Below are 254482 nucleotides of genomic sequence, written 5' to 3'. Positions count from 1 at the left end.
ATTTATTGTCCTAACAGGCGCTGCAGCTGTGGCTTTTTTACAGCACAGAGCCAATTAAATCCAGATGTCGGAGCGAGAAGACGGGGCTGCCGGTGAGTGAGGGGGGGCCGGGGGGGACAGCGGGGGGGGGACGGGGAGGCTTAATCACGGTGGTTAATGCCCATCTCAAGGTGATGGATACCACAACACACCCTCAGATTCTTGTCGTGCCGCGTTTGGATATTTTTTGGTCTCCACCCCCCCCCCCCCCCCCCCCCAACCAAAAATATGCGGGGTGTTTTTGGACGGGGATTCATGAAAGAAGCCAGCAGCGGCGGGACAACGTATCATTTCTAATAATGGATGCAATTATCCGCCAAATTGAACACGGAGAGGAGATGGCGCCGTGACTCCTGGCAGCGCTGCGTTGGGACTGCGTGCGGAATGTGCAGCAAAACCGCAATTAGCTGTGAACTCCCGTGCTCCACTTCCTTGCATGGTCGTGCGGGCACACACACACACACACACACACACACACACACACACACACACACACACACACACACACACACACACACACACACACACACACACACACACACACACACACACACACACAGAGGAAGAGGTACGCACGGGCATAGACACACACACACACACAGACACACACACACACACACACACACACACACAGAGGAAGAGGTACGCACGGGCATAGACACACACACACACACACACACACACACACACACAGAGGAAGAGGTACGCACAGGCATAGACACACACACACACACACACACACACTGAACAAATCGCCTTCACCATCAGCTGAATGTGAGCCGCAGATCTGGGGACTTTGTGGCGTGAGCCGGTGGAACCAGGTCACCGGGAACCATCCCTCCAGGGCCGGGATAACCCCGGACATAAGGGGGCCTGTCTCCCTGCCCGCGTCTCTGATTACCTGTCTACCCGTCCCTCCCCCTGTCTGTGTCCTTGCCTGTCTAACACCCAGCCTGTCTCTCTCCCGGCCCCGACTCTCTGCCCGTCTGCCTCCCCGCCTGTCTCTCTCTCTGGTTACCTCCCTACCCGTCTCTCTTCCTGTCTGCCTCCCTGCCCGTCTCTCCCCCTGTCCGAGTCCCTGCCCCACGCTCTCCCTAATCGTCTCTCTCCCTGCCGGTCTCTCTCTCACCCTGTCTGTCTGTCTCCCTCCCTGTCGGTCTCTCTCCCTGCCTGTCTGTCTCCCTCCCTCTACCTCCTCTCCTGTCCATGGCCCCTGTAGAGCCCTGTCCCTCTCTCTCCCTGTCTGCCTGTCTGTCTGCCTCTCTCCCTGCCTGTCTCCCTCCCTCTACCTCCTCTCCTGTCCTTGGCCCCTGTAGAGCCCTGTCCCTCTCTCTCCCTGTCTGTCTCTCTCCCTGTGTCTCTCTCCCTGTCTGTCTCTCTCCCTGTCTGTCTCTCTCCCTCCCTCTACCTCCTCTCCTGTCCTTGGCCCCTCGCCTCCATCATGTTGTCCCGCTTTCCTTCATGTTCATGTTTTCAAATAATTTTAACTTCCTGTTGCTTTGCTTACAAAACAGGGCAGGCAGGCAGCAGGTGGGCTAGAGGTCAATGACACAGTTGTGGTGAGTCTTTTCGTAGTGGTTCGACATTCTCTCGTTTGTGAAAGGGTTATTGGAGGTTTCGTCCACAATCTCTAACAAGGCCATTTGGTCAAAGGTCTTTGTTGACGTGGGCGTAGATAGTCAAAACACTCGACAATTTAAACAGCGTTTGGTCAATTAAATAAGTAGTGTGCTCAGAATACTGCACATTTCCATTCTTCAAAACAACACAGAAACAAACCAACATCAGAAAAAGATAAATGACAAACACGATTTCTATATATAAATTGATACATTCAGAGCTCCATTGAGCTAAATAAATTGGAAAACGTATTAATGTCATATTTTGTGTCATATATGTATGATGTTAGGATTAATGAATACATAAATACGTGATAGGAACCTGTTCTTATTGATGCCCAGTCATTCAACTCACTTAATGTCGTATGACTCATATTCACACAAGAGCACACGTAATCAGTTCAACAGAGACAATCAGTTGGATATCATGCACACGCATGATATAGCACTGACTGTAGAAGGGATCAAATGAAAAGGATGAATCTTGAACATTTCACAATCAACAGCTGACAGACCTGACTTGGTGACGGAAAAGTTACAGAGTTTGGATTATTTGATTCTTGATAGTGGCCCAACTCATATTGGAAGGAAGTAAGCCCGATGAGATGGATCTAATATGAAAGCTGAACAGGAACCCAGACCTCTGGGGTTGACAGAACTCATTTGAAGAAGAGGTGAGGAAGACTCTCCAAAAGCCGTGATACAGGGGTGACTTCTGCCACAAACTTAAATTGAAGAAAGCTGCTCGGAGAAATGACTTCAATGTTCCCAACACCACTGGTGGTGGCAGACCCACTTGCAGACAGACACACAGATGGACAAACCCACACATAGTCAGACAGACAGACCCACATACATACAGACCCACAGACCGAGAGACTGACAGACATGAATGTTTGTTCTGCCAAATTCAACAGACAGACAGACAGACATGAATGTTCTAACAAAACAAAATACCACAAAAATTGCCGTTCATTTAATGGTCAATATATTTTGCTATTCAAGGTTTATTGATAAAAGTTATGACACATTCTATCACCGTGGTCAGTGAGACTAAGCCAAGGCAGCTGTTGAAATGTCACTCTTTACAACTTGGATGTAAAAGCCACACCTGATCCGTATACAAGTGGTTCTGTTGTGTTTACACCGCCCCTGGGCCATAAAACAGGACTTTATGGAGAGATGAAAGAGTGCTGTTCATCAGAGCAGCAACGTCACTGAGCGCAAACAGTGTCTGGTCACAACAAATGTATCGTAAAATACTATTTTACTAGCTAACAAATGTTCGATAAAAGGTATCCAAAACATAGAAAACAGCATAACAACCCACAACCAAACTTTTAATTAGCTATTTAGTCAGTGAGCAGACGCCTTCATCTAAGGTGACTCCCAGTCAATTCCGATGCCTGTCATTACGGAGTGTGTTGCTTGCTGCAGAAGGCCTAAAGTTATAAGGACCGAACCCGGTCGTCTACAGCGACAGGTTGTTGACAAGCTCGCAGACGATGACACGTTTTGACTGACGTTCAATCAGAACGTAACGAGCGCGCGCTGATTGAACGTCAATCCACGACATTATCAATCAGTCTCCTGTCGTGCAGTCCTCCATAAGCCATGTCAGAACCCCCCCGGCTTTGAGAAACACCGACAGGCTCGTCTCCCCCTGATGAGAAATATGAATAACCCGTTGCGTGAAGTGATCATGGAAGACCTACAAACAGACGCATATTGGGATACTTACAAAGCAGGGTTTCGGATTCACAGTGTGCATTGGGGTTACTGAGGTGACGTGGGTTAAAACGTAACTTCAGTGAACTTCAAGTCAACAGACAGAACCCTCGCTTGGTCTCCTTCCTGTGAGGAATCTCATCATGCAGCCCGTTCATTGACCTTTCTCAAATGTACGAAAAGTGAGAGTTGTGTCATCCAAAAAACCTGGCTCTGGTTTCAGAGCGGAGGAGGAGAAACAGCTGACTCAGAGATTGTGAGCCACTAGCCATTCACTTTTCTGCGCCGATAAAGAGCTTTCGCAACCCAATTAGTAGTTAGACATGCCAGACGTTTGACCCTCATTTCAACTCATTTCTACCCCTTACCCCTCCCCCTTGTTTTGAAGGGGTAAGGGGAAGGGGTAAGGGGGAAGGGGAAGGGGTAAGGGGTAGAAATGGGATTGGGCCTGAGAGACTCTAGTGATGAGGATGAGGATGAGGATGAGGATGACGGAGGTAAGGGTGAGATTGAGGATGAGTTATTGAGAGTAATTGGGAGTTATTGAGTGACAGAGTGAATTAAAGACAGCTATTGATTGCTAGAGTCTGGACGCAGCGTCCACGTAGCGTCCAGACTCCCCACCGCCTACCGCGAAGATAGAAAAGAGAGCGTTCTTCTCTGTTTCTGTCACCACTCAGAGTATTGTGCTGACAGTCAGCAATGTCAAACGTGTTCTGAGTGGGGCCGAGCTGGCTTCCCTCACTTTAATTGAGTACGTGGGCTTGAATTGAACGTTTGGCAGCTCAGGGACACACATTTTCCTGTTTCAAATAAATAACCTACTGTCAAATCGCGATAGCAGAACTGGTTGGAAATATACGGCTCGACCAAGATAACTTTCACTTCATCCACACGTTGTGGCAGTATTTTGATTGGACCACGCACATTTTAGTGGAGTCAATATAGTAGACAATATAGAGTCATCCTCGCTCCTTAAAATAGTCCATGCGCACTCCATTTTTGCCATGGTATGGCTTGTACGGTATTCGCGAGTCTCGTCTTTAATTTGACAACAAGTACTGTCCAAAAAGGATCAACATCAAAGTGTGTATTTACGATACATCACTCTGCCCTCTGGGGAAAATGAAAACTCAGCCAGATGTATTCTTAACTTCACATCTACATTCAGTCACCCATCGGACCACACTCTGGACTCCCCCTGTCAACCGCTGCCATTACAGTAGGAGAAAGAAACCCAACGCGCAGGCGGGATTGTCAAAACACATACAGTGACAGTAACGATGAACCGTCAACTGCAAAATTGCCGCCACAAACCTGTGCTTGGCTCCGAGGCAGCGCCCGAGGCGCTTACTCTAAAGCCTTCCGGGGCGAATGAAAGCACAAATAAACACGTTATTTATTTCAAATGGAAGAGAAAGCGCCGACCGGGGCTGTCTTTTACCGCCTTCCGTAATAAACACCCCGGTCGGGAAGTGACAGGCAGGCGACAGCTGTGGCAAGGGACCGAGATGGGGGAGGGGGAAGAGAGAGAGAGAGAGAGAGAGAGAGAGAGAGAGAGAGAGAGAGAGAGAGAGAGAGAGAGAGAGAGAGAGAGAGAGAGAGAGAGAGAGAGAGAGAGAGAGAGAGAGAGAGAGAGAGAGAGAGAGAGAGAGAGAGGAGAGAGAGAGAGAGAGAGAGAGAGGAGAGAGAGAGAGAGAGAGAGAGAGAGAGAGAGAGAGAGAGAGAGAGAGAACAGACAGACAGACAGACAGAGTGACGACAGACAGACAGATGTGATTCCAGGCCGGCAGGGCTGACAGACGAAGCGCTCCGCTGCACACTACACCTCAACGCCTGCTGGCCTCCACAGGCTGCAACAACTCACCTGAACCCCACACGCACGCATGCACACACGCACATGCATAGACTCACACACACACTCCCAGACTCTCACACACACAGACACACACGCACGTAACGCACGCAAACAGACACAAACACTCATGCAAACACACACACACACACACACTCATGCGCGCACACACACACACACACACGAAATATCTATCCTTAGGCTTCTAAAATATGATATCATATTTTTATATCGATTTTTTCTTTTCTATTTCACTTTCTTTTGGATCATCAAGATAAAGTCATTTTGTTATGACTAGCCATTCCTGTACACTTTTGACAATGATATATGACTGCATGCATTACTTTTATTATCACATTCATGGACTTGTTTGATATATAAACTTTTTTAGTGTACAGCATATAATAATAGTAATCATTTAGATAAGATTAAATTGATAGTTGACAGTGACAGCTGCATATATCTGGACTCGCTTGCAAACATCTCAAACATCTCAAAAAAACACACACACACACACACACACACACACACACACACACACACACACACACACACACACACACACACACACACACACACACACACACACACACACACACACACACACACACACACACACACACACACACAATATTAAACTGATAATTCTAGTATTCGACGACCACTCCTCTGCATAATAGGAAATAACTATACGGTTTCTTGAACATTTGAGGGAGAAATATGTGTTTTCATTGAAAGCAAAAACTTTGGAAATACATTCACGTTTTGAGAATAAAAATACTTTGTTGAGAACTCATTACTGAAAGATTCAAGAACCAATTTTGAGCCGGAATGATTTGGTTTCTATTGTAAATTGTGTCCTCTAGCCTGGCACGATACAACAGCTAATTTGTGGCTGCAGATACAGCTCTTGAAACCCAATTTTCCCATGGGGAACTTTATTAATTTAGTAGTTAAGATATACGCTGGGCCCCTTTGGTAGCATGAATTTTTTAATCTACAAGTGAATATCCACTACCGCGACCATCAGTATTTTAAAAAATAAAAATAATTTAGGATATCCACCAGGCCAAGCCAATGAGCTTCAAGACACAGCATAGGTTTGTTCCAATATTGAAAACGAGTGGAACTGAGCACTTTGATGAAACTACAGGGGCTGAATGTAAATTATGGATCTGGGTTACTTCTGCTTATTTAGAGCATCCCAGTATCGGTAAAAAAAGGTTCTGGCACTACCGTAGCTTAGTTAAACCCACCAGAGACTCTTGGGTCCACAGCCTCTCCGATCGGCCATCATCAGTAGGAAGGAACCACAGGTCAAAGCGACAGTAGGTCTTCAAGGCTACAAAAAAGATGCAACAAACAACCAAACGTTAGGGTCGAAGAGAGAAAGGAAGAGGAAAATAATGAGAAGGGGCCAGACTCTTCATCTCTGAGACTGAGCAATTATTCAATAGACCACCAAGATCAGGAAAGGTTTGGATTCCTATCGCTACTCTCTACTCTCTGCTTTTTCCGAAAGTTGGACGTTTTATATAGATGTGCCAGTTCTGCTATTTTCAAATGTTCTCAGCATCACTTGTTGAGGTAACATAACAACGGTCAAATCGCTGTTCCCAAGTCTCCTTTGCTAAATGCACTGGCCAATCCAACACATGCACACACAGGACTAGCTTAAGCTAGATTAAGCATGACAGCATAGAGAGAGTTTAGGACGCAGCGAGAGAGAGAGAGAGAGAGAGAGAGAGAGAAAGGGAGAGAGAGCGAGGAGAGAAAGGAGGAGAGAGAGGGACAGAGAGAGAGGGAGCGAAAGAGAGAGGGAGGGAGGGAAAGAGGAACATAAGGAGACCTATATAAAGAGAGAGAGGGAGAGAGGGAGATAGAAAGAGAGTGAGAGAGGGAGGGCGAGATAGAGAGAAAGAAGGAGAGAGAATAGAAAGAGAGAGAAGGGAGCCACACATTGATTTTGTAGCCCCCCCCTTCCTTGCCGCCGCCCCTCCCCTGCCCTCCTCTCCTCCCCTCCCCTCCGAAGTGCCAGTTCATCATTCTGTGAGACACTCTCTATCGATTGGACGCCTTTTGGTGTGTTTGTAATTTTGGCTTCTCAAAGCCGTTTGCAAAGACGAGTGCTCCCCCGCGGCCCGCTCTGCGCCCGGCGACGGGGAACGAGGGGATCAAAGGGATGGGTGGAGACGACCTCATTTATAAGAGGCGGCCTCCGTCCCTTCTTGTTTTTTGTCTTATCGCTTTAGAAGCACCTCAGACGGAGCAGGACGCGACGGGGGCCCTCCGCCGCGAAGGCCAGAGGCTGATCACCGTTAAATTACCAATTACTGCCACAGCTGGTGCGGTGTAGGGCTTTTAAAAAGTTCCAAAAAGTAAATGATCCTCCGCATTTGGCCTGCGGCATAAAAATGTTACTCAATTATTCTTGTTTACGGTATTTATGTTCTTCTATAGTGAGTATACCGGGCGCGTCTGTTACTCGTTCTATGGGGGTATTGTTGTCCCTTAACTGAGCCGTCATTCATTTTAAAAAGATTAAAAGACCAAAACAATCTTAATGTCTGCACAAGTCGCCCCGCGAAACAAAAAAAAAAGCAATTGTTTTAACAAACGCACAGACGCATACTTCCCCAGCGAGTGCCGTCGCATCCTAAACGCAATTCGGCTCAGAACTCCTTTGCGGGGAAACAATCCAACACCATAAGCTGAGGAGTCAAACATGCGCATCTGAGGAGAGCTAGAAAGGCAGGGTTTATATTTAGTCATGCAGGCGGTGCATCCACAGGTGAATGGTTATGCAACATTTCCCACGGCAAAACGCTACGTTAGCACCAAGAGCGCCGCTCAACTCCGGCTCCATCTCCTTGTTCTCTTCCACCCTCAGCTCCAGCCTCCGAGATGGAGCGGAATCCTTCTCCGCGCTGGGAGGCAGACTCCCACTCCCTGACCTTCGCTGCGTATTATTTATTCTCCGGGAAATAAATGCTCCTGCAACGTGTCTGTGAGCTGGGAGAACGAACGTAGGCGACGGTCATCGCAAAAACACAATCCGATGGAGATCCGCAGAGAAAGTCCCGTTGAGTCAAACTCACAGTTTTTCTTACCCGCCGACGAGGGGACGAAAACCATACAAGAAATGATATATGCAAGACTTATTTTTTATATACTTTTGTATGAAAAAAAGAAGGAACTAAAACGAAGCAAACGTTTAAGACAGACATACCAGTTAGTTTCAGCAAGTTGAATGACAATGATAAAACAAGAGATGCAGGCTAAATCTGACCTACGGAACAACAGCTGAACACAAGGAAAAGAGCGCGAGGCTACCTCTGCTCCTCCACTCAGCTACCTAGTCCCGCCCACTGATGTTAGATAAGTAGCCATATAATCCCTTTTCCCTGATAATCCATTTTAAATCAGAATCCTCGAGTCTATTCAGTAGCCTGAATGACAATTTCCAGGTTTTTTGTTCGAGATATTCAGTCTTAAATAAGTATATTTAAGATACATATGTGTAATAGTTACCACAGCCATAATATCCATCCGTGCAGTCACTATACATTCCATGTTTTTGTACAATCACCAGTGGAAGGACAGTGTTATACTGAGGTGTAGAGCTCAATCGCACACTTCAGCACAGCAAAACGCAGGCCTACCAAACAATTAGAACCGTGTAAAAAGTGTAAAAAGTGCCTGAGTGAGTTCATAGTCACTATGCATGAACTGCCTGAGCCGTAGTTCAACCAAAATGATAGCAGTGGCCCTCACGGTTCATACTGTGGTGTGACACGTGTCCCACTCCCAGCTGTAGAAGCTACGCCAGAAGAGTGGGCCAACTGCCTGTGCCTGATGTGACGGCAGAACCGGTGCCGCAAAATGTCAAGGCTGCACACTTCACGGCTACGTTACTTTCTACAGGAAAAAGAGAATTCAGGAGTTAACACCATTCTCTACGAGTATTATTATAATTATAACACAAGGATTTTCTTTTAATAGTTTTATACTTTACGTCATATGTTTATACATTGAGGACATTTTATATCCGAGGGTTTGTTGTTTTGTAAATACGAATTGAAAAATGTAATAATTTTTCAATGGAAAACATGGCCATGGATTTATTCATTCAGTTTGACGGGGGGCCCGTTTAGTTCCTTTTTTACCAGGAACGATAGAATCATGGGTGTGTTTGGTTGGGTTCCACTCCCAGCCTAAAAGGTACGGGGTTCAAATCCCAACCCCAGAACGACACCTCGGAACCCTCAAGAGTCAAAGGCCTGATCCCGACCTGCTCATTAATGACACATACGGGCCGTTTGTAAAGGTGTCCACTATGATATCCGAATAGAGCACCCAACAAAACAAAGTCATTACTGTCGGCTCCACATTCTGATTATTGGCTCTTATCCGTTGTTGTTGTTGTTGTTGTTGTTGAACAACCGATGCTGCCGTCTACTCACAGTCCTCTCCATCATTCCCGTCCGTGACACACACCGCTACGGCATATGGCGTGAATTGCTTTAAAACGGCCGCCCGGTAAAAAAAGAAGCCATATTGATCGCACAGATTATCTGCCACACATGAGGGACGGCTGCCAGCGAGACGGCTCTCCAGAAAAGCCACATCGACGGAGCAAGAGAGCGCTCTCTGGTTTACCAGGGGGGGGGCTAACTGATTGACAGACAGCAGACTTCCGAAGGAGGGGAGCTGAACCGGAGCACAACAGGGGGGCCTCTCCTCCTCTCCTTCAGACACCCTCGCCGCGATGGCTGGCAACCTGTGAATGGAGTCTATCTGGGGGTACTTATTCCCTGCCTCATCTCCGGGGGTTTTAAAACATCGTTTATGCTTAATGGCTTCTCTCATTAGCCTCGCCCAGAAAAACACACTCTGGTCATTACTGGCCACATTTGCAGTCAGGCGTCTTGCCGAAATCTCTTGTTTGAGTCATCCATCGTGCCGAACGCAGCCCCCTTCCCCAGCCTTCCTTAGTTGGCAGTTGGCCTCACGAATGGAGGAAAAGCCCAAATCTTCCTAATTATCGGCAACTATGTCTGTATCTGGCACACGGTGTCGGCGCCGGTGGGTTTGACGGTGCTGCTTTATGGGTGTGGCGGGAAATGCGATCTGAAGCGACATCCATCATGTTTGGGCTGCCAAGGCTGCACGGGGAAGCACATACGGGAAGAATACTGCACGCTAAGAAGTGTGTGCTCTACCTCCGCAGCGTTAACGACATAAATTTGGCTTCTGTGGAAAGAATTAAGACCCCCATGTCTTGTACAATTTTATATATTTTTATGTTCTTTTAGTATTTTTATGCTAAACAGCCTTGTGAGTTCAGATGCCATGTCATATTGGAGATAGGGTTAAAGCGTCTTGGAGGTGTCTCAAGGACGCCTCCGGGTAGACTGAGGGGGGGGGGGCATTGGGGTTCATGCCCTGTACCTTGTGGCTTTGAGTCGTACGCCTCGATAATCCTGCCCCCAGGCTTCGTGGTTCAAAAGTTCATCGGAGAAGCCATTGTTTAACTTTGTCACGATCTTGAGGAAAACTTAACTCAGCTAAAGTGTGAGCTGAATCGCAGCTCGTTCCACGTTGGGCCTTGGAACGGGCCCAGCCCTGCTCTCTCAAGATGGTGAATACTTTATTTACGCCGGAGCCAAGGAGTGTGGGTGTGTTGCACGCAAGCCATCCTAGTAGGAAATGGAAAGAGCGTGGGCGGGAGAGCATGCTGGCTATCTTTTGTCAGCCGCCCGGTGCCATTTAATAGCCTGTAAACCCCCTTCTGATGGGGAAAAGAACAGGCAATTAGCATACTGAGTGGATTACAAGATTGGTCTGACTCCTGGATTAATGTGTGCACTTAATCTTCTCATTGCTAAGCGATTCTTGGATATAGCCATTCAACACACTATAAACCCGAGCTCAAACTTTACATGGAATCATTCATTTCCTGGCACCCCCCCCCCCGAGCCAAATCAAAACACTACCTTGTGTATTTTTACAGCTTCAAATAAATATATATATAAATATATACGTAGTTAAATATATATAAAAATATAGATGACATGTCTGTGTGAAACTAAGTTTGTCGGCAACTCTCGCATGTCCTTGAACATTAAAGTCAACCAGTTTCTAGGTCACTGGAATATAGCTTTGCCACACACGTCGCTATCATCCCGGAGAGCTCCGCGCCACCGTCTGCAGCACCCAGCGATATTCTTAGAGCAGTGCTCCTCATCTTAAACCCAGGAACTCAGTCTTCGTCTGCTATCTCCCCCTGCCATCGCTTCTCAAATCTCTATACCTATTCCCCTGGCTTTGATACGATCTTTAATCCATGGCTCTCCACCTCTCCCCTTAAATCTTCCTACCCGGGTCTCGGTGGCAGAAAAAAAATTAAAGGCGGCGATATCTTTTCAGCGCTGTCCCTCAGTGCCCAAGGTGTGCTCTCCTTAAGACCGCCCTGTCTTCATATCTTCACGGGTGTGTGTGTGTGTGTGTGTGTGTGTGTGTGTGTGTGTGTGTGTGTGTGTGTGTGTGTGTGCAGACACATAGACATGAAGAAAGCTCTATTTAACCAATACCCTATTGCATGATTAGGACAAGAAGCCATTAAATATTCACACATGGCGCTCTGTTAAACGATCTATTTGACTATTAGAAGTAAAAGAATACAACCAGTTCTAAATAATCCCCTAGCACACAAAGCAGAGGAGCTCTGACACGATCACAGAACACATCGTACCCCTGCGTCTAAATATCCTCACACATTGCCATCTTTGCAGAAACCCATCACCGCCGCTCCCGAAGATTGAGAGCTCTCGCAATTTGTTTAAAAGAAAAAAAAAAAAGCCCAAACCCTTCTCTCAATATGCTGATTCCCGACGCTGTGTGAAGAGGGGACAGATGGCCTCCTCGCCCACTCCAGGATTACCGCCCGGAGGTTGTACAACTCCATTACCTGCGCCGCGTCACCATTGGAGAGACACGGAGCGCGACCGAAATGAAATCGTGATCTTCGCTGACTTTGGTGACTGACGCGGGGATCGAGAGAGAGATTGCTGCGGAGAAACAAAGCCACGGTCCTTTACCCTCTACTAACACTACAAATGCATTCAGCCCGTCACCTATTTTCCAACAGGCGTGACGCGGATGAGGCCTTACAAGCATTTCTTCCGAACCGTCCCTATTTGATGGCATCACCCACGGGCGTGTCCACCCGATCCGATCTACCCATCAGCCATCTGGGTGGGCACACCTGTGATGTCACTAAGGGGCCGATTCTGAAACGGCTTGTAATGGGGCTGTTCAGCATCACACCTGGTGGGAAAACAGGAGCACTTAAAATAGAAGTGTTGATCTTCCGAAAGATGCCGATGAGTGAGTTTCCCCCCCCCCACCCCCTCCCCATCCTGCTCACTCCACCTTTAACGCCCTCGTGAGAATGTCCCATCACTTGTGAAGTGTCATCACCTGATCCCTTTGTAATGTCATTTGCGTGAGAGGAAGTGTACAGGTTCAGGGGATCAGCAGTAGTCTTTGTGCATTAGCCCAGCAGGCAATGACCTCTAGAACAGTTCAGCTTCATATTTTCCAGAATGGGACTCTGTCTGCAATGGCAAAGCTTGACGCATGCAAGGAGTTTCACGCCCGTTTCCAGGCACTGTCAATGAAAGTACAGAAATATAGTGAATTGTTGAATTTTGTTTGCCGTTATCGCATTATATTACTGCAATTTAGCTTGATGAATGGTCAGATTTGGTTTAAATTTAGGGCACTAAGTTGATTTAGGTCAGGGCAGTAACACGAACACAATCCCACTGAATTTCCCTAAAACAACATAGAGACCTTCAATGTTAATTTAGGTTCATAAGAACACAATGACAGGTGCATCCTAGAAGCGATGCCTGTCACTATTTTTCATCACTATGATCAATTGTAAGCTTCTTCGTCACCAGATTGCCGTTTTCCCCACTAAACGACGCCACACGCGTCGCATACATCACTTTAACGAGGGTCATCCAACCACAACTAATGTGTAATACCGATTATTATGATGATGATGATGATGATGATGATGATGATGATGATGATGATGATGATGACATCAGCTGGTGTAATCTTGAAAAAGTAGTCCTCATACGCAATCCATACCGTTTTTCAAAAGCGACCCATGTGAAACCGCGGCAGTCGGCGGTACCAGGCATACTCTCCCCCGCTCCCTGCCTCCCTCCCTAACTCCCTCCCTCCCTGCCTCCCTCTAACTCCCCCGAATCCCGTCCCCTCTAAACCACAGCTACAGATGTGCCACGCAAGTCCCGCGGGACGGGCCTCCACTCACAGACGAACAAGCACCTCGGCGTCTAAAAGATGATTTTGTTTGCTCCCCGCCGTAATGATCTTCATTTCCCAGGGATGCGGAAGTGCTCTCCATGCTCATCAGGACAGGGAGGGGGGGGGGGGTAGTCGAAGCCGGGGAAACAGAGGGCAGCTGCTGTTGCTGGCGTCGTTGAGAGCTACCATGCTTCCTGATCCCTGGGTAATGAAGACGATTAAAAGGGGGCAAACAAAAAGAGGATTCCGCCGCCGCCGCCGCTAGCTGGCTAGCTCACGGGCACCGCGAGCAGCTGTCGTTGCATCGCCGTTTCCGCACCCCACCCCCCCCCCCCCCCCCCCACCCCCCCACCCCCCCTGCACTCGGATGCCAAAAGTGTAGAGCGGAGAGACTAGACACTTGGAAGAGTTAGCGCCTCCGTGGCGAAACCTTGGGGGAACAGGGGTGGCCAGATGTGGTTGTGATGATGAGGTGGGTTGTGGTAGTGGTTGTGGTTGTGGTGGTGGGGATGTTTTGAAGCTCTTTCCTATTCCCTAGTTGTTACACAAATAGGGAACCTTCCACAACTTCCCTTTCACACTGGATTTTATTTAAATGTACTCCTTTATATAAAATATTATTATAGGTTTAACATTTAACTTTAAATACCTAACCCCATACACATCAAATAATGCAGATGTTTACTAACTGTTTGTTTACTGTTCCACTATATGTTCATTATTCGTCTCATATTTTTCATATTTTTATGATTTCTTTTTTCTTATACTTGGAATATTTATTTTCGCCTTTCTTTCTGCTGCTTTAACCACCCCAATTTTCAACAAAGCGTTAACACACCTCACCTTATTTTAAGGCTCTCGCTCTTTGGCAAATTCGACTGGGTGATTCATGTGAAAGGGGAGCAGTGAGTCATCGCACCAGCTTGCGTCCCGAGACTGAATTCTCTTCATTTTTGGCGTTATATGAAAGCAAGCATTCCCGCTACATTAGCAAATGTAATTTAATTGACTGTATATAATTGTTACCAATTATCTTTTTCTTCATGAGGAGTATCTCGTGGGCATTGGAACCTTCATCAGGCCTTGCTGCCAACATCTGTGTGTGTGTGTGTGTGTGTGTGTGTGTGTGTGTGTGTGTGTGTGTGTGTGTGTGTGTGTGTGTGTGTGTGTGTGTGTGTGTGTGTGTGTGTGTGTGTGTGTGTGTGTCTGTGTGTGCGCGCAGTGCACTCGCAAGAAACGCTGACGCAAGTGCTGAGCTATAGAGTGTCCGCTCGCACCCCAGGGTGCACATGAAAGCACCCCCCGTGAATGGGTGTTTAATCAGCGCGTCAAGAATAAAAAACTTGCGTGCAGCACTAGTCCGCGGGCTCCTCACCTGGTTGACATCTGCTGAGCGCAGCGGTACGGTGGCGCCCGCCATATTAATCTGACCCGCCATCTCCACGTTCAATCTTTTCGATTTTACATTCCCTCAAAACAATACACATTACTTTTGCAAATGAGATGAAAAACAACATGGAATGCAGTTTTTGTATTCAAAAGTTGTCGCATCCATCAAAAAGGCGGTGTGGAACCGTCGACTCGATTTGCATTGAAAAAAAAACCCGCTGGCTTATGTTCTCAGAGAATGGGAGGGGGGAATGCATAACACTCAATCTCGGCTGGTATTGATAGGATATGTATTTTCCCCGTGTTTCAGTTCAATGTGAATCCCTCTCTCAGCGCGTTTACTGCTGGCTCTGCAAACAGAGGGTCAGAGATTACCACAATTTTCCATCCTTTCCCACAGCGATACGAAGCCGAATGCACGCCCCGTCTGCCTAGCCTCATAAAACAAATGTGTTTTTCAGTCCTACCAGCGGGCCGCAGCCCAGACAGCCTTCGGCTTTACCCGACTGCAACACGAGCAAAGGGAGAAAAAAAACGTGCCAGGTGTTACCACCGGGGATCCCGGACTGCATCTTGAAACCCCCCTAACGTCAGCGGCAGTTCATTACTTATGCTTCACCGCCATCTGCTTCATCCCAGACGGGGAGATGGATGGCACATCTCATTCTCTCTAGCAGCCCGATCCATCGCCAGCAGAAGGGACACGAGCGGGAAAAACCGTTCAGACATGTTGTCCACGAGACGGAACATCAGTGGAGGGAGAAAAGAGAAAATCGAAGGTGGAAGACAGAGGAGGTGGTGGCAGGACGGGAGTGGAACTCGCCACTCGCAAACACGTCTTGGCAAGAAAATGAAGCAGGGCCGGCCCCGAAAGAGGGGCGACAGAAGTCGTATGAAACACAGAAAGAGAGTGTCGTTGGTCTGCCACGCGCCTTTCCCCTCCAATCTGAAGGTTGAACTTAACTCTGACATCGCTCTCCGAGAACACAACTTTTTAATTTGTCGTCTTGTTCCAATCCCTTTAGTTTTCTGACATCCCGACGCTGTTATTATATTCTCTTCGGTCATTGTAGCAGACGCTCTTATCCAATTTTGCTCGTTGTCTGGTACAAGTTATTAATAATGAACAATGGGGTGAGGGCATCTGGCTCAAGGATGTCTAGAGATTACAGGCCTCCTGTTCAGCATCAGTCAACCCAGCAGACCCCTCAGACTCCCTCAACAAAGGAACCACAACCCTGGAACTGAAAGGTGGAGCTAAATTGTAAGCGACTGCATTCAAAAATAGTTTTTGTAGACCAGTGGACTCTCAAATAAATATATAGATTGTTTTGTCTCCTATTCACCATTTCATGCACACGGTCACACACCGCTGCAGGGGCTGAGAGCCATACAAGACGACCGACCGGTTGGTCGGGTTAGGGATACGGGTCTTGCTAGGAGGAGCCGGGGATCGAACCAGCGACCGTCAGGTTTATCTCCCTCTACCGATCAATGCCGCCCACGGGGTGGCGGGGGAGACGGGGTAAAGGAGAAGAGAGGATAGGAGAGGAAGAGAGGAGAAATAACAGAGTGAGAGGCTTTGTCAATACTCTCTGACGTTATACTGTTTCATCATAAAACGGCCCATATACCACCAAACAATTGTTGAAGGTCGCTGGATCGCTGATGGGCGGGGAGAGCATGAGAGCGACAATAAACACTCGCCACCCTCTTTATAAACTGCAAGCAATAACGCAAAGTAATCTCTTTTGTTTATCTATTTCCCCCCCAGACAATTAAATTCTCCATTACAACGGCTGCTGTGTGTGTTTTATAGGAGGACATGCGTGTGTGTGTGGGCGGGAGACAGATGACTGAGGAAGGAAAATGAGTCGCTACTCTCGCCTCTTGTGTTGCTGTTTAATTTTAGAAGGGCACTCATGAATCAGTTATGGAAGCTTGACATACACATTTATTTTTCGCGCCACGTGCTACAAATCCCACACCAGACAGGTGTAAAAAAAATCACCCAGTACGATTCTCGATTTGAATCTCTTGTGGACATTCACGACTATAAAAAATGATTTTAAAATCGTGGGCCGTATTTTTTTTTGCCACTGAAAGACGCCACAAGGCATGAAATCGTTCAGACGCCACTGATGCAATTGTCAGGTTTTAGGAGTAGTGCAGTAAAACCAGACTTCAAAACAAACGGAGGGTGGGTTTGAATCTCAATGTCCGAGGTCCACCATAGGCAGCCTTGAGCAAGATACCTGGACCCCTCTCTCACTACACTGCAGGTCGCCCCGGGGGAATAAATACCAAGCAAGGTATATAGTATTACAACTCACCATAGGGTAAGCTGACCAGATTACAGAAAAACGAAAAATGGGGACATCTGTAGTTTGGCATTCCATGCATCAACAAGACATCAACAAGATATCTGATGGTATTATATCCGAAATAAATAAATAAAAAGGAGATGTAGAAGTTGCCTATTCTTATCATGATCAGGCAGTAAATGACATGCCAAATGGTTGACAATGATGGGTTTTTAAATTTGACTAACAGACCAAATCAATCCAAAGTAGCTAGTCGAATAGGGAGTTGTTCCTTATTGGTTTGATGGCATATTAATGATCAGTGATGCCTTCTCATGGTATAAAATCAATAGATTGACACCGGGTAGCAAGGTCACATCAAAGTCTATCAGATAGACACCTGACTAATTATTAATCGTCTCGAAATCAATATAAATAATCAAGCTAAAACCGTTGCCAATTAAAAAGCGGTCAATATATTTTTAAATCCTGTTTAATATATATATATATATTTTTAAATCCTGTTTAATATGTTTAATATATATGTATGTATATATATATATATATATATATATATATATATATATATATATATATATATATATATATATACACATTAAACAGGAACACTTCCGGGGACAATTCCAGCCTGGTACTGGAAACCAGTACCAGTACCACATGATGGAGTGTTCTCCATCATGTGAGAGACAGAATGCTTTTACCAATGAACCACCTGGCAGTGACGCTGTGAATCACTTTAGCTAGATTCATAAATGAATCAATTAATAAATAGTATCATAATATTATAAAAGTAAGACAGCTGATCATTAGAAGGCTTGATGAAGCCCACACGGCAGACTCCCTGGCTTCTATTAACCCCGTCCATTGAAATTAGCCAGCAGCAATGATTAACAGCTAAATTAATTTCAACTCAATTTCAACTTTACTTTCACTTACTTTATTTAGTTGAAAAGTCAACTACAGATGGCAAGGTGTAATGAATAAATGGCTAAGTATGCAGACATGTTCAGTGTCCCACGCTGCGCACTCGGTAGGAAAAGCATAGCGATGGAAAATAGGATGCTGCTCATCATATTGTATCGGATGCATACCAGAAGTCACGCATAGGGCAGGCATGAAATCCTTTTAGTACAGATAACGAGCATTAATACTTAATACTACGCAGAGGGCATTTTGCCGTGCATTATACGATGGATAGCAAAAAATCACATCTCTTCTCCATTACCAACCCTCCCCCCCACCCCCACACCCAAGACAAATAGCTGCTCCCCAGTCAAGCATGAGGGCTAAATAGACAGTAAAATTGCCTTCTATAATACATTACTAAATCATTTGCATGTATCAGCGATGGAAAGCGGTGTCCCTGACGTGCAAGAAAGGGCTTCTCAGTGTTGACAGAAGCTCGCTATCAACTCAACTACATGTTAATATTGAACCATGCGCACACTCTCTCTCTCTCTCTCGCCACGAGGCAAATCGTATATACACCGCACAATGTCACAGATAGTGATTTCCGCAACTGTCCGAGCATTGGCTTCGCAGACGTTGAAGAATCGAGTTCACTTCCATTCGATTTTCTCTCCTTCACCTTGCTCTTCATTCATGGGCTACATTCATGTGTTTCACCCCATTTAATTGAATAAAATTCACAAAGACTGGTCTAATTGGTTGACGATCAACGGCCTCGTCACAAGGAGCCAGCTCTTAACTGGTATTCATATTTTATATCCAATGCATGTCATCTTTAATCGGCATAAGTTATGTATTAATGTGCTATGTATCACAGTTGAGGACGTGTGGAATTAAATGTCCGTTAACGACGTGACAACATTTGCCCAACATTTGTGCTATCTCTCTATCAGCTCCCCCCTCCCCTCAACCTGGTCTCGACAATTAGCCGACAGATCTGGGTGAGCGGGGACCTTGGTGCACCTCATATTTGTTTCAACCGATCATATTGCTGGAGGCGGGGATCTGTAGGTACGTTATTCGCAGACAAACTCGACCTGCGGTGGCGAACCGTAAAGGTTTCAAATCAACTCTGTTTAGACCGGCCACTGCAGAAATGCACTTATTAATATCCCTATTTGAAAGGTTGATCCAACCAAACAAATGTATTTCTTTGGGACAATATATCCGTTACGAGAACAGGACTCACTGCGTGACTCCGCCCTGCCCATTCCGTTTTCTGGGGACGTATTGTCTCCCGACGGCATTCTGCTGTAACATAGTAAGACGGCTGGATCCGAGATTACTCCCAGCCTGATGCAACTAGAGTTCATGTCGTTATCCCCTGGTTTCTTTCTTTCCACAACTTGTGCACTGGGTGAGCGAGCGGTTTGGAAATGAATACAGGAGGGAGAAAACACTGCAGGCCAGGGCATGAGATGTAGACACAGACAGAGAGAAAAAGAGACTGCGAGAGAGATAGAGAGAGAGAGGAAGAAAGACGAATTTTACACAAGCCTAGACAAGAAGTCTCTGCTGGAAGCCACAGGAGAAGAGGCTGCTGCTGGCAAACAGGAGACAAGCTGACAAGCTGGTTAATGCATGGGTCCTTCCTCTAGACTTACTCAGTCTCTGTCCCTCCATTCGTTTATGGTGGTAGTGGGGGAGACATGCTCTCAGGGCGCCGTCTCCGCGCTGAACAAATGATGGAAATCTTTCACCACTCTGGGCCTGTAATGACATATGCTGTATGCCTGACTTTGACATTATTACCTTAATCCATTATCCTTCATTTTTCATGTATTTTTCCCTTTATGGTAACGATAGGCGAGGCTACTGTGTATATCTGTCTAATTTAAAACTATATAAAGAATGTTGTGTACAAACGGACGTTGATGTAGCTAGCTATTATGCACTAGCACAATAAGTAAATAACCTTCCTGTGTGTCCTAGTGTCCTGATTCCTACAGCTACTCTGCACCAGTCTTGCTTTAACAAATCGAGGTTGTGCAGCACTGAGAAATTTATTCTGCTTCAATATTGATTGAAAGCTAGAATGTGCTCCGCCTCACTTGTAAGTCGCTTTGGATAAAGCGTCTGCTAAATGATGAGCAGTTAATGTTTTTATTTAACACTCAAGGGGGATTTTTTTTATTTGGTCTTTCGTTCTGCAGTGATTATCAGTCTGGCCTTGACCGGGCAGTAATTGATTACCAAACATGGTCGCAACGTTACGTGGTTCCAAAAATCCAGCCAATCAGAGTGACCCCTCTCTTTTCTCGTTCTGAATCTGGTTGGCCGTGAAGCCAATACATATTCTAATCTGAGAACAGCCTTCCCTGCAGAATTTTGTTAATCTTTCATCATCGTTATTCAGTCTATTCCGGAAAGAACTCTTTAAATTGCCACACTTTCCCTGGTCCCCTCCATCCTTCTGAGTTCTGAGTCGGTCCTCGCATTTTACCTTTTAAAAAGCTTTCCCCAGGAGCAAGGCCGGACGGATCGGCAGAGACGAACAGAATGTGAGCTTGCGAGATCAGGATGGTCTCAGTAGGCTAGGTTGACCTTCAGGGTGACCTCCCGTGACCCCGAAGACAGCTGACCCCCCCGCAGACGCCGGTGTCTCCCCGTGCCAAGTCATCACACTGAAACAGAGTCACCGCCAGCGCACACAAAACCGCTCTGTTCCCAACGGAAACCAATTTAACGCTCCACTGCCCACAGAGCAAACTATACGCGATAATGCGCCACATGAATTTCCTTAGATAAATTACAGCCGGTCGGCCGACCAGCCAACCGGTCAGTAAGCCGGTCAAGACAGCCAGCCAACCGGTCAGCCAACCAGTCAGTAAGCCGGTCAAGACAGTCAGCCAACCGGTCAGCCAACCAGTCAGTAAGCCGGTCATGGCAGCCAGCCAACCAGTCAGCCAACCAGTCAGTAAGCCGGTCAAGACAGCCAGCCAACCGGTCAGCCAACCAGTCAGTAAGCCGGTCATGACAGCCAGCCAACTGGTCAGCCAACCAGTCAGTAAGCCGGTCAAGACAGCCAGCCAACCGGTCAGCCAACCAGTCAGTAAGCCGGTCAAGACAGCCAGCCAACCGGTCAGCCAACCAGTCAGTAAGCCGGTCATGGCAGCCAGCCAACTGGTCAGCCAACCAGTCAGTAAGCCGGTCAAGACAGTCAGCCAACCAGCCACCCGGTCGGACAGCCATTCAGCCAGGCAACCAGCCCAGAGACTTATTTTGGGGGTTCCAAACGCCCGGGCCTCAGTCAGTGACGTCAATGATAACAAAAGAGTAGATGCCGAAGTTGCAGAAACCCAAGACGCTTAGCACATCCATTTGTCTTTTGTTCGGTCCTCGCTTCAGCAGCGGCCTGTTCTGATAAAAGTGGTCGAGCAGCAGCGACAAGAAAAGCCTTGTTTTACCTTGGGACGCTGCTGGGGGGACGGTTGTGCGTCGCCCCATCAGCGACGCACAATGAGCGGAGGAAAGGAGTAGCCGTTGTTTATATTTGATAAATGATTCTGTTTGTTTGTTTCAAACGGGACTCTTCCAGTACCCCTTCTCTGTGAAGTGAGGCTGCTAACTGGCGCGCTAACGTTGTCAAAATGCTTAGCGCAGACCGCTCCGTGGTCATTAGCCAAAGAGGAGCAGAGCGCGAAAGGGCTAGCCTCGGGAGCCAGGGACCGAAGAAGGGGAAGTTAGGGTAGCCAATCAGCCGCGGGGTCGCGGGGGGTTGCGTGCGAGCCGGGGACCGTGGTGACCTTTAGATTGAAACAATGTCCTGGGGAGTCGGCGCCATTAAGTACCGGGACTGTACCACCGAATGAGAAGAAGAAGGGCAGAAATAGCTCCATAGATCGTCCCCACAGCAAAGACCTCCTCCACCACCACCACCACCACCAGCACCACCACCAGCAGAATAACCTTCACCTTCACCCACTACTGTCACCTCTACCCCCATCATGACTAACAACCACCACCACCACCACCACCTCCTACAGACCCCAGCCGTCTGCAGGCTCTCTGAGCCATGTCTGAGGCGTGTGTGAGCTGCTCCAACCATGTAATCCCATTTCGCCTCTCCAAGAGCGCCGATGCGCTCGCTTGTGATACAAAGACCACCCGCTCACCCCTGGCTTCAGCGCCAGACACACACACACACACACACACACACGTATACAAACACACACACACATAAGTATACAAGAACACACACACATACATACATACATATGTATACACCCACACATGCATGCACGCACACACAAACAATCTCACACACAAACAATCTCACACACACACACACACACACACACACACACACACACACACACACACACACACACACACACACACACACACACACACACACACACACACACACACACACACACACACACACACACCCATTCCAAACAATGTGGCTGCAGATATTCAGGAGGGGAGATTGGAAATGACAGGGCTCAACCATGGGCTGCGCAGCGAGAACCATTTTATTTTATGGCTCGAATCAGCGCTTGACACATTCCATTCATATCTGATTTGCAGTTATAAACAAAGAGGACTTTTCTTTTCCCCGGCGTTCCACCGCGACGAAGGCGAGGACAAGGCGAGTCACATAAATCTGGCCTCTCTCGATAACAGTTTAGAAGTAGATTTAGAACTGTTTGCCTGAAAGGCAAACTGCCAGGGCTCTTTTTACTGAACACACAGAGCAGGTTTACCTTCGAAGCGGAGACATTTTCAGTCTTAAGAAAATTAACATTTATGTTCTACTTCCAAGGAGAGGTATAACTCACCATATTGAAAATCGATATCACTACAGTTGGGCAGTCGGTACTCCCCCCACGGTTAAATAAATTCCTTTTCTCTCCTGAAAGTTTATGACAGAGATAAGAGGGACGAAAAAGTGCAATTACAATGGCGGCCCACATGAAAACCATCCAGACTCGACCTGACTTGATGGAGATTCTTTCCTGTTACGGAGCATATGAGGCAGCTCAACGCCTGCGTTAACTCACCGAGATCACATTCACGAGGAGATTTCTAATTTCCTTCCCACCTCTTCCTGCGTCGCCGTCCAAATGAGCTGGTAGTGGGAGTGTTGATGTGTGCAACAATTGCCTTTGTGTGAATGATGATCACGCCGTCCGTGATTGCTTTGTCTTTTTGCATTTGAGCACGTTATGTTGTTGGAGAGTCTTGAGAGAGACGAGAGAGACGAGAGAGACGAGAGAGAGAGAGAGAGAGAGAGAGAGACAGAGAGAGGGCGTTTGTGTGTCTGTGGTGGAGTGTTTACCCCCTCTTTTCATCCTGGGCTATGCTTAGTCGCGCTCCCCTCAAACACGGTAGGATTCAATTACACGCTGACCGGAGCTCCCTGACAAGAGCTCACACTCTTGTTTCAATCACCCCACAGCTGGGTGTCAGCTCAGGGTGGTCAGCGACGCTCCAGTCACCCTGATGTGGGCCAGGGAAATGAGCCGTGCAGTAGCCCAGCGAAAAGGTGGAGACCGGTGGCACGGAAAGACTAGCGAGAGCACAGGGGGGCCTTTATCCTCCCCCCCCCCCCGCCAGATAAAGAGCATCCATCCAGAACTCAACAACCCCACGCCCCGGTCCCCCTGAATCAGAATCACATTGACACGGGCTCGGCAATTTGGTGCACAAAAATATGAGTCTGGGTGTAAACAGGGTGCTGTTTCCGGGGGTTGAAGGAGCGAACGGGATTAGGGAGAGTATTGGCCGGCTGGATGGTTCTTAGTAATGAATTCTGACATGCACGCAAGCGAACGCGTCATGATAATGGCTTCGATGCATTACACTCCCGCCGAAGGGAGGGTTATGACGGTGTACCGACTTTGTATTTGGGTTAAGGTGCACATTTTGTAAACGTCATATTTTTCCTACTCGTGTGTTGAGAAAGCATGCGTCAACAAACCCGATGGAACTAGCACTGAGATATGCCGGCCTGGTTATTATTAGCTCCCCTCCATGTATAAAACATATTTGATGGTAGCCGAACCATATGTGTGTAGTGCACATCTTACCTCAGCTGTGGGTTCCTCCTGTATAGACAATATGCCGGATAGAGCATCCAACAGGATGCAGTGTGGAAGTGACTTTAGCAGAGCTTGTGTTTCATGAAATAAACATGGGCTTAAAAAAGGACCACCGGTTCAAACTTCGGACGGTACAAGCACTTCAAAACACTTAAATCACTCACAAACAACAGCCTGTCAGATATTCTTAGGAAAAAAAAGCAAACATTCAGCCAACCATCTCAGAGTGGTCTGAAGACGTAGAAGTGGGAAGAGGAGAAGGAGGAAAGAGAGGTGGAGGGCAGGGGGGGGGGGGGGGGGGGGAGGAAGAAGAAAAGGGGGAAAAGGGGGAGAAGGAGGAGGGGGGAAAGGAGGAGGAGGAGGAAGAAAAGGGGAAGAAGGAGGAGGAGGAGGAGTAGTAAAGTCAAAGAAGAAGAAGAAGAAGATGAAGAGGGTCCAATATGAAAAAACAAAACAAAGCCCATCGATCATCGTGATTGTCACACTATTCATCGGAGTCATGACTCCCTCCCGGTGGAGAAGCAGCCGCGGGGCTCCTCAGGCGGGGACATTTAAGACACTAATCAAGCGTGTTACAGACGCGCTCTGGTAATTAATGTGCCGCGGCGGGAACGGCGGTGCATCGCGGGAACAAGGCGCGCTTGTTTGTCAAGGCCCCGTGCTCTGGTGCTGGGCGTTCCCTCAGCACTGTCATATATTTCCCCCTGTATTCCTCGGGGGGGGGGGGGGCCGGGCTGTCCTGGATGATTGAACACTGCCTCATACCGCAGGAGGGCAGACCATTTAACTGCCATCCTCCCGAGACCCACCCGATGCCGCCCCGCCCCGCTGGGATCTCATCCCCCCCTGCTTTGTTTTTTTAACTTTGTTCGTTTTTTATGTCCTGTCCGAATCTCGGGGTTGTTTGTTGTGCGGCTCCACGACGCAGCCAACAATAATTTAGATTTATGGGCCGGAGGCGGGCGGGGATGTGGTGATGATAGCGCAGACGTGCCACACAAGTCATGGGGGAGCACCGCGGTGACAAATATGAGCGGGGAACGGGACCGGGGATTGAAGTGTTGAGAGTGCGACCAGAAGGCGGCCGTAACGGCCTTGATGTTGCTCTACTGATAGCTCTGTCTCTCTCTCTCCGTCCGCTCTCTTCCTCCCCCTCACTTTACTCACTCCACATCCATCTTCCCGCACTTCACAACATCCTTTCTTGGTTCAATCTCTCTCTACGGCCGTCCTTTCTCTAACTCTCCCTCCCCCATCCTCCTCTATCTGTGCCTCACCCATCCTTTATCTATCTGTCCCTCACCCATCTTTTCTCTAACTCTCCCTCACCCATCCATCTCTGCCTCACCCATCCTTTCTCTATCTCTTCCTACCCCAAACCACCGCTCTCCTTAGGAATTAAAAACACATTGATTAATAAATGTTAAACGTTACATGGTCTGTTGTTTTCAGCATTAAATTAATTGCTCATTCTGTCCCAACCCTCACAAATCAACATTTCATATTCAATCAAATATTTGACTTGTTTGCCAAAACTGCGCTATGGAACCATGGGAAATCCATTTGTGTTAAATGTCAAGACATTGTTTTGATTTGTTCGTATATTCTTCTTCTATAATAACCGAGACTCAGCACATTGCGAAATAGGCCAAAAAAAACAACATTTTGAAAGAACAGAAATGACTATGTTTGAATTGAGTGTTATTAGTGTGGCCTAGATCCAGACAATATTTGTGAACTTGAGTCAGATCTTCCCTGCGGGCATTTAAACACAGAATATAGGCCCTAGTCTCTGATAGCAAAATAAGAGCAGATGAGAAACACACATTCCTCATTCCTCCAAATGAGGAATGTGTGAAACTATATTCAGTCATTTATCAGACGCTTTTATCCAGAGCGATTTACAGGTGTGGTTGAGAAGACCAATCAATATCGTCTGAACCACAGACATTGTGCCTGGAAAAACAAGTGGAGAAAGCATCTATGAGAACCAGAAACAAAAGGAGATTTATTTTCCCAAGTGCACAGTAGGACTCATTGGGGCATTGGAGGGCATGGGAACATAATAACATGTGTCCTCAATGCAAGTGGTTTAACATACAAAAAGTGGTAAGCGTACGTCTGTATGTCTCTCGCTCACACCTGACACATTTGGACTGGCTAGGAGAGAGCTTTTCCCTGCCTGCTCATTCAATGAAGAAGAAGGACAGCACAGCGACGTCAGTTTCTCGTCCGGTCTTTATATCGACTCCCTTCTCCGCCGCAAACAATACGTTTTTTGGAGTGCGCAGCCGAGACTGTTGGGAGAGAGAGAGTGCCGTTATGTAAAGGATAATGTACAGAACGCCGTTCATTATCGGGAAAATAAGCGATCAGCAGAGAAATAGTCCTCCAAAGACATTGACGTCGCTTAGCCACCGGACACGCTGGGGTAGATAAGTTACCGGACTACGTGCAGAGTGTTAAGAAGGACACTAACAAACGTCACTCATTTTCGTTTTCCACATTTATGTTTTAAAATAGCTCAGCGTTTCGATAGCTTCCATGCATGATCGCATGCAATTGACAGACAGTTGATCTTGGCAGGTATCAGTTTATTATGTTATGTTATGTTTATGAATGGCCGTGGCATGGCCACCCTACTCACTGTACCTTGCACATGTTTAGAATAAAAAAATGAATAGATGAACCTGTGTATTATTTGAATATCTTAGTATTGAATGCAAAGTAACAAGGTACATTTATACATGGCACTATAGGACCAGTTTAATATAAAACACAATTTTATACAATATATAGGTAGGGGGTTCCCCGCTCCATCTCTCCATCAGTTTGGGGGTTCTTGGCCTGGTAAACGTTGGAGACCCCTGCTCTAATGTGTTTGTAGACATTACAGGCACAGAAGAAAGGATTATTTGGTTCAGAGTCCAGCTTCAAAGCTCATCCAGTAACACGTCATGACGTTGTGATGTTATGTCGTTATGTTGCCACTTAATAACTGCTTTAAGGGTCAGTAGCTAGCAAAACAGACGAGCAAATCAACTTTTATACACATAAATAATAATCGCCTTTTATAAAGGCGATCGTTACAAAAGAACTCCCTCAAACAAGGAGACGTGTAAGGCGCCTTGATTAAACGCATGCTTCCAAACGCCAGATTAATTGCCAGCTCTCTCTCCCAATTCCCGTTTTTTTGTTACCAGCGGGAGGTTGTAAATTAGTGTGTTAAATCTCAGATCAGGCCTTTCGACACCATAGTACACTTGCTAGGGACTATAGGCGACGGCTATAAGCAATCCATTTAAGCTAACGACTCCCTCGGTCACTCAAAAATAACTCTTTGGAGTTCTACGAGTTAGGGTTAGGGTGAGGCGGTGTCCGTCTTATCTCTAGAGCTGCACTTCTCCTCCTCCCTGGTAGTCTGTCTACCACCGGAAAGCTCCCCGCCAGGGACCCTGAGGTACTGTGGAGGCCCCCCAGACTCCTGGGGGGCCAACTAGTACTCTGCACACCATACTCAGGACTGACGGCCATTTTGTCCACACACACACACACACACACACACACACACACACACACACACACACACACACACACACACACACACACACACACACACACACACACACACACACACACACACACACACACACACACACACACACACACACAGAGAGATAAAGAAAAAGGGAGTGAGGGAGATAAAGATTGACTTTTGCTGTTCAGTTCCTTTTTAACGTTCCTATTAAACTAATCCTGCAAATAAATAAAACACATGCATACAATCATGATGGGATATGGTGTCGATGAATACCAGATATCTTAATACTGATTCCAGTTTAATTTATCAGAGCGAGTACTCGTTGTATTCATGCGATGATATGCTAAGCGTGTTTGGCGGCATCATGAATAATGTTTTCAACGATTCAGCCCACCGTGTCTACATTTGGTTCGGCTCGGAGGGTCTCTGGGGTGTGGAGGTCAGCTGGTCCCGATGGTTCTGATGGTCGAACAAAGACCATTGATCTCCTCTCTGTGATTGTCCGGTTTCCTTTTTTGATGGGGTCGCCTCCCACTGTGCTGCCCTCTCTCCGACAGCACATTAGGGCTCGGGGAAATGGCGGGGGATTTGAATAGAGATAATAATTAGGATAACCAAAGTGGCCGATGATGGTTTTCCCCTGGCTTGATCCAGACAAAGTGTATTTCGCTGAAACGAATCCGACGGCATTCAGAAGTGGTATTTCTTTATTTGCTCGTGTTTTTTCCAACACCCTCTCCCAATTGTTCACAGCTTCTGTCTGCCACTAAGGTTACCTTGCTCTGTAAAATACGAGCCCACCCATTTGGAGCCCGGAGATTGTGAAGATATGAATAACACTTTTGGGTTTGGTTGTTATTTTGTAAGAGTGACGAGAGCGAGGAGGGACTTTGGAAGAGTCTGCGAGTGCTAATGAGCCTTATTTTAAGAACAGAACACATGCATGAATATTTAACAGCTTGTCTTCTTGATTAACCACCAAAATAAAACTGCTTGGATTCCAGTGATCCGAGTGAAATATGGCCGACGCCAAAGCCACTATACCATTCCTGCCTTCGCCAGGATACCAGGCATACAAAAGTTTCTGTATAGCCGTAATGAAAGCCATAAAACAAAGACCAAGTATGGCTTTGGTGTCTTTGGAATATGCTGGTGTATTAAATTGCAATGGAAACCACAACTTATTGAAAACAAAGTATATGGTTAACATTGTGTAGCACCCTGATTTAAATTGATTGCCAGTACTTCGGTAGATGTGTGGACAACGGTCAACAATCGTTTTGCGTAAAAGCGGTTCACAGAATGACCCACACCGCCCTTTAAGGTGAACTTACCCATTCTTATTTTGGGTCATTAACCAGCAAGCCGATTGGCACCTTCATTTTACTGTATTATTTTGTGCACATATCCCTCTTTTCTTGGATGGAGAGTTCCTAAGGTCGTTCCTGGAATCTGGCGGAGGCCGACCCCTGGGAAGCAGAGCTCGCTCCCTTCTCTTTGTAGTCCCAATCCGGGATTCCTCTTTAAGCCCCCGCTATTCCTGTAGCTTCTGGAACCTTCTCCTGGATGCTGCCGTCACAAGGCAGCGACACATCTGTCGACACTGTTGATCATTATTTTACTTCCATCCTTCCATCCTTCCATCCTTCCAGCTGGCATGCCACTTGCATGACCTCAAATCCATGCTAGGACATAGAGTTTAGTCTTTTTTAATTCTTCCATTTGTTTTTAATGTATCTGCCAGGATGTTCCCAAACACAAATCCACAAATTGTGTTGAGAAAACACAAATGTGTGCTACAGTGGTGTTAATATGTGCTTCACAATGTACTGCGTGTTCAGCAGCATCGCCTGGATACAGTGTACAATACAGAGCTATCAGGGAAAAGAAAGGTACGTACCGCAAGCGTTCTTAATTATTTTCCACTAATCATGCGTTTGTCAAGCGGCATCACATTCACAAAGGGAGGGAGCGCTTTTATTGTGAAAAGGCTGGTGTGCTGTTTTTTTTTTATGCCCCATTAAAAAAAAGAAGACCACCAACGCGGTTGGTGGTCTTCTACCGTGTCTTCTACCGTGTCCTCCTCTATTTGCATTTGTGCCGCAGGGCGACGGTTGGAACCTGCGTGTGGCCACTTTCTGCATCACTGCCGTTTTAATATCCATCAGTGACAATGGAAATGTATTCACAGGCGTGAAAACGGGAACGCGTTCCAAGTTAACTGGACGGGGAATCGGGGGAAGGTGCTAAAGTCACACAGACTTAGCATGTTGCTAGGCAACAGCGGAAAGGGGTGCCAATACCTATCGAGAGGGCAAAAAAGAGACAAACACTCAAAGTCCAAAATAAATATAGTTTTAAAAAAGAAAAAGACCATGTGAACCTGTTAAGGGGCTAAGCCAGTCAGACTGGTGTATAAACACCTAGACTGGGATTCACAGACATCCCACTCACACCATTTTCTCATACACTACTTGGTATGCGTCCTAATCATTGCTGCTGTGACCTGTTAAGCATCCTTGAGCCATGTGCCCTTACCCACTCACCTGTTCCTAGATGCCATGTTCACCTTTCCACCTTTGCACAGCTCAATGCTAAACAGAACTATATTTCAAACGGCAATACTGTAGATCCGTGCCGGGGCTGTTGGTATTCAAATGGGGTTCTTCCATTGAAGGAAAAAGGAAAACACGAAAACAAGCAGACGTATGGAGAGACGCGCGGCGCGCACATCAAAGGGTTACCATCAACACTAACTGGGAGCCGCAGTTACTATCAGGGCGGGCTTTATCTCCTTAAAGCACATCAGAGATGGGGGGTAAGGGGGGGAAGAAGGAAAAAACACACTCCCTCGTTCCAAAGGGAAATGAAACAGTTTTGCCTATATTTGCTTTGTTATTTAGCTACAGAACAGCTCAAATTAATTACACCGGTCTCCTTCGCTTTATTCATTATTTGACGCCGTAAACACATTAGTCAAATGAAATCTCTCCAGACGCACCTGGCTGCTTTATCTGCTGTGCTGCGAGGACACCGGGGTGGTTTTAGGAGGGTTTTATAGCAGGTGACGACAACAAAAAAACATGCCGCCATCCGTGGGCACCGCTATCTTATGCCTTCCCCACTGATAGACGCCCAGGAAGTCTTAATGTAAGAGATTTGTCAGTGTCAATTTCCCGCCTAATCTCTCTGGTTCACCTCGGCGCCTGCCCCGTTTCCCAGCCTCCCCAGCTCTGCGTCACACACACACACACACACACACACACACACACACACACACACACACACACACACACACACACACACACACACACACACACACACACACACACACACACACACACACACACACACACACACACACACACACACACACACAACTACCCAGGACATCAATAGGTGGAGGGAAGCCTTCGGCTGGGAAATGGGATTTCTGGCCAGCGAGTGCTGCTTCCTCAACGTTGACTCGGATGCAAAACAACAACGGCAGTAGATTTGCCTCTGAATAGCGGCGTGCCTCTCTCAATGTATTCGCTGGCCGGGACTACTTATGGATGAGGTGCTACGGCCTGGGGATGCTCCTCTCCCTAGATATGTTTCAAAGCGCTGACTAAATGTAGACTGTAAGCAAGCACTTGTCCCGCAGGCAGGGACTTTGGAATGGAAATAGTCCCTGAAAAAAAACACCCGCAGTCATGTATATTTAAATCCATGTCTTTGGAGTGCTACAGTATAGGACATGATGTAGAATGTCCACACGTCCATTACTATTCGTCCGTAAAAGCCAACTGCATGAACGCGTTTCTCTTTAACAAACTCAACGGAGCACCGAAGTACTACTCAAGCTTCACTTTATCCGATTTCAAACTGTTCAAAAATGCGTGTCATTTTTCACTTTGGACCGCCTGACTTTTGTCCAGCCTTCCAAGATCATTTATAAAAGTTCCCAGACTCTTCTCCTGTCTCTTGTGCCTCGCTTGGTTAAAGATTTTGGGGAGGAGGGTCCACGTGAAACAGTCAATCCGTCCATTAAGTAGTAAACGCTTGGCTTTCTGGAGGACGCAGTGCGCTGAGAGCTAATGAAACATCTATAGAACGGTGGGTGTGATCGGGTTCCGGGGAGAGACGGTTAGGACGCATGGATGGAGGGAAGGAGCCAAGGTTTGTTAACCAGATTGCTTTCGGAGGGTACGTTCTGCTTTCTGGTCGTCGCCAATCACTTAGGGCAGCTTTATAGTTGAGGGGGGGGGTGCGAAGAAGGAACAGTTTGCAGCACTCTTGCAAAACAGAAACACACACACACACAAACACAAATCAATCTTTGTTGCACTCTTGACAACACGACACCAGTGTGATGAATTGTATCTACAAATCCTCACGTTGCCGACCGCAGATTTGGCAAAAAGAAACAAAGAAACAGTTGAAATATGACATTTGGGTAGTGTGGCTACTTTGAAATGTCACTACAGTTAACTTACTGTAAAGGGCAGTCACTCGCCCACTCCTGCCAGCTGAATGCCAAGTTTGCTTCTCTTAGGACCGTGGAGTGATTCCAAGTGATTAAGGACTGCATTCTGTACATGATCCACTATTGTTGTGATGTGATGCATATGTCAGCAGGCGGCTAGTGCTTTGAGACCATGTTTAGCCTGGGGTTCCAACGAAATTCGTAAAATGACATTGACAATGACATTATTAAATTATTGCTGCATCAGTAGAACACAGAAACCAACAGCACAACGTTAAAGGCCACCATGCATTAAAGCGGTTTCCTCTGTGTGAACAGAATGAGTAACACAATGTATACCTAGCAGTGCAAGTGTATATATATATATATATTAATCCCCTTGAGAATTTTGGTTAAAAGACAATTATTCTCAAAGTCATTGCAACCGAACCGTCTCCATTCTTCCAGCCACCCTCTGGTTGAAGTTGAGATAATGAGTGAAACCACAAGCTTGTGCTATGGAACAAAGCAGTGCCTTCCTATGCACCATGCACCAGAAGGCAGAAGCTTCCTCTGCACTAATGAAAAGGGTATTTTCTCTCCATCTCTATTACGCCGTCCGTTCACTCAACGTTTATTCTTGATGCGATGGTGCCACTTAAATTGCAGTACTGAGTCGGGGAGTGAATAAGCCATATTTGAAGGAGTGATGACATTAGCTTTGGGTTTTTGCAGGGGGGGGGGAAAAAGCAAAGTGACATTTGTGTAAGTGGAGGGGTGTGTTGTCATCACGGTGGAACATAGACATCAGGCAGGGTCAGGGCCGATGACACAACCAGATCACAGTACATTACTTCATAATTACACAGAGGCGCCCTGTGCCACTCAGGCACCAGGAGCCGACACCTGACTCGGAACTTGAGAGGCTTAGACGTGGAGGATTCAGCGGGTCATTCATCATACTTCCAGCTCTGCGGATCGTACCAAATGGACCGGGGGGCTGGGGGGGGGAGAAGACTGATATCTTCATCCCTCGGGTCAATAAATAACATAAAAGGGAGAATAAACCAATAACAATACAGGTCACAGTAATTGCTGAAATGCCATGCTTTGGACTTTGGCATAAAAACATGTACACATTTTATATTAGAATCATATTATGAATCCTTTTAGTGGCTTTTGCTATGTTTATGGAGTTACTTCACAACAGCAGCAGCACAATTTATGCTGTGAAGCACTGAGAAGGTTTTTAATGAAATACTACTCCTCTCCTTCCGTCGCTCCGATTCAGAACGGGATTCTTTGGAGAGGCCCTGTCGCATTACGACCATTTTGATTCCAAAATGCCAGCCATGAAAATGAAAATAAAATAGGTTACAGATGCTAACGGAAATCACACCGAATGTCTCGGGTGCGACGACACAGTGTGAAGGTAGACCATGTTATCACCGAAGATTAATCGCTATTCCTTTTTAGCATTTCTTAATGATCAAACTGTTTCTTCTGTAAAGCTGAACTGTATACTAATCCAAACTAATGATTCCACACTAGTAGGAAGTCCAGAAAATTTAAAATGTGGACGTGTTCAGTTCGTAGCCCAGGTTCGTTTTTGAGGAACAGATCTAAATAGCAACAAATAGTGAGTCATATTTCATGTTGTTCTATTTCAAGCATAATTTACTCATTCCCCCCCTCCCAGTAAGAAATGATTTAAAATGCCCTGTGTGTATTTCCAGTGACATGGCCTGCAGCCTCTCTACAGATCTGTTCTTATACAAAATGAAGATGAAGGCCTTTTTCACAGCCAGAGAACAGAGATGAAAGAATGCTCAGAAATTCGAGATGGATGCTGGTGACATCTCCTCAAACACCTGCAGTGGTCGACGATGTCAGAGGAAAGGAAGAATCAAATTTAAATACTCTGCTGCGTATAAGAGAGTTTACAACGGGGACAATGAATACATCGGTCAGTCATTATCTAATAATAGCGCCACTACTTCTTCCAAAATAATATTAAGTATCAAACAATGTTTTGTTGTCATTGGTGGTCAGGCCTGACTAGAGTTACTAGAGGAAAAATACCGTTCTTTACTGCGCCGCTAGTACATTGAGCGAGGAGAACCGTTAGCCACTGCTAAACTAATCTAACATTAAGAGGGCTTTGGCTCTGATGGAGCTAAAACAAAGAAACACCCCAGGGTGGTCATTAGAGTGTTCCTACGTCGTTCCTCAGCCTCTGTGATGTTGCTTTCAACCAATGTGCTGATGATGTTTATCGTGCAAATTATTCCATGGCCAAACAGCCATCTTCTTTAGCACCATTCAATAATAGTTGAAAATATGCCATGATCAGGGTCATCATCTTTGAAGTGTTTTTTCACTTAATAAGATGAAAAAGCCAAGCTTTGTTCCATGGGCTCTCTGTTCCTGGCTCGGCTTTCTTTTATGCGAAATAAATGTGTTACGTCTGCTTGTGACACATGACGCATAAGACACACAAACTTGTGTCCGCAATGAGCTGCGTAAATCCCTGTTGTGTAGCCGATCAAATGAAACACTCTCCCCTACTCACAGGGAATCTCGTGGTGAAAGTAGGATGAATGTTGTTGTAAACATGGACACAAATCCCAGCAGTTCCATTTGCAGTTACAGCAGTCAAACTCGGCAGACTTCTGATCTTCACCGCTCCATCCCTGCCATAGAGGGCATTTGCATTTGTTTGATATCCTCTTTGATGCCTCCATATGCAACAACACAGAGTCACACAAATAAAGTAAAAACTTGGGTAAACTCTGAATGAAAGCGAAAGAGAGATTGTTAAGTTAAACTGAATGTGAAAACCCAGCCCTCAGATTGACCAAAACACACTGTCCTCTGGTTTAGATGTAGTATGAGGGGTTTATTATGGGTTCTTTCAAATGGCAGGCCAACAAGTTGGCTAATGAGAACTTTGCCTCTGTGGCTTTGTAGATGAGTATGTGCCATGGGATTTTCTCTCTTCCATCATTGGCTACTGAGGGGTACTTAAAGCTAGGGTAGGCAATTTGGTGAAACCAGCCAGAGTAAGCTCGAATTTGAGAGTATCCAAACCAAAAGGCCTCAACCCCCTCCCTTCAGGACTGCCTCCAAAACAACACTTCCAAAACACATGACCAGCTTGCTAGCTTTACTAAAGCACAATGAGAGCACAGGGAGACAGCTTGCAGGTGGACGGGTAGCTAGGTAGAAAAAATATTAGGGCCCAATTAAATAATTGAACAGGCTTACTACAGGCCTGGTTCAGCCACGGATACCAGATTTATTTATTTATTTTTTTACATCAGAGCATATGATTTATTGATTGTTGCCTGGAAGTGTAGAGAATCAAACAAAAATGAAAAAAGGTTATTCTACAATAAATTGTCTTGACTCGTGTTACTTTAAGTGACCGAAATGAGTCAAATAGCCAATTAGATACCAGCAATTTATTTTCGAAAAAAACGGTTTAATCATTAATGCCGGGTAACTGGCTCGAGCATCGGCTAAGCACATCGGACAAGCAGCTCCAGAATTAGAAAGGAAATGGCTTAAACTAACCACTGAACGCCAAACGCGTGACTGCATAAACTTAAGCTATAATTCAGGTCTGAAGTGCACTGAGAGTGAATGCACTCACGGTGTTGTCGCTCTGGGTAACAAACAACAAATCCCAGCCAAACGCGCCACATCTATCACAGATATTCCCTGAGTGTCCGAGCGCTTAACCTCTCCGCTACAGCCGCCCTTTGCCCCAGGAGGAAGTGGCAAACACTTGACCACAACTTGGGAGTAGGAAAAAAAATAAACGAAGGTAAAAGCAAAAGAGGCACCTTTAGGAGAGGGAGGTGCAGGAGGAGGGAGGAGGAGAAGAAGGAGGAGGCGGAGGAGGTGAGCAGATGAGAGCTGACCCAACCTGACCCACTTCCCTCAGATTTATGGTTCCTGCTCCCGCGGCAGACACAGCTTTTGTTCTCCCGGGGTCATAAATCTCAGCTCAGCTGACCCTCTAATCCTGGCCGTCCTCCTCCACCATCTTCCTCCTGTACGTGCACGCTCCCTCCACCGTGCACGTTCCCACCACCGTGCACGCTCCCACCACCGTGCACGCTCCCACCACCGTGCCCCACCGTGGGACGTGCGAGCTCCCAACAACGTGAACGCACCCGCTATGGTACACGCTCTCACAATCGTGCACGCCCTCATCGTGCACGCCCTCATCGTGCACGCCCTCATCGTGCACGCTCTCATTGGTGGGCCGAGGCGAACGTCTCCCGACACAAAGCGACGCAGTTAATCACCGGCAGGCAGACAATGGAGCGAGATCCGGCCAGACGGGCCGGAGAGAAGAGGCGGTCTCTGGAGGAGGTGGTGGAGGAGGAGGTGTTGGAGGAGGAGGTGGTGGAGGAGCATCTGAGGCCTGTACCTGTTGGCCGTAGTGCCAACGGTGGAGGGGGGGGGGTGGGATGGGGGGGGGGTGGGATGGGGGGGGGGGTCTACTCAACCTGAAGATGGGGCGACATGGAAAGCTTACAGTTCAAACATGCACTGCTCCTCCTAAGATGATACCGGCTGAGGCGATGAATGTGTGTGTGTGGGGGGGTGCGTGCGTGTGTGTCCTAACACCTCTATGATTCAGCACAGGGATGAAAGCCACACTCTCGATATTGCCTTTTTCACTGAAAGGATGAAGCAACACGCCTTTGAAAACATTGCCTTATTTGGTAGAAGGAATAAAACATTTAAACAAAGGCCAATCGGATTCCAGGATATGACATTGAATGAGGATGACAACAACAACAACAACAACCACAAAAAAAACAATAACTTTTAAAGCAACAGTCACACAACAGGTTAACAGGTTAAGGCCTCCAGTGCTGCTACAGTAGAGATGTCTTTACCCTGGTCACCCGTCACTTTTACAGGTGTGTTGTGTGTGCGTCGTGCCTGTGCGTGTGCCTGTGTGTGTGCCTGTGCCTGTGCCTGTGCCTGTGCGTGCGTGCGTGCGTGCGTGCGTCTGTTTGCGTGTTTGCCTGTGGGTGTGCACCTGTAAGTGTGTGCCTGTGTGCGAGTGTCTACATGTGCGTGCGTGCGTGTGTGTGCATGTGCCTGTGTGTGTGTGCGTGTGTGTGTGTGTGTGTGTGTGTGTGGGCCAGAAGACGACCCATCTCCTGTCTGTGACATACAAGAAGAGCCAAAAGGAAAACCACGCCGGAGCCAGAGCAGAGCTGAGGAGATAAGCCAGGCCGCAGGGTGGAGGGAGAGGGGAGAGGGGAGAGGGGAGAGGGGAGAGGGGAGAGGGGAGAGGGGAGAGGGGAGAGGGGGAGACGGAGGAGGAGGGGGAGACGGGGGAGATGGGAGCTTTCGTTGGGGGAGATAGTGAAAGAGCGTGAGAAGGGAGCAGAGAAGAGCCCAGAGAGACGGACGGACGGGCGGGGATTACTCACAACGCATCCTGAATACAGTATGCTAAATAAAACTACACGGACCAGCATGCATAGAGAGCTGCCGGACTACAGGCATATGTAGTTCAGTATTAAAAACACACTCTCTGCCTGAAGCAACGCTATTACTATTTATTACTATTAAGCCATCCGGCCGACATTTTTATCCAAAACGACTTAGTGAATTGAGATCATTTATCATGAAGAGGAGTTACGCCATGATGCCTTGCAGGTAGATGGTGGACTTTAAATAAAAAGGTCCTGGGTTTGATGGCCGATGAATACAGTCTACCGGTGGGCGTCATGGCCGGGAGATAGACAGCCTAGCTAGTGGCCACCGGGGCATAGTCCACACCCGCCCTCGGTGGACCAGAGTGGGGGGGAGCTCAGTCACACTCTCGGTCTTTATTGATCTTCATCACTCATGCAGCTGAAGATCCCTGCCATCAATCAATCCAATAATCCATAAAATGTTGTTTTATATGGCACCATTTGTGCAAAAACTGCAATAAAATGTGCTTAACAAGGGAAGCAACATGACATGAACCAGAAATACAAAGGGCTTGAAATCACAACAAGCAACAATCAGAATGAAAGATTGGAGGCAGCAGAAAGCTTATATTCTCAAGTGTGAAACAAAGAGATGGTAGTGGGGGTGGGCCAGGAGGTCCGTCTGCACCCATACACCCGCGGTCCCCTCTTCCCTCTGCACAGGCTGGCTTTATCTTGTCAAAAGTGCCACTACCAGCACCTCATATCTCATTGGTTCCCTGGCAGGGGTACCTGGCCGCTGCTTCGGAGAGGCCACGCCCCCTTCTTAAAGGAACGGCGCAGCCCTACGAAACGTCCACAAGGGAAAGGTTGAAGATTGAGTCGCGAGGAGGACAACCTGTAGTCACGTTGACTTTGGATGTCCCTAACATTTTAATACAACATAGTTCTAGTTAGCTACCATAATAAAATCAGTGAGTAGCCATTGGTTGGTGGATGAATAAGGATGGACGATTGGTATTATTATGGAAGCCAACACATTGCTAATTAGCTCCCATTACAATACCAATCCGCCGTCCCTATTCCTCCAACCCTCGATGGCTACTCAGTGTTCCTTACGGGTTGCAGAACAGAGATAGAATCTGAAACTTTAGATTTCCAAAGAGACAGGGTGTTTGACTGACAGCCTATAGGTTCCGTGTCCAAACCCCAGGCTCCACAGTCTACAGGAATGCAGGAATCCTCGAGCAATGCCCTAATTCTTACCTGCTCATTAATGACATGCATTTAATAAAAAAAATTGAAAAGCTTTGATAGGACCCAACAACAGAAAAAGCCAGAGCTGAGGTACTAAGTGAGTACCTCAGCCATTATTACACGAAAACATTGACACATTGACACATTGTCCTCTCATCCTCTTTGAAGGCTTGCCTCTTGGGACATTTTTTGGGAGCTTTTTATTATATTTGTGTAAAGTTGTGAAGTCTCAGCTTGAAACCAACACATGTGCACCAGGCCTTTGTTCACATCTGTCACATCCAACTCAGCAAACTCACAACCATGATCAAAGCTCAGCAATGCCTTTACACGCAGCTGGCCTGAGAGAGGGAGAAGAAGAGAGAGCGCAGACAAGCGAGAGAACAATGAGTGAGGCAACTCTGCCTTATATAAGCCAAACAAACACAGATTGCCTTATTTTCTTTGTCAACCTGCGCTTAATGCATATTTAATAAGGCGGGCCGGTTCAGTGTCATCCTCTGATTAGTTGGTACATATTGGTATTTTGATTGTGTTTTGTTTGCCTGAAGAACAGCTCCATGGCTGGTTTGAGCATGTCCCCTTAGCACATGACACCGATGCTATGCTTCCCTTGTGTATAGATCCTATGATTGCAACCATTACAACAGTTGCCTTTACTAGCTTCCCTTCGAGCCGCTCTTGATTTTATTAGGTTTTCCTCGACACGGTCCAGGGATTGACGATGAATCGATCCAACGTCGCACACCACTTAATTGAGGCAAAATCCAATTACAGACCTACCTTTTTCTAATGTAGTATTGAGCATGGAACATGGGTTGGACATGAATTAAACATAAGATGGTAACGTTAATGGAATAGAAGGACATGCTGCCAATATTACGATGGAATCTCCACTACAAAATAAAGAAATAGAATTAATCATAAGATTAAGAAGATGTGAACCCAAATCACAAATCTGTTTTATGGGCAATTAATGTCCGTTGCAAAAAACAACATTTTATTTTATAAAATTGTTGAAATCAGGAAAAGAAATATGATGAGACTACAAGAAAATCCCTAATAAAAGCATCCCAAGAAAAGGTGCCGTTGTTGAAATCAAATCTGTTGCAATCTTATCTTATCTCTGCCACCATGAGCTGCTGAGAAATCCTCCCCAGCTTCACAAAAGAAGGAATGATGTGAACACTGCGAAGTCTGTTGACTGAAGATGGCACTGCCGTCAATAAGGCTTTTTTTTTTTTTATCGGGTTCGGGTTCGGAAGACTTTTGAAAGAACTTTAGACGCAGTGATTGTCAAAGATTGCAGGCATTGACACATCCTATGTCAAGTACCAGAATGGGTGAACATTTGCTACAGCTCACGTATGCACGTATTTCCACGGCGGTGAAAAGTTTTGTGTGACTACGCACGTCGGTTGAATAAAAAAATAAGAGTTCCTCAAGGTTATGGATATCTATTAAGTTGCTCAGCAGGGCTGACTACACAGGACTTAGAACTCCTTCAAAAGTATGTTTGAAAATATAACCACACGTTAGAGTTTCTCCACAAAGTCATGTGGCACAGGCGGGTTCAAGGCGTCTGGTGCAAGGCTGGTCTCTCTCTCTGTGTGTGTCTCTCTGTGTGTGTCTCTGTGTGTGTCTCTGTGTGTGTGTGTGTGTGTGTGTGTGTGTGTGTGTGTGTGTGTGTGTGTGTGTGTGTGTGTGTGTGTGTGTGTGTGTGTGTGTGTGTGTGTGTGTGTGTGTGTGTGTGTGCATCAGCCTCTGGGATCCAATCAGCCCAGTGCTTGGACCAGCCACTCTGCAGCACCAGAGCATCTCTGATCCGGTGAACGGACATCCAGACATGCTGCGGGCCATTGCAGGTTTTTCCTGGCGGCTGATTGCTGCACGCATGCCCAACACACACACACACACACACACACACACACACACACATACATACACACACACGCACACACACACTCACTCACTCACTCAAACACTCAGACGCACTCACTGAGCATTCTTCAGTGAGTCTGCCGTGACTGGGTCAGCAAATTAATCTGATTACTCAGTTAATGCAGAACTTGGTCAGTGTAGAAGGCAGACATTCGCTCAGTAAATCAGTCGGTCAGATAGCAAGTCAATAAATCAGTAAGCCATGTTGGAGTGCAACTCGGCCTGATCAGTAAGCCAGTCAGTCAGAAAAGTCTTGATAAGTTGCCTCCCCCCCCCCCCACGAGACAGTAAGATAGTCAAACGGTTAGTGTGTAAATCAGTCAGACAGCCAGACAGCCACCACTGTCAGCCAGTGAACAAGTCTGTTATACAGTCAGTCAGCAAAGCAAATAGTTCAAATAACTCACCAATTCATTCACCAAGGAAGTGACTCTGTCTTTAAATTGATAAATTGCTCAAACGGCCGTCCGAGTCTTGGTATTTAAACTTGACCCCCACTGTGGGGCGGAAGACAGACAGGGGCAAGGGATCAACTACTACCGCATCTGTGTCTCCGTCCGCATGCCTCCGTATCATTCCTTGTCGCATTGCCCGTCGTGACACAGACTATAATAGTTTCCCCGTGCCTCAGCCTTTCACCCCCCCCCCCCCCCCCCACCTGACCTCCTCCACCTGGGATAATTACAGTGGCCTGACCTCCCAAGAGGCGGAATCAGGATTGGACATGGAGAGCGTTTCCGTCACAATTATTTGTGGCATTTGTCTAACCTTTTACAGTGAAATTGACTGGGGCCTCTTATGTGGAGCCAAACAGAGTGGAGGCCAGTCTGTGTGTGTGCACCATACATGGGGAGAGCTAGGCTTTAGCCAGGTGTTAGCTAGGGGCTAACCAGGGGCTATAGGCGCTAGCTATCTAAGAAGTATTAAGAAGAAGGAAAAATAAGCTGTATTTCTATTGTCTTGTAGAAGAGAAATAATGGGGAAATGATGGTGAACCTCTCTGTTTGAGACCAACAGAGGCGGACCAATTTCAAATCCTCACCAGTGTAAATAGACTTTACCCGTCATTAAAGTGGGTTTTTGTGGAAGGGGGATATCGTTCTATGACTTCAAAAAATAATCCTTCAAAACATTTTGTCGAGGTCGTAAGAATCCTGACATGCCCGAAGGATTAGAAGTTCTTTAGAGGAACACGCCTCTGGAGCAAAGAGGGTAAATAAACGTCATTTTCTTCCCAGTTGCTCCAAAACCCATTTTAATTTAATTACTCTTCAGATTGACTCATCCCTTACCAAGGGGGATATTTTGTTTGGTAACCTTTGCGTATCCCGGCAGAGGAGTGAGAGATGCAGTGTTTTTTCTCCCCGACATCCCAATAGATTGCACACTCGAGCAGTTTGAAACTGTCCTCTTTTGTATTTGTGTGATTCAGCAAGAGTCAGGTTTAAAAACCCCACATCGGTACATCATTCAACTCTATACTGTCATTGGATTCAAACTGATGCATAAGTCTACATTTATACTAAGCGGCAACAGATAATGCATGTATGGCAAACATCAACACTTGAAAATAGGCCTATCTTAAACACAGCTGAATGAATTATGGTTGATGTGATATTTCTAAAGAATCTAATTTCTAATTTGGAGATTATATTTTATTAAGAGTACTTTCTTTAACAATGAGTCGTTTGTAAATCTACAATTTATTCCCAAAGATTGAGATTGATTTGCTCATTGAGTATTTACAAAACAAATGCATTAAGTTTGTGATGAACAAAGATGGCAGATGGCTGCTTTAAGTATGCCTTGTGATATTTATCCCAAGCGTGCTTCACGGATCAATTCTATAAATGTTTAACATCTGAACTCAATACAATTAAAAAAGCTTCATTCATTATACACACTTTGCAATTCATCTTCTTTTTAAATATTAAAATCTGACTTGGATACAACTTAGCAGCAATAATTCTCAGGAGGTTCAAAAAGGCTTTTAGTGCTCAGCTGGCCAGCAGCATTCTGAGAGGACAGTGTGAAGCATCTTGCTCATGGGGCCTTTACAAATAGTACAAAAGGGAAACACTGTTAGTGGTTTCGCTCTGACCATTCTCACCTCTGGGTGACAAAGAACCCACACCGTCATTATTACATCAAACTAGTCTGACGGGTACTGTACAGTTAACAACAATAAACCAACAATAGGAAGGACACATTAGCAGCCATGGGGATCAAACTGGCAACCCTAAAGCAACAAGACTCATTCCTAGACTTGACAGACATCAGTCAAGTAAGCTCTTCAGTATAGCAGCACTCACACCGACTCATGTGTGGACTGAAAGGGAGGCGAGCCGATGATAATAAGAACCATGAAACATTCCCAATTAACAGTAGTTTCACAGCACAGCATGAGGGCCTCAATAGGCTCTTTGCCCAGGGCCTATAGGCTGCATGTCTAGGGGCCCCTACAAGCTACATGTCTAGGGGCCTCTATAGGCTACATGGCTAGGGGGCCCTACAGGCTACATGTCTAGGGGCCCCTACAGGCTACATGGTTAGGGCCCCCTACAGGCTGCATGGTTAGGGCCCCCTACAGGTTGCATGGCTAGGGGCCCTACAGGCTACATGGTTAGGGCCCCCTACAGGCTGCATGGTTAGGGCCCCCTACAGGCTGCATGGTTAGGGCCCCCTACAGGCTACATGGTTAGGGCCCCCTACAGGTTGCATGGCTAGGGGCCCTACAGGCTGCATGGTTAGGGCCCCCTACAGGCTGCATGGTTAGGGCCCCCTACAGGCTGCATGGTTAGGGGCCCCTACAGGCTGCAAGGCTAGGGCCCTCTATATTCTGCATTGCTAGGGGCCACGAGGATCTACAGGCTGCATGGCTAGGGGCCTTAAGGATGTACAGGCTGCATGGGCCCTATAGGCTGCATGGCTAGGGGCCTCTATAGTATGCATGGCTAGGGGCCTCTATAGTATGCATGGCTATGGGGGCCCTATAGGCTGCAAGGCTATTCAGAATGGCCAGGGGCCACTTGACAGTATGGCTTGGGCCCTCTACAGACTGAACGGTTAGGGCCCCTCTAGACTGCATGGCTAGGGTGAGCCATGAAGCTGTTTTAACTTGCACTGTAATCAGGGCACCCTTTAATTCTCACTGTGTTTTTGCCTAATGTGTCTTAGGTTTTCTTTCAAACCATGTGTATCTCTGCTTGGGGGGTATTGACATTGTAAAGAGCTATTTGGAGGACTCGTCAACATGTCAGCTTGCTAATTGTGATTGTGCCACATCCGTGCTGAGACCCGCGGTCTGACTCCCTCGCATCGCGGGGCACAGGCAGAGCCAAGCGATGATGGAGGAGCACATGGAGAAGGACATGCATTGTTTTGGTGCAGCGACACTGTCGCGTTCTGTGCACTGCTTACTTTGTACATTGTTCTAGGTATGGATTCTAATGCTGAATTTCAGTAAATATTTTTTGCAACCTGCAAAATTAAATAGGCCTATTGTTCATTATCAATCATACGATGACCTACTGCTTTAATGAAGGCATAAGTTGAATCCTCGCTACAGGTAATTATTTGAAACTAATCACACAGATTATGTGCCAGTTATGGAAGGGTCAACCATTGTTTTGCTCAACGTATTGGTCTTTTGCTGTAACCGATGTATGCATATGTTTCGAGCTAAGTCCGATACAGTGCAAGGTGACGTTGAGCATCATACGCCTCTGAGTTTGTTTTTCAGTGTAGTATAGCCTATTATGAAAGCATCATGCAATTAATGAGTTCCATTGTAGCCCACAATTCCTGAAAATATGGTCAAACTTAGCGACGTGTCCGTCTGCTTGGATCGACTTTTAATCCCAATGCCTAGTAAAATAGTTATTGTCAATCCAGCCACGTGGATCAAGCTGACAGCTCCTATACTTCGCGATTTTGACGCTAAATTATATAATCAGCGGTGCATATATCAACAACAACAAAAAACATCGAATCTGCTTTCCCATCACAGCATGCAATGACACTCACCTCAAGACACACCGAGTGCTGAAAGCCGTTCGTCGTGACGAGATATGAAAGAACTTCTTGCTCCATGCATCAGGATGCTCCTCCGTGTTTCCTTGGCTAGGATGCTCTCGGATGACGGTGCCGATTCACTTACTATACTGACAACAAAGCCCGGGCTCAGCTGGGCTTTATGTGGCTGCAGTTGATGCACCCGATTGGCGAGATTTGGGGTATGTCCCTCCGGCTGTCGCTACCAACAAACTTCGAGGGTTTTAAGAAGGCATTCTGAGGGCATGTCGCCATCCGCTACGAAGAGACACACTGTAGCGCCTCGTTGCGCGTCGCGACCCTTGCGAATCCACAGCGGAGGGCGGTGAGTGGCTGTTCGTGCGCTGTAGCGCTGCATGTGTGGCGTCCAGCCCCCTGATTCACCTGTCTCTGTCTCTGTCTCTCTCTCTCTCTCTCTCTCTCTCTCTCTGTTTCCTCTCTCTCTCTCTCTCTCTCTCTCTCTCTCTCTCTCTCTCTCTCTCTCTCTCTCTCTCTCTCTCTGTTTCCCCCCTCTCTCTCTCTCTCTCTCTCTCTCTCTCTCTCTCTCTCTCTCTCTCTCTCTCTCTGTTTCCTCTCTCTGTTTTCCCCCTCTCTCTCTCTCTCTCTCTCTCTCTCTCTCTCTCTCTCTCTCTCTCTCTCTCTCTCTCTCTCTCTCTCTCTCTCTCTCTCTCTCTCTCTCTCTCTCTCTCTCTCTCTCTCTCTCTTTCTCTCTAATGAATACAAGGAGTCGATTTTCACAGCTCAGTGGACGAGTCTTGAGCAATATAATAGCAATGTTTTTTTTAATTTAGGGTCCTCGCTGTCAACACAGCTTGTCTCTTTCTAAGAAAATTAGAGATAGGCGATGGTATTTTAAAAGCCTCAGATGGGATTCCCCCCCCCCCCCCCCCCATGTTCAATTTGGCTTAAAAAAAAAGAAAGTCTGCTATTGTTGGTAAAACTAAGAACTGTGATAGACCAGTCTGATTTGGGTTGGCTGCTATATCTGCTGCTGCTGTAAATAGTGTTTTTTTATATAACTTCAGCAGCTGTCCGTCTAAAATACTCTGCAGTCCGTCAGTATCTTCAAAACACAAGTAGGCCTCTGTCCACACCTGTTCAGAATCTGGACATAGGCGACATTATCTTGAGTTTGCAGGTGAAAGTATAAGCTAAGGTGAAAGCTACGCAGTGAGTCTTTACATCTCCAACGAGTTCACCGTCCGTCGACTCCCAGCTCAAAGCGACTGAAAGCGACGTGTTACCCTCTGGGGTTTAGGGAACAAAAATCAAATTAGTCTGCTTGATGTTTCACTGCCATTATCTCAGGTCAAAAGTGACCCAAGGGGGGTTGAAGGGGGCTGAGCATGCATGAGCCAGAATAACAATTAGCGAGATGACATGTTGACGAGTCCTCCAAATAGCTCTTCACAATGTCAATACCCTGGAGCGGAGATAGATGGAAACGCAAGAAAACAGTGGAAATCAACAACACGTTGACATTGGACATCCTCATCTGTAAGTGTGCCCAACAATGCAGTTACGGGTATCCTTAATAAAATACATCAAATCATAAAATAAAAATCACAAATATTAAATTAATAAAAGCCCAAAAGAGCTTTAAACAATTGCGTCCCTCATATCATGAAGTATTCCCAACATGAGAAAATGGAAGACACTATATATAGCCTACTGTATATACGACAATTTACCATGACGTCACAAGCATAATATACATTCTTCCGGGTGGCAAGAATGCCGAAGTGGTCTAGCCTGGGTTTACCCATGCTGCCATGCATGCAAATTCATTTTGTGCTGCTAGCTTGGACATATTATAGAATGGACACCGGATTCCAAAATGGCGCCCATTCATTCCTATGTAAACTGCTCAATGTCGCAGGGCAACATCAAGGAGAGATATGCTTCCGCATCATGGGAGCCTAGCCACGCCCTAGTTCATGACGTACCGGAAGCAGCAATATTCTTGATTGTTAGCATTGTAGCATCATAAGCGAGAGGTCTGAGCGATCGCAGTCGCATTGTTTACCGACCTAGAAAAATAAAAAAGTAAATGGCTTGAATTAAGGATTTTCCTCTGGCAGGCGGCTACGGGACGTCTCATTAATATATACATGTATATATTAATATATATGACATTATATTATATTAATATTGTTTTCATCATCGTTTCAACTTCAGATCAACAACAATGTTTTTAACTGCGTAACTATGTTTACAGCAGCCGGGTGGATCGCTTCAGGTCAGTGGAATCTGCTCGCGTTCTGCCTCCCAGAAGTATCTTGACGCCTATTGTTTGCAAACATTATGAAATGCCGTATACGTTCACATTTATCTACGTTAAGATTTAATGCCTCTGACCTCCTCGAGCTGAGGGCTCTCTTGTAGTCGTTCATCCCCTCCCACATTAAGTCATTCATCGTTGTATGTATGAACAAGCAAACCAACGCCCCCTCCCCCCGGAGTTGTCAACATGTCGCGGGAGCAACAACATCAAGACAGATTCCAGCATGTTAATTCAGTGTTTCTGGGAGAGTTAGTGCAGGCTGCTATGATGGATGGGCTCACTGTGCTACACTACTAGTCTGCATGCCACTGCACAGCATAAACAAATACCTTCGCCTCCACCGGCGCACGGACGCTTGGACTCTCTGGAAGGCAAGCGGTTCCTTCAGCGGGGAGATTTATGCCGCTTGATGCACGAGTGCCGGTCTCAGGGGCAGGGAGAGCTGGTTTTACCTGGGACACCTTTGGGGAGGCGGTCTGTGTGTGTGTGTGTGTGTGTGTGTGTGTGTGTGTGTGTGTGTGTGTGTGTGTGTGTGTGTGTGTGTGTGTGTGTGTGTGTGTGTGTGTGTGTGTTTTTCCATGTGTCTATGTGCATGCATGTGTGTCTGTGTGTTTGGGTGTGTATGCAAGTATGTGTCTGTGTGTTTGTGTTTCTGTATGAACGTGTGTGTGTGTGTGTGTGTGTGTGTGTGTGTGTGTGTGTGTGTGTGTGTGTGTGTGTGTGCGTGTGCATGGATTAATATTTGAGGTATGTATTCCGTACCACACATTGAGGAGCGCAGATTTGTTCAACCCAGCGGCGCAGGCCTGCACCATAAAGGGCTCCTTCTGACCACATGTTGTGAGTCTGATTAGCCAGTGTGTGCTTCAGGTTCACAGCCTGGTCACTACCTTTGAAGAGCCTCTATTTTAACACCAGGTGGGACACTTTCACAAACTGCGACATTTTTAATTGGCTTTGGCCGATTAAACACTAGTATGCCTGGCTAATTGTAGGAAATGTATTGCTTTCTATGTGTCCATACACTTAACATACGTTAAAACTTAATAAGTAAAATGTTGAATAAGTAAGTGATAGTGAGGTCAAATAATGAGCTCATCATGTATAAATTGAGATTCACACGAGGAATTGTGAAAATGTTCCAAAGCATTGCGGGGATTATCAATGCATTTGGTGAATACAATGTCCCACAGCTTTGTGGTGTAGCCTCTGGTGAAGATAAACAAAACATAGAAGAACCTAACAAGATGTTTTCAGAAATTAAACCTACCTTTTGAGCCTCTGCATTCAAATCCCGTGTTTCTAGGGAAATATCACAGAGTGAAAAGAGGACTGTTTTGAGTTATATTAAAAATAAATTAAGCACGATAGCTGTAAAGTGGGAGATTTGATCTCAAGATCATGTTCTTCCTCAGCCAATTAATTTTACATATTTAAAAATAGGCCTACATACAATGTAACACAGTAGAATGTACCATTTCTAACGCTTCGCTAATTAAAATTCTGTCAGGTCTAAAAAAGATACAAACTTCGATTTTGCTGGTGGTTGTCCAGGAATAGATCAGGCAGGCAGACAGACAAGGGCTGAAAGACATAGTGTCCATACACAGACACAGTGCATGGTAACATATATACCTCCATGTGTGGCCCATTGACATTCAGAACACATCAAACCCAGGTCTCGTTACACAACAATAATCACAAGCTCACAGCACTGGGGGGAAAAAGAAAACCTGATTCAATCGATGGTGGCTTTTCCAGAGATTGGCTGCGGGAAGTCACGCACCATTTATGGAGCCGAACGTTCACGGACGATTCAGTTTTGCGAAAGCTATCGATGCCGTCTGTTGACCGAAAGGAACATATATTGGGGATGCGATCGTTGTGGAGAAGGCAGCTGGGAGGAGTCAGTTTGAGGCTGAGGACCGCAAGCCGGGGGGGGGAAAGCTGCTATCCCTCTTCCTCACCTCTCCTCAGACGCCTTGGCCAATCAGCACCTTCTTCTCAGCCGGCCACAGCGTTCAGGAGAGGTGTTGCTCATGCCGTTCCTGTCCTGGTGAACGCTGATCTTCAGAGCATGCTGTGAAGATTACATCTTAGGCCATGACGGACAATGGTCATCCTTTTTTCTGTTTTTGGTGTTTTTTTTAGAGGTCTTTTAGAGGTCATTTCACCAAACAAAAACAAAGGGATTCCCATATAAACCAGGGGTTTCTAGTACATTTATTAACTATATCTATCTATATATATCTGTCTATCTAAATAGATAGATAGAAAGATCTATCTATCTATCTATCTATCTATCTATCTATCTATCTATCTATCTATCTATCTATCTATCTATTATCTATGCAATATAGAGAGAGAGAGAGAGAGAGAGGGAGAGAGAGAGGAGAGAGGGGTGAGAGGCGGAGGAGAGGAGAGGGAGAGAGAGAGAGAGGAGAGAGTGAGAGGAGAGGGGAGAGAGAGAGAGGACAGGGAGAGAGAGAGGAGAGAGGAGAGAGAGAGAGAGAGAGAGGAGAGAGAGAGAGAGAGAGAGAGAGAGAGAGAGAGAGAGAGAGAAAGATATATTGATATTTATGACTCTGTTTTACCTCCAACATGAATATGGATCCAATCAATTCATGGAGGGCAATTCACTGGTGTTCTTGGTGCGGTCATTATGCGACTACTGAAGGTGAACGCAAATGTGTCTGTAATTAGTTTTCTCTATTTTTTCCTTCAGGGAATCCTCCCAGGATAGGTCAGGGACGATGCTACGAGGCGAAGGCGAAGCATACTGTGGTTTCACACCAAGCTAATGAAATGTATGACACCCAGTCTGGGCATGCAAGCGGGAAGGGCAACCCGGTACCTTTGCTGACAATACCCATGCTTTTAATGGATGGACTGATATTTGGTAATTGGCGTGAACATCATACTACACATTGTTACCCGGCAATGTATTTCTCTTGCTTCTTTTTCCTTCCCGAGGCTTTTCTGCGGGCGCGATGTGAAGGACTCTCGTGACGAGGCTAAGCCTTTGTTAATGCCACGATGTTTCCTGTGGTTCTCCTAGAGTAACAGGGGAACAACCTATCCCCTGGCAGTAACCCATGGAAAGATTAACTGGATTATCATCAGATAACGGGATGCCCTGCCTTCGAAAGCTATGTGGGAAAAGCCTTGGTTCAAACCCATGCTCTGTTGAAAGTGTAAATCACTTATTTATACTGTATAATATATGCGGTAATAAATGCCCTTCAGTGGATTCTTTCCCCCAAATCGTCTTACAATACCAGGAGGGTCCACGTTGTGAGAATTGTCGGAATCAAGTGGGACTCAAACTCCTAACCCTGGCAAGCGAAGCGCTGTTCAAATCAAGCTCCATATATTTTTGTATTCTCTTCGTTTAAAGGTTGGGTACGGAATTCGCTTTTTTGGCCATTTTTGCAAAATTACTTGAAATCCTTATCATAACCCGCTTACAGCCACTGAGTTAGAAGTACTGACATGAAAATTAAACAAGTCAATCATCTGTGGAACGGGCAGGGCTCGAAAAACTCCAGCCAATCATTTGGATTGCCACCTCGTTGCATTGGACAGTAAGTACGTCAATCAACGGTCGTACTGCACTCCCCCTCCCCCGCGCCCCGCGCGCGACCCCTTCGTGCAGTACTCGTGACCCAGAGCTCGTGACCCAGAGCAAGCTCCTGTTTGTTGTTATCCTGCGGTAGCTACTGGAACTAGTTAATCCACATTTGGACCTAGCAGTAGAAGACAATTTCCATGGCAGACAAGACGCCACCATCCCCACCACCACCACCACCACCACCAGCAAAGAGAAGGAAAACTCTTTTTCAGAGAGTAATTGATAATAAAAACGCTGAAAGAGAAAAACTGAAATCAAGAATAATCCTAGGCGCTGCTTTCGAACGTTGGCAGCCACTGAAGGACGAGAAGGGTCTAAAAACCGATGCTTGTGTTGCGGTTGACCTAGTTTCAAAGTTGATACCGTTTATACTCGGTAATACTGGGTTGACGACGAGTGTATACTCGTTGTGAAAATGTCCACACCGCAAGCAACCCTAGTGACAACCCAGGACTTCCAATACAATTCTATGAAACAAAATCATACATTTTCTAAAACTAGTAATGATTTATGTGACCGTTTAATGTTCATAACATCTGGTGCAACCATAGCCACGAGAACGTATTCTCAGGAAAAAAAACTCAGCCTGCACTAGACTCGCAACTCGTTACATTGATAAAAAAAGATATATAGCAGCGCAGCTCCAATTACACCAGTGCATGCGCGCCACAGTTGTTGAAATCGATCGTTCGTGTTCCACTTCCTTACACCATGGTTCACATTCCAGCTGCTCACAGAACAAGGTTTAGCGCCCCACCGCTACCCTCCACTTTTTCATATAAACCTTTTTTCAGCACTAGGTCATATGAGCATTAAATAAATGCTGCGTCTCAAAATGCCTTGGACAACAGCGAGGATGACTCGCTTTGCCACGGGCCAAAACAGTTCGGAGCGACCACAGCCAGAGGCGAACACAGCGGGGCAGAGGAGTGTTCGGAATAGTCTTTGGTGTACACATCAGTACGGCCTATTTTCACTACTGTTTAGTGGAATGCAGTGTTTTTATTCTATGCCTTTTTATTTTCGTATATTATTTCACATGAATTACAATTTATTTATTCATAAAAACAAGAATCTGTCTTCAAATCTTTTTTTCCAAATATAGGTTGTTCTACAATGGGGGTTTGGTTTATATTTCGGACCAATACGGTACAGCGGGCGCTCACATTGACGGTTAAGCATTTCCTGGTACATAATGTGACGCTTTTCCAGAACCTACAAAATTACGTTTCTCCCCCGTGACACGGACAAACACATAACCGGCGTTTTCAGAAATCTCCACTTTGGCCGGAGTTTTTAGAAAACTGATCGTTTTCTGTGATTAAGACATGGGCCTCGGACAGGGGGTGTGGCAGCACCCCAAAACCCCTACTTCCCGTGGTACTGGGTTGAAACTACAGCTGAAGTAGTGCCATGTTGTTAAACGAAACCTACTCTAGCTGGCTCGCTCTCGCAGCATCTCTGTTCGGACTAGTGCATGATTGCGCGCTTCCACGGTACTTGTGACATGGGTTGCAAGGTCAGAGTCAGCGTTGAAGGAGAGAGTGGGGTAGGACCATTTGAGCTTGTGTCTTTTCAAAATCTGCTGGCGTTTCGCAAATCGCGTACCCAACCTTTAAGTAGTTGGTTTGGTCGTTTTTTTTGCAGCACGGTTTAACACGGACAGAAAAAACGGATATTGTGTTCATTTACATTAAAAACAAATAACAACACTGCATAAAAATGCGTTGGGGCTTAATAAATACACACGGTATGAATAAATGCTGGATTTCAACATAAAAAAAACAATACCGCGAGGATTTAACGGCTTTAATTTGTGCACAATAGAGGCTTTGCATGGGGAGCATGTTCCAGGTCGGGAGTGTTTCCATTCTCTCTCTGTTTCCCAACCTTGGAAGACGGAGAACGGGTCCAAATAATAGATTCCACAGGGAGAGAGAGGATGAGAGCGGAGCGGGGTTTGGCTTGGAGCACGCTGTAAATCTGTGGCTCACAACCGCCACAGCGGGCTCGTTACCCAGCCTCCTTATGAATAACCGCAGGGGGCCGGGTGCCTCTCACTGTCCCCCCGTCCCCCCCACCCCCTTCATCACCCCCCCCCCCCCCCGTCCCCCCCCCCTCACCCCAACCCAGCCCACCTCTCTCTCTCTGTCGCCTCTCACCCTGGTGGGGGCGCCCATGAAGGAGGGAGGAAGTACCAAACACAACGGGCAGCGAGGCCTTCATCAGGGTAACCTGTTTCCAGCAGGAAGCCAAATAATGATTTGATTTTTAACTGCCCCGCCCGAGAGATTGATCTCTTAAACCCCCCCCCCCCCCCCCGCTGTGCTTCCCCACGATGGGTGGTAGGGGGCAGGGGGGGGGGCGTGGTGCAGGGAATCTGCGGGTGAATGAACGACCGCGGCCTTCAGCGGAAAAATAGGGGTAATTTTCTCTTAATGTAGTAGCCGTAAACATTTATCCTTGCGGGTTCCCCGCTGACAACGCTATCTATTTGTTGCCACCGCCCTTTTTAATCGGTTCAGAATTTTTTTTCTAGTCCTGATCCAACAACGCGAGCCCGGTACCGGACGGGCCGCGGAGCTTGGTTAACTTCACGAGCGCGCCGCGACCATTATTGCCGTTCCGACCTTGTAGGCGTCGTCGTAAAAAGCACATCCAGAGAACAGAGGGGACGAGTATACCGGCTCGTATGGCATCGGGGAGCCAGGGAGGGAACAGGATGCGAAGCGAGGATGTTCAAAGAGCGATCACGTAACGAAACAACGGGGGGGGGGGGGGGGGGGCCCGGGGGGGGTGAAGAGGGGGGGCCCCCTCAGAGTGGACCGTCGCGCCGCGGTCTCATTACATCATCATGTAATTACGTGGGCTTCACCGCTCCCCCGGTTGTTTTGGAAGAGATACGGGAGGGCGGCTCGGTACTCTGGGGGATAAAAAAACGTGCAATCACATTAGGGTGGTGTTGCTGAGCGGGGTGCAGCGAAAAAAAAAAAAAAAACCTTGAGAGAACTCGTAGCTGCGAGGGGCCGGAGGGGGGAGTGGGTGAGGAGACACTGAGTTCTGTTACAATCCACCCGGGGACGTAGGCACGGACTCAGGGGGTGGAATGAATAAGGAGAGAGGTTTATTGACAGGATGTCCAAGGAACGAGGATGGATGAGGGGGGGAAAGTCCGGCAGACGAAGTAGGGTGAGGTTTAAAGACTGCTGAAGCACACGGGAGAGTGGGGTTTTAGAAGCGAGCCTGGAAGCCAGAGATCGGCAGGTGGGATTGCTGAATGGCAGGCAGGGAGAAGAACAGGCGGGCCGGTAGATGGGCCTTTATTGATCCTGGGTCACAGAGAGACAAAGTGAGCTAAAAGCCGAAAAGATAAAACACATACGGTATAAAACTCGAATACACAATCCAAGGAGCATGAGACGTCGGCTAACCACTCGGGTCGAAGCGGCGATCTGTTGAAGAGGTGAGTGAAGGACCAGGGGGGTAGAAATACTGAAGAGTTGATGAGAGGACGGATTTCGAAGGTGAACGTGATGACCAGCGATCAGGCGAATGAATGGAGGGGCCCCGCCAACACCACACAGTAACACACCCACGCATAGCGAACGAGACAAAGAGTGGAGCGCAGGAGACACAAGGGAAATGGCAAAACACAAGAAACACAAGAATAACTGGAGGCAGCGACGAGGCAAGAAAATACAAGCCGAAAGAAAGAGGTGTTTTTTTATTCTTGCTCCGCGCAGATAAAAGGACCTGTCTCTTCAGCATGGGCTGCATGGGGATCCAGGGTTGTTCAGTACAGGGCAGATTACGCGTTCCCCAACCCCCATGGCACAAAATCACTGTTGTGTCTCGGGCAAAATACACTCAAGACCGGGCGGGAGGGAAATAGAAGTCTTGCTTCGCCTACACAAATAGAGTTGTGGTGTTGTGTCCACACGATCAGATTCCCGCGACTCGCGACGTTCAATCTCCAGAATCACAGGCATGCTGCTCTTCACTCTAGCCAATGAGTTCACTGCGTGAAGAAGGCCCCCTTTTGATCGTATCACGCATCATCCGGTCCGAGGAAAGCGTTCCGTCGCCCGCCTGGCTGACAAGCGTGGCGGCGGCGTGTTAGCGGCGGTGCTATCGCAGACGGGGGTCGATGCGTCCCGATAGCGCGGGCGGCGGGCAGGTGACGCGCTGTCAGACCGCATTAGCGGCGCCGCGTTGCCGTGGACAACATGGGCGGGGCCGTCGTGTTGAAGTTCACTCCCTGAGATTGGGGATGGATCAATTCCATTCTGTCAATCACAATCAGTCCCGAATGAGCAATCCCAAATGGAGTGCAGGAGCCGACTGACCGCGGGATGCTGGAGGCAGCGGCGGGCCGTGATCTCCTCAGGTCTTTGGGTTTGTATTCATTTATTATTTTATTGATATCAGCCAGATTGGTGGAGTCAAAACATCAAAAGGTTGGGGGAAGATTCCGACGTGTCCGCCGTTTGGTCGCTCGGTCAAGATTCAGCGGCTGTCTTCATTTTGACTTTTTGTTTACAATTTGGTATGTCTGAATCATTTGGGATCTTGTCGGTCTTGAGAGTGTTTTTCCGTGTTGAGACGGTACCATCATCCCCATTTGGATTGCCTTGCTAGCCACACTCAAACAGGGAATCACCATTATTTGCTAATGAGATTTCTGTGAATGGAATGGAGACTTAATCTAATCTTTGGCACGGCGGTAATGCAACGCTTAAAGAGCCAAGAGGAAAAAACAGTTGTAATTAGCCAGCAGTGTTTAGGATAAAAACACATCCAAGTCAACCATGCGCAACATACAACCTGAAGCTCAACAGCTACAACATTTGGGTAGAGGAAGAGGATAAGTGCCATTACTCCACTGTCATGAATTCAATTCATAATGAATGATCAAGTCTAGTCCTTTAACCCCAAGTTTCACTTCTACAAAGGGTAACATCATTTTGGTCGATCTTCCATTACAGGAACTTTGAGGGCACACAGAATAAATAAGGAGACCAGAGCCTTTCCCGTATATCCTTTCTATTCTCTCCTCCACCTACCAGGAAGTTATTAATTATTCCAGAGTCGGTGGTTGATGAATGGATCCTATTTGCACAGTACAGTTCCAGCTCTAACCAATTCCTGTTGGTTGGCAAAGGTAATACAACTAAGCATTTTAAATCAAATGAAGTAATTAGTGTAATTGGAAGAAATCTATGGAGCCATTAAAGGTGCCAGTCCATAAGAATAATCCTTTTTATTCTGATCCATTTATTGATTGTGCCGACAACACAGACGCAAAAACTCATTGCATCTGATCTCACAACAGAGGGCTTCCTCTTGAAAACAAGGCTGCATGGTAATGGCTGCTGAGTCTCAATTCAAAGAAGACGCCTTTGCCGTTGAGTGGGGGGATTTGTCTGGCTAAAAGGCTCAAAACTCAATGGCATAGACGTTGGGGGTGTCAAAATTAGAGATATTATTTTTCTCAGTGTATTATTTCTAACACTTATGCTTGCCTTAACAAACAGACAAATCTGAAATAAAAATTAAATAACGAGAGCCTGATCCGTTGACTTGACAGTAAATTTATCATACATAGAATGGATTATAATGAATCCTCAGAGAGTTAACACATTTGCGTAAGCAAGTGTTTTCCCCTATTAAAATAATGTTGGCGCCGTAGCATAACGAGTTCAATCTTTTTTTATTGACATAAAACTCCTTCAACCAATGCTTATTTTTCCAAGCCAGACTTCAAGGTTCCTGGCGAGCATCTGCCTCTGTGAGTCATGCGGCACTCTGACAAGGCCTGTCTGCTTCGCCTTGATGTTCTTTTCACATCTTGAAGGGAAGATGGACACCTCCAGGGTTGACAAAGCTCCCCACCGAACACAATCTCAACTGACTTCCAGACACAATGTGGTTGTTCGTCCGCGTGGCAAAGTTGTGAGCCCTGCGAGAACCAGAGATGCCTGATCTTCAGACAAACCCCCCCCCCCCCCCCCCCAACCTCTGTCGCTATCCAATCAAAGTCCAGCAGTGAGGAACCGGAGCAAAGTGAATGTCAGTGTGGTTCTGGTGTGACGGATGAGCCTGCGCCACCAGAGAGATGATAGATGACCACCCGGGCGGCCATGTTTGTTCTAGATCCCGGGAGAAGAGAGCAGTGATGTTGGTAATCCAATGGGAGCATTGATCGAAGAATAATGTGGACGTTTTAGTGAGAAAGTGTTCTTAGTATGAAGTCGATCTTCTCGGGATCCGGAAGCTGAATCCATCCAGGAATGCATTGCGAAGTAATGTTAGTTTTTTCCTTCTAACCACCAAATTCTAATAAGTGGTGCTAATTAAACACAGTGGAAGAACTTAAGAACTGTGTGTGCGCTTCAGGCTTTCCGCATATCTCATAGGATAGGCGATAAATGTTAAAGACTGGACTTATATTTTTCCTTTTAAGTACTTTTTCAGGACGCAATCATATTGCCATTACTTTTCCCCAAAGCCCTCTGAGCAAAAATTGCCATTGAATATATTAAGTATGCAAAAACCGGAGCTTGGCTACTTGCTATGGTTAATCTAATGCAATTAGAGGTGGGGCAAAGCCGTCTTGTCTTTAAAGTTATATTTTATGTCTAAGCAGCTCATACCTACATGATTTATCTGGTCTTTAAAATTAAATATATCATGTAATGTTTCATCCGCAGAAGTCGCTCATCAAAGACTGCTTCATTACAGTGATTCACAGGTAGGCGAGCATTCCAGAAGGCACTTGTTAAGATTTAGATTTGGCCTTGTCATGCCTGCAAAACAAAATATACAACGTAACGCATGTTGATTGCTGCTTATCAGTAAAGTTTAGACCAGAGAACAACTAGAAGTCATTTTCTTCCTTTTTAAATGCCATGGCCCTATTAATAATGAGGATAAATTATAATTGTTTAATATCAGGAGAACAATATAATTGACAATAAACCCCTTTGGGTGATTATTCTTAAAATGTCCCATCTGGCAGTAATAAAGTTGATCTTATCTTACTATTATTATACTTTCATGGACCACAGTTTCTCTGGTAATTGTGCTTGATCTTTTTAATATCATTTGTAATTATAGAATTATGCACAGAGTTGGCTGCCAACCGTTTTCAATTTGGCACGATCTTATCAAAGCCCAAGGATCAATCACATTCCTACTATGTTTTGTTCTGCGTTCATATCCTGTTTTACTTTGAAATATTAATTAAATATTCATTTTAATTCATATCAAGGAGGTAAGATTGGCTGGAAATGCCATTTCACGTTGTGTAAAAGATATTCATTTATTTGATGCCATTTTGGGCAGATGATACATACGTGCATTTCCTACCATTTAGAGTGTCTCCCTCCAGACAGAGAACGGAAAGTGGGGCAGTTCGAAAACCTGTTAGATCCCTTGGCTCTTTCTAACGAGTGTGTTATGGCGTCCTTGAGCAACAATTGAGCACTTTCTGATCTTCGTGATTTCTGCATCCTTCGTGACGGCAAATAAATGAATATTTATCAAGTGTCCGTTTTTTTTAATGTAACAGAGGACCGAAGATTGAAAAAAGATTTGATAGTTGTTTTTCCTCCATCAGCTGTCAATCATGAGATATGGGTAGCTGAAGCAGTTGCTTTAAATCCCGGCCTGAATGTCAAAAGCTATGTGTCTAAACTCCTAAGCAGGTTCAAGATGACACCCAAGGTCATCGGCTCATATTGGCAGTACTTCACCGTCGCCAAAAAACACAAAACCCATCTGCCGTCTGATACTCTCAGAGCTCTGCCACTCTCTCTCCTCAGTTCTTAGAATACATATTTTTGTTTTCCTTATTTTCTGTCCTTCCCTGTATTGTGTGGTGTGACTTTGATGTGCGGCGTGTGCGTGTGCGTGTGTGTGTGTGTCTCCGTGCTCTTTATCTTGCATACCTATGGGGTCATTGACAAGAAGCAATAGCCCCACAGTTTGCAGGGTGAAACCTCCAAGTATAAGTAAAGCACCATGCTACACCCCCCCCCCATGGTCACCAACCAGACCCCCACCTCACTTGGCAGCTGGAAGGTTGTTTTGGTGCGTGTATGTGTGTGTGTGTGTGTGTGTGTGTGTGTGTGTGTGTGTGTGTGTGTGTGTGTATGTGTATGTGTATGTGTGTGTGTATGTGTGTGTGTATGTGTATGTGTATGTGTATGTGTATGTGTGTGTGTGTGTGTGTGTGTGTGCGCGTGCGTGCGCGCGCTTGCTTGCTTGCATGCGTGATTGTCTGTTTGAAGGTGCGTATCTGTGTGCGCTGCAGAACAGAAATACACTCTGAGCACGCCTGCTTTCAACCTGTCGGACAGCTGTTGCCAGGTGGCATGTGTCATCCCCCCCCACCCCCATAAGTCATCCCCTGTTATCACATGCATACATTACTGCATGTAGCACCACCGCATGCATTATTACATGCCTGCACCCCGCCATGCATTTCATCACTCACACATATCTACATGCATCACGCATGCGACTCGGCATGCATTACTACCTGTCTGCATTAATTAACTACATGCATTATTAACTGCCTGCATTAATTACATTCATTACAATTACATGCCTGAATTACATCACTACATGGATGACTTCATGCGTCATGCCTGTCCCATTACATGTATGAGGAGGAGAGGGGAGAGGAGGAGGAGGTGGTGGTGGAGGAGGTGGTGGTAGAGGAGAAGGTGGTGGTGTTAGAGGAGAAGGTGGTGGTGTTAGAGGAGAAGGAGGAGGTGGAAGAGGAGGAGGAGGGTGGGAGGGGGGGGAGGGGGGGGGTTCTTCCCAGGATGGCCCATCATCTGCGAGGATGACAGGACTATCAATGAGGGAGGGGGGGGGGCTGTGGTGGCACGGGGCAGGATGTGTGGGGGTTCCATGTGTCTGCACTCTGAATTCAACAAGAATAATTACACATTACGTGCTGCTTTGTGTGGGGACGGGAGTGGCGTTTATGGGATATGGGGTGTGTGTGTGTGTGTGTGTGTGTGTGTGTGTGTGTGTGTGTGTGTGTGGGTTGTGTGTGGGGGAGTGAGAGAGGTTGTGTGTGTTTTTATGAGAAAGAGTTGTGATATGATTGTGTGTGTGTGTGTGTGTGTGTGTGTGTGTGTGTGCATGTTTATGAGAGTGTGTGTGTCTGTGTGTTTGTGTGTACGAGTGTGTGTGTGTCCGTGTGCGCCCGTGGGATCTCCTGAAAGCCTCTCGTCTGTGTTTGATGTCCTACCGAGAGGAAGCCGCAGGCACTCAGGTGGTGCGCTTTTACTTTGAAAGAATGTTTTATGGCAAAAAATAAAATAAACTTTATTTTCCTTTACGACTTACTTTATTATTCATTCTTGATCCTCATTCAGTTTCGGAATACCAAGGAAGGCAAACTAAAAAACGACCAATTAAAAAACGATATAACAATATCATTAAAATAAAATAGAAAAATAATCATGAAATACAATTAAATCCAGTGCTTTTTCTCCAGCCATGTGTACAACTGTAAGGTAAAAGCATAATCTACGCCTACACAGTACCCCCTAGTCCTCAGAAGTTTTCCGTTTGTTTTCGCTGACATAAAGTGCATGTGTGTCTGTCCATTTGTGCAATGCTTGCTTCTGTGCGTGCATGTTCGACAGTGCATGTGTTTGTTTGTATGGTGTGTGCGTGTGTATTCGTGAAGGCATGTGCGTGTTTGTGGGTGTGTGTGTGTGCACGTGTTTGCTTGTGTGTCGTATAACCGCCAACCACCACCAGAACAGTAAGCAAGCAAATCAATGAAAGTTGCAGAGTGGGAGTCTGTCTCTGCAACCAAGGCAACAGACACACGAACACACACACACACAACCACACACACACACACACACACACACACACACACACACACACACACACACACACACACACACACACACACACACACACACACACACACACGCACACACAAGATCACAGAAGTAGGGGAAGCATTATTCATCAGAGGGAACTGTAATTTCATACAAGGAAGGATGTGTTTTGGGAAGAATACAGCCTCAATGACGGTCAGAACGATGACTGCAACACCCACAGATATGCGCACATTTCATTTTATATACCTGAAAACGACTTGGATTCTCCGCCGCTGTGATTTTCTCAATTACATCCCATTTGCGATAAGAACCAAAGCAAGCAATTGGAAGCCACAAATGGAACGTCACGGGATGCTTAACAAGAACGTCTAAATAAAGAGAGGGAAGTAGCAAATGATACCTCAAAAGCGGCATCATCTAGCCCTGGGCGGTCCTTTATACGTCGCATCCCTTTCTGAGGAAGACTCTGGAAGACAGACCCAGACTGCTACCGTCTGGAAGAAGCACCATGGGACCATTTTGAGAGACAGCAGTTATGGGGACTTCAACCGAACCTCACCCCTGTTCCAAATCGTAGCTTCCCCATCCTCAATGTTGCGTATTTCTTTTGCTTCTGTGTGTGTGTTCTTGTGAATGTGCTCACACGTGTCTGTGCCTGTGTGTGCATGTGTGGTGTGCGTGTGTGTGTGTGTGTGTGTGTGTGTGTGTGTGTGTGTGTGTGTGTGTGTGTGTGTGTGTGTGTGTGTGTGTGTGTGCCCGTGCATGTTATGTGCATGTGTTTTTTTGTTTGCGTTCACGAGCACGTGTGGGCGTATGTGTGTATGGATGTGTTTGTTGGCGTGTGTGTGTGTGTTTGTGGGCATGTATGTTTGTGTGTGTGTTTGTGGACGTGTGTGTTTTTTGTGTGTTTGTGTGTATTTGTGGGCACGTTTGTCTGTGTGTGTGTTTTTATGTGTTTGTTGATGTGTTTGTGTGTGCTTGTGTGTGTGTGTGTGTGTGTGCGGACTCTCGTGGATGTGTTGGTGGATGTGTTTGAGTGTGTCTTTGTTTGTGAGCATCATTTGTGCGTGTGTCTGTGTGTGTGGACGTGTGTGTGTGTGCGTATGTTTGTGGACCTTGGAACTGACGGAAGACGCCATTCATCACCTGGCGGGCGGTCGGCAGTTTGCTGCACAAACAGCTTCAAGAGCACCGAACTAAAATAACTCCAGGTACATTTATAAAGTTGCACCACAAAGTGCCATAAAGGGGGTGTGGGGGGGGAAACCATGGGGATGGCTTCACAAAATGACCGTGGGGCCGGTGTTACATTGCATCCTTCACCCAATCAGAGGACAGTATACCTCACCCAATCGGATTATAGCATACCTCAACCAATCAGATGATAGTATACCTCACCCAATCAGGGGATAGTGTACCCCCCTCCGGCTCTCGGGGCTACCGTGTGGCTGTGCAGAACAGACATCACAGGGTGCACTTTGGGTACACCGTGTTATTCCAGTATGCTAACTTTTCCAGAGCTATGCTGTACTTTAGGTGGAGAGAGTGCGTGCTGCAGATATATCGTGTTGCCAGTGTGTAGCTCATGGAGCTTGCCTTGGGGAACTGTGTTTAGCCAATCTATTGTGTGTAGAGTGCTACATTACCTGGTGCGGGACTGGTGTATGGATGAAAGACCAATTAGGTAACTCTATGGCGATATCTGGGGATGGAACAGAGAAGTAGTACAGTAATATTGTCCTAGTATTACAGAATTGTATACCCAGTACTGCTGCTCTTGTTGAGACATAGCATAATCTAACAATGCAACAATGTTTGTTGTACTAGTTATGTACTTCTTTCGAAGTCACTTATCTAAAGTGCTAAAATAAAAACGTTAATTTAAAATAAATCACCTGCAAACTAACGAAAATGCAGAGGACACGACGAATGCATTTTAGGGGCAAATTTCGGGACAAACCAAATCCAATCATGAGGCAGACGAGACATAATGGAACGTGACGTGCTACTGAGCAGGCAGTTTAAAATAGGCCTTTAGGATGACTCAGCTACAGTATGCACACTGGAACCAGAGATAGCATTCAATGCCGTTTTAAACCCCACCGGAGAGACCTGACGCTGGGCTTCCAGCACAGGAAGCTGGGGTGCAGAGTGTGGATAACACAAGCAAATGTTAACCCACGTGTGGTCGATTTATATTTAGAGAGTCCAAACATGCAAGATGGCTGAAGTTGTTGTGGTTGGCTACGTGCTTTTCACCTTGTTTACTTTCACTTTCTTTTCTCATTAAGAAACACTTTTTAAAACAGTATGTTTTATTGTTAATGTACTCTATGCTGCTGCTCCATTTGCCAGATGTCGAATCTCAATGGAACCTACCTGGTTCAATAAAGGTTAAATAAATAAAGAATATGAAGTACGAATATATAATCTAGAACTCAATGCTTGCATAATGCAGACTCATATCCACGCTCTAGTGGAACCTGGTGGTGGGGGTCCCAGATGGTCCGAGCTCAGCCCCGCAGCAGAGTTAGCTTCAGCCTCGCTGAGCCCGGGATGAGCGATGGAACAGGACGTCGAGATGACGCTTGGGTTAGATGTGGCGGCGATGACTGCATTTTGCGTGCTTCACACATGTGCGTGTGTTTGTGTTTCTTTGTGTGTGTTGTGCTGGTGTGTTTGTGCTGGTCTGAGTAAGTGTCTGTTTGTGCTCACGTGTGTGCGTGTGTGTGTGTGTGTGTGTGTGTGTGTGTGTGTGTGTGTGTGTGTGTGTGTGTGTGTGTGTGTGTGTGTGTGTGTGTGTGTGTGTGTGTGTGTAAACAGAAGCTCAGGGGTTAGGGGGAAGGAGGGATGTGTGATGGTGGGCTGGTGTGAGATGTGAAGACATAATCAGATATGAAGGGTGCTGAAACTGGCTCAGATTGTAAGCACAACCCCGTCCCGGCACTCAGATCTAAAAGTGTATGTGTTTGTGTGTGTGTGTGTATCAGTGTGTTAACTTGTGTGTGTGTGTGTGTGTGTGTGTGTGTGTGTGTGTGTGTGTGTGTGTGTGTGTGTGTGTGTGTGTGTGTGTGTGTGTGTGTGTGTGTGTGTGTGTGTGTGTGTGTGTGCTTACTATATTGGCCCGAGCACTGTTTACAAGACCCCAGTGTAGACATTGACTCAAAGGCAGATATTGGCTATCGTCAAATAATGATCTCGAATGATGCTGTTTAGACTTAAGCCCTAACAACTCCAGAAAAAACCGGAACAAACGAGAACAAACGCGGAAAGAACAAGAAAGCTACGCTAACGACTAGAGCACGGTGCGACAAGGCGGTTATATAACTCCCCGGCGGGGAACGCTGGCAGGGACAAGCAGACAGTATCACTGAGAAAAGCCACTAAAACATAGCTACTAAAACACAGCTATCGCTAACGCAAGCAGGGCGGGGTTAGGCCAGGGCCGGCCGGTCGGGTTGGATAACGAGGAGCTAGCATGTGGCGTTGTTAATGATCACCGAGGACGGCGGCAGGGGCTCTGTCTCTCACAGTCCGACACCCCCGCAGGCGCAACGGCGTGATGGATGACCCGAGGCAGAACACAGGCCCTCCGGTCGCCGCCGGTGGAAGTGCTTAAAGCCGGGGAATAAAATGATACACGAGTCCGGCGAACGTGTGGCCAAACAATACCGCCATTTGCATAAAGTTAACCAAAGTTCAGCCTTGTCGTCCCCGTACCCCCCGTTAGCGCGCCGCGAGCAGACACGGCCAGAACCGGCGGTCCCATGATCCTTTGCAACATGTGTTATCCCATCCCAAAGAGTCGACGGGGGGGGGGGGGGCCGGGGGTCATCATCAATCACGCCGACGCCGGCTTAACTTCCGTCTCGGGGAACTTTGGGTTCATCCCCGAGCCCCGAGCCCCGCGCGAAAATCCTCGGATCCATTTCCCGCTCTGTGTCCGCGCCAGCTAATCCACTAATGAGGTAGGAACGAGGTGGCCCAGGAACAGCTGGAGGCCCCCGCCGCGGCTGCGTCAGGCTTTTAGGGGGAGACAGGTGGAAAACACGCCTCCATATGGAGCCAATCATGAGGGGAATGAGAACGGACCGGCTCCTAGCTGGAGACTGGGAGTCCTGGCCGGGAGCCACTGCTCTGTGACACGGGGATGGATGGCTGGGGCCCTCCATGGAGCTTCGTCACGGAGCGGGCGCGTTCCTCAGGTAATCTGGACTGGCCTGTGATGAACGGTGTTGGATGTTTCCGTGTTTTAACGCTACCTGAGCTCGTTCACAGGTGAGGTGAGGCACTAAGCATATGGATAGTATGCGCTAGCTAGCACAACACGACAGTTCTGCTGTACCAATTCTGAGAATACACGCCTATAATAAATTATTAAACAATGCGGTGATCAGTCTCCCCGGGAGGAGGTGCGCGTGCGTGCGTGCGTGCGTGCGTGCGTGCGTGCGTGCGTGCGTGCGTGCGTGCGTGCGTGCGTGCGTAATGTTTGTGTGTTTCGTGTGTGTGTGTGTGTGTGTGTGTGTGTGTTTCGTGTGTGTGTGTGTGTGTGTGTGTGTGTGTGTGTGTGTGTGTGTGTGTGTGTGTGTGTGTGTGTGTGTGTGTGTGTGTCTGTGTGTGTCTGTGTGCGTGCGTGCGTGCGTGCGTGCGTGCGTGCGTGCGTGCGTGCGTGCGTGTGTGTAATGTGTGTGTGTTTCGTGTGTGTGTGTAATGTGTGTGTGTTTCGTGTGTGTGTGTGTGTGTGTGTGTGTGTGTGTGTGTGTATGTGTGTGTGTGTGTGTGTGTGTGTATGTGCGTGTGTGTGTGTCTGTGAGGGGGAGAGAGAGATAGAGAGAGAGAGAGAGAGAGAGAGAGAGAGAGAGAGAGAGAGAGAGTGAGGAGGAGAGTTGATACAAAAGTGAGAAATAAATGATGTACCAGGGTTGCCGTGTTCATTTGTGTTCCTAATGACTATCTATAATGAAGTGTCGAGTCCTGAACAAAATTCCAGTCCCTCATCTGGCCTTGGGCCCAAGGAGGGGGAAGGTTCCAGAACAGAGCAGATCGACTACTCTGGGCTTCCACAGCCAGGGAGACAAATAAATGGTGGCTCAGCGTGAAGACGCAGTACCTACCCGCGAAAGACACCGTGAAATTAAATAAAAATTGACTTTTTCACCGCGTTAGCTGCTCTCCCACTCTCGTGATATCCTCCCAGCCGAGTATGCAGAAAAATGTATGTGTTATTATCTCATTGCTGTTATTGCAACTATTGTTATTGTAGACCCAGATCTAATCAGGATAATTTCCTCTACTGCTGAGTAAAATGGTTTGTGGTGACGTCCAGTGCTGCCTCAGCTCACGACTTGGACCCATATTATCATCGCATGTCTCCGCCGCCCCGCGATGCTACACCTGCTTACACATCACCGGCCGGTGCTTATACACAGCCCGGGTCCTCAAGGGTGAGGACACCTGCCTCCTATGGGATCCCACGCTAACTGCCTGTAATAAGGCACATTATATCACGGGAGGAGTGGGGAAGGTAGTGTCTCTCGTTGCTCGGGTTGTGTTTCACTCCCAGCTGAACGGTTCTGAGTTCCCTGTGTCTACAGTCTGACCTGTGGTCATCCTAGAACAAGATTCTCCATCCCCTGCTCTCCAATGGCAATCTATGTTAAAATGAAATAGTCAGTCTGGGTAAAAGCCTCTGCGAAATGACTAAATAGTAAGTAGATGGTAAGTAATTACATCCTGGCACTTAATGTACGCATTTATTGTTATATTTAGATATCGTACTAGTTATGTAGAATCTTATCCTTTAGATATCGTACTAGTTATGTAGAATCTTATCCTAGCTATCTTTGTTGTGTACTGGGAATGGGTTAACCTAGCGATTGTGAGTGCTTTGCACTTCGTTCTATGAACATCCTTACTGTAACGACAGCGATTTATTTTTTCACTTTCTTACGACAAATGTATTTAATGTAAGTCGCTTTGGATAAAGCGTCTGATAAATGCCCTAAATGTAAATGTAAATGTAAGATATGCAAAAAAAAGACAGAAATAGCAATCCTCTTATAATCAGGACGGTTGAATCACAGATGTGCACATGAGTTTTACACGCTGATGACCCCATTCCCTGAGCACGGGTCCTATTAACCTTAAGGGTTAGCTGTAGGTCAACGCTTAGAACCAAGAGGGAACCAAGATGGCCCCTCGGTGACTAGGGCCCTTTGCCGCCGAATGAGGCAACAGAGAGCAGAGGACCATATACCCAATCCTGATAGAGAGCAGCTGAAGTCTTATGGGGCCTTGGGATTCATGGTTCCTTACGAAGGAAGCATGAAGCCCAAGGTTGGACTGTCTCCGCGTGGGTGTTTGGGTGTCCTATTAATAAACCAGTGAGTACACACACACATGATGCCTGTGAGTTTGGTTTATCTCTATACGCGTGCACCAGCATGAATCGTCCTGCATCCCAACGCTCCCTCTGCCTCACACACACACACACACACACACACAGCTATCTTGCGCAAGTACAAAACCGCATTAAGCACACACACATGCACACACACATACACAGACACAAACATACAGATACATTAACATGCATAAACACACACATACAGTAACATGCGCAACCGCACATACAAAGACACAAACGCACACCCAGACACACACCACTATATATATGTATAAACATACACGCACACACACGCACATATATTAACATGCACAACAGCGCATACACAAACACACACACACACATATACAAACACACCCACACATATGAGCACAAATAGACACACATATTGGAGCGTACACCCACACATATGTATACATATTTATGCATGCTCACACACACACAGACACGAACAGACACACACATGCAAATGCATCCTGTAAGCCCTTCACAGTCCACTGCGTCTCTCCAGTTAATATCCAGCCAGAGGTGTCTAAGCAGCCTTGATTACGTTCCATAACAGAGTGAGACGCAGCCCTGATACACACTCCAGGCTCCCTGCTGTGAATATTATCTTCCTGGCAACCTTTGCACAGAAAGGTCACACTTACTTTCCGCAGATACGCTGACAGTGTCCACTTGAGAAAGAGAATGTGTCTTCACTTGACAAATCATTCTTTTAAGCACTCAGCCCATGCAGTGTATCTATGTGTAAAATGTTCAGGGTGTTTCTTTTACCCTAACATGAAATGGCACTTGACGCAATGTTATTCATCGATAGAGCTCGGGGGGGGAAGATCCTTACATCGTAACCATATACCAGGGCACACTTTTCAAGCGACGTTTATTCACAGAAGAATCACCATTTATATGAGGAACTGGTGTTGGCGTAAAGACATGTAAGTAAGAAAAAGAGAAACTGTACGTGAGGGTAAAATCACTAGTCAGACATCTTTAGGGGCGTCTGAACGCTGCAGACGGGACGCAGTGGGTCCATCCATCTCCCCCCCCCCCCCTTGTCTCAGTGATGGATGCATCCTTGTGTTGTGCAGTACTGCTGGAACGCAGAGAGTAACGCTCGACTATACATGCAGCCCTGCATCACAACTTCAGCTGAAATGTAAATACATAAATAACCATCGTATGAACTCCCCTGGACATTTTCCCTTGTTTCCTTTTGTAATGCTTGGAGCATTAGATCAAGGCCTTCACACTGCCATGGCTGCGTGTTGGATTCCGACCAGGCCCATCCGGACTGAGACATGTGTGGCCTGAAGGTGCTGTGAGATACCGTGGATGAAAAGGTCCACTAAAGGACATTTATATTTGTTTGTATCCAACACTGAAAAGCCTTGCTAGCCATGCCTGGCCACAATAGAAGGAGGCAGAGATTCGGTTTCGGCGAATTACAATAAAATATCTACGGCGGAACGCACGCTTCGTGTTTCTCCCCGTCATTAAATTTCAGAGGGTTACATCGCACACAAGCCTGTGTGTGTGTGTGTGTGTGTGTGTGTGTGTGTGTGTGTGTGTGTGTGTGTGTGTGTGTGTGTGTGTGTGTGTGTGTGTGTGTGTGTGTGTGTGTGTGTGTGTGTGCGCGCATGTGTGTGTGTGTGTGTGTGTGTGTGTGTGTCTGTGTGTGTGTGTGTGTGTGTGTGTGTGTGTGTGTTCGTGTGTGTATCACAATCTCCGGCCTACATTAAGCTCAGACACAGCGTAGAGTGTAATAAAGAAGGCTCTGGGTTTCGCTCCGGTGAACACACCACCCCGGCCCGCCGTCTCGTTGTCATTAAGGGGAAGGACAAGTGTGAAATTCATCGAGGGGTAAAAGATGAATCTAATGAGAAATCACAAGCGTTTGCTAAGAATCTGCGGCTACGCCACGGGGATGGGAACCAGAGACACGCTTTCGAACCTCTCCCGGCAAACTGTCTAAACGTGGTCGCGTGCCTCGCTCCGTCTGGGAGGGCCTAGACTCACAATATCACACATTAGCAACCGGATTCAAAGAAATGGGAACCCTTTACTTCTCTTTCACCTCCTGAACACTTCCGAGATAATTCCTGCTTGGGAAATGTAATCAAAGCGTGATGTAATACGCCCTCCAGAAGACCTTTTCCGAGGTGCTCCTTCAAGGCACTTTGCGGGGAATTTACATGTATAATTACACTCCCCTCTCCCCGGGGCTCGGCTGCTTCAGGAAATGGCGGTAAACAAAACATCGGCGAGTGGCTCTGATGGCAAATCGATGGGGAACGGCTCGGGATTTAAACATCTGATGATTTGATCAGAGGCCTGCGATCATCATCCGGTAAATCACCGCCTGCTGGCCGGGACACAGTGGGAGACAGACAGAGAGAGATAGACACACAGAGACAGAGAGAGAGGGAGAGAGGCACGCAGGCAGAGAGACAGAGAGACAGAGAGGGAGGGAGGGAGAGAGTGAGGGAGAGAGTGAGAGTGAGAGCGAGAGCAAGAGACAGAGACAGAGACAGAGACAGACATAGAGAAATAGAGAGGGAGACAGAGAGAGAAAGACTAGAGACAGAGATAGAGAGAGAGAGAGAGACACACACACACACACACACACACACACACACACACACACACACACACACACACACACACACACACACACACACACACACACACACACACACACACACACACACACACACACACACACACACAGAATTGTATAACGGTAAACCATCTGACCCTACGTAGAGAGAGCTTCTTTATCAAGCTTAACCAAACGGATCCATATGAACAACAAATTTTACAGTGACCATGAAGCAGGTTATCCTCCTTCTGCCCAAAGCACCATTCTAATCTGTTCTTGCCGCTGCCTCTACTTGCGTTTCATTATTTAACCTAATTAAAGAGAAAAATGAAAAACAACCCAGCTTGCCATCCACTGTCAAATCCCTGTATTTTGGTATTTTCCAGATCACAGTTATGTCTCTACTTCCCCGGTAACTGGATGATATTAATCGAATCAAAGTATAAAACATACAAACAACCCAGACTCAATAATACAGCCGGTACGTTGTGCTTAGACGAGGGCAGGGGCCAGGGACTGGACCATCTGCTCTGCTAGCTGGTGCTAACTTCAAGGACAACCATTTGCGAGGAATGGTAATTGCTGCATGAGATTTATTTTACAAAAGGGACTAAATATATTGATGAACATTTAATGTAAATATACAGGATTATAGCTGTAGGTACATTTCCATCCTTAGTCCCTGACTAAATGATCATTAGATATTTGTTAAATCTGTTATACACTGTATGTGTGTTTGTTGTTGTGGGCGTACGTTGTTTTTAGGCTTTCTGCAGCTTGTTTTTTTTTGTGTTGCTATTTATGTAAGGGACAATGTAGTGCGAGCCAGCCATTAACGCCAGCAGGACCCCCGCAGAGGCAGGGGGCGCAGAGTGGGGGGTGGGGGGAGAAATATCTGTTACATGGTACATTCGGAAATAGCATCAATAGCAACTGTTGTTCATAAAGGCGTGTGATGAAATATTGTATGATTTCATACAATTCTTGTTGTGAGAGTAACTCACAATGTCAGTCACAGTTGCCAACTCCTTTGCAGAGCTCCTGGAACATCCTGTGTTTCACATTCAGTGAGAAGCCTGACAGCTGATCTACTTTAGATCAGCTATAATTTACTGAATGTAAAATAATTCTACCCTTAGCTATAAGCGCAGAATTATAAACATGTAGGCCGAAACGTTATCACAAATTAAAACACTCTTACTATCGAAACTCTGAGTGTGCGGCACCTTCTTTTTCTTACTTTAGAATTATAACGTAACCTCTGACCTCACAAGTAGAAAAGAGTGTTAGAGTTGCAAACCGTACCGTCCGTCACACATCACACGCGCCCAACACGCATGTCACATGTCATGGTAACAGCGTGTAAGGAGCATCGCCCCAACGCGACATTAGAAGCGATCAGCCGTAGACTGTCTGGTGTTGCGGCCGTGACGCTGATTATATACATTCTTTCACATCCGTTTCATCACACAACCACTTTCTGCGCTCCACCACAGCCCCTCCCTTGCAGCTGACAAGAAAAGAGACATTTGGCGAGTTGACACGTTTACTTCACTACAGTAGACTTTGATCAGCGTCCAAAGTACACACAGATACAGCACTGGCTGCGGAGAGCGGTCCTGTCGCTTTAGTCAGCAGAATCCACCGCGCGCGCCCAACACAAACGCTTTAGCTAAAGAGCCCAGAACGGACGGCTTGTGCTGAGCAAACGCAATGTGTCTGGCCGTAGGGGGGGGCCTCTGCCCCCTGGCTATAGGCCATCGTCCACACCTCCTCCACCTGCCAGCTTCAATGAGATGTTAGCTGGCCTGTCTGTGTGTGGCCAACATCAATGGCTACCACCATTATTATAAGCCCCACTGGACCAAGATCGTGTTGGCACGCAGAGAACTACGGAACAGAAAAGACTACAGCGTATATTGTTGTTACACGGTGTAGGCGGTGTGGAACGGGTTGGGGGGGTAAAAATGGGGTTTATTATCCAATATCGTTATGGCTGCAGTAAGGGAGCTTGTGTGTTCATCCTGGGAGGAAATGCTACCAGGAAGGGAACACAATAATAGGTTTAAGATCCCACACACATTCAGCAGAGACTTGTCGGATTAAAGAACATGACGGCTTGAATTACTGTTGTCAGTTGTCTTATTTATATCTTCCTCTGTGCATCTAGTCAGTGTAAGAACTTGTATATCCAGACCTCAAAACTAAATAAATAAAATGTACGAGAGCTGCATGCACCAGTTTGAAAACATACTGACAGGATCTATCAAATAGTATTGGTATATTTCCTGTACTGCCAGGAGTCTAAAACAATCACAGTGGGTTGCGTCATTGGTGAATGGATCTCTTCCTACCTGTGTTCAACTAGCCCAGTGAGGGGCTAATCAATTTATCGTATTTTGCGTAGGCTGCCAGGAAACCAAGACACTAATTTCGATGCAGAAGCAGTTGATGAAACAAAACCCACAATGAGCTTGTGTGAAAAATAAGCTGGAGCCATAATAGCGGTGTAAAGTTTTCCCCTCTTCCAAATGGATGATGATTCATCACGCCTAACGCATTCCCATCTGAGGTCACTGATCGCAGCCTGGAGCAATTACACAACCGGCAACCCCGATAAATCATATCCTGTGGCATATTTAAGGTATAACTGTGCTTTAATGAAATATTCAAACACAACCAGGCCACTTCAGAGACCCGGCGCAGGTAAATCTGTAATGATGACATTAAGGGCTGAGAGGAGGGAATGGGACTCACCGCGAACCACATGAATCTCTGTCCGACAGATCAGGCCTGAATGTGGGTCAGGATGGCCCGTCTGTCGGCTGGATCGGTTGGTTGGCTGGTTGGATGGTTGGTAGGTTAGTAGGTTGGTTGGTTGGTTATTTGGTTAGTTGGTGGTAGGTTAGTGGTTTGGTTGGTTGGTCATTCGGTTGGTTTGCTGGTTGGATGGTTGGTAGGTTAGTAGGTTGGTTGGTTGGTTATTTGGTTAGTTGGTGGTAGGTTAGTAGTTTGGTTGGTTGGTCATTCGGTTGGTTGGCTGGTTGGTAGGTTAGTAGGTTGGTTGGTTGGTTATTTGGTTAGTTGGTGGTAGGTTAGTAGTTTGGTTGGTTGGACAGTTGCTGGGTTGGCTCCCCAATTGACGTGAGGCTCAGTGATCATTTCTACATGAACAAACACCCTTCTCCTGTGTAGTGGCCTCGCTGTGCCATTTGCCTCATTAGCATTAACCAGAATAATGCGAGTGTTATTGTTGTATTTTTTTTAAGCCACTATGGTGGAGAATTAGCCTCAAACCAGGAGAACGAAAGACTCTCGAAACAATTGATCTCCTCACCGTTGCATCTCGTCGAGTCCTCTCTCCGTCTGAAGCAGTCATTAGCCTCCAGCTGCTCTCCAAGGTCGGTCAGAGGCTGGAGATAGAAGAAGCACACAAGAAATACCTGCCAGCAAAATAATAATACTAAGAAGAAGAAGACGGAGATGAAACATCTCAATAATATGATCTCATAAGTGCATCATGCATTAAACATGAACCTACCCATTCCAGATTGTGTCTTGGGTAAGAAAAGACCCAATTTGGAGTCTTCCCTTAGAGTTTGGCGATTTGAAAGGAAATCATTCATATTATAATCACACTGGAGGTTCAATTAATCATCGCCCGCTTTTTGGGGGTGAAAAGGATGAATATTCATCTGCCGAGCAGAACAGAGGCCTTCCCTGCCCGGCTCCTTGCGTCGTGTTGAATCATACTTTAGCGTCCTCTCCTCCTCCACCTCCAGCTGTATTCTCAGAGGAGCCAACAACGCAGCGCTCTCAAGGTAGCGCTCTCTTTATCCCGGGAACACGAGGGTGTTCCTATACGTAAAGAGAAGACAACATTTGGAAACAGGGTGCTTCTATTTTGGTTCGCGTCGCCGGGGTGCCGCTGAAGCATCCGAGCCACGCCGGTTGCATTATTCATCGCTCGGTGTTCACCAAGGTGCCGACTGCCGAGAGTGACAGGAGTTCTTAGGGGACCTTAAGCCCATGGATGTCCACAGCGCTGGCTCTCTGAAGAGGAGGAAGAGGAGGAGGAGGAGGAGGGAGATGCCAGGTATACCAATAGCCTTCTCCTTTTTCATGCGACAGCCGCCAATGAATTATTTCACAGGCTCAATTAGACACCTGCTCCTGTAGCATCTCTCTCTCTCTCTCTCTCTCTCTCTCTCTCTCCCTCTCTCTCTCTCTCTCCCTCCCTCTCTCCCTCTCTCTCTCTCTCTCCCTCTCTCTCTCTCTCTCGGCAGGCAGGCAGGCAGGCCTTATCCAGGGCTGACAGCCTGATACCTTCAGCACAAGGGGACCTCACATTGTATTAAAAAGGTCTAGGCTCAGCCTGCCGTCCTCCCATGTGTCACTGATAGCATTTGGGATAAAACAACAATGCCGAAAGCCATCGTTGGTATGTTATGGTCAAATAATGACAAAATATCGTCTGTAGAGAAGAGGAGGAGATGACCTGAGTTAGGATTGATGGTGAAGCGTGTGGACAGAGCAGATTCAGGGAACAATCTTGGGTGGGTTTTGTGAAAACTTCATGGAAAGAAGCACAACCTTTGTTGGTCTGGACAAGGGTTTATCGTCGGGATAAGAGGCCATCACACAGATGTTCATTGAGGTAGAATAACACCATGTCTATAAAACAAGTCAGTTACACCTCGATACAAAAGATAAAAACATATCTGTGTTACCAAGCAAACAACAAAAGGAGGACCACACTGGTATGACGAAGTAATCACTGATTCACAGCATGTTCAAAGATTTCCAGCAAAGAGAGACCTTCTGGTTGATCCATCAGTCAAATATGCCTACAAAGGCGTCATGATATATTTTCACATGTATAAACACGAAACAGATTTAGAATAGTAAGTATTAAAGTAAAATGTAGTGTCAGCGAATGTGTGTGTAGGTATGTTTGTCTTAACATCTCTGCTTGTAAAATCCAACTTCCAAAGAGGAACTGTTGTCAGTGTATTTTTAACTGTGGTAATACCTGTGTATTTGTGCCAATGTGAGTATATGTATGTCTGCAGGTCTTTATTTACTTGTACAAACGGGTGTGCATGTCTGCAAGTGTTTGTGTGAATGCTTGCGTGTATTTCAGCGTGTATTTGTGTTTGCAATCTTGTCTGCATGTGTACATACGTGCGTGTTTGTGTGTGTGTGAGTGTATGTGTGTGTGCATGTATTTGAGCATGCATTCATGCGTGCCTTTGCGCATGTGTGTGCATTCGTGTGTGTGTATGCATGCGTGCGTGCGTGCGTGCGTGCGTGCGTGTACGTACGTATCTGTGTCTGTTTGTGTGCGGATGTGTGTGTGTGTGTGTGTGTGTGTCTGTATGTGCATGCATCTGTGATTGTGGTTATCTGTGTCTGTTTGCGTGTTTGTGTTTGAGTGTGTGTGTGCGTACATATATGTGTGTGTGAGTGAGGGTACGCACCAACAGCAGGCCAGGGGGTGCATCACTCTAAATAACAGTGCTCCAGGCAGGAGGCCCAGAGAGAGAGAGACAAACGGATCACATGCTCTATTCCCAGAATCCCACACAAGGCAAGTTCTGCTCTAAGACAGGGATGCTCAGTGCTGGGACACCTGTCAGAGCTAGAAGGACCCTCACATCAGAGCCACCCCCTCTGACACCAACACAAACACCTCCGCCAACATCACCTCCTACATAACCTCCTCACCCACCTCCATTGCCATCTTCTATACCTCCTCAACCTGCTCCACTACTATCTCAAATCACCTCCTCAACCACCTCGACGACTAAACTTAGCACAAAAAGTAAGGACATTTGTGTTTGGTCGATTATTTCTCTGTGGTAACAATGCTTTCTGGCAATAAATTATATACCGTTGGAAGGCCTGTTAGGTTCCCTTTCAAACGGTGCCCCATTTGTAAGGAACATGCATTTGTGGGATGAGCAGCAGCACTGAGTATGTGGGTTGCGCCCATGAAAATGTTGCCAAATCTTTTCTGCCATTGCCAAACAGGTTATTTTGCTGTTGATATTGACACTTGTTTTGAGCTTCTGGTACACCCCAGGTGCTGCCAATCAGGTGCCTGATTTGCAGGAACGTTATATTCAGTGATGAGTCCAGATTCTGCCTACGGCAGTTGGATCATAGGGTCAAAGTGTGGGGAAGATGCAGAGAATGCTATGCTGATTGCTGCACCGATAGAATAACATCTTTTGGTGGAGGCAATGTGATGCTGTGGGATGCCATCCCACAGCAGTGTGTGACCAGGCTGGTGACCAGCATTAGGAGGAGGTGCCAGGCTGTTGTGGCTGTGTGTGGTTCTTCCACACGCTACTGAGGTTCCTGTTTGTGAAATGAATAAATTATTAAATTGCTAATATGTCTTGTTTCTCAAACTTCAATCATCGTATCCACCAAACACCAAACGAGTCAATGGCAGAATAAGCTGTTTGGCATTGGCAGAGAAGATTTGGCAAATTCTTTTGCCAAAAAAACCCCACATACTCAGCTTTGCTGCTCATCCCACAAGTGCATGTTCCTAACAAATGGGGCACCATTTGTTAGGGAACTATACTGGCTTTCCAACAGTATAAGATCTATTGCCAAAAAGCATTGTTACCATAGAGAAATAATCAACCAAACACAAATGTCCTTACTTTTTGTGCTAAGTCTATCTCCATCCCCTCCTCACCCACCTGCGCTCCTATCAGTACCATCCCTATCGCCTGCACATCTCCTCCATTACCAGCATCAGCGTGACCTCCATCCCCTCAACTACCGCCTCTACCGCCATGACCACCACCACCATCACCACCATGACCACCACCACCATGACCACCATGACCACCACCGCCATGACCACCACCGCCATCACCATCACCACCATCACCATCACCGCCACCGCCATGACCACCACCACCATCACCACCATGACCACCACCACCATCACCACCACCACCATGACCACCACCACCATGACCACCACCACCATCACCACCATGATCACCACCGCCATGACCACCACCACCATGATCACCACCGCCATGACCATCACCACCATGACCACCACCGCCATGACCACCACCGCCATGACCACCACCACCACCACCATCACCATCACCATCACCGCCATGACCACCACCGCCATGACCACCACCACCACCACCATCACCATCACCGCCATGACCACCACCACCATGACCACCACCGCCATGACCACCACCGCCATGACCACCACCGCCATCACCACCACCGCCATGACCACCACCACCATCACCACCAACACCATCACCACCACCGCCATGACCACCACCGCCATGACCATCACCGCCATGACCACCACCGCCATGACCACCACCGCCATGACCACCACCGCCATGACCACCACCGCCATAACCACCACCGCCATGACCACCACCGCCATAACCACCACCGCCATGACCATCACCGCCATGACCACCACCGCCATGACCACCACCATGACCACCACCGCCATGACCGCCACCACCATGACCATCACCGCTGCCACCATCACCAATGTCACATGCGACACTGCCACCACAACCACCATCTTGGCCCCTGCATTTTGGAGCGCTATCACCACACCCTCCATCCTCACCCCCACCACACCACCACCCCCATATCCCGAACTAAGCAAGCGTTCTTGCTCGGGGGTGTTTATTGCCGTCAATGTTGAAAATGTAGGCAAAATACTCTCTCTGTAATAAAGCATAATGACGTATTGTGTGGTCGTTTAATGAAGATGCGGTACAAATAACAATAAAAGCAATAATAAAACATAAGATAGCAATAGGGATGATAAATACATAGGAACGTCATTAAAGGCTTGGCTGTAATCACTTATGATGCCAGCAGAGCAAAGCCGTGGATCGTGAGTGCAGAATTTTAATGATCTATCTCGAGCAGTTATTCAAAATATGTCTCTCTCTCTCTTCAGTGTGGTAAGGCAATTTGAATATTTAGATCTTGTTTTAAAGCGCTCTGTGTGGAGCGACTGCACCTAAATTGCCGCTGACAAATACTTCTCTCCTGAGATTTGGAGCCTGCCGATATGAAAAATACTGTTTCATGTCCTAGTTTTTTTTCCCTGCCATGTTATTTTTTTATTAAACTCTCTCTGGAAACTTTCCTTGGGAGGAAGAAACTTTGAAATTCAAATGTACGTCAGTGGGTCTGTGACAGCCCTCTGTGAGAAGAGAGACACACGCACGCACACGCACACACGCACACGCACACGCACACACACACACACTCACACACACACACTGACTCACTCCCCCCTCCTCGCACACACACACAAACTCACTCCCCCCTCCTCGCACACAGACACACCTCTGTGAGAAGAGAGACACACGCACACACACACACACACACACACACACACACACACACACACACACACACACACACACACACACACACACACACACACACACACACACACACACACACACACACACACACACACACACCCTCTCACACACACACACACACACAACTTGGCGTCTTCCCATTCTTTCTAAAGCTGCCAAAATAATTGAAAGGCATCCCTCCGAGGACAGATCATCAAATGTTTGTTTTCTCCGTGATCTGCAAAACCCGGCAGCTTTAAAGTGGCCCCGACAGCCACACAGAGAGAGCACTCCTGCTTCAAATGACTGCTAAAACACAGCAAACACCGCCTTAAGAGCGCTCCCAGTAACAGGTCTCCCCTCAGCACGTCTCCCCCCTTCCGCCGACGCCCGGCTGCGGTGACGGCTACACGTGTCTCCCCGCGTCCTCATTCCAAGGTTGGATCCAATGTGTAGCGGTGAGCGGTCGGCTGCTGCTTTAAAACTGTTTTACCGTGGGACGCTTTAGTGGCCAGGATGGGGTTCGACTCTCAGCCGCAAGATCCTGTGTTCCCAGTCTATCTGTGAGCATTCTTAAGTGCTGCCCCTACACCTGCTCCTCAATGACAAACCAAACATGAGACAATGAGATCCTGAAATAATGATAGAGACGTATCTATAGGCTGCGTCACTGCTTGAACGCTTGTCTTTGGTTAAGCTGTAGATTCCATTCCTTCCCTTATTGGTGCTTTAGGTGTCGTTTGTTTGTTTGGATTTAGCTGTATTTATATCAGCTATACTTGCTTATCTACAAACACTGCTGTGTGGAAAGGAAAGTTTGCCTTACCACACTATTAATTCAATGAAAACACAAAAACATTTGCATCCACTGTGTGTGTGTGTGTGTGTGTTCGCATGTGTGTGTTTTGCTGGTGTGTGTGTGCTGGTGTGTGCGTGTGCGCGCGCGTGCGTGCGTGCGTGCGTGCGTGCGTGCGTGCGGCGTGACAGAGAGGTTCAGCGTGTGTACTTTAACTTGTTTGAATTAATTCATAGGAACATCCCAAAATGAATTGGGGTCAATCAGGACAAACATCATATTTCTTAAGAACATGAATGTGCCTTTCCACTTAACCCCATCTGTTTCCATTCTGTATAATGTACTTTTGGAGTAAGAAGGTTAATCACTGCTGCAGCTATAAATGTATCGATCGCATTATATCTTCAAAAGACAGCAGAGTACTATAATGATATAGAAAAAGTGCACTTTTCTGCTGAAGGACGTTAATTAATTGTTCTGCTGCTTAACATCGCGATTAGCATAGTGCTTGCTCGCTATTATCAGTGGAGGGCCTAGATATTGTAGTTATCATTGTTCTGTCGGAAGAAAAGGGAAATAAATTAAGAGGAACAGACACTTCTAAATATCTGGTTAAGATTTAATTTGCATATCTGAATGAAACATTTGCATATCATTAGCGATTAGAAATTTCCCAGGCAGGAAATCTCAGCATCACAGCAAAAAAAATAGTGGTGGTTACATGGGTGAAATAAATCAGTTGAATGTCCAGGCAGCATGTGAATGAACAGAAGCCTACATAAACCTGCCATCAACACACTCTCCATCCACTGTTACAGAGGTCACCGGGAATGCTCATTATTTCTCACAGCGTTCATCCAAAACCGACACATGAAGCGCCACGGTGATGTGTGATCTCATCACCATTATAATCATGTGTGATTTATGATTTTATGTTGATGAGTCACATAATGTGCAATCAGGGCTTAACTGTTATTAAATGCATAATGCCTGTGGAATCAGATATTTTCATAGCAGTGTGTAGTTATTCACCTCGAAACATCTCTCTCTCTCTCTCTCTCTCTCTCTCTCTCTCTCTCTCTCTCTCTCTCTCTCTCTCTCTCTCTCTCTCTCTCTCTCTCTCTCTCTCTCTCTCTCTCTCTCTCTCTCTCTCTCTCTCTCTCTCTCTCTCTCTCTCTCTCTCTCTCTCACAGAAGTCCTCATCATGCCGCGCCCTTCACACAAGGAACTCCCAAACGTCTTCTGTAGAGTTCCCAGACGGAACACTGATGGAACCCCGGTGGAACTCCCCTTCCTGTTTAAGGAACCCAGTGCCCCCCCTAACCCCTGTGCCACACAGCAGGTACAAGTCTGATGAAACCATGTGTGACCAGACCTTATTCTTTCAATTAGTCTAGCCGCTTGATTCCGGGTGACAGTCCACCGCCCCCGGCCATTAGACAGCGGTCTCCGGAGCCGTCTCAAGCCGTCTCCAGCCCTGCGGTTGCACCTCATCTCATCCAAACCTCGTTGGGGGTGACGTTGATGGAGTATGTGTGGATTTGGTACAAAGGTCACAGCAATTTATATTATCCATTGAAACACCATCACCCATAAGACTACTATGCTGTATCAACGGCTATGTATATGCTTTATGCCGATAAAGTACTTCTTACGGTGGTAAATTCGCATCTTGAGGAACAATCCGCAAGGTTGTTCTTCTTCACTTCTGACTGGAGCGCCTGAGATTTGAGGGGTTTGAAGTGTTGACCTTCTGAGTTCGCACAATGACATTTCTGCGATGCTTCTCCACAGAGGAAAAAATACTTCAATGTGCACTTGACAACCACTAATAAATAATGTCAGAAAAAGGACTATCTCACACACCTCTTTATTTTGAGAGAGGTTCTCATGCAGCAATGCGCACAGAAGGTTTTCACAGCCTCAAATGCAGAACGCTTACGATGAAAGCATTTGACAAATGACTGAATAGAAACATAAGGTAGTCTAACATCTAGGTTGGATATTTGATGACAGAGTTGAGGTGATGATGGGGAAATGCATAGTAATTAAATAAACGTTTTGCGCTGAACCCATCAAGCCTGCGTGGTATGCACTCTGAATCAGAAAGGGTCTTTCTACCCGATCCAACATCCTTACACACTGCCGTCCTTCCAAAGTCATCCATGCTGAGCACAGTTTGATGAAAAATTCAAAGAACCGCTTCGACAGGTCTGTTCAATTGGCTGGGAACCATCCTGTTACTGACCATGTCTATATATTTTCGGAGCAAAAAACGAAATCATGTAAATAAATGTAATCCCAAACACATTACAGCTTCCTGTTCACGGCTTGACACAGCTCAGCCTTTCAGCGTGACGAAAGCTAGTCCGTCTGTTGTTGTGTTGTTCTGAGCGCAGGTTGAGAACCACCACTAATGCTTCCTACGAGACACGATCCATATGTATTCCTGGATACTATTTCATGTCATCACTCGCCCGTTGATACCATTAGGTTGACTCCTGCATTTATTAAATCTTTTTCATTGATCGATTTTCCTTTCAGCTTTATTGAACTGCCGCATCACTGTTAGAGCCTTGGGATTATGGAACGGCATTTTAAAATCCCATTTATTATAATTATTATTATTAATGCTAGATTACTCAATCAGGTGAGCTGACTTAGAAGTACTAAAGGGCTGGGCATACATACCGGGGAAAGTATGGATACAAAGTATAATTTAGTCATCTAATAATGAAAAGCGACCTCTGGTGGTTTTAGACAAGGTCATTGAGGAGCAGGCAGTGGTCGCTCTTCTTGCTCAGGGATTCTTACACGTGGACTGCAAACAAAAACCACCATTGTTTTCCGGATTGCTGCTCTGTTCTCTCTGCGAATCCACGTTGTCACTCACAAGCATGGGTCACTAGCTGCTCACATCTTCTCGTATCCAATCATATTGCTTCATCAGCAAGTGTGCCCACGTTTTAGAATTAAAAACGACACTGACGAGAACTGCACCGCAGACAAATAAATTGATATTCGTGGATGGATCGGCGGATTTAAACTCTTAAAGAAGTCACAGGTTTATTTATATATTTTGTGGGCTCCCTTTTGAAGTCTGGATGCGCTTTTCAACAGTCAAATGTACAATAAGGGCTGGCAGACCTATGGGGTAAATCCAGGAGGCTTTACTCTCCGAGACATGGAAATCCTGCCTGGGCCAGTGGGAAGAGACCGTCCTCTCCCACCGCTTCAGGAAGAGATAGGTTTTCATCGTTTATCCTCTCCCCTCCTTTGCTAACCTCTCCTATCTACTTCTCTCTCATCTCCTCCTTTTTTTTCTTCTACTGTCCTCTCATGCTCCCCACTCGTCTCCCCTGTTACTCCCTCCTCTCATCCTCTCCCCTCTCCTCCCCTCCTCCTCCTCCCCTCTCCTCTCCTTCTCCCGTTCCCCTCTCCTTCCATCTCCTCGTCTCCTCCCTTCTCCCCTCTCCTCTCATCCACTCCTTCCCTCCTCCCTTCTCCTCATCTCTTCTCCCCTCTCCCCTGTTCCTCTCCCCTCCCCCCTCTCCTCTCCCCTCCCCTCCCCTCCCCCCTCCCCTGCTCCCCTCCCCTCCCCTCTCCCCTGTCCCTCTCTCCTCTCCCCTCTCTCCTCTCCTCTCCCCTCCCCCCTCCCCTGTTCCCCTCCCCTCTCCTCTCCCCTCCTCCCCTCACCCCTCCTCTCCCTCGGCTGGGTTCAGTTTTCCCAGGCAGGGCTGCCATCTCCGTCACGATGGATCCATATTCCACAAAGGAGAGGGCAGGATAAGTGCTCCCGCCCGGCTCAGATGACCGACGGCTGGGATCAATAACAACTAATCAAAGATGGAGAAAACCCAAGCGGTTCATCACCATGGAATCCTTTGAAACCACATCAAGGTCACCTCACCTCCATATTGAAAGTTGTCTATTCCGACGGGCTTTAGGGGCCCGTGCGTCAATTAAAGCCGAGTTCTAACTAAAATCCAATCATTTCTTATGAGATGACACAGGCAATATCAATATGATGTCTAAATGATCAATTACCGGGCATGTTAACAGGGGCCTCGATTTTGCCATCGGGTGTCTGGTTGAGGAGGCCATCACAAGCCATTTCGAAATCCGTCCCTTTGTGACATCACACGCGTGGGACGTGTCCAACCGCGCCGGCTCGACTGTATCAAGGGGCAGGCGTGAGATGATCTGTCCTTCAGACATCTGAGGGGACACCTCCCTTTGTGATGTCACACTTTTTTTAAATGGCGCGTATCCGCACTTTGAACAGCGACGGTTCAGATACAGTGAGAGTGTTGGGTTTGACATTGAAAAAGTGACGCCATTTAAAAAAATAAAAAAAACACTAATGCAATCACACCATCTGAATCAGTGTGTAGACAGATCACACATTCTACAATATGCACGCAGAGTGCGAAAAATTCAATAAAAATGATGGTAAAAATCGGAAAAGGGATCGTCGGATCGGAAAACGACGTCAAGGGAAGAAAAATGTTAACGAAGCTGGCAGAGCACGTGGCAGTGGCCCTGCACCATCACTCCAGCTGGGGGGATACAGTAAGGCAGGGACCTCCAGTATTCTACTGAGAGCTGTGACCTTTCAGGGAAGCCCAGGCCCTACATCACTGTCCGGCCGCCACCGCTCCCACGCCGCCACCAAGATGAAGTGGACAGCTCTATCTGGGGAGCAGGCCTGGGCCACTCCAGAGAGCAAACTCATTAGTTGCAGGGGCAGCAGAATCAGGGGCAGTCACCTCTGGTTAAAATAATCCTGCGCTTTTTACTCCTCTTTGTTCACTTTTTTTTTTAGTAGTGCTGACCCAATGATGTTTCCACGTGGAAAGTCTTTCCTCGCTTTGAAAACAAGTCGAGTCCGTGGAGGACTGAATATTGCTCCCAAGGTATTTATATGCGCAACTCGGAACAATGTAAAGAGATTAGATCACATTCAATCCCATGCAGGCTCTACGTATTTATACGTTGTTTCCCCTGCTCGATGGCAGCGGCGACAAATTGAATGAACGCGTTTATCTCCTTCTACAAAAGTTTTTTCCCGATCACAAAAAAAAACAATAGTTATTTTGCTTGATTTGAGACGTTAAACTTTTCAAAACTCGGTTTGGGTGATAAGATCAGGATCTGGTTGGATTTTGAGCAAACGTTCCTGTGAAGAATATGCTTATTTTAAAAACTACCCATGCCAGCAATCTCAATTATCCTAGCCGGCTACAATCAAACCGATTTGCAGCCTGATCAATAGGCCGTTTTCTTTTATTGAACCTGGCCCCTTTCCATGTTCCAGTAAATGTTATAATCCATTTCAGAAGCAGGACATTGATTCGTTGTATGACCAAGCCTAGAGCTCACGAGTTTGGGAAGTTGGAACCGAAGAGCTTTGGGTATCAATGATCCATGAGGAAAGTTTATCTGCTACCCATGATGTCGTGAGGAAGGCATTGTTTCATTGTTTAAAAGCACAAAGAAAAGTTCCTTTCAAAGGGAACATTAAAACAGCTTCATCTGTCTTTCTCTTTCCCAGTCTACTTTGAAGAATGTGTAAATATATACATTTCAAGAGTTCAATAGGAAATCTACTCATCATTATTTGCAAACACATCAGGAATAAATGTGTAGTAGTCCTATATATGCACTTGAGTAGTTATAATACGGGTATAGAAACGGCTTTATATGTGTATTAAATTAAGGGAACACTGTAGAGGGAAACAAAGACAAAGGAGAGTTCATCTGAAGTGAAACTCTGCAAATGACTTTTGGCTTCCCAAAAGTCCTCTTCATAGGCCGTCACATCTTCCTGTCCCCGTCATTGGGGTTTGTTCATTTATTTATAAATGAGTCACACTAGTAATAGACTAGTGCAAAGTTTGAACTACAGAGAGACACGTGTGTGTGTGTGTGTGTGTGTGTGTGTGTGTGTGTGTGTGTGTGTGTGTGTGTGTGTGTGTGTGTGTGTGTGTGTGTGTGTGTGTGTGTGTGTGTGTGTGTGTGTGAGAGAGAGAGAGAATGAAAGTAAAAGTTAAAACCTTACACTTTTTTTGAATGATAAGAAGGATAGCTCTGTCACTTTAGAATTTTTTCATCATCTTTTATTTTCCCTTGATTATTTTTGTGTTGGGGTGGGTAAAGTTGTCACCTAGAGACAGGTGTCTGTGTCTGTGTGTGTGTGTGCGTGAGTGCGTGCGTCTCTGTTTGTATTTGTGCGTGTGTCTCTTCTGGGACCCGCCTCACTCCTGACGTTTCTTCTGACAGCTCTTAATGAAAGGTAATACATTGTTATGAAAAGGGAACTAGCCAAATCTATATATATATAGCCTTATTAGAAACAGGACACACACACGCACACTCACACATGCACGTATGAGCGAACGCCCACAAACACACACACTCACACGCAATCTAAAAATACTGAGCTTTTTACTGCTTTGATTGACATATCCAATGCAAGTATTAAATCTAAACTGACATAAACCGTCTGCATTTTTAAGGACACCATCACACAAGTAAAGGTACATGCAATTGTTTGTGACACCACACTGGGGGGAAGGCAATTTAGAATCATGGTATATGTACATGTATTTTTTTAAATAATAACCATAATCATTTATTGAATTAAGTGCTTTTCAAGGTACCTTAAGTGCTTTCTTAGTCTGTGAGAGCGAGAGCGAGAGCGAGAGAGAGAGCGAGAGCGAGAGAGAGAGAGATCACACCTCATCCACTACCAGTTTGCACCGCCCACCTGGGCACGAAAGCCAGTTTGCCTCAGAACACTCTGCTGCAGAGTAGGTAACTGTGAAAAACGCTATTGGCCAATGACCAATTTCAGTGTTTTGGGGGAACAGAAACAATTTGTTGTGGTTTCCACCACCACAGACCTGGACCCAGCGGGACCAACCTGAAATCCACCAGGCGACCGTGGGCGGGTTGCACAGGCCAAATGACGGTGTGTCGCCACCACCACTGACGCAACATTCAACGACAAGCCAGTCAAACACACAATATTCCTGCACCACACACATGCCCATCGCCGACAGCACCACCTCCTCTTCCTCTCTGCATGATCACTGCCTTCATTTCCCTTCATTTGGTCTTTTCGCCGCATCGCTGTTGGCTACTTCCATGTGGCATCTGTGTCCTATTTGTTCAGTTTTTCACACTATCGTGTCGCCGTTATCTCCTTCCAAATGCTCCCCCCCCCCCCCTAGCCTCACTTGTCATGGAGCGGCGTTTGATACGGGCCGGGGTGGCCGGTGGTCGCAGCCCGAAGGCAAGCCTGCTGAACCCGTCGTCTTACACCTGAGGTGCTTCACTCACTCTGGGGCCCCGCTGCTGTGCTTCACGCACCGTGGTTCAGTGCGTGACCGACCTTCTAATCCTTTAACTTGTTAAAAGCTAACCCTAACACCCGCCAACATGTGAGGTTGGTCCGTTTATGGACGCGCGTCCTCTCTAGGATGTGTTTTTTTTGTTACAGTTATGATAGATAAGCAAAACATTTATTATATTCCTTAAATGATCAACTCACTGGGACATCCTCACTTGTTTAAAGAGGACCTATTATACTACTTTTCTGGTCTTAATTTCTTATTAATGACTCCTATAGCGCAACCAGACACGAATCACAGCACAAAAAACGATGACGATTTTCGGGAAACTCTTCCTCTCATCTGGGCGCTATCAGCATTCTCTGTCAACGCTCGGTTTCGTCCTTCTCCGCCCCCTCGCCCCCCTCCTGCCAACCCAACCCCGTTGTGATTGGTTACCTTCCTTGAAGCACGCAAGCGGGCAGATTTGACCAGGCATATGGGGGCGTGGCAGGAGTGCCTCTACGTAGATGATTTCCCGGAAATGTGAACAAGTGAATCGCAAACGTTGTCCCGAGTGTTTAGCGCTCTGCACAGCCACCCCAGACTGTCAGCAGGGAACACGTCGAAATGCATGTACGTCATTATTAGACACTTTAGTATGGTTTAACATGACTATCAATCATTATAACAACGTTTATAGGTCATAAAAGTCGAAAAAGCATAATAGGTCCCCTTTAAACACACGTTGTTTAACTCGGCCTCCACCTCCAACTCCACCTTCAAGCTTCGCACCGGTTCTCCACAAGGCTCCACACAGTGAGCCCCATTCCTCTACGCTCTATACAGCGACTACTGCAGTCCAACCCAACCCCCCCAACACCATCCTCCACTTGGGCCACCACTGGTACCACTGGGGTGGGCCTTCTATCAGGAGGAGCCGGGCAGAGGAGAAGGTCCAGAAACTGACGGTGTGTTGTTGAGCAAACACCCTCCCCACACACTAGCCCCCCTCCAAGCGAACACGGACGGTGTAGAAATGCTCCTCCGCCTTCATACCCCAGGGAACCCCATCTCTGGGGTCCTCTCCTGGTCTACCAACACCACTGCCGCGGTTGTTAAGAAGGACGCAGCAAGCCGCGACTACGTTGTTAGTGAGAGTGCTCGGGGAAACACAGGCTGGGAACAAGATCTGCTGGCGCTGGCCTTCTGCCGCTCCCCGGTCGAGAGCGTACCGGCGTGCCGTATCAGGGTGGAACACCAGCCGATCAGCGGCAGAGAGGAGAGCTCTTCAGGGGGTCATCAACACCACAGAGGGTCCACGGCTGCACTCTAGCCCTGCCTGGATGACACCTCAAGCGCCCGCTTCCTCGGCGGAGAAAAACACATCGTTAGGGACGCTTCTCATCATGGACACCGCCTGTTTGACCTGTTCTCTGGCAGGCGCTGAAGGACTATCAGAGCAGGACCCCCTCCCTTAAGAAGCGTTTGTTTCCCTGGGCCATGAGAACATTTAATTGGAAGGCCTATGGGATCTGGTGCAATAAATATATTTATTCTAGTGCATCAAATACATTCATACTGGTGAATTAATTAAATAGATTCATTCAACATTCACTTTCATATATTTCAAATACTATTGTATATATACATTTATGCATTACTCAAGTGCAAATTACATTGAATCCATCTCTTTTACATTATTATGTAAGAGCTGTTGTTCAGGCTGTGGATGTTTTTTTGGTTCACTGAGGCTGTTTTGTTATTGTGGCGTCTCTCTGTGTCTTCCATTCAACTCAATTTGAATTTCATTAGATTACAGTTATTCAACCTGTCAACATATTCCTGCTCCTATTGATACATTGCTTTTAGGTGATAGGGTTATATTGCGCTTGTTGAAGCACTTTATAAACTTGTGTTATCAAAGATGCTTTACAAACATAATTATCATTATTATTACCACGAAGGAGCCAATGTTGTCTGTTCTTTTAAAATAGCAGATCCATTCCCCATATCAAAAGTAGTTCATTTCTCCCTGTCCTAAAGCACCAACTGAACAGGATTGTTTGGAGCCATTCTGCTTGGAGTGTGGGGTCACAGGCACAAACTAACCCAGAGAGACGGCTCTGCTGCAGGATCAGGAGAGCCGTTGCAGTCGCCTCCCGTTCTGAAATGTCGACAAAAGAGCATTGTCGCCCAAATGCCAGAACTGTTCAGTCTCAATGGCCTGCATGGGAACCTTCCATTCCCCCTAAGGTATTAGTATCGTGCTGCTGTGCACTCAATTCATGCCGTGTGCACTTCACACTCAGAAATCAGCTTCACTGGCCAAGGTTGCTTCACCTGCAAGGATCTGACTGCGGCTACTCAGGCCTGCCCAATGACAGAAAGTAACGCAGAAGCAATATAAACATGATGTCCATCACAGGGAGAGAGAGCACTGAAGAGGGGAAGCCATCTGTGGCGGCGTCCTGATGGAAAGGACTTGAGCACGCATTTGTAAACACATTTAATATTTCTGACATTCAAGGTTCTGACTGATGATGCTCCTGCACCATAATAAATGGGATGAGGGCTACTTCTCTCTTCCCACAGCTGTGAAGCCACTTTATAGTACCCCCCCCCCCCCCCCCCCCCCCCCGCCCCCCCAAAACCTCCCACCCCATGCAGAAACACCTGCAGCTTAGCTCCTAAATCACCCGGCGTCTCTCCTGTGTTTCTTTGGCTGTATTTACTTTTCCCAACTTTGCCGCTAGAACAATAAAACACCGAAGCGTCTGTGCCCCCTTCCGCTGGGGTAGGAGTGTTGTGTGAACGATTGGAACACCTTTTGGCGGAGGAGAGACAAAGCCCCATAAGACTTGTGGGTAAAAGGACTTGAGATGGGATTAGGGTTCCCTGGCGCATGTTATAACGAGAGCGGGAGAGAAGGACGCGGCATTGGAGATGTTTTTCCACACCCTCGCCGCCGTGGGCACCTAACAAGTAAGCAGCGATATTTATTTAGCAGAAAAACATGTTATGCATAACCCTAGAGATTTCATTACACAAGCGGGATTTAGACAGAATTTTTTTGCGAAATCCTAGGAGCCTATGCATGTATGCCTACTCATAGAGACCAATTACATTGCACATACAAGGCATTCCACATGCTAAAAAAAAACGTGTTATTTGTGGAGATTCAAATCAGCCTAGGTTGGTTCATTTTATAAATCAATAAATATGTAAAGAGAAAAAAATCTATATATATGGGTTTTTAGAAATCTTCTGGGCCGGCGGCTGCCAGGGTATGGATTTGACAATTAACTGCCTGAAAACTGAAATGCACAAACAAACAAATACATCAACAAACACAACAAACTGTCAAATCTGGGCCATTGATTCAGGTGACTTTGACCAGAAGTACGAGAGTCCTAGCCCGGAGTTTCCCAAAGACTGGGCCGTGACCGACATGGTTTGCGCAGGATTTGATTGTGTTGCCAAATACATTTTCAAAATGTTCTATTTAGTTTTCATATGCAGCAGATCTTGTGTTCTCTTGACTGAAAGATGCACCATCAGATCGCCATCCACGTCAAGTCAACGTGCCTTTATACGTCTACACAGACCACAGGGTATTCAGTTGAACCAAACCTAATTTCACAACCACCAAAACAATCAATGTACAGAACATGTCGTCATTTATCAGCGAAAGTGGCGAGTTGGCGCTATATTGTTCGCCATTGAGAAATCAAGGGGAGACGTTTTTTGGGTTTGGATGGAGCCATTGTCCACTGGATGCTGCAACACGGCCAGCCTAGCAACTTCTTTATATTATTATGGCAGTGCTTCCCAACCCAGCGCAAAAGCTGACGGAAAGCTCATGAGAACTCACTTGATGGCTTCAATAGAGCCGAGTTGTTAAGCAAGACAAGCATTCTCCTTGTAATCCCCTCACGACAAGCTACTAATGTGAAGTGGGATTTTGGGTTTCCACCAAAAATGGAAATAAGCTAAGAAACAGATGGAATGCTGAACCATATATATACAGTATATATCATGGTTGGTCTTATTTAATGTACCCTTTTTAATAGCAGATTTTTACACCTGCACGTCTGATACATTTCTTCCTTTAACAAGCAAAATGTGGAAAATACAGTAAGTAGTAAGTAATGCAGCAATGTGTACATTAATAAGTACAATAAGTTAATAATAATAAGTTTGCAATCATTATCGATAGTCACTTATCTCATCCTGTCCAATCAGAAAGTCATAAAGATTACAGTAGTCATTAACTAATTAAGATTACTAAATATTTTAGTAACCATGTGATAACTGACACCATCAAGAATTAAAGAAATGGTAAAATCTGAATTAAAAAAAAATCCTTACTTTCCCCTCCTTTCAAATAAAACCAATAAGCATTGACATTCATTGACTATAAAAATAGTAAATTACCAGAAATGGCAGTGGCAGCAGTTAATCAGACAGAATTTAATCAGAATCCAACCCCGGCTCTTCCTGGAATTTTCTGAAATCTACGTGAATCCTGTGCAGCATTTTGAACCACGAGTGATGCAACCTTCTCTCTGAATGGCTCTGGCTAAACTTACAAAACTGAAATGAGGGCGCAAAATATTTAACAAAGGAAAGACCAGTATCTTTTATGCCAGAGAATTTGATTTATTGATGCCTGCCGAGAGGTAACGATATTTTCCACAAATATGACCAGAAAATAACATAAAATAAATTGCCTGTCCTAGCTCCAAGACCAGAAGTAGAAGCCTCAGCTCCATCTGAAATGCCTCTAGGTCTCTACAGTATTACCAATGATAACATGATGAAAACTCAAAAGATAACAGTATAATATTAGTTCTAAGGAAAACACATGTGGTAAAGTGTGGATGGAGGGGTACTAGAGCCATACTGTTGGAGATATGGGCGTACAAAAGACTGGAAGAAGTTGGGAAACGGACCCTCCTGAAAACCACCCATTAACAGCCGTCCCCTATGGCTCTGTTATTTCCCAGACACAGTGTGTCCATGGGAACTGAGGCACTAAATAAACCATGGAGGGACACGACGTGGATCCTTAAAGCAGACTGCTTCAGTGTTCTTACGGGAGAGCCATCGACTGTTAATACCCCTTTAATCAACGGGAGCAATAGTGCATGTAAGCAGCTTATTCTGGCCCCTTCTTTCATGTGGTCCTAGTCTGATCAATGCCCCTCGTTTGAAGGAGCGTGGAGGGCATTTTACCACTTTTCTTGTTTGGACCGCTAGGCGTTCCTGAGTCTCCGTCTGGAAACGATTGTGTTTACGCCGGTTTAAAAGTCATTATTTGGTCCCAAACAAGCCTTCTCTGAGCAAAGTGCAGCGGTTGTGTTTCAAGGTTAACATGGGTGTTCGTATTTTTCGCAGGTGCTGCAGATGTTATTGTGGTGGCCAAGTCGGCCACGGGTAAAGGGACAACAATAGGTTATGGTACGTTATATTCACATGATGAGGAAATCCTTCATTTATGCAGACTACAATGTTTTCGCTCTTCTTCTATGGAATAATCTGCAAGGTGTGAGATACGCAAGCTTGAGTAAGGTTTAATAACATGTAACATTGTCTAAATAATACACATCTATATTAATGTCAATGCAGAGAGAGCCAAGTCATGTGATTGAAACATACACACAAGTTATAAATGATAAGTGATTGTTGACTGTAGATATCTATTTGTATGTGTATGTTCAGCTCATCCTTACACATCAGATTTACTGCTGATAAGATTTATGATAAGGACATGATGTTCCCTTATTGATCCAGCATGCCTATATGTAGTAGAGAGATCTCTCTCTCTCTCTCTCTCTCTCTCTCTCTCTCTCTCTCTCTCTCTCTCTCTCTCTCTCTCTCTCTCTCTCTCTCTCTCTCTCTCTCTCTCTCTCTCTCTCTCTCTCTCTCTCTCTCTCTCTCTCTCTCTCTCTCTCTCTCTCTCTCTCTCTCTCTCTCTCTCAACAGGTGATAAATTAATCTATTTCAAAGCCACACACTATATCTGCCCTACATTCTATAAACATAACCAGGACATTTGTCATTCATAGCAGGGGGACTATCAGAAAGCGTGAGTGTTTCATCCGAAATACCCCAAAGCATTGCTCAAATGTGTTGAGGTTTTCAATTTTTCCTTAAATGGAAATAATAATAGCCGACATAAGAAATAAGCCGACTGCGTCGGAACTTAATTATCATGGAAACCGGCCCCGGCGCCCGGGAAGAATTATAATTTGCCGTGGCAGGTGGGTTTTTGCCGTGTGCCAAGACATAATAATCGCACGACGTAGAACTGAAGATTGGCAGGACTGTAGTGTTCACCCCCATTCCAAAGTTCAATAATTTCTTCCAAATAAGAACCTGTCAATCATTACGCACCAACAAATGTGCATAGAAATGATGAACAGTTTCAGAGCTGTTAGGAATTCCAACGCTTCATTCATCACATTCAGGTCTGACGTGATGAATGGACGCATGATGAATGGAGGAATAGGAGACTCTTTTTTGAACGCTTTAAACTAGATGGTGTGTTTTCTGATAAATACATGTGGTTGGATCGGGGACAGATCATAAATACCCTGTAAGCATGAAATACTTACTGCTAATCTTACTATGGATGTTAAAATCTGATTAGCTAATCATTAGAAATTGCATTAGTTCAACATTTGTATCTCATTTATGAGCAATGAATGAAAATAGCTGAGACACATAAAATGTTGGCCTCCATAAGATGAAATAGTGCTGACAGATAATTGAATCATGTTTTATAAATTATCCACACTGTCTTATAAATAAGCTATAGTACACGTAAAAATACATCCATAGGATTTCTGCAACCCTGTATACAGTAGCCAATTATTCCAGGCTATAAAGAGTTAATTAGACATTGGTTAAAATTAGGATGGCTCAGAAAAATACTGTGAAAACAGTGGAGGAAAGAAAACTGCAGGACAGAAAGGACAATTTGTTCCCCATTTCATAATTCAACACGGCATTCAACAAGCTACTTAAAACCATGGTGAAATATTGTGCTCGTACACATTCACCTCTTTGTGTCCATGGAGGCAAATTCCTTAACGAGGTAAAACACAGAGCCGCTATATAGACATACCATAGCAGGCTCCACACACACACACACACCTCTGTATGGTCTTTGTGGGGCATGTCCACAAACACAGCCCAACAAACAGACTACCTAACATGTTGAACGCAAGGGCACTTCAAGTGCTATTAGCGATCTATTGCCAAAATCTCAAAAGTAGATCCAGAACCAGAGAAAATCCAATCGCTCTGAAGGGTTGACAGGTTCTGACTTTTTATCTCATAATTGGGACTTACCGTTGGGATATTTTTATTATCAAGGCTACGTTTCTCAGCCTTTATTTATTATTAAAAATAACTAAGAGTTATACAGGAGGAAACAATTACAGGAGACGCTTATTATTTCTGCGGCAATGTTTTGCTCAAGAGATTGGGCCAGCACGGTTTTGTTCCCATGTCGAAGCTATCCTCAATATTAAGCTTTGTACAAATCATGGTTGTTTTATAAAGGGCTGAGCATTCACTGGTTCTGTACCTCTATCATTGATTTGTGTGCGTCTGTTCGCCGTGCCTGTTGTCTGTTGTCATGTCTGTATGTGGTGGCCTCTTAGTTTACATTCAAGCCAGGACGCCTTAGACATGATTTTATCGCATCGTTGCATACATTTTTATGATTGTGATTCGGAAAATGACGAGCAGTTGTTGTGACTGCGACTAACAATGTTTCACACCCATTCTTTCTCCTATTCTTGTGTCCCACAAAATAAAAATATAGATTATTATTGTTTGCGCATATCATTTTTGTATTTTCACACCACTTAAAAAAACATCTGAGACAGCACAAAAAATGATAGTTGGCTTGGATTCCTGGATATCCATTCCAACAAGGCAACCTCTCCCAAATTAAAATGCAGTTTAAATGCAATCCAGGATCCAAGTTGCAGCGCAGACAATTTCCTCCATCACATAGCTCACTTCATGCTCCCCCTGATCAATGGCGAGGGCGGACTGAACCGGGCTGGACTAAACTGAACTAAACCGCACGGAATGGAGATTTTCATAAAAGGGCAGTGTGAGCGGTCGAACGGTTCCTCCACGCCGTTCACCCCCCTGGTCTCACACACACACACACACACACACACACACACACACACACACACACACACACACACACACACACACACACACACACACACACACACACACACACACACACACACACACACACACACACACACACCGCTCTGATTCTCCGCAGTCAGGAAATAGCACAGCATGATTTATGAGTCTGTGAGCTGAGCGGGAACAAGGTGGAGTTTTATTTTTTTCTTCATTGCTCTTTCCCTTCATTTTTTTCCTCCGGCTCACACTCTATGGTGTCTGCTCTTGAAACTCATTTTCTGCATACGCTACGCCGTGGCGCGCCCGCACATCGCTACCGTGGTGCGCTTTCACAACCGGTGTCATTTTTCTTAATGACTGTAAAGGGAAAAGGCCAGGTTGGGCTTTGAGCGCCGAAAAACGGGCGGGGTGTTTTTTCCCCCGCGGGGGGGTTACGGAGCGGTGGTGTGTAATTAAGATGCGGAGGAAGTCGGGGGTGGGGTGCTAGTGGTTGAGGTGGGGCAGACCTTGGCGCTGAATATTCAACGCAATCAGCCTAAACTGCGTGGTGATTAATGACATGGCTGAAGTGGGGGTGGGGGCGGACGTAGGAAGTAGGAATGACTTCCTGTACGTTTTGAACTTAAGTTTGGAGGTGCTCCTTTAACAACCCCCCCCCCCCCCTCCCCGAAGGATGTGGTATGTTATTGCACAGGCTATATTTGACCGTCGACTATCCTGTTTTGTTCATCTGTGTCGTGGCCCAGGGGGCACCCCCCGCAACGTCCCCGGAGCACAGAGTGACTTGTAACCCCGCGCTGATGACCTACATTCGGGCTCCTCATACTACAACCTTGTTGTGGATCCCTCATTTACCACCCTGCGGTGGTCAAGACAGACCTAGCCTAGCCTCCTGGCCCTGCCTCACCTTGCGCTGCAATTTAAATGATACGACATGAAGCCGTTTAGCAGATGCTGGGATCCACAGTGAGCCTCAGGTGCGGTTCAGGCTGAGAACATTTATCCGCATTGTGTTTAAAAGGAGCTTACTACATCATAAGTGTCTACGAAAAACCTCCATAACAACCAGGATGTTATTAGGTCTGTTTGAGTCGTTTTTATTGGTGGTGCAAGTAGGCCTACGAGGTGAAACCCGACGATATGCTCCAGATACAACGGAAATGCTACGACAGAGAGGTACACGAGTCATTTAATACCGTATATAATGTGTTTAAATTAATTCCAAGAAAGTGTGTTCCTGTCGTGGGTTTCTAATTGTGTTTCTTTTTTTATTCTGAACACAACAAAGACCTCGGGGGTTATGTACTAATTCCCCGCCCAGTATTATGCTGCCTTCACACGCTATTGAAAAGATGAACCTTTCCATTTGTGTACTGGAACTTACGAGTGTAACTTGTGTTCAAGTGCTTTTGTTGTCGCAGTGAAATGAAACATGGCGGACCCACAGGTCCTGACCTGTTACTTGGGTTTATACCAACGGCAAATAATATGCCGTTTATTTTACAGATCATGAATAGTATACCATTCATGACACTTGCTTTGCTCTCCGCCATGTTGAAAAGGTCAACGGTTGTCTTATCGCCTGTATCAAAATATTCTAGTGGAAATCTCTCTCCAGTGGAAATAACGATGTGAGGGGCTATTCATGTGCAATTTTCACGTCGGCTTTTGGTATTTGCCATAATTTCCATAGGAAGGCACCATTAGACACGTAACGTCCTCCCAGAACACCAACATCAAAAACAGAGCACAACAGAGATCCATCCAACCCGTGTTTGTTCAGACACACAACGGACGGGGGGAATGTTTGAACAAAACTCAAACAATTATTTTCACCAACACTCAAAACCTACAACTCCATAGTACGCTTGTTCCATATTCTCTCCCTTTGCCAAAAAGGTTGTTGAGCGTATCGCTTCTCAATTCAACCCCGGACAGACGCATAACTGGAGGAACACCCTCAGAGTCACGAAGGAAGCAGTAAAAAAAAAGAAAGCTAAAGCAGGGAAGAGAACATCGGCGGCGCGGATGCCTCACCCCGAGCCGACTCATCCCCCAGCAGGAGTGTCTGCTGTTCGCCACGACGACAAATGTTGTCGGGCAAAACAAGGACACGTTTCTCCTGCTTAAGTAATTAAACTTAATTTGACAGTGTAACCCCTCCTCCAGTCTTTCTCCCAGCGCACACAAACACACACACACACACACACACACACACACACACACACACACACACACACACACACACACACACACACACACACACACACACACACACACACACACACACACACACACACACACTCCCCACCCCCCCCCCTCCATTCACCTCCCAACGGGGGGGAAAGATAAGTTGCGGTCATGTTAATCCAATTAGAGTTGATATTGCATTACGGGTACATGGAAAAGAGCAGTCACACACACACACACACACACTTATCCCCCGCCCTACACACATACACATGCATGCACCCCCCCAGTATCCCCCGCCGATGTACAAAGTCGCCGTAAATTAAATTGAAATAAAAACTGAATTAAAAAGTGTGTGGGGGGGGGGGGGAGGAGATGAGAGGGAGGAATGGCGGGAGAGAGAGAAGATGAGAGGAAGCTGAAGATGGTGGTGGTGGTGGTGGTGGTGAAGGTGGTAGGGGTGGTGGGAGGATAAGTGTTAAAAGCTGAGGCGAGAGGGTTGGAAAAACCTTGAATGTCTGGAGAAAATGGTCGTTATCTGCTAGCTTGAATGGAGGATGGAGGTCTTCAAATTAATTGGCTGAAAAGCTGGCTCTCAGCCATTTGGGGTAAACAATGGTAAGGTTAGTATTTTTTTGTGAAGTGCTTGTTAATTCAAAAATGTTTAAGATGTTTTTCCGCCTCTTTACCGATAGACACACAGTAGAGCTGCATTAGATATCCTTGAATTTGTACGTCTCAGACCTAACGCACTGGTTATTTATCTAGGTAGACAGCCTGTTAACTAAAGTCTGTCCCTACGGGGTGCTTGGAACTCGAGGTATGTTCCTAAACTTACTCTGGGTGAGTGCAATCTTACCTTTCAAGGGGGTTATGGGAGAGGTACTCACCGCAGGTCCCGAGCCACCAGCAAGCGAACAACTCTCTCAGTGACACGCCGCACCAGCACTTCGTCTCGGGCGGGGGGTGAACCGTCGGTCCAGGTGACCAGCGTTTATTTACAACCATTCTCTCGTAGAATTGTCTTGACAGAAACCGTGCGTCGCCTGTGTTAATCCCATAAACTCAGTGTCTCACCTGCAGAGAGTCGTCTCCCGAGACTCTTAACTCAATCTCACGACCTAAGACCCCTCTACAGCCACACCTGTGGCTATTTACCGCTAATGAGTGCCTCAACAGCGCCCCCTCTGTGTGATGTCAGTACTGACTCTAACCATCAGCAAACTAAAGCTAACCCTGTTCCTAATATCGTAAATTACGACCACCACAATCAGCATGAAGAGATTGGATTACAAGCAAAAATGATTTTGTCTTTGGTAAAAGAGAAATGTTTGATGTGACTCTGTAAAGTATTTTTCCTGAAAGCTAACTCAAATCCCAAACAAAAGCAGTGCAGCACTTTATTTTTTAACAGAACAAGAGCAATCTATATTATATAATCGGTTTTAAATGAAGAGTGTCTTTTGCTGGCTGGATACAAAACGCTTGGCTATTGAGCAGAAGATAACTTTTGGGCAATGTTGGTGGACTTGACAAAGCTGAATGGTCTTTAACTTTAAGCCACATCTCAACCTAAAGCTTGTACTATAAAGTAGCAGCATGACCACCCTTTATCCTAATAATGCACAACATTCGGTCGATACTGCCTTCTGGATTTCGGGGAAGAACACAGAACAACAAACCTTTTGTAATTGAATCGTCATTAGCTTTTTAATGCATTCATTAGCAGCGTGCTAGGACCTCGTGTGTGAATTTGTGTTTGTGTGGCCACGTACATTGTGTTTGTGTGTGTGTATGCTCGTGAGTATGTGCGTGCGTATGTGTGTGTGCGGGTGTGTGTGGGCACTTTCTCACCCATTCCAATAACAAGGTTACATTCTCTCAAAATAACCTTTCCTTCATCCCCTCTGACCTAATTTCCCTGGCCGGACGGCGCTTCAGACGACGACAGAAGGGTTGCGAAAAAGTGGTCGGGGACTCGAGCAACACAGCGAGGAGTTTGTTCCTCCCACGAGACGTGGGAGGCAAGGTCTGAGTCAGACCCCGGAGGCAACTTCCATAGGTAGAGACAAGGTACATGGGGTTACACAACCTTACACATAAACAACCTGGACTTGCATGTCAGGCTCAAAACGCTCGCTCAACAAGAAACCTTGAGGACAATCTCCCAAGTTTCGCTTGGGAGAACCAATCAGAACAACAACGACCTTACGCAACCTTACTACACAACCTTACTACTCAGCTTTACTACACAACCTTACTGCACACTCTTACTACACACCCTCACAACAAAACCTCACTACACGACCTTAACACACAACCTTACTACACATCCTGTCACAACCTTACTACCCAACATTATTAAACAACCCTCCAACACAACCTTACTATACAGCATTACTGCACAACCTTACACAATCCTACCACACAACCTTACACTACTTTGTTACACAACCCTGCCATACAACCCCACACAACTTTGTTACACAACCCTGCCATACAACCCCACACAACTTTGCTACACAACCATACGCATCCTAGCTACACATACTTACTGCACAACCTTACACAACCTAACACATCCTTGCTACACATACTTACTGCACAACCTAACACATCCTTGCTACACATAGCAAGCACATTAGCACTTTGAGATCATTGAATTTATATAAAGTGTGTTATAAATAAAATGTATTATTATTATTATTATTATTATTACATACTTACTACACAACCTTACACATCCTTGCAACACATACTTGCTCCAAAAAAAAACATCCACAATCTTTGTACACACCCTTTCCGTACAGCATTACGACAGAGCCGTACACATGTTCCCATGGGTCCCTATGGGGACAATGTGTTCAGCGTGGGGGCCGTAGTGATCCAGGCTCCGGGTGATTAATGGGGAAGGTTTACAGGTTATCTCTGTCCGACGCCGCGTTGCCAGAACGCGAGGAAACGGCCCGAATCGAGTCATCTTTAAAGACAACCCCGGCCCACTCTGCTGCCACTCAGGGTCACCCGCAGACACAACAGATCCATTAGTGGAGGAGATAGTCCTCCCCACCGCACACACTCACCCAGGAGCACCCAGGGGACCGCCGCAGCACAGAGCAGACCCCCTGGTAGCACGGGAGCTAGCGGGGGGGGGGGGGGGGGGGAGACGGACTCAGGGTGGGGTGGTGAGATGCTGACTGCAGTAGGGTGATGGTGGAGCTGCGTGTGGGTCAAGCTGCACGCTCATGCTCCCTTGCTTTTATCCCAATTAAGGGTCCTACACACACACACACACACACACACACACACACACACACACACACACACACACACACACACACACACACACACACACACACACACACACACACACACACACACAAAGCAAAGATGCACACACCATCATAAACATACACACACACTCCCACATGCACAAAGACACACACACATACAAAGTGAGAGTCTGTTCTCTTTCTTGAAAACCACATAGAGACACCTCAATGTCTTACACTGCTGCCTGGTGTAGCCCCCCTTCCTACACCAGGAGAAGGGGGGTGGGGGGATGTGTGAGTGTAACATTTTAATGTCTCAATGCTGCATGAGACAAACAGCATGGTAGTTCGGTGCACTTGAAGATGATCTTATTCAAAACATCTCTGAAAACTGAAAATGAAAATTATTTATTTCCAACATGTGTGCATTTTTGAATTATTCATCCTCACACTCACAAGCACACACGTACAAACGTTTAGATTATTTTACCAAAGGGTGGAGGACTTTTCATTCGCAGATGAGATGCTTCAGATAGATCAGAAAGGTCTTACTGCAAAAAAAACACAAGTCAAGCGCAACACACTGTGGAGAGTGTGTGGTTGACGGCTGGTTTAAGCAGCCTCACCTGGCCCGAGTCAGGCTGATTGGACCCTGGGGCTGAGTGAGGCTGCACACCTGTGGTGCATTGAGCAATCAATGCGCACAAGTTAAACCGGCCATCACCAGAGACACTCTAGGGATCTCGGACCTGGATGCTTAGAACACCTGCTCTGTGAATCATTTTTAGCAAAGTATGCAATATACCGGGTCAAGCAACATCCCATTGTGTCCTGGTTTTGGAGGGGACCAGTATAGACACCCAGGTGGTGTTTGGAAGCGAAGATTGCTACATAGCACATTGTTGCATTGCGACACAACAATTTCGTATCAATTCTATTGTCTGCAAAAAGACAATGTTTTTGACCAAAAATTTAATGCAGTTTTGAGGAGGATGGACTTTATGATGCTCATGAAAAGCAGAATAGAGATGGGGTGCGACCAGCGGAGTTTATCGACAGCAGAGTGCCTTTGTGTGAGCTGTTTATTGGACGCTGGCAGGGTGCTGGTCGAACCCGGTTTATTGTGGTGATTCCAAGGTTTTTTTCAGCAGCTTTTCTCCCTCCTGTTTCATCATTAACGTGTGGGTGCGTAAGGGGTGGGAGCGTTTGGGGCAGTATGTGTGTACGCGTCTACTGCAGTTATCATTAAAAAGGTTGTTCCGCTAAAAAAACAAATACAACAACTCACAGGAAAATAAAGTCAAGGCGCTTTGTGAAGTTTCTTGCTGTTTAACAACTTACGTCTTCAGACTTTTAGACGAGCCAAGTCTCTAAAGATTAAAACAACAAGTAACATTTCGTCGAATAAGGTGCGGGCTGATGGAGGTTGGATACGCAGACGGCAATTCAGGGAACAGGGGGGCCAATGTTACTGCCTGTTGCATCTCGCAGGGAACAAAGAATTTCATCAACCAAATTTCACAGGCAACACTCGACGATGATAAATAAAGTATTCACTAAGTAGTCTGCCTCTGTAATGAATACCTAAATTAACTTTTTGTGTGGGTGTGAAGGGTGTGTGTGTGTGTGTGTGTGTGTGTGTGTGTGTGTGTGTGTGTGTGTGTGTGTGTGTGTGTGTGTGTGTGTGTGTGTGTGTGTGTGTGTGTGTGTGTGTGCCTGGAGAGGTTGTGCTAGCATGTGTGTGTGTGTGTTCTCATATTAGTGTACTTGTGTGTGTGTGAGCGAGAGAAATAGCAACGTGAGACCGCCGCCTTATTGATCATCAAAGCACAAGCGTTCCCTTTGTCAGATTAGTTTGGTGGAAAACAGAGATGATGTTACAAGGCATCCATATTCCGCTTCGTAACGAGCGAGGCAAATCGCAACCTGATGAAATCATTTTGAACCCTGCTGAAATACCGCGCACGCCCTTATTCTGCTGTGCCGTGCGAGACGGGTTCCGCCACGTGGACTCAGAGAGCAGCCTGTAATACACATTAGCTCCTAAATACACGGTTTCATTCAGCTTGGAGGTGGCCCTAACGCTAACTGGGGTCCGGATGGTTCTCAGATAAAGCTCCCGTCCTCTCCAGCCTCTGATTGGACGATGCCTCAGACTGGCTTTTTAATAGGGTCGAGTCCTATAGCCTGCCAGCAACAACCCGTGCCTGCTTGGCCCTGACGCCAGTTCGAACCGCGCCTTAATTATTGGTGTACTTTGTGGGAATACCCTTTGCAGGCAATTTGAATATATTTATTGTGAATTGCTCGAGGAGCGGCACGGGACAACAGAGACCATAAGGTCTGAATTCTGCGTTGATGCAGGGAGCTATATGCAGAAGGGAAACAAAGCAATCAGTGAAGAAAGCCGGCTAAGTAACGTATTGTGTCATTCTGATAGTTGCTGTGATGGCTCTCCACGTTAGAATGTAATTAAACGGACGACAAAGCAATGGCTGCTCCTTTTGTACTGCGGCTGATGCCTAGGTTGCCTCGTTTTCTACGGCGCCTTCCGTGACGTGGATAGCGATCTATCCAGAAAAATTACCTTGACTGAAAATGACTTTAATTGGGCATCTATTTGTGAAAAGGTTACATGAACTGAGACTGCCAATGGGGGGGGGGGGGGGAGGGGCGGAGGGGGGTATGTGACCAAAATTGGATGCCGCTGAGATGGCTCTTGTTGCCGTGGTAATTGGAAACGGGATCATGTTTGGGGTTACGAAGGCTGTCCTTGATGAACATAATTAGTCCCTGTTGCCATCTGTGATTGAAAGAAATTTGGGAATAATTCTTGTTCTTCCATGTACTTCCATGCATGCATACAATACATACCTACCTATACCTACATACATACATACATACATACATACATACATACATACATACATACATACATACATACAAAGAGGCAATTCTCGAATGTTGAGTTTTCCTAATGACCTATATTGCATTGATAATTTTTAACTCAAATTCCACCATTCATACAAGCTGTGCCATGCTTGGGTACTCCACACAGAGGAACCTGCCCAGCTGCCCTTAAAATGATGCCAACAAGACCCTGTTGAGTTGTCCATCTAGAAATACTCCCAGCATTAGCCCATAATATTTCATTAAGTCAGAGTCAGCAAGGGATCATTTTATTAAAAAACTAAAAGAGGAAAGGATTCTGGGGATTTGGATTGTGCATGCGATATACAGATCTATGTTGAGGGCACGCTCCAGTTTTATGATTTATTGATAATTGTTCCGGGGCAACCATTAGTGGTGATGGCTATTTCCTTTTCTTACAAGAGGCCACTGGGTGTGGTTCTGTTTGGAGAAGGAGATTACAATGGCAGCTAAAGGAACGCATATATCAAAAATAAGAACGATTATTAACCAAGTTAATTCACGCGAGCTTCTCTCTATTTGTTTCGGACTGCTATATCGCAAATAACTTCCACGCAGTTAACAGAGTATTTAACCGCTTGTCATTTGATAATAGCTCACGATAGATAGTTCACGTCTCAGTTTCCTACTGAATCCTCATTCGATCTTTCCTTAAGACTTTATGGCTGAGGAAAAATAACCATAATGACCCTCCTATGACGCAAGCCCTACTGTGCTGGCTGGATACCGTCAAGGAACTGGCAACCCCTCAGAGCTGGGTCTCTTGTTCTCTGTGCCATGCAGAGAAACGTACTATCCCATCTCATCCCATTGTGCTGAGGATGCAGAAGTGTTATGGAAATCTGCTTGTTGCTGCCCTAGCTTTGATCGGCTTCTCCCTCCCTGCAAAAGAAAATGACCTCCATGGGTCCGTGATGTGTGCGAAGCTCCTGGGAAGGGCCTTCCTTCACGTTTAATTAATACAATTTATCCTCGTTCTGATTATATATGTATTATTATTATTATTATTATATTCTAGGTAATATATCCACGCATGTATGTATGCATAAAATTGTCTAATTTGTTGTTATCGATTTCTTATCCTGTCAACAACTATATTCACACTCTGAAAGCTTTTGGCTCATTTAACTTCCCATATCATTCCCTGAGGTTTTATGAATGACAGGCTCTCACTAAGAATCCATGTTTTCTGTTAATGAATTAATCTAAAATGGACTTGAAATTATAAAATGAATGATACCAGAATGAAAAAACTAATACTAATATCATTTTATTATGTGAGATTGGATAGACCGAATGTGTTATTATTGATCCAAAGATTAGCTTAACTGCACATAGATTATCAACCTGTAAACAAGGATTCATTCCCGGAAGTAGGCCAGTTAAATAAAATATGACACCCTCGCACGGGGCAAAAACCGTGATATATGTACCAATGTTTTGTTGAGCAGTTGATGAATTGAGCCCATTTACTGCCCACCAGTGGCTCATAATATATCATCAGTCATGCTTTGTGCTGCCGTCGTAACTCTACAAATATCTTCTGCTCTATGGGCAGACGAAGGGCTTTTATCATCATCATCATCATCATCATCATCATCATCATCATCATCGTCAACATTGCTTTGCAGGGGAGATATTTTTATGTTCCACCACGGATAGCCCGGTCAATAGCACCCAAACTGTGAAAGAGTGCGCACGACTCGTCTCGAACTGTAAGGCTGCTGAACAATAGCTCATCTGTTCAGGGTAAGGTCATTGGCACAGAACAAAGCTAATACAAGGTCAATGTTTCTGGGCATGAAATGGAAAATAAACATACATTATTGTTCACCTTAAAAAATATATACATATGTATTGTGTGGTTTTAAATTAGCCACATGTGTGCGTCAGAAGGATAAAAGAAGCTTTATGACTTTGCCTGTGTTATGTCTTCTCCTCACTGTTTTGAGCTCTCAAGGCTGCCGTGCCTATAGAACAAAAGCATTCTGATTCCGTTCCCTCGTAGCCTCCCCTCTGAACTGCTGTAAAGGTCTGTCTACACGTCTATGTCTGACTTAAGAAAAAACGATTACATTCCGTCATTTTCACTTGGAATAGTATCCATCTTTTATCCCAAAGGAACGTCAGGCCTGCCCAGAGCTCCCCCCTCTCCCTAATGTTTTAATAGTGAGCTCCGTGGCAGCGTCCATTCATTTTATCGCGCCGCAGTTCTGTGGCCCACAGCTCAATCCAAAAAGGGGAAAATTACAAAGTCGAAATCAATACAAATGTGACCAACAAAGTTAAACACCCCCGCATTTGACAAACAGCCACTCCTTCCCTGTGGTTAAATCAAACCAGATGAAGCCAATCTGTTATTGCAAATTGCTTCGGAGGATAGAGAGGTTGTATAAAAGATTTATTAGGAAGCAAGCTTAGATTTTCTTGCCCCCTACCGTCCATTTTATTGGGGTAAAAAATCTATTACAATTTGCAACATCTCTGTCTTGACAAGCTCCCTAGATGAATAAGTTCTACGTTCACCAGTGTGGGTCAGATGTGTTAAATTACTAAGGCGTCAAACTGAATGGATGGTTTCGGTTCATTTGGCAACCAATAACCCATTTAAACCATGGGAAACTGACAGTATAGTGAACTGCATCTTCAATTTATCTTCTCACACTCACATTGAGTTTTGAATTCAATAAATATCACAGGGAACTACTTTCAGAAAGACCACAGAGTACAACTATCCGCAGAACATTTCTCTGCTCATGTTTCATATTTAGTTGGGCGCTTGTTATGGCTGTTACCGTAACATGAAACATCAATCTCCCATTGGCTGAAAGTTGATTCCAATGGGGCTTTTTGAAAACCACATGAGTTGAGCTGCAGTAGTTGCATCTGCTTACAGCTCAAATGAATTATTTTTAGTAGATAAACAAATACCATGATAGTATACTGACTTTATCAGGATCAAAATCATGAGGAACTTTGTGTATTATCCCTAATTGACCTCTATATTAACCGTAATAATTATTTTATGCATGTCAATATGAACAACAAAATAATATAACACTGTGATAATCCAGATGATTTTTTTAGAAATACAAACTGTGATGTAGAAATTGAGCCACGAGTTAATCCCAAGTGCCTCATCTTGAACGACATCTGCCGCGGGGCTTAATTGAAGCGGGCCGCTTTGATTGTTACAAAAGGTTTGTTCATCTCATTTCAATTGCAGCCAAAGTCCTCGCTCCCCAGCCACCAACGGAAGCTCAACTGCCAGGCGGCAAGCGTCCGTAACAGCTTGCGTTATCTGTGGGCTTATCTTCCCCTTCACATCATCTTTACCTCAAACCAATCCTTTGGTGCATCGCTGCTGTAGTCTTGATTCTACATCATAAAATCTATATCATGAATCTATACTATAGTTGTTGCTTTGAAATGTGATGACGGTTCCCGCCACCGTTCAACAACATTAGAGTCGGTACAGCGTCTTTGGTGCTGTTGGCCATGTATTAAAATTCTGCCTGCTTGGGCTTTGTTGTGGTGGGACTGTACACAGGCTGTGGGCTGTTGTGAACACTGGTGTTGCATGCGTCCATATGTCATGTGAGTCTTCCTCTCGGCGGTTTCTTTTCCCCTGCGCTATCCCCCTTCGCAGCTCGTGTTCTAGGAGGGAAGGGAACACAGACGACAATCTTCAGCCTTTCTTGTCTGATGCGCACACTTTGCGCGTCTTTAATGCTCGCTGGTTGCGGCCGCCGCGAGAGAATAAGCCGGGTGAAAGATGCATGGCGTCGTTGTTATTGTTTTTTTTACTGATGGGTTATGATTACATCAAAGGGCATCAAAGAGGAAAGTCGTCGCTATGACGACGTGAGTCAGCGGTCTTCCTTTCACAGCATGGGTAGGAGGAGTAACAATCATGTGACCGGAATTCCCAAAGACACATTCCAAGCCGCCATCTTGGTACTTCTTGACCAAAGAATTCCGGAATAACCAAGCATCCAGGTGTAATTATGTTATTCATAATGGTGGAAAAACCACAGAGGGAGTGGCTTGGAACGTGCCCGACTTCATGTGAAACCCTCCGACTGGATTTTTTGTTTATCACAGCCTCCATGTGTTCACAGCCTTCATATTGCCACTTCCACATCCATGTTCAAAGCTCTCTACCACGGCATTACATCAAAACACCTCCATCAGCCGCAGCAGACGGAGCTCAAACAAGCCTTTTACATGCTGTTTACTCTTCTCCCCTCCTCTGCGGTCTGTACAACCATGACACCCCCGCGTAGGAGATGAAGGGCCCCTCATCGTCACCACTCTTCTTCCCTGTGAGTGGAAATAAGGCGGAAACCCATTTCCGAAAGGGCCGCGTTTCTCCGAAGCCCCTAAAAGCATTCCCAGGGATATCAAGTGTGTGTGTGTGTGTGTGTGTGTGTGTGTGGGGGGGTCTTAATCTATCTCGGAGCCCCTGGTTGGGGCAGGTAGGGGGGGGGGTTGGTGTAGCTGAGACTGGAAGAGAGGCGGTGTAGCGGGAGGCGGAAGTCTACGAAGACATCGATAAACTCTCAGCCGCTGAAGGCCTTTGTGGGTGTGAGGTTGGCTGCATGGATCCATCCCTCTGAAGATAACATCCCCCTGCACAGGCCGCGCTGCCTCCGCTTCATAGCAGTGATGGCTTACTTTCTTTCATGTTGTCGATTTACATCAGACCACCTTGCACACACACACACACACACACACACACACACACACACACACACACGGTCCCAGTCCACCAAACACACACACAGACACACATAATATAATCACCGACACAGGGACGACGCACACACATCCATTCCCAGTCACACACACACACACACACACACACACACACACACACACACACACACACACACACACACACACACACACACACACACACACACACACACACACACACACACTCTGTCTCTCAAACGCGCGCACACTTTCACAGTCGCACATAGAAACCACACGTCTTGCAAACATCACCTTCCAACCAATCCAATGTGTTTCTGTCGTCTACCGCCGTGGACAAATGCACACTGGGAAATGGGCCGGATAAAAGCAGGGGCAGCGTCTCCCAGTGTAATTTATGGTCGGTGCCGCGGCCACTAAGTGTATCCGCAGTCTCTGGGATTAAATGGGAGTGTGTGTGTTCACATCTCACTGTGGCGGCTTATCCCCCCGTGGGTCGCACCGCCGCCGAGAAGACCCATCGATCGGAGGGGCCATTTTATTCAGCTCCGCTCCCAGTGGGGCCTGCTCTCTTATCGTCTGTATCCGACGCTATCGATTGGCCGCTGTGAGGGGAGGACGGGGGAACGGGGGAACGGGGGACGGGGGGTCCTACCGACCCCGCGCGAGACGGCCAACCGGAACGCTCCGTGCAAAAAAAAAGGTAGCACCAGCACTTAACCTTTAACCCCGAACGTCCGTGTTCGGCAGAAAGCGCTCCCCGTCACAGGTTTTTAATAACCCGAACCTCCGACAGACGCCCCTGGGCTGTCATTGTTCCGACCGGGGTTTGGTACGCGGTGCTGATATGAGCGAGGCACCTGGAAGGAACTGCAGAACCGTGTCACGGTGAAGAATAATGGGAATCCTTCGAGGGCTACCTCTAATCTAATTGTGCTTACTGTTTCATCGCCCCGCAGCCTGATTTATAGCCAGCCACAGCTGCTGTGGTGCCGTTGTGTGGTTATTTGTCACAAGGCCTACACACGTTTTCCAAAAAGCTTTGTTATTTGATTTGGTGTTTAGAGATACCATGTGACTTTTGCACATACCGGCGGGCCCTTGGAGCTGAGCAAGGGGTCGAACACAGAAGAGGGATTTTTAATAACATGCTGCGTTTCTTCCGGCTAAGACGTAGGCCTGCACATGAGTCAAGGAATTAGCTGCACTTTAACGTTTATGTCTCTCAATTGATTTCAATAACTCGTTTTTATTCAAGTGTTGATGATCTACATGGTATATAAATGTAATATTATTTAATATGAATATAAAAACTCAAAAGACCCATTGCAATCGGTTGGGAAACATAAAAGTTATAGTGCAAGTTTACTTGCGTTTGTTTACAGGCCAGTCTTGGCCGATCAAATATGGTCTAATAGCTCGAACGGGTCCAAGCAGTCAATGCAGCGTCTCTGTCTCTATGTCTATGCTCACAAGGTTTGTTTTTCCAAGACTGGTAGGTGTTCTCCATTGCCAATCAATGAGCAGCTGCATAGAATAGTATTGCCGATCAAGTACGGTACTTGACCTAGTTTCCATGGTCGCTGTCCAGGGTGCTGAATTCCCTCTCTTGTGCAAGGCCTTGGCTGCATGGGTTCTCCACAATGTGCACAGACCGAGAAAGTGCGCCTTCGGCAATATCCAGACCATATCATTAATATAATGTCTACATTTCAATCCGGGAAAAGTCTATCAGGTGCTCCATCGGCCCTGGTTTGTTGTTCACGGAGGTTGCACTATTATCGGCTAAATTAAGCATGGCTTTAATAGTATTCCTGTATTATTGCACACGTTCAAGGTCCATTTGTGTGTCCATAATGTCCACTTCCATGGAGCCCATTCAACAATAGATGAACAACTAACGAACGACTAGCAGAGTGCATCTTTTACCTCTTATTGATTCGGTGGTTTTGAATTCTCCGAACCTCATTAAAGCAAAAATACACACTTTCTAAACTGCAATGAGATATTTTTATAGTCAGATGGGACACAATTAATTTGAATGCTTTCAAATTATCATTCTCTCGCATGACTCGCCTGGCAAAATAGAAACAGGATTAAAACCAACAAGTCAGTTCTTTGTAGAGCGTTTCCTTTCTAGGACAAGGTTATGATTCAAAGCACAATAATCCCTTCCAACCCCGACAGTCTTTGGGGGGATATGCTCTACTTTATAAATTTGTTCTCCTCAAGGTGGGGTTATTAAATAAAGTCACTGAATAAATGTCAATTATCATGATAAACTGGTCAATTTCTACTTTTCTTTCAGTGAAAGTTGCGATAGAGTTGTGAAGAGCTTAGCCATCTATCTAAAAAAATTGCTCTTTTGTTTGAATGTCGGACTTCATTCATCTCTTAAAGTCTCTTAAATCTGTGCACTAATCTTGCACTCACCAACGAGGTGAGTTTCTCATGGACTTGTATTGTTTTGTGAACCCAATAAAATGGATGGATGGAAAATCATAAAGACTGAGAAGTCAATACAATCAATAGTTTAGCCTGGGTCTGGAAACCTTCTATAATCTTTTGGGAGAAACCTTGACGACTAAATTGAAATGCATTCTAAATGCTGCCTGTTGTGGGGAAATGGAATAAAGAAACAAAAAAAAAATGCATTAAGTTCCAAAGATTCGAGAAGGTTTCCCCACCCAGCTAAAGAACACGGCTGCTAAGAGAATATGGTCCAGGTCCAAGGCTGAAGCGTCAGCCAGAATTCGCCCTTCAAGAAGCAGGAAGCCGGTCTTAAACTAATACTGCATTGACCTCTCTTATCCAGACCGCCCAGAGAGTTAAAGTGTTCTATGGCGTACATGCTCATGAGTCGTTATTTTTTTGGACCGGCGGAACTCAGTGGGAACCTATTTTTTCCCCCAGATTACAGAACCCCGGCGAGTGGTTCCAGTTGGGAGGAACTGTCCACTTCATTTACTGCCTCCATTTGTTAAGGCTTTTTATGAGCGTCACGCGCCATCTACATGGGGAAAACACTGCTGGGAAACTTCTGGGAGTGAGATTGCCCAGAAACACTTTGTGGCTCCGGCTGGTTATTAAACGTGAAGGCTGACGTTGTTCTGCAGGTCACATGTGGCTGCTGTATATGAGTGTGGTGTAGACATGGGCTGCATGCGTGTGTGTGCGCGCGTGTGCGTGCGTGCGTGCGTGCGTGCGTCAGAGTCGACACAAAATACGAGACATCATCTGACATTTTGTAAATTACTTCTAACCTTCCCTAAGGCCACTAAGGCACGCACGGTCACAGGTACACACACACACACACACACACACACACACACACACACACACACACACACACACACACACACACACACACACACACACACACACACACACACACACACACACACACACACATGCACCCACACACATGCACCCACACACATATGCACCCACACACCCACACTCTCTCACACACACAGAGACACACGTTCTTAAGACAAGGTCTGACATGAAATGACAGGCAATGATATGCCATAGTATGATACGATAAGTGCGTACTGTGGTTTGAATGTCTGACATTTTATGTAGTATGCCTTGACAGGCTACTACTTTGACCTTGGCGTTTATGAAATGGACGTTATATTATTCAGTACTGCTGGCGTTCACACCCGCACCTCGCTTGGTAACGACCATGCTGAGCTCTCTATGGCATGGGGAGACAGAGAGAGAGAGACAGAGACAGAGACAGAGACAGAGACAAAGAGAGAGACAGAGAGAGAGAGGACCAGATATATGGAGCTAGATAGGAAAAGAGACTGAATAATCGGGGAATGGAGAAAGAGGAAAAGATCGAGAAGAAGAAAAAGAGATTGAGGGGGGAAGAGAAGGAGAGAGCCTTCAGGGTTGTGTCAGCTATTGTTATCTCTCCAACCTCAATTTCTTTTCTTTCTCTCTCTCCCTCTCACCAAAGTAAAAATCATGTGTGAGTGTGTGTGTGCGTGCGTGCGTGCGTGCGTGCGTGCGTGCGTGCGTGCGTGCCTCTCTCTATACAGTGCATCAGGTGTCTATACCAGGAGCCCTGGGTTGTGTTTGTGTATCAGAGAGAGGAATGTGGCAGAGGGGACGGTTCGGTCCTTCCAGCAGCGCCTTGCCGAGCCCAGCACAGAGCGCCCGCGACCGCGACCGCCCCAGAAACACAGCATGACAGCCAGCTGCTGACAGCAAAAGGCGTCCAAATCAGGCGCTCGCTGGAGGAAACCAGAGACCATCTCCCGAGGCGATGAAGCCCTGGGACTGACGCTGAATTTACATACCGTGCTCCTGGAGAAGCAGGTCTGACAGAGGGAAAGAAAGAAAACGCCACGTGTTGGATGGATCCAAGTCGGGGAAAAGCAGCACAATGCTTTTGTTGTTAGATACTGTGGCCTTGTTATGCTCAGGGGGGGAGAGGGGGGACGACGACAAGAGCGACACAGCTGCTCCCTCCCCTCCCCCCCCCCCCCCCCCCCCCCTCCTCCTCCAGCCCCCCCACACTGGGGGCACAGACGCACCACCCCGGAGAATTAATGGTGGTGAACGTCGAAGAACACAACGACGGGGATGTGTGTCTCGTTAACCGCAGAATACCCTTCTCATTACGAGGAGTAATTAACATAAAAGCATCTGCACGCGCTCAAACATGCTGCCCTGACTGGGCCTCGCCCTACCCTCCCCCACCCCCCCCCGCCACAATCTTATAGCGTGTTCTGCTGCTCAATACTGCGGCCTAATGAATCAACCTCAACCACCGTCAAGATGGGGGGATTTGACAGCGGCGACCGCTATCATGGACGCCTTGTTATGGGGTTGATTCATCAGGGCTTCAACAACTCATCGTCGGACCTGAAACTTTTGGTTGCTGAATCGCTGCATCGTTGGTGGTTGAGGTGGAATTATTCCACTGCAGTGGGACGGGATAGTGGGCATTGGCTGAGACCGCAGAGACAAGTGTGGGGCACAGTATGTCCTGACGTTGGACTGAGCTGCAGGAGGTGAACACTTTATAGATAAAGGAACGAACAGAACACACAGACGCATCGTGTCGATAGCGGGAAAATAGTTCACGAACCCAGCGGGTTCGTTTATGGATTTCTGTAGTAAAGTAAAGTAAACAATGTTACATCTTCCGACGTGGACTTTACTCCATGCTCGACCGTTTGGCTATGATTTATATTTCCCTTTTATTCTGTTCAACTCCATTAACTCAAAAATTGTCAAAGAATATTAAAGTGGTAAGAGTGTTCAGAAAATGCTTTTTCATAAAAACCTGTAATAATAACTGAACAATGCGTCAACAAGACTTCATGGCTTCCTGCAACTAGCTGTTATAATTGCAATGCACTGCCCTCCCCTATCACATGTTTATCAGCAGTTTGTTGTTATAGGTGACATATCTCATGCCTCATTGTATACTACTTAATGCTACTATACAAGCCCCCAAGAAAGAATAAGGTTCCACACAAACGTATCACAAAATAAAGATAGCAACATATGTAGTCAGTGGTGTACCATCTGGTTCTGTTCATGTGTCCTGATAAAAGAAACAAGTCTATTTGTTTTTGTTTATCTGCTATTTGCATGGAAATATCGTTTTTTCTTTTCTTTTTCAAAGACCCTCGGAGGATGTCATTAAATATTTAGAGATGTAGACATAAATTAATCATTATTAATTCATGTTGCAGTGGCCTTTTAACACACTCCCATTTAATATCATGCACTTGCAGTTTCATTGCGCTCACTTAAAAGCCGATTCCTGGCCTGTGTTTTCACATAGGAAGTTAAACAGAACATATTGACACTGGTTTCAGCCCACTGCCCAGTAGTGCTACATAAAAAGAATACATGTATACTTTTTTATTATAAAAAAATATATATATACTGTATATACTTATCTTTATATTAGTGCCGTCAAGCGATTAAAATATATAATCGCGATTAATCGAATTAATGTCATAGTTAACTCACAAATCGCTTTTTTTTTTTCTATGCTAAATATCCCTTGATTTCTTTGTCCCATTAATTTTTCTCATTTTAATGCTCTTATCCACATGGAGAAGTGCATCGGCTTGCCTTGTGCAAATGTTTTTTTATTGATAACAACATTGGCATATACTGTTCAAAACAGGACGATACAAAAAAAAAGCTTATAGTGCAATTAAACGATGAACATACAAACATACTGCCTTGAACGTAGCAGTCAGGCTACTGCTTCTTTGTTTTGAGAAAAAAAAAGAAAATATACAGTATATATATATAAATAAAAAAATTAACGCCGTTAAAATTGGTTTGCATTAACGCCATTAATAACGCGCTTAACTGACAGCACTACTTTATATATATAATCACATATAATTTGGCTGTCAAGCGTTTCAAATATTTACTTGCGATTAAACGCATCGTTATCCCGAACAATCTTTTTTAATCTGTTCGAAATGCACCGTTAATGGTATTTTTCAAGTTGTGCAATACTCTTGTGAACATTTGACCGGTCAAAAGATATTTTCTTCAAATGTGTGCACATTTTTTAAGTGCGTGTCCAACCGTTTTTTCCAGCATTAACACAAAACAACAGACTGAAACAAGCCAGGAGCACAGGTCAAGCATTTATCAATTTGCTCAAATCACAAAAGTAAAACGATGATTAAAAGACGCTTGCTGATCTAAAGACCTGCTACTCAGGGTCCCTCTTCTACATCCTTTTTTCATTTGTTAAAGCTCACAAATGTCATTCAGTCCATGCAACTGTTAATCAATGGCAGCATGCTTCTCATTCATTATTGATTGGCATTTATTTAAGGAGTTTTGCACACACACGCTTGGGTTATGCGGTTCAGAGACATAATTATTTTTGAGATCACTCTCGCTCATCTTCCATTAATGTGGCGGAGCAGCTAGTTTGTTTCACATAAAGCAGAAGGAATTAGCAGTTGGTAGCCTTGTTCTATGAGGTTTTGGATACTTCATTAGTTTAAACTATCATGGGGATGTGTGAATAATGAAAAGTATAGGACTACTCATATATGCGCAAACCTAGAAATTAAACCCACTGACGAGGAGAGTGAAGCCTGCTCCCCATTGAGATGCAGGCTGCTTATTCCTGAAGCCAAGATCAATGAAACAAACTATATGTTTATGATTAAGTGTAGCCTTTATTAAGAGTCAGGGCGACTCCTAATAAAATGACTGAACAGAATGACCACACGTCTTCGCAATTTGTGCTCAATGGTTTTTGAGTCACATGATTGGCTCCTGTAATGGCTAGTTCCTATCAACAAGGTGCTGCTCCTCGTCGTCTCTCATTGAAAATGAATGTTTAAAAAGGAAAGAACCTGTCTTAATGGGTCAAAAGAATTAGAACAGTTATTATCGGATGAATCACCCAGCCCTAATATATATTAAAAAATGTTGCCCAATGAAAATGAATTAAATAAATATATCGTCCAATATCTGTAGCTTTATAAATCAGTAATCTACAACGACCCTTATATGCAAATCATGTGACCCCAAGCAGGGTCCCGACCCACAGGTTGGGGAACACTGCGCTGATGCAGTAACATGGAAAGTGGCTCACCTGGTGTCATCCGGTCTATAGTGTAATGGGGTTTGGCAGAGGCTGTTTGTAAGGAGACAAGGGAATAAGTAATATGATTGTCGATTCATCATATTCATATTTTGGCGCTTGCCTGGACCTCATTTACATGCACACCGTAAATTGATTACTGGGGATAATCTATGCCTGAATTCGATTGAGACACATCCGGAAGTGTGCTGGCTTAAACCCTTGTGTATGAGAACTGCAATTTATTTCTCCAGAGATCAGACAAGAAAACAACATTGCCTACTTCAGTTATATTAAAGTTAAATCTAACTTTGTTATGCTTCTGCAGATGCAAAACTTTGTTTTAGCTTGCCATGAGACAAGACAACCCCATTTATAAAACACTCAGCATCCCCACTGCTGATTTTTGGGAATGCTTGGCAATTGTTTGAATGACTTTCAAAAATTTGATTGACAGAAAAACAATAAAAGAAAGCTAGGGATTAACTGGAGAAAATTGCAGGATATTAGAAGGAGATTAGTCTACTTTGTCATGGTGTAAAAAATGTGCGCCAGAGGGAACTTTTTTAAACCTTCTGCATCCGCACCCACTCATGAAACTCTTTGAGAGATCACTGAAAGACCTTGCCGCTGTAAATCATGACTATGGCCGTGATTGACACATAATAGGATTTACGCAGATCGTAGGCATCGGCCTAATCCTATTACACTTCCTGAATACCGCTAATCGCTCATCCACAGTTGTACAAAAGCCAAAGAGATGGTCAATAATCTATAACCTCTAAACGAGATGAGGTTTAACTGCTGTCTGTGTAACTAAATACAAACACACAGCAGGGCATCCATATGGGTGTGGACCCCGTCTCCAAGCCAGCCCGATCTGGCACACATAGTTGGCCTCATTGTTTTATGAGCCCCCCCCCCGTACTGTGGGCTGGTGAACGGCACGTCTACCCCCTGCAGGCGTCGGGGGACCGGGCCGTTCCAACAAGGTCAACACTGGCTGCCGGTTCCCATTCCCTGGGCACCAAACATGTGTGTTTGGGGACCAATTACACCCAGAAGTATCCTGCATGGCTGCATGACATGCTCTAAGAGGCAAACTGCAGGAAGACATGAAACCAGCGGGCTCATGCATGCACACACACACACACACACACGGTTGCGCGCTTGGGTGTAGTGACAACCACACACGCAGTCACAAATGCCGTCAAATGCGCGTATACACATACAGTTGCCTGAATGCGGGGAAGTGACAAGCACACACACACACACACACACACGCACCGTCGCGTTTACGCACACTCATACACACACACAGGCACACACACATACACACCCAAGCAAACACACACACCCCTAGACACACAGACATGCATACACAAGCGTAGTGATAAGCAAAAACCTGCACCAATTCATTAATGTTTGTTGGAGAACTTTGATAATGCATTAGCTCAATCAGAAGACAATCTTCCATGCTATCTGCCAGGAGGTTGCATATCCCGCTGTCTAAGCACCCCAGACTGCCTCGAGTCAGGGACCTCACTCAGGGGAGCGAGATGCTTTTGACTCGCTTTGAACATTCCTCCATACTAGAGCTGGCGGTTCAGATTGTTTTGAATTTGGGGGGGCTAGCAGGGTGGAATTGAAAGAGCTCGTATTTTAATCCAGCATTCCCAGGACGTAGCCTGACTTGGTGAGTATGGAAGAACACAAACAAACACTGAGTAACACCAGCAAACAAACGTTCAGCATCGTCCTCATTGGCTCAAAGTTTCCGACAAAATTAATACTAGTAGTAATGGCAAAGGTACTAGTAAAACTGGTGGTACTAGTTAGTAAACATCATAGTGAAGGTAGTAGTAATAGCATCATTAAAAGCATTAGTAAAGGTAGTAGTCATATAAAATGTAGCCTTGATAAACGTTTTAATAGCAATATGAATTAGTAGTATTAGTAGTGTTAATAGTGAAATAAGTGTCAATAGCAAAGGTAGTATCACAAAAATTAGGGGTGAGGCCCAATCCCATTTCTACCCCTTACCCCTCCCCCTTGTTTTGAAGGGGTAAGGGGAAGGGGTAAGGGGTAGAAATGACCCCTTCAAAACAAGGGGAAGGGGTAAGGGGTAGAAATGACCCCTTCAAAACAAGGGGGAGGGGTAAGGGGAAGGGGTAAGGGGTAGAAATTGGATTGGGCCTAAGTAGTCCAGTCTTTCGCTTCCTTCCACTCTGAAGGTAGTGGAAGGAACACACATAGAGCTAGGCTAGGCGTCCCATAGGTGCAGACGGAGAGGGGGCGTGTGTAGTCCACCATCTGCTGAGGGCAGGCCTCCCACCGGGGCATGTGACCCTGCCTCATTCCTGTACACGCTCCTACAGCCGGCCCCATGCCCTGGGTCAGTAGGTATGGACAACGACGGGAGGGGTGCACGCATGGATTGATGGAGGGGGAGGAGAGAGAGAGAGAGCGAGAGAGCGAGAGAGCGAGAGAGCGAGAGAGAGAGAGAGACATCCAAAAAAAAGAAAATAAATATAGTATATATTATTTCTTTCCAAGAGCAGTTTAATCTTTCTTTGTGAAATATGTCAATACACTGTAAGACTGTTCAATCTTTTTTACTTTAAGCCATTTGTACAAAATCTGCCTCGGCAGGTTTTCCCTGGTAAACCAATTCAAGTCCCTTATTGATCTTCACATAAGCACTGAATTAGTTCTCCCACCTCTCCTGTACACTCTGTACTTGATGTGGAGTCATTTTTCTCTCCATCTCCAAAGTAACACACACACACACACACACACACACACACACACACACACACACACACACACACACACACACACACACACACACACACACACACACACACACACACACACACACACACACACACACACACACACACACACCGTGCAAACCGCAATCTTCAACGTTCGATTGGTGCAATAGCAGTGTGCTATTTCCCATTAGTCTATGGAGAGCAGTGTAATTGGCTGGCTGGAGACGCCTGCGTGTTCCCGCCTCCGCGGTTATTAAGGGTTGCGTGTACCGCTCTGTTCCCTAAGCGATTAAACGTTGTTTATTCAGCCCGTCTGTCTTTCTATCCATCTATCTATTTATCCTCCTTCAGCCCATCCATATATCCATCTATCTATCCATCCATCTATCCATCTATCTACCCACATATATATCCATCCATCCATCCATCCATCCATCCATCCATCTATCTATCTATCTATCTAGGATGTCAGGGGAACAGTAACAGGCACTTCCTCTGTCTAACAATCTGATTAGCCTAACTAAATGATAATACTAAATCTAAACTAGGATCACTAGTTTAGTAGAAGAATCAAGAGTTAAACCCCAGTATAAACATATCCTCGCACTAGACACGCTTTATGTTTTTCCTTATTTCATCTTAGGTTCATGCTCATATTCTCGAAGGGTTTTTTATGCAGTAACCACATTCGCCATCCCATCCTACAACAAAACACTATACTTCCATTGGCAAAATATTGACTTAATTTGAACAAGTCAGAGGTCCGAAGGGGGCACTTTTCATCAATCTTCATAATCATGCCTTTATCTTCTGGGCTTTGTTAGTCTATACAGTCTCTACCGTGTGTAGCTCTTTTCATTCAGGATTCTGCTGTTTACCTGACAACTACAGTGTGAGGTGCATGCTGTAGTTCGGCTGTTCCATTTTGATAGGGGTGCATAATGTTTATATTAACATTGTTTCCTCCAGTGTTCCTTCCTTATCTGACCAGGCCACTTTAACTAGAGTAGATTGAGACAAGACGAAAAACGAACGAAAAACTCAAGTCATTGGAGGATGGAATGAAGATGAACTAGAACTTCCCTCAGGAAAGGTGCTGTCAGTTAACATTGTAGAGATATTGACAGGTGACTGCACAGTTTTCTACCAATCAGCCAAGAGCCCACTCTTACCTCAGGGTCTTTCTCCGTTATAGTCCCTGTTGGATCGGTCATTTAGCTTTCTATTACCTGCCCCTTCTAGAGAGAGAACCACAGAGTGAGACATAACACAATGAGAAAGTCGAGATGGATGTGGGGGTCATCTTGACCCCACTAATAGCATCTCTAACCAGGGCCAGAGACCGTCAGGCTTGCCTCTTTTACAGCGGGTGTGTGACCATCCAGCGACAAGCTATGAGGAAGGCAGGAGGACAAGAGGTATGGAATCAGCAGGTAGGAGGAACTCCAGCTGAATGCACCATTATTGCACCATATCAGTAATGAGTGGGTGGATTTGCTCAAATGTCCCCCCCGCAGCTATTCAGCAGGGACTCTCTGAGAAGATGAAATGACTAGCCTCACAGGAACTGTGGGAGATCATTTAAAAAAAAAGAAAACTATTTTTGAAAAGCATCAAACTGAGTCAACAACGTGGGGCTGATGAGTTAGGCCACAGCATCAGAGTTAGAAAGGTGTTCCATGATGTTCATCCTTTAAACCTACCCCACATTCCTGGTTCCCACGGCTAAACTATGGAGCTTCATAGAGCCCAAATCCATGGCTGCAGGATGCAGTTTAGTGCTTTTACTGCAGGGCTAGAAGCAACTTCATGGCCCATTACCGGACACAGCTGGCTTAAAGACCATGCGGCCGTTTGCAGCATGACACAGCGGTGATTCCCAGCTTCGGTCTTGCCCTGTCTCACGTTGATCTGAAGGCCGTTAAGCCACGTATCAGATGTAACAGTTGGAGCTATCCTCGTCGCCCAGTGCTTAACCAACAGACGACACACTAGAACAAGAAATTTGCTCCCCACCAATGGCCTCATGGATTGACCTGATGAACTTGTCCTCTGGCCCCGAACACTCAACGGGTAACTTCACACCAACTCTGGAGGGCTTAATACCTGTTAATTGGCTTGGTCTTAACTGGCGTGCTCCGCTGCCAGTTTGAGAGCCTCCGAGGGAGCTGCAGAGGCCAAGTCCTCCCTGGCCCGCACATGGATCATCTCTCCCTCCCCGCAGAGGGCAGAGTCACAGGTGAAGCGGGAACAAGAGGGTGGGTCGGATACAGGGGGAGGAGCGGGAAAGCCTCGCCGGAGCCGACGGGCGCCGCGTCTGACAGGTGCTCTGGCAGCTTCTAGAGTCTGTGCGGAGAGGCAGACACATGGAAAGGCAGACGCAGGGAAAGGCAGACGCAGGGAAAGGCAGACGCAGGGAAAGACAGACGCAGGGAAAGGCAGACACAGGGAAAGGCAGACACAGGGAAAGGCAGACACAGGGAAAGGCAGACGCAGGGAAAGGCAGACACAGGGAAAGGAAGACACATGGAAAGAAGGACATAGGGAAAGGCATAATAGGGATAGGCCGAAATAGGGAAAGGCAGAATAGGGAAAGGACGAAATAGGGAAAGGAAGACACAGGGAAAGGCATACACAGGGAAAAGAAGACATAGGGAAAGGCAGACATAGGGGAAGGCAGACACAGAGAAAGAAAGACACAGGGAAAGGCTGACATAGTAAGAAGAGATGGAGTGTGCAGTCAAGGTCATAGATCAAACGGCATAGCTTTAACTCATGACCTCCACTGGTAAATGATCACATCCTTGAGCAATGACTGTATTCAATATGTAAAGATACTGTTAGTCAAAATGCCGTGCTGTGGAGCACATATAATGGCAGGACGAGCTGTGACGACGTAAGGCCTCATCTTCAGTAGAGCACTTCTACTAACACTACTTTTCACCAGAGGAACTTTGCAGCCGATAGGCTACGCCTCAAGTGGAACAGATGATTGAGCACATCTGCTGCTCTGCTGGTGGCCATCTTATCCAACATTTACCGTCACTGGTCCTTGGGCACTTTCAGAATATCATTAGCCGTGCCCGTCAGGATGGCTCCGTCGACTGCCAGAAGGCCTATTAGTTAGGGTGGTTTCATCTCAGCTCAAGGTTGAAACCCCAAATCTGCAGTCTATGGCCCAAACTCATTTCTACCCCTTCCCCCTTCCCCCTTCCCCCTACCCCTTCAAAACAAGGGGGAGGGGTAAGGGGAAGGGGTAAGGGGTAGAAATGGGATTGGGCCTATCTGTAGCAGTAGGCATCCTTGAGCAACATGCCTAGTCCCTGTATGCACTTTAATGACATGTATCTGAAAAATATCACTGTAAGTCGCATCCGAGGAAGTATCTCTGGAATGATTTAATAGTAGGTAGAGATGGGCACAAAAACGGGAGGAGAAACAGGAAGAAAAGATAGATTGTAAAATGTACAATTTCAAAATTCCAAGATGCCAACCGGATTTCACTTCATTTCTAAAAAAAAAATCCTTGTTTGTGCGACAGATTCGCTCCCTGCAGGCTCCTTGAGTCACGTCTCATGCACCTGGAGAACACACCTGGAGAACACACCTGGAGAACACACCTGGAGAACACACCTGGTCACAGGGCCGGTGATCAAACGCTTGCCCTCGCTTCAGCTGAATAAGTTATGAGTCACCTACCGTTATCTGTACCTTCTCTATATTGTACAACACGTCTATGCTTCACACTTTGTCACTGTTTAATGGACTATTTTGCATTGAATGAGGAAGAATTTATATAATCAATTGAGCATTATCTTACGTTCAATATTGCACTTGACAATTATTTATCATAAAGGGTCAATAACATTTACATCTACATTCACACGTTTCTACTGAGTTGATTATGGATTTTTCCAAGATTTGTATCTAGATATTCCTTACCTTATTTTGTATCTCTTTTTAATGACTTAAGTTTTTAGTGACACTCAAGTTTATTGGGCTGAATTAAGAAAGCACATACTATGGGATCCTCTTAGCACAATGAGCATAAATGTATGAGTCAGAAATGCATTTGAGAGTAAATCCAATCAAATAGCAACTCATGCCTTAATCATCGAAGCGTACTTGATGGGTTGTTTAGGCAATTTCAGACAATTATACTTTAATGGTAGCAAACTCTTTGAGTGAAGAGATAAGAAATGGTTACAGGCCAAGGGAGCCAAATTGCGTACTTGGTTGTATTGAACTTTCTTTCAAGAGCGTTTGTCTTTTGAGGTTTTGTGAGGAAACAATTGAACAAAAGTTGAACTTCACATTATAATAAACTTCGACAAGGCACAATCAATTTCGACATAAGAACTTGCTAAACAAACTTAAAGATTGGGTGAGCGTTGTCTCTGTGGCATATAACATACATGTGTGAATGCATTATACAATGTGTGAGAAGAAGGACTCTGGTGTAAGCCAATGTCAGGACCAGTCTGTGAAATTGAAGAGAATGTGTATGGCTCATCTCTTGTTGCGTTTGCATTATTCCTTGACAGCAAAGCCAGACCTGTTTGTAAAGATTGCTCATGTCTGCCAAAGGGAGGCTTTGAATGCGTCTTTTTTTAAAGGTCCCGTCGGCTTTTGCACACTCGCCCCCTTAGCAGATTTTGACGGCCGCTAATTAGGTTATCCGCCTCTTCCTACCTAATAAACACAACCTCACACCATCCCGCCTCGCGCTTGACATTTCTGTGGCAAAATGACTAGGCGTACACTCCTGCCTCGAATGATAACTTATTTGTAGGCATTACGTAGCCAGTGGGAACAGTGCAAAGCCTATTTGCATTACCGAAAAACCATGTTCATCGTGACTTGCATTAAAGTTTAGCCTATCAAGGGAATAATCTTGACCTCGTGGCAGTTGCATTGTGAATAGCCGTTATGTCTCCATGGCCAGCTGATACAATAAGCTAAATAAATAGTATGATAGATGAATAAATGAATAGCCACCAGAAAAAGATTTATGTAGTATACTTATAATCAGAATCCACTGCAAATTATTATGGCATGCATATAAATAATGGTCAATTCAATATCCCCTTAGGTTGGTCATTACTTTCAAGGTACAAAACCAATGTCGAAACTAAGGTAGTATGTATTTATGTATATAGTACTAATGAATATCTAATGTTGACAACCCCGGAATAAGCCCACCATATAAACCCATGTGAGGCAATTGCTTTTACTTTCCTTTACCTCTCTCCTAGCACGGTTCTTTAGCTCCCTCCCGTGGATAGTTTGTTCATCTACACTTCAATGCAAATACAGTGTGAGCGTCTATTTTATAATAGTCTGGCACCGACCAATATAATTAATAGTACTACTTCGATTACCCACCCATTAACAAGGATGATGAAGAGAGACAATGTCGGTCAGTAATATGTTAAAGGAATATTCAATTATTTTGAAGGACCAAACCTGTCGTTATGAAATTGAACTAACTGGCTATAATCTTGGATCAAGGCCTTCTATAGCAAATCATCTCTGGGGAAACGGCAAGGAGCCTGGGACCGGTAACCCAATCGTGTTTCGGCGTGTTATGTGAGTGTAAGCTATTTCTACAGTGGCAAGTCTACACAATGTTGATTCTAAACCTTAACAGACCATTTGTATACACGGTCAGCGTACGAACAGGACGTTTGACCTTGTCTTCCCAGCGGAAAAAGTGAACTTGTGCCGAGTTTGTTGTTCGTTTTTGGCCAATGACGCGCTCAGAAAAACCTGCCTCCTGCATGAACACAATATGAAGCGAAATCAAGTGAAACACCACGGCGTTCACCAAGTTTTAAATGTATCGGCTCCTATACCATGTGAGGATTTAGCTGATGAAGCTAAACGCCTACTTTGTGATACTGTTCCAACAACTCAAACTAGGCCTACTATAGAAGCAGCTGATGGCAACGCGTAGGCCTACATAGTAGACCTACACCTTTAAATTCAGAACTGCTAACCGTTAAAGCAAACGGGGTTGTTGTTATATTTTATCACGGCTATTGTTATATCCATGCTGTCATTCATTTAGATGACCGAAGTCATGTCTATCACCAGACGTTTATGTAACGCAGCGCCCAAAAAAACAAAAATGAGCTTATGAAAATGATTAGCTAGAATTATAAAAGGTGTTACTTACATCCACTTATTCCAAAAAGGGAGCCTAAATTCAGGGATTTCCAACAGTTCCTGGCTGGATCTCTCGCATGCGCGTCTGTGTGGTAAGTGGTGGGGCTGGCACGCTTGGCTGTGTGCGAGATGACAACATTACAGTTTAAATAATAGCCTCCGGCTCGGTCGCAGCCCAACAAGTGAACTGTGAGTGACCGAAAGACTACTGAACAATCAGCGGCCCGGCAGTGCTGATTGAAGGGTCAGGGGTTGAGGCCAAAGGTAACCCCGGCCCTTAATCATAATAATGGATTCTGCCAAAAATGTCTTGCTGTGTGAAAAAATGTGAAAAGAGAATTACCGAGATTGAACAAAGGTTTCACTTAGTTCCTTTCAATGCATTAAGTCCTTTCAATCAAATATAGGGGAGGAGTGTGTGTGTGTGTGTGTGTGTGTGTGTGTGTGTGTGTGTGTGTGTGTGTGTGTGTGTGTGTGTGTGTGCGTGTGTTTGCAGGTGCTGTATGCAGGTGCAGTATGCATGAATGTTCTCCTTTTACGAACCTGGCCACAATCATTCTCATTACTAGGTCGTCTTCTTGACATTTTATCATAATTCTTTTTTCTGATTCTAATCAAATACCATGCAAATATATTATCGCATCTTATTATCTCTGAATTTAGATTATTTATTTATTTTTACTGGTGGAAATAAGGGCTTCCATAGTTTTGAGATTAACTGGAGTTATATCTGGTACTTGGGGATGATAACAAGATAGTTAATCCATAACTTTGGTACAAAGTAAACTGATGAACATTTGCATGTATAGGCCTACACAATTGATGTATTTTTTAGCAAAGTGTTAAATGTAATCAGCAAACTCACATTTCATGTCAATTTTTACATATCTCTTATCATGTCTTCCTTTAACGACACAACCACCACCACCAAACATTGTTATTCATCACATATGCAGAGGAGTACATATTGTTTCCAAACTCGAATGGTTCATTGGAAAGATTGTAATTAACAGCCAATCAGATCGCAAAAAAGCAGCCAACATTTTTTTGAAACCACCACAGAAAATTCTAATCTGATGTGAAGAAGAAACAATTTGTTCAGAGATTTAGAAAAAAGTTATTAAGGGTCCGAGTTTATTGTTTCTGTAACGTTTTTTTCCCCCTCACATTCTGTAAAAGTCATACTGCAGCCTATACCGTAGGTCGAAAACTCTTGACATTTTCAGGCATGGTTACCAAAAACCCCCACAACCCATAAACCCAAATTAAAAACCCAAAGGTGGCGCTATTGTAAAAAATCATGAATTAGGTTTATTTCTCCCCCCAGATTGACCTGGACTATAATCAGATGCATCTATAAAACCCTGAGTCTTATGCCCTAAAAATGTTTACTTTCAAAAATTCACCAAAGTCGCCACATAAAATCTTTAGACCAAGCCTCACAAAAATCATCAAACAGAATTAGTTTTATTTAGCTCCATTTGAGAAATATTTGCCAATAAAGTTGGAGCAGTTAGCCCATTTTTCTAATATGACCAATTTGTTATTGTATAATAAATTTCTCATTACCACATTGACCTGGACTCAAAATTCTTTCATCATATTAATCTCTAAATTCAGATGCATCTTTTTCACCCTGGTCTTCTGCTCTAAAACTTTACTTTTCCCATAATGTCATAGAAAAGCCAAACGTCCATTGTCTCAACCCATTTTGCCTATCGTTATTGTAAAACTACCATACGGCTATCATTAGGTGGACATTTTCAGTTCTATACTCTTTTAAGAAAGCCCTTCATTCTCTTGTGAAATGTGTGCTTGGAGTTTTCTTGATGTTGTGTGCTTATCAATAGACATTTTCACGATGTGAATGAGGCTTCATGCAGTTCAGGAATTTCCTTAGGTTGAGTGTTGAAATCCCAAACAGAGCATTATGAACAAGCTGAACATGACATTCGGTCATTGCCACTCATCTAAGAAACACAACATTGAACACCTGAAATTCATCAGGCAATCAACATTCAGGCTCATTAGTTTCCAAGAATCTGACTGCCAAGACACAGTATGGCATTAAGGAAAACCTCTTCGTTAACCAATTATCCTTCATAATGAACTCTGTCATATAAATATTTCTTCCGTTCGTGTTCTTGACAACAAATAGTTTCCCCAGAATCTCAAAGATTTTTCAGGTATTTGCTTTTAAGAAATGATTGCTTGGAGTTTTCTGGATGTTGGGTGCTTATCAATAGACATTTTCACCATGTGAATGAGGCTACATTTCAGGTTTGTCAGTCTCTCAATAGGATAATGCCTTGTACTGGTGATCCTTAGTTTGAGAGTTCGAATCCCGATTAGACAATAATGAACAACCTGAACATGACATTCGGCCATTGCTCTGCAGCCCTGTCACCTGAATGCCGAGGCACAATATGGCTGCCAGGGGAACATCAACATCTTTCCTTCATAATTATATGTCATATTTATATATCTTCCATTAGTCTGTTCTTCACTGTTCATTTTGCTCGGACCCCGTTAATCACCGCTTGCGGTTATATTTCTTATTGTTATTATTAAATGTATTATTTAATCATTTTAATAATATTATTATTACAATTGTACCATTAAATGTTATCATATAATATTGTTATAACTCACAATTAATGAGTAAATTAATCTGCCGAGGAAGCAGTTGTGTTCATTTGATAACACTTGTGATTGGGTCAAATACCATTCAAGAAACGCCCTGAAAAGGGATGCCTCGTTTTGATTCGCCAACAAGGTCATGGCAACAAATTACGTAAACAACTGACAGCTTCACTTCTCCATCCCGAAAAGGCAGGGAGTCTAGGCTGTGAGAAGATGCTGAATTGTAGCGTTATAAGGGTCGTGAGAGACGCAATTTCCGGTCTCTTTCTTTCTCAGAGCAGAATGGGCCAGAAAATAGTTTCTGGAGCGAGAATAGTAATACATGTCAAGAACAACAACAATAACGAAAAAGGAAAGACTGATGTAGTTGTGTTTTTTTAGGATTTTGAAAAGGAGATAGCCAAAAGATTGAACGGAGACGGATATGCCTTTTATAAGTAGTCCACCCACCTCTAGCCGCTAGACCCATGTTACTGAAAGCCCCGCCCCCCGCTCTCTGGCCAATAACGCTCATTTGGAGCATACCGTTCCATGCGTTCCGTCGTGAGATGAGAACGCTTGGGAACGAGGTTACCGAGAGTCTTCCAGCAGCACTTCAACTGACCAGCGAGCTAACGCAAACAAGCAAGCAGTCGGGGTTGTGTATGTGTCTCTCTGCTCCTACAGCGCTGCATATTCCCGGGCAAACCCGCTTTCACTTTTACATTTGTTTTATTTCTTCATTAGTAGCCACATAATACTTCAAAACTGAAGTTGTCTTGTTAAAGGTAAGGTCATTTTTCGTGATTAAACCCGAGACGCTGTTTTTCCTCCAAAATGGCTGCTACTAGTTAGCTGAAGAACGGGCGACGATCGGCTTTAGCTGCCGATAGCTTGTTAGCCGGCTAGCTCGCTTCATCGAGCTTGTCTGTTTTCAGCGTAGTTTCAGTGAGAAGATGGCGTCGCAGCGATGCTATCTAACGTTACCCTTCACACTGCTCTCGTTGTCGGCGAGGCACTGTGAAGTACCACATTAATTGACTGACACGATCACGGTCACTGTAGTTGGGGGCGACCCGACCTGAAGTAATCCATCACTAGTGAGCTGAACACAACCGGGCAGCCGTTGACGCTCTTCGCCGTGCCCTCTTTTACTGCATAACGGTGAAACAGGCTTACCTATTGGTATCAAATAGATCTCGGTGCTGAAACTATCAACGCACCCCACCAAAACAAAGACGCTGATCGCTTTACCAGGCAATTATTTTCTAATGACAGCAAGTGGAACTAAATTATCTCTCAGGTCTATGCCCAAATGTCGTGACGTCTGCAGCATCCTCTTCAGCTAATTAGCTAGCAAGTGACGTTAGCCCGTTAGCCAGTCTGCGATGGCTTTGTTGCAGATTCACCAAGGCCGACCGCCGATCATCATTTCACGTCAAATATATGTGTGGCTCATGCATTGCCTCTGACCTCGTCTCACTTAAGGCTAAAGTTACATTATTATGGAGCATAGGAAAAAATAACAAGCCTTGGCGATTGACTACTGCGTCACATGTGCATGATTCAGTATAATTTAATATGAGCAATGGCTGCATTTTGGACTGTGAATGTGCTTGTGTATGGCGAGCGTCCAGTGGTTACAAATTCGTTGTCTTTTCTCCCACAGCACCGCTTTCCCCTCCATCCCCCGTTATTCTTATTCTTTTGAAGATTCCTTGTTGTCAAGCCGCCAAAGTGGAGAGTGTGATTGCAGAAGGGGGTGCTTCTCGTTTCAGGTAATGCAACTTGGAACATGTGTACCTTTTCTCTGCTAGCTTGTATGAGCATTGGAAGGGAAGGAATTTCCTGTCCTCACAAAAAAGCAGGATGTGCCATATATCAAAATGGGCGTTGAATCACACTATGGGAAAACAGCACAATGGGTAATTGGGGAAGAAACATGTAGCCTCTTAAACGATGTGTTCACAATAGCACTTTTCATGGGCTAAGCAGACATACAGCTTGTGTTGCTATATCGTATAGTGAGTGGGATGTCTACTGGTCTCAGTGAAGCCCATGGCTCTTTATTTTGTGTTAAGAAAATAATTGTCTCAGTTGTCATTCAATATATAACCGATGATATTGACATGTTTTCAGATTTTAACATGTTGTGTGAAATTAAACTCCTGTTTCCGTAACTATTGACAATGTACTGCATGAAGACATTCGGCAGATTAGTTCCTTGGTCTTGAGATACTAGTATGCAACAGACATCTTCTAAATGCATGGTTCCATAACGAAGTAAGCATCCTTCTTGTGGCGTTCATTGTATGCTTTACACTTTTTATTGATTTTAAATGCTATTGGTGGCCTAGGCATGCATGTGCCATTACATACCGGTAAAGGTTCAACATCAATATGAGGCTAGTCCCATTTAACATCAGGGATGACCTGAATCACAACATGCAACCTAAACATGAAAGACTATTTATGATCTGTTCAGCAAAAGGTGGATGTATGTATCTGCCCCACCACATTCCTGTACACATTTGTCACACTCTACTTAAAATAGTTTGGACGTTTCAACTTGCATGCTGAGTGTAAGTATTTACACTGTGCCGTAGACAATCAGACTGTGGACCTCAAGGATTTTGAACAATGCTATTTTTAGAAAAAGCACTTCCAACAATTGACAGAAACGGCATCACAAGTGGCGTTCTGACTGCTGCGCTCTCTCTCTGTTGCCGCTCTCTACTGAATCACTCCATTATAGTTTCATCCTGGGTTGTCCTAGTAATTTAGGTTCTCGTCAACATGATAGTTTTGCTAATGTCGGCAGCAGAGTTCCAGACTATAGGGAGGGTGAAACTAATGCATTCCTCGTCGCAGCATGATGGTTGAATATCAATCTTCCACAAACATTAATGCCTCTCCCGATAGACGTAAATTTGTATTACCAAGTGTGAGGCATTTGTGTCTAATTGGTTCGCCGAACAAAACCATGTGCTTTCGCGCAGTAAAAACAAGGGATATTAACAACATGGATATTACGAATAAGGAGACCTTATGCGAGAAAGAGATAAAGGATCAGCTTATAAAAGCACTAGTTCTGTGTCGTCAATTAACAAAGCAATGTCTTATCTGCGTGACTCTCAATGACTACCCTATCTATAATTGATGTTGCTGTAAATAAAGCCAGACTGTCACCACGGCAACGGAGGCTTTGGGAAGGGCGGCTGCGCAGGTAGCGCTCAGTGCAGCGGACCCAAGTCCTCTTGGGATCCTGGCTCGTATTGGTACAACGAGAGCTCTCCGTGACGGATGAAGCCCGAGTGTCCCAAGGTGGCGGCACAGAGCGGTTCACGTGTATCTGGTGGGAGGTCCCACGTGGTGCACTTGTTCGGTGAACTGAGTGTCCCTTTGCCCTGTGTCCCTGTGTGTGTTGTCCCAGTGCTTCTTCGGGGGGAGGAGGTGGTAGGAGTGCACCTCAGCACTATCCCAAGACTGTCGGCAACAGGTGCGTCTCCCGGCACTTTAGCACAAACACAACAGTAAAGAACTACGATGCATGTTGTCGTGTTACGTCCCCCAGCTCGTGGCATCAGTTGCTTTTGAGGGGTATCGTTGGTTAAAGACTGATGGGACCACACTTCCGGGGTCAACATCATGGCTTTAAATGGCTACACTGGTTAGTGGTTACTGCGTGTTCTCTGCCAATTAGCAGAACTAGAGGGCACTTTGCTATGCTCACTAGCGTAGCGGCTATGCTGACCACACAGTAGGCCTGAACGACAAGGCTACGGAGGAGTGGAATTGAAAGGACAGATAATATTAAATTAATTAACGGTTTTCTCCTGAGAAAATGCACTGTTTATGCCTTGATTCTGAAAAAAGGTGTTTTTGTGCCTATCCGAACAATGAAGCTGTTCATTTGCACACAAACAAAAAAGAGAGGGATGTATCGGTACTTGGATGGCGTAAATCAAATTCTGTTTGCGTTCCTTCATTTTTTTAATAATTAATTCCAATGAATTTTTGGCCAGACCATTTAAGTATTTATTCATTGAGTATGTCTTCGGAGAAGTCCAAAGGACACATCTCTACATCTAAATAAAAATGCTGCCTTTCAATCTTAATGGCATGCCAAAGGCGATGTTGGCATATTATCCATTCAGGAAAGCAAGTCATCTTGACTTGCATCTCCAATGCTCATAATGCCGCTGGCTTTAGATGAGAGATAAGTTGCAGCCATAATTAGTTAAGCTACATGAGTTTATTACACATTTATGTGTGTAGTTTTACTTGGGTACCAAGTTCTGGCATACCAGTAGTTTGCATTTATGTCATTTGCCAGTTTCTTAAACTGTGAATGTTCAAGACTAATCAAGAGATGGATTGATATATCTCTAAGCAAACCAAGGATTCCTTTATTGGGAACCATAGGTTTACGGCGGTTACACAATATTTTAAGAAATGAGCAGCAACCATCGATCCGAGCCAGTGGACAGAAAGACGTCAATGTGTAGCGACGTCATACTCAATCTGCCCTTTGTGTGTTTGTGCAGCGAGTTCCTGGGGAAAACCCCAGGGCAAAGCGTACAGAAATGGGTTCCTTCACGAAGCACTAGACGAGATGCCAACTCCAGCAACGAAAAAGAGCGACACGATGCAATCTTCAGGAAAGTGAGGGGGTAAGTGATGGAATGTACTCACTACGCCAAAGGCAATTCCAAGACGGGTGCGTCATTAATGTGAACTGAGGATTCACCCGTTCTGTTTTTCTCAGACCAAGTACGTTCATTTGTGTTCTTGCCGATACCGAGTATCGATACGAGTACCCAATAATACCAAGAGCCAGTGAACCCCCGGTTTCGGTGTGAATTTGAACACTTGAGATCTAAAAATAATGTGGTTTGGACTGAGGCATAGATTACTACGTTGACGATCATATAACACAAATTACGTTTAAAAACAAAAAGGGTTTTGGTTGTATCGGAGAAGTTTTACGAGTACATAAGCACGGTTTCAGGAGTACTGGTATTTGTATTGCTGCATCCATAATTATAACTCAAAACCGGTTTCTGGCAAGTGTCCAAGTGAAACGGAATGTGTAAATTCTCTATGGAATTTCTGGCGGTGCCATTGCCAAATATGGGCAGTCAAGCTTGCCCTTATCAAACATTGGCGCCTTCATGGTCAGCAGCAACAATGTATTTTCTTTCTAAGAACACTGATTTGGATACTGAAACCATTAGACTCATATTAAAACGGGCACCCTTGTGGATCTGTAGCATTTGCTTGGATTTCTGTTCATCTTTCAATTCTGCCAAATTATCTTAAATTTTCTACATTTGACAATGCAAAGCATCAACCTGAAGTTCTCTCCAATTAACGAGGGGGTTATACAGCTGTCACCCAGCAAACAAGTTCAGTGTTCAGAACCAAGCTGATCTTTACCGTTGTCTGATACATGTGTCTCTTCTCCCCCAGCATACTAAACAAGCTCACGCCTGATAAGTTTGACAAGCTATGCCTTGAGCTCCTGAACGTGGGCGTAGATTCTAAACTCGTCCTTAAAGGAGTCATCTTGCTGGTAAGGGGTTCCTCTGCTTTTCTACACTTCTAGTGTTTGCTTTGAAATGTCTGCCTCCACCTGGCCACGGTAGTTCACCGGTCAGTGGAGCGAACGTATTCCCTTTTCAGTGATCGCTCTCTCTCGCTCGCATCCCTTAGATTGTAGACAAAGCACTAGAAGAGCCAAAGTATAGCTCGCTCTATGCTCAGCTATGTCTGCGCTTGGCAGAGGACGCACCAAACTTTGATGGCCCATCACCGGACATCCAGTCAACCCAAAAGCAAAGCACAGTGAGTCCTGGCAGAAGAACGCTTACCATTTTGGTTTCCTTTTCTCTCATTTATACCAGAGCTTTTTCTGAATTGTGCTTTTCTAGATTAAGGAATCGTCAAACCAGTTCATTGCACACTTAAGGTTCTTTCATTGTGACTCGATGGATCCACAATGAAAGAAACACCGGTGTACATTTCTTTCTTCAATAAAGACTGATCTTTGTTGTCATTCTCCTCTTCTTCTTTAGACCTTCAGAAGGCTGCTGATTTCCAAGCTTCAAGATGAATTTGAAAACCGCGCCAGAAATGTTGAGCGTGAGTAACAACAACCACCTTCCTTAACACCCTGACAACATCTCGGTACTGATCATAACCCCTACTGCCTGCAAGGCTTTGACTTTTGCCAAAAAAATCATATTCAAAGTTTGTTTTATTAATATTAATATTCGAATTTATTCGAAGATTTATTAATAATATTTTGACCATTAAATGCCTTCGGTAAGACCTGGATTGGGCTTCGCTGGGGTTTGTTTACCGCGTTGCCATGGTTACCGGTCTTGCGTGTTCCAACGGTTTATTAGGTTTCTAATAAATCGCTGTCTAATCAATACTTCATTCACTGCCTCTTCCGTGGTCATTACAATATAATGAATAGACTGCGTCGGGTTCTCCGACGTCTCTCCCTCTTGGGCTGCCCATAACAAGTTTGAATATTAAGGGCTGCCTAATATTCGTTAGAATTTTGATTTATTTTTTGATGCGCGAATTATATTCGAATAACGAAGTTCGGAGTCAAAGCCCTACTGCCTGCTAACGTCCAGCCCTCCCTCATCTCAGTACTGATCACAACCCCTGCTGCCTGCTAACGTCCTGCCCTCTCTCCACAGTTTATGACAAACATGACAACCCGCTTACTTCTGAGGAGGAGGAGCAGCGGGCCATTGCCAAGATCAAAATGCTTGGCAACATTAAATTCATCGGGGAACTTGGCAAGCTGGACCTCATCCATGAATCTATCCTTCATAAGTGCATCAAAACAGTACGTCTGCTCCCATTTCATCTGGCGTTTTTTCATGGAGCGGTATAAAACAAGTGACTGTAAAACGGTCGGTGCATACTGATGTTCACATTAAAGACCTGGTTTTAACATAACCCGCTAATGACGGTGTCTATCATTATGTATAGTTAGAAACGCTAAAGATACCTCGGCTATTAGCACATGCCATGCTGTTAAGGCACTGAATTTTTATAGCAAAGACATCTGGGAAAGTCATAGACAGTAATAGTCACAGTCAGACATCTTTGGTTGTAACACGTAAGATCCTCATCAGTCTTGCATAAGAGCCTAATAAGGCAGTGTAGCGGCATAGCGCAGATGTCCATCCTTGTGCATAGCCAGTGATGCTCCAGACAACCCCATTTCCTTGAATCCCTAACGTGGGCGTGCCTTCCGTTGTCTTCCTCTTCTGTCCGCAGCTTCTGGAAAAGAAGAAGAGAGTCCAGCTCAAGGATATGGGGGAAGATCTGGAGTGCCTCTGTCAGATAATGAGAACTGTGGGGCCGAGGCTCGACCATGAGAAAGCCAAGGTAGGCAGCCCCCCCCCCCCCCACCTCCCCGGTTCAACCCCCCAGCGCAGAGGGAGGCTGCGTAGCCTCCGTGTTTTATACAGTTGCTCCTTCCAAGCAAATGGGTCCCGTTTCCAATATCGCTCAAGTAATCCGTTGTAGTTTGTGAAAAACTGAAAGGTAAACGCATGTCTGTCCTCTTGAGGTTAGAGCTTTAGATCAGTCGCGTGGCCGCGGTCGCTGGCTTCCCTCCAGCCAGGGCCAGTGTTAACGCAGTCCCTCCTCTGTGTCTGTACATTAAGGCTGCCCCCCCCCCCCCCCCCCGAACCCTCACTAACATTGTCTCATCCACTCCTCCACAGTCTTTAATGGGTCAGTACTTTGGCCGTATGCTGTCCTTAATGAACAACAAGGAGTTGCCTGCCAGGATCCGCTTCCTGCTGCAGGACACCATGGAGCTGCGAGAAAACAACTGGATTCCCCGCAAGGCCTTCATCGACAACGGACCAAAGACCATCCACCAGATCCGTCAGGAAGCAGTGAAAGTGAGTGAGCTTGAAGGCCTTTTTTTATGGTCCCACGCTCCCGCAACGCAGTCACCACGCAGACGCTGCGACGCAGTCGTGAACGTTTACGGTTCTGCGTCGGGTTTCAGTCAGTGGACCGATCACAGCCCTTGGTGTTTTTGCGTCGCCTCGACGGAAGGTACCGATATATTGAGGCGCACATCCGGCCCTTCCGGTGGACGCAAGGAGGGTCCGTAAGGGGTCGGTAACCCGCTTGCGTTGCGTGTAGGTGGAACCATAAAGAGCCCTTAAGGCCGCCGCTTGGGTGTCCATCCTGGGTGCAGAGTGAACCAGGGCAAGCAGCACTGGGTGTAGATATATACCCGTCGTTAACAAACAACTGAGGAGATAGGATACCCCGACGCAGTAAGAATTGTAAAAACAAGAATACAGTCCAGCTTAAATGCTGCTCTCTTTAGGATACTTCTCTGTATAACACTGAAGGATTATCACATACCGGTAATTGGCTAACCAGAAATATGTGATATAATATAATATGTGGGCCTAACATTTAAGTGTGACTGTGTTGTTGTACTTGTATTATAAAGACCCATGCCAATTAAACATGATATTTTCAATGTACTATACTTTAAAAAAAAAAATGTCCCGTGTGTGTGTAGGATTTGGGTGTCTTCATTCCAGCACCAATGTCTCACGGGATGAGGATGGAATTCTTCCTGGAAGGCCCCTTCATGCCCAACCGGATGAAATTAGACAGGGAGACTCTTGGAGGATTGGCGGAAATGTTTGGACAGATGCCAGGTACATGGCTCCCTCCTATGTCTTTGTGGGTCTGTGTTCGTGGTTAATGACGTTAAAGGAAATGTGGGCTTCCTGTCGAAAGCCCCTTTGACACATGCATGCTGTCCCTGTAATACTCCGGGATATTTCCTGCATGGTTTCATGTATAAATGGGAACAGTAAAATAAACTTCAGAAAATCAAATTTTCCGTAGTCCTAGTGACATTGACGGATCACTGCTGGTATGGCTGTATTGTAAATGAAAGCCGTAACTTTAAGAATTATGTCCGTCTGATGTAAGATTCTTTCTCGTGGAGCAAGCGGCTGCCAAAACCGCCTCCTGCTTGACAGCCCCTTGGAACTTGAACTCTGACATTGCTATGCAATGTGTGAAAGGGAGCAAGACTGATGTGCTACAGGACGTAGCTGCATGTGTGAAAAGGGAAAATCACTAGCAGTTAGGGCTGAACGATTTGGGGAAATAATCGAATTGCGATTATTTTGACCAATATTGCGATTGCGATTTTTTTAAATGTATTAATGACCAACACAACATTGGAAGCAGTCAATATAAAAACTGCTTTCATTTAGGCCAAGCCTATGTGTTGAGATTCATTTATATTATAAACTTCTTTATTTAACTATTGAATTGTAAAATAAATATGAATGAAAAGTACTGATTTCCAGTCAGTAACGGTAACAAATAATCATAAAAAAAAACAAAAAAACGCAGCCTTTGCATATTGCGTTCTATTGCATCGTGATTTCGAATTAAATGTTATGGCAGTGATTGACCGGGGGCTGCGTGATGGGGGCCACACTAAAGACCCGTGTGTCTCCTGGTCTCTCCAGGCGGTGGGATCGGGACCGGCCCGGGGGTCATCCAGGACCGGTACTCTCCCACCATGGGGCGACATCGAAGCAACCCGCTCTTCAACGGCCACAGCGGCCACAGCACCCCTCCGCCGCAGTCTCAGTTCGACATGGGGGCCAAGTCTTTTGTCAAGTCTAACCAGGTGCCCCGTCTACCTTTACCCCCCCCCCTCCCTGTGTTGTGGTTCCTAGAGCTGGTTTTCTTCACATGGGATGTGCTTTGATGCTCTGCTCTAAGTTTCATTGGATGCTTCGACCTTTTCTTTTTCCAGTGGTTTCTGATCAAGCGTCCGAGTCTTTGTAGTTTGCAATGTCAAGCAGGTTTTTATTTTTTTACTCAAATCGAGAGTACACATTATTGGATCTCCACGCTTTGATTCCTCTCTAGCCGCTAACCCCAATGCGTATGGGTCTCTGTCGGTCAGGTTCAGAACCAGCATTTTCACAACCAGAACCACTTGGCCCAACAGCAGTCCCAGTCCAAGGACCTGGCGCCCCGCTTCAGCAAGAAAGGGCAGCTCACTGCAGACGAGGTACTCCCCAGCCCCGACCTCCCCCCCGACTTTCTTTGGCAGTTTAGACGAGGAACCGTTCCTCATGGTTCACCTAGACACTCGTCGTCGACCTAGGGCCAGGCCCGGTGGCATCGCACCCCTAGTTCTCCAGATGGTTGTCTGTATATTAATGATTGACCAATGACATGACAAAGTGCCGCGTTATACCCACCACATAGTGTATTTACCAAATCTATGTGGCTCCTCTCCTTTCAAAAGATACATGAGCACGCATGCTGTTCTTTTCAACACGTGTTGAAAAGAGAACAATGTAACGTTGATGAAGGATCCATCAAGTCGGGCTAGTGACATCGCGTGTATCTCGGGGTACCGTGACGACAAGATGGCGACGGCGGGCGCCGTCTTGATGCCGACCTGTGTTCTAACGCTGCCCGTCGTTCTGCACCTCTTGTGTCCTGGAGCAGATCAGCTTGAGGCCGGCCCAGTCCTTCCAGCTGGTGCCCAAGCTCCAGCCCCAGTCGCCCGCCATGATCCCCCCCAGCGCCCAGCCCCCGCGCACCCAAACCCCCCCCCTGGGCCAGGTGAGACTCACTTCTAACCGGGGTCCGACCCTCGATGACCCCCCCCCCCCCCCCCCACTGTGTAGTCAACCTTGAGCATGATGCTCTGCCAACTGTTACACTGTGTAAGGGATTCAGGGTAGGGTAGGCCGGTAGACTGCTCTATCCAGCACGGATCTAGGTGGACACACCCACTACTGATGTCATATGGGGCAGATTTTCGAAACGGCTTGTAAGGCTAATCGCACTCACACCTGGTGGCATAATATGTCCCCTTTTAGAGACATTTTTTTTATACATCGGTAGTCAAGGCGGGGCCCTATTGTTGTTAAAGCGGCCGCCTTAACCATACAGTGCTGGGGGGGAAACGCTGCGAGGGACTAACAGTGATCGGGCCTCTCCCCAGCCTCCACAGCTCGGCCTGAAGACCAACCCCCCGCCCATCCAGGAGAAACCCCAGAAGATCAGCAAGAAGCCTCCGCCCACAAAGGAGGAGCTGATGAAGATGACGGTACGCTCCGCTCCTCGTCAGCGCCACTTGTAGCACAGTCGCGCTCTTCACAGGGCTTCACAGGGCCCTCCATAGTGTCTGGGAACAGGGGTTTATTGTACTCTACACAGAACAGGACCGCTGCTTCAGAACAGTGTTTTCACCCCCACAAGGGGGTTCTGCTGTTGAACATAAGAGGCCATTTCAAATCAAACAAGGGAATATAAGAATCTTAATAACAATGGTAATGACTACAATATATACAGGGAGTTGTAGTATATTAACTTAAAGGTTGTTCAGTGATGATGGGTGACGACACTTCTGTTGGTACTTGAAGCGAGAGCCAGCTCGCCCCCCCCTTCCGTGTTTGGTGCAGCCAGTAAAAACTATCATGATCGCAGCGCACAAAACACCCACCCCTTGTCGGTGATTGGTTGGAATACTATTTATTTTGGTTTTCAGTGGTTGATAGTACCATTTGTTTTTGTGTACGATCTCGGAGCACAGGCTGCTTACAGAGACGTGTATTTTTGACGGCCTGCTTATGGGGCGATGAATGTGATCATTTATGTTTCGGCCTAGCATCGCTGATACAACCTTTAATATAAAAGGACATTTCAAATCAAATTAATGTAAGAATCTAATGAACAATGGTAATGACTACAATATATACAGTTAGTAGTTGTTCTATTTTAACTTAAATTATATATAATATTATTCAAAATAAATAATATATTTAGACTGAATTCAGTAACGTGCGCGTCCCAACAAGCTCAGTTCGAGGCCCGGTTGATTGACGTTCCCGCCCTCCCCAGGAGACCATCATGGCGGACTACCTGAACACCAAGAGCCTGGCGGACGCGGCGGGCGGCGTGCGCAACATGAAGGCGCCCAAGCACTTCCTGCCCGAGATGCTGAGCAAGATGATGGTGTGCTCCCTGGACCGGCCGGACGAGGACCGCGAGCACGTCAGCACGCTGATCCACGCCCTGCGCGCCGACAGCCTGATCACCGCAGAGAACTTCATGCAGGTACGCCCCCGTCCCCCCCCCGTTCCCCCGGTCGCTTCAGGTGCCCACCGACCGCAGACGACCTATGCGAACGAACGCACACGCACGCACACGTGTTCCTACCTGTGAGCCTGTTGGACTGCTTTCTCTTTAGACATCACTTTCTTGTCTCTACCGCTGTCGCCGTCTTCTCTGTCCATTGTAAGGATTTAAACAATCCATTCACTTATTTTAAACGAATGGTATGCAACCTAGTTTAGTTGATATTAATGCGTCGTTAAAGATGCATTATAATTGGTGTTTATCACTATAATTGGTACCCTCTCATAGGTCCACTCTGATCCACTGCCCCCTTTCTCCCGCTGCCCCCTGCAGCACGTAACGCAGACACAGAAACAAACGAAGACGTAACATTAACGACGCACATTAACCACCAAATAGACAGAACGCAACCCACTGAAACAGGGATGTCTGTTTTTAAATGACTATGATCTATTATTTATTCAGGTTCCAGTAATTTGCACAATGGATGACAGTGGTGACCCCCTTTTTACATAAAAAAATTTGCAAACGCGACTAATAAAAAACGTTGAACTTTTTGAACTTTGAAGCACACAACTGACAGGACCCCGTCTGAGATTCTGAGACAGGAAAACGCATCATCATTCCAGTTAGGCTCACCCGCTGTCTCCCCCCCCCCCCCCCGCAGGCCTTCCTCAGCGTGCTGGACCAGTGCCCCAAGATCGAGGTGGACACGCCGCTGGTCAAGTCCTACCTGGCCCAGTTTGCGGCGCGGGCGGTGATGGGTGAGCTGGTGAACATGGCGGAGCTGGCCCATCCGCTGGAGAACGGCACCCACTTCCCGCTGTTCCTGCTGTGCCTGCAGCAGATGGCCAAGCTGAAGGACCGCGAGTGGCTCACCGACCTCTTCCAGCACAGCAAGGTCAACATGCAGAAGATGCTCCCCGGTACGGCCCCCCCCCCCCGATAACCCAATGACCGTGAACCACCGTACGAATAATGCACAAAGCACTTGCAAGGTGACGTATTGTACCACCAGGTGTGATTAACCGTTACAAGCCGTTTTGAAAATAGGCCTCTTATGACATCACGAGTGGGCGTGTCCACCTAGATGTATGACGGAGAGATGAGCAACGTTGGCTTCAGTCCACTGGGAAGGCTGCTATGCTGATCTATCCAGCACACATCTAGGTGGACACACCCACTTGTGATGTCAGAAGAGTCTGATTTTCAAAACGACTTGTAACGGCTAATCAAACTCACACCTGGTGGTGTAATGTGTCACCTTCAGGTGAAGCCTCGAAAGAGGGTTAACATGATTTGATCACCAGGATCGCTTCAGACTTTTATTTTTTTCTCAGTACTTTCAGTAGCGAGGATCATGTCTTTTCAATCGTCCCTAATCCCCCAGACACTAAAACCCCACCCCCCCCCCCCCCCCCCCCGGTGTTGTTTCAGAGATCGACCAGAACAAGGACCGCATGCTGGAGATCCTGGAGGGGAAGGGGCTCAGCTTCCTGTTCCCCCTGCTCAAGCTGGAGAAGGAGCTCCTGAAGCAGATCAAGGCGGACCCCTCTCCACAGTCCATCTACAAGTGGATCAAAGACAACATCTCCCCCCGGCTGCACACAGACAAGGGCTTCGTCAACATCCTCATGACCAGGTACCGTCCCCCCCCCCGCTTGACCACCGCGTGTTGAAGAGCCGCGGCAGTCATGGCCACATGTGGACGCGTTACTATTTTCGAAACAACTGCGTTTGATTTAAAATCTGCTCGTTATGCGACCATAATGTGTGCACCCATCGCACCCCTAACCCTCAGAGGAAGGAGGGATTCCTTTTCCATTACGAGTTGTTCCTAGCTCCTTTTAGAGGGGGTGTCGTATGTGAGCCCGTTAGACGACTGGAATTAAGGACTATACAATTAAAATGGACTGGAGGAATTTGACCCGACTGACGGCTCTGCCCCCTCCTCTTCCTCTTCCTCCCCCTCCTCTTCCTCTTCCTCCTCCTCAGCTTCCTCCAGTACATCTCCCTGGAGCTGAGCGTGGCGGAGGGCGACGACCAGCTGTCGACCCCGAGCAAGGAGCAGCTGGAGCAGGAGAGGCTGCTGCTGCTGGCCTTCAAGCCCGTCATGCAGAAGTTCCTCCACGACCACACCCAGCTGCAGGTGGGGGCCCTGTACGCCCTGCAGGTCCACTGCAACGCCAGCGGCTTCCCCAAAGGTACGGGTCCAACACCGCCCCCCCCCCCCCCCCCCCCCCCCCCCTCTGAACCTTTAGAGGTCACGTGACACGCCACCGGGTGTGGGTGTGATTAGCGGCCGTTACAAGGCCTCTTATGACATCACAAGTGGGCGTGTCCACCTGGATGCGTGCTGGGTAGGTCAGCCAACCCAGTGGACGGTGGCGAACGTTGCTGAACTCTCCCGTCACACATCTAGGTGGACACGCCCATGCGTGATGTCATAAGAGGCCGATTTTCAAAACGGCTTGTAGGGCTCATCACACTGACACCTGGTGGGATGTCTGACTGTCTCCGTCCACAGGCATGCTGCTGCGATACTTTGTCAACTTTTACGACATGGAAATCATTGAAGAAGAAGCCTTCCTCGCATGGAAAGAAGACATCACCCAAGAATTCCCTGGAAAAGGAAAAGCTTTGTTCCAGGTGAATGCAAAATATTAATTATTGACCTTTGGAAAAGGGGTAGGATTAAATACGTTTTCAACTTCATACTCCTTTCCAGGCGTATCAATTGAATGTATGTAATATGCATTTTTATTTTTCTCTATTGTGAAATAATTGAACATTGTTTTTTGTTTATTGATTCTTTATGCTTTTCATTTCGTTTTTTATTTTTGATGATTGATTTTGATTTGATGTAAATAAATGAAATAAATGTAATAAATTCAACGCTAATTCCCTCCTGGTGGGTGTATGAGAGGAGCCCTTTCTTTATCACAGCTCGGTCCTGCAGTGTAAAACACGGCTCATCTGGAATGCACTGGGTTCACTGTCCTAACGGTGTGTTCTCTTTGTCGCCCCCTGCAGGTAAACCAGTGGCTCACCTGGCTGGAGACGGCCGAGGAGGAGGAGTCGGAGGACGACGCAGACTGATCAACCATTCAGAAGCAGGCATCGGAGTGAACCTCGTCCAGCTAGTATTCCACTCTGCCTCTCCCGTTGTATTGGGCTCTGTAAGCTTCATGTAACCACTTCCTCGTGGCACTCAGCTGCTTGTGTAACGTGAAAAAACAGTAGAAAAACCAACGCATGTACAACAGTTTGTTACCACCTAAGACTGCTCCTTCTCTATGATACGCTAAGAACGGCATTCTGCTCATTGGATGATTTGCATTGGACTTCTGTCCCGATTCGGTCACATAAATTCTAAACCGTGACTCAATGTTGTAGTCTCTCTTGGTTTGGGCTTTTTTTTTTTGTCTCGTGTTGACTGTGCTATCCTTCCATTTCGTTCATTTTTTAACTGTTTACTTGATTTGGCCTTTCCCTTAACGTTAAGTCATGGTTCCATTTAGGATTAAGTTTCATTTTCCGTTGGGGCGGGAGCCTACAGCGAAAAGTAGGATGGGTTTTATGTCGCGTTATAATATGACGTGACTATGCCGGAATAAAACCATTTTAGCGGACCTATAGCACCAATCATAGTAATGACTATAATTTCTCCTACAGTCGCTAAATTAGAAGCTGGGGAAAGATATTTGATTTAAAGTGTCGTCTGTCGGTCACCCTGTGCTTTAACCTTTATTTTTATTATTTGTTCTTTTAAAGCAAAGTGCTCTTCGTAGACGCCCTAGCTGATCCTGAGCAGCTTCCATTTGCGTTGCTATTTTGATTTCTCTCGCCCTCTCTCTGTTAGGCATCGATCAGCACTCTAGATACCCCCCCAAGACCAGTGGTCCTCCTCCATTCTACACCTTAGAACTCGATCAAGTGTAATGGTAGACGCCGCCCTCATACTGCAGACGTCGCCTGTGTTTCTACCTCTTAGTTAGATGGGCTTTGGTATGGCTTTGTCTTCATTTGTTTGTGTGTGCCGGGATGATGGCAACTGATCTTGGAGCCCCAACCAATCAGTGGATAGTATCTGGTCCATAGCCCCTGGCTTCATTGCCCAATACGTTCAACTGAAGCTGACTTTTCTCCCGATGATGCTTCATGTGGTTTACAAAGTCTTAAAAGTATTTTAACATTCCGTTATGTAGAAATTAACAGGGTTCTAGTGGTTGTGAGGGAGGCGGTTAAGAAGGTATTTTTTAATCGGGCAACTCTGCGTCGGTCGTGAACCTCTCGCACAGAACCTCTTCCTGAAAACATTTTTGTGACCATGTGAATGTGGCCTCCTGGTATTTCTGTTAAAATGGAAACATGAAATAATTATGAATTTGTATTTCTCTTTTTATTTTATTGGCAATCATAAAATGAACCAATGATCTGTGATCAATTAATTAATTTGACATTCCCCTTCTCAGAAAGAGAAACAGCGGAAAATTTGCTAAATCATGAGATGTCGACTTTGCCCCCGAATAGTTTGCAAGTGTTCTCACCAGCCATGCTTGTGGGTTTGGATCATGTTGTGGGGTGTTCATAAGAACTGTACATTTCTACTGCTTTAATATCAATAAAGTCCCTTACATGAGCACCACAACCTTTTCCCTTCTCTTTATTTCTCCTGTCGCTCATCTTAAATGGGTCATGCAACTTTTATGTATTTTCACAACAATGCTATCCAGCATAAAATGGTCACCATCTGATACGACGTACTCAGGAAAAGTCATGGATTATTCAACAGGAACCAAACCACCCAACCACGTTCAACCAATAGAGGGAGTCGATGCAAACCAAACCAGTTTTTCCCTTCAATGACATGTATCTCAAGCCTCCCAACGAGTAAATGGCAACTACTTACTTACTATTCTAACAATCCTAAACACTGACCGGTGTTTCCGTGGTCTGTACTGATGTTTCATTAGGACTTTTTCATGACGCATCCTCGTCAAAAGTACACTTTTAAGTCGCACTGTGCCTCGTTATCCTCACTCGGTGTCAAAGGTTCTCCCCTGTCCACATTTCACTGTTCTACAATGGCCCACTACCCCAGAGTGGCTCCGGCCTATGGACCAGGGAGGGGCGGCTGGTCCGCATCACTCCTCGTCCGTTGGGATCCAGAAGTACTCCACGACCTTCCTGCTCCGTCGTGGGGGGGCCGAGTCGGGCCTCTCTCCTCCCATGACAGGCAGGTCGCCGAAGTGGGGGGGCCCGGGGTCCCGCCCCTGCTGGGGGGCAGACACCCTCAACATGGTTCTGGAGGGGTGGGGTGTCAAATGGTGGGTTGGGTGGGGGCATATACCTCGAATAAGCACTTGACCTCGGATAAAATGTATTCTTTCAGGTTCATTATGATTTGCTTCAGTTTGAATTGGGACAAATCACCCACGTTTTAGATAAATGTTCACTTTAGACATTAATGTCTTCTCAAATTGTTAGCACTTGATATCGTCTAACAGTTAATGAAGACAGCGGAATTACCCCCAAATATGAAGCATATAGTTTTGAGGTTTTAAGATTATCTTCAACGACTTGCTGTTAGAAACAAATTGTTATCAACTGTTATCGTCTAAAAGTTAAATGAAGACAGCGGAAATACCCCCAAATATCTAGTCTATAGTTTTGAGGTTTTAAGATAATCTTCAACCACATGTTGGTTGAAAACGCTAGAAACTTGTTTTGCAAAGAAATATTGACGTGTCCGTGCGGTTGCCGTGGGTTACCTGGAAGGGCTTCGGTCTGCATCCTCTGGATTGGGTTCAGGAGTTGAGATGTACACGGGGTCACCTTCCTGTGGGTCACATGACAGGAAATGACTGGCAAAGTCAACACATATTTTGTTTCATCACATCCTGCACGTTTCCAGTGAATTAATACATGCAAAAACAGGTGCAATACAAAAACAAGGGTGTATTAAAAGTCTTAAATGTCAGTGCAACTAATTTATTTTCTACTTAATTTAGAAATGTCGTTTATTTTCATGGAACTAGACATATATACGACCTAAGGTTTAATGAACAAACTAAATGATATCATGAAAATAATTGTTTTCTTAAGGGGCCATTATAAATTAAACTGGCCCCTTTCACATATGCAGGAACTGGCTGGCTGTTAAAAAACCATATAACATCTATATCATTATTATATATACAATAAAACAGCCAATATTTGGTTACATTACTTGTGAACACCATTTTACCACCTTTTTGTGTCCATTTGTAGATATGAATGTGCATACTGGTATGTCTTCTTACTAATCCCCGTCATGTCATACATGATTTACACAACTATTTGTGTACAATATGGGGGGCAGTAGCTCAGGAGGTAGAGCGGGTAAGCTGGTATCCGCAAGTTTGCCCGGCTCGAGTGTCGCTGAGCAAGGCACCTAACCCTATCTGCTCCAGACGAGAAGGCTTTCGCCGTGAGTGGTTGACACCGAAATCGGTGTGTGAATGTGTGCATGAATGGGTGAATTTCAGGCAATATTGTAAAGTGCTTTGGACAAAAGCTCTATATAAGTGCAGTCCATTTACCATTTGGAAAACAAGGGCTCACCGTGAAATTCCTTGTGCTGCCGTTGGGGTTCTTCAGAATCTTGACCCGCTGGTCGCTCTCGGTCATGCAGAGGAAGTAGCTCTTAATGTTGGCTTGGCACTGGGGGTACAACAGAATAAACGTCTGACTACCGCTAAACCCTGGAAGGCCTGCACTCATACACATCACAGTGATCACAGTGTCTACAATAGTGACCTTGTAAGATACTCACCTGTCTCAAAGACAGGCGAGTCTACTACGCATGCCCTGGTACCGTTTCGAGCAGACCCATCATGAGTGTGATGAGAGATAACTGTGTTTGTCCTACGGTGACACCTCTGTGAAAATGGTGTTTGTCACAATCAATCAATTACATAGAAACTTGGCCGTGCAGTATTTTGAACTTTTTTTGTAGCTGCTCCGCTTTCGGTTGCGTACTATTTATTGCTCTCAGCCTCACTTGTTAGTGGCTTTGGGTAAAGACATCTGCTTAATGTAAATTGGTCGTAAGTAACACAGGATTCACTTACAGAGTCCCTCTTGACATCGGAAAACAAACGCATTGACAAACACCTACACCTCCAACAACTCTTTCGCCTCCTAGACTAAGGGGCGCCGAAGATATATTTATGTAGGAATTGATCGCAGCCAGGCAAGCCGCCATACCTTTCTGGTAAGGCGTCAGCAAACCTTTAGCGCCCTATCTGATCAATACATCCAACTCAGGATGAAACCACGAAACATCCAGCAGTTTGAGTATCAGTCCGAAGTGCATTACGGCAGCATTTCTTTAGCTCTTTGGCCCTGACCCCATTATAGGTCAGATCGCAATGAATATCAGTCTGACCTTCACTGGGAAATAATTGATTTCCACATACAGTATGGGTACGGCCTTACGTCGAGCCAAAGAGATGTAATGACTACTAAGTGATGCTAATGCTCTCTTTGCTCTTGCCGATTCCGGTCGGAAATAAAGCAAAAACATCTCTTCATTGATATTCCTTGAGTGCAAGTCAGTCTATTTCAGTTAAAATGGTTTGAAACGGACTCCTATACCGGCCAACCGATTTCGATACAGTCAACAAGCCACCGATCTCCCTGACCCTTCATGTCCTACAGGGGGACCCCCATGTGGGGTTGGGCGATTAATTGAATTTTGATTGCGATTTTGATTTTAGCGTCAAATAATCACAAAACTATAATATAATATATTATATATATAATTTTTTTTTTTTTTTTCATTAAATGTTTTATAGCAAGCGCAGAACAGCTGGATACATATCTGTACATTATTTTAGATTTGAACATTTTCTCATTTACAAAGTGTTTTTTGGGAGAGACATGCTGACAAATGCATCATGTTTTCAAACACAAAAAATAAAAAAATAAAAATTGTGATTTCAATATTGACCAAAATAAGCGGGATTATGATTTTTTTCCATAATGGAGCAGCCCTACCCCCATGTGGGGTCCGGTCGCTCCAGAGGTGGTGGACCCCCTAAAGCAGGGGTGTCAAACCTACGGCCCGCGGGCCGGATCAGGCCCGCGGGCTCAGAGATAATGACATTCAGGCTGGCCTACCATACCACACTGAAGTACGGTGGTTAAGCCGAGGTGCCGTGCTCAAGAGTTTCTTTGAGCTACGAGAGGATATTGGACAGTTTATGGAGAAAATGGGTAGCCCAGTGAAGGAAATTAAATGTCCGCAGTGGGTGCAGGATCTTGCCTTTATGGTGGATATTACACAGCACGTGAATAATCGTAACAAAATGTTGCAGGGCCGCAAAATAATTGTCACTCAGTATAACGACAGCATCCGCGCATTCAAGTTAAAACTGTCACTCTGGGTGACACAGCTATCTAGCGGTGACACCAACCATTTCCCATGCCTAACCGCCGTACGTGCGACCGGACGTAATGCTGATATGGATCAATACAAAGACAAGATAACAGGATCGCTGCAGGAGCTCGAACTGAGGTTTCAGGTCTTCAGTGAACTAGAGAAGGAATTTGCCGTTTTTCGCCCGCCATTTACAGTCAAGCCTTCTGACATGCCAGCTGACATCCAACTCGAGATTATTGACTTGCAGTCTGATACCAATATGAAGGAGAAATTTGCGTCGGTGGGCTTGGACACATTTGATCAATATCTCTTGCGAGGGTACCCTAAATGAACATCCCTGGCTGCCAAGGTTTTGTCCATGTTTGGGACTACCTATCTTTGTGAACAGGTGTTCTCTGTAATGAACCTGAATCAAACAAAGCACCGCTCAAGGTTAACAAACACACACTTGAATGACATTGTGAAATGTGCTGCTACTCAGGATTTGACACCTGATTTTGATCCACTCGTAAAGGCTAAAAATGCCAAGTTTCAGGAGCCAGCAGCAGCAAATAGACTGCAGTGAGAAAAATTAAGTTAATCAATAAGTAGGCAGGCCTAATTCTTGCGATGCTCTTTCAGAAATGTTTGCACTCTGAAGAATACAGATCTTTGAAAATAAGTTTACTCAGGTTTCCTGTTAAAAGACAATGAATATTGTGCAGTATATCATTCTCAGCTTCAGTAGCCTACAAAACAGTTTGATCGGATGTAGCCTACTCTCATTGCTCATGCACTGCTATAACTTTTATGTTTGTTCATTTTATTTATGTGCACATTTACTTTTTCAAGGCAGTATGATAGCTTTCTTCACAGCAACAGAGAGTTTGTTTAGTGTGGTGAGTTGGTTCAGGTGTTCAGATGTAAAAATGTATTCTAACTCTATAAAATAAACCAGTTGTTAATGAATGTGAAATGCATTATTTCAATCTGTGAATAAATGTGTTGTGCTAATACAGATCCTTGTGATCTGTGATTACCGTATGTGGCCCCTGAACCAAAATGAGTTTGACACCCCGTCCCTAAAGCCTTACTGCTTTGTTCTGCCGCTGGGCCTTCAGGTCCTCCTGGGCCCTGAGGACGTCAGCCAGCCCCTGGTGCTTCTCCCTCCACCCCAGGCCCTCCTCCCGGCGCTCCTGGCTCTCCTTGTCCACCCGCCGGCGCTCCTGCTGCGCCTCCTGCAGGGCCTGGGCGGCGGTGTCCCTCTGCCCCTCGGCCGCCGCCGCCCGCCGCCGGGCGCACACCTCCCTGTAGCAGGAGGGGGAGGAGGGGGGGAGGAGGAGGGGGGGGGGGGAGGAGGAGGAGCCAGGGGGGGGAGGAGGAGGAGCCAGGGGGGTGGGAGAAGGAGGAGGTGGGGGGGGGAGGTGGGGGGAGGAGGAGGAGGGGGGGGAGGAGGAGGAGGGGGGAGGTGTTCCAAAGGAGAGTCAGAACCAAACGCCAGCTTTGATCCTGGGAGAGCGTGTCTGCGACTTCACAGAGAAATAATCTTCCCCCAAAGTAGGTCATCACTCTTCTCTTCAGACACACACGCACGCACACACACACACACACAGACAGACAGACAGAGACACACTCATGCACACACACACACACACACACACACACACACACACACACACACACACACACACACACACACACACACACAGACAGACAGAGACACACACACAAACACACACACACACACACACACACACACCCCTCCCTCTCGAGGGACGCATTCCTTCCCTGATGTTACCCCTCAAATTCTTCCCTGGCAGGTTCTTCGAGGTGTCGGCGGGGGGAACATCACTTTTATTAATTTTATAATACTTGTCTTTGATGTCTGCGTTCTCCTGGGTGAGGCGTCTGAGGCGGGGTCGGAGGTCGTCCCGCTCCGCCTCCAGGGTCTGGTTCTCCCCCAGGAGGCTCTGCCTCTCCCCTGACGCCCGGTCCAGCTTCAGCTTCGTCTCGAAGTAGCTCTTCTCCGCCCTGGCCAGCGACAGCTGCACCTCCGTGTGCTGCGGAGGAGAGGAAGGGGAGCGAGGCGCTTCGTGGTCACTATTCTCTCAGTCGGTGCTGATAATGGACCCTTCGTTGTGGAAGGTCGATCCTCATTGGTCTCTCATACAAAAGAAGATGTTTCAGAGGTGTTCCGAGATTTGCCTGAGGAGATTTTTTAAAAAGGAAACCTTAAAACAATTTATTTTTGATGACAATGTATGTAGTGGGTTGCATAGTATTGCTTTGGATTGAACCCTTTGTGGTCCAAATTCAGACTTAAAAGTAAACGTCGGATAAGGTGGTAATACGGACTCCAATCAACCGCTATAGCCTGGGTTAGACGCAACCTATCGCAGGTGTGAATTGTGTGTGTGTGTATGTGTGTGTGTGTGTGTGTGCGTGTGCGTGTGCGCGCGGGTGCGTGTGCGCGTGCGTGCGTGTCCACCTCCTTCTTGAGCCGCTGCAGCTCCTGGCCGAGCCGGTCGCGGTCCGTCTGGGACTGCTCCGTGTCCTGCCGGCTCGCCGCAGCCTTGGCCTCCGCCAGGGAGCGGCTCTGCTCCGCCGCCCCCAGCGACGCCTCCGCCTGCTGGGCCGCCCGGGAGCACAGCGTCGCCCTCTGCTGGCTGTGGAGCAGCGTCTGCTTCAGCTGGGGGGGGGCCGAGAGAGGGGATGTAACAGCAGGGTGAACGATGAGACAAAAAATAAGCTTAAGAGAAATAAGATGGACTTGGACTTCATGAATGCTAAGAGGAAGATGTCTACCTCCTATCATTATTATTTCTTTTTTCTTTTTACACTATGCACTGTTGTGCATGTCTTTGACTCTGACATTTATCTGATACCAATTTCTTGTTATTGCTGTGTTGCTTCACTTGTTAAGCATGAAAAGCTCTGGATTCTGATTGGTGGTCGCTGCCTTCTTCCTCCTCCTCCTGCTCCTCCTCTCCCTCCTCCTTCCTCCTTCCACCTCCTCCTCCTCCTCCCCCTCCCCCTCCTCCCCCTCCCCCTCCTCCTCCTCCTCCTCCTCTGCCTCCTCCTCTTCCTCCTCCTCCCCCTCCTCCTCCTCCTCCTCCCCCCCTCCTCCTCCTCCTCTCCCTCCTCCTCCTCCCCCCCTCCTCCCCCCCTCCTCCTCCTCCTCCTCCTCCTCCTCCTCCCCTACCTCCTTGACCTGAGCCAGCAGCTCCTGGTTGAGGTTCCTCAGGTTCCTCATGGTCAGTTCGTTCTCTGTGCGCATCATGATTCGCTCCATGTGGATCTCGTTGGATAAATACTTGTTCTCCTTTTTCAGGTCCTCACATTCCTGGAGGAGGGGGCAGGTCCAGAGAACAACATGATAATAATAATAATAATAATAATAATAATAATAATAATAATAATAATAATAATAATAATAATAATAATAATAATAATAATACAAGGACACTGTACAGTTAAGGTAAAACAAAAAGGTGATTAAATAACATTAGACATCAAACAGTGACAATAAGACAGACACTGAACATTTGTTAAAGACACAGAGAAAGAAAACAAAAAAACAACAACTAGATAATAAATAAAACAGTGGTAAAAGATACATGGGAAGAGGAAAGAGAAGTGGGGGGGGGGGGGGGGGTGCGTTGGTCAAGGTCAGGGTAGGAGGCGTTAGGGGTAGGAGGGAAAAGCCAGGGTGAATAGGAGGGTTTTGAGTAGAGATTTGAAAGCGGACAGTGAAGTGCATTGAAGCAGTGCAAGTGGTAGGGAGCTCCAGAGTTTTTAGAAGTCACGCTACATGTCATGCCTGCAGCCACATGGTTTGAGAGCACAGGCTGCTTAAGAGGAACCGTGAAGGAAATCAAGACAGATCCTAACTCCTTATGATCTGCTGTGCCTCTCATACACTCAATAAACGTATCTACAAATGCAGTGGTTAATTATGTGTTTGTAGGAGTCTTTATGAGCGTGAATGGATGGGACGAAGGCATTAAAATAATATACATTATTTGTAGGCCTACTTTCTTTGGCTGGAAAGTACTAATACGTTTCATGCATGTAGTCAAGCACATGCAACTAAGTGTGTTATTTACACTAGTTAATTCTGGTTGCACATTTTTTCTTACATCGTCCTCCTCATCCGTTGACATTGATGCCCACATTAGCATTGACATTGACCCGTGAGCAGGGGTGGACTGGCCATCTGGCATACCGGGCATCGTCCCGGTGGGCCGTTGACCCAATGTGGGCCGGTCCGGTCCGCTATGTTTTCTTTTTTCCTCTCTCTCTAAATTCCCTCCAATTGGGCCGGCCAATGGGCTACAGAGAGCTAGCAGTGTGTTGCCAGCATCGACGCATATTATTGGTCTATGTTTGTCATTGTCAATCAATCATGGGCTGACTGGCTCAGAGAGCCCTGACAGTGCTGTCAATCACAACACAAACCAGGGTGGGTGGGACCTCAGGGCATGGGCCGGAGTCGCGGGAGTCGGTACGGAGCTGAAATCGCCCGGGTGGTGCTGAAAAACGGCGACTTAAGCCTCTGGAAGTTAAATGTTCAAAATTGACAGACCTATTTGGTGCCGGGGTCCACACCCCAGCAGGTGCTGCTGCGCCAGGAGACGAGCGAGTGGAGGCATATGCTAAGTAACGTTAGCCTGGGGCTAGCTAGGCTACATTTTGAGACATGTCCAAAACAAAGTAGAAAACGTCTTTACGTTGAATGTGGAGTGACCTAATTAACTGCATACTTGTGACAACATATTAGCCCAGAGTTGAAGGGCTGTGACTGTTGGTAGTTGTGGTTGATTTTGTTTAAATAGGCCGAATTGTGATATTATTGGTTATTATTGTTCAGATGATTTGGCTAAGCTAGCTAACAGCTGCTAACGTTAGCAGTCTCTTGTTGCCATAGCAACAGTAAACCTTGACATGGACTCATGAGCTGTAAATAGAGATGCAGAATCAAGCTGTATTGTAAATACAGATGTGACACTTTGAATTTTAGCACAAAATACAAGTAAACCTATTGGAAATAATTAGTTTAATTTGCAATATTTGCCATTGAATTTATTGTAATCTTTCAATTAATTTATTGTTTACTGAGGTGATGACTATTTCGAGAGGGATGCAATATGTGTATGTTTAAAGGTTTATGTGAAGAAACATACTATATGTGTGATAAAATGACAATTGGTTATTCATAAATGTCTCTTTATATTCTCTGCTACCATCATCTCCTGTCAAACAGGATTTCCTCACCTGCTAGAAGTTATTCTATGATGAGAGAGAGAGAGAGAGAGAGAGAGAGAGAGAGAGAGAGAGAGCTTCTCTTGACTTTGTGAGTTTATTATGCAACTTGTTTTGCCTCAGATTGAAACAAAAGGTTTGATTATGATTATTTCCTGGTTGAAGATTTTCACATTGATTTTAATTTCAAACATTTGCATATCTTTTATATAATTAACAGTTATGCAGGTAGGCCGAATTACAGGTCTGAATAGATATGCATTCTCATATACATGTATGTGCACATGTATACATACATGTGCACATACACGTGTATGAGAATATGAGAAGTATATGAGAAAAAAAATTAAATTCTCTATTTATGGTTTCATAATGACTGAGTCACTGTTAAAACAAATTGGTTTCAGCTCTAATGCTGTTACTGTCTGTAATATGTTTCTATTTAGATTATTTGTCAGGAGATTTTGTTATTATTGTCCGAGTCTGGTTTTAACTAATGCTGGGCTTGCACCAAACGATTTTCACAGTCACAGACTAATAACTGCAAGAGAGGATTTAGCGTTGGATCATGTGTGATATTTAACAAGGGTTTTGTAGTAGATATGGCGGTTGGAGATGCATGCAGCAAACACAGGATGTCTGTTAACTTCCTGTCCGGGTTTCACACCTTTCTTGTCAGCAGCACAAGAAACACAAACTTGAAAAACAAAAAACGGTACTATTATTCGGATATACAGGGTTCTTCCCGTTCGTCTCGTCCCACCCCTAGTGCTAATAATGTAGTGCGCTGGTCTGGAGAGAAAATGCCAGGGCTGAATTTTTCTCCCAGTCCACCCCTGCCCGTGAGTCGTGACCTGGTGACATGAAAAGACCAGACCCATAATCAGGCCTGGAGTTAAGAGCATTGACAGGTGGCCTACCTTTCTCTTGCGAACCAGTTCGCCCTGCAGGTGGTTTATCTGGAGGAAGGACCCCGAGGTGCCGAGCGCGCTTAGCGGTCGTACCGCACGCACAGGCCTCCTCCCGAACCTCGCGGTGCCCTTCACCTCCTCCAGCTCCCCGCTCCCGAACCGGCTGCCCCCGGTGACGTTACTGCTGCTCATCGACATCGACTTGTACATACGGTCCTCTAACGACGGTGACTTACCGGCCGAACCGGACAACGTCTGGAAGTCTCCATGCGAAGTGGCTCTGAGTGACATGTTGAAGCATCGACCTACCTAGCGCTTCCTGAGAAATGCGCTGGTATGAGCCGCTAAAAGGTCCGTGTACTATCCTCGACTTGGATGAGTAAAGGGACCAGTTTGTTTACTTCTCCAGGGGGAACCCAATAACGGTAACGGAGCGCCATCCATCATTCATGATGCAATGTAATACACAAAGTTTCCAGGGGAGGGGACCTAAGGATACTCTGTTAATAGGTACCGGTGTAGTGTACCGGTGTAGTGTACATAGCCTAGTGTCTTTTTCATAAGCTGTCGTAGATAATCCCGTAAAATGTAACATTCATAACATTTTATTAATGTTCTAGAGTAGTATCCCCTCTACTTAATTATCCAACTGTTGATCCACCCTACTTATTAAGACCTGATAAGTTTGACAAATGAGCTTCTACCAGAGCCATATAACTGTAGGCCCTTTATCGACCAAAAAGAGTGAAAAAATATGCATAAACAAACCCTCAACAATAGAAACCGCAAGACAGCGCCATACCTGGTTAAACAAGTCGTTGCACAATGTTTAATTCACACACTGTGCTCAGAGTAGACCAGACATTTATTTTAGTGTCTATGGACGATACCCGGGCTATAGTTCCTGGGTATAATATAGTTCCTGGTATAATATTTAGCGTTAATCCTCTACGGCCGAATTTTTTCAAAGTATAATGTTATATTTCTTTCTTTCATTCATCTATTCTAAATAAGACCAACTGACATTCAAGGATGATTACACCGGTTGGATGTGAACATGGTGGAATTGAACTCAGTACCTCTCAGGTCGAACATCCTATAGCCACCATAGACACCAAACTATCCGCTCCCCTACATAGAATAGAAAGTGTCTTCGGGGGCAGTGTTTTGCCACTATCTAAAATAACAGGATGGAATAGGTTGGAAGTTGGTCGTACAATAACAACAAATGAGCCTTGACGACAAACTTCTGTTTTTCACACCAGGTATCATGACACACACACACACACACACACACACACACACACACACACACACACACACGCATGTAGGCACACACCACACCTCCCAAACACCCTCCCAAGAGCCCCCACTTGGGTATCCTCGTTCGTACAACCTATTTCATCCTGTGGGCTTGGAGGCACTTTAGTGGAAGACGAAACAACCTCTGTGACGCAGAACGGGTGTGGTATGATCCCATAAACCTTTCCTGAGTGGCTGTTTGTAATTGTCTGTGAGTCTTTGTTGTGAACATACTCCAGGAACCCTTCTCTCCTAATGGACACTGGGAATGTAATAAAACATTGGCTCTGCATCCAGCCAGGGAACTGGATCATGACCGGTCATCAGCCCTTCTGCATTGTCTTCCTGATCTCTTTGAATCGGCCCAGGGATGTGCCACGTGTGGTATTGTATCCTGCTGTGAGTAACCTGCAGCCCAGGGAGGAACCAACGGTTTCATCAAGGGCACGGAGCCAGGCCCGGCTCTCTCTCCTCAAGTGCACGTCCATACGCAGTCTAATGAATAGGACAAACAACAAGTGGACTACATCGTTTCAAGCCCCTCCCATTTCCCCTTGGCCCTGAAGGAGAGGACCTCATGTTGCTGTGGTAAGCATGTTTTTTTCCACACAAAAAAATGTAAAAGTAAATTTTTCTTGCTGTCAACTTAATCAACTGTTGTGCGAAAGCAAATTGATTCAGGTAGAAACACTTCTATCATACATGTTGATGAACTAGCAAAATATAAAACCATGTGATGATGCTAGCTAAAGATTAGCCTGAATTACTAAGAGAGGTTGTTTTTTCTAAAATGGTGGTGGTGGGGTAAAGTGAGACAAATGCTGCGGGGTAAAGTGAGACAGTGTCTCATCCCACCATGAGGCACAAGTTAAGTTTAGTCTTAATCATATTTTAATGTAATATTACATTGCATATTTTTTTTTTTTAATGTCATAAACATTGTAGAAAAGCCATCATGCCAAGGCAATACAGCAGGAAGACAACCTGGGGCAAAACACCCCTCGAGGAGATGGAGAACGCAGCCGCTGAGGTCAAGGAAGGGAAGCTGTCTATAAGAGCAGAAAGGGGCAAGGGGCAGACATATTGACAAGTCAATCAAGCCTCCTAAGATTCATGAAGAAAAAAGAGAAAGGGGAAGTAAAATCAGTAGCCTGGGGTGCAGTAGCTGAAGAGAATATTCACAGATGAGATGGAGGAGGAGCTTGCCCAACACTAGAAACAACTAGCTGACCAGTTCCATGGCCTTCCTCCAGTTAAGTGCCGTCAACTGGCATTTGAATATGCCGAGAGAAAAATATCCCTGCCAATTGGACAAAGACACAATGTAGGTAGGCTATAGGGTGTGCAAGAGATCACAATGATTCTGTAGGTTAACTAAGGCAAACGGATCTTGCCACAAAGCTAAATATTATAATAATGATGTGACGTCTACTCTAGGGGCAAATTGGTTTGGCAGCTTCCTAGCACGTCGCCATCTCTCTGTCCGAAGTCCAGAAGCAACATACCTGGGAAGGGCTACAGCATTCAATAAAAACTGCAGTCGGGGAGTTCTTTGACAATCTGGCTGTAGTGATGGGCTAGTGATACCTTTAAGGTTTGGTTTTGATTCTGATAAGGTTCTTCCCTTGCGTCTCATCTTTAACAGGCATACATTCCCTCCACACATGATTTACAATGGGGATGAAACAGGCGTCTTTACAGTACAAAAGCCACAGCAGGTAAGCTACACATGATACACTAGAGAGCACCAGACGGATACTGAGTGGCTGAAGGATGACGAAATACTTGCACAATTTCTCAGAAGAATCCAGGGAAACACGAAAGAGTGGGAGAGACCCACGTTTGCTATAAGGAAAATTATTTGGCACATGTTCATAAAAGTGATGTGGTGAAGAAGCTGCCTCAACCTAAAAAGGCCCGGAGGAACCACACGGAGAGAGCAACTCCTCATCTTTCCCTGTAACCTTCAGGGCTGGAATGTAGAGTAGGACAGTAGGCTGACGTTCTAATCCAGGTGGGTCCTGTGTTCTGAGTCCCAGGCTGTTCTAGCTGTTTCTTTTTTGTGTTCTGACCCCCAGATTGTGTTCTAATCTATCTGGTTCTATCTGTCATTTGATTGTTGATTAAAACATTTTGAATTATACTATGTTGTATTTGATTTTGTTCAGAGTTACTTTCAAGTGTTTAGAAGGAAAAAAAAGTGCTTAATTGACCAATCCCCATGATTCTGTTACTAGTCCAACCCTGGTTTGACCCAATGTATTCTACAGTGCTGCTCTGGGAAGATGAATACCTACATGTAGGCCTATGTTGTTTTGACATGCAATGGCATACAACATGTTTCGGTGTAGGTGTTGTTGTAAATCTGCAACGCTATACAGCATGAGTTAACCTCTCTGTCTGCCTGGGAGATAAAGAGGAAGAGGATTGAGGAGAGGAAATAAGAGAGAAAGAGACATTACGGTCGCACAGAAGAGGAAACTGACCAATGAGAGATAGTGAGAGAGAGACAGTACGGTCGCACAGAAGAGGAAACTGACCAATGAGAGATAGTGAGAGAGAGACAGTACGGTCGCACAGAAGAGGAAACTGACCAATGAGAGATAGTGAGAGAGAGGGAGACAGAACAGGAAACTATGGCTAATACGAGAGAGAGAGAGAGAGAGAGAGAGAGAGAGAGAGAGAGAGAGGGAGAGAGGGAGAGAGAGAGAGAGGGAGAGGGAGAGAGAGAGAGAGAGAGAGGGAGAGAGAGAGAGAGAGAGAGAGGGAGAGAGAGAGGGAGAGAGAGGGAGAGGGAGAGAGAGAGAGAGGGAGGGAGAGAGAGAGAGAGAGAGAGAGAGAGAGAGAGAGAGCGAGAGAGGGAGAGAGAGAGAGAGAGGGAGAGAGAGAGAGAGAGAGAGAGAGAGAGGGAGAGAGAGAGAGCGAGAGAGGGAGGGACAGAGAGAGACAGAGAGAGACAGAGAGAGAGAAAGAGAGAGAGATTAATAAATTGTGTCATTTTAATAGTAGCATTAAACTATGATCTCAGGAACAGTATCAAACACAACACTGACCAGATAGATAGACAGACAGGGGGATGGAGGAACAGACAGACAGAGGAACAACAGACCGATGGATAGATGGATGGCTGGCTGGACATAGGGACGGACAGGAAGAACAAGTTATTATCACTGGGTGGGAAAATGACAAAACAACAGAGGGAACCAGGGAAAGAGAGAGAGAGAGAGTCAGAGAGAGAGACAGAGGGGGGAAGGGAGCGCCGGAAGAATGGAGGAAGAGGGTTCCCTCCTGGCGCTGGCCAGTTCTGTCAGCTATGACATCAGAGGAGCTATGCTTGCTAAGCAGAAACTAAACAGCAGTGGAATCCATCATGAACCAGGAGTTGGATGTTCTCGCGCCTCAATGGCTGCTATCTTCCTGTGTAGTGTTTTTCAACGACGTCCCCAAATCGTTCCACAGGATTTTATTAATGGAGAAGTGTGGGAATGGACCCTAAACAAATTGGTGCTCATTGGTGTCAAGTTCATCAAAGCTACATACACTATCTAGACTTTTAGCTATAAAAATATCCTTTCGAATTGTTCGTCGGTCGTAATCTAGGGTTACCAGGGTGCAGGAAATCCTTAGTCGTTTATCACTGGTAGAATTTAAAAGGTGAAATACAAGTTTCATCGTATGGCAAACCAACGTGACCTCCCAATGACATTTTTTGATGCAGTTTTATGGCTGTCCTACCTCCAGCAACGGTGATCTGACAGAGGGGCATCAAGCAGATTTGACCTTCACTTCCTGTTTCCTCTCAACACACTCATCACATGCGTCGTCGTCGTCTTCTCTTGATTTATTTTGTCGAGCCTCCCCGTCGCTTCACTTCAGTTATATTTCTGGTTCATCTGGAGTCATGGCAAACCTTTGGTTTTACTCTCCAGTGATTTTTCTCTCTCTATCCATCCACATTGCTTTTAATCAAGGGCAATTAAAAGGTATGTAATCAGGATTTTCTCTTGGTCTCTTGGTGTGTGTGAGTACCAGGTTATGGATATTGGATAAGAAACAGGATGGATTGCAAAAATATAATGATAAAATGTTTGGGGCTATGCCCAATGTTTTTCTCAAGATAGTAGAAAATAGTTCTACATGGAAATGTAAGTCTATTATTTGCATTATGTAGTTTACTTACATTTTCAATTTTTTTCTTTGCGTGTGGAAATGTTTCTTTCTTTCTTTAAGCAAACGTCCTTGTTTCAAAGCTTTTTTAATTGGATTGTTTATTGCCTTATATTCACTTAGTGTCATTTGTTAGGTTATATTAAATTAGATATTGAAATAAAAGTTTCTGAAAGAAATTACTTATTAACTATCTATTACTATCTATTTATAGATTTTTCTATTTTTTTTTTTAAATCCAATGACCTCACCTGACATATTTTCATGCGTCCAGCTGATCCCATTAGCGCAAGGATCGCTGGGGTTTTCATGATTCCTGAAACCGGTAGATACCAGTTCACCGCCGCCGAAGCCAGGGATGCTTGTCTCAGGCTGAACGCTACCATAGCGACCAGAGAGCAAATGGTGGTGGCGCTGCAGAGTGGATTTGAAACGTGCAGGTAATGACGATTTATCACGTGAACGTTTCACAAAGCGACTTCCGACATCCATGGTTCTTGCTGTCACACAGGGGCGATTCTAGGTTCTGACTTTTGGGGGGGCTCAACCCCAGGAAGCCACATGGGTATATGGAGTATATAAAAAATCCTGTCCAAGATAAAATAATGCAGTTCTGAACCACTAAAGTAATAAAAGGAAAAAATAATGATTGGATGAAGGAATAATCAAATGGATGTGAACTGTAATAACAAATTTGAGGTATATTAAATTACCTTTGTGTAAATTTCACTCAAATATTATCATATTTTCCTGAATATGTTACTGAAGCACATTGGTACAACATGTACTAGATTAATAACATGAGAAACATACCACTATTTCGGGAGCACTAAATTATGTCGCCTCACTTTTATGGACCCATACAATTTTATAAATTGTATCAACATTTTTATAAAACTTGTGATGCAAAAAAATCAACAAGTACAACATGTACTAGCTGAATACCATGAGAAACAGATCACTATTTCGGGAGCACTAAACTATGTTGTCTCACTTTCAGGGACCCATACATTTTTATAAAACTTCTGATGACAAAATATCTTGCTGTTCTGATGCAAAAAAAAAAGGGTGCTAATTTTCAGTTTAAAAAAAAACGCTGGCCTTATTTTATCAGTTGAGGACATTTTCATTGCCATAACAACGTGAGCTAATCAACAATTACAACATGTTCTAGACCAGTGATCCTCAATTATTTTCTGTCATTACCCCCCTAGGAGATAGACATTTTTTCACGCCCTCCCTGAATTGAAATAGCCTACTATTGAGAACATGCTAATATTTATTTATTTAGATTAATAAAATTAGCGGAGATAACATCTGCAACAACTTAAAACAATTTCGAGGTTCAGTTTATTAACTCAATTTGTAACATTTAAACAAGACTGCTAAGTCTGTGTGAATCCCAAAACAGAGTAACAAGAGCAAATGATTCACTGGGGTTTGCTTTAAAAATGTAATTTTTTTCTTTTAATTAGAAATATTTTTAAACAGTAAACATTGGTGACTTGTCAGCTTCATCAGCTTCTTCCCTTTAAAAAAAATATATATTCATCTTTCAATCATGAATCTAGACACTCAGACTTTGTAAGATCAAAATTCTGGTAAAACTTCTGACCCTTGGTATTATGTTTATTTAAAATAAAATAAGTAACTTATTAAAATAAATAAATAAATAAATAGGACACTAAGTCCCCTCTGCCACTCATGCCTCCCCTGACACCTTTAATCAGAGTTCTCCTGAGTTTCATAGTATCAGACCATGTTGTACTTGTTGATTAGCTCATGTTGTTATGTCAAGGAATACGCCCTCAGCTGATAAAATAATGCCTGTGGTTTTTTTCAACAAAAAATTAGCCCCCATGTCAACTTTTTCTGCTCCTTGCTCATTATCATGCTTATCATACTACGCAGCCTTACAAGGCTCTGCCGACAAAAACATGAAGCAATTTAAGAAGAGGCATAGATAGAATCGCCTTGTGGTCAACTGTCATCTGACAGATTATGTCAAGGTTTTAAAATGATTATTATTATTATTACCAGGTCATGTTATAACACAGCTGGAAGTCGTGGATTTTCTCATAAAGACTAGCTAGCCTCTTTGACAGACAAAACAGCAGAAACTATGTTAGGTGCGCTCGTGCTGCATTTTCGGTTTTGTCAAACAGGAGTGGCCCACCCACCAATCAGAGGTTAGAGATTCCTGCAGGAAGGTTGCGCTCGATTTCACTAGCCCATTTGAGCCTGTTCATTAGTGTACAACATCCATCCTCTCATTGCTTGTGTAAAAAAAAACAGCAGAATATTAGATTTGAGGCCGAAACGATAGGGTGGGCTAAGTAAAAGTTTTGGGTGGGCTTGAGCCCACCCAAAAAAGGTCTAGCTTTGCCACTGCAAGATAGAAAATGAAATAACACAAAAACACAGTAGCCTGCAGTATATGATAAGATGATCCAGATTACGTCTATATACACCAGAATCAAGAATTATTAAATATTAAAACCACAAAATGTAACGATATATTTGCATTAATCTTAACCATTACAGTGGTTAGGATTGGGACAAATATCATAATAACATGACATTTAGTCATTCTAATTAAAATATTAAAATATACATCCTTGGTTGACGCTGGACGATACATTTCAGTGAGAAAGCAAATAAATCATACCACGCCTCTGTGCCGCTTTTCTGTGAACAGCTTTGGATGGACGGATGATGTGAAGAAAGGGATCATCCCACGCATAACCCCAGAACAGAAATGTGGGAGGGGCGCAGTAGGGTTGGGCACTTGGAGTGTGCTGGAAAGCCATCGCTTTGCCGCTTTCTGCTTCAAACCAGAAGGTAAAGTATCTATCGATCGATACTTACTATCTATCTATCTATCTATCTATCTATCTATCTATCTATCTATCTATCTATCTATCTATCTATCTATCTATCTATCTATCTATCTATCTATCTATCTATCTATCTATCTCTCTCTCTCTCTCTCTCTCTCTCTCTCTCTCTCTCTCTCTCTCTCTCTCTCTCTCTCTCTCTCTCTCTCTCTCTGTCTGTCTGTCTGTCTGTCTGTCTGTCTGTCTGTCTGTCTGTCTGTCTGTCTGTCTGTCTGCCTGTCTGTCTGTCTGTCTGTCTGTCTGTCTGTCTGTCTGTCTGTCTGTCTGCCTGTCTGTCTGTCTGTCTCTACATGGAAAATATGTTGGGGTTATGTTTGGTTAAGAAATGTAAGTTATGCATTTAAATATTGCATTTCATATTCTGTCAATAACTATGAAAGCTGTCTTGTTCCAACGCAGATGCGCCCACCACAACCGCCATCGCTGCGGCCTTCAAGCCAACGGCCACAGCAACGAGGAGGCGTTATGCCCGGCCGCCCGCCGCCTCCCCCACCCAAGTACCCAGACACACCCAGACTCCACCCTCAACCAAACCCCGACGGAGATCCCCCCCGAGACCTGCTCCTCCTGATCCCGTTCGTCCGCCAAAACCGACGGGGCGTTCCCCTTGGTATTCTTCCTCTTCCTCCTCCCCTTCTTCCCTCGCTACGTCCAGCACCTCCAGACTCCCGCTCCCCTCGACGGCTCCTCGTGGTACGCATCGCGTGGTGACCTCGAGGACCCCCGCCAGGAAGCGGAAATCCACCCCTGCTACCCCTGTGCGGGCCTCCAGCTTATCTAGCTTCCTTCTACACCCCTCCTCCTCCACCAGCCCCACCACCACCACCACCACCACCACCACCACCACCACCACCACCACCAAAACCACCACCACGAGAAGCCCCTCTGAGAACACGCTCCTCCACCCCGCCAAGGGATCTTTAGGAGGTAAATAACACTCCCCCCCCCCCCCCCCCCCAAAAAAATACACAAACACATGAACCACACATCAACAAAGTGTCAAATTAAACCTCCGGCACTGCACCATTACAACATAACAGAGAACAATTCAGACAAGGAGTATGGATTTTGACCACTCTGTGTTCTTCCGTTCCAAATAATTATCCTTGTTATTTTCTTATTACTAGCTTTTTCTTACTACCGTACGATTATTTCTGTATGGGTGATGTATTTAGATAAATATTAGCCTCAACTTCTGGCCTACGATAGACTTTAACTTTTAACAAGATGCACCGTCGACCTTCCACAAGATATTTCCCGCTTCCTAGTTTCCAAGCCCATAGCCTTTGTTAATAAAGTGATAACATTAATGTCTTCTTTTTTTAATCCACATGACAAGGTGCTGCAATTTCGAAAGGTATGAATAAATATATAACCTATAAAGTCCCTGCCGCATTTAGCAAACCTGGACACATTTGCTGCTTGGATACAGGGGGATTGGTGTCTCTCCACGTTTTTGTGGCAGATGTTGATCAGAGCCTCTGTGTTGTGGCGTTTCTCCCCCAGGCCTCCAGGTGGCTCTTATTGTGGTGGGACTTGTTGTTCTGGTGGTCTCGATTGCCGCTGCCTCCTGGTACTGCAAACTGTGAGTAAGATCAGCAGGAAATATGGTAGCCCCCCATCCCTCCCTCCCTTAATACAATAAGAAAATATAATTTAAGATTATATAGATGTCTGTCTGTCTGTCTGTCTGTCTGTAAATATATAAAGTATTTAAGGTGTTTTTGAATGCTTATTTCCATATCAATTCACCCCAAAAATGGTAAAGGTTTTTCATTGGTCCATTGGTCGTTTGTTCTGGTCCCCTCAGGCAAAGGTTTTTATTTCCCCCGCCGTGGGCCCGACCCCAGCAGACTAGGGATGAGGCGGAGACCGAGATGTCGAAGCAAGAGAGTGATACGCGCCTGCAGACCCAACTGTCAGAGGAGGCAAAGACCGAAGGCAAGAACATCAGCGAGGCCAAACCATGCATCCGTCCATCAGACAACAACACCATCGCCGCGTTGTAGGTGGAGTGGCTGCTTTTTACAGCAGTTTCTGTAAAGCGGTAAAAGCCTTGGAACAGTTTTTTTTAGCGTTTACTTGTGTGTTTGTGTGAGGGACTGTGTGTGTGAGTTCTTTTTAGAAAAAGAGGGGTGGTTCATTATTCATGTTATATTTTCTGGTGAGGAAAAGTGTATCATTAAATGTATTCACATTGTTTTATAAAATAAAATAATAAAAACATTCATGGTTCAAGTCGTGTTTCATTTATTCCAAAAAAATATTTAATATATTTTTATACTTGAATTCGATTGGTGGCTCAATATACAATTTATTGTGTCCACTTCTTAAATCCTCAATCGGTAGCCTAAACGTTCCTACAAAAATGTTCCCTAGAACTACGATACCCACAATTCCTCGCGCATGCGTAGAGGACTCAGCTGTCACTAGCAAGCGCATGGACCTACTGATGCTAACAAACATTTTCTGAGCAACATCAGCACTTAGCTGTCCTCCTACTGTAATAACAACGCGAATAAGACATGCCACGTCTCAGTTCAGTTCAACAGAAAGTGCCATGTTTATTTTTGACGGAAGTGAAACAGGAACAATCCAGAAAACGGCTTGGCCAGGTCTGTGTTTAGCTTAGAAAAACTTGAATCCCAAATCAAAACATAGCCATGGGCTTCTTGACCCCTTTTCTCTGTCGGCCCTTTTATGATACAGTCCGCCAACTTACTACAGGGCTAGCTATGGAATATCATTCATTAATCCTGATTAATTATCTTCCATATTTATCCCAGTTGTTTTCTTTCTGTAGCCGTTTCAGGTTATTGCCACTGAACACCTCAACCCCTTGGCGTTAGAATCTAACGTGGAGAATGCGCTAGCCACAGAAAAACTGGATGGCACCTGCTGCTATGTGACATATTATGAAGGTAAAGGTTCGCTATGCAACCCCAGAAAGGTTGGATATGGCACTGATATTGGGTGTACTCAAATCACAAAATGTTGTCTAAATTCTCTCAGCTGAAAGCCAAATAACCACTCTTGTTATTCCTTGGGTTTTTACAGGGCAACCATATCTCTGGGCTCGACTGGACCGAAAGCCTACCAAACTAGCCGACAAGAGCTTCAAAAAATATCAGCATTCTCACAAAAGTTCTAAAGGTATTGTAAGTGTTCTCTTACTTAAGCAAGCATACTTTTAAGCCTGATGTGTCCTCATCAGTGGGCTCGCCATTGATTTGAATGTAGTTGGTGAGCAGTAATGATATCTGGGGAATGCTGCAATTTCAGTTGTAGCAAACGGGTGAAAAAGGATGAATCACAAATCTTCATACCACTTGAGACTGAAAACCCTTTACATATTGAGGTTGGTTAAGGAAGTACTGTTACAGTCGTTGACGTCATTGAGAGTAGTCCAAACAAGAGCGTACAATATATGTCTTGCCAGTTTAGATTCACCACAATGTGATTAGTCTAAATGAAACCCAGATGACTTTCCTCCAATTGGTCACGATTATTCAATAATCGTATTGTAAGCGTTGTAGGTCACGGATATTTGGAGCATTGCGCTGCTCGGGTTGTGACAGAAATGTCGTATGTAAACTGTCATGTTTTAATGCCAATTGTTATGGCTTAAATCAAATCCATAACGACTAGGAACTGACTTATGATTGCGGTGGGTTGTTTGTGTGTGTTATTCTCGTCGACCAGGTTTCACATGGAAGGTAGAGGAGGACTTCAGGACCGTTCCAGAGGCTTGGATCCCAGCTCACGGTGTCAAACATCACGAGGGAACACCAGTCCCTGACGATCACGGACATATTCCAGGTTCTCCAAGGCTTCTTCTCAATAGAGCGATGGATAGACTAGTGTTAAGGGTGTTGGACTCCCAGCCAAAAGTTACTGGGTTCAACCCCATTGTTGGCACTGTTCATGTGCCCTGATGCAACATGAATAGATTTCATGAAGCTTCCAAAACTTATGGGCAACTGTGCCCATTGAAGCAGAGTCAAAGCAGGCTTTTCGGGGCTAAAGGACCCACAATCCGTTCACCATCCCCGCCCCCACACATGCAGATGATGACACTGCGTTGATCATTCTAGGTCCTAGACTAGAGATACTTTAGCAACAAACCAGATTTTCAAGTCTTGAGTTCTCTTCATCGTTCCTTCGGGCGGGTGGGATATGTACTGGCTAGTATGACTCAGCTGAAAGGGGAAAGGCTCCAGCCCTATTCCCCCCCCAAGGGCCCCCTGTAGTCATCCTCGAGAAAAAGCCCTAACCCCTACCTGCTCCTTTCATGATCTGTATCTGAATTCACTGGAAGTCGCTATGGATAACTAATCACTAACTCCTGCAAAAACTACCTCAGGGAAAGGGGAAACAGATACTACAGTTCTGCAATGCTTCTCATGCCTTGATGCCTTGTTGGAGAGGACACAGATAGATCTCTGAGGAGAGTACCCCCAGACGGGCTGACTGTCTTTATGTCAGATGTGTAGTAATGATCGACCGATATATCAGCCGGCTGACACTATCGGCCGATATTTGCTTTTTTTACGTGTATCGGCATCGGCCGATTATCATTATTATTATATTTTTTAATTCCTGCCATGATTTACAGACGGTTCAACAAATGTTCCTTTTTCAAATTGAGACTTGTAACATTTGTTATGTTATCATGGTGTATTTTTTATGATGTCAATTGAGGGAGCAGAAGCAGTATCGACTCCAACTATCGGCTCAAGACAATCGACATCGGCGTATCGGTCATCGGCTAAGGCTGACGAAAAAAGATCTAATATCGGCCAATCCCTAATTTGTAGGCTGGGTTCCGGTGCAGACGGACAACAAGCAGTACTGCTGGCACTCCTCCACCGTGGACTACGACGCCGGCGTCGCCCTGGTCCTACGGCCCGGAGACCAGTGCCCCGACCTGCTGGAGCTGGCCCTGGTCCCCCTCGTCGACCTGATGGAGCAAACACTGGAGCTCATCGGCACCAACGTCAACGGGAACCCGTACGGTGAGTAGGGCTGGGACCCCCGGGCTCCAGGCTTCCCCTCTACCGTGACCCTTAACCATCATACTGGTTAAGGGGTTCACCCTTAAAGGGGACCTATTATGCTTTTTCGACTTTTATGACCTATAAACGTTGTTATAATGATTGAAAGTCATGTTAAACCATACTAAAGTGTCAAATAATGACGTACATGCATTTCGACGTATTCCCTGCAGACAGTCTGGGGTGGCTGTGCAGAGCGCTAAACACTCGGGACGTCGTTTGCGATTCACTTGTACACATTTCCGGGAAATCATTTACGTAGAGGCACTCCTGCCGCGCCCCCTTATGCCTGGTCAAATCTGCCCGCGCGCACGCTTCAAGGAAGGTAACCAATCACAACGGAGTGGGGTTGGCAGGAGGGGGGCGAGGGGGCGGAGAAGGACGAAACCGAGCGTTGACAGAGAATGCTGAAAGCGCCAAGATGAGAGGAAGAGTTTCCCGAAAATCGACATCGTTTTTTGTGCTGTGATTCGTGTCAGGTTGCGCTATAGGAGTCATTAATAAGAAATTAAGACCAGAAAAGTAGTATAATAGGTCCTCTTTAAAGTTGCGGTTAATAACTTTTCAACTCGCTTAAAATGACGTGGACATATCCGTATGTATCATACATATGCTGATCGATAGTGATGTAAACAATGTTTTCAATAAAATCACATCCTATAACTGACATATTTTCCGTATATAAAAAAGGCTAGTCTTGCAAGGTAACCTAGCGCTTGTTTCTATGAATTTCCATACTGTTCTGACAGCGATAAATTGCCGTTCTTTGTATAGTAATGTAATTATTAAGTCGCTTTGGATAAAAGCCCTAAATGTAGAACTGTAAATGGCTTGCTAGCCTTTTCACTCTTTGTTCACGATACTCTTACCATCAACATCTGCCATCTGAGCTACACTAGTTCACGTCCCTCAGAGCAGATACCCAGGTAGAACGGGCAGGACGCTGTTATTGAGTTTATTTAATTCAGAAAGTCTCCCGCCTACTAAAAGTTTGGGGCACTATCGAACGCATTGCGACTTCAAGACCCCGAGGGCCTTAAAGGTCCTATCATACAGGGGTGCAAACGTTTTAATCTCAGAATGGGTCGTTTACGTGGCTCACGTAGATCTGATATTAAAACAATTTTCTCATCAGTCTATTGGTGTGTTTACCGACAGGTATTTTCATCACATTGCAATGTTTTGCTTCAGCTTCTTTTCAGACCTATACACATGACTCATCTTAGTTATACATTTGTTATTCGGGCTAACGGAGACCGAGTAGGAGATTAAACAAGTTCTCCGTTCACCACAAAGGAAATGTTCTTTTTGAAAATGAAAAAAATAAAACGCTTTCTGTATTTTGAAAAGGTCATGTACTAGTGCTCAGCTTGAGAGAGCGCAGACAGGGAACATGGATTAAAGGCCAGATAAGACTTAAGCTTTCGTCTTCAGACAACACAAGTTTCATCTTCAGGTATCACAGATAAAGTATGGCACATACATTTAAAAGACAGATGAAAATCCTCCGTCTTTGATGTCCCGCTTGAGACCTAATCCCCGGTTGCATGTGAGACTAAAGGTGCGCTCACGCTCCATGGTCCATGGCTCTCACCCTTACGCGTTTTCCCGACAGCGACCGTTCATGTGCACCGCGTTGGGAATCTAAAAGTTTTTCACAGCATGTTTTTTTTTTTATCCAATAAACAGTCAGAACTAAACAGAACTTAGTAGGATCAGTTTCAGGTTTGCACGCCTTTATTTCCTTGCAGCCTGTCACCTACTATCCTTTTGCTTTTATTTATGAGAAGCACATTGTATTGCCACTGTTTGGATACACTTACCTTATCTAGAGCTGGTTTACCAGTACGCAACGTTTAAAGTCGATGCCAACAGACGGTTACAACGTCAATCAATAGTAAAGTATGTGATATGATGGTTGATTCTTTTATAGTGAGCAAAACGTTCATGTTCCGCCATGTTGATGCGCGTCACTAGTAAACCATACGTCACCAAAAGGGCAACTCCGTCATCAAAATCCCGCCCCAGTGGCCGGAAAATGTTTCCCCCGTAACCCCCCATCGCTGTGAGCGCGCCGTAGAGCGTGACTTATTACTCGTCCTCGCCTCCAGGGATGGGGGCCAAGAAGCAGCCCCTTCACGCCCTAGTGTCCCACGGCAGCGTGGGGGTTGGAGGGTCCTCCCCCCCCCCACTGGACCTCCAGGGACTGACCTCCTGGTTCCAGGAGAGCCGCGAGGGTGGGGTGGAGGGCATCGTGTGGCACTGTGACGACGGCACCCTGGTCAAGGTGAGTGAGCACCCCCCAAATTCTGAGCCCCAACTCTCAGCCTTCCAGCCTTCCTGAATCTCCATCAGGGTCGAACCTCCTGATGTACAAATGCGCAAAAATGGCTTATAAGTAGAGAATTTATTATGCTTGCCTCATAATGTAAGGAGGAAATTATTATGCTCGCTTCATTACGTAATAGATGTTATACGTTGAAAGATTATAGGCAAAATGTTTTATTATGAGCTCAGAGACTTGTCACGTTTCCGCCTGGGGTTTCCACGTTATTGCTGTGGGTTTAACATGACATCTTGGACCGAGGAGGTGACGTCTCCCTGGTGTCGGTCCTCAGGTCCACCGCCACCACCTGGGTCTGGGCTGGCCGGACGGCGACTGCTCCTTCAGCTCGAGGCCCGTGGAGGTGCGCGTCGACTGGACGGCGGACCACGATTACCGCCTCCCCACCAAGGATCTGTTCGCCTCCCTCTCCCGGCTGGACGGACAGCGCTTCAGCCGGCTACAGGACGTCCGCTTCGACACGTAGCGTCGGATCCCTCAACGTCCACCCCTAGACTCGATACTTTCCTTTACAACATTTGATGAGATGCCAAACTCTCGAGCCAATTGCCACAGCTGCTTGACATTACCCATGATGAAGATTGAAAGCTTTGTGCTGAAGAGGCACAAAAAAAACGTCATCCCACTGGGGAGTTTGGCAAGGTGACGCATGGTTATATTATCAGAAACGAGTAACAAATAAAATGTTATACCATATATATATAATGAACCAATAGTCAAGTCAGTGCACTCGCCGACCACCAAGGGGCGCTGTCGCACCGCATTGGATGACCTCGCAATCAGTGGAGAAGCGGAGACCCATTTGCCACAATCGTTTGCAGCTTTTTTTTTTTTTGTCGAATTTAATACTTAAAACGACTATGTAAATATATACCAGATGTTGGGTAACATGCTATTTAAAAGATCCAAACATGACATGTATTGTCTTTTATTGGCAGTGGGTACAAAAAATAAACATCTGCACGGTAACGTAGTTCATAATAAAGGATTTATTAGCACTTTTTACGAAGAAATAAAGTGGTGGACTGTATGAAGCAGATCTCTCACACTGTTTTGTATCAGGAATAATTGGAATGTACAAACCTGCTTCTATTTGCCATAATCAACTCATTTACAGATGATATATTTTACAGGGTTATCAAACCATTGGAACAGGTAATATCAGTAGCTGTTATCTGATCTGAACCACCCTATGGGCTTTGGGCCTGTGGTTTCAATACAGTGTTGGGTTACTTTTAACAGCCCTCTTGTGGTTTGTAATGGCTTAGGTGATTGACACACTGGGAATATTAGCTGGCACGCCAAACTGCGTGCAAACCTTCCTCAGCTCTTCTTCCAGCAGAATGTTCTTCTTCACCTCCAAATTGTAGTTGAACTTCAGGTCTTCAATCTCATCGAAAAACTTTGGGTCAAAGTTCTCCAGGGCTCGACTCAGCTTCTTCACCTCCCCTTGTAAACGTTTCTTCTCGGTCTCGGATGCTTTCAGAAGGTTCCTCAGCTCCTTGGAGCCTAAAGCAAGATGAAATTCAGTGCCATGGAGTAGAATTAACACCAATCAAACTAGTGTCAACTTATGTTACCAAGGGTACTTTTGTGGGGTGTTTGACTAGGAGGTGTGGCTGTGTTTAGATTCCCTCTTGGGTGTGTGTGAATGTGGTATAACCGCAACTCTTTGTGCCAGGGACTTGCAGTGATTTGTAAATGATTTATGAGCAGGAAGGGGTTAGGGAATCCTGCTGAAGAATGCACTCAGGCAGTCCGTGGACACTGGGAATCGAACCTAGAAACGCACCATCGGGCTGTTTTGCTGAAAAATGCCACCAGTCGAAATCCGAGAGAAGTTTCACCCTATGGGAAGTGGCTTGAGGCCCGCCCACCTTTAAAGGGGACATATTATACCACCAGGTGTGAGTGTGATTAGCCTTTACAAGCCGTTTTGAAACTGCAGCTTCTGACATCACAGGCGGAAGTGTCCACCTAGATGTTTGACGGATAGATGACCAACGTTTGCTATCCAGCACGCATCTAGGTGGCCACGGCCACGGCGTGTAATGGCTAATCACACTCCCACCTGGTGGTATAATATGTCCCCTTTAAGAGACCTCACCTTGAAGAGTGGACGTTTGTCCGGACCCCTCCCGGAGCTCCTGCAGCTCCTTCATCAGCTTACACCGCTCCTGTTCCAGCTCCTCGTTGGCCCGCCTGGAGAACCAAAAAACACACACACACACACACACACACACACACACACACACACACACACACACACACACACACACACAGTCTTCAGCGTCATGCAACCACAGAATCAATCCCACGGTGAGGGCACCTCAAATGAACTGTGCCTGTATAATCATCGTTTCTTTCCGTGTGATCGGCACAAACCTTAGCGCTGCCACATCTTTGGTTGTAGTTGCGTCAATCCTGGTGCCGCCTTTCACCTGATGAAAGATTGACGAAAATATGAGCTTATTGAAGCCCGACACTCGTTGCTGACGGGCTCTTGATTAAAAACTGCAGTCAGGTGAATCCATCGCACGGCAGCGCTACACGCTGTACCGCCTGAAAGGGTTTTTTTGTTTTCATCATCTTTATTGAACCACACTTAACAGGCCTGGGGGGTCATTTGTCGGTGCGGTGCGGTCGTGTCCTGGAACATAATGGAGTGGGTTGGTATGAATGGAGACGGGGCACCTGATCCTCAAGTGCGTGGATGGCGCGCAGGGCTTTCTCCTCTCGCTCGGCCGCCTCCTTCAGTTTCCTCTTGAGCTCGGTGCGCTCGGCCCGCTCCTTCTCTCCTTCTCTCTCCAGCTCTTTCATCTTGTTTTCATACATCCTGGAGTAGCGCCAGACCACAGTGGAAGATCACATTCTAATAACTGCATATGCATTGGGGTAGGAGTATGATGAAAAACAGAGAGCCTGGCTCGGGTCCTTTTAAACCAAACAATTAAATTATCTGCTTCCCCCCCCCCCCCCCCCCCCTCTGCTACAAGCCACCATTACCGTACACCCAAAGCAAGATCCAACTGATCAGTTGAAGAAATATTGAAGGATTTCATATTAAGATTAAGACAAGGAAAAAAAACGATTCTGGATGAACCCATCTTGGGTCAATCTACCCTTTACTGCAAATAGTCCCGTCTGAACACGGGTGCCGCGGCCTGGATCGAGGTTAAACGAGTGGAGGCACAGCGGCTGACCTCGTCACCACTGAGGCCTTCCAGGTCTTGCTGTCGGCTCCCTCGGGGATGGCTCTTGACAGAGCGGTGTGTAGTTTGCGCCTGGTCTCCTCCAGCTCTGACTCCAGCTTCTCGATGGTCACTTCTAGGCCGCTCCTGGTCACTCGCAGCCTCTCTGTCGCTTCCTTTTCCTGTGCAAACAGGAAACGGCATCCGAAACATGAGTCTTGCGTCTTCAGCCTTCAACAGATAGATTTTAATTGCAGTTGTTCGATTTCGACTAAACAAATGACCCTTTTAATCTCTCTCCGTAGCCGTTCGCTCTCCATCACTATCTTTTCCATCCCTCTGGTTTTGGATTCCAGTCTGGCGTTCAGTTCAGTGTCCGCCTCCTGCTTCAGCTTTTCATAGTCCGTCTTCCATGGAGGAAGAAAGATGATGGAGGCGGTTAGGTCTCAACATTTCACACTTGGCTTGAAATTGCCACATCTTATCAAACACTACTATGGCACAAGTCACACTTATGGCACTTAATGTACGCACCTGTTGTATGACGTACTTAGTTATAGTACCTAGTTGTGTAGCATTTAATCCTAGCTATCTTTGTTGTTTACAGGGAATGGGTTAACCTAGCGATTGTTCGTGCTTTGCACTTGGTTCTATGAACAACCTTACTGTACCGACAGCGATATATTGTTGTTTCACCTTCTTCTGATAAATGTAATTATTGTTAAGTTGCTTTGGATAAAAGTGTCTGCTAAATGCCCTAAATGTAAATGTAAATGTAAATGTAATTTTAATGACTATGCAACGTGTCAACAGGGTGGTTGAAACCTTGAGGGTCTCGTGCTGCTGCTGCAGAGACGCGAGCTTGTCCTGATTGGCCGTTCCGGAGGTTCTCTTGAGGGCGTCGTTCTCCTTCTGCACCCTCTCCACCACCTTCTTCATCAGCCCCACCGTCTTCTCCAGGTCGCCCACCGTCTTACCGCTGGTGCCCGCCTGCTCCACAGAACAAAGACACAGCCAAGTGGTTCTTAAATCATCTATCATCGTAAGGACACTCGGGTAGACAAGCCTTCACTTCTCGCTGAGATCTTGTCTGTGAAAATGTCATAGCGGGTTCCAAGATAAGATATATATATATATATATATATATATATATATTTTTTTTTTTTTTTTTAAAGGTCCCATGACATGCTACCAGGTGTGATCAGCCGTTTTTGAAAATCGGCCCCTTATGACATCACAAGTGGGCGTTTCCACCTAGATGTGTGCTGGATAGATCAGTCTTCCAACCTACCCAGTGGACTGTACCAAACGTTGCTCATCTATCCGTCACACATCTAGCTGGACATGCCCACTTGTGATGTCATAAGGGGTAGATTTTCAAAACAGCTCGTAATGGCTATTCACACTCGCACTTGGTGGCACTTCATGGGACCTTTAAAAATCAACTTTGTTACTCCCGGACAGGAATAGTTTGCATAGGAGCAGCAGAAGGACAGCACAATAACATAGTAACATCGCAAAAGAGAATAAATGCAAAAATATGCAATAAGCTACCATACAAAAATTGAAAAATAAAATCGATTTGCACAATAGGAGTCATAGAAATGCAATGAGAGACAAACGCTGAATGGAAACATTATGAGTAGAGGTAATCAGCACTGACTGTATATGCTTCCAGCGCATTGTTTTACTGTTTAAAGTGAGATGGTGTAAAGTGGTTCTAGACGTGCTCCTGTCCCACTTACCCCACGCAAGTGGGACAGCTTCTTCTCTGCCTCGGCTCTCTCCTTCCTCACCACTCGGCACATCTCTTTGAGGTCTGCGACTTCTCGCTGCCAAAACAGAAAGGGCCGTGAAAATCGATTCTTTCTTTAATACAAAATTAGTTCTATGATTTCTACCGTTATTGAGTTCAAATGTTTATTTCCCCCCCGATATTTATTTGCTTGCTTAAATATATTTTATTATTAACTTGTTAGCTTGTCTCAGACAACAGGCTTTCCTTTAATAGGAACAATTATAGGTTTTCCTCTGGATTAGATGTTTAGGAACCAGAGATTTTGAAAGTATGCTACTCGCCTAAGGCAGTCTAAGGCGAGTAGCCTAAGACTTTCATTTTCTTAGCTGATAAACACATTTTATAACCAATGCGGTTTCGGGTTTGATTCATAAATGTTCCCTCAGTTAGTGGGAAGTCAGTGGGATTCCCATGGAAACGGGCAATCTGATTTCCATTTGTGGAACTAAAACAAAATAAGTCACGCTTGTCTTAAATGTCTGACGAATCGCAAACAATATCTGCATCTCTGTTGTCTGCGAGGCAGTGCCAAAATGCAAATTCTTTGGTCCAGTAATTTTGTTCTTGCGACTTCGCCAAACTTCTCTTCAATTATTCTGCTCCATGACTAGCGTACCTTTAGACCAGGCAGCTCAACATTAGCTTGTGCCAACTGAAGGCGGAGCTCCAGGTTTTCAGAGGAGAGCTTCAGGTTTTCTTTCTGGATTTCCTGGTCTTTCTGCGATGGCGTGCCTGTGCCCCGCCCGGACGTCTAGAGGAAGGAGCCGGAAGGAAATATTATTAAATCCAAGTGTGGACACAGATCATGAAAAGGATCAAAGAGAGTGGAACCCCCTGACGAAGAGGAAAGGTGAGCGATGAAGAGATAAAAAACAAAACAATCTATAAGCAGGGTTCTAAGTGTATTCATGAGTCCTGCCCTCATGAATTGCAAATAACTCAGTGACCACATGAGCCACTGGGCAAAGCACTCGCAAGGTCGCAGTTCAGCAAGTTTTCCACTACGTTGTCACAGGTGAACTAGAGACAACCATCTAGGCCTCACTGTTGGATAGGGTTAGGGCTTTGGGGGTCTTTGACTGTCGGGTTGGGGTGGGGGGGGAAATAACAACAACAACAAACTAAGGAAATATCACGCCAGTGCTTCACCAGGCTACTGCACCTCCATCACTACTACAGCAACTACCAACACCAAAGGGACACCACAGGGCCTGACTGTACCTTCAGGCGGCGTCTGTCAGATTGGCTCTCTCTCTTTGGTACGCCCATGTGGCTTAAGACCTCAGACCCCGGCTCAACGCAGCCCCTTCCTGCCAATTCGGCGGTCACAGTGTCTGTGAGCGTATCAGCGTTGGGTTCGTCTTGCGGGTCTGCATCTTCCTGAGCTGTACTGTGTCGCTCCGGTTCGTCACCCGTTTCCATCTCCATAATGGTTGGACCCGTCTCTTCGCCCAGCATTACTCTGTCCTCGTCCGTCAAATCCCCTGCCACGCCCAGGTCGCACGGGTTGGCCGCTCCCGACGGATTCTCCTCAGCCTCGACCTCTGGATCCATCCCCTCTGCGCTCGCCAAGTTTGGGGTCATGGCGGGATCTCCGTCGGGTTCGCTGGTGACGACTTCGGTAGCACAGGTCCCGCTCTCCTGTCCGCTCGGACCCTCATCGTCTCCGCCGCCTTCGACCTGCTCCTCTTCCTCCTTGATAATATCAGAATCGGCATCTGCTTCCTCTTCAGACGGATGAGGGAACGATTGCTCTTGAGAAAGTAATTCGCTGTGCGGTTCTGGGTTCTCTCGGTCTGTCCCCTGCCCGACTTCAAAACGAGGGGCGCGTTTCGCTCTTGGAGATGCGGTGGGTTTGCCCCCTTCCTTCACATGTCGGCAATAGAATGATTGAAGTCCGTTGAAGGAGAACGGAAGCGATAGATACGTGGGAACAAGCATAGAGAAATTGAAAGAATATAAAAAAATAAAAGACCACATCAAGGACACAAGCCACACAATAGTTCCAAACATCATAATATGGGCTTATTATTTGCAGGCTGATGGGCTCCGACTATTGAAGGCCAGAACGCAGTGTCTACCTTGGTAATCCACATTCAGCGCCAGAAACTGATACAAATGTAGAGCTTGCAGTCCACTGCTGTTTTATTGCCTCATTAAATAGCCAGGTCAATCTGGCGTATATACAAGCTATCACTCTATCAACACCTTCCTTCATTCTCCCACCGAACTTTGTGATTATCTGTTTTTCTCCCTATGGGGAACATTGCTCACATTTTTCAAAATAAAGTTTAATCTACTGCAGATGTTGCCTCCGTAGAAACCATGGGTGGAAGATAGCTCTGCATTGAATTTGTGTCAACCAGACAAGATCAGGACGCATATGTGAGCAGAAAGATGCCAAGACAAGACGACAAGACGACAGTCGAGTTCGAGGAGGAAATACAATAGTTGTTAAGTTGGCGTCTCGACTCAGCAGAGAAAAGGAGATGAACATTTTACAATCAGATTGTGGATTAATTTATCACATAAGGCACGCAACAATAGGGAAGTGTTAAGCCTTAATCTGCCAAAAGTGACAAAGTCAGAGACATATTGGCTAAGATGCATCAATATCAAATTAATGCTCAGGGATAAAGCATTAATGTGTGTGTGCAGAGATTTTCCAAAATGTTTAAAAAGTGCATGGCACGACGGCACAGGGTTTCACTTTATACACTCTAATTTTCCTAAGATTGTTCGCAAGTGAACAAGCTTTGAAATCAGACCGTGAGCTCAGGGTTACCCTAACCCATAATTAACCAAACATGGTCCTGGGAACTCTCACATTGACCTGTAATTCTGCATCTGATCGCTCATTCAGAATCGAGTGTTTGATAAAAAATTATAGTACAAAGGGCAGTGAAAAAAAAAAAAAGGCGAAAGTGGTGAATAAGTCGATTGCGCCCATTATATATGGGAAACCAGCTGCCACTGCAAAAGACGTTTTAATGTTGGGCCTGTTTAACTGCAGTGTAGTAGAAACAGATTTAGGCCGTCGCCATATCACACTGACGCCATAACCCTGTGCACGCGGTGTGTCCAGGATGATTTTCACAGGTTGACTTTACACATCTGAAATTCGGTATTGAAACCCGAATATGCATGTTTCTGGGGCTCGTTTCGTCTTATTCATCTGAGCCCTCTTGATCTTTATTTGTGAAGATGAAATGTGGTACAAATGAACACATGTGTATGCTAACCTCCGTCATTTCATCATAGGTGAACCCAAAGGATTACTCTGAATCGGCGGTCTCTGTGGGCTATGGGCTAAACACACACAGTCATATATCTCTTTGTACGGTATATCTCTGTGGTCCAAGCCTTGACAGGTCTCTGACCGGCTCTGTACTCGCTGCCATTCAGAGTTACCGACCGAGTTCTCAAACACCCCCACTCGGCTGTTACCACATGCGTGACAGTAATGGTTGTGGCTCCATATGAGAAATAAGCACATATCCCCATGTGCTTATGGAAGCATATGGGGATACTTACAGAAGGCCTGGAAGGAGGCTCCTTGGACATCTGGGACTCCATGGTGTGAAGTCTCTCCTCCAGCCAGCGGTTCCTCTGGGTGAGGTCATCCACAGCTGCGTCCCTGGGCAGGGCCTGCTGGCTCCTGGAAGGTTTCAACACCGCAGCATGGGGGCGGGGGCCGCGTTAGATCGATCACGAGATCATGAGCTCTGGGGTCTGCCTGCGTGCGTCGGTGCACAGGGCTAAGGGTGACAAGGTGACGTCCCCGTTCATAACGATGGGTTTTGGATGATACGGGCGGTGATGAAGTGCTGTCGGGGAGCAGTGTTGAAGGGTCGTGAAAGAGCTTATTAAAAGGTTTGATTTGAGAAAGGTTGCACAAGGTTACAAACGTTAGAATGAGCCGATGTTGTCGGATAGGGTTAGCTGAGCGGAGGGCAGAGAGGGGGATCATCTAACCTCACTGCTAGTTGCCTCTAAATCCTACACATTGCACCATTAAGTATTGGGATGTGGGATAGTGCTATGGAGGCATCATAAACATCTATCCGGCTGGTCCGCTGATCCAATATGGCTACCACATGCTTTGAGAGGCATCCCAGTGACTCTTTCGCAAGATCTGCACTAAGGTATAGTGGGTCCCCTGAGGTTCCCATCGGCGATGGAGCTTAGGCACATGTTTCTATTGATCTTTGGTATGACCCTGTTTGATGGATTTATACCATTTCTCGAGCGGTTTCTCAGGAGCCTACTTCAGGGTAATGTACGATTTCCCCAGCTTAACCTTTAATGTTCCTCGTGTCAGGACAGAGTGAGGGAGGAGGGGTTTCAGCGTGTCTGAAGACGGAGACTGATAACGTATATTCTCTATGGACAAATCAGTTCATTTTGAATTGCATAAAACTGGACATTCTGGTTCGTTGTCAATGCACTTGACTTTGAATGTATTATTGCGAGTGTGTAATGGTCTTATTTATGTTGTCCTCATCTGTAAATTGCTTATTTTTGCTGCCTTCTTTCCCAGGTTGCTCTTGGAAAAGATGTTTAAATCTCAATGAGACTCCCCTGGATTAATAAAGGTTCAACAACAGAAGTCACTGGTGACGGGGATCTAGAACATTTCTCCATCTCTCTCTCATGGTCGGACTTGAGGTAGACGACCACACGATCCTAGTACCTTTACTATGTTCTTTACTATGTTCTAGCACTCTAATATGCACCAGCACTTTATTGTGCACTGCACTTTAAACGTGTACTAGCACTGTACTTTTGACTGGTAGGTAGGGCAAATTGCACTGCTCATACTTCTTGCCCGTTGGTCAGGGTATCTGCAGGCTTCAGCAAGTCAAATGTAAGACTTTTTAAGACCTTTTTAATACCACCTTTAATGAAATTTAAGACCTAAAACACGCGATGGTGGGGGGGATCCCGCTGTATTATAACCCAAGCATAGCATGTGTGTCACTCAAAGAGACTCATTCACCTACCCATTGTCGCAGACTAGCTAGCAAGCACGCAGATAATCGTTTATATATGCAGCTAGCAAGAAAGAAGCCTCTCTACATGTCCTTCCTGAAAAGTCCCACGAGAAAAATAAAAAAATAAAAAGTCCTGCCCCGACAAATTTAAGACCTTATGTTACAGTATTTAAGACCACCATATGACATTTGTAACGAATTTAAGACTCTCAAAGGTCTTACATTTAGAAACACAAATTTAAGACTTTTTAAGGATGCGCGGACACCCTGGGTCCCTATCTGGTTACCAGATTTGTACTTTCTTTCTATGTTGGATGTTTTACTGTCTTTATGCATCCTTGTCTCTCTATGTTCCATGTTTGTCTATGCAGCAGTACCCTGTCTCTAAACCAGATTTCTCCCTAGGGAGACGGATGAATGAACTTGACTTGACTACCTGATGCTGAGGATCTGCTTCTCCAGCTCGCTGTTCCTCCTCCTCAGCTCCTCCAGCTCTTTCTCCGTCTCGGCACTCCGCACGCCCACCACGTGGTCGGCGGTCACACCGCGCCCCTTGGCCTTCCTCAGCAGGCCCTTGTTCTCCTGCTCCAGTCTGCGCTCATCGAGCACACGGGAACAAGCTTTACCCCCCTGTGCAGGTCGCCATTCGACTGGGTGACCCCAGGTCGTTCTGCCGGCGATTTGAATTCGCCCGGCAGCAGGGTCCAGAGAGGAGCTGCTTCCGATCCGCTTTTACTGGAGACAATCACCAAGCTGGCTTTTTCCCCTGGCGCGCTATTGGCTGGTTTAATACAACGACGACAGGGAAGTGATGGCAAGCAGCTTTTTGATCCTGGGTCTGTTTGGTTGGAGGACTATCCAATTGCGACATTTGAACTACGCCTGTTGATCAGGCCTCTTACGCTGAAGAAAATGACAGCAGCCTCCCCAGACCAAGCTCAGTCTACGATTGAGCTTGGTCTGGCAATAGCCAGGCTAGGTCGCCATGCTATCTCTGTCACGTTGACTGCTCACTGGATTCCACCGGTGAGGGACCTGTTTTTGAACCGTGTCATTCCAAGCTAATGTGGGACTTTGTGGGAATATCTGGCGATATCTGACAAATAGGAGAAGGAATCCGATTGTCCGCTGCCTTTCTCTAGAGGCTTTATGTGTCTTTGACTACAGACCGTGAAAAGCCCCAAAAAGAGGAAGGAATGAGCCGCCAAAGCTGCAAAGTCTGCTGCTCTTTCAACCCCCTGCATGTCTCAAGGCTGAAACCCACCGAAACCATAGCGTGGAGAGCATCTGCCTTCAATCCGCTCTCATGATAATCTATTTAATGTGACCGCGGTGTGAAGCCAAGGAGCGAGCAGGTTCCGTTGGCGCTCTACGCTTGCGCCCCGACTGTGTTCCGGCCTTCGGGCTTCGCGCTCACCTGGCGTAGAGGTCTTTGAGAGTGCCGAGCTGTCTGGAAAGAGCCTCCACCTCCCCCTCTTTCTCCTTGAGTCCGTTCCGTACTTTCTCCATCCTCGTCTGCCATTTCTTCCCCTCTTCCCAGCGCACAACCTCTTCCTTGGACTGTCGGAGAGAGAGAGAGAAAAAACGGAACCTTGATTATCTACGTATACATCGACAAAGGCAAAGAGTTTAAAATCAACCCCAGGGTCAACTTGGGTCTGCCATACAAATTAGGAAGTGGCTGAGATCGTGTCGCAGTAATTGCCCCAAACAGTTTTTAGTGCCTGATTTTGAATGGTTAATCTCAAAGTAAGCGGCATGCGTTTTAGATTCGTGCTGGACTTGCGTCATCATAAATCATCCCATTCCAACAGCGCTAGCTAGAAACACAAGTTGTATAAAATCTCGCTATAAAAGACGGACAATGGCTGATTCTAATGGAAGAATGTGGCTTATACCACCTTGCTGCCATCTTGGTTCCATTTTGGTTCTAAACAGTAGCTGGTTTGGGGGACGTGAACGCAGATTTCATGACTCAGTTTCCCCACCCAGCTTGCGTTCGGAGCCAAAATGGCCGCTATAGGAGAATAAGGGCCGTGAGGGGAGGTTTCAGCTTGGACCTTGTTGTCCTCCTTGTTGGTGGTGGTGTTGGCGCTCCTCTCTGGGGACGACGGCCTCTTCTCCAGCTCCGACTCCAACCTCCTGACCTTCCTCTGGAGGTTCTCCACTGTGGAGCCCCGGTCGTCAGCCTCCTGTTGGTTCTGAGGGTTCCATTGCATTAGTTGAAATGGGGTTCACTGTTTAGTTATAAAGTAGTACACCTTATTCTCTGCATGATCATGGAAGATAGTAAGGTGTAGTTGATTAATCGCCTCGGGAAAAATTCAGCCTCTGCATTTGAACCATCCTAGCCCGCTAAGAACAGTGGGCAGCCTCACACACTCGAGTGTCTGGGAACCAGCTCCAGTCTGTAGTGCCCTTGCCTTGATTGTGGGCCTATGCCGGAGTGTTACTTCGGATGTTTTGTGGAAGGGTAAAACAAGGGTAAAACATGCAGCTCTACACAGAAAGGCCAGAGTGGAAAGGTTTCCTGATTGGCAAATGCCAGTGTCGAACCCAGAGCCTAGCTGAGGCAACAGTGCTACCCTCTGAGCCACCGTGCCACCAAAGACCTTAGTAGAGGCGTGTATCACCATTTAAGCACAATCATTTAGAAGACGTGTAGAGTTTATAACTATGAGGAAGAATTCCAAATGGGTTTCATGCCCATTTAAGTGCTCCTGTTATCGACTGTTGTTACAACAAGCCCTGTACATTTATAGAACTAATTCGTTAAAAATGATTAATGTAATCTGTGCGCTTGTTTTGTTATTTCCGTGTGTTTTCCAGAGGGGAAACAAAACACATTCAGTGTCCCATAACGGTGGTTTACTTTGGCCTTTCTCTGCTGTTGTTATATCAGAGCTGCTATGTGTGGGAGGCGTGTGTGCGTGCGCGTGCGTACGTGGCTGTGGTGCGTAAGTCAAGTCCATTGTGTTTTTACAGCCCTAACAGCCTGCAGTCAGTCTTACGGTTCCACACGGCCTCATTACATGACACTCCTCTGCCTCCCATTCAGCCCGCCCTGGTTCAAGGGGAAGGTTACCCTTGAGCCAGGCACCTGAAACCGCCACCTGCTCCCCGGGCGCTGCCCTGCGGCGGCCCACTGCTCCGGGTGTTTTGGTGTGCCCCTTGTGTGTTCACCGGCTCCCGGAGGGGTTACAAGCAGAGAGAGAGCTCCCCCATAAGGGGACAATAACGGATAACTTAACCTAAGGGGTGGTTGTTGGTGGTTGGGCGTACCTGTAGCCCGCTGCTCAGCCTCTTGACGCGCTGCCGGAGTTCCTGGAGCTCGTGGTCTCTCTGCTCCTTCTCCCCCTGCAGCCGACCCTGGCTCTTGTGGTTCCGCTGCAGGTCGCCCCTCAGCTCCTCCACCTCCTCCTTCAGGGCCTCTTCGCGGCCGCGCGCCCCCCTGACCGACTCCTTCGCAGACTGCAGCTCCTTGCTCAGCTCCTGCAGTCGCAGCTGAACGGCAACGCAGACGGAACGATAACTAGATGGGGTTTCCCTCAGCCGATAAAAGGACTCATCATCATATGATGCGTATGTATTTGTGATCGCATTCCCTTTAAATCAACAGAAGCTAGGCTACTGTGCGAGTCAATGTATGCGGCTGACATAAATCAAATGCTAACCTAGGGAACCGGCTGCACAAACGACACGTTTGGGATTAAACAACTCGTCTGCATCTAGCTGTCAAACGGCAACTTACAGATATCTCTTTAAAAGGCATACAACGCTTTCGTTGCGCCAAGACGTGACATACTGCGCGTCGGCATATTGTCTTCCCGTTGATTTACAGTTGTAGCAAGAGGTTTCCTTCATTGAGGTCTCGGCCTTCTGCATGTCAACCATCCATCATCGGGATCTTAGCCCACAGGCGTAACGTAAAGCCCTTCAGACAACACACACCGCTTCTCCAACGTTCATTTTCTTAACACAATGTTTATTTTACCTGTGCCTGAACAAAGAGGGTAAGACGATAGGTTCACGTCCTTAATAGAGACGCGTTGCGCCGTGGGGCTCCGGGTGCGATGTTCCATATGTCTGTGTGGGGAGGGGGGGAGAGGAGGGGGGGGAGAGGAGGCTCCTCTGGCTCACCTTCAGCTCCTTGGTGTGCTTGTCCACCAGCGTCTGGACGTTGAGGCTCTCCTCTCTCTGTGCCGCGCCCGAGATGATCTGCTGCTCCGCCAGGCCCGTCATCTCCGACCGCAGCTCTAGCAGCGCCTTGCCCAGGGCCTGGTGAGAGGGTGGAGGTGGAGGGTGGAGGTGGAGGGTGGAGGACAGATAGATTCGATCAGTACCCCGCGGTTCACATTCCCTGACCTTTGACCTGATGGAAGGGTTTGGTGTTAGACAGGAACAAACAGGAAGAGACAATGATAACTGCACAGGGGCACTTTTTCTAAATGGTAAATGGACTGCATTTATAAAGCGCTTTTACCCAAAGCCCTTTAACGTTGCCTAACATTCACCCATTCAGGCACACACGACGACAGCGCCTTGCAAGGCGACAGCCAGCTCGTCGGGAGCAGTTAGGGTTAGGTGCCTTGCTCAGGGACACCTCGTCACTCAGCTAGGAGGAGCCGGGGATCGAACTAGCAACCTTGCAGTTGCCAGCCATCCCCGCTCTATTGATTAGTATGCCGCGATTTACATTCCCTTGACCTTTGACCTCAGCGTGACTGAAGGGTGTGGTGTTGAGGCACAGGGGGGAATTTTCTGCCCGCATTCGTTTGCCTTTGCCGCTTTGTTCTGGCGATGTTGGATGCAGTTCTAGGCGATGACTTACAGTGAATATAAAAAAAAAGGGTATCATCTGAGCTGACGTCACGCACATTCCAAGCTGCCATTTCGGTGCTCTTTCTTTTTCTTTCTTTCTTCGTGCTTTTATAATACATTTTGAATAATAACAACCAGTTGCTTGGTTCCAAGAGGAACCAAGAGGGGCGGGCTTGATATTATTTGATGTAACTTCAGGTCACACATATTGAACCCTCCTAAAACAGTCAGACGCCCCAGTGTCCCGGCCCCCCATCTGTTTCTCATACGATACCGTAACTGGCCCCCCTGGCACCTACTAAAAATAAGTGCTTAGCTCAGCACTGGGATTACGCTCGGGATCCATTGATCCTACAGTAATAGTGTGGGACAAGGCGAACCTTGAGCTGCTTCTCTTTCTGGGCGAGCTGGGCCTTGAGACGCTCCACCAGGCTCTTCATGGTGTTGCTGGGCGAGCGGACGTTGGCCTCCTTCTGGGCCTCCAGCTCGCTCTGGAGGTACTGCAGCTGCTTCTCTGTGTGGGCGGCCTGGGCCCTCAGCTCCTCACCGTCCCCGGCCAGCGCCTTCACCCTGCCCGCGTGCTGCTCCTCCAGCCTGGGGAGAAATACATCGACCGCGCATTCCTGTTAGCCTCAGGAGTCGTACTGGGAGCTTGTTGCGCTACGCTGTTTGCTTTTTGTTGAATTCTTTCAGCTTGTTTCTTCAAGAGGACATATTATACCACCAGGTGTGAGTGTGATTAGTAGTTGAAAATGGGTCGGCTTAGCTCAGGAGGTAGAGCAGTTGTCTTGTAACCGAAAGGTTGCTAGTTCGATCCCCAGCTCCTCCTAGCCGAGTGTTGATGTGTCCCTGAGCAAGACACTTAACCCTAACTGCTCCCGACGAGCTGGCTGTCGCCTTGCATGGTTCACTCTGTCGTCGGTATGTCAATGTGTGTATTAACTGATGTAAGTCGCTTTGGATAAAAGCGTCTGTTAAATGCCCTAATTGTAATTGTAAAATCTGCGTCTTCTGACATCACTGGTCCACCTAGATGTGTGCCGGATAGATCGGTCTACCAGCCTACCCAGTGGACTGTAGCAAACGTTGCTCATCTATCAAGCACACATCTCGGTGGAAACCTGGTGGTGTAATATGTCCCCTTTAATGCGGTTAGCGTATGGTTGAATGGTCTTAGCTGGTTACTTTATTCTGTTAGCATGTTGTTGAATAGTGTTAGCTGGTTACTTTAGTCAACATTTCTATTTACTTAAAATTTGAACTTGAAACACAAAAATACTTGACACGTTGATCTCTCAAGCCTTCTGAGGTCTCAGTCAATTTCTGACCCCTTAACCCTGGCAAACTACCAGTTGAGCTAGACATGACTTCAAGTCTTGTTATCACAAATCATTCTGAGCCAGGAGAATTTCCAGGCTAGCTGGATGAATCTGGTCGGAAGTAAAGCAAAACATATCGCTCTCAGGGAGAAAAGCTGTTGAGACGAAGATTGCTACAATTTGAAATGTTTGGAAAAGGCTTTCAACAGGAATCGAAAACCCAGGCTAATCTGCAGAGAGCCGTACGGGAAATACCTCGATCAGGAATGTCTTACGAGGCGACTGGACAGACTGTGAAACCTAAATCTCAATTTTCACTCAAAGCAATGGAATCATAGTATTCACATGATAGTAATTCGATTAGTTTTCAAAAGAAAGCCAACAATCAAAAATTGTCATGAAAGATAAAAAAAAAAAAAATGACATGACGTGTTTACACAGCGCCTTCACGGTTTAACAATCTCACTTCCAAGCACCTATCATAATCCTTCAAAATACCCAGTGTGTGTGTGTGTTTGTGCGGATGTGTGTGTGTGTGTATGTGTGTGTGCGTGTATGTGTGTGTGTGGATCTGTGTGTGTGTGTGTTTGCGTGTGTGTGTGTGTGTGCGAGAGTGTTTACGCGGTTGTGTCTGTGTGTCTTATGCGGCAGATAAATAGGTTTTTTGTTCTACTCAATCCAATGCTTGACTTGACAACCCGGTTGGCTATGGCTCCCTGAGCATAATCTACTGGAACAGCTGGGAGGGAGCACTGCCCCTTCAGTGGGGTCCAGTCAAGACAAATAACACAGTGACACATCACCAGAGATGGAGCTCTGGCTGTCCCTTCTGTTCGACCCTTGCGTCGTGTTATACATAAACATTGTAATATAACAATTACAATGCGTTGTTATAATGTAATATAACAACCCTTAACAACCCTAACCCAGTGGTGTAATATGTCACCTTTAAGTTATTTTTATGTTCGTTAACCCTTTGTGAGACCCAAACAGGACGCTTTTCGACTGGGGAACAAAGTGTTTTCCGAAGGGTGGACTATGGGCACTACATTAAAAACTAAAAAGCCAGCTCTTACTTTGAAACTTCCTCCTGGTGTTTCTTGGCCTGCGTCGCCACGGAAACCCTCTGTCGGTCGGCGTCGGCGACGGCCGCCCTCAGCCTCTCGTTGAGGGCGGAGAGGGAGTGGTCCTGCTCCACCACGGTCTGCTCCACCTCCGCCAGCCGCACCAGGTGCTTGGGGGTGGGCACGCTGAGGGACGGCTTCTTCAGCAGGTCCTGGAAGAGGGCAGCTAGCCGCCGTTAGCCGCTAACGCTAAGGTACCGTTCAAACTGAGCGTAGGCAAGGCAAGGCGAGAATAATTTAATTCAATAATAATTCGGGGCGTGACGCAAAGTGCTGAGGTACTCATGGATTGGAGAGGAAGTTTAGGTGAAAGCACCATCTTTATCCGTTGTATTTGAAAGTAGACGATGCTACAAGGAGACGCTTTCAAATTTATCTGAATTATTTTCACTCTGGTAACAACGTTTTTGGGTGATTGCACATAGCTTGTCAACCCCCTAACTTTGTTGAAAACTAACTTGTCCCCAACAAACAATTCTGGCGGCTGGCAGCATTGAATAGGTGTTGCTGACTTGCTGCTAATGTAACCATTGTTAATAAACGGAACAGTTGGATTGCACACAGACACACACAGACACACACACACACACACACACACACACTTACCAGTGTGTTCTGTTTGAAGCGGTCCAGTGAGCTGTCAGAGTAGAGGTCCAGCTTCTGATGGAGAGCCTTCACCTCCTCCTCATGCCTCCTGTTCACCTCCTCCTGCTCCTGGGGGAACAAGAAATTCAGAACCAGGGATCAGTTTCGTTTAAGCTTTAAGTGCATGGCGAGAAGTACCTTCCTCCATGGCATCCTGTCTATCAAAAATAGTACAGTACTATGAAAAACATGCTTCTTGTTTAAAGTTTTCTTTAAATGCTCATGCCAAACAGGTAGGCGTGTGTTTAAGGGCAGCTATTGTTATCAAACAGTCAATCAATCAATCAATTTGAACAGCATTAATCAATTCGTTAACCACATAAGATAAGATCAAACTTTTTGACCCGTTATTTCTGAGCATCATTTTTTGAACAGACATCACTGAACCCCCCAACACCGCAGCGAGCCCCCCGCTCTCTGTCATAATCACCCCCTTCATGGTTCATTTGATGCCCTACCCTCAGGCTGGAGACTAAAGCCCAATCCCATGTCTACCCCTTACCCCTCCCCCTTGTTTTGAAGGGGTAAGGGGAAGGGGGGAGGGGTAAGGGGAAGGGGTAAGGGGTAGAAATGGGATTGGGCCTAAGAGTCCCTTTTTTTAAGTCTAGTAGGACAAAGAACTCTTTTATTCATAGCGCAATACGTTTGTTCAATTTGCACAATTCTTTGTATTTGAATCTGATGACTAGATAAGTGTGACCGTTTTTTAACTTATATTAGCCTGTGTCTATCTCTTTGTTGTGTGTCCTTGTGTATCTCGTGCTATTCATGTCCACCACCTGACTGCAAGACAAGCTTCCCTTTTAGGACAATGAACGTTAAACCCAACCGCTCTGAGCCCGCTCACCCGTCTGGCTCGGGCCAGCAGCTCCTGGTACTTCTTCACCACCTCCTCCTTCTGCTTCAGCCGCCCCTGCAGGCTCCCGATGGTGTGGTGCGCCACCTGGAGGGCCGGCTGGCTCTCCGCACCGCCCTCCTCCTCCGCCGCCGCCGCCGCCGCCGCCGCCGCCGCCCGGCCCAGGTCGGCCAGCAGCCTCTCCCGGCCGGCGGTGGCGGGGAGGCGGAGCCTCAGGTCGTTGATGACCCGGTCCCTGGAGAGCACGTTCTGCTGGGCGCTGCGCAGTGCCTCCTCGCTCCCCTTGGACCTCTGGGGGCAGCCGGAGGGGAGACACGCCGCGACGCGGGGTTAGACAGGCGGCCGGGGTGAATACTGGATCCTGATTGGTCGCTGAAGTGTTCCGATCAAGCGCGTGCGTTGGGTTACGATAACAGGACACCCGGCCTTTTAACAGCTCCGAAATCAATCAATGCGTTACGCATCCAACATTAAACATAAGAAATGGTTGAATAGAACATCGATCAGGGTGGCAGGGCGGTCTAGCAAATGCTCCAACCTATCCTTTATTAAAGCACCTATTTTAACCAAAATGGCGGCGTTCAAGCGCATATTGCAAAAAATATATATTTTTATGTTTGACTCCAAGCTGAGGGGTTCTGGGTTCGTAGCTCTAATGGTTATCGAATAAACACGAGGTTGTGATGGTATGAGTACTAGTCCTGGTAATAGTAGTGACTAGCCTGGCTATTACCAGGCCAAGCTCAATCGTAGATTGCATTGCACGTTGGTCTGGGGAGGCTGCTGTCATTTTCTTCAGCACAAGAGGCGTGATCAACGGGCCTAGTTCACACGACTCTGTACGCGATTGTCTGCTTGCCGTCGCTTCCCTGTCGTCATTGTGTTAAACCAGCCAATAGCGCGCCAGGGGGAAAAGCCAGCTTGTGGATTGGCTCCCTCAAAAACGTATCGGAAGCAGAAAGAAATGCATTGCCCTTCTCCCGACCCTTCTGCAGGGCGAATTCAAATCGCCGGCAGAGCGGGCAGGGGGTACCCGGTCTAGAGAGTGGGGGTACCCGGTCTAGGTAGTGGGGGTACCCGGTCTAGGTAGTGGGGGTACCCGGTCTAGGTAGTGGGGGTACCCGGTCTAGGTAGTGGGGGTACCCGGTCTAGGTAGTTGGGGTACCCGGTCTAGGTAGTGGGGGTACCCGGTCTAGGTAGTGGGGGTACCCGGTCTAGGTAGTGGGGGTACCCGGTCTAGGTAGTTGGGGTACCCGGTCTAGGTAGTGGGGGTACCCGGTCTAGGTAGTGGGGGTACCCGGTCTAGGTAGTGGGGGTACCCGGTCTAGGTAGTTGGGGTACCCGGTCTAGGTAGTGGGGGTACCCGGTCTAGGTAGTTGGGGTACCCGGTCTAGGTAGTGGGGGTACCCGGTCTAGGTAGTGGGGGTACCCGGTCTAGGTAGTGGGGGTACCCGGTCTAGGTAGTTGGGGTACCCGGTCTAGGTAGTGGGGGTACCCGGTCTAGGTAGTGGGGGTACCCGGTCTAGGTAGTGGGGGTACCCGGTCTAGGTAGTTGGGGTACCCGGTCTAGGTAGTGGGGGTACCCGGTCTAGGTAGTGGCCGTACCTCCTCCAGAGCTCTGCACGAGGCCTGCGTCTCCAGGATGGTGCGGCCGTGTTCCCCCAGTTTCCTCAGGGCGAACTCCAGCTGCTGAGCCACCGGCCAGCTGGGGTCTGGTAGCAAGTCCTGCTGCTCAGCCTGTATAACCACCGTGCGCACGCACACGCACACGCACACACACACACACACAAAAACTTCCAGAAATACCACATGACACTTGCTGCTAGTGCGCTTAAATAATATACAGAAAACACTCACCCTATCCTCCATTATAGCACCTACCTGAACCAAATGGGCGGCGATAAAATGCATATCGCATAAAAAAAAAAATCTGAAAGCCTAACATCTTTCATTTCACAAAAGATTCTTCAACCAGGAACATGATCTTGGCGTGGAAGCATGCGGTTGGCAACTGATATGATCATGGAGGAATAATTTACATTAAAAGTTCTTCACGCTTCCATCCGCGACGTGTCAGGAAAGTGATCTCTTTACCGACCGGCGTGCGCGATGTGTTCCAACAGGCGCCCTCCTTGCTTCCGCCAGCGACAGTGGGGCCAAACCGGGGCCGATGATGCATTATTTATATAAATAACACGCCAAAACACCTGCGTGTGCTATCGGGCCATCAACCCGTGTTCTCACGTGTTCCTCGCGTGCGCTCATCGGGAGCGCTGAGCAACCGATACGACGCTAGATCCATCATCGACAAAAACAATGATAATAACAATAAGGACACAGAGGGGCGTCCGCACCTGTTGGGAGGCTCCCGGGACCACCCGCTGCTGCTGCTGCGTCTCGAAGGCGTCCAGCCGGCGCTCCAGGTCCACCTCCCGCTGCTCCCAAGAAACCTGCCGCTCTTCCCAGAGCTGGGGGGAGCACACACCGCCTCTCTTTATAACGGGAGTTACGAGGCGTCGTTCCACGCCGTGTTCCACTTTTATTTAACAATATGGATTCTTCCTGAGCGAGCTCGGAAACCCCAAACCACGCCGCATGCTTCTGTGGATTTCATGAACACCCGCGGTTCCTGGGACCCCCCCTGCCGAGCTGGGAGACACCGGGCTGCCATCGCTCGGGAAAAAGCGCTTCCTTTATCGCAGGAGATCAAAGCGGGGCTTTGTCGGAATGCTTCACGCTCTATTGAATATTTTTTACATTCCCTTGTAAAAGTGGAGCCGGTCATATTTCATTAGTCATTTCAATTGGGACTACTCCGGTTATAACATGACAAAACATTTGGAGGAGAGGAATATGCTGGCTGAATTCTTGTGATGAGTGTGTTTTGCACACATAGTCGTCAGCATCGGTACGTGTACTCAGTCAACCCACATGCCTACTCCTAGACATATGGTCTGACTCCCAGCCGAAATGTGCTCGGGTCAATCCCCGTGTCCACAGCCTTGAGCGAGGCTGAGCAAGCAGCCCTAGCCCCCGTCTGCTTAAGTGTGCGTGCGCGTGCGTGTGTTCGTGTGCCTGTGTGTGTGTGTGGATGTGCGTGTCTCACCGTGCGCTCCGTCACCAGCTCCTCCTCCAGGGTGCGCAGGGCGCGCTCACGGCCCTCTCCCAGGCCCTTCAGGTAGAGGATCTCCTCCCTCTGCGTCTCCAGCTCCCTGCCGCGGCGCATGTCCTGCAGGCGCACCTCCTCCGCCCGCCGGTGCCACTCCATCACCTGGAGGCAGAGAGACGGACACGGGATGGATGGAGGGAGGGATGGCGATAGATAGATGGACACGGATAGAAGGACAGAGATAGAAAGATTGATAGAGTGCAGAATTGGAAGATAAGAGATGGATAGATGTATCTGGATGGACGCATAGAGAAAGATTGAGGGATATGGATTGAAGGATAAAGAGACGGTACCGATATATGGATAGATAAGGATAGATGTATAGAGATAGATCGTTGCATTATGGATAAAAGGATAGACAGATGGTGCAGATAGATGTATAGAGATAGATCGTTGCATTATGGATAAAAGGATAGACAGATGGTGCAGATAGATGTATAGAGATAGATCGTTGCATTATGGATAAAAGGATAGACAGATGGTACAGATAGATGTATAGAGATAGATGCATGGATATGAATAGAAGGATAGAGAGTCGATACAGATAGATCGATAGCAAGACAGAGAGATGGTACAGATAGGTCAATAGAGAGATTGATAGATATAGATAAATGGATATGGATACATGTATAGAGAGAGATAGATGGATATGGATAGAAGGGTAGAGAGGGTACAGACAGATCGATAGAGACGGATAGCAAGAGAGAGGGTGAGGTCACAGATAGAGCGAGCGACGTGAGAGCCCGCCGTCGCCGTCGCCTCTCCCCCTCTCCCCCTCTCCCCACCTTCTGCGCTCCCTTGGCGTCCCCCAGCGCGGCGACCAGCTCCTCCAGACCGGCCAGCTTCCCCTCCAGCTCCTCCGCCCGGCCCTCCGCCCTCCTCCGCTGCTCCTGCGCCTCCGTCCTCTCCCGCTGCGCCCCGGCGCGCTCCCCCTGCAGCTCCGCCAGCGTCTGGGAGAGCTGCTCCTGCCGGGCCAGGGGCAGCGCGCCGGCACACTGCCGCCGCAGCGCGTGCACCGTCTGCCGCAGGTGGCGGGCGCGGCCGCGGCCGTCCTGCCGGGCCAGGTAGAGCGCGCGCTGGCCGGCGTCCAGGCGCTGCTCGGCCCGGAGCTGGTAGGCCTCCAGGGCGCGCAGGCGGGTCGTCAGGGCCTCGGCACGGCCCAGGGCCGCCGCCTCGCTGAGCTGCAGCGACACCACCTGCTGGTGGAGCCGGCCCAGGAGGGCCTTCTCGTCCGACTGGGACTGCGGGGGGGGGGGGGGGGGGGGGGGGGGGCAGAGAGGAGGAGGGGGGCAGAGAGGAGGAGGAGGGGGGGGGGGTCGCAGGGAGATCCAGACCATAAATCTGTGTTTTCAGGTTGAATGCACCGATCAAGTGTCTCTCTCCCATTCCGAGGTTATATTCTCCCGACAAAGCTCAAAAAATCTTAAAAGACACGATAAAGAACAAAAATCAATAACGATATAAATAATGGACGTGATTAATTGACTGCTGTTCAAAAGAATCCTAAAAGAAACGATTAAAAAAAACAAAACAATAACGATATAAATAATTGACGTGATTAATTGTCTGCTGTTCAAAAGAATTCTAAAAGAAACGATGAAAAAACAAAAAATCACGATATAAATAATTGACGTGACTAATTGACTGCCGTTCAGCGTGTTCTATTTGTCCTGCGTTCCATTTTCACGCACGTACCGACACTAAAGAGTTGGCGGGCGCGCCGATTCCAAAACGCCGGGGACGTGCAGTCGGACCGTCATCTGGCACTCATTTCACCCACTCCACAAACACCACAATCAGGCGCTGAACATCAGAGGCCCCGCCACGGCCGGGCTGCTGCTCAGGTTTTATTTGAGTGTGTGTTTGCTCCCTCTCACTGTGCTCCTAATAGTCCCCCGCCAGCACACTAAGGGCGCCGTTAAAAAAAAAAACGTTTCTGGGAGAACATCAGCTCCAGATCGCCCCAGACCGGCGATAAAGCACGTAAAACTCCAGCATTTAAGGCGAGTCAGGGGCCTCGTATTCTATGTGGAATGTGATTCTGACCCCGTGACCCCCTGTCAGGGGTCATTTCCTGACCCCTGGATGACCCCTGTCAGCCGGAGAAAGCGTTTTTTTATGCATTTGTTTAGGTCACAGATTGCACAACAGTAAATTCCGCCAGTTCAATTCAACCGGTTTAGTTTACTTATCATCCCCAACTGCCACCATTAGCATTGATTACACCGGTTAACGCCTGTAATTATTGTGTACTTTTTCAGCAGTTATTTTGTAATTAGTAATAGCTAAATAATAAGTTGTTTTGTGGTGCACCCTCTAATGATTATTGAGTGACGTCTGAAAGTAAGAGTAAGCACTTATGCTGTCACGTTTGAATCTTGAACAACCGGTCCCAGTTTCGGAACCATTTACGTTCGCGGAGCCAATTCATTTAGCAAACAAAAGAAAGAAAAAAAATCTTCATCTGTTGTCGCTTATTTCTGTTAACTCTTACATAACGCTTTTAAAACGGTTGCATTAAAGAGAAAATCCCGCTTGCGGCGGTTCTGTTAAAATGAATATCAGCACGGCTGTGATTATCTCCAGTACCCAGCACTTCAGTTCGACCGAATCACAGCTGTGCTGATACTCAGTAGAACAGCACTCCGTCTGGTATGATATCGCTTAACAAGCCCTACATTTGATAGCCTTGACAGCGAAGGACTGTTGGCCACCCTGGCTGCGTGACTGGGAGGCCTGCTGCTCGTGGTTAATGAACCAGCGGGTTGCCCCGCCAATGACTCCGTTGATGCAGAGAGACGCTGCCATCCTACCGCCAATCATCCATCGGTTTCATGTCTCCAAAAAAGGACCGCTGCCATGTGCTTCAATGCAACGTATGCAAACGATTGCCTTCCACACAACGCACACCGTGCAGTACCAGGTGTTTTGCGGATCGCTACTAGGCGTTCCGCAGAGCACTGCTATGGGTTCTGAGGAGTGGTACTAGGTGTATGTTTTTCCTTTGCGGTAGGTGGCAAACAAGCTACTTTTTTTCTACATTGCAGACAAAAATAGATGAATGGATGCCATGGATTTTGGTCTCCTCACATAGCGTAACATCTGCCGATTGGGGGATCGTCTGTGCACACAGAGATCCTCGGGTTATCTCCTCACCTGAAGGTCCAGAACCTGCCTCCTGAAGGACTCTGTCTCCTTATCCCTGGACTGCTGCCGGGCCTCCATCACAGACACCTGCATCTTGGCCACGTCAGACACCTCTCGGAGCCTGCGGAGAGAACCCAAGTCCCTCATAACAACTGGGTTTGTGGAGGGGGCAATACAAGCCCACACAAGGTGCACATTTTAGTTCAAATGTATTTAGTTAGTAAATATGTAAAGTGTATATAGTGTTGCTCATATGGGGGTATGTGTACCCCCATTGGTACATTGAAGGGTTAAATCGAACATTTGTAATAAATCCCCACCTTGTTTGTTTCCAATTGTAAAAAGAATGCCACGTTAATAAAATAAATGGGACTAGCGCCGGCGTGCGGTGGTTCACCTGGAGGCCTCCACGCGGAGCTCCGCCTCCGCCTTCTCCAGCTCTGCCACGCGGGCGCGGTCGGCGTCGCTGGTGGCCCGGCTCACGCTGTCCGCCAGCTGGTCCCTCAGCTCCCGCTCCACGCGCTGGGCCTCCAGGTGCAGCTTGGTCAGCTGCGGGACGGACGGACGAACGGACGGACAGGGGACGGGCGGAGGGTCACGGAGCCAATCGAAAACAAGGCTTTCTTAAATGTGTTTTTTTTTTTTCTGCTCTACTGATGTGTCATCATCCCGAAAGGTTGTCTTAAAATTACACTTTTATTAATAATGGAGACATAATTACTATGTTCAAGAAGACATTCTAGGGCGTTTAAAACAAAAATAAATAGGATTTTGTTTCACTGGCTTTTGAAGCAAGATGAACCTTCACCCCTTTCTGTTCGTTAATGATTCATAACATCGAAGTATCTACGTTTCTAAAATATTTACTCAACTCGACCAAAATAGCCGACCAAAATAGCCTCAATTGGAGATGTTTGCCTGGTAACCTTGACTATAATGACTTGAATGTTAAAACTTCAAGGTCAAACAAGACCAGCACTGTAGCTATGGAACCCTGAGCATAAACAACCACACCAAAGTCTCAGCGTGTGAGAGAGCAATCATCATCCGAGAGCTTTCTTTGGCCTTGGGTCAAAGTGACAGGCAGGAGGGGGGGGGGGGCGAGAGAGAGAGCGTGAGAGAGAGAGAGAGAGAGAGAGAGAGAGAGAGAGAGAGAGAGAGGGAGAGGGAGAGGAAGAGAGAGAGCGAGCGAGCGAGGGCGATGACGAGGGCAAGAGCGAGAGAGAGTTTACCTCTGCAAACTTGGCCTCCAGCTCTGCGTTGCGCTCTTCTGCGTGCCGGAGGGAGTTCCTGGCGTGCTCGCACATCTTGTGCGCGTGTTCGGCCCTCTGCCGCTCATTCAGCTCCTTCATCTCCAGCGTGGTGATGCGTCTGGATGCGGACGCCATCTCGCGGTTGGCCAGTGCTTTGCTCACCTTGTCCACGCCCCTGACGTCACCTGCTGCTTTTCCCACCGGGGGTGAAGAGGAATGCATAAATAAAAGAAGGCATTTTTTGAAGAAATTTCAACACCCCCACCGCAGAACGTCGGAAGATGAATGCCGCTGGAAGTATGCTTCTCTTGGCTTGGACGACTCTTTTTCCCTCTCGTTGCGATTTATCGTAAGGGCTGTTATTGCAAGCATATCCCACCCTGGAGCCAGAGTTGAACCAGGGCGCAGCATCAACACAACCTGTGCTGGATAAGTGTACATTTTGTACCCAATACATTATCATTGCAATAAGACAGTGTCAACCCACCTATTTTTAGAATAGATAACAATAGACATTAATAATAGCACGGGAAAATGATCAAACAGCTTACCGGCCGAACGGTCTTGGCTCTCATTACCATACCATTTACCTGATCACAGCCCATAAAGCTCACAGTTTGTAACTCCATGACACATCATGAATTCCTTTAAAGATAACCACTCCAGCATCCTAGTCACAACTTAGCCGCCTGAAGGCCTGAACAGCTGGTGACCCGCACACAGACTCCCTTCTCTGTAACTCATGCCCTGCAAGACTTGGCCAGCGCTTGGAACCATAATAAAATATCGAACGCATTCAAATATTTTTCTAGGATGGAGTTATCGACGAGTCCCACGCCTGGATGTGATGATTGGAGGTGGCGTTCGGTCAAAGCGATAAAAGCGGTCAATAAGGCCGTCTCGCACGGCCTTGGCGGTCTGCTTACCCACGATGCTGCAGTGTTCCCAGGCCTGCTCCAGGGTGTTGAGCTTCTCCTTGGCGGTCTCCAGCTCCTTCACCAGCTCAGAGATCTGCTCCCGGAGCGAGGCGTTCTCCTGCTGCGTGGAGGCATCGCGCTACACGTTACTATCAATGCTTTCTTTTCGTTTAACCTTTATCTTTACCAGGTAAAAGTCTCATTGAGATTAAGGCCCAATCCCATTTCTACCCCTTACACCTCCCCCCTTCCCCTTACCCCTTCAAAACAGGGAGGGGTAAGAGGAAGGGTTAAGGGGTAGAAATGGGATCGGGCCTAAGATCTATTTTTTTCAAGAGAGACCTGGCAAAGGGGGCAGCGTGGAACAGACGATACATATATGTTTCATGCAAACCAAAAACGCACAATTTTCACACAAATTAAAGACAGTTTTGGGGATTCAAGTGAGGAATTAATCACAGGTACAACGTCCAATATTTCCACAAAATAAGTCCCCAAGTAATAAGCCAAAGGCATCAAGTAAGATCAGTTCTGATAGTTTTAAGTCTTTCTGGAGGTTGTTCCAAGCAGATGGGGAAACATACTTAAAATGTTTTTTTTCCCAGCTCAGTACGAGCACACGGAACTTGGGAAAATGCACAGGGTTGACCTAGAACACAGCCCCCCCCCCCCCCCCGAGAAGCCCCCATCTCGTTCAGTGCACTTCCACCTCACTGTGTCCCTCTTTCAACCCACTTTCGTTTTCTGTCCCGTCTCCCTGTCCTGAACAATCAGAACCCCCGCTGGCACCGAGCACAGCCCCCCCTCTCTCCAGCCGGATTAATTCAAGTTTCGATTGTAGTACCGACGTTGGTGTTGCTGTTGTCGCTTTCCCGGATAAAGAGTTTGAAAAAGGAAACAGATGCTCCCAAAAAACGAGAGAATCTTTGAAACGGAACGTGTGAGTACCTCCAGATGTTCCAGACTGGAAGTCCTCTGCACCATGTGGTTGTCTCTCTGCAGCGTGTCTCGGTATTTGACGGTTAACTCCGTATACTGCTTGTTGGCCCGCTCGAGGTCGGCGGAAGGAACGCTCTCATCCAAAGCCTTCTGCAGGGCCGTGATCCTGTACGCCGCCATTTCCTGGAAACAACAGGGAAAGACCGATGTTTCAACTCGGCATGCATTCAATCCCTGTAAATGCTTTGTGGTAGGGTTCTACCCCTCCCCCCTAAGGGGTAAGGGGTAGAAATGGGATTGGGCCTTAGGGTGGTAGGGTTAGGGTGTCACTGCTTTGACTCCCAATGCAGACCTCCCTCCGTGTTTAAAGTGTTGTTTGGGGAATACCCTAAAGCAAGCAGTGTTGCTGCTGTATACTGTTAACCTGTGTTCCAATGAACTGTTGTGTCTTTCATGTACTGGAGTGCTTTACATTTAGTTTGTGTGTTTTAAATTGAGGCCTTCTGGTGTTTTTAATGTACTGTGGTTTTTCATTCTAAGCAGTTGTGTTTTTGATGTAGAGTTAAGATTTAGATGTACGGCTGTTTTCAATGCCCTGCTGTTTTTTTTAAAACAAAGCTCCTGGGTTCTGCGGTTGCCTTGTCCAGATCTCTGTAGCAGGAGACTTTCTCCATCTCAACAAGACACACCTGTTTGAATACAAAGGCTATTACCGCTCTCTTTCTTGCATGTGTTCCCAGGGCCGACGCTGGCCGTTTCGGTGCCCTAGGCGCCTCAACATTAAATGATGTGTGTGTGTGTGGGGGGGGGGGGGGGGGCACCGGCCCTGAGTGATAGGTTATACAATTAAGAGAAAAACAACGGTGGGCCTCTTCATAACTAATTTATACATTATTGTAATTCAATAATGTAATAGAAAAGAAACTTAATTTTTGGTGCCCCCCAAGGTACTTGGTGCCCCCCACTCTGCATGCTCTGCGCATAGGGAACGGCGGGTCTGTCTGTTCCCTCTCCTGTCCATAAAAGGGGCCCAAATATATCCTTTTCCTCCTATATTGTTCCTTTCATCCACAACCGTCATGGACGGTTGTGAAATGATTCTCCCATGAAACTAAATTCCCAGACTGCCAACATTGCAAACTTTGATAACCCTAACCCTATTAAACAACATGTCTGTTTAATCAGAGCATGGGAATGTTGGCAAGAATCGACAATGTGACATACCCGTCGTCCAACGGAATACTTATATTTTCGATTATGTTTCAAGAAAATGTCCACCATTCCTTGGAATAAGAGAGTGTTGTTTTTAGGCTAATGGGGATATGGATATCATATCTTTATCATATCTTTTTTTTTTTTTTTTATACCTTTGGAATTCACTCCCCTCCCACACGTCTCTCCAACCCTCTCTTCTTGCCCTCAAAACATACCTTTTCACACTAGCCTTCCCCACCTAACTCCCACCTTATTCTTCATGTTTAACCTCTGTTTTTCTTTTATTCCTAGTCTGTCTTACATAGTTTTGATAGGCCAATATGTAAAGCATCTTAGAGTACCATATTAAGTGCTATATACATTTCATTTATTATTATTATTATTATTATTATTATATCTCTAAATGTAAACGGGCCTTGGAAATCTGTGGAGTAGGCTGTGGTTTTCCATGTGAAGTCACAAAGTTGTCAACTATGTTAAGTGGCTCTCTTATTGTGAATTGTACCTTGTATCAGTGTATGTGTCATGCTAACTTGAACCTTGTATCTATACAAATCAGGTCATATGGCACCTTGTAATTCTACAGGTCCTGTTAACTTGTACCATGTATATCTGGAGGTCATCATGATAACTTGTACCTTATGTCTCTGCAAGTCATGCTAACTTGCATCTCTGCATGTCATGCTAACTTGTACCGCTACAGGTCATGCTAACTGGTAGCTCTGCAGGTCATGGTAACTTGTACTTTTAACCTCTACAGATTATGTTAATTTGTAACTGTAGAGGTCATGGTAACTTTCCCCTGTACAGGTCATGTTAACCTGTACCTCTACAAGTCATGGTTACTTGTACATCCACAGGTCATGGCTACTTGTATCTCTACAAGTCATGGCTACTTGTACCTTGTATCTCTGCAGGGCATGGGAACTTGTACCTCTACAAGTCATGGCTACTTGTACATCTACAAGTCAAGGCTACTTGTACCTCTACAAGTCATGGCTACTTTTACCTTGTATCTCTGCAGGTCATGGTTACTTGTACCTCTAGAGGGCACGGTAACTTGTACCTCTACGAGTCCTGGCTACTTGTACCTTGTATCTCTGCAGGTAGCCCATCCTCTCGGTGACGGCGACCTGCATGTGCCCGCTGTCGACCCTCAGTTTGCCGTTGTCCTTGCGGAGTTGCTGCTCCTGCTCCATGAGAAGGGTGTAGCGCCGCGACAGCGTCTTCTCGTTCACCCGCAGCACCGTCACCTGCCTCACCGTCTCCGCCAACTGCCGCCGCAACTCTTCCGGATCCTTCCGTAGCGTCTCCAGCAGGTTCTGGTTCAAAGATGCGGGCATTTTGATTCGAGCAAAACACTTCTATCAAAAGCAAATTCTGATTATTGTAATTCCGGAGAGGCTAGAAGGCTTAAATATTCTGAGTCATCTGGTAATCCAATTATAATATTATTTCTATTAGTTTATTGCGGTTGATATTGATGTTTTAATATCCTGGACCATTGGGTCACTTGCATATCCAGTACCCATAATTCCACCCTAATTTTGGTGGGTTCGACTCACGTTGAATTCCTGGACCCTCACGTTATCCACATCCCTCTGCTCCTCCATCTTGTTCTTCAGCTCTGCAAACGTTTCCCTCTCTTTCTGCCATGCCTCCTTGTCACTGTGGCAACAAAAACAACAAGAGAGATTATTAAGACATTTAGCAGACGCTTTTATCCAAAGTGACTTACAACAGTTAATACACATTGACACACCGACGGCAGAGTCAATCATGCAAGGCGACAGCTAGCTCGTCAGGAGCAGTTAGGGTTAAGTGTCTTGCCCAGGAACACATCAACACTCAGCTAGGAGGAGCTGGGGACCGAACTAGCAACCTCTCGGTTACAAGGCAACTGCTCTACCTCCTGAGCTAAGCCAACCCAATGGCTTGACAGCAGAAGTTGTGAGGGAGGACGGTAAGATGGAGCGGGGTGACACTGGGGGCTCCGGTGGACAGGGCGTTCGTTGGACCCACCTGAGATGCTCTTTGTACAGCAGACCCTGCCGGTGGAAGATAACCCCAACTTTGCTTTTGTACTTCTCCAGAGCGGCCGTGAGCTGTTCGGATGACTCTTCTTTGTTTTTAACCTCCTAGCAAAAAAATAACACATACTGTTATATAGCTGTGGTGGCAGACACATTATTGCACAAAATATTGCACATTTTGAAAAAAAAAAATTCTTACACATTCATATATTTATATAATTATACTTTATTCCATCTAATCATACATTTGTCGAAATGATTACATAGCACAGTGACATGGGCCACACCCGTAGCATTTCTCAATCAGGGACACAAACAAATAAAGGAGGATAAACTGAAGTGACCTGGAGGAGGCGAATGGCGTATTCGTTCAGGGTGCTGATTATCTCCGCACTCGAGGGAGCCAAATCTGCCGGCAAGGTCAAAGGTCGGAACGCCGGGGACTCGCTAGAGGATTGCTTCGGGATCTCCGCCTCGGACTGCAGTTGAGTCACCTGACCGCCGCACAGACAGGGAGTGCAACACAGTCACATGACCAATGCGATCCGTAGTGAACGACAACATGTCTCCAACACAATCTGATCCAGGATCAATTACGATCAATAACGTAACAAAACAGCGCTAGGAGTGTCATCATCTACGTGTTCACGAGGGCAGGAATCGTGGATAGGACAACAGAAGACAACACATCGGCTGAACGGGGAAACACAGAGCACATTGTCCGAGAGATATAAATGCTGTGGTTTGTCATCTCAATGCCACCAGGTCCGGGTCATCCCAGTGTTGATTGATTTTTGATTGAAAACTTTATTGGACAACAATGAACAGAAGTGTTCAAAAGGATAAAAAAAAAACATAATAAAGCCCAAAGGCTTTTTTCCATTGTGGTTGTCCTTTAGATGGGAAAGGGAGAAACAACACATGGACTAAAACATGGAGCACGAACACACAGCACGTGGACTACAACGTTGAGGCAAAAAGGGGAATCAAATAAAATAAAACAAGGGATACGTTCCCGGACAGACAAGCAGACCAGTACCTTTACTTGAGCCTTGGCCAGCCCACTGAGCGCCTCGCTGGCCTCCTCCCGGGCCAGGCGCAGCTCCTGCCTGAGCTCCTGGTTCCGGCCCGTCATCTGGTCCAGCTGGGCCTGCAGGTGGGAGACCGCCTCGGGCTTCCCAGAGGCGGGTGAACCCTTGCCCTCCATGACCTGGGATGATTGGGAAGATTCGGAATGTGAATGACCAGTTAACTGTGCTGCACCCGCCGCCGTGTCTATGTATCGTGTTGTTCTGAGCGGGGTCCATGTAATGTGGTGTCCCAGAACAAAGCCCTCTAACCCATTAAGGCCCATTGACCTCATTTTGACGATGGACGAACTGACATAGTTAAAAGGGGACGTATTAGTCCACCAGGTGTGAGTATGAGAAGCAGTTTCGAAGATCTGCCTCTTCTGACATCCCAAGTGGGCGTGTCCACCAATGATTGATAGATCAGTCTACCAGCCTTCCCAGGGGACTGTAGCAAACGTTGCTCATCTATCGGTCATACATCTAGGTGGACACGCCCACCTGTGACGCCAGAAGAGGCAGATTTTCGAAACGGCTTGTAACGGCTAATCCCACTCACACCTGGTGGTATAATATGTGCCCTTTAATGTTGAAACTTTTGTCCTAACTGACCAAGTCGTCGTGTGGTTGGGCTGTGTCGTGCGTTAGTATTGCTGCGGTTGATGTGGTGGGACTACGCGCATGGACGTCTTTTGGACGTGGTTCACGTACTCTGAGCAGTCTCTCCAAGGAGGGGGCGGCGACGGCAACCTGAGCCCCCAGCTCTTGATTGGCCCTCATGGCTGTGAGGACTTCTGTCAGCGTGGCCTCTAGGTCGCTCTTGACCCTGGACACCTCCTCCACTGAAGAGGAGGTTCAATGGGAGGGAAAGCCGGAGTGAGGGGGGGAGCGTTCAAGTCGCCGGCACATGAACTTCAATGCCACACGTTGTTGAATGTCGAAAGGGGAACATTCACGTGAGATATTGCATTTCTCCCAGATGGGAGATTCCTGTGTCAAAGCGGTAAGTATTGTACTATGACAGTACCATGAATTAACAAAGAGACAAAAAATATAAAAGACAAAAAAATGCAATGCTACAAAAAATGTCATACAGAACATATATCTACGGTATATACAATTAAGAGGAGCTTTTTCTCCAACCCGAAAAACAGCGGCCTAGACAATATATATATTTCATGGTGAATGAAGACACATGCTATGGAGAAGCAGGTAGGGGCTAGGGGTTATCTAGCTTTGGGAGGCTTACATAGAAACATATATGTTTTGGACAATGGGGGTCAAAATACTTATACTGCGAGTTCAACAACCAACCCATAAACCCCAATGTTCGTTTTCCGTCGGTTAAAGAACAGCCTTCTTACATTTGACTCGGAGCTGGTTGGACTGGGTCTTGTGTTGCTCAAGATCTCTCTCCTTGTCACTCAGCTCCTTCTGCAAGTGTTCAGTCTATAAAACACAACAGAAGCATCATCACACTGCCCTTTGACACCCCTTGCCTCCAATAGCTGTGAGATCGGAGACTTCATCTGAGATAGATTGTAATTCATATTTTGGTCATTCCAGTCTGAGGCTGTGTGTTAGACCCCTGGATCTAGAGGTCCCTTTCTCTTAAGACCCCAGGTTCTAAAGACCCCTGGTTCTACAGGCCCCTGGTTGTACAGGCCCCTGGTTGTACAGGCCCCTGGTTCTACAGAGCCCTGGTTCTACAGGCCCCTGGTTCTACAGGCCCCTGGTTCTACAGGCCCCTTGTTCTACAGGCCCATGGTTCTACAGAGCCCTGGTTCTACAGAGCCCTGGTTCTACAGGCCCCTGGTTCTACAGGCCCCTGGTTGTAAAGAACCCAGGTTCTACAGGCCCCTGGTTCTACAGAGCTCTGGTTCTACAGGCCCCTGGTTGTAAAGGCCCCTGATTGTAAAGGCCGCTGGTTGTAAAGGCCCCTGGTTCTACAGAGCCCTGGTTCTACAGGCCCTTGGTTCTACAGAGCCCTGGTTCTACAGGCCCCTGGTTCTACAGAGCCCTGGTTCTACAGGCCCTTGGTTCTACAGAGCCCTGGTTCTACAGGCCCTTGGTTCTACAGAGCCCTGGTTCTACAGGCCCTTGGTTCTACAGAGCCCTGGTTCTACAGGCCCCTGGTTCTACAGAGCTCTGGTTGTAAAGGCCCCTGGTTGTAAAGGCCCCTGGTAGTAAAGGCCCCTGGTTCTACAGGCCCCTGGTTCTACAGGCCCCTGGTTGTAAAGGCCCCTGGTTCTACAGAGCCCTGGTTCTACAGGCCGCTGGTTGTAAAGGCCGCTGGTTGTAAAGGCCCCTGGTAGTAAAGGCCCCTGGTAGTAAAGGCCCCTGGTAGTAAAGGCCCCTGGTAGTAAAGGCCCCTGGTAGTAAAGGCCCCTGGTAGTAAAGGCCCCTGGTAGTAAAGGCCCCTGTCCCTAGAGGCCTCTTACTCTAGACTCATGCTTGTAAAGACCCCTGCTAGGAACCCCAGGCCTTCTGTAGTTTAGGGGGGCTGACCTTCCGTTTCATCTTGTCTGCGGCCTCCTGGAGGTCAAGGAGCAGCAGTTTACTCGGCCCCGCGTCGTTCTGGTCCAGCTGGGCGATGGTGGATCCCCCCAGCTCTGGATGCATATGGATGGTTAGCACGGAGATAAAGACACGTTAAACCATCTGGGATTGTAGGTCTGAACACGATTGTTTGTTCAACCGACGATCTTAGTCACAGCTGCCATTTCAACATATTGACAAGGGGTTGATAATGTTGTTGATTTAGATGTTGCTGGTGTTCAAGATAATGAAATCGGCCAAACCAACTCTGCCGTTATCTTTTCATTTTACTTTATTACTCTACTCTAAACCACGAGTCCTTGTTTTCCCCGACTCCTTACTCACTTCCACCAGAAGTTCGTCTTCTATATGAATAAGTGATTTGTATACATAACTCTTCATGAATACAAATCACTTATGACCAATATAAAACAAAAGTAAGGAGTCGGGAAAACGAGGACAGGGATGGTAAGCTGGCCAGGCTCTCGCGGTGACGCAACGCGCTGCATCACACATCAGAACCCAAGACTCGAGACCGGGTTGACCCATCCGTGTCTGGGGTCAACGTTAACGGCGACGGTCAGGCCGCAGAGTTCACCTCGGCCCGTCACCATGCGACGGATCTGCTTCTTCAGCTCCAGCCGCTCCTCTTCAAGTCGCTCGATCTGAACAAAAAAAGGTCCACGGTCAGCCAACGCCATGAAGAAACAAACAGAGAGCTCCCCTGGAGAATAATGCTGATATTAGCGTGGCGCAGGTCCAAACCTCTTTGGTGAGGACCTGGTTCTCAGCTTTGTACTGCCGCTGTCGGAGGCTCTTGGCGTGAAGGAACTCAGAGAGATCCACTTCCTCCTTGGGGCTCAGACCTTTTAGAGACACAAAAGCACAGGCTGTCGTTTTTGTCATCCATCCCCCCTGATTTGAGCTCCTTGGGTATCCAAAGATAGGGTTCAGTAGAGTTCAAAATAAATCATGAATTAGGGTTACTTGGCTACTTTCATTTAGAACGCTTAACTAATCCGATATTTTCCAACTTTTGTTCGCCTGTTTATTCTCCCACTGGGTCTCCCCATTTTGCTCTATTGCTCCCCTAAGCATCCAACCAATCATCTGTGTTCTTATTCAAGGGTTCTTTGAGACTGCAGCTGCCATTCAGGGCTTTTCAAAATAAAAGTTGAATGGCGTTGTCAATTTACGTGTGTGCATCCTAAAACGCTCACCTAGCCGTTCTCTGAACGCCTCGTTTTCGTCCTGGAGCTCGTTGTTCCTGAGCGTCAGGCCGTTAATTTCCCGCGCGAGAGCCTCCGTCTCACGGTCCTTCATTCTCATCTGGCGCTTGCCCTCTTTGATCTCCGCGATGGCTGCTTCCAGTCCGTCGGTCCCCTGTGGTTTTTATAAAGAGAGTGCCGGTTGCGCTCGTCTGTCAATTCTCATTCCCTCTTCATAAATCACAGAGTGACACCATTAGCGGTTCCCCTCCTGCCCTCTCTCTCCTCTTCCAGGGGCAGACAGATGCTCGTTAAAAAGGAGTCAAATGTATGGTGGTTGGGGAGATACTCGGAAGGGGCTAGTAGACGCTGCATCGTGTGTGTGTGTGTGTGTGTGTGTGTGTGTGTGTGTGTGTGTGTGTGTGTGTGTGTCTGTGTGTGTGTGTGTGTGTGTGTGTGTGTGTGTGTGTGTGTGTGTGTGTGTGTGTGTGTGTGTAGTTGTGCAGCAGAGCGTGGTGCAGTACAATGTGTCCATAGCTTCACCTCTATGTAGTGTAGGGTCAGCGTTGTACTGTGCGGTGTAGTCTGTGCATAGCGTTACGTTATGTTATGCAGTGTGTGAATAGCGTCATGTTATGTAGTGTGGTGTGTGCATAGCGTACGTTACGTGGTGTAGTTTGTGCTACTGCGATGTTATTTTTTGTATCTGTGTGTTTGAGACTCATGTGATGTGTAGTGTGTGCATGGCGTAATGTCACGTAGTGTAGTGTGTAGTAACATCATGTTATGGAGTGTAGCGTGGAGTAACATCGTGTAGCGTGTTGTAGCGTCATGTTGTGTAGTGTAGTGTGTAGTAACATCGTGTTGTGTAGCGTAGTGTGTAGCAACATCATGTTGTGTAGTCTAGTGTGTAGTAACATGTTGTGTAGTCTAGTGTGTAGTAACATTGTGTTGTGTAGCGTAGTGTGCGGTAGCGTCGTGTTGTGTAGCGTAGTGTGCGGTAGCGTCGTGTTGTGTAGCGTAGTGTGCGGTAGCGTAATGTTGTGTAGCGTATGTGTGCGGTAACCTCGTGTTGTGTAGCGTAGTGTGCGCTAGCGTCAGACTCACAGACTCGTAGAGCCGGACGCGGGTCAGCGTCTCGCTCAGCTCGCGGTCCTTGTCGGCGGCGTCGCGCTCGGCCAGCTCGCCGCTGCGCCGGGCCTCCAGGGCGCTTCGCTCCGCCGCCGCCACCTTGGCCTCCAGCTCCTCCACCCGGCGGTGGGCGGCCGAGGACGGGCCTGCCACAGCCCCGCCGCCGACACACAAACCCGTTAACATTCTGACTTTTATCGCTTAAATTGACACGCTTGTGTCCGGGGCCGACGCACAGTAAAAGTCCTCCTCAGGTCATAAACGATGGCCGCCCTGGCTCGTAAAGGGTTGTCCGTAAATGTTGAACATTATCGCCTATGGTGCGGCGCTACGTGGATGTAGCAATAACATGAAGACTCAGCCGGAGGAGCTGTGGCCCTGACCACGGAGAGGACCTAGTGTGTGTGTGTGTCTGTCTGTGGGTATGTCTAAGCGCGTGTCTGTCTGTCTGTCCGTCCATTTGTGTGCTTTTCTGTCTGTCTGTCTGTCTGTGTGTTTACGTGCATGTCTGTCTGTCTGTCCGTCCATTTGTGTGCTTTTCTGTCTGTCTGTCTGTCTGTGTGTTTACGTGCATGTCTGTCTGCCTTCATGTCCGTGCGTGTCTGTGAATGTGTGTGTCTGTCTGTCTATCTGTGGGTATGTCAGAGTCCATGTCTGTCTGTCCATGTGTGTGCATTTCTGTCTGTCTGTCTGTCTGTCTGTCTGTCTGTCTGTCTGTCTGTCTGTCTGTCTGTCTGTCTGTCTGTCTGTCTGTCTGTCTGTCTGTCTGTCTGTCTGTCTGTACGCACGGACATGAAGACAGACAGACATGCACATAAACACACAGACAGACAGACAGAAAAGCACACACATAGACAGACAGACGGACAGTCTATGTGTGTAGACTGTCCGTCTGTCAGTCTACACACATTCACAGACACGCACGGACATGAAGACAGACAGACATGCACATAAACACACAGACAGACAGACAGAAAAGCACACACAGACAGACGGATGGACGGACGGACGGACGGACGGACGGACGGACGGACGGACGGACGGACGGACGGACGGACGGACGGACGGACGGTCCGTCCGTCCGTCCGTCTGTCTGTCTGTGTGTTTATGTGCATGTCTGTCTGTCTTCATGTCCGTGCGTGTCTGTGAATGTGTGTCAGTCTATCTGTGGGTACGTCAAAGTCCATGTCTGTCTGTTTGTCTTTCAGTCCATGTGTTTGCATTAGTGTCTGTCCGCGTGTGTTTATGTCTGTCTGTCTCAATGTGCGTGCGTGTCTGTGAATGTGTGCGTGAAAATGTGCGCCGCGTGTGCGTTGCGCATGTGAGACCACCTTTCTTCAGCGGCTTCTTGAGGTCCTGGATGAGCCGGGCGTTCCTCTCCATCTCTCCGGTGTACTGCTCCACTTGTTCACTCAGCAGCTTCACCTGGTGGTCCCTCTCCTGCACGGCCTTTGGAGACAACCAACCCCAATGCGTCAAATCACAGCGCCACAATTCAGAGGAGCCGCAGACAAGGGTGGGTGTTGGGGGGGGGGGGGGGGGTGGCATAATGGGGGTTGGGGGGGCTTAAGTGAAATGGAATGCATGGTCGCCGTGATGCACCGTTTGTGGAGTGCGAGGTCAGTCCAAATGCGGGCATAGCATTAGCCATTGTGAAATATTGGCCCCAACGTTGCACCACTTTTGCACACTCCTTGCAGTGATTCCTATTTGCAGGGTAACGCGCCCTGTGACAAATCACTGAATGGAGTTCACACATGGTGACCTTCAGTCATAAAGGTTTTATGCGGGGGCATTGGGAGAGATAGGCAGGGGGTGAAGGGAGATGGGGAGAGTCTACGCGCAGGGAGAAGAGAAAAGGAAACGGGAGGAATGAGGTCAAACAGAGCTTATGGCAGACACTTACGACGCAGAGCTCGTATACCACCTAGCCAGGAGCGTAGGTGGCAGAGGGAGTGATGGAAAATATGAAGAGAAGCGTGGAAAAAAACGAAAGCAAAGGAAACAAAAGAAGAAGAACAAAAGAGACAGAAACTTAAGTGAAGGCCGCAGGAAATGCTGCAACTAGCCATCACTGGACACATGGAAAATGTGATGAGATGAGACAATAATGGCGTCACGTCACGTTGGAAAGCGTAGCCATTTTGTAGAATTGTATAGTCTAAAAGGCTTTCATTGAGTTGAATCTTTTTTCATTTTATTAAACCCTTATTTATTCAGGGAAGACCATTGAGAGCAGGCTCTCTTTTTCGATGAGGCCCTGATTACAACATACAAATAAAAACCGAAATACAAATGTGCAATAGATATAAACAGTTGCTCAAACCACCAGAACAACATTTCAATACAAATAAATAATACAATGCAATGGAACAATTAAGGAAGTATTCAAAACAAAAGGTCGAAAGACCCGAGACCCGTAGATGCGAGGCCCACACACCTGTTGCAGGGTGATGATGTTTGTCTTGTCCGAGTCGCCCTGGGCCGACCGAAGCTTGTCCCGCAGGTCGCGGATCATGTGCTGGTACTCCAGGATCTCGTCATCCTTCGCAGAGAGCACTCTCTTCGAAAACGTCCCGTGAGAAACGGGAGAGCAGGGAAGAACACACACACGCACCAAATCAATTACACTGGGTTAACTTTGTTGGAGGGTTGCTTTTAGCGCCATTAACTACCTTGGTCTTCCATCTTTAGAGAGGGGGCTATGGCTTTGGAGTGTCATTCCCCATTAAAGGGAGCACAACGCAGACACAGAGCAGCAAACCTGCTTGGAGCAGACGCCACTGGGTCGCCGGCCGCGCCTGCTTCTGTTCTTGTATCAACAGGGGTAGGTTGGTGTAGTGACGGGCCTGACGGTGTAATTGCTAAGGGGTCCGACTCCCAGGCAAAAGGTTCTGGGTTTGAACCTAGATTTCTGGAGTCCACATGTTACGCCGTGTTTGAGCAAGAGGTCGTACCCCCCCTACCTGCACTTGCTCCTCAAATGACACATATCTGTCTCTGAATTCACTACGAAGTATTTTCAATGGGTATAATTATTAATTATAGTTTTGCCTTTATTTATCATCGTGTTACATAGAGATTGTCTCCCTTTTTCACCCCTTTACAAGGTTTCACTTGAACGTTTTTGGGTCCTAGGGAAGTTGGTCACAGTAAGAGGATTCGTGACCTTCAGTCCCAGTTCAGACCCAACGTCACACAACAGGAACCGGCAGGCCCACCTTCCACTCCTCCACTTTGGCGTTGACGGCGGCCATGACGGGGTCTTCCTCGTCCGCCTGCCGCTGGAGCTGCTCCGTCAGCGCGCGAACCTGGGACCAACGGCAACAACACCTTAGCAACCACACCTTAGCGGCCACACCTTAGCAGCAACATGTTGAGGCCCTCCCACAGGAAGTGTCTTTCAGGCGACGATACTCTGACCCTGATGGGGTTCAGCCAAAAAAAGACTTGATGCGCTGCTATGAAGCGGTCCGGCCGCACTGAACGTTTTTTCGCGTTGCCGAGCACCTGCAGGTTGCCGTGGTCCCGCTCCCTCCTCAGCTGGTCCATGATGCCGTCCGTCTGCTGCACCACGATCTTCATCTTGTTGTACTCGTCCGTCATGGCCTCCATCTCCCTCACCGAGTCCATCAGGTCCTGCCGCAGCTGCTCGTTGTCCGTGCGCAGGTGGGCCCTGTCTTCTTCCGAACGCTAGGACGAGCCACCACCAACCGAGTGAGAGCGGTAGGTTAGGTTGGTTGGACAACAGTGGTTTATCCGTGAAATGGCTGATGAGACTTACAATAAGTACATTTGTCTGAGGAAAGAGAAAACCCCTATGTATCGCTGTCGCTGCAGTAAAGATGTTCATAGAAACAAGTGGCAAGTACTTACAATTAATAGGTTCATAATAAATACAGGTTAATAATAAGACAAATTAAGGTTTATTAAGGTTATTGTTATCATTGTCCACATGGTCAGCTCAAGACTTTTAAACTAAATAAACCCAATTTTGGCTTCACCGGCTCTCTAAAAACCCAGTGGAGCCTTTTGCCGATATACCTGGCAATTATAATATAATCTAAGGCTTATCAACAAAGAGTACTTTTCAGTATATCCCTATTCAACAGAGGGGGTTCTTTGACTATTAGACAACCGAGACAGAGGAGGGAGAAGGTTATCCCAGAGATTCCCACACTACCCATCTCCGGGGGACAGGGATGAACCAAACACTGGCTTATGGGGAGAGACACACTGAATGTTTTCAAAAACAGGGGGTATATTAACAACCAGTGGTTCTGCCCATCTGGAAACTCTATGCAGCTTTGGAACCATGTTGTTAGTTTCTCATGTGTTCTCTTATAACATGTAGTCGGGGCCCCCGTCCTGGAGATTTGAGGTGTGAACTTGGACGGCTATTAACCATAGCCGGTAATAATGTTATTGTGCTGGGGTTTATGTAAGGTATCAAGCTGTGTCGAGGTTGTTGGATGTACGCTTCGCTGCGTTATGTTTGGCAGATTTAAATTTTAATAATGGGGAGTAGAAGTAGGTTTTAAGGCCGAATGAGCCTTGCTTTGCTTTTTTCAAGTCTGTGTCTGTGTCATGTGACGTTGTACATCAGTTGTGTCAAGCTACAGTCGAGAGGGTTCTGCTTTGCATGGTGTTGCGTTGCCGGGCTCCACTTCAGCCCCTGGGACTGAAGCCACCTTCAGGTAGGGCTGCTCGATTATGGAAAAAATCATAATGCCGATTATTTCGGTCAACATTGAAATCACTATTATTCAAACGATTATTTTTGAGTTTGAAAACATGATGTATTATTCAGCGTGTCTCTACCAAAAAACACTTTGTAACTGAGAACAATGTAACTGAGAAATGTCGCCTTAAAAAAAATACACCAAATGGTCAAATAGAAAATGTTCAAATCTAAAATAACGTACAGATGGGTATCCAGCAGTTCTGCACTTTCTATTAAACATTTAATGACGAAAAAATTAAAAATTCTCAACTCGATTACAAATCAGTTTTGTGATCGTTTGACGCTAAAATCGAAATCGCAATCAAAATGTGATTCCTCGCACGCGCCCCACCTGCAGGTCGTCCATGCATTGGCTGTACTCCCGGTTGATTGTGTTGAGTTTGCGCTGGGTCTCCTGGCTCTTGTCAACGGGGCCCGCCGCCACCTTCTGCTCCAGCTCCCTGCGGTAGAAGTCCACATCTTGCTGGACCTGCTCGTACTGGGGACCCATCACAGAACGACGGTGACACAGCCACCCCCACCCCCACCCACACACACACACACACACACACACACACACACACACACGTGAATAAGTGACACAAAGACGCACGTAGGTATGATGGCGGGGAAATGGAAAACAACAATAACAACTTAATTCAAACCCTTTCATCACCTTGGCTCCCTCAAACCCTCACTCACCTTACATTTATAAAGTCTGGTTCAAACTGGCTAATTGATTATTTCTATCAGAAATAATCTATTTCTATTAATAGGATAGTTATTAATAGGATGTTCTAAAATAGGAGGTGTGAAACTGGGTATTTCTAAAATGGGTTGCTCTTAAATGACTAGTGTCTAAACAAAGGACGTTTCTACACTGCCTCTCTCTGTCTCTTACCTTCTTCTTAAGCTTCTTCAGCTACGGCAATAACGCATGGAACAAAACAAAAGAAGGACGGTTATGGAGAAAGCATGCCGAGAACGACGGCCGGTGAAATACGGCGAGCCTTTGTGAAGAAACACACGCTTCAGACTTGGCCCTTGTGAAGGAGAAAGTGTGACGGGTCTATCCGGGAGAGATAAACAGGATTGATGACTGAAACAGTGTTGATGGGTGTGAGGGAACGACGAGATGGATGTGAAGGTTCTCCGAAAACACACACGCACCTCTCTGCGGAGCTTCCTCGAGCTCTCCTCCGCCTCTTCTGCCCGCGCCGCCAGCTGAGGGAACACAAGGCAACGCAGCGCACCTCGTCACCGGTGGGTATCGCAAGCGCTCTGCGTTCTTTGAGAAAACTCCAAAGATGGTTATTTTGGATGCAAGATGATTTTTCTTGCAGCCGACTGCCAAAGTAAGCCTATTTCCGAGGAATGTTCTGTCCAATCTTTCTCTGCGCTCACACAAAGCCACGGGGGCTATGGAACAACGTCTCAACGATAAGGACATTTTATAGCTGACAAATAGCAGGCGTTATACAACTAAGACAATATTAACTATGCAAAAAGAAATCCAGATTTTTGCTTTGGACAAAGCACACTCTCAAGAGACAATAACACCATTGCAGTTAAGCTATTGAGCAGAGGCTCAGATTCAGAGTGACTCAAAGTGAATGCAGCTGCATGTTATCAACAAGCAAGAGAGGGCTTCTACTCTGCAGCTTTTTGAAGTCCCCAACCTGCTCCATGATTCTGCCCCTCCACCACCGATCTACTATGGCCTGCATAGTATTTTACTAATGCACCCCACTAGACTATGAACCACAGTATTTCTGAGAGCTTACAAAGGGCGATAAGGATCACTCACAGCCAGCACACACACACACACACACACACCTCCTCGCTGGTCTTCTTTTCCTTACTCATCTCCCTCTGCAGCTGAGAGAAGTCCTTCTCCCGCTGCTCCAACTGGTTCTCCAGCTGATTAAGCTCGTCTCGCATGAAGCGGGTGTCTCTGCCGGTGGTTGAGTGTTGGGCCATCTGGACAGCAAACAAAAACACGCACACAACACGTACACAACACACACACACACACACACACACCCCGTCACCCAACACCCCAATCCCAGGACAGCTTGTCAGTCAAATGTACCTTTGCAGAACGTTTTGATTGCAACTCATGCATGCACATGCTTTAACAAAACGTGCTTGGTGCTCAAGATATGGAAACACAAGACATAATGCCTTCATTCCTTTCTCTAAAAAAACAAAAAGCAAACAATAGAATTGTGACACCAGAATAACAATGTCCCCGAGCACACAAGGAGTTAGCTCTAATCCTCTTAAGTGGCATCCTTTAGCGATAGGTACATACAATCCCTTTCGCGAATAAGCCTCCCTCCCTCTATCGATTGCAAGTGATGCGCTCTTGGCCAGAAAGATAGAAAACTCCCCATTGTATTTCCCTTGAGGGCAGGGGAAATAGCTCAGAAACAGTTATGGTTAGACGCATAATTTTCAATATTGAAAGGTGAAAGAAAACCCCAAGGGCAAAGCACCTCCGGAAGTCGACTGAAGAGCGGAATTAGGGAGGTTTAAAGGAGCTTAGAGTCTTCTGCAGACAGCACCGTGGGGAAAACATTTCATTCACGGGAGACAAATGGTGTCTTTCTATTCTATAGCCACTGGCTAGTACTGCCATTGATGCATTTTTTCCATAATTTTTTTAAATGTTGGCATTTAAGTGTGCATTTTTTGTGTTAGAATCATTATCTGACATATTTTGTAAGCTTGTCAAATGTGAATATAGTAGAAAATTGACAAAGGCGTTTTTTGTTGATGAGGGAACCGCAACCCTAACCTAATCTTAAACATGCAATATGCAATATTTAAACTAGTTAAAATAAAAAATGCTGGCCAACACGTTCCTCCATCTTTGCTTACAAGAATCTTCCTATCACCACTCTGAAAATCCTTCTCACTAGCTACGTAAGAGTGGATAGAAATATGCTATCGAGTTATTTGGGATGCTGAAATTCTCCAGCCTACTAACTGAATCATACACGCTTTGACTTTATCTCCATCCGGCTCAAAACATTAACATAATCTGACATATATGACGTATTCATCACATTATAATTAAATGCAACCGTTTTGTCTGAAAAAAATAAGAGATTAAACGATGATATCCAAATTAAAACATACATAACCGTGTTAACAGTTATGGCTCAAAACCCATTAAAGCTTTTTTTTAAAAAAAATAGTTTTAAAAAGTTCAACTTGACAGTACGGGACCCCAAAAACTATTAACCAAGTGTGTGACATAGCCGTAGGTTTATGAATGAAAAAAAAATAGTCCTACCTCAAGGTCCTGTTCCAACTTCCCAATCTTGCCAAGCAAGTCATTTTCTACAAGAGAATAACAAAACATTATTTGTGTTGTTGATGAAACGAGAAGATATATTTGTTGTAAAGAATGGAGACTTGCCAGTTTTAGCTTGTTCTGAACCGGTTTTGTCGATGAGATCGTAAGCAAGCACAAGTTCTCTGTCCTTCTTCTGAGAACAAGAGTGAGAACAAACTCAATAAAAAGGCATGGAGGTTAGAGTAACCAAACTTAGCAAATTAGTAGTCTACAACCAAAATATGGAATTGATTCCTTCAAAAACATTAAGGTAGAAAGCACACTTTAAATTGTATCCCAGCACACTTTGTTTAACCAGGTAAAAACAATGTTGAAATCCTCAAAAAACAATCAATGCTAATTCGACTTCAAATATGGCGGGTCTCTTCCACTTTTATAGGCTGATATATGCCTACTCTGTCTGAAGTTGGCATCATTCTAGTTCTCAAAATGAGAAAAGGTTTTTGGTGGGTCGATGTAAGTGTTTCCACACGGCTAAACAAATGGACGATCTAGCACAACCATGCAGAAGATGCGCAACACAACACATCATCAAAGACCTCATCCGAGCCTGGACAGAAGCTGAAACATGAAATGGGATCACCCTGTGAAAGGGACCCTGTAACATAGCATATAATGGAACAAATTTGGGGATAGGTCAGACAGAAGAGAGACACTGGAAGACACAGACCTTTAGCAGGGCCTGAGATACTCTAAAGAGCTGGACCATCCGCTCTGGGGAGTTGTCCTTCAGCTCGTGGCCATCCACCTGCATGGGTATGACTACATCAATACAACAACTATGTGTTCTCTCAACCAAGAATATTCATCATATGACAGGACACAGCTGCATTAGTACATTCATATGTATTCATTCATTCATTAATTATATATTCATTCATATATATATATATATATATATATCCTATATCATATTGATGCTGATCCTCATGATGCTGATATTAATATTGCATCTCATTGGTCAAGAAAGACAATACACCGGTAGACCGTAGAATCCTACTTTTTTCAGTTTTGTAAAGCTACATCAAGTAAATGTGAAACCCTTCTTGCGCGAAAGGCAATGATCCGAATAGGGGATAAACACAATTTAGTTTAGGATTGATTTGGATAATTAATTGGGTAAGTTAGGCCTATGAGTGCACCGTCAGCATTTTAACTGTCTTAACGCACGAAGATTGGATCGTTATTTGCATTACCATCAACAGCATATCGAAGAGCGTGTCTGACTCTGTTTCTTCCCCCTCCGGAAGAGTCTCAGGGTCTGCCCTCATCACTCGCTTCCAGTCAAGAACAGCAGGCATCTTGACGGTGGGATGTTTGTGAAGGGGGCCAAATTCCCGCGCTATTGTAATGTTAAATATGAGTTACATTAGATGAGACGCTACTCGTTGATGTTAGACAGTGAGACAGTGATCTTGGTCTAACATTAACTTGTTAAAGCCCACAGCGTTAACACACACATTGCTATCTGACTTGTTCAGCGCCACAGACGCTGCGGTTCTCTCCCACCAGATGAGGGGAACGATCGTTGCGTTTTTTAATCCAGTTATAAGTATCCCGGAATTCTATATCGTAGCAGTGCAATTCACAGATAGCACAATACGCGAACTTCCATGGTCAAACGGCGGCTTGCTGACATCCATGGCTGGCATGCTGCTAGGTTACGGTTGACAACAAACGTTAAGCAGTTCGACCGTCATCACTTTACGGCCGTCGTGAAAATGGGGTGAAAACCAAACAAACGCCTTCATTTATTGAACACGTTCAGTAATATAATAATTACACGTTTGCAACGTACCTTCAATCATTTTTTTTTAAACATATTTTAATTATAATAGAGACATTTGAATAGGTCACTAATCAAACAAGGGCATTGGTATTGAGCAATGCCCATAGTGTAGGGTACTCTGCAATCTACACCGGAAGTTGTTAGCTGCACCGCTAGCTGTACCCTACACACTGGAATGTTGACTGCTGAATTGTGATTAACGTACGTCTCTCATCGCATGTTTCGTTGAACTACTTGTCTTTCAAAACGCTTTTAGTTAATTCATTGTATAATCTCAAATTGAAAGCGACTGCAAAAGGCAAGCGTTCATACTGAATATGTTATGGCTTGACTTTACCTCACATGCTAAAAGTGCCGTTATGCCGCCGTTAGCTTGCTGACCAATGTACATCTGATCACGTTTTGGAGTTAGATTTTATATCTAGCGTCAATACAAGATTACTGTCTAAGTAAACGACGCCCGCTAGGTGTGACGTTTATGTCAATAGTCTACGGTCTGTTACTCCCTTTAGGATATGGTTTCTAATGGGTGGGAGTGGTTTCTGGATTATTGTACTTGTAGTTGGTGTGTTCTGGTTTCTAATACTAGTATTTGGGTGTGAGTGGGTTGTGGTTTCTAATACTAGTTGGATGGTGTGACGGGGTTCTGGTTCCTAATACTAATAGGATGGTGTGAATGGGTCCTGGTTTTCTAATGCTAGTACTTAGGTGGGTGGGAGTGGGTTCCGGTTTCTAATACTAATGGTAGGAGTGTGTTCTGGTTTCTAATACTAGTATGGGAGTGGGTTCAGGCTCCTAATATTAGTGGTAGGAGTGTGTTCTGGTTTCTAATACAGGTAGGTGGTTGAAGTTAGTCTCTTTTGTTAATTAAGGTTTCATTACTAAACGTGTCATTTTGCAATATCCAACTCAATCTAGTATCATGGGAGATATAAATGACATGGAGATTATTTAGATTATTTATTATAAAGGTGAGCAGAGCTATGTATTCAATATACCGGAATACCAATACTGGTCAATAATATCACTACATTGAAGCGCGTAGCCAAGTTTGGGAGCAACTCTCAATATCAGTCGGTTGTACGTATATTGTTAAACGCCACATCTAGTAAGCGTTTCTCCTCCCGACAGTGGTAGATGAGGTCTTCAGTCTGCGATGGCGGTCGTCTCTTGGAAGGAGGTCCTCCTTCTCTCAGCGCTGGTGGTAGGATGCTACTGGAACACTCTGTGGTGCGGCTTCGTGTTTGACGATGTGTCTGCCATCCTGGACAACAAGGACTTGCGGCCAGCCACCCCTCTCCGAAACCTGTTCCAGAACGACTTCTGGGGCACCCCCATGGCCGAGGTGAGACGGAACCCCGAATGTGATGGGTCGATGTTCTCAGAGGGCTCACTTGCTCGACAGTAAATCCTCCCAACTTTTTTAAAGGCTCCCCCATTATACCACTTTGGCGTGGGGTGGTTTATTCATTACTACAGGCCGTTTTAAAATCCATCAATTGGTGACATAAGAAGTGGAAGGGTCCAACCCGATATATAGGGGATAGATCCCCCTGGTTGCACTCCCAGGACTGTACCAACTATTAAGCTGGAGTTGTATATGTTTGACCATCATGCAAATGTGGGTAAACTCCATTGGCTTATGATGAGGAATAAGCCTTGCTGCTGGTTTTAAAATCGGTACTCTGTAACACTAATCCACAACAACTCTGTACCTGTACCTTACCTCAGGAGCGGAGCCATAAATCCTACCGCCCGCTGACAGTGCTCACCTTTCGGCTGAACTACCTGCTGAGCGAGCTGAGCGCTCCCTCCTACCACCTGCTCAACGTGGTGCTGCACGCTGTGGTGTGTGTGCTGTTCCTGCGCGTGTGTCGCACCTTCCTGGACAGGACGTCCAGCCTGGTAGCGGCGCTGCTGTTTGCCGTGCACCCCATCCACACAGAAGCTGTGAGTCTGTTTTGTCCCCCTGTATTTCTTCCGGCTCGTTAACCATCTCTTACCGCATAACTAAAACTCAACCATTTCTTACATAGTTCTGAAGATCGTTATAGTTCATAATTGACAACGAATTTCTCCTACGGGGGATTGATGAAGTTGTATCTGTGTCACAGGGATATCCGCAAATATCTCAAGATGATGATGGTGCCAGGATGATTGAGTCACAGCCTCTCCGGCTGTGATTAAACCAGTATGACTTGTATTTGTGCTAAATGGCGCCAGTGAATGATTTAGATTATAGCAGGGACACTGAAAGTAGGTGTGACTGGGATTCAGTTCACTGTTAATGCCTTTTAAACGCTCGACTGAAACATGGGCAAGGCTTTTGTATCTATAAACCTAATCAAAACAACGTAGGAATCTGAATAGCAAGGGTTGGTCATGGCAGGGCGGTTTACTTTTTAACCTTTTTGATTTTAAAGGTTACATTTGAATATTTTTGATGAAAATGAAAAAAGTGCCTGCGGTTACCAAGATCGAAATACTCAAACTCAAGGTTGTTGACATATCAATTGTACTTGGAACGATCAAACTGTAATTCAGTCATGTGTCAAGTCCGAAACCTGTCAAATCCAGTTGTGTTTCCTGGGCTCATTTCCTCAGTTGGAACATAATGTAGAGTTCTATTCAACTGAAGGTAAAATATGTAACAAAAATATTTTACTCAAGCCATCATGAGTCACCATTGATTGAGGGAACTTGATCAATCAAAATACTGGCTTCTCCGACAACGATGCTAAAGCCATTATGTTGTTGAACTCTCCGTTCCGTGGATGGAATGGCTGTCTTTGTTATGGCCAGTGTGTTAAGATCGACGTTTCTCCAATACCCTTTATTGCCAGATAGAACACACATTGGCACACACGCAGCATGCTGCAGCCATGAAAGTGAGCAAAAAAACTGGATCCACCGAGATTGTACTAGATTCTAGCCGACCTAAAAAGCCTCCTTGTCTCCTAAAAAAGCCAGACCAGAGCCGTGCTAAAACAGGGTGAATCTTGGCATTGCATTTGAAAGATAGAGGCAGCTTAGAGCCTTAGAGACAGATCTTAAAAATGGATGCCACGTGAGCTGATACATCATTTGCAAACAACAAATAAATTGCAAGGCATGCTGAACCAATTTACAATGTAGGACTCTTCGTCAAGATTGAAGAATCGCGCTCGTTTCAGAGAATGCTGTTGCACTCGGCTCGTCTTGCGCCTGTGTTCGTTCAGAGACCTCAACCTGGCAACGCGAGAGCATTTGGACTGCAGTAGCCGTTTTAAACGCTCAGTGTCAATGTTACTTATTGTACCATTCAATTCACAGTCAAATGTTACATTTTGTTGTTGCAAAGCACTGGGGGTGTTTTGGGGATTTCAGTAAACTGATTGTCTTGTGGCGTTGCATACTGTAGTTCATCATTTGATGGATTTCCCATATTCAGAAAGAGTTCATAGATTTAGCTGAAAGACGTCCCAGCCAATGGCCTTTATCTTATCTGTGTCTGGAATCTCTGTTTCAACAGAGCATTTGTTTATCATGTTCTGCCCGGAGCATTGGAGCTCTCTTCATGATTAATACGAACAAAGCCTTTCTGTGTACCCTGACAACCCATCCCCCTCTTTCATTTTTCTGTCTCCCTTTTATGAATGGCGACAAAACAAAATACTGAATAGTAGGGGTGTAACGGTACACAACAGTCACGGTTCGGTACGTACCTCGGTTTTGAAGTCACGGTACGGTACAGGACGGTTCGGTTCATAGTTATGGTGAAAAAACTGATTGCTTGACAGAACGAACATAAGTTTAATTAGTTACGAATTAAACAGAACAGTTTTAGCTGTCAGTATGAAAAATACAAATAAAATAATGCAATTCTCCAATAACCCTAACATAAAATTAATGAAAAATCCAGTGTTAATGCTCAGTCTAGGCTCTTAAAGCTGGTATGTAAACAAAGAGTATGTAATATATTCCTGCAGCTCTCTAAAGCTCTGAAGTTCTCATAAATATAAATATCAATCATTAAATAAAAGTGCAACTGCAGCCTTAACTTAAATTACAGCTTATGTATTTTATAATCTATTGGTGTTTTCATTGCCTCTCGTAGGTCAGAGGCAATGAAAACACCAATAGACCTGGTGATGGCATTTGCCCGTTCTGAATTCCCAGACAGGTGTAGGGGTTGATTAAATAGTGTAGGGAGCTGGGTTTGAACGGTTTGAACAACTTTTGTTCATTCGCAGCGGTGACAGCAACACCTGGATGGTGCTGTCACGTTAAAATTGTACCGGGGGCGAAAATTTTGTGCAAGTTCGATGTGTTTCCATTTGCATAGACGATCGCTGTTGAACAATGTCTGCACACAGCTTTCGACTTGTCCCCTCGTCTTTCCCCATTGTGATAATTAACCTGGAATCCAAAGTTCTCCCACACTTGGGATTTAAATGACAGGGGGGCATCTTCAAGCTCCGGTTTTCTGTTGTCGCTCGCCATGCAGTTCGCTCTCAGTTCGCTAGTAGACATCAATCCACACACAGTCGCGATCGCGCTCTGCTACTGCTACTACGCGGAGTTCACGCACGTGGGAGCCGAGCCTAACAAGGCTAAACGGTCCGGGGGGAACTCCGACTTCAAGTTTTAAGTTCCGCACCGCAAAACAAGCCTTTACATTCGCCATATTAACGCTATGTACGCCACATTTACGGACCGCGGTACACCTCTGTAACCGCACCGAAGTGCCTGTACCGTGACGGTTCGGTTCAAATACGTGTACCGTTACACCCCTACTGAATAGTGTCTCCCTGCAACCAAATGGTCATGAACTGACCATCTCTCCTTAACATCTGGAAAATAGCTTGGTGTTTCGTGGGTCAACCAAATAATCGAGCAAACCATGTTTAAACAGCTTTACCTGTGTTTGTGTACGTGTCAAGCGTGATCCAAATATTTATTATTTCGCCAATATCTCTTGCTCTGTGTAGTCAAACCTTAACCTCTAAGAAAAGCATAGACTACAGTGGTCTGCCCCATAAGTACCCTAAAGCCTAAACATAACCTCTACTTTACACTTACCCTAAATCCCTAAATTCAGCCATCTCTCACCTAAGAACCAAACTAAACTCGACAATCTGTAATCTAAAACCCATACATAATATCTCTAAACTAATTACTATATTTTAACCGTCTCTTACCTGATACCATCTCATACCCAACACCAAATCGTGATCATCTCTCCAGCAAAAACTTTTCGGCCGGGCTTTCAAGTCCGTACCACTTCTCACCCCCCCCCTCAACATAAGGGCTACATCTTTGTGAAGAATACAAATATTCAACTTTCCCTTTTGATCTGTGCATTGTGAAAAAAAATAAAGTTTAGATCAAACAATAAGCTCTGCAATGAGGTGCAGTATCTCACCAGCGAGCTGTGACTCGGGCAGATGATAGGAGAGGGAGGGAGGGAGGGAGAGGAAAGAAACCATCACCACAGCCTCTTCCACAAGGAGGCAGTCATCGTTTATGGTGCCATAAAAGCTTTTGTCGGACACAAGTCTGTAATCGGGAGTTTCTCGTGCAGCTCCCAGGACTGTCTGATTTATAACGTGAACCACACACGCACACACACACACACACACACACTGCTGCCCTCCTCCAAAGTCTATTCAGATATTCCTTTGAACTTGGGACCTCAACACATGGCCTGCAGTTACCAAAGATTCCAGAACTGTTAGTAATATGTGAGGATGTTTTAGCCTCAAATATATTGTGTAGTCGAGATTCTTGGATGCAGGAAAATTATTGAAATACTCAATGGCATTTCTTTGTGCATGACAAAATATCTTATTCTATGCTACAGGCTTTAAAACAGATCTCTTTTTGACAATTCGAAGACATTAACACAACGTCGTCCTTAATAGTGTAATCGATCGTGTTGGGTACATTGTGCATGTGTTACAGCCCGACATTCCTTTGGGAGGATGGAATAGCTCGGTGAGGGATATCACAGCATGGCTTGGCTCCTAGAAGGAAAAGCCTGCACGCTTCTTGCAATGTTTTTTTTGTAGGGATCAAGGGTTGGATTGGCACTCAATTTTCTCTGTGACTGTGTGTTGCCTTCAATAAAAGCCCCTTTTGTTTGGTTGATAGCCACTTTGTTTATTGGCACCTGCTAATCGTTCTCCTTTCCAAGCCATTTGGTAGGTTACACCATTTAAGAAGGGAAACAAACGTCTAATGCAAACTGTCCACAGCCTCATTTCATCCCACATGCACTGGTGGAAAGGTTTCTCTCCCTCAGGGCTCACCAGTGAATTTTCTATGTTCTGCTGAATTAAATGGAGCCACATTTGTTGAATACGCTGAGAGTCACAGACTAGGCATCGTTGAGCCTAGTCTGCGACTCTGACCATGCAAAATCTTAGTCCAGGCCCCCCCTTAATCTGTGTGATGTTTTCTCCTTGGCGTTTCCATTCCAACATCTTTCACCCCCATTAATATGATGCCTGCGCTGCAGCAAATTCTAATGCTGTTTTGTTGTATCAGGTCGCAGGTGTGGTTGGCAGGGCTGAACTGCTGTCTTCCATCTTCCTCCTGGCTGCGTTTCTGGCGTACACCAGGTCTACTGGCAGGGACAACTCCATAGGTGAGTTATGCAATATCAACAGGGTTTTGTACATCACAATGCATCATGGGCTATTTTGTTAGCCATATTTAGAAGACTAGATTATAAGAGAGAGAGAGTTTTAGGACTGTAATATCCGAACACGGAAATATACTGCCACATCTTGAAGTAAGAAATGCAGAACCACAATGTATCCTTATAATGAACAATAATCTCATGATTATTGGCTAAACCATGACCAAAATAACACAATAAGTAGCATTCCGACGCCCCTGAGCTTCCAAAAGGCTGTCACGTCTGTCTCTACTGTACAAGACACTGTACTGTACCTCAGACCGCCATAGCAAAACAGATTCTGACATTACATGTGCTTTATTTGTATGTGTTGGCTACTTTCAGAAAAGTTCAACACAAGGAAACAAGGCTTGCAATTGCATCACAATAAAACAAATTTAATTTCAAAACCTACTTAAGGCCCTTATTCCCAAGCCCACAAACATGGCGACAAATACCATCGGGCACGATACAACAGTCAGTTAAACCAGTACACAAAGTCCTATTCAATCCCATCATTTGTCAAGGATATTTTACTGCTTCAGTTATGTAATATCGTCTGTCCGTGAAGGTGTAACTAAATAAGATGAAATTCATGTTGTCTGTCAAGTCCCCCCACCTATGTTTTTTTTATGGGTGTATGGTTGTGTGGGTGTGTGGGTGTGTGTGCTCTGCTTGGGTTACACCAGCAACATCCTTCTAAATGGTTCCACAGTCGGTTCACTCTCTGGTCTAACATATAATTACCAAGCATGCCCAAGTGTCGTCTGGCAGCTGCTTGATTTATTGTCTCTGCTGTTTAGCTATGTTGCAGGAGCTCATTCCTGACAGACTTCATCTTGAGAGTCTGTGAATCAGAATCCCCCTGTGGGGGGGGGGGGGGGGGGGGGGGAGAGAGAGGGAGAGGGAGAGGGAGAGGGAGAGGGCCCGCCTCATGGGCGATTTCCCTGTGATGAAGATGTGGGGGTGTATTCATGTGTTTGAACTGCGCGTGTAAGTCAGAGCGCAATCCTGGCATTCGTTCAGCATTCATACCGTGACTGGCTGCTTGTCACGCACCTCTGAGAAGTGGAAGCTCTGCAGGCGTAGTGCCCGAGCTGCGTGTCCATGGCAACGCTTCGGAAACAAGGGTGACCGCAAACCGCGTGGCCGTGCATTGGTCCGTCACACACACCCACGGTGCATCACAGCGGAAGTAAATGCCACTTTCATCGCTGGCACGAGGGCTATGCCTCCTGTTTTTTTATACTGTATGTTACTCTCCAGGTTACAAACTTGTAAAATGGAAGCCTTCGTAAGCAACGTTGTCGCCGTGTCTATATCGTTTAATCATACGATTCTTAGCATCGGTATGCAGGACATCATTGATTGGTTGACATCAATCATCGTTAACCTCCGGGTTCAGTTAAAATAATGCTTGTGTACAGTAGGTTAATTGAGATTACCATGTTCATTATGTTGTAAAATATAATTAGTCAGCCACAGGAATTTTGCTACCTATAAAACAATGCCAATGACAGTTTCTTTATTACCACGTGTCAGCTGATGGAAGTGCTTTTCAATGAATAAAGCAGAGTAGTCAAATCACTTTAGCATCATTGCCTTTTCTGGGACACATCTAGGTGTATAAACGTGTCTCACTGTGATGTGCGTGCGTCACATCAAAACCTGAAACTACCATTCAAACACTTTGCTTCTCCTGGGCTAAACAGAATCAAGTTCAAGTGCACAGGGGCATAGGACTTCTTGTATGGTTCACTCATGTAATGATTTTTAAAATAAAAAAAAGCACATAATGGTAAAGTGTGTGTGTGTGTGTGTGTGTGTGTGTGTGTGTGTGTGTGTGTGTGTGTGTGTGTGTGTGTGTGTGTGTGTGTGTGTGTGTGTGTGTGTGTGTGTGTGTGTGTGTGTGTGTGTGTGTGTGTGTGTGTGCGCGCGTCTCAATGCGTCATAGTCTGAGATGGGGTATAGTGTGCCGGTCCAGTTTCACGAATCAAACTCCCATGAGGCACAGCTGCGGGTTGTATCCTGCCCACTGACACTGCGTTTGTCCTTCATGTCCCGCAGTGTGGACCCCGATCGGCGTGACGGTCGTCCTGGTGTCTGCGGCGACCCTGTGCAAGGAGCAGGGCATCACCGTGGTGGGCATCTGCTGTGTCCACGAGGTCTTCGTCGCCCAGGGGGTAAGGCTCCTGACACGGCTGTCCCAGAAACCCCCACTGCTACTGCAGCAGCACCCCTGCACACCTGGTCCAAACTTGTAATCTCCATTAACCTACACGAGCACACACGCACCATGTCGACTTTTCTATTATTGATGTGTTCATGTGAAACAGGGCCTTTTTTTAGAAGGACAAATTCCTCGGTGGACAAAAGTAACGATGTCACTTGCATTAAAGATGTACAAATAAAATATGAGGGGTGTGTGTGTGGACATACATAATACATAATTCTGTGTTCTAGTCTGAGGCTTTGTCGGGAACACACAACACAATATGTGGTCGCTAAAATGTCCTCAAAACTAGGTCTGTTGTAAATTCACTGAACTAACGGGCAACAAAGTGCGATGTGTGTGTGTGTTACACTTCAGTAAGTCAGGAATTGCAGAGTTTGTGCAAAGTTTTTTAATACATTAAGTGCATACATTAGGTGCCAGACATTGTAAGTCGATTTGGATAAAAGCATCGGTTAAATGCCCTAAATGTAATGTAAATGTTACCGATTTTGTTCCCTGCCTAGGGACGATGGATGTAAATCTGTATTTTTGCTGAACTTATAAATTGCATTTTCTTACTGATTGAAGTGCGCTCATTGAAGTGCTCAGCCCCCATCAAATAGAGGAATACATTTTAGGACAGGTTAAACCCTGTGGTCTCCCCTCAATCCCCCATCGGGTTGAGCCTAGGGTCGGAGGTCATTCTGGGACACTACAGCTGTACGCCGTTCATGTCTCCAAGCGTATCTGTTACAGATCTGAATCTACATCTCAATACAAAAGTCAAGATCAGCCTCAATGAGAAACCCCTTCCCTATCAGTGCCCGCTCCCTCTTTTGATGATTTCATATTTCCAGAGAAGGCAGAGTTCAAATAGCAGACGTTAAATAGAAGACAATTACTTGCCTGACTTGAAGTAATTGAGTGTCATGTCAGCCTCAAAGAACACCTTCCTAGTTAAATATATGATAAATGTATTGGAATGTGTTTAGATTCTTTTTATGGGTTGGGGTTGTGAATTTATCAACCAAACATTTAAACTCCCCCAGAGAGACACACCTGTCAAGCGGTTCACTTGCGTCTTACATTTTTTTATAATTTGTTTGCAGATGCTATCTCCCCAGGCCACTTCTGTGGAAAAGGAGCGAGAGCTAAAGTGGTGCTTGCGGATGCATGAGAAGATTACAAGACTTTAAAAGCACATGTGTTCATGCACACTAGCCATGTGCCATACGGTGTTTCCCATGCATAGACCAATGTGTTGCGCAGTGCCACAGAATCCACACAGAGCGCCACCAATTGAATCCGCTTCAAAAGAAATGCGATTCTTAAATATAAATATTGTTCCGTTCATTCATCTCCTCATAGCACTCTTTCTCCCTGACATTCTCGTTCACACAGGCATACGCACAGAGACAAGCGTGCATTCATGCCAGTGGGTTGCGGGTAAAGTTATAAACAGCTGATTCACCCACTCCTCCTCTCAAAGCGCCTATCAAAGGAAAACCCGAAGCAGCGGGATTCAGAAAAGATAATGTTAGCCCTTATGCACTCAACGTTCATAAGGGCTAACATTGCTTTCTGTCCGTGGGAAACACTCACCATACTTTCATTGGATCAGCGCCAATGATGAACCGGCCATTCAAGTTGTGATGACAAAATGCGTTAATATATTGTAGAATGGTACATAGCTTAAAGATTGTGTTATGCTCAAACTAACTAACTAACTAACTCACATCTGCAACAAGTTTCCTTTTGCAATCCATAAATGTCCACCCTCTCTCTCTCTCTCCACACAGTTCACGTTGCCCATGCTGGGGGACACCTTCCTCCAGGTGCTTCGGGATAAAGCCTGCTTCCCCTACACTGTCCTGCAGACTCTCCTCAAGCTCATGGTCCTCGTGATCAGCACCCTGCTGCTGGTGATCGTCCGCGTCCAGGTCATCCAGTCCCAGCTCCCCGTCTTCACCAGGTGGGTCCCGCCGTCGACACGCGCGCCTTCTTTGTGGTGGTATACAGAGCGGGTCACCGCGCGCTGGGCAGTGCAGTGTGGTGAACCGACCCATCCAAAACTGACGCACATGCTGACTACCGTTGGGCACTCCTTGAGCAAAATGCTATAACCCCTACTGGCTCGTTATTATCGTGCATCTAAAGTAACTATCATTTGCTTTGCATAGCAGTGTCTGCTTCAGACCATATGTTTTGTCATGACTCGGGATTCTGAAAATTAAAAGGAGAGACTCATGTCATGGGGTCTGATTTCAGCTCTTCAGGGTCCCCGTCATCCATCTCTCCAAGGCTCGTCGGTTTAGAAGGTCTGTTCCTCCATGATAAACACTGGCTCTGTTCACAATCAGGGGGCCTAAAGGCTTTCCGTTCCTTTCCGAGGGCTCAGGGTTAGTGCGTGTTGTGTAATGTGGCCTAGGAAGCCCTTTAAAACTAACTGTGGTTATCGGCTATAAAAATAAAATGACTTGACACATCAAGTGAAAATTATCCTGAGCTCTTAACCGTAATATAAATATTGCCAAGATGGTTTTAGTGCGAGCTGAGTTAAGTGATTATTCCCCTTGTAACCTCACATGGCTACCGCTCCTCTTACAATGTAGTTTTTTCAAATCAAGGCCTACTGCTGGCAGTGGTTCAGGATGGAGGGCGATTATCGAGGTGTTTCGAGGTGTCCCTGTTCAAGACACCTTGCCCTTACCGCTCCCGACGAGCCGGCTGTCGCCTCGCACGGTTGACACCGCAGACGGTGTGTGAGTGTGTGTGTGTGTGTGTGTGAACGGGTGAATGTCACAATGATTGCAAAACGCTACGAGTGTTGGAGAAGCGTGTGTATATGTGGTCCGTTTATTCATGTCTTGATGAGCTTCCTACGAACAAACGAGACAAAAGCAGAACACAACACAGCTGCTGTGTGTTTTATGTGCGCGAGACCGCTGACGACGAGTTCCAAACCAAACGGACATCGTTTTTATCATCACTGGACCACGGGGGTTATCTAAACACATTGTATGAGTTTTGCCTCGGTTCTCAACGCAAATCATGCAATGGTTTATGTAATGTCTTTAAACAGATTTGCTTTAGTGAAAGCTCTCCTCGCCTTCCCTTTAACCTCTGTGTCGTTTTGGTGGAAACACTAGACGAAGCCTCTTCTGTCTACATTGGCTTCGATCCAACAGGAAATGTTAAAGATCTCCTAGTAAAGAGTGATATAAGTATTCTATAATATATTTAATTTTATTCTTTTATCCTGAATTTATCCATTTAGTATTTTCTCTTTACAACACATAGCCCAAAGATAAATATCAAATGTGAAATTTGTGCATTTCTTATCTTCTAAGAAACCAGGGAAGCCTCTGTTTACGTACAGCAGTCCTGCTCCTACAAGACGGAAACACAAACACAAACTATTGTTGGTCCTATAGCATAGACAAATAAAATGTACTTTATCCCCGCAGTGAAACCCAAAGACACTGGATCTCAAAGATCAAATGACACGAGGTTGGCCTAGATGCTCCTAATCCGCCTGCAGTTATGATGGGCTGTCTCCAGATTGTATCGCAGAATTAGGATGATTAAAAAGAAAGCACTGGTTGAGCAATAACAATGACCCGGAGCAGTGATTGGTCTTGGCGGGAAGACGTGAAGAGGGGGGGGGGTTCTGTCTTTGACATGGTGGGCCCAGAACTGTTTAGTCTGTGGTGGGTTTACCAAACAGAGCAGCTTAGCTCTCAGGAAATATCTGAGCTGTACAGCATCTGATGTTCAGCGCCAATCCTTGGAATGCTGCATAGAGTGCTTAAGAGGCTTTGCTCCTCTTGGATGCTGGCGTCGGATGTAGGTTCAACCCCTATGGGATTCCTGTTTATGGATGAGTTTACTGCGGTCAACTCCTTATCGCGGTAAAACAATTTATACCTGCTCTCAAAATTATATTCCGAGTTCCTCAGAGTTGAGACGTTTATATTGTTTTGCCTATTTGTTTGTCGTTTCACTCTGGATATGTTTTACAGCTCAGTTTGCCTTTCACATTTTTCACCTGATTCTCATCGAGGTCAAGGTCTCGTTATCCCAGGAATCTTGCACCCACAATCGCTGTTGTTTTGACTGTTGCCTCCCCCCAAAATCCTTTCCTCTGTAGATTCGATAACCCGGCGGCAGTCAGCCCGGCGCCCACCAAACAGCTGACGTTCAACTACCTCCTGCCCGTCAACGCGTGGCTCCTCCTCAACCCCTCGGAGCTCTGCTGCGACTGGACCATGGGCACCATCCCCCTAGTGGAGTCCTTCCTAGACGCCCGCAACCTGGCCACCCTGGCCTTCTACGGCCTGCTGGGCCTGCTGGCCTATCACAGCCTGCGCTACAGCCACAGCTCCGCCAAAACAGTCATCATGGTGAGCCAACGTTCCCGTTCCCATTTCTTTATTTTGCATCGGCGTGGGACAGAGAAAGGTCTCTAGAATGGCCCAGTGAAAAAACTAAACTATACACAACCTACGGCATCTGAAGGACATCATTGGGAGAACTGAGATGTGGCTGGAGCCCAGGTGTACACAAAAGTCATCATCTGTTGTGGGTGATTTTCATGAAGTGAATTGTCCATTCCATCCATTGGTTTCCTTATTACCAACTGGGTGTGGACTTGTATATGGAATTGGATGGACATACATGCATACATGTATACAAGCATACATACATACATACATACATACATACATACATACATACATACATACATACATACATACATACATACATACATACATACATACATACTGATACACAAGTCTATTTGATGCTGGGTATCTTACAAGTTTGATTAACAAATGTAAATTTTACAACACTTGGACTCGACAATCCAGTTAAACTATTGTGGTGGAGAGCAGCAAATGGGGACAAAACGTTTAACTACGGCAGTGCCAGAGCATGTCAGAACATGCCAGATGGGATGGAGTTTGGTGCTTGATGGTTTGCAACAGACTCATTGAACGCTGAGGTTCGGAGATGGGACCAATGGTTTCACTTTCTTTCCCGAATGGCTTATTTTCATGGGATCTGGCAAGCGGACTTGACGGGTGACGTGAAGCATGCAAGAAAAGCAAAGACAAACAACATTGTTGCATTAGAGGATGCATGGTGAACATTACATTGCTCACCAATAGGTTTGACAAGGAGCCACAAAAGCACAAACAAAGCACAAAGCTTTTCATTGTCACTGTTGACATCCACACTACTCGCTCAGTTATTTCATTCATTCACTGAATGAATACTTATAAAAATGCTGGATATACCATACCATCACTACAGTAAGTGTGCACGTTATATCTCCTCCAGTATGGGCAATTCATGTTATCATACAGTATATCTCAAATAAAGAACAAAAGATAGATATTATCTATGTTATATATTATTAACGCATATTATCTTTCATTGGATGGGACATGGGGCATTGCTACAAAAGTAAGATGGGAAGAAATGAAAAAGGCTGTCAGTCAGCAAAGGCATTAGTTGGAAGCTGTTGTTTGGTTTGGTGCTGGTGGCTGAAGTAAGGTTGCTTGTGTAAGAGTCCCCTGGCCTCCTAAGAGGTCATTAAACTCAGTGAAAACACTTTCACTAATGATCTTTTTCCACCAGTTTTCATAATATTATCCCAACATCAACCCATTAGGAAAGTCATATTGGCAAGCTTTATTTATTGTGCTGTTCCAGCTTTATGTGTTCCACGTGGTGGTGTGGTTAAGGTTTTTCTGGACTATTGCCTCCTGCGGAACAAATTACAGATCGGCGGAATTGTGAGGCTTTATGGGGATATTCATACTTCTGCATTATGATACATTTCCAAGGGAAGCAGAATCTTAGGGCTTTATTAAACGTGGGAGAGTTCAGCACCGATCCTGCAGATGGCATGTGAGATTGTGGGAGTACGTTGGGGACGGGCCAATCGTGGTATCAATAATTTGACAAAGAGTGAAGCCAACTCAGACTTTCCGCAACTCAAAATACTCTTGAGTTGTGAGTGTGGGCACTTTGGGTTGGTTCATTTTGGATGTTGACGTTTAACCATAACATGTAAAGCTCTGCTTATGATATAATGGTAAATATATAAAAGATAACTATAGTGTCTATTTTTAACGCTATGAAGGGCAATTCACAAAAAAATCTTTATTTTTCTTCTCTGGGAGAGGACTGAACCTCGTTACAACTTGAGAGAAATTGTTGCTTAGACCCTTTTGAGGAAGAAAATGTAATGACCAGTTTCATGGGCCTATAATGGATTGACTGAAGCCATCATTTAAGGATTAGGTGAGTGAGGCAGTTGAGCCAAGGGCAATTTTACACAATTGTAGTCTTTAGTACAACTCTGACAAACCTTAAATACCATTTACAGTTCAATGTGTCCTGTTTGTAAGCGTGTTAACATTAATTTATTAAGGCAATCATTGGTGCATCGCCATTGGGATTTATTGACTTGTCCAGGACCTTTCACACTATCCCGGACCATCATGATATGTAATAATTTGACCAGCATAGGGATATCTCAGCAGCCATTTCTGGATAAGTATGTCCATTTAAATGGGGTTTAATTGGCTTAGCATATGTCATGGTGTGCCACAGGGTTTAATATTAGGCCCGATGTTTTGTAGTGTCTTGTTCATCCTTTAAGGCCAGAAGATCTTTGTCACACTTTAACGTGTCTGGGTTATGGTAATCTGATGTTTATTTGGACGCATCAACTCTGTCTGCACATGTAAAACGCTGTCTAATCCAGTGCTGTCAGAGGTGTTCCAAAGTGTAGAGCCCTTCAGCATTGTGTATGGCTTTCCCATTGCTTGCAAAGTTCCCCAAAGCACAATGTCTTTCACAGGGTATAAATCATTATATAAACCTTCTTCTGACTAAATCACTTAGTGCTATTTAATAGATGTCTCCTGTTATTGCCTTGTGATTTTCCAAGTTCTAATTACAGAAAGCCAAACTCTATGTCCTTGTCACGATAATCTCTAGCTTGAAGCTCTGTCCCGGAGTGACAATCAGTTTCTTGAAGTCAAAGTTGTCTTTATTTTAAGCCCCATGTTTTAATGACCACCAAAGTTATCTTTGTACTCGTGCCAAACGCTTATTGGGGCTGGGTGGGAATACTGTCTCGGTCACATGACGATTCATTGAAGTAATGTACTGTACTGAATTATGGGGGTGCAAACAACTTCCGTAGGATGTGTCGCCAGCACAGTATCCTTATAGCCTTATCATTTATGATGGTGATAGTTTGTTTTTATTCACAAGTATTGCGATCCAATGTTGTTCTTTACAAGCCGTAATGTGTGTGAGTGTAATCATTAAGTATCCGTACAAATAAGGTCTTCATTCCCCAGGATCAAAAGAAAGATAACATCGGTTAAACTATGTGAACTAGGGCTGGGAGTTGTGCAAGGTGAGGTATTGCAGGGGTGTTCAGCAGAAGCTTTCCGCCACCTCTTTACTTCTTAATTCTTGTGGGAAAATTGCCTCTCTGCCTCAGGCTGGTTTGGGCTGTCAGAGTGCACGGCATTTTGTGAGTTCAATGTAATCCCTTAATCTCTCATTTGGACTAGGAAGACATTTATGAAATTGCAACATAAACCATTCTTTGTGGCTTGTGGTTACACTGCAAAAGACAGGTGACAATTTTACGAGGAATATGACGGTGAATCACTGCTCTGAGTTATGTATTGGGTTTGGTACACAATTGAATAACATGGGTTTGGCTTTGAACAGCAATCACAGAAATGACAAATACTATCCATTGTTCTATAATTAATAAGAACTTGTATCTCACATACCTATTGCCTACCAAAAAAATTTGCACTTCTTGGTTTGCGTCTCTATTTGCAGACATTTTAATGCAATTAACATGCTTAACATTTCTCAGTTATTTTTACTACATTTACAAATTACTTTGAGAATGTTGATCTTTTAAAGGTTGTACCTTTGAGCACAAAATGTTCCTTCATTTATCAAGATGTACAGGAGGAAACCTTTTTGTTTTCACGAAAGGGAAGGGAAGTTTACATACCGGGGATTTTATCTTATATTTGAACATGCTGGTTTCATATAACATAGGGGACTTTTCCTAATGTGTATCTAGTATCTGCAATCAAATCAAATGTTTCCCTGTCTTTGCCTGTCTCTCGATCTCTGCCCATCTCTTGCTCTCCACCCGTCTCTCACTCTCTGTCTGTCTCTCTCCCCCAGGCTCTCTCCCTGATCGTGCTGCCCTTCGTGCCCGCGTCCAACCTCTTCTTCCCGGTGGGTTTCGTGGTGGCTGAGCGGGTGCTCTACGTCCCCAGCATGGGCTTTTGTGTGCTAGTGGCGCACGGCTTCAGGGTGGTCTCGCGCAAAGGGTGAGTGCTTGTACAAAGTACACCTTGACCTTCCCTTTGGTCAAGATGTACTTCCTCGCAAAGGGCATTTTGCCATTTGTGAGGAAATAGCCTAACTTAAGTGCTGCAAATAATGGGTCCCCTAGATTTGTTCATGTATTCATGGTCCATAAAATAAAAAGTTGATGCAGCTGGCATCCAGCATGTTGTATCAAAGTGATTTTGGCCTGAACCCAGGAAGTGTTCATTTTTAATAATTGATGATATTCCAGCTAGTGATAGCCAATCCATGCTGTATGTAAATGGAGTTCCCGCCACATGGTGAGGGAATGAGCATTGATGGTCTTGTCCAGTGTTGGAGTTAGGTGATCATTTGTACATGGGCACGGTATTGAATGTATTCCTCTGCTCCAGACAACTGAAGAAGATGTCGTGGATGGTCATCGGGGTCCTCCTCGCCACACATGCCGTGAAGACCTTCAACCGGAACTTGGATTGGGAATCTGAGTACACGCTGTTCACCTCTGCACTGAAGGTACGCCAGTCAACTTGGCCAATGACGCCAGTTTAAATGTGCTAATTATTTTTTTAAATGATCCTTAGCTTCCTTGCCAGAATGCACAAACTGGAGCCGGGGTTTTCCATTAATGTACAAGACTAAGGCGGACTGGCACAGTACCCTGTTCCAAGATAGAAACAGACCCGCACACCGTGGTCTATTTGATTATAAATAAAAAATACATTGTTGCATTTTTTATTAAAAGTTATGGAACTTAGCATGCAAACGTCATTTCATCAAATGTGTTATCAGGCATATGCCTTTATTTCCGTGTTCTTGATTAAATACCCCGCAGGTATGTTTTCGTTGCGCATGATTAAATATAACAATCTTCTGTTTTATCACCTCAGGTGAACAAGAACAATGCCAAACTGTGGAACAATGTTGGGCATGCACTAGAAAACCAAAACAATTACGAGAGAGCTCTCCGCTATTTCCTCCAGGCCACCAGAGTGCAGCCAGGTAAGAAAACTGATCCTATCTGATCTTCTGGGCTATAAACAATTATTAGGCCAAATCCGGTGTATCGCACAGATTTCCCTCTGCAAGCACTTGTTAAATAAATATTAACCTTAACAACTGCCTTTTACGCCAACACCTCTGCCAGTGGTAATTTATTGTTAATTATTAATCGGTTAATAGTTTTTGTCTGTGAATAATCCCATCAGCAACATGGTGGTGTTGTTTGAACATGTGGAGGTATATAATTCCTTGCCTGCGTAGCTAAAGTTCAGCTGCTGACTTATGTCCCTGCTGAACAAATTGACCAGGTGGAATGAAATCTAACAGAAGCCCGGGTATTTCGTTCATTTTAAACCTCAGAGGATGATTGTGTTCACAAGATTCTGTTTGAATTAGGGATGCACCGAATATTCGGCCACCGAAAATGTTCGGCCGAAAATGGCCCAAAACATAATGTTCGGGTTCGGCTGAAGGAGTAAAAAGGCCGTACATAATACACAGACATTTTTATTTTTGATAAAAAAAAAAAATAAAAAAAAAAAATTGTTTTACTCATTTATTTAAAGGTACATTTTTCTTCAATTCTTGCTATAAGGTCTGCTGGAATGTTAGAAAACGTTCAGTATTAAATAAATATTTTGTATCAAATTTGTAATTGACTTTTTTTATTGAAAAGCAAGACAAAAAAGTTTATAAAGGACATTTAATTGTTTGATTTGTGCAATGGTGAAAAATTAAAGCAAAATGAATGAAAAACAGTAAAAGCCACATTCGGTATTGGGTTTCGGCTTTCGGCCAACTGTTTCAGTGTATTCGGTTTTGGTTTCGGCCAAGAATTTTCATTTCGGTGCATCCCTAGTTTGAATAAGGGTTATGTATATTTGCGTCTGAACTGGGGATTAACATGGCGGTTAGGGGTCCAGTTCCCTCTGGGAGTCCCCCATTCTCAGAATGTATGCACTTGAGAAAGTATTTTAATGGAACCTAATGTGTGCTTTAGTGAGCTCACTATCTTGCCTGGTTGGTGCAACATCCCTACTACATACCCTCTGATTCCCAGTACATGAAATGAAAATATACAAAATAACATATGTAATATATATAATTTAATCAATTGAAAATCTGGCCGTTGGATGACTCCCCCCTGAGTAGTTAATATTCACTTGATTCAAGTCTGAAAGAGTCTGAAAAAAGAGAGGCCTCTTGAATTACTGAACAGATTATCAGTCACTTGAATCATGCATTCTAAATTGGGTTGGGCAAGCTGGTTCAATCTTTCCCATCGCCCATGTTCACTCGGCTTAGCCTCTGTCTTGAGTTTCCGGCTCTTGTGCATGGCTCAGACGCAGGGGGTTTTCTTTGCTTGTTTCCTCGAAATCGCCATCAAAACACATTATTCCCATTGAGGATTTCCTGGTTCTCTAATCACCACACATCAGCTTTGCATTCCAGACACGCTTTGTGTTCAAAAGGGACTACTTTGTGTTCAAAAGGCACTACAAGCGTTATGAAATAGTCATGTTTCAAGGTTATTCATAGCCCCTCTAACCATATAACCATTCAGATATGAATCAGATGTCGCCATAAAACATACAATTCAAGGTGTCAATTCACCAAAGACGCATTTGTAACCAGATCTGTCAATCCACATGATTTCTGATTTTACTAGGGCCTGCCATCATCCTATTTAACCATACCAAGTTCTATCATGCAAGAGCCATATAGAATGCCTATGTGGACACTGGAGGCGCATTCTAATGCCAGGTGTAAATTAGATGTTGTACGCATTTTAGTGACATCCGATTCCAAGGGTAAAACAGGGTGTCATTTAGTCAACAAACACATATCTATTGAATTCGAAACCGATACTTATCCTTTCTCCTGATTGGTTGTCTATCTAGATGACATCGGTGCCCATATGAACGTGGGGAGAACCTACAAGAACCTGAACATGTCTAAAGAGGCTGAGGAAGCCTACATGATCGCCAAATCCCTGATGCCACAGGTACCTGCTGCGTGCGCGTGCGTGTGTGTGTGTGTGTGTGTGTGTGTGTGTGTGTGTGTGTGTGCAGCATGGAATTAAATGTTCATTGCAAGGACACTCCTGCTATACAGTGGTTTGCAAAGAATAGTTATGGCATCCGTTTTGTTTGGATAAGAATTGTTTATATATGTGGCAGGCAAATCGTTTTATGGGAAAGTAAAACCAGTTTCTTGTCTGCCAGCAAGTCTTTTATTAGTTGTCATGTTGGGTCTCTTTCATCTAAAACCTTGAAGAAAACAAGCATTAACCTGGAGGTGACAGACTCTTTTGGAGAGATGTCCTCACACCGCCTTTTAATGCCAGGTGCGCCGTGAGCCCTGAACTATGAATGAAGGATTTTGTAGGAAACGTCTTGCTAGGGTGTCTGACAGCCGTCAACATTCTTGGATTGATCCGCAGCCTCAGTCTACCTTTAGGCACCTTCCTCACTAAGCCCTAGCCTTAGGGGAAGGGAGGGGTTTGGCAACCTCTTGTAAGGCCCCAAAGTCTTTTGTCTGTTGGTGTTATTGCATTGAGGGTGTTGATGATAAAATAGTCAAAAAGTGAGTAGTAAACAAACATTCCGATATGATACTCTGCCATTCTGCAACTGTATAATATTAAAGGTGAAATTCAGCTATGGTTGATGGTTCACCCTTTCTGATCCAAACAGTCAAACGGCCAAATGTGTTTGGCCGTTTGACTGTGACTTCTAAGTGATAAGACATGCAGTTGGACTACCCCTTTCCCAGTGAAACAAGGAGAGGAGCGTGTGGTTTAAACGTGGGACTGATCAGGGAGCAGAGTGCGTTCTTTATCTGGGATCTTGGTTCAGGTTAGCAAGGGACAGCCAGCGGTCTATTTGGAGGATCAAACAATCAGTCAGCTGTTAACCACTATGTCATCCTGAACCTCACAAGCCTAGCTCCAATGTGTTCTCAACTCCCGACGGAAAGCCTGCGAGGGGGGGGCTGAGAATTTGGGCACATTGGCCAAAGAGTGGGAGGGACGTTCCGGGGCGAGATATCTGCTTCAGTTCGATGGTTAAAGTGGCGAGAGAGTGGAAGGTCCTCTCGATAAAGGGATCTCTGACGAAGAGCTGTACTCATACATCAGTATAAAAAGGGTCATTTTCTGTATTCAGGGTTCTGAGCTGTAACCACAATCCGCGTCCCAGGGACGAGGCCTCCATAATAACTGCACTGCGTGACCTACATTGTGAAAGGGCCACTGTTTTACCACCTGGTCACATGCTGAATCGTCATGACAAGCCATTTCAAAATCAAACCTTTAGTGACGCACATTTGATTTCCCATCCAGATCTTTGATAAATAAATCCACCAACCAGCCTAGTGAGTGAACTGAACCAACTGGTTGGCTGGTCTATCTGACTGATCACACATCTGGTAGGACATTCCTGCTCATGTAACTAAAGGGTGGATTTTGAAATGGCCCATAAAGGATCATCAATAACCCCCCAGGGGGTCTGTCGTGGTCCCTACAGGCACAGCCGCTTGTACCCCGATTTCTCATTGTGGGTACCTTGAAGTAAAGTTGTAGAGGTGCACTTGCCCACACCTGGTCGGACTAACCAAGTCTCCCAGACAGAGCGTTCTGTGATCATTAACTTCCCCAATGTAGGTAGGAATGCAGCTCTTAAAAACCATGTACTCCACACAGCCATTCACACACCTTTTTCTAAAATGGATTTACCCTTGAAACAAAACAAACACAGTTGTCCCGCGGCTTTCGCTTCCCAGAACGCACTCCAAAACTTTTTTCCAAGGAATCATTTTCCGTTGCAGCAGGAATCTCAGAAGGAATCTTTTATCTGATGGAAGTTTCAGCCTACCAGCCCAACTGGTAGTGTTATCCGCAGTTCCATTGTTGTTTTTGTTATCTCTTACGTAAATCGTCCTTCACTTCCTGCAGTACCATCTCATCAGCGGTCTGGTCTCTCTCAGGTAATCCCCGGGAGGAAGTACGCCACCCGGGTGGCCCCCAACCACCTGAACGTCTACATCAACCTGGCCAACCTGATCCGGACCAACGAGTCGCGTCTGGAGGAGGCTGACCAGCTCTACCGCCAGGCCATCAGCATGAGGCCTGACTTCAAGCAGGCCTACATCAGCAGGCAAGGACACCCCCCGCCCACCCTGTCAGTCTCGTGCTTCAGTCATAGAGACACTCTGGTTTCTACAAAGAGCCCATTTTGCTCTCTGATTCAGCTCAGCGGCGTAATCGTGAAAAACAAAACTCGTCCGGCAAATGTGAAATTCACTTTCAGATGATTATTAATTTAGTAAAGGAACATCATTCATTCCTTATTAATAAATGAATATGCATTTTTCTTCTTTGTTGCCACGACTTGTGGGACGTGTCGTCTCAGTGATGCGTTTTATTTCCTCGGCCAACTTTTATTTTTTTTCCTTTGAGCTTAATGGTTTATTCCTTAGGCCATCTGGGTGTTTCTTCTCATGCTAAACGGGTCACGCTCTGCCCAGGACCCTGCAGGCTTCAAGTCTTATCAAGGGTGAGCGATCATTAATGGGTCCACCCCTCTCCGACAACAGCTGGGCCTACATCCATCTATCCAGAAAGTACACAGTTCCTATGCACGTCTGCCGACTCATAGTGTAGCGTGTTGATCGTGATCGAGAGGAGTGCTGACACTGAGGTTCTAGGCGCTTACCTTGGGACTATAATCGACAATACGCTTCTGAGGCCAAGAGAGCATTTGCAAGAAGGTGCAGCAGTGGTTGTGTTACGCAAAATGAGAGGATTTGACGTCAACACTGTTAAGATGTCCCTTTTCTACAATGCCTATCCTTAATCTGTTTTATTGAAACTGGTTTGGAAACTTGACTCTCAATAACAGAAATTGAGTAGGTAGACTGGTGAAGGTGGCCAGTGAGATCATTGGGGTTGGACAGGAGCAGTTGAAAGAACTTGTTTAATACTGCATTGGGAGCACCTCAGGCAGCACCTCACCTTCCTGGACTGGCTGGGCCAGCCCTGCAGGGTGAATCGCACCTGCTCGGCCCTGGGCTGGGACATCGGGGGTTAATGGGGGAATTCACCCTATCGCTACTTATTGCCTTAGGTATAAAGCGCAAAAAACTCTTCCCCTTACCCCTTCCCCTTACCCCTTCAAACAAGGGGGAGGGGTATGGGGAAGGGGTAAGGGGTAGAAATGGGATTGGGCCTTAGAGTGATTTTTGGGGTTAAGGAGCTACAGGCCATCTCAGCTTGGATTTCTAGTCTCCGCCTCTTGGAATCCAGAGGCTTTGCTCTAGAGGCCGCTGAAACAACCAAGCTTCCGTGTTGTGATTGCATTTACCGCCGTGTTTCCTCTCCATGTTGCAGACGAGTACCACATGTGGCTTCTGTCAGACCTAATAGGGGCATGCAAGATGTAAACGAAGTTATCGGAGGAAACGGGCTTCTAAACGGCTGGTGTCGCTGTGACTCGGGAACTTGCAAAACTCACCCTGACTCACCAAGTGATGTCCCCCAATCCTCTCCTCTCGGCGTTTGTCAGAAACGTATAACAACAGAACAGTATTGTGATTATTGTTACAAAATATAATGGATGGATAACACTGTTAATAGGTACAGTCGTGAAGCCCTCAAGAACTTCAATAACACGAGTCAAACAGCGGCTGTGGGCCCATGGCTCTGTTGACAGTTTGAAATCAGTGATTGATTATATGGTCGATTAGTCACCACACTACATGCAAATCCCCTTTTGTTCTCCGTCCACATTCCAACCGCCAGTGGCTCAGCGGCATCCCAGCCACCACAGAAAACAGCGTGTTGACGGCTTCCAATGCCGGCCGAAAGAATGTATAAACACACACCAATGCTCCATCTGTGTTTCGTTCTCGTTCCCGGCTTCCTACTTCGATATCGTGAAGAGAACCTGTTGGGATGATTGTAATATTGATTCCATTATATTTATTTATTTATTCACCCACTCCTCGGTTGCAGCCGTAGAAATGAGAGGTCAAAGCCAGCGTGGCAGTGTGATCCCTCCTTGGGGAGCAGCGCCTGTCCTTGAAGGCTGCAGTGGAGCTCTGCCGCAACCGAGTGGGACTCTGATCAATGGGTGGCCCCGAAGGCCGCTGACGCCCACGCAGCAGTCCCTACGTCTTCTTTAGATAACACAGTAGGAATGATGAAGGGAAAACGGTTCAGTTCATTTTAAACTGCAGTCTCAGGCCAGCTTGAATTCGGATAACCTGCATTATGAATGGAAAAAAAACCATTCAAAACAATCTCTGAATGTTCCCCAGTGGTTATCCAGCCTTAAGGCTTAGTTATGGTTCCACGTTGACCCAACGCGAGGGGGTTTACCGAACCATTACGTCCTTGCGGCCCCTCCTTGCATCCACTGCAAGGACCTGGCGTGCGCCTCCTTAAAAGTGTAACCTTGCGTTGAGGTGATCGGTCCGCTAGCAAAAACCCGATGCAGAACCAAAATGGGTTTGCGACTGCTTCGAAGTGTCTGCGTGGTTGGGTCAACGTGGAACCATAACAAAGCCTTTCACAGTGTGAACACACCCCCTCACACTCTACTGTCGCCCCTTCTCAGAGGGGAGCTCCTGCTGAAGATGAACAAGCCCTCGGAGGCCCGTGACGCCTACCTACGGGCCCTGGAGCTCGACCGCACCAACCCCGACCTGTGGTACAACCTGGCCATCGTCAACATCGAGATGAAGGAGCCCACCGAGGCCCTCAAGAACTTTGAGCACGCGCTGGAGCTCAACCCGCGCCACAAGCTGGCGCTCTTCAACTCCGCCCTCCTCATGCAGGAGTCTGGTAAGCAAGGCCGCAGTAGAGATAAGGGGGGCGGTGGTAACTCCGGAGGCAGAGTGGGTCGGCTGGTAACCTGAAGGGGTCGCTGGTTCGATTCCCCGGCTCCGGAGTGTCGAGATGTCCTTGAGCAAGCCACCTAACCCTAACTGCGCTCCAGCGAGCTGACTGTCGCCTGGCATGGCTGACTCCGCCGTCGGTGTGTGAATGTGTGTGTGAATGGTGAATGTGAGGCAATATTGTAAAGCGCTTTGTTTCATTTTAGCGTCCTTTGGCTTTTGTCGGGACTCGGGACACGAATTGGGAGTGTCCCGGCAAAACCGGGACATCTGGTCACCCTATCACAAGTGATAAAATAGCGTGGCAAGCCACTCAGTAAAAATGTGTGTATGACAACAACGCGCGGGCCGCACTAACCATGACTATGATGTCAAGTAGGGGGCCACAAAATATCCTCCCGCGGGCCTCAATTGGCCCCCGGGCCGCGAGTTTGAGACCCCTGCTGTAGAGATAAGGGGTCGGTCGAGGTAGGTAGTCGAATGGTTCTAGGCCCTTGGGGGATCTGACTCACAGCTGAACGACCCTGGGTATGGACCCTAGAGTCTGCAGTCTGTTATTAGGATCCTTGCGCAAGACGCCTTTCCCCAAACCTGCTCGTTTGCCACATGATCCACGAGGCCCTTTGGATGAAAGCGCCGGTCATATGACTGAACGACTCGTTGGTAATACGAAGCGAAAGCCATCCGTCTTTTTGCCGCCGTGTAATAATATAGAAGCTTGTTATTTTTTTTTTTTTCTTCTGTGCGAGCCCGTCGTGCCGTGACCTGCGATCCCGAGAGCAACGGATGGGGGGGGACAAAGACGGCCCTCATTACTCCCCCCTAGGGTTGGACAGGGTTCTGACATGGCATAACTTTCCCTCGTGGCCCCGGCCTCAAACGTCAACGTCCGTCACTCATCACCCTCGATCCGCGCCTTAACGACACAATGAAAGGCTTCACTCACGTCCACGGCGTTTCACTAGTTCCTCGAAACCCCGTTGATCAGTTGTTAAGTTAAATCCTTCGCGCTACACCACTTTCTCGTTAGTGTGCGACACACATTCCTGATGAAGGTTAGTCCGGGTGCACCTGGGTGAACACAGAGGCATTCGTTTAGCAGTCGAATGTCAACAGAACATTGTCACACGTCCATCCATAACGTCGGCTCCTGTAAACATGTTGGAGAAAGGGAAGGTTAGTCATTCACTTAGAGGGGTTTAACCTTGGTTCAACACGTCATGGTGTTTTTCTTTCATGCCCTCACCTTTGATTGACTCCGCTACAGAGAAAAGGGGAAACGAGCATCTCTCTCTCACTCCAACAATATCCCGCTACCTAGAAGTAATGCCGGAACAATTTCCTTGGACACCGTAGTTGGGAGACACCCAGGTATTGATTGTTGTTCTAGCAAGGTCAACTTTATTTATCACACTTCATCGCACTTTTCATACACGAGGCAGACTCAAAGTGCTTCACATAGAAACGTTGTCATGAAATCAAATAACAAAATCAAATCCTACTTGAGTTCTGGAATGGAAAAGGGAAGGTGTTACCATTGAACCAAACACAAAGAGATTCATTGATTTAGTAGTCCGTCATTGCTTTACTCACTATTGTACACATAGCTCACAAATCCCCAGCAGGCATTGGCTCCTGACAGAAATATAATGGGCTTTTAGTTTGAGTGGAAAGCAAAATGACTACCACCTGTAAATGGCCCGTACCGGCTCCGCCCGAGGTTCCCGGGTTCTCAACCAACCAATTTTTTTTTGGAGGAATGCCCACACCTGGTCGGCCTATCCAAGCCTCCCAGACGGAGCGTTCTGTGATCATTAACTTTCCCCGAATGTTGTTGAACTCGCCCCTCGTTAGGTAGGAATGCCGCTCTTAACAACCCTGTCAGAGAGTTGTCCCGCGCCGTCGTTTCCCAGCACTTCAACCCTCTCCCTTTTTGGAATGTGGTGCGTAGCAGAAGCAGCGAGGATCTCGCGCCGCCGCTGACCTGCAAACTATGCTCACTGCCCGTCCGTCCAGCAGAACTCACCGTAAGGGGAAACACATGGCGCCGCGGCACATCAGTCCGGGAGATGATACACAGGATCTCTGTGTGGAGCGGACCATAAGTTACGATCAGGCCTGTAAGGCACGCACTCGGGGCCCCATCGTGTTGGGTGGATGTTAGGCTCCAGGCAGAAGGCCTGATTATAACGCGTCAGGGGTTACGCAAGGAAAAGCCACCAGGGTTCAGTAGGAGAGATGGTAGGATTTAGTAATGATGTCAAGTTAACACTACGTTAACCTTTTTAATTTTGTCGTCACATCGAAGAACGAACGATTCCGAATCACGCAGGTGAGGGATCTACTCTGCGTGTGTGGGGATGTTGTCCCGCACGCAAGCACACGATGATATCTGCAATGAGGCATTCAGTTTGATGATCGATATTCCCCCTTTGTTGGTGCCCTATTCTCCATAGCTCATGGGAAGCCAATTACTCCAGATTAGTCTTTTTTATGCAATGGTTTCGTCCGGTTGGGGATTTATCAAAGCCTTACACACCCTCATTTTGATTTTGACCATTAAATAATGGAATTAAACGTGACGTCACGGCAAACCTATTGGACTGTGTTTTTTATAGTTCACATATATATATATGTGGTTTTTTTTAATAGTTTTTCGTTTTTATGTGTTTTTGATTGGCTTTGACATCTTGCAATTTACAAGGACAGAATAGTTGGGAGACACCCAGTTCCAAAATGGATACAAAACACAAAGACATGCATTGTTTTAGTAGTCATAGCTTCACGCATTTAAAGACATAACGCTCCCAAATCCCCTGCAGACGTTGCTTCCTGACATTATAAAATATAACGCCTGCTCGAGCGGAATGCAAAGCGACACGCTCTGGCTCCAGTCAGGCTCTCCACCCTTCAGACACCCTAGAGCTCTCGCTCTCGTGCGCCGTGGTAACCGGTCCCGACTGTGACGTAGGGCTGCTCGATTATGGGGAAAAAAAATCATAATCACTAATTATTTTTTGGGCAATCAGACAATTATTTTAGATTTGGAAAACATGATGCATTTTTTTCAGCATTTGCTCCCCAAAGAAACTCTTTGTAACTGAGAACTTCGAAATGTCCCCTTAAAAAAAACACACACAAAATGTTAAATTACAACATGTTAAAATCGAAAAGGTTGTATATGTATCCAGCTGTTCTGTTCCAGCTGACATTTAATAAACAAAATAAATATATAAAAAAAAATAACCCTTCAACTCTAATATATACGTATTTTGATTGTTTGACGCAAAAATCGCGATCAAAACTCGATTAATCGCACCGCCCTGCCTTGACCCACACTGACGCCTCCGGTGCAACGACCGGGCTCCACGCTAACCAAACCCCCGTGTTTTCCCCCGCGCGGCAGGGGAGCCCAAGCTCCGCCCGGAGGCCAACCGGCGCTTCCTGGTGTATGTGGAGGAGGAGCCCGAGGACGCCAACGGCTACTTCAACCTGGGCATGCTGGCCATGGACGCCAGCGAGAACGCCGCGGCCGAACGCTGGATGCGCCGCGCCATCTCCCTGCAGACGGGCTTCCGCAGCGCCCTGTTCAACCTGGCGCTGCTCTACTCGCAGTCGGCCCGCGAGCTGGACGCCCTGCCCGTGCTGGACGAGCTGCTCCGCTACCACCCCGAGCACGTCAAAGGGTTGATCCTCAAGGGGGACATCCTGATGAACCACAGGAAGGACACACAGGGCGCCAAGGCCTGCTTCCAGCGCATCCTGGCCATGGACCCGGGCAACGTGCAGGGCAAGCACAACCTGTGCGTGGTGTACTTCGAGGAGCGCGACCTGCCGCGCGCCGAGCGCTGCCTGGAGGAGACGCTGGCCATGGCGCCGCACGAGGAGTACGTGCGCCGCCACCTGAGCATCGTGCGCGGCAAGATGGCGGCCATGAGCGCGGCGGGCCAGCCGCTGAGCGCGGCAGAGGGAGCCGCCGCGCCGTTCCAGGAGGAGAAGGGGGACGGGGGTGGGGGTGGGGGGCCGACGGCGGCGGGGGCGGGGGTGGGGGTGGGGGCGGGGGAGGCCGAAGGAAGGGAGGAAGCGAAGCGCCCGGCCGCCGCCCTGGGAACGGCGGCGGCCGGGGAGAAGAATGCGCGGAAATCCCCCGCGCCCCGGCTCAAGGGCGTGGGCCAATCGGAACAGCGGACTGAAGGGAAGTCCGCCGAGGAGATAAAAGACATAGAGACCAAGAGGGCAGCCGCCCTCCAGAGGCTGGAGGAGATAGAGCGCATACTGAGCGGGGACTGATTTAGTGGGGGGGGGGGGGGGGGGGGCGCCCAGGTGACTCCCAGGACTGCGTCGGCAGACGTCTCTCCCTCGACCAGGTTCAGGCTGCCAGGTTCCCTGGGTTCAATAACGGCGACACTTGTTGCTCTATGCTTTAGTTGTTCTTAGTCACCTTCTTGTTGTTTTTGTCGGCTCTGCACGGCACGGCTCGTCGAGGCGGCCACGTCGCACAAACGGGCACAAGGCAACATGAGTCACGGTGCGGGAGCACGGCACAGAGGCCCTTTGACATCTGTCACTTTTAATCCTTTAAATTATGCCTGTGTGTGTGTGTGTTGGCATTCGTTCAAACGGCAGTTTCACCTCTCCTGGGTTATTGATTTAGCCAGGACACTGTGTCACTGGATATTTTAATTTTTTTTTCGAAAGCATGACTCACCCCCCCCCCTCCCCCCCACCTCAACCTCCCAAACAAAACTGGAATGATTGTATCGTTGACAATGACAGGAAGTGACGCGCTTCCCCTCTTCCCACGCGCCGGGCGAGATGCTGGTGTGTAACGCCTCTGGAAATACACCCTGACACTCACACGGGCGAGAGATCAACAACGCATGCTCTGTGGGGCCCTCACCCCCTGCTGGCTCCCGTCCTAGCGGCTGGCATCTGGACCGCTGCCGGGCCTCCACTTCCCCCCCCCCCGCCCCGCCCCGTTGTCTCCACGTTCCAGCCCCCACAGTTTGACGTTTATGTCTCGTGTCAAACACCTGCCATCCCGCATTCACAGCCCGGCCCACCCACAGCCCACATTGAGCTTCGGTTGCAGTGTTGCTTTTGAGTGCCGTTCTACGGGCCCCGCGTTCTGCCACGGCCGGCTTCAGGCGTCGTCATGTGCTCTTTCGGTTCCCCCCCCCCCGCCCACCCTCGGAACCACCACCACCACCACCACCACCACCATCACCACCCGAGCTGTGATTTCTCAGCATACTTGCACAAAGTAGATCCTGTCCTTTCTATGCGCTGACACTAGTTCAACCCTCTAGGTTATTATTTTCTTATTGTAAATTGATTTGGTCATGTGTGTTGGGGGGTATGCGCAGTGTTATTAATATAATCATCTTTTTGCACTGCGGGCATCGACAGACAGGCAACCACTTGTCGCATTCTGTAAACTTTGTGATGAGTTATGGTTTGGGGCCTCCGCGGGCCTTTTCCTGTCGCGGGAAGCACTTGGCGGTGAGCGGCAGCGGCGCTACTTTCACGGTCAGTCTGGCCGGTGCGAGCAGCGGCTGGAACAACGCCCGTCGATGCTGTGACCACGTATTATCTCAATAAAAATTTTTTAGATGATGGACTCCATCACCGTGTTACGCAGTGTATATTAAAGTCGCCAGGATGTTGATTTAGGAATAGGTGTCTTTATTTTTTTCAGTTCTTCTGGTGCAGGCCATGTCGGGTAAGGGCCCCTACCAGATGAATCACAGAAGGGATGGGTTTACACTCCTGTGATTCATCTGGCCTTCTGGGGGTTCTCACGGCCGACTTAAAAAGGGAAGGATTGTTTTCTTGGGTGTCACTGTAAAGCGCTGGCTGAAAAATGTGCACATTTTTTGTTTTTCCCTTGGGTTGTTAGTTTGACTGATGGGCTTACAATTGTGCTTTTAAGACAAAAACCCCTTTGGGACGAAATGAGGAGGTGATGTACTTTGAGGTAGGTACAGAGGTCGGGTGAAATATACCACGGCTTCTATGTATTCAATGTTATTTATTTTAGGTTTGATCTCGTTATTATGCACTGTACAAGAAAAACTGTTTAAAAAAAAAAAAAAAGTATATATATAACCACTGACAGTATCGTTTGAAGCCAAGGTACCTTATTTGGGAAAGTTGACTGACTACAGTTTGCCACATTTAGTACGACTCGCCAGAAACGACAATGGGTGCAAAACGCGTTCTTGTATTAACCCGTGTCTAACTAAAAAATGTTTAATGATTGTTTTAATTTTGTTTCTTTTTTTACAATTTCACAAATCTTTTTTAATGCAATACCCGGGTGGGTTGTGGGAATTTCAAACTTTAAAATAAAGAAATGGAAAATTGCTGTGTGTCAATCTGCATCATTTCTTTTTCTAACCAAACATGATGTGCTTGTGAACAGTGAATCTGCTGCTTGTGTACCCTAACCTACAGGCAAAGGTACCTAGATGGTAGGCCTTAGAGCCCTAATGAGTAGACCTATGTCTTTGGTACCCTACAAAGACCTTTGGTACCCAAAGGTCACCCTACAGCTGACCTTTGACCCGTGACAAGTAGGCCCATCTCAGTCCCTACAAGTTAGGGTGCATACATGCAGGGTCCACTAGCTAGAAGTAGTAATGACACTATTAAACATGATTATATCATATCCCAAAATGAAAGGCATAAAGTTATGGGACAACCATACAACGATTTTTGTTCAGCAGATTTTTGCAAAGATAGAACATAAATACCTAGCAAAGATATAGAACAGCCATACAGAGTGTAAAGATATAGAAAAGCAATACCCAGAGTGAAAAGATATAGAACAGCAATACCCAGAATGCAAAGATATGGAATATTCCTGTGAAGCCTGTGATGGTATAAAATAAGATTAGGAAGTCAACTTGCATACCTGTGGATCCATGAATTGCTATACTGTGTATTTTATATTGAAGGAAAATAAATAAATTATCTTTTGTGTCAAATGAACCTTGCGTCTCTCCTCCATTCTTCAGACTATTAAGTTTAAACCTAACTTGGCTATGTCACATTTTGGAGACCGTTGAGAACATCACTGTATCTTCTTCTCCAACTGCCAGAAACCTCGGGGTGGTATTGGACAATCAGTAAAGCTGCACCGCAAACATGACTGCGGTGACCCGATCCTGCAGATTTGCGCTTTACAACATCCGCAGAATCCGGCCCTTCCTCACAAGGGAAGCAGCTCAGCTTATAGTCCAATCACTGGTCATCTCCCGCCTCGACTACTGCAACTCACTCCTGGCTGGACTTCCTGCCTTTGCGATTAAACCTTTGCAGCGCATCCAGAATGCGGCAGCGCGCCTCGTGTTCAACCTACCGAAGTTCTCCCATGTGACCCCCCTCTTCCGGGACCTCCACTGGCTCCCTGTAGTAGCTCGCATCAAATTTAAGACGATGGTACTGGCATACAAGGCAGTCGATGGAACTGCCCCTGCCTACCTCCAAGCATTGGTAAAGCCACACACCCCAGCTCGATCCCTCCGCTCAAATACCTCAGCTGGACGTCTGGTACCGCCATCGCTAAGAGCTAGCAAAGGTCGATCAGCAAAGTCACAACTTTTCTCGCTTTTGGAACCTCAGTGGTGGAACGAGCTCCCTGCCGCTCTCAGGACCGCAGAGTCGCTCACTATCTTCGGAAAAAGACTCAAGACTCACCTGTTCAGAGTCCACCTGAACTCTGCATAGAAGGGCCACCATTGTACATTGTATTGTATTGTGTTGCATTGTATTATAGTACTTAACTGTGTAGCAACGGCAGTAGCTGCTATCATTGCTGTAACACAGGGAATTGGTTAGCCTAGCGATTGTTGTACTTGCACTTGGTTCTATGAACATCCTTACTGTACCTTACCGACAGCGATATATTGTTGCACTTCTTATGACAAATGTACTTATTGTAAGTCGCTATGGATAAAAGCGTCTGCTAAATGCCCTAAATGTAAATGTAATAAGCCTGGTAGGAACGCTCTCCGGAATGTGCTGCGATAAGAGAAGGATGTTATGAAGCTTTTCCAATCTTTCCTTTAACGGATTGGCACGCTGGTTTGGGCTTAAGTTACACACGCTTGGCCTTTAACAGCATGGTTAGGCTTCAATTTCAAATAACCTGTTTTGCAGTACCCTGGAAATTCGTTTGAAGCCACTGCTAAAATATTTGCCTTTTGTCTTTCCTAATCCAGGAAATAAACAAACATTCGATCCTTTTTTAGTATCCCGATATCCTGTCTGTATGACTTGGAGGATGTTGCTGTCACGAGGGGAGAGTTTAGCCAAGGCCTTTAGGATGTATGCATGGTCAACTCAAAGAGCTACTCCATGGAGTAAAGGGGCTTTAATCACCTCCGCTAAGGGAATACCACCACGAAGGATGACATGTTTGTTTTTTTGTTATGTTTTTCATTAACTTTTTATGAACCACATTTTAAAGGATGCAGGCTGAAAAACTCTTATATAAAATGTTGAAAGTACATATCTGAAGCATATATGTGTCATTCACGCTGACATGTCCCCAGGTCCTCAAAGTAGCCAATAGGAGTTGGCCCATACATAGCGACAATTTGCACAGTGCCACATTTCTTATTTATATTTTCTACTACTTTTACCTCTTCCTACCAGACTGATCACCATTTGTCTTTTTATAATGTTTCCTATTTCTCCTCTGTTATGTTAATAGGTGTGCCACTAGTAAAGACGTCCAATAAGTATCTACCAAGTCATCCATCCGTCTAGCCGTATGGAAAACGCTCGTCTTGTGCATCTCGGCTCCACTGACCTAAGGTTTCTTCCCGGCTGCTGCCCGGTGGTAGTGTCTGGAGCCATGAGGACCCACAACAGGGCCTGACACACTCGCTCCGGCTGATCCCTCAAGACAAATACAAGAGCAGAGTGGGGCGGTGGGAGATCAAAAACCACTGGAAGCAGATGCTTAAAGGGACAGCTCCAGGAGCTTTTACCTAAAGAGGGATTCTAACTCCGGCTAAATTCCGTCCCCTTTAATCGGTGAGGTCCCTTTGTATTTTGCCAACGGCCGTCTTGTTATCTTGAATCTGGTTGGATTTGGTTTATTTTATTTTTTTTACCATGTCTCCTCTGTCACAATTTCAACACAATACTGTGTTCTTGGGAATTGCTCCAACGGTATTTATCGTGAGGTGAGGCATTTCCCTAACCGTGTCCAGATCTGAGATTGCATGGCAGGAATGTGTCCCCTGTTTGTTGTCCTTGGCTGTGGCGCCACCAGGGGCCCCTCTGGAAGTGTCTCTGTCTTCCTGCGGTGACTTGGGAACCATGGAGACCCTTGCAGTCTGTGCAAATGGCCAGTCGGCCATGGCCTGGGAATCCCCTCCCTGCATGCTTAGAGCCAGGCATAATAGCTTGCTATTGACGCTTTGATAGAAACGCTGTGAGGAAAATGCGGCAAGGCCATACAGTTCGTTGGTAATAAAATGATCCTAGATATCGACCGAGTTCGTCAGATGACCCCGAATAAAACTTGTGACTCCACAGGCCCTTGCCAGTATGAAAGGAAAAAGGGCACATAGCAACACAATATACAGTGATAGTGTATCGGATTCCTTTATCTGGTTACTGATAGGATGTCTGCCCGTATGTCTGCCTGCCTGTCCGTCTGCACGTCTGTCGGTTTATTATCTTATTATCTAAATGTAATTCCCCACGCAAAATGAAGAAGGACTGTGGTTTGTGTGAGGCGTTGTGATCCAAAGAACGCAGCCTGGAAGGCATTTTAAGTTTAGCTCACTGTTATTGTTTCTCATACTGAATGGTTTGACAACTCTGTTATCCAAGACGTGTTTTTATTACGGGAATTGACAGATCTCACTTCCCACTTGAATCACATCTCTTAGTCCCTATTGCTCCCACTTGACCCATTATTTTAGCTGCCAGTAAACCCCCTCCCCCAAATAATATAACTTTTCAACAGGACTGGGGATTGCCTTTTAGCAGCTCGGTGCGAACCTCTTGCAATGCCAAAGTTTCTCTCTCTCTCTCTCTCTCTCTCTCTCTCTCTCTCTCTCTCTCTCTCTCTCTCTCTCTCTCTCTCTCTCTCTTGAAGAGAGAGAGAAAAGTAAGAAAGAAAAGGATCATTGATCACTTCAAATGTGGCCCGGACCTGCTACTTAACCCGTGCCTGGTTGCCGTTCCTTGGGAGATTTCAAACGACACTGAAGACAAGAGCACGTTTCACTCAGTCCATTCAGTGTTTTCAGATTTGGTCTACCCATGGCAATAACTTCATGTTGAAGGAATAAAATACAGATAGCACACATCCCCTCCCTTCATGTTCTGGTTCTATCTAAGAAGAAAAGGCTGCTTCTAGGTGAGTCCAGGTCAGGAAACCTCAGTATTTAAGCCTCAAAGCCCATCAGATCCATTTTATTTCATTGGATTTTGTAGATCTCATGACCCGGCTGGGGTTGGGCGACCCAAACAAAACAGACAGGAATATTCTGGCGGTGCTACACTGGGTGTGTTGGAAACTGAAGCTGAAAAACACCCTTTCACGGGTTTCAACAAACATGACCCTTTAACTCCTCCTCACCTCCTCCTCTGTAAAGCTGCCACTGTGTCGATGGTGCTCCCTTGGCCCTTCCAGGGGAGAACTCACATCACCATGCGGCTCCTTGAACCCCCCCCCCCCCCTGCATGTGAGAAATGTAAAGGTCCTAATACTTTTTAACAACATTCATGTTTTACTTTCTCATGTAGGAACTGTATTTATGTGTGTGTGTGTGTGTGTGTGTGTGTGTGTGTGTGTGTGTGTGTGTGTGTGTGTGTGTGTGTGTGTGTGTGTGTGTGTGTGTGTGTGTGTTTGAGTTTGTGTGTGTGTGCGTGCACATGTCGCCAAGAGCTGGGAAAATAAACATTTTGTTTAGGAAAAGAAAATTGGAAAAACAAGTTATTGATGCAGATGGACAAAAATAAAAAGTGGCATTTAAATTACTTCATTACTTCACGGGTCGTGCGGTAGTCCAATGTTCGGTAAAATTAGGTTAGCGAATTTGTGTCTTGTGTCAGAAAATCTGAAATGGGGTTATGTGGTCAGAATCGCATGGAATTGGGTCATCGCATGAGAAGAATATAAAACAGCGCATGAGGTTTCAAATAGGTAAGCTGGCAGTGATAAAAAATGTCATAAATAATGAATTTAGGAAAAAATCAAATACAAACATAAAATTTATGGAGTTCAGATGAACCAATGTCAAATATGGAGTTGTTTACAGTTTGGGAATAGTGAACTAGTTCAGAGTCTCATGCTGGATGGATTTAAGAATCACCCTAAGCTGTTTAAATCAAAGTCTGATCTCTAAATGCATTTGTCAAGATTAATTAAGATCCAAAATGAAAAGGCTTATTTGTGGTTTCAAAACAAATGACATAACAGCCTTTCAGGCTAACCAATCCCCTTACCGTGAGGCAGGATATCCGTAGAATCAACGTGATCTCCAACCTGAACGACAGAACAAGTTGTCTGTCTATGTAACCAATATGAGCTTTGTCCCGGGTGCAGCGCACCCATCCGCTGGCCAAAGAAACCAGCAGTGCATCATGTGACCGTCTGCAAAACCACAACGGCTGATATTTATTTCATTCTATTTTATTCTGGAATCGTTTTAGGAATCGTTTTGGCCTTTGAATGTGAACTTCATTTTCATAGACGTCGTTCAGTGAATGTCATTTATTTCTTGGGTGTTACTTAAACAGACTTAAACTGAAAGAGGCATAGTGCTGCTATGGTGTTTGCTATCAACGCCTGACACCACGTCGCTTGCACGTTGTTTGAGTCGTTGTCTTTGCGTTTGTGCTTTGTGCGGTCATCACAGCGACGAGTTACGCCGATTATAATGAATTAATTAGCTTAATTAATTATGCATCAATTCATGTGACTATGTGGTGCTCTCGATAAACACATAGCTTTTAGAGCAACCCCTGGGGACGGCCTTCCCGCCGGGAGGTTCTCCGATGATTCATTTATCATCTTGGGATTTCCGCTGCAGTCCTGAGGCCCCTCTCCGGTGCCTCGGCGGTCATGGGACCGGGTGCAGCAGCATCGCTCCGCGGTTCATTCCAATGCAGGGAACCGCACGCCGGCTGACGTGGCTCGGCGTGAGGCAGAGCACGGGGGGGGGGGGGAGGTGGCAGGAGGAGGTCCTTGGTTCAAACCTCGGGAGGGGGGGACTTTCTAGGTGGACATGCCCACTCGTAATGTCATAATAAGAGGCCGGTTTTCAAAACGGCTTGTGAGGCTAATCACACTCACACCTGGTGGCATGTCGTGGGACCTTTGATACTCCTGCCTGTGCCCTTGAGCTAGGCACTAGGCAGTAGCCCTGGAGTTGGCTCCCGGGCGCTGCACTGCGTGAATGCGGAGTCCTCAATTTCCTTTGGGATCAATAAAGCGTTTAAAAAAGTGAATTTGATTCAAATGAAATGAAATGGCAGCCAGTCACACAGCGCAGCTGTTCTTCAAAGCTTTTTTGATGTTTAGCTGTCTAAGTGACTCAGGCCACAGATATTGCTTTAGCGAAAACATTTTTGATGACCTTATCATTTGATCAGATGTGGTTTACTACCCAAAAAAACAAGGCTGCAGAGAGCGGATCTCAAACATGTCTTCACACGACAGAGTAAAAGTTCCCAGAGGAAGAGTTTAGCCGCGAAGCACCGGGTTCTGTGGAATGATGAAGAGTCCCGTTC

The 254482-nt window shown here is 46.1% G+C and overlaps 7 protein-coding genes across 9 annotated transcripts in view; 4 read left to right on the top strand and 3 right to left on the bottom strand.

The window, feature by feature from the left end:
- The window catches only part of LOC130389640 (alpha-1,3-mannosyl-glycoprotein 4-beta-N-acetylglucosaminyltransferase C-like), a 68821-nt gene extending 23429 nt beyond the window's left edge, over positions 1 to 45392 (bottom strand). The window contains exons 1-2 of the mRNA XM_056599510.1: positions 44976 to 45392; positions 6426 to 6583 (exon numbers count right to left, since the gene is read on the bottom strand). The gene's annotated coding sequence lies outside the window, so the exon portion shown is untranslated. The remainder of the gene's footprint in view (positions 1 to 6425; positions 6584 to 44975) is intronic.
- An 81906-nt stretch (positions 45393 to 127298) lies between these two features.
- On the top strand, positions 127299 to 143653 carry eif4g2b (eukaryotic translation initiation factor 4, gamma 2b). 2 transcript variants are annotated; one of them, XM_056599502.1, is made up of 21 exons: positions 127299 to 127440; positions 128447 to 128555; positions 130211 to 130276; positions 131325 to 131450; positions 132250 to 132352; positions 132493 to 132624; positions 132855 to 132921; positions 133494 to 133645; positions 134083 to 134193; positions 134535 to 134717; positions 135359 to 135500; positions 136332 to 136495; positions 136778 to 136885; positions 137332 to 137448; positions 137834 to 137938; positions 138733 to 138948; positions 139637 to 139895; positions 140407 to 140611; positions 140965 to 141173; positions 141497 to 141618; positions 142003 to 143653. In XM_056599502.1, exons 1-21 carry the CDS (start codon positions 127347 to 127349, stop codon positions 142066 to 142068), a joined length of 2856 nt encoding a protein of 951 aa, XP_056455477.1. In that variant the 5' UTR covers positions 127299 to 127346; the 3' UTR covers positions 142069 to 143653. The 2 variants fall into 2 exon arrangements, with proteins under 2 accessions (XP_056455477.1, XP_056455478.1); XM_056599503.1 differs by lacking the exon at positions 136778 to 136885.
- Positions 143289 to 154030, bottom strand: LOC130389641 (huntingtin-interacting protein 1-related protein). Its single transcript, XM_056599511.1, has 8 exons — positions 153559 to 154030; positions 150579 to 150719; positions 149865 to 150065; positions 149249 to 149436; positions 148471 to 148684; positions 145576 to 145674; positions 144744 to 144811; positions 143289 to 144276 (listed from the first exon to the last, which is right to left on the bottom strand). The coding sequence occupies exons 1-8, from the start codon at positions 153838 to 153840 to the stop codon at positions 144117 to 144119; spliced, it is 1353 nt and encodes a 450-aa protein (XP_056455486.1). The 5' UTR covers positions 153841 to 154030; the 3' UTR covers positions 143289 to 144116.
- Positions 154031 to 158212: 4182 nt separating this feature from the next.
- On the top strand, positions 158213 to 164233 carry lyve1b (lymphatic vessel endothelial hyaluronic receptor 1b). 2 transcript variants are annotated; one of them, XM_056599775.1, is made up of 7 exons: positions 158213 to 158834; positions 159293 to 159458; positions 161717 to 161859; positions 162315 to 162842; positions 163255 to 163272; positions 163422 to 163500; positions 163726 to 164233. In XM_056599775.1, the coding sequence occupies exons 1-7, from the start codon at positions 158564 to 158566 to the stop codon at positions 163922 to 163924; spliced, it is 1404 nt and encodes a 467-aa protein (XP_056455750.1). In that variant the 5' UTR covers positions 158213 to 158563; the 3' UTR covers positions 163925 to 164233. The 2 variants fall into 2 exon arrangements, with proteins under 2 accessions (XP_056455750.1, XP_056455751.1); XM_056599776.1 differs by lacking the exon at positions 163255 to 163272 and having other exon boundaries at positions 158214 to 158834.
- A 78-nt stretch (positions 164234 to 164311) lies between these two features.
- Positions 164312 to 170797, top strand: rlig1 (RNA 5'-phosphate and 3'-OH ligase 1). The gene is made up of 7 exons (XM_056599777.1): positions 164312 to 164530; positions 164719 to 164836; positions 164973 to 165068; positions 165618 to 165734; positions 166733 to 166930; positions 169081 to 169256; positions 169588 to 170797. The coding sequence occupies exons 1-7, from the start codon at positions 164441 to 164443 to the stop codon at positions 169777 to 169779; spliced, it is 987 nt and encodes a 328-aa protein (XP_056455752.1). The 5' UTR covers positions 164312 to 164440; the 3' UTR covers positions 169780 to 170797.
- Positions 170245 to 217032, bottom strand: cep290 (centrosomal protein 290). The gene is made up of 52 exons (XM_056599773.1): positions 216229 to 217032; positions 215965 to 216110; positions 215439 to 215516; positions 214832 to 214901; positions 214706 to 214752; positions 213241 to 213384; positions 212575 to 212628; positions 211757 to 211903; positions 210192 to 210374; positions 209903 to 209992; positions 209122 to 209244; positions 208013 to 208130; positions 206658 to 206827; positions 205563 to 205725; positions 205108 to 205208; positions 204941 to 205007; positions 204313 to 204416; positions 203169 to 203253; positions 202516 to 202646; positions 201774 to 201944; positions 201079 to 201228; positions 200724 to 200839; positions 200267 to 200369; positions 199793 to 200023; positions 197496 to 197669; positions 196557 to 196668; positions 195610 to 195821; positions 194775 to 194926; positions 194387 to 194498; positions 192016 to 192471; positions 191168 to 191332; positions 190416 to 190529; positions 189667 to 189798; positions 188053 to 188352; positions 187167 to 187274; positions 186513 to 186712; positions 184498 to 184711; positions 183437 to 183574; positions 182579 to 182800; positions 181357 to 181497; positions 180714 to 180856; positions 179733 to 179888; positions 177837 to 177960; positions 174919 to 175053; positions 174250 to 174336; positions 173330 to 173494; positions 172789 to 172911; positions 172517 to 172686; positions 172008 to 172149; positions 171699 to 171754; positions 171421 to 171515; positions 170245 to 170822 (listed from the first exon to the last, which is right to left on the bottom strand). Exons 2-52 carry the CDS (start codon positions 216067 to 216069, stop codon positions 170578 to 170580), a joined length of 7344 nt encoding a protein of 2447 aa, XP_056455748.1. The 5' UTR covers positions 216070 to 216110; positions 216229 to 217032; the 3' UTR covers positions 170245 to 170577.
- On the top strand, positions 216476 to 246027 carry tmtc3 (transmembrane O-mannosyltransferase targeting cadherins 3). The gene is made up of 14 exons (XM_056599774.1): positions 216476 to 216758; positions 217689 to 217902; positions 218289 to 218507; positions 223086 to 223185; positions 225286 to 225401; positions 227233 to 227405; positions 229584 to 229836; positions 233675 to 233823; positions 234217 to 234337; positions 234712 to 234823; positions 236725 to 236828; positions 238811 to 238980; positions 241441 to 241667; positions 245127 to 246027. The coding sequence occupies exons 2-14, from the start codon at positions 217714 to 217716 to the stop codon at positions 246008 to 246010; spliced, it is 2817 nt and encodes a 938-aa protein (XP_056455749.1). The 5' UTR covers positions 216476 to 216758; positions 217689 to 217713; the 3' UTR covers positions 246011 to 246027.
- Positions 246028 to 254482: the final 8455 nt, after the last annotated feature.

This window comes from Gadus chalcogrammus, chromosome 9 (genome assembly GCF_026213295.1).
Source record: "Gadus chalcogrammus isolate NIFS_2021 chromosome 9, NIFS_Gcha_1.0, whole genome shotgun sequence".
Taxonomy (NCBI): domain Eukaryota; kingdom Metazoa; phylum Chordata; class Actinopteri; order Gadiformes; family Gadidae; genus Gadus; species Gadus chalcogrammus.
Note: the sequence above shows the minus strand (reverse complement) of the source record. Positions and strands in the feature narration are given on the sequence as shown.

What these genes read in the sequence shown, in the direction of transcription:
- eif4g2b (XM_056599502.1), top strand. Translation starts at nt 127,347, where the DNA reads ATGAGAACGCTTGGGAACGAGGTTACCGAGAGTCTTCCAGCAGCACTT. An exon ending in TCGACCATGAGAAAGCCAAG is followed by an intron (nt 134,194 to 134,534) that starts GTAGGCAGCCCC and finishes ACTCCTCCACAG; the next exon opens with TCTTTAATGGGTCAGTACTT. An exon ending in AATGTTTGGACAGATGCCAG is followed by an intron (nt 135,501 to 136,331) that starts GTACATGGCTCC and finishes TGGTCTCTCCAG; the next exon opens with GCGGTGGGATCGGGACCGGC.
- LOC130389641 (XM_056599511.1), bottom strand. Translation starts at nt 153,840, where the DNA reads ATGTCACTCAGAGCCACTTCGCATGGAGACTTCCAGACGTTGTCCGGT. An exon ending in TGCAGCGGCTCAAGAAGGAG is followed by an intron (nt 149,437 to 149,864) that starts GTGGACACGCAC and finishes TCTCCTCCGCAG; the next exon opens with CACACGGAGGTGCAGCTGTC. An exon ending in GCAGACCGAAGCCCTTCCAG is followed by an intron (nt 144,277 to 144,743) that starts GTAACCCACGGC and finishes CCACCCCTCCAG; the next exon opens with AACCATGTTGAGGGTGTCTG.
- lyve1b (XM_056599775.1), top strand. Translation starts at nt 158,564, where the DNA reads ATGCAGTTTTATGGCTGTCCTACCTCCAGCAACGGTGATCTGACAGAG. An exon ending in TTTCTGCTTCAAACCAGAAG is followed by an intron (nt 161,860 to 162,314) that starts GTAAAGTATCTA and finishes GTTCCAACGCAG; the next exon opens with ATGCGCCCACCACAACCGCC. An exon ending in GCCTCCTGGTACTGCAAACT is followed by an intron (nt 163,501 to 163,725) that starts GTGAGTAAGATC and finishes TGGTCCCCTCAG; the next exon opens with GCAAAGGTTTTTATTTCCCC.
- rlig1 (XM_056599777.1), top strand. Translation starts at nt 164,441, where the DNA reads ATGCCACGTCTCAGTTCAGTTCAACAGAAAGTGCCATGTTTATTTTTG. An exon ending in CTATGTGACATATTATGAAG is followed by an intron (nt 164,837 to 164,972) that starts GTAAAGGTTCGC and finishes GGGTTTTTACAG; the next exon opens with GGCAACCATATCTCTGGGCT. An exon ending in CGTCAACGGGAACCCGTACG is followed by an intron (nt 166,931 to 169,080) that starts GTGAGTAGGGCT and finishes CCTCGCCTCCAG; the next exon opens with GGATGGGGGCCAAGAAGCAG.
- cep290 (XM_056599773.1), bottom strand. Translation starts at nt 216,069, where the DNA reads ATGCCTGCTGTTCTTGACTGGAAGCGAGTGATGAGGGCAGACCCTGAG. An exon ending in AGTTGGAACAGGACCTTGAG is followed by an intron (nt 213,385 to 214,705) that starts GTAGGACTATTT and finishes TTTGCTGTCCAG; the next exon opens with ATGGCCCAACACTCAACCAC. An exon ending in GGAACACTGCAGCATCGTGG is followed by an intron (nt 195,822 to 196,556) that starts GTAAGCAGACCG and finishes CGGTGGGAAAAG; the next exon opens with CAGCAGGTGACGTCAGGGGC.
- tmtc3 (XM_056599774.1), top strand. Translation starts at nt 217,714, where the DNA reads ATGGCGGTCGTCTCTTGGAAGGAGGTCCTCCTTCTCTCAGCGCTGGTG. An exon ending in TGGCAGGGACAACTCCATAG is followed by an intron (nt 223,186 to 225,285) that starts GTGAGTTATGCA and finishes CATGTCCCGCAG; the next exon opens with TGTGGACCCCGATCGGCGTG. An exon ending in AGGTCTTCGTCGCCCAGGGG is followed by an intron (nt 225,402 to 227,232) that starts GTAAGGCTCCTG and finishes CTCTCCACACAG; the next exon opens with TTCACGTTGCCCATGCTGGG.